Consider the following 288,358-nt stretch of genomic DNA (forward strand, 5'->3'; position numbering starts at 1 on the left):
TGAGATTTTTTATGAGGGTTTTTTTAACATATCACTATTGTGAATTGGTGTGATTTTTTTATCACTATATGTTTTTTTGTACTTTTTGTACCATTGAAATTAGGTTGTGTTATGGTGATTTATTAATGATTTACCTATGGTGGTGTTTTCTCACTATCAGCAGTTTTTTTTATTGTACATGAGTTGGTAAATCCTTCTCATAACTATATGTGTATGCACTTTGCACTTTATCTATTGAGACACATAAGAGATATTCAGTACACCACGTTTTCAGTGACCCGTACGTGATTCCCTGCAGGTCTGTTCCTTTACACGTTTTGTTTGTTTTGCAGGGTTGCCGCGGCAACGTGGCCGGGACCCGTAACGTCACTTCCCGCGGAAGTGTCCTGCTCGTGGAGACGGACGCCGGGCCCGGGACACGGCGGCAGCAGCAACCAGCGGGGGATAGTCTTGAGGGGTGAGTGCACCTATAAATGTTGGTTTGTTTGCAATGGGGCGTTATCCTGATGAAGGGTCTACGGGCCCCGAAACGTTGATGTAATTCTGCAGTTTGTTTACTAAAAGTTTTTTGCACCTTCAAGCCTCTGAGTGCCGCCTTCTTTACATGGGTTATATATATATATATATATATATATATATATACTTGATTACTCACATTTAAGTAAAAACCACTATTACAGTATGTCTGTGTATACCAGCTAGGGAAATGAGATGCCTTTGGAGTATTATGTATTAATACTCTGCAAATACTTTTTATAACCTTTTTGGGTCTTATCCGTGCAGCAAATATATTTAATATGTAAGACACGAAAGCATATAATTATCTCCTATATATTTGCCTTATTATAAGTCTGTGCCTGGCCCTCTAACGCTGGGCGGAGTCAGAGTGGTGGGTGGAGTTACAGGCCTGGGTGGAGTTAGCAGCTCCTGCCCTGTCCTAGCACACCACTAGCATAACGGAGCAGCAGCCACATAATCCACCCAACATCCCCACACAGAAGCCGCTAGGGGACACCACAGTGCCAGGTAACCATGGACACCCCAATGCCACCCGCACCAGACACCCCCAAACCCACCCTCCACCAGCTCCCACATGCAGCCACTGATGGCCCAGACACCCCCACACCCCACGCATAACAATCCCACCCTCCGCACAAGCCCAGCATCTCCTCCAGCCATCTGCGGCACGGACGCGGTAGCCAGGCCCCGCCGCCCGCACCACGGCCGACCAGACAGCCGCAGGCCGCACCACCCCTCCCACCCTCCACCAGAGCCAGCTCCCGCACTGCAGCCGCGGCTGGGACCCACTGTCCCGCCAGACGCCGTCCGCACAACGGACGAAGACAGTGAGGTTACAGGTCAGCATCACCCACACCTGATTGCCGCCGCCATACGCACTAGGAGGGACGGGTAGCGCAGGAGAAGGCTTCATAGCCCTCCCTGCGTCGCGTATAGACACCCGCCGCCTCCTCCGCACACCTAATACAACGCTGCCTCCCACCATCCCCAGAGACCCGGACTGCACGTCACAGGGCCCCTGGGCTGCCGGCTCCACAGGCCAGAGACGGGGGGACAGCGCGCCTTCTACTGTGGACGCTGCACCAACCTCACAGGTAAGAGAGACTGCACTGGCAGCACCGCGTCTCTGCGTCCCCTCCCTGCCGCTCCGCGCCCCCTCCCTGCCGCTCCGCATCCCCTCCCTGCCTCTGCGCCCCCTCCCTGCCGCCCGCCTCTCCGCATCCCCTCCCTGCCTCTGCGTCCCCTCCCTGCAGCCCGCCTCTCTGCGTCCCCTCCCTGCAACCCTGCGTCTCTACGTTCCATCCCTGCCGCCCCACATCTCTGCATCCCCTCCCTGCCACCGTGTCCCCGACCTGCCTCTGTCCCATCCCTGCCACCCCGCATCTCTGTACCCCCTCCCTGCCGCCCCGCGTCTCTGCGTCCCCTCCCTGCCACTCCGCGCCCCATCCCTGCCGCTCCGCATCCCCTCCCTGCCTCTGCGTCCCCTCCCTGCCGCCCACCTCTCTGCGTCCCCTCCCTGCCGCCCGCCTCTCTGCGTCCCCTCCCTGCAACCCCGCGTTTCTGCGTTCCATCCCTGACGCCCCGCATCTCTGCATCCCCTCGCTGCCACCGTGTCCCCGACCTGCCTCTGTCCCATCCCTGCCACCCCGCATCTCTGTACCCCTTCCCTGCCGCCCTGCGTCCCCTCCCTGCCGCCCCGCGTCTCTGCGTCCCCTCCCTGCCGCCCTGCGTCTCCTCCCTGCCGCCCCGCATCTCTGCGTTCTCTCCCTGCCGCCCCGCATCTCTGCATCCCCTCCATGGTGCCCCGCGTCTCTATGTCCCCTCCCTGGTGCCCCGCATCTCTGCGTCCCCTCCCTGCCACCGTGTCCCCTCTGTGCCACCACGCGTCTCTGTGTCCCCTCCCTGCCAACGTGTCCCCTCTGTGCCGCCCCGCGTCTCTGCATCCCCTCTGTGCCACCCCGCGTCTCTGCGTCCCCTACCTGCCGCCCCGCGTCCACTCCCTGCCTCTGCGTTCCCTCCCTGCCGCCCACCTCTCTGCGTCCCCTCCCTGCCGCCCGCCTCTCTGCGTCCCCTCCCTGCAACCCCGCGTTTCTGCGTTCCATCCCTGACGCCCCGCATCTCTGCATCCCCTCGCTGCCACCGTGTCCCCGACCTGCCTCTGTCCCATCCCTGCCACCCCGCATCTCTGTACCCCTTCCCTGCCGCCCTGCGTCCCCTCCCTGCCGCCCCGCGTCTCTGCGTCCCCTCCCTGCCGCCCTGCGTCTCCTCCCTGCCGCCCCGCATCTCTGCGTTCTCTCCCTGCCGCCCCGCATCTCTGCATCCCCTCCATGGTGCCCCGCGTCTCTATGTCCCCTCCCTGGTGCCCCGCATCTCTGCGTCCCCTCCCTGCCACCGTGTCCCCTCTGTGCCACCACGCGTCTCTGTGTCCCCTCCCTGCCAACGTGTCCCCTCTGTGCCGCCCCGCGTCTCTGCATCCCCTCTGTGCCACCCCGCGTCTCTGCGTCCCCTACCTGCCGCCCCGCGTCCACTCCCTGCCTCTGCGTTCCCTCCCTGCCGCCCCGCGTCTCTGCTTTCCCTCCCTGCTTACCCGGATCTCTGCATCCCCTCCCTGCCACCGTGTCCTCTCCCTGCCAACCTGCCTCTGTCCCCTCCCTGGCGCCCCGCATCTCTGCATCCCCTCCCTGCCGCCATGTCCCCTCCCTGCTGCCCCACATCTCTGCGTCCCCTCCCTGCCGCCCGCATCTCTGCGTCCCCTCCCTGCCGCCCGCATCTCTGCGTCCCGTCCCTGCCGCCCGCATCTCTGCGTCCCCTCCCTGCCGCCCCGCGTCTCTGCGTCCCCTTCCTGCCGACCGCATCTCTGTGTCCCCTCCCTGCCACCGTGTCCCCTCCCTACCGCCCCGCGTCTCCTCTTTGCCACCCTGCATCTCTGTGTCCCTTCCCTGCCGCCCTGCGTCCCCTCCCTGCCGCCCCGCGTCTCTGCGTCCCCTCCCTGCCGCCCCGCGTCTCCTCCCTGCCGCCCCGCATCTCTGCGTTCCCTCCCTGCCGCCCCACATCTCTGCATCCCCTCCATGGTGCCCCGCGTCTCTACGTCCCCTCCCTGGTGCCCCACGTCTCTGCGTCCCCTCCCTGGCGCCCCGCGTCCCCTCCCTGGCGCCCCGCGTCTCTGCAGGAGTTAAAGGGGCGCAGCCCCTTCCGACGGTGTAAAGAGCGCCCGTAGGGCGCGATGAAGCACCTAGTTGAATATATTTTTATTGTCATTATTGCACATATGTATAAATGCAGATGTTTTTAAGGTTAAAAAAAATTGTAAAAGTTAAAAGTTAAAAACAGGACAAGTTCAGGGGCGTGGCCTAGCTACTGAGGAGAGTGGAGGTACATGAGAAAAGCTCCTGCTGCATAAGCAATTAAATTACCTTTTTACTCTGCTCTCCTGTTCCCAGAGGGTATCTGGAGCCCCTCTCTGAGCTGATCGGGTGCGTGCTGCGGAGTCGGGGAGCAAGCATGGAGCTCCTGCGGATTGCGGCCCACTCGTTCCTCCCAGCCCGGGGACTCAATTTGCATCCGCTGCTGACGCCGATTCCCGGAGAGGTGGATAGACCCTCCGACCGCTGGTGGCACCCGCTGGACCCCCTGCTGCCGCGGGCACTGCCTGGGAGCGCCACTGACACCCCAGCCCTGAGTGCAGACCCGGAGGAGGACGGTTCCCGGCCGGCGGGCCCGACGGAGCGGACGCACGGCGGCCATCTTGCTGGAGCCTCTCGAGGCCCCCGGTCGCCTCCTCCGCCTTACGTCTGCCGGAGCCACTGCTGGGCGCCTACACATCAAGCGGGTGAGTCCTCACGCGGCCCGCTGCCTATCGCGGGACCCGCGCTCCCCACACTTTACCCCCGCGAGTTGCGGCCTAACGGAGCTGGCGGCTGGTAACTCCCGCGCCTACCGCGACACGGCGCCCCGGCCGGACGTCTGGGAGACCCCCACAACCTAACGGCACGGAGTCACCTGCCCTCCCTACCACCCCTAGCACTACATCCCGGGCCCTCTGCTCCCATTGGGATCCCGCTGCGCACAACATCAGGCTCTTCTTGCTTAATTACAACTGAGGCCGGGGGAAAGGAGATCTCCACTACTGAGACACACTCATAACCTCTCCCCGCCATCGCTGTTATCCAGCCTGTCGCAAAGGTCCCCATCAACCACAGATGCCCCCCGTTGCCCGGGTTACATTGCCCGGGTTCCTGGGGGCCATCGAAACGAGCTAGGGGCTCGACCCGCATCATACACACCTAGCTGCCTCCCGCACCCACTACGGTGCATGCTCCTCGGGTGCCTGCGCCCACTCGACTGCCCCGGGCCCAGCGGATGGCGACGGAGACAGCTGCAGACCCACATCACCGGTGCGAGGATCTCCCCTACCTTGCCAGTCTACTGCGGGGGTGACCTGCATGCTATTACCAATCCATTCCTCTCTCGCCGCTCGGTGAGCCACATGGAGCTTATGGCTCCCTAAGCATAACGACCACGAAGTGACAGGGGGCCCTGCCTTCTTTACTGCATTATTCTACTACGTTGATACGAAGCGCTGTATCTACAATGTCACAAAAGAATCGCAAGAACTCTCAGACACCTAAACCCAGTATCCTGCGAGCTTGGGAGAAGGCTGGATCCTCCACCCGGAACTCGCCGTCAACGGAACATTCCTCTGACCCCACTGACGTTGCCACCTCCAACAGTCCACTATCCACCCAGGACATAGTGGCTATCGTTACGAAAACGATCCAGTCAGAAATGAGATCGGTTTTAACTGAGTTCAGGTCCGAAATAGCCGACTTGGGCTCTCGCACGGATGCACTGGAACGCAAAGTTGATGACGTCTGCCAATTTCAAACGGTAGTTGAGCAGGAACTTCTGGATATTCGGGCAGATATGGAAGCATACAAGGACCACTTAGAAGATACGGACAACCGCAATCGTCGGAACAATATCCGAGTCCGCAACATCCCTGAAAGTGTGCCCTCTAGCTCTCTCCCCGAGTATCTGAGAACCTTTTCTTACAATTGACTCCAGATGTCCCCGAAGCTTTTCTCCAGCTGGATCGAGCCCACAGGGCCCTCCGACCTAGACCGCCCCCGACTCAACCGCCACGTGACGTAATTATTCGCTTCCACTACTACGCCACCAAAGAGCGAATCATGCTGGCGACCAGAGGGCTACCAGTGGTCTCTTATGCCGGCTCCCAGTTACAACTGTTCCAGGACCTGACTCCCTCCACCCTCAAAAAGCGCAGGGATCTCGCTCACGTAACCAAGGTGCTCCGAGCCCATTCCATTAAATACAAGTGGGGCTTCCCTTTTCAACTGCAGATTACGCAAAACGGGAAGACCTTCACAGTCAAGACCCCATTGCAAGGAGCTGATTTACTTAAAACTTTTGGCATTTTTGAAGATCTCCCTGAGTCAATTTGAGACCAGGCAGCATCCCCAATTTCAAGCCCAAGGGCCCCTGCCCCGGAATGGTCCTCCACCTGAACGTCCTCAGACACTACGTGACATGACCCTTGTTACGTATGATCTATGTGGTTTCTGAGTACTTTAATATTGCGGTTTACTATATGTTCACATTTGTTCTTCAGGCTCTCCGCGTGGCCTGGTGGCTGTGCCGCCATGGGCGATGCGGTCCGCTAGGTTACGCGTGAGAATCAAGTAGCTTTTTATCTCTAAAGATTGTGTTTATGTTTGTCCATGATTAACATGGGGTTTATTTGTTATTAACCATAATTTCCTGGTAAGACTGATGCATGTTTAGTGACTGCTCTCTTACATGCTCTTTCTCGTCCCCTCATTCTGTTTCTATCATTCACACTATTCGTATCTCTCAATAATGCAATTCTGTTAGCCTCCTTTACTCCCCCTGTCACTTGGTCGCTTCCATTATACCCTCTCTCCCCCTATGCTTCCTTTCACCCTACTTTTTGTTCTATCACAAGTCCACGTCCTCCCCCGAAGGATGCGCCAGGACGGCGTCTATCCTTTTTGTGTCATACCCGGCCCTACTATAGGAAAGGGTTTTTCCCCTCTGTATCCTTATACAGACATCTTTTCCCACCTTCTCTCTCTCTTTCCATCCTTTTCTCCCCTCCAACCCCATGGTCGGTCTGGTCCTGTCCTGCCCCTCACTTTGCGTCGCTCACATTTCACCCCACCATGACCTTGAAAGTTATCTCGGTTAATGCCAACGGCCTTAACTCCCCTACTAAACGAGCCATGGCCATCCAATTCTTCAATAGACAAAAGTCAGATATAGTATTGATCCAAGAGACCCACTTTAAACCTCCGCACCCCTCCATGTCCTGCAAACAATTCCCACACGTCTATTATTCAAACATGCCTGCCAAACGCAGGGGAACCGCTATTATGATCCGTCGAGGCCTCCCTCTAATTGTTCATGATACTGTCTCGGACCCTCAGGGTCGCTACGTTATCCTCTCATGCTCCTATAACCAAGCTCCTCTGATTCTGGCTTCCATTTATGCCCCTAATGCGCAGCAGGGTTCTCTTTTTACAGCCTTTTTTGACAGCCTTTCCCGCCTCCCCACGGGCATGACTGTAATTGGTGGAGATTGCAATGTCACCTTGGACCCGTTCCACGACAGGTCTCGCCCCGGCCCTGCGGCTTCTGCCCCCGCCAAACTGGCCAAGCGTCTACAAGCACATTTATCACTGTATAACTTGTATGACGGTTGGAGAACATTGTATCCCTCAGCGAGAGGATTTACTCACTACTCCCCGCCTCACGACCTCTATACCCGCATAGACTATGTGTTCGTCGACCGGTATACTACCCGCAAACTCCTTAGCGCCCAGACGATCCCCATCTCCTGGTCGGACCACTCAGCTGTTTTGCTTGAGATTTCATCTTCCTCACCCCCCACCACCCGCTTCTGGCGCCTGAATGAATCTCTCCTACTTAAGAAATGCACTATTGCTGACATTGCCACCGCACTAGCTAATTATTATGCTGACAATGCGACCCCAGACATCCCTCCCTCCCTGATATGGGAAGCACACAAGGCCACCATTCGTGGCTACCTTATAAGCCTCTCGGCTGCCCAAAAGAAAATCGAAGCACAACGGATCCAAGTCTTAGAATCAGAACTTGCCGCCCTGACCCTCCTGCATCAACGCCGTCCCAGAAAGAAAACATATTCCAAACTCCTAGCAGTTAAGGGTCAACTGTCCCAGATTCTTTCCAAAAAGGCAGTTAAGGCGCTCTTGTGGGCGCGCCAGAGGTTCTACGAGAAGTCAGACAAGGCTGACACTTTGCTAGCCCAGAAACTCAGAGCGAAACGTACTCAAAACCGCATTGTTTCGCTACGCTGTGCGGATGGTTCCACCACATTTGACCCGACACGAATGGCTTCCCAATTTCGGGATTATTACACATCACTATACAACCTCCCCTCCACCTTGGATACCGATTCCTGCCACGTCTCTAAGATTCAAGAATATCTATCCACTTGTAAACTCCCTAAACTTTCCGACGTGGACGTGTCGACACTTAATGCCCCCATTTCCGCAGAAGAAATCTTAGTGGCAATTCAACAGCTACGTCGCACCGCAGCCCCTGGCCCCGATGGCTTTACAGCTTTGTATTATAAAAAATTTACAACCCCTTTACTCCCCATGCTTCAATCTCTGTTTAACTCAGTCCTGGACGGAGGTTCATTCGATGCAGCCACCACTAGGGCCAACCTCATCCTCATTCCAAAGCCAGATAGAGACCCGCTGGAGATGAAGAACTACCGACCTATTTCGCTCCTAAATGTCGACCTAAAGCTCTTTGCCAAAATTCTGGCAAACAGACTGGCTCCATTTTTGCCCTCACTCATTCACCCCGACCAGGTCGGCTTTATCCCCTCTAGACAAGCCGCAGATAACACCAGGCGTCTCATCGACCTCATCCAGCTGGCACAAGATAAGTCTCTCCCGACCCTAGTCATGGCCCTCGACGCAGAAAAGGCCTTCGATAGGGTAGCCTGGCCATTCCTACAGCAGACACTTCTCAATATGGGCCTGCACGGCGCCTTTTATAAAGGCGTTACATCGCTGTATCAGAATCCCTCAGCCTCAATCTTAATTAATGGCCTCTCCTCTGATCCCCTGCCCATACGTAATGGCACCCGACAGGGCTGTCCCCTTTCCCCCCTGCTTTTTGCCCTCATTATGGAACCATTGGCAGCTAAGATCAGGTCGAACCGCAACATATCTGGTATCATATCGGGAATCCAAAATAATAAAATTGCACTATATGCCGATGACGTCATCCTCACCCTGACCGACCCATCTGCCTCCCTCCCACACGTGATGGAGGAGATAGCTACGTACAGTCGGTTTTCAAACTACAACATTAACTCGGACAAAACCGAAATCCTAGCCTTGCATGTCGCAGATCCGGATCTTCGGCTCTTACAGGCTTCCTTCCCATGTACCTGGCAAGCTGATAAACTCAAATACTTGGGCATCTATTTAACTAAGTCCTACTCTGGTCTTTATGCTGCCAATTTTCCCAGATTATTATCCTCTATTAAACAGGATATGACCAAGTGGAACAAATATATTCTGTCCTGGTTTGGACGAATGACGGCCATCAAGATGACTCTATTACCCCGTCTGTTATATCTATGGCAAACTCTCCCCGTACACGTTCCCACCTCCATCCTCAAAAATCTCCAGGCAGACCTTACCAGATTCATTTGGGCCGGGCGGAAGCCCAGAGTAAGGATGCGAAGTCTTCAAAAACACCGCTTAGAGGGGGGCTTGGGAGTTCCTGACCTCCTTAAATACTATAGAGCCGCCCACTTAACCACGTGTGTCCTTTGGCACGACAACCCTGGACACAGAGTCTGGACACATCTGGAAGCTACCACACTACAGAGATATTCCCCCTATAGCCTGCTCTGGTGTCGACCAAATAGTCGCCCCCCCGCCTCCTCACTGTTGCCCACAGTGCGCTTTACTCTTTCCATCTGGGATCTTTGCTCACGACTCTATCGATTACGCTCCTCCCATCCTCTGCTTACCCCTCTGTGGAACAATCCCGACTTCCGACCAGGGGAGAATCATCTGGCTTTTGAGTCATGGACCAGTCATAATGCACTCTTCCTTCTGGACATCGCCCCACTACACATGTTCCCCACATATGCTGATTTGCAATCCCGCTTCTCCCTCCCGCGCTCAACCTTTTATCAATTCCTACAGATACGTCACTTTTTTAACTCTATCCCCAGTTCGCCACCCACGGGAGGTAAGTCGAGCTTTGAATCCCTGTGTCGCACTTGCCGATCAACTAAAGGCTTGCTCTCAGCCATATACCAAATTTTGCTGGCTCACAATTCGCCCCCGAAAGAATCCCATGAAGTGGCTTGGGAGCGGGAAGTAGGTGAGGACCTGACGCCAGATGAGTGGTCTGAGATCAGGCAAGAAATCTTCACGAGCTCCATTTCAGTCCGAATTAAGGAAAACGCCTATAAATTATACTATCGTTGGTACCTGGTGCCATCGCGTCTCCATTCAATCTACCCTTCCTGCTCAGATAGATGTTGGCGTCAATGTGGCCAACGTGGAACCCTGCTGCACATTTGGTATAACTGCCCGCAGATTAGGGGATACTGGACCAGGGTCCATAGACTTATCTTTAACGTCCTTGGTCTGACGGTCCCGAGGTCACCTCTCTATTCCCTGCTCTCTCACCCAATACCTCACACTCCTCGCCACCAACAGAAACTAACTAAGCATATTCTAAACACGGCCAAATGCCAAATTGCGGCCAACTGGAAATCCATGTCACCCCCCACAATCCCTGCCACCATAAATGCTATCTGGCAAACCTATAGACTAGAACGTATTACTGCGGTTCTCCGTGACACCCCAGACAACTTTACCGCCACGTGGTCACCCTGGACGACATTTTATGGTGCTGAACCCCCGTTGGCTACCATATAAGATAATATAAGTCATCATGATACCCGATTCAACCACCTGACGCATTGCCCAGGCGGCTGGGACCGGCCGACCCCCCCCCCCCCCACACTACCTAACTCCCCCCCCCCCTTTTTCTTCCGCCCTCTCTTCTATCGCTATGTTTACTTCTTGTTCTTTTTTTATAGGCTATATTGTTTCACTAAGAGATATTCCTTCACCCTTGGCTACGGTACACAACCGATGCGCAACGCCACCTACTGGTGGTTCTCCATACATAGGCATACATATTTGTTTGACCTACCGCACACCAGCTGTCATACCTAAGTTGATATTTTGTTACTGTCTTTTAACTATTGACTGCGTTTTGTGCCATCATGTGATACCTGTACTTCATACTTTACGAATATCTTGTTAAAAGTTAAAACTCAATAAAAAACTTTTTCTCAAAAAAAAAACAGGACAAGTTAAATGCCCCTTAATGACACCACCGGGGGTTAACAGACTCCTTTCTCCGACTTGAGACTAACCGGGATGATTAATCAAGCAAACCCTCCCAAGCGCATTGTGTGTCATCCGCCTCTTGAAAAAGCTGCAATGTGCAGAGAAACGCGTTGAGGAAACGCCTATACCACCTGCTGTCCTCTGTCTGCCAGCTATCATGGCTTGCTCCTATTGATTTGCTGCCCTGCTCCGGGACCATTTGCACAGCACCTGTTATCTTTCTAGGGGTTATCCAGCCAGTGATAGTGCTCCCTACAGAGACAGAGCATTACCTGGTTCTGCTCCCGTCAGACTCCAAGTCTGGATGTTATTCCCTGCGTTAAACGCTCAGCGTCACATCCAGCACCTGGAGCGTTTGAGACTGACGGTACTTATGTGATGAGAGTCTCTGCAGCATCTTCAACTTTGTTACATATATTGGACGTGATCTCTGCCCGTCTCCTCACCCCGCACGTCTGCTACCTGTGACCCAGACTCTGCCTTGTCTGCTGCCTGGACCCGGATATCGCCTCACCGCAGGGACAATTCTCATTGGGAAAGCTGTTGTTTGCCCCTGGCCCCATACATGAGTACCCCCTGATGGTAGCCCTGGTCTACACTGTAAAAAAAAAAAACCCAATGTAAAATGTTATTATACTGGTATGGTAGAAACCAGGCCAGTATGTAAGATGTCATTGTAGTATGCTACACTTATAATCATGTGCTAACAGATATATTGTTTCCATGGTCCATCCAATGCAGATACAATATACTCTGTAGCAGTCTTTACAGTAGATGCAGACGCAGGCGCTATACCAGACGGACACAGCGAGCTCACAGATATAGGGGGCTCATTAATCAAACATCATTTGAGGCTATTTTTGGTTAGCTACAAATATTGTAGGAGGAGGGACTGCAACAGATATCTCCCGCTGCCATCCCTCCGGTACCAGAAATTGCCGCTGTGAATGTGCAGTCAGCGGAACCGCGATGTCGCAGCAGCCGCGACACCACACTTGGCACATCGCAGGGGGCCCCTGTTCCTGTGGGTGCCAGATGAAATGCCCAACTGATGTGATTGCATGCAATCTTGGATGCTAATCTTGCGCCCAGATTGCATTGCAACTGCAACCAATGATAAATGGGCCCCAATAATCAGCGCAGCGGAGGAAGCAGCGCCCAGTGGTCCGCCTCATCTCACTGTAACCCCACAAAGAGTCTTGAATCTTATGCAGATTGTGGAAAGCTCCAGAGATCTCGGAAACGTCAGCTGGTAAAATACTGGCACTCTGACTAAAGAAACCTCTACAATCTGCCTCACCCTATACTTATGTTTTACAGAGAAAGAAGAACGTGGGTCATTATGGGTATATACTTTCTCATAATTAAAACATAATTTTTATTAGGTATGTTAAAATGATAATTCAGCGAATAATATAAAACACAAGTATAGCCGTGACAAAAGAAGAAATTATGGTGATTAGAAACAGCTATCACAAAATACTGAAAATGGAAGATAGAAGGGAAATATTTAAATGCCCTATTATTATATATGTGATAAAATCATGATAATGTCAATTATTATCTTTAAACATAAAGCTATACACTATTACCGTGGAGCCGCTATGGCCGCTAGACCACGTGCACGTGCTACACACTTTGTACGCTATTTGCGTACAGAGCCCTGCACGTGGTACGCACTTGGCGTACACACGCTGCGCTGAGTGTACGGAGTACACACAGCGGGCGCACACACAGTTGATAACCTTTTACCTTGATAATGATACAATGTACTGTAACGATGTTAATACCTTTAAACCTTAGCAATGCCTATACACCTTATAACAATTAAGACGCTAAGAAAGCCCTTTGCAGGAAAGTGAAGACACAACACCAGGTTTTGGTTATAACCACAGCAGCTCTAACACCGCCGTGGATTATTCAGAGAAAAAGGGGAAAACAGTACAAGTTATACACTACAAGCTAACATAGAAATCTAACAGAATAACAGAGAATAAAGATGATCATGGCTACAGAGAATATACATACGTGAGAATGTTTCGCCAGCGCAACCTGAATTCAGTCCTCAGCTATCAGGGAGAAAGCCTTCAGAGTCTTGAGGCTGGCCAGGCAACAGTGGTCTTTATATACACAACATACATTCACAATACAATGGTCCCTATAATCTCATTGTTCATTGGACACAGGGATGTGTCTCTTCATTACAGCAAAGGTCATAGGTGGATTTGAACAGGTGGGCTGTGTCTTTCCCCAGCTGCTCTGGTGGGAGGTATCCTCAGGATTCCCGCTGCATGTGTAATTTACAGCAAATACAGTTAATGTCCATAATCTACTTCTGTACATAACTATACGCAGGAGCAAGCGATCCTTTCCTAACTAACATCGGAATATTACCCTTAAAATACCCTACAGCTGGATACTAGACACCACCTTTCAACCTTTATCTGACCCTTCCTATCATGCAAAGAGGAATCTCTCTGTCCAGGAACAGTTTAAACTAATCATACTCGCTGACATGGTCTAGGGAAATATTAACTACAAAATGCACTATTTGGGATAAATATGCTACGATCGAGTCGCACGCTACACGCTCACAAACTCTGCCGTAAATACACATCTTATGCGCACGAGACGCTGGTGCTTCCCCTACGCAACCTGCGGGGCTGTGCACGCACGGGGGACTGAGTGCACGAGCAGCATGCATGTGCATGGGGTTAGTGCAAGGAATATGCATCATGATATTTTTCGACTTTGACAGTCCACCATTTGGCAGTCAACAATAACTGCCACTTATCTAAACAATTAAGCAGAAAAATATGTAATACAATGAAATACCTATAAATGATTGGGTGTAGGGAGGAGAGGAGAAGGTGGGTAATGTATGACCTAGTGCAGTGGTTCTCAAACTCGGTCCTCAGGACCCCACACAGTGCATGTTTTGCAGGTAACCCAGCAGGTGCACAGTTAGGTGTATCTTTGCTGTGGGTGATAAGCAAAGTTTTTCAAGTGTCCATACAAAGTCTTTTAAAGTCTCTAAAGTGTCTCGCAAAGTCTGTGAAAAAGTTAATCAATTGTCTGCAGAAAATGTTCATCAATGGTCTGTAGAAATGTGCATCAAAATCTTCTTCCGAGTGGATGTCTTTTTACCTTGGAGAAAAACAAAGGAGAAACGGGTGAAAGAAACGGATCGTGGAATCACGTCTTATCACAACATTGCCTCGATTGATGGGTCATAAATTAAACCAGTTGTTGTAACAACGCCCTCGCTCCTCAAACTCATCAATTTGGTACTGCGCTTGCAATGCATTAAAATCCGAACACATCTAAATATCAAACCAATCATTATGACAATTCCTAGGATACAAAGGAGAAATTTCCCTACATTCCCGATAACATTTTGAGCCCATTCTCCTAAACCTGAGAACCAATTGCGTGGGTTCAACCATGAAACCCAGCCTGTCAGTTTATTACTCACAGCAGTAAGGGTAGGGTTGTGTCTCCTTCGGAACTCCCACTTCAATTGCAAGATATCGTCCATCTTTTGATCTATGACCTCGGTTGGGTCATCAGTGCTGTTTGTGATATATGTACAGCACTTCACACCATACTGAGTTGCTAGGGTGACACAATACCCGCCTATCACCGCTGTGATGTAATTGAGAACCATCCTGTGCTGGATCAGTTCCGTTTTGTAAGATTGCAATTCCCTCCCAGTATACCTGAAGGTGTCATCATACATCTCAGTGATATTGTCTATCAGGTTCGCTAGCGCATTAATATACCTAAAATTTATAATTCCTCTGGCGGTACGGGTGATATCTAACGCGAGTAGGAATTGAATCCCAGTGGATTCGTGGATCAAATCAGAGGCCGCATGCTCTGTCCTATCTATAAGGTGTCTCTTAACAATGTGTTCGTAGTGAGTGTGAGTGTAAGGAGCTTGAGCATTGCGGTGAACGTCTTTCAACTTATTATGGGTAATGGTCATTACTTCTGGCAACACTCTTCCAATGTAACACAATCCCTCTGAGTTTGGGGCAAGCCACTTATACGCCTTCCTCCCACATATGAAATATGCATCATCGGGGAGGACATATGGGACAGAATATGACATCACCATATTACAAACCTTCCAGGTGAAAAATCCTATCCCTAACTCTCTCATTTGTTTGGTACACGTATCAGGCTGTATGATATGCGCACAGTATCCTGGTGATACTTCTCCAACCCGCATGGTCCTACTTCCTAGAGTGTACCTATATTGAAAATATCTCCCACCATTGGCTATTTGGCGTATAAGCTCTGAGTCTACAGGCATTCTATCGGCTCTGTGTGAAAATGCCATGGTTTGGTTGTTCCATGTCACTTCCCAATTTCCCGGCTTTCGGGGATTGGAAATGTTAAAACATACTAAGGACCTATCTACATGATATTGGTGGAGCTTCAAACTAGGAGGCGTAGAAATATTAAATTTCTTGTCCACCGGTCTCCCACCCCTTAATTCAAGTACCTCATCTATTGTTAAAGAGTATGGCACTAGTCCTGACTTGCTCTGACCTTGAGGTACTTGTGAGCAGGGCCGGTTCTTGGCATTGTGGCGCCCCGGGCAAAGTATAGGGGCGTGGCTTCAAATGGGGGCCGTGGTCAGTTACGCCCCCATTTATGGCCCTGTAGTGACGCTGAAAGAAAAAATAAAATAAAAAAAAGTATACTTACCATCCCCGTTCCTGATCCAGACCGCTGCAGACCTCCTCTGCCGGCGCCGCTCTTCTTCTCTCCTTTCCTCGATCTATGGGAGAGACGTTATTACGTCTCTCCCATAGAACAGCATAGACAGTAGAGGTCAATTATGACGTCATCGCGCACCGCACAGCAAAGGTCCTCTACATGAAGGGAAACTAGACCGTAGCGTCTAGTTTACCTTCATAAAGAGGACCTTTGCTGTGCAGTGCGCGATGACGTCATCGCGCACCGCACAACTAAGGTCCTCTCAATGAAGGGAAACTAGACGCTACGCGCCTGGTTCCCTTCAAAGCGGGGGGGCACAGCGGTGCACTGCGGGGGGCACAGTGGCGGATCTTGCCCTGGTGCGGCGCCCTCCGGATGGCGCCGGCGCCCTCTGGAAGGCGGCGCCCCGGGCAAAAGTACCGCTTGCCCATGGCAAGAACCGCCACTGCTTGTGAGCACACCCAGCATTCCGTTTGGTTTAAAACCTTACCCACTAATGAGTGATAGTCACTCAATGGATGTCGGTCCATGTTGATATTAAGGTTGGACTGACATCTCTGGATGCACCCGTCCTCAACTATGTTGTCACAATTCCTACAGATACAATTCTCTTCAGCTAACAATCCTTCACAATGTCTCCTAGTGTCATGACTACCAGATCGTTTTCTGATACTCGCCTTTGCTCGGTGATTGTGTTGCTCTTGGAATTCTACGAATCCGTCCTTGTCATCAGAACCAATTCCAAATCCTTTCTCGACCTCTCTGGTACTCTCACCGAAATAGACTGCTCTGGTCAACAACAGGGTCAACAGGAAGACCCGGAATGCAGTCTCTTGGGGTAAGTCCATCTTGCAGGAGGAGGAAGAAAAAGTGGTAATGGGAGGTAAAGAAAATAATTAGAAGGGGAAAGAAAACTGGTGCGACAACCGCCTCTGATCTTGTAGTTCTCTGTGCTCAGGTGCCGTCTCAACAGTGCTGCCTCTCAGTCTTCCCAAAACGGACACTCCAGTGACATGCTGTTCTCTCCGAGTCAGCGACCTTTCTGTAAGGAGCATAAATCTTGCATTACCATTTGTTTAACTGTTGTGTGACATACCATCCGTAGAACATGAGAAAACAAAAAGAGAGAGAATAATAGAAAAGGAGAAAAATTGTCAGATTTCCGTTCACCATCAGGCTGTCACACCAACATGTCTATCGGTATCTCTGCACAGTCTCCCCCACCAGTATTTCCACTCTCCACCCTCTGTGCATGGCCAGGCACAATGATGCTGGAAAGATATACTGGGGTTGGGCAGACCTCTGAAAAGACCAAGTAGACATGTGACGTTTGAGCTGTAGTTCTGCTGGTGAACGTCAGAGATGAAGAGGAAACATTTGAAGATAAATTACAGAGTTTACCTGGCCGCCCCTGTGTCTACAAGGAATGACCTACCAATTATATCAACTGTGACCTCAGGTTTACTACCTAGGCTAATAATCAACTTCACTGGCTGCAAATTACAGGTGCGGTACAAAATTTTTCCTATATGATCCCTGATTACAATTACGTGCGTCATACAGTGTGTCATGTTCAGGTCTAGGGGGTCGATATACCTTATGTGGGTCTCTAAATCTGCAACTCCGTGCATGTCCTTCCCTCTGGCAGTTATAACATTTTACCACATACGACTTACCAACAGGGGTCTGGGGTTTAGGCTGATGTGGCTTCGTTGTCAGGACTTTTATACTTATTGTCATCAGCTTACCCCCCTGTGACTCCCTGTGTTTACTGATGTTCCGATCGTGCTTAACAGCGGACTCTCTTAATGCAGCCACCGAGATACCTCTCCAGTTAGGTTGAGTGTTTTGTACTCTGGTTCTCAGCGTTTCTTTTAAACTTTCCATTAATACGGACACAGCTACCTCTCTATGATGACTCTACAATGTGAGGTGCAATTGTCTGTGCATAATGTACAATACCGTACTTACCTGTGGACACAACCTCACCTGACCCTCCGTTAGGGGGCTTTACTACTGCCCTTACCGATTGGGCCGTGCCCACCTGGGTGTCCTGTACGGTGGCTGCTGGAGAAAGTGCCGACATCGTGCTGGGCTCACTTTCTTGCTTGTAATCCTGAGGGAAGTTTAAAATGGGGTGCAACTTGCACGGGTTAGAATTTATACATTTATCAGTTTTACTCCTATCGTCATTAATACATTTATTACATTTACTCTTATTGTCATTAATACATTTATTAAGTGCACTATCATCGTCATATACCAGTATGCCATTCTCTGTAGCCATATTCTCTCCTGTAGTGTATGGTGGTGGTGGTGCTGTTGCTATCAGTTTCCTGCTAGGGTTGGAACCAGCTGCTTGAGCTAATCCCCGTTGTATCTCACCCTCCTGTTGCCATAACTGTAAATAATCATAATGTCTAATCCGTTGCTTTCCGGATTTTATCAGACATATCCTTCTCCTTAGATTTTGCAACACCTCAGGATTAAAACTGCCTACCCTAGGGAACGGTTCCCTATCGTCCACAGTCATACGTTCCCACTCATTGCATAAGATCTCTGCGTGTGATCCATATTTCTCACACATTATGTACCTCGCCGACCCTTTGGGCCGACAAATATCAACGTGACCCTTGTTGATCGTCCCTTACTTGAGCAACTGGCCCCCATTCTTTGCAGGTATTGCCTTCTCAGCTAATCCTTACAAAAACCAAATTACTCAGTGATAAGGCGACGGTGAAAGTTCTCCGAGCGCTCTTACCCACTCACGCCCCTATTGGCCAATACACCGAACACTGTGCCCAATGCCGGTCGTACCCAACCTCGGGCTCCTGTGTAACCTCTATTTACTGAGAGCGTGTGGGAGTATGCTACCCCTCCCAGTAAATATCAGTTGTTGGAGATTTCCTGAGTGAACAGTGAAACTCCCTTAAAATAAAAAAAACTATTACACAAATCACGTCACGTGTACAATTAGCGTCTATGATCCCGCAAATTTAGTGGGTATCAAGGTGAACTAACTAATGCACACAGTAACGTGCGGTCCAGTTGCACTGCATATAAGTAACTATTACTTATCCGCTGCACGACCAACGGAATCGGTTGTTTAGGCTGCGAAACCTCAGCCGGAGCGTATTCTCAAAACGGGCCTATATGGGTACTACGCAAACCCCCGGGGCTGCGCTCACTAGCTCTGACCTTTCTCAGGCCAGGGTTTTCAAAACTTTGCTGGCCTGGTCAGCGGATTTCTGACTTCGCCGACCTTTTGGTCTGCTGTAATACTAATTGCTCCTTTATACCTTATACAATGTTAACGTGAGAAAGCCACTCCCACGCCACCAAGTGTCCACTCACCTGATGTGGTCTCCTACGGGATCCCGAATTCTGGGTTCACAAAAACCTTTATTTGCACACTCACTCTTGCTCACTCATATACACTTTGATTTTTTTCTGTACAGAAAATTACTTTCACTCAGGTGAAACAGGCTAATCCCAGAGGTGTCACAATAAGAGAAGGTTCTTTTGAACTAAAATTTTGGAAACTGAACAAATTTGTGCTATTATCGCGTGGCTACCGTGTCGCCTAAACTAAAACAATGCTACCGTGTGATTTGCATTTAGTGGGCGTATCTGTACGCACGTTGCGTAATATACGCTACGTGTGTAGGCCTTTGCGTTGCGTACGCAGTCTCGCACGCGGTCCGAGACACATGTACAAAGGCCGGATACGCCCGCAGTAACACAAATAACACGCTTCTATAAATGTAAACGATATTTAACTATAATCGCTTGCCAAGCACCACACAGTATCTCCTGTATAAACCTTTATAACTGGGTCAGGCTGCGTGTGTGTTTTACAATTACTCCCTTAAATATTACTCTTTACTTTTAACTAAATAGCAACAAATTTCTCAGCACGTGATCAATGCTAATGGCAACAAGCGAGTAGATATGCAGAATACACAAAATACCGGTCTAAATGAATCTAGTAATCAATGCTTCCAATAGTATGATTCATATTGGATAGCTATCTTGCAGAACATACATTGATATAAACACACACACATAAGTTATAATATATCTATGTACCATTCACTAGTCTCCTGAGACTCATTTACTCATTAAGTGCTTCTAATTTGCATATGAATGTGCTTTTGACTGTCTGTGAAGGTGGTTTTTCACTGCCAGGAAAAAGCAGCCACACAGGTTAATTTGCATTTCAATGGCTATCTTACAACAAGCAGAGTTTAACTGAATCCTAGAGGTAAAGAAAAAAACTTTGTTTATATGTGTATGTGGTTCTTACATCACGTATTCATCTTACTATTAACTTTTATTAAGCCCCATCTGAATCTATTTGTAATTGACTATGGCATGGGTTAAATAAATGCATTGGTAACTCATAAATGGTGATTTCTTTTTGACCAAGGATGGCTGATTATTCCTGAGCAGACTGAAAATCAGCCATTTAGAAAAAAAATGACCTTCCCAAAATGGCCACTGCTCCTCCCCCTTCCACATCCATGAGGGTTACACAAAATGGAGGACAGACCATGCGGCTTCCTTTGTCACAAAAAAAATCACCATGCAAGCCCCTGAAGTTATTTTAGGCCTAAGTTAAAAAAAAAAAAACAACAACACTATATCAAGGCTTTTGCAGCAACTTTTAAATATACTTTTAAACCTACTTAAACAGATAAGCAATCCAATCTGAATCAAACACAATATGACTCATTTGAACCTTGTTTTGTAACAATATAATCAGATATGCAGAGTACAGGTGTATGCTTGTATTCAGAAATTCACAGACTTTAAAAATAGCTTTACGTTCTTACCTTTCGGATCCCACCAGCATCCCTTCAAACCATGCAGGGCAGACGCTTATCTAATCAGCACCAATGTATCCACCTGACCATGAAAGGGTTATGCTGATAGATAAAAGTCTGCCTTGTCCTGCTAGGCTGCGGATATGAGGAGAACCGGACGATTGCCCCCAATTGATAATGTCAATTATTATCTTTAAACATAAAGCTATACACTATTACCGTGGAGCCGCTATAGCCGCTAGACCACGTGCACGTGCTACACACTTTGTACGCTATTTGCGTACAGAGCCCTGCACGTGGTACGCACTTGGCGTACACACGCTGCGCTGAGTGCACGGAGTACACACAGCGGGCGCACACACAGTTGATAACCTTTTACCTTGATAATGATACAATGTACTGTAACAATGTTAATACCTTTAAACCTTAGCAATGCCTATACACGTTATAACGATTAAGACGCTAAGAAAGCCCTTTGCAGGAAAGTGAAGACACAACACCGGGTTTTGGTTATAACCACAGCAGCTCTAACACCGCCGTGGATTATTCAGAGAAAAAGGGGAAAACAGTACAAGTTATACACTACAAGCTAACATAGAAATCTAACAGAATAACAGAGAATAAAGATGATCATGGCTACAGAGAATATACATACGTGAGAATGTTTCGCCAGTGCAACCTGAATTCAGTCCTCAGCTATCAGGGAGAAAGCCTTCAGAGTCTTGAGGCTGGCCAGGCAACAGTGGTCTTTATATACACAACATACATTCACAATACAATGGTCCCTGTAATCTCATTGTTCATTGGACACAGGGATGTGTCTCTACATTACAGCAAAGGTCATAGGTGGATTTGAACAGGTGGGCTGTGTCTTTCCTCAACTGCTATGGTGGGAGGTATCCTCAGGATTCCCGCCACATGTGTAATTTACAGCAAATACAGTTAATGTTCATAATCTACTTCTGTACATAACTATACGCAGGAGCAAGCGATCCTTTCCTAACTAACATCAGAATATTACCCTTAAAATACCCTACAGCTGGATACTAGACACCACCTTTCAACCTTTATCTGACCCTTCCTATCATGCAAAGAGGAATCTCTCTGTCCAGGAACAGTTTAAACTAATTATACTCGCTGACATGGTCTAGGGGAATATTAACTACAAAATGCACTATTTGGGATAAATATGCTATGATCGAGTCGCACGCTACACGCTCACAAACTCCACCGTAAATACACATCTTATGCACACGAGACGCTGGTGCTTCCCCTACGCAACCTGCGGGGATGTGCACGCACGGGGGACTGAGTGCACGAGCAGCGTGCATGTGCATGGGGTTAGTGCAAGGAATATGCATCATGATATTTTTCGACTTTGACAATCATTATCACAACCATAACGGTCACCGGCACCACTGGCGTCTGCACTGCGTTCCAAGCCTTGTTTCCTAGTTCACTGATGTCCCCCACGTCAGCGTCTGTTGGTCACGCACAAACGCGTTTCATTATTGGATGACTTCATCAGTCACTGTTCATTCCGGGTAATATGTGTGTATCTAATCTGCATTCTGCATAATGCGCCGGCTGTTTTCCAGGATTGATGTTTCCTGGGCACATTTGTTGTGTACTTAGATGGCTTTCTAGCTCGCTTTCTTGGCCCTACTCAAGTCCATTTAGTCCTCAAAAGCCTCAAGGTTGATCGGTTGTCTGCTAAGATGGAAAATTGTGAATTCAGAGTTTCTCCAGTGGCGTTTCATGGCTATGGCGTCTCAGCAGATGGCTTTTCCATGGACTCAGCCAAAGTACGACCTGTACTGAATCGGAATCTTCTCACGTATCAAAGGCCATATACAAAGATGTCTAGGTTTTGCCAATACTCATGTATTTGTGATTTCTCAGTTATGGTGGCTCCCATTACATACTGACTAAGAAGGGAGATCCTGCAATTAAGAGATCATTTTCTATCTGCTCCCGCTCTCTGGTATCTCATAAGTTGCTGCATCTGGTGTAGACGTTGGGGTCATTCTGTCATGGACACCAAGTTGCACCTTCCTGCATTTTCTATAAAAGTATTATTTTGCTCAGATTCACTGTGATGTACTGTAGGTAATCATGAGCTATTTACAGTTAAATGGGTATTCAAGCAGAGCAGACACTGGTGCGAAGGAGCCAAAATGTCATCGCTGTTTACACTGATCACAAGAACCTTCAACATTGAAGCAGCTAAGAAGTTAAGTTCTGGACGAGCTTGGCCAGGTCCTCTTCTCTTATTTTGGTTTTAATAGTACTGAAGTTTCAGAATATAGAGACAGATGTGTTGTCTGTGACACCAAGATGAAACACTTTCCTCTTTCCCTATACTACTATTGTGTCTGGGGTTAATTAAAGTCTTGTTAGTCCAGGCATTCCCAACCTCAGTCCTTTGTAATATCCAGGTTTCAGTCCAGGCATTCCCAACCTCATTCCTTAGTGATATCCAGGTTTCAGTCCAGGCATTCCCAACCTCTGTCCTTAGTGATATCTAGGTTTCAGTCCAGGCATTCCCAACCTCATTCCTTAGTGATACCCAGGTTTCAGTCCAGGCATTCCCAACCTCTGTCCTTAGTGATATCCAGGTTTCAGTCCAGGCATTCCCAACCTCTGTCCTTAGTGATATCTAGGTTTCAGTCCAGGCATTCCCAACCTCATTCCTTAGTGATACCCAGGTTTCAGTCCAGGCATTCCCAACCTCTGTCCTTAGTGATATCCAGGTTTCAGTCCAGGCATTCCCAACCTTGGTCCTTAGTGATATCCAGGTTTCAGTCCAGGCATTCCCAACCTCATTCCTTAGTGATACCCAGGTTTCAGTCCAGGCATTCCCAACCTCTGTCCTTAGTGATATCTAGGTTTCAGTCCAGGCATTCCCAACCTCTGTCCTTAGTGATATCCAGGTTTCAGTCCAGGCATTCCCAACCTCTGTCCTTAGTGATATCCAGGTTTCAGTCCAGGCATTCCCAACCTCTGTCCTTAGTGATATCCAGGTTTCAGTCCAGGCATTCCCAACCTCTGTCCTTAGTGATATCCAGGTTTCAGTTCAGGCATTCCCAACCTCGGTCCGAAGTGATATCCAGGTTTCAGTCCAGGCATTCCCAACCTCGGTTCGAAGTGATATCCAGGTTTCAGTCCAGGCATTCCCAACCTCGGTATTACGTTCTAGGAAATTTGCGGATCCGGATTCAGGTCAGGAGACTCTGGAGTCCAGGTATCTTTGAACAAAAGACGTGCTGGATGAATATGGGACTTTCGCATGGAAGATATTTATTAATTGAGCAAGGACCAGTAGTCTTAGACTGGAGTATTGTCCTAATACAACATGGGAAGTCCAGTATGGCTGCCGAAGGTTCGGTATGACCTGGTTACCTTACTTTGAAGCTGACGGAGGAACTCCGGGGTTTTGGTAACTGTCGGCTGAGATTCGGAAGCAGGGTAAGCTGCTGAGTAGCGGAAGACTCAGTGGTTGGAACAAGGTTTTAGCGAGACTAGTTCTGGATATGATGTGGCCGGAAGCTGGTTGTCAGATAAGTGCTGCACGGATAAGTATAAAAAGGAAAAGAGATGGCTGCGCAATGTGTTAGAGCAAATTAAGAGCTGACGTGTAAACAATATAAAATAATTTATTATGTTCATAACATGAAATTTAATACATTAAAAATCAATGTATTAAATTTAATGTATTACATTTCATGTTATGAACATAATAAATTATTTTATATTGTTTACACGTCAGCTCTTAAATTGCTCTAACACATTGCGCAGCCATCTCTTTTCCTTTTTATACTTATCCCCAATTTGAACACACACACAGTGGGGGTGATTCCGAGTTGTTCGCTATTCTTTTCGGTCGCACAACATATTCGCAAAATTGCGAATGCGTTGCACAATAGCGAATATCCGCCCCCAAAGTATTTTTGCTAATTCGTACGCAGTAGTACACAAAGTAGGCGTATGCCAAAAGACATCGCACTAATGCGAACCCATCGCATTACCACAAACCTCATCGTAAAAATCCTAATTTATCGTAGATTTACACATTCTTCTTAAAATTGCACACGCTTTTGCTAATAAACGCACAGCAATGTTTTTTTTTTAAGTTAAATTACACCTTTCAGTTCAAACTCAACAAGCCTTCCTTAATTACGTTTCCAATTAGTGTAATGACTGATATTGGTCATGACCAATTAAGTCTTCAAAGAATGGGGGTAATTCCAAGTTGATCGCAGCAGGATTTTTGATAGCAATTGGGCAAAACCATGGCCCTCATTCCGAGTTGATCGGTCGCAAGGCGAATTTAGCAGAGTTACACACGCTAAGCCGCCGCCTACTGGGAGTGAATCTTAGCTTCTTAAAATTGCGACCGATGTATTCGCAATAATGCGATTACTAACTACTTAGCAGTTTCAGAGTAGCTCCAGACTTACTCTGCCTGTGCGATCAGTTCAGTGCTTGTCGTTCCTGGTTGACGTCACAAACACACCCAGCGTTCGCCCAGGCACTCCCACCGTTTCTCCAGCCACTCCTGCGTTTTTTCCGGAAACGGTAGCGTTTTCAGCCACACGCCCATAAAACGCCGTGTTTCCGCCCAGTAACACCCATTTCCTGTCAATCACATTACGTTCGCCGGAGCGATGAAAAAGCCGTGAGTAAAAATACTTTCTACATAGCAAAGTTACTTGGCGCAGTCGCAGTGCGAACATTGCGCATGCGTACTAAGCGGATTTTCATTGCGATGCGATGAAAAATACCGAGCGAACAATTCGGAATGAGGGCCCATGTGCACTGCAGGGGAGGCAGATATAACATGTGCAGAGAGAGTTAGATTTGGGTGGGTTATTTTGTTTCTGTGCAGGGTAAGTACTGGCTGCTTTATTTTTACACTGCAAATTAGATTGCAGATTGAACACACCCCACCCAAATCTAACTCTCTCTGCACATGTTATATCTGCCTCCCCTGCAATGCACATGGTTTTGCCCAATTGCTAACAAAAATCCTGCTGCGATCAACTTGGAATTACCCCCAATACCTGCAGAACACTTTGTAGGCATAATTGGCCATCAACATTTTTTTGCTTTGATTTAAAAGAAATAGATGTAAATGTGCCTGGGCTAATGCTATTTTTTTTTTTTGGTGTAGAGGTGTAGTGTGTGAATAAATGTGTTTACATGTTTTTCAAATCAATAAGCTCCTAACTGTCATAAATTATTTTGTTTTGGTGTAATTTAAAATACTAATCTTAAGTAAGATGTGTGAACTGTTTTACGTCACCAATTTCTGCACGCCAATCTGCTGTTCTTTTATAGCATTAATAAACACAACACCCGCTTAACTTGAACAACAATTTTTTTTTTTTTTTTTAACAAAAAATATATTTTTTGGTATAATACAAAAATGTAAAATACATTTTTAGAAAAATGATTCTAACAATTCAAAATCGGCCAGCACGGCCCTCAAATTGTTTTTAATCCTGGCCACAATTCCTGGCAAAGTTGTGGGATCTCCAACTGCAACATCTGAAATGAAGAGGCAAAATAAACATTACAAACTTACTCACATTACCTATTATACAAACAAGGCACAAAGCACACTTTAATGGCAAAGGGACTACATCATGGATGTTTGAATGTTAAAACAGTACCATACCAACACACAAGCATGCTCAGCAATGTTTGTTATTGTTAATTTACAAAATTAGAAAGTGTACCACACCATGATGTACATTTACAAAGATGGGAGTTCTATTTAAGATGGGACGTTGCCCATAGCAACCAATCAGATTACACATATCTTCTAGAAGGTGCTAAATAAATGAGAAGTAGAATCTGATTGGTTGCTATGGGCAACATCCCATCTGGATTAAAACTCCCATTTTAGTAAATGTAACCCCATGCTGGGATTAATTCACATCTGGAGTGAAGCAGACTTGAATTTTTAGGTGTTTGCCCTGCATCATCACACTGCATATCAACATCTTCAGAAGGACAACATATCCTAGCATGCCCACACTCCCTGAAAGCCTGCCTTACTACATAAGGTGAAACCTGTTTTTTTATGTAATAAAATATTTTTTTGAGTGTAACTTTCACAACACAAAACATTGTGTCCTTAGCCTGGCTAACAAAGTGAAGCATGCGAGTTGACTGTGCAAATATTAGGAATACCCAGGCACAAGTGTAAAAGAACAACAACATACTAAACTCCACTCAGCTCTAACTGTTTCACTGACAACCTAGCACATATAAACCCTGTTGTCCTGGCAACCCTGTCGACCTACTGAGTGTCGACCTAGAGTGGACACCCTAAACATTGCAGACATAGACACTGTACATCTAATGATACTCACACAAATGTAAATGCAACATCCATACCATGATGAAGAACACAAACATTTTTCCTTGGGCCAAGATTGGCCACAGTACAACACTGCATGTATTGGAATTTGAAGTTAAATTAGGTAACAAATACATTTTAAATGTGTTAACACTTACTCTCATCAACCACATGTGCAGCACCTTCAACAGCCTCAGGGGCTTCTGCTGACCATTCAGTGGGTGGGGAAGGAGGCTGGATGGGGGAAGGAGGCTGGATGGGGGAAGGAGGCTGGATTGGTGAAGGAGGCTGGATGGGGGAATGAGGAGGGATTGGTGAAGGAGGAAGGATTGGGGAGTTGTTTACAGAGGGTGGGTCTGATTGAGAGGGGGAGGGGGGCGGAGAGGGTGTTTGGGCCACAGAGTGTGAGGGGGCCAGAGAGGGGGATTGGGAAAGAGAGGGGGAGGTGGGTGGAGTTGTGCTTTGGCCTACAGAGGGGGAGGGGAACAGAGAGGGGTATTGGTAAAGAGAGGGGGAGGGGGACAGAGAGGGGTATTGGTAAAGAGAAGGGGAGGGGGGCTGAGAAGGGGATTGGAAAGGAGAGGGGGATTGGGCGACAGAAAGTGAGGGGGGCTGAGAAGGGGATTGGAAAGGAGAGGGGGATTGGGCGACAGAAGGTGAGGTGGGCTGAGAAGGGGATTGGAAAGGAGAGGGGGATTGGGCGACAGAAGGGGAGGGGGGCTGAGAAGGGGATTGGAAAGGAGAGGGGGATTGGGCGACAGAAGGTGAGGGGGGCTGAGAAGGGGATTGGGAAGGAGAGGGGGGTTGGGCGACAGAAGGGGAGGGGGGCTGAGAAGGGGATTGGGAAGGAGAGGGGGATTGGGCGACAGAAGGGGAGGGGGGCTGAGAAGGGGATTGGGAAGGGCTTGCTGCAGCAGCTTGCTGTTGTGTTCTCCCTAGAATGACATAGTGTTATGCACACCAGTGCCTGCAGGAATGTACTGGTGTCTGAACTGTTATGCACACCAGTGCCTGCAGGAATGTACTGGTGTCTGAACTGTTATGCACACCAGTGCCTGCAGGAATGTACTGGTGTCTGAACGGATAGGGATGCAAAACAAATGAACTCACAGACAGACTGGGGAATATGACATTACGTACACATAAGGTGATAGGGTAACAAAATAAACACAAAGTGAACAGAGAAGCCCAGAGGCTAAGAAACTGGGTGTCTCCCTATTATTAGGAATGCTCAGATGAAAAAAAGCAAGATGTTGTGTTTTAATACGTAGAGAACCCGAAATGCTGTTGCTAAGGGCAACAGCAAAACCCTAAAGGGTTACCAACGGGTGTGGCAGTAAACTCCTTGGTCAGAGATGGAATGATAGACACAAGGAGAGTCTCCACAATCCTAATCCTCACTTGCAGTGCACAGGTTCAGCTTACTGCCACTAAACTGAATACCTGAACACCTTGCACAGTGAGACAGGATTTAGGCAGGCAGTCTGAGAATACAGCCGCAAACCTGCTAAGTTCACAGAGTAGCAAAAGAACCCCAGCAGGTTAAACGACTGACTCCAGTCTTACTGCTAGGTCTGGATTGGCAGAGTGTAGTACCAAATCCCCAGGCCTATTTGCAGTAAGCAACAACAAATACAAAGCTACACAGTACTGGCTAACTTTCAGGAACTGACTAACCAACAAAGATTCATCAGCATCTGCTTAACCTGAGAAGAGGCCTTATAAAGCAGGTGCTGTCCACGCCCCACTCAGACCTCACAGACTGTGAGCACAAAAACCAGCACCGGATCCCCTGCCGTGCACAGAGCCTGTAACCACTGCACAGCAAAAGACCCGAACCGGAGTATCAGCTGCGCTCAGGTTACTCCGCTAGCACTTGTCTCCCGGTTGCCATGACGACGTGGCAGCACAGGGCAGGAGACCCTAACAGTACCCCCCCTCTGACGAGGGGTCAAAGAACCCCTACCACCGGTTTTATCGGGGAACTGCGAGAAGAAAGAGCGTATTAGTCTGGGGGCATGAAGATCACAACTGCGCACCCACGACCGCTCCTCCGGGCCATACCCCTTCCAGTGCACCAAAAATGACAGCCGACCCCGAACCATCTTGGAGTCAAGAATCCTTTCAACAACAAACTCCTTCTGGCCACGTATCAGAAGAGGAGAAGGTCTTCCACTGGAAGAAGGATTACTAATCGCCCGTTTTAAAAGGGAACAATGAAATGTTTTATTGATACCCAAAGAACGGGGCAGGTCTAACTGAAATGCCACCGGATTGATTACCCTGGTGATCTTTTAAGGGCCGATGAACCGGGGGCCTAACTTATGAGATGGCTGTCTCAACTTCAAATTCTTGGTAGACAACCAGACGAAGTCTCCTAATTTGAAGCTGCAGGGTCTTTTCCGCTTATCAAAAACCCTTTTGGTCACTAATGACACAGACACAAGGGCTTTCTTCACTTTCCTCCAAATACCTCTAAGGACAGAAATCACAGAGGAACCACCAGGCGTGGAGTCCAGGGGGTCAAAAGAATTGGCCTTAGGATGATGCCCATACACACAAAGGAAGGGAGAGATCCCTGTAGCAGAGTGAGCCGCGTTGTTATAGGCAAACTCCGCCATGGACAGATGAGCAACCCAGTCAGTCTGACACTTGGAGACATAACACCTGAGGAACTGCTCCAAGGACTGGTTCACCCTTTCAGTCTGCCCATTAGACTGCGGATGGTAGCCTGACGACAAGCTGACAGAAATCTGGAGATCGGAACAAAATGCCCTCCAGAATTTGGCCACAAACTGGGATCCGCGGTCAGAGACCACATCGAGTGGCAACCCGTGGAGACGCACAACATGCAGCATAAATAATTCAGACAGGCATCTGGCCGATGGCAGCCCAACCAGTGGAACGAAGTGCGCCATCTTCGAAAACCTGTCAACGACAACCCAGATGGCTGTCATTCCCGAGGATTTGGGCAAGTCCACCACAAAATCCATTGAAATGTGGGTCCATGGCTTAGATGGGATAGAGAGTGGATGTAATGGGCCAACAGGAACCCCTCTAGGAGTCTTATTTCGGGCACAGATGTCACATGCCCGAACCCACTGATCCACATCCTTAGCCACCGAGGGCCACCACACCGCCCTAGATAGCAACTCCCGAGTTCTGGCAATACCCGGGTGACCTGCCGACTTCTTGGCATGGAATTCCAGGAACACTCGCTGTCTTAACCTAGGAGGCACAAACAAAAGACCTACCGGAAGGTCTGGAGGAGCCTGCTCCTGTGCTCTAAGGACTAATGACAAGAGGTCCTGGGTAATGCCCACTTTAATACATGATGGGGACACAATGGGCAACGGCTCCTCGGTGGTCTCCTGGATTGGAGCAAAACTCCGCGAGAGCGCATCAGCCTTGATGTTTTTTGACCCAGGGCGATATGTTATCAAAAAATTAAAGCGAGCAAAAAACAAAGCCCATCGTGCCTGCCTGGCATTGAGACGCTTCGCTGACTCTAAATATGCCAGATTCTTATGGTCGGTGAGAATTGAGACCACAAACTTAGCCCCCTCAAGCCAGTGTCTCCACTCCTCGAGTGCATCCTTAATAGCCAACAATTCCCGGTTACCCACGTCATAATTCATCTCGGCAGGCGAAAATTTACGGGAAAAGTAAGCACAGGGATGAAGGCGATTATCAGACACTCCCATCTGAGAGAGCACTGCCCCAATACCCATCTCAGAGGCATCCACCTCCACCACAAAAGGACGCTCTGGATCTGGGTGTCGCAGCACCTTGGCAGAGACAAATGCCCTTTTGAGACGGGCAAAAGCCGCTTTAGCCTCACAAGACCAGTGAGCAACATCCGCCCCTTTCTTAGTGAGTGCCACCAAGGGCGCCACTATAGACGAAAATCCAGCGATAAATCGTCTATAAAAATTTGCAAAGCCCAGGAAACGCTGAAGCGCCTTCAAACTAGTGGGCTGCACCCAATCCAGGACTGCCTGTACCTTGGAACCCTCCATTTGGAAACCTTCTGGGGAGATAATATATCCTAGAAATGCGATTTGCTGAACTTCAAATTCGCACTTCTCCAGCTTCGCCCCAAGCCGGTGGTCTCTGAGTTTCTGGAGGACTAAGCGTACATGCTTCCGATGTTCCTCCAGGGAATGGGAGAAGATTAGGATGTCATCTAAGTATACAACTAAGAATCTATCCAAATATTCCCTGAGTACATCGTTCATGAAATCCTGGAAGACTGCCGGGGCATTACAGAGCCCAAAAGGCATCACCAAATATTCATAATGCCCTGAGTGGGTATTAAAGGCAGTCTTCCATTCATCCCCCTCTCTTATTCGGATTAGATTGTACCCCCCGCGTAGGTCAATCTTAGAAAAAATGGTGGCAGTACGAAGCTGGTCAAACAAGACCGAAATGAGAGGCAGTGGGTACGAGTTTTTAATCGTGATACGGTTCAATTCCCTGAAGTCGATGCAGGGTCGCAACGAACCATCCTTTTTACCCACGAAGAAGAACCCCGACCCAACTGGAGACTGTGAAGGTCTGATAAATCCCTTAGCCAAGTTCTCCTGAATGTACTCTGCCATAGCCTGAGTCTCAGGACGTGACAGGGAGTACAACCTGCTCTTGGGAAGCTTAGCATTTGGCAACAAATCAATGGCACAGTCATAGGGGCGATGGGGAGGTAGTACCTCTGCAACTTTTTTGGAGAACACGTCCGCAAAATCTGCATAACACCCTGGCAATCCTGGCAAACTTAGCTGCGAGAGCCTGACTGGAAGGCTCAAGCAACTCCTGAAACAATCAGTACCCCAACTAAGAATCTCCCCAGAGACCCAGTCAAATTGAGGATTGTGGGCCGTTAACCAGGGTAACCCCAACACCAATGGGGCAAAAGTACAGACAGTCACATAAAAGGACAATTTTTCAGAGTGTGTGGCTCCAATAAACAAAGAAATCTGGCTAGTGCAAGAGGTAATTTTACCTTGGGATAATGGTTCCCCGTTTAACCCACAAATCTCAATTTTCGATGCCAAGGGTACTAAGGGAACAGAGTGTTTCAGGGCGAATTGGCGGTCCATAAAAACCCCGTCGGCCCCACTGTCCACAAAGGCCTCAGTCTTGACAGTTTAACCGAGGATCTTCAAGGTCACCGGAATGATAAAAGTCTTCTTGGGAAATTCTGACTTCTGGCCTGACAGGATATTTCCCATCACTCTCAGGCCCTGAAGTTTTCCGGCTTTTCTGGGCATGATACTACCACATGACCTTTATTCCCACAGTACAAACACAACCCCTGCTGTCTCCTCCGCGTCTTCTCACGCGAGGAGAGGCGGGTAGCCCCAATCTGCATAGGCTCCTCGGAAAATTCCGCAGAGTCTGAGGTTCCCTTGGGAAAGAAGGAAACCTCGGTCTCCCTTTCAAGCTTACGCTCTCTCAGCCGTCTATCCACCCGGATGGATAACTGCATGAGCTGATCCAAGCTATCAGGCAAGGGATATTGTACCAGTTGGTCTTTTATCTGGTTAGAAAGACCTCTTCGGTACTGGCGTCTCAGGGCTGGGTCATTCCACTGGGTATCATGGGCCAACCTCCGAAACTCCATACAGTAAACCTCAACTGGCATTCGCCCTTGCTTAAGGATCGAAATCTGAGCCTCGGCTGAGGCCGTCTTGTCAGGGTCATCATACAACATGCCCAGTGCCGTAAAAAAAGCATCAACACTTTTAAGCGACGGACAGTCAGGCTGCAACCCATATGCCCAGACCTGTGGGTCTCCTTGTAGCAAGGAAATCACTATGCCCACCCGCTGAATCTCCGACCCTGAAGACTGAGGCCTAAGCCGGAAGTCCAGCTTGCAGCTCTCCTTGATACAAAAGAACTGCGAGCGATCTCCAGAAAAACGATCCGGGAGATTTACTTTCGGCTCCTTAACCCCTGAAGGTGCTGCTGCTGCGGGAGTTCCGCCAGCGGCCTGGGAGGTGTGCATTTTAATGGACAAATCATTAAATTGTCGAGTCAGGACCTGCACCTGATCGACCACCTGTTGCAACGTATTTTGAGGGGTATGCTCCATATTCCCACAAAATTTCAACAGGAGTATTAGGCTGCTGAATATGTTATGCACACCAGTGCCTGCAGGAATGTACTGGTGTCTGAACTGTTATGCACACCAGTGCCTGCAGGAATGTACTGGTGTCTGAACTGTTATGCACACCAGTGCCTGCAGGAATGTACTGGTGTCTGAACGGATAGGGATGCAAAACAAATGAACTCACAGACAGACTGGGGAATATGACATTACGTACACATAAGGTGATAGGGTAACAAAATAAACACAAAGTGAACAGAGAAGCCCAGAGGCTAAGAAACTGGGTGTCTCCCTATTATTAGGAATGCTCAGATGAAAAAAAGCAAGATGTTGTGTTTTAATACGTAGAGAACCCGAAATGCTGTTGCTAAGGGCAACAGCAAAACCCTAAAGGGTTACCAACGGGTGTGGCAGTAAACTCCTTGGTCAGAGATGGAATGATAGACACAAGGAGAGTCTCCACAATCCTAATCCTCACTTGCAGTGCACAGGTTCAGCTTACTGCCACTAAACTGAATACCTGAACACCTTGCACAGTGAGACAGGATTTAGGCAGGCAGTCTGAGAATACAGCCGCAAACCTGCTAAGTTCACAGAGTAGCAAAAGAACCCCAGCAGGTTAAACGACTGACTCCAGTCTTACTGCTAGGTCTGGATTGGCAGAGTGTAGTACCAAATCCCCAGGCCTATTTGCAGTAAGCAACAACAAATACAAAGCTACACAGTACTGGCTAACTTTCAGGAACTGACTAACCAACAAAGATTCATCAGCATCTGCTTAACCTGAGAAGAGGCCTTATAAAGCAGGTGCTGTCCACGCCCCACTCAGACCTCACAGACTGTGAGCACAAAAACCAGCACCGGATCCCCTGCCGTGCACAGAGCCTGTAACCACTGCACAGCAAAAGACCCGAACCGGAGTATCAGCTGCGCTCAGGTTACTCCGCTAGCACTTGTCTCCCGGTTGCCATGACGACGTGGCAGCACAGGGCAGGAGACCCTAACACATAGGTAATATTTAGGTTGTTGGTTTTAAAATTATAACAACAGTATTTTACAATTACACTGTTCTGTCCCATGTTAAAGACACAGGGGTATTTTTTATAAATTTTAAATATTTAAAAAACTGGTGATGTTGCCCATAGCAACCAATCAGATTCTACGTAACATTTATTAGGCTGCTTCTAGAAGATAATATATTTAATCTGATTGGTTGCTATAGGCAACATCACCAGTTCTAAAAAGCTCCCACCTTAGTAAATATACCCCACAGAGCAAGTTATTAGGGTTCAGTTGACAGTCTGTGTAGCAACTCAGTACAACAACATTCACTTTTTCTGAAGCACTTTGCTACACAGTCAGTACTGCTTGCCCTAACCACACACACTGTGTCATTCATGTCTGTTCTACAATAGTTCATTGTCACTGTGCTAATTTTCTCACTATATAATGTACAAAAAATATGCAAGTTTTGCATTACAAAGTTCTGATAATAATCTCAGTGTTATGCAATGTAATATGACACTTACTGCGCCTACGTCTACTGCGGATTTGTTGGTGGAGCTCCGCCATCAGGTCCGGTGTGCGACGGCGGAGGTCGCTCCAGGGCCTTTCTAGCTGGATTATGGAGCGTGTGGTCCGGGTGCATCTGCAGAGAATGCGGCGGACCTCCGCGTAGGCCTCACGCTTTATCCTATTGGGGATAAAGGGTGCTGCACGACCTACGCGGCGGTCTATCACCGCAACCAAGACGCGCAGCTCTCAGTGGCTAAATGCTGCTGCGCGCATGATGCCAATGGCGTTTTCCATATATGGGCTTATATTTATAGTGTGTGGTGGCATGTGATTGGTTGTAAATTTATGGTGTCATCTAATAAACTTTATTGATGTGTGCATTGTTGTGAAGGACAGTGGGTACAGTTCGCAAAAGCGGAATTTCGCAGGCGCGGAAGAACAAAAAGCACAATACATACACTCACAGTTACATTCACACACACTCACATACACACACAGAAAAGTATTTGGTACAACCTGGGTACTCACCACATTTGACAAGAACAATCAGCAGCACAAAGTCACCAAGTTTACGACATTTAGGCTCATATGTTGTGTAATTTGTAATGTAAACAGATGCACAGGCCAAAACAACAAAACAAAACTAATAAATATAAAAATATACTGAAACAAAGACTCACTCTGCAAAGTTGAACCAAACACGACCACCTTCTCTGAAAAAAAACAAACCTCCATCTGCCATCATACACCCACTCACACAGGCTGCAATCAAGACTCTTAAATAGCGTGTACAATTACTGGAGGAATTAGCATAATTGACACCTGTGTGAATTACCGCACTGGACACGCAGCTATAAATAGCTACACACCTGTGCGAACACACATGCCACCAGCAACATGGCTACTCGCAAGCAGTTGGCAGCAGAGATGGACCGCGTGCAGCAGCAGATGTCCGCATTGACACAGAGGCGCCTAGCATTGCGGAGGCAGATGATGGAATCCGCAGGATTCTGAAGTAGCAGGACCCAGTACTAGAGACATTCCAACTTCTGATACCCAGCAGTTAGGAGTGGATACCCTGCCAGACATACATACTGGGGTAACTGAGGGAGATTCTGCATTAGCCGCACAAACACAAACTACACAAGCAGCTAGTGAAGAGGAAGATGGTGAGGAGGAACAGGACGAAAGCTCACAGGCTACTTCTAAGAGAGAAAAAAGGCAGCCCACATTCACTAAGAGGGAGTTGCGTGTTTTGGTCACACAGGCCATGTCAAAAATACATAGAGGACCAAAAAACATGGGTGCTGCAACCAAAGATAGAATCTGGAGGGACATCACTGATTCTGTTAATTAAGTCGGCTCAATAGTCCGAACATCACAGGAAGTTCGAAGACGGTAAGTGTATATTGCCAGTCCATTATCTGTGCCAAGTATTCTTAAAAAGTTAGTTAGATGTGATGTTGCCTATAGCAACCAAATGCATAACATGTGTACTATATATTAAAGCAGGTATTCATTATTTTACTCTACCTTGCCCCTATTTTTCCCCACATATGTAGTTGGGCCGACTTCAAATCCCGCCTGAAGGGCAAGAGGTCTGCGGAGTGGAATGCCTCGAGGGCAACTGGGGGAGGGCCAGCTGCCACTGTGGAGTACACAGATCTGGAGGAGATGGCGATGGACTGTGTGAGCTACGAGGAGGGGGTAGGGGTGTCTCATATGGACACGGACCTGCCTGAAATACTGATGGCACATGACTTGCCAGGTAAGTTTACACACATATTCCTAAACAAATAATTAAGTGGTTCCAAAAGTCTCATGTTTAATTGTAAAACTATTTTTCCACTCATTCTTCTATTTCCTTTGAACATAACACAGCACAGGTGGGTGAGCAGGTAGAGTTAGAGGAGGGTTATGTGGCTGAGGCTGAGGTGAAGGGACCTAGTGTCTCTGGCACTGTGGGACCACAAATCCCACCCATCCAGATTCCAACTGCCCCCCCCCCACCCAACCCTCTGCTATCTTGGCCATCCTGTCTGAAATAGCAAGGCATGGTGAGAGCCTCAATGCTTTTCAAGACAGGATGCTCCGGGAGGTTAGCCAGATACCTGTCCGGCTCACTGAGCACAGAATCAGTGTGGAGCAAGGTGTAGCTCAACTCTGCCAAGGTCTGGCAGAGAACAAGAAAAGAGAAAAGAAGACTCTTTTGTGGGCGCACTCTTGTATGTGTATGTATAGACGTCTCAGAAGAAACAATGATAAAAAAATATATAAATTTTATTAGCAAAAATCGATAGAATAGTAGTAGAATATTTTGTCAAAATATCAAAATGAGGGGGGGGGGAAAGGGGGGGGGGGGAGGGTAAGGGAACACAGAACAAATTTTAACAGTGTAAATACTGAATAACAGTTCTGGGCTGCCTGGGTTCAAAAAATACAGAAAGATAACAGCTGGAGGCCTGAAAAAATACCTATATGGGTCCTAAATAGGTATATAAATCAAATTTTACCTATATTAGGTTGATGATATGTCAGCTACATCTTTTGTGAGTAATAGAAATAGAAAAGGCTTGAATGAACAAGATGAATCTGCTGTCAGTGTTAGACGCTGAGCAAAACTGTCCAAGGACTTCTACTGAACTGAGTATTCCTCAAGAGTCTCCCACTTGAGTACTAACCCAGCCCAACACTGCTTAGCTTCCAAGATCGGAAGGATTCGGGCGTTGCCAGTGTGGTATGAAAGTAGAAGGAATATTTGATATCGAGGGCTCGGGAATCACTGATGAGAGTTCACGAATGGGGAAGAAAAAGAGTAGATATAGGTTGGAGAAGAAAATAGGGGATCTGCTGCCAATGTTAGACAGGGATGGTACCCCTGAATCAATGGTGAGAGTCCTGAAATTAGAAGAAGTAGGAAAAAACGAGGAGAGGAAGGACAATGCTGGTCTATGGTTGTTTGCTGAAAAGGTCAAAGGTCAATGAGCGTATAGGTACAAATAAACAGTTGTCCTACAGATAACTTATTTCAGATAAGCCTTCCAATTGCAGGGTACTAACAGTACCTGTGATGTTAATAATACCAAATGTTTAAGAGAAGCTGATTGTAAGCAAATTATCAGGAAATGAATATGATTTGAACCATAGAAGAATATCTATTTCATATTAACAGATTGATATCATGCATCTCAAAAAGATATCATGTGGAAAAAATTAGCAAAGTAGTAACATATTGGTGGCAACAGTTCTATAATGCGGAGAAAGATAAATTATGACTTTTATGTCTAACTGATATCAAAGCTGCAGAGATACATTACATAATAATAATAATAATAATAATAATAATAATAATAATAATAATAATGGAAAATGCTACTATAAACCTTCTCTCCAAGTGGATTTGGAAAAAAGCAGAAAGAAAGGAGAGAAGAAAGGAAATTCTTGAAAAAATGCTGAGCCAATAGATATGTCAGATTTGGAACTGAACAAAGCTCTAGTAACCCATTATAGCTCAACAATATTATATATCATAAATTGAGGAGCCGCTGAACGCCGGCTGCCTAACAGGACAGGTACTTTCATAAACCTGATATAGGTCAATTTTATAAGACAGTATATACAGCGAGCATCGAAATAAATATCAATGGATATAAGAGAAATATACTGTGATTGTGCAGATGTTACCCGGGATGAAGGGAGCAGTCAATCACTGGTAAGAGGCAGAGTACAGTATACACAGGAGATATCCGTATCAAGGTCCAGGTGTGTCACGAATGCGGGATACAGTGTATACTGACAGTACCCGGGATGAAAGGAGCAGTCAATCACTGGTAAAAGGCAGAGTACAATATACACAGGAGATGTCCGTATCAGGATCCAGGCGTGTCACGAATGCGGGATACAGTGTGTACTATAATTGCACAGTGCGATGCGGCCACAGAGCAGAACAGTCTACCTGGTCAGTTTCCGAGATGGAGTCTGTAGAGGTCTGTTGCAGACAGATAACAAGAATGTCCGATGACCGTGATGCGGGATGTTGTGGGACTGTAAGGCTGATACGGCTGTCTGTGTCTGAGATGAGGGTGGGAGGAGCGCAATGTCCGATATCAGGTCGCGGCAGTGTGTGGCGGCTCGAGCTCGTAGCAGCTGGATGAGACGGGGCTGCACAAGGTTCAGGCTGTCCGGAGTCGGCTGTTCCCAGGCAGTGGGGTGTGGAAGACGCGTTTCGCCCGTTCTCCGGGCTTGGTCACTTCCTGTTCGTGGAGGGGATCGTGCGGGCTTTATCTTGAAAGGGGCTGGCCGGTGTCCAATCAGAAGGGAGGTGTGTCCTACGTATTCAGATTGTTGCACAGATGTATCTGCTGTTCTAAATTACATTGAATCCTAGTTGAACTTGCAGTTCATGGCCCATTGCACGAGAGAAAAATAAATGGAAAATAAACAAGGTGATTAAATATCAATTAAAATGAATACATGAAATGAAATGAATAAAGATGATAAGAATGAAAAAATAATAACTATAGATATAAAGACAGCATATCATAACCGAGGTTATATTCTAAAACTGGACATAATGGCAACTATCACTAAGTATTTATCATAAGAACAAGAAAAATGAGAAAGAAGGGGGGGGGGGAAGGAACTGAGAAAGCTGCATGAGGATATTATTGCAGGATAATTGGATAATTGGAATACTACAAGGGAAGGTTGGAAGATTATGATTGTGTCTACTGCTAAATTATCAGAAGATAGTGGTGTCAATTGAGGATTATTGCAGGGAGATTGTTACAAGGAAAGAGAAAAAGAAAAAAGAAAAAAGGGGGGGGGGGGGGAGGGGGAAAGGGGGGGGGAAATAAGGGGGGGAAATTGAACTAATGTCTGTGTATAGGGGTGGGTCTAAGGTGATGATAAGATATTGTTCTTATACTGTGATGCTAAATAAAATTATTGGAGGGTAACTGTATATTGATGGGGTGTGAATTAATAATGTGATCATGAATAGGAAATAAGTATGGATAGTGCAGCACGGTGAGGCTGGAAGATTAAATGGGAAATGAGGGCACTAATGTGGGGATGAGGGTGAATGCATGGTGACAAGTGAATGGATGAAAAATACTAATAAATGAACTAAAGTGTGGACACATGTAATAAATGAAAGAATGTGTAAAAATAAAAAATGAAAATGAAATGAAAGAATAATGTACTGTTATTGAAGTTGACTATGTCCCGGGGTATGAATAGGTGAGATCGGGGTGATGCAAGGGTGTATTATACAATTTCTTGTACTGAGGGTGCCAAGATGATGATAAGGTTTAAATTAAGTGTGCATGATGGAGGCGGAAAAGAATGTGCTGTGATGAGATATATGGAGGGGATGTGTTCGTGTAGCCATTAGTGATAAAGAGATGAATAGTGCTGGGGATTGTGTGGGTGTAAAGGCGAAGAGAGACAACTGATGGGTTGTTGCAGGATGAAGAGTGATTTAAAGGAACACACTGTAATTTATGTATTCATTCAAACCGGATGGATTGAGGCATCCTAACCTGAAAGTCCACTCGCTTTCTTTCTTGATGAGTTCTTTGCTGAGGTCACCCCCGCGTATGCCTAAGTGGATTCTGTCAAGGCCAAAGGCGCGCATCTCACAGGGTGAACCTTGGTGTATTGCATGGTAGTGTCTGGCTACTGATGTTAGTTTTTTGCCTTTCTGAAGATCAGATGCTGCATTTCTGATGGAACCCATGTGTTCCAAAATTCTGGTTTTGAATTTCCTAGTCGTCATGCCCACGTATCGTTGATTACAATCACAAGTTAGACAGTAGATTACTCCTTGTGTGTCGCAGTTGAAGAAATCTTGTATGGAAATATCATTGCCAAGTCTATCCTTGACATTGTCAGTTATTAGTATCTGTGGGCAGGCTTTACATTGCCCACAAGGAAAAGATCCCTTGGGGAGTTTTGATTTAGTGGTTTCACGTGAGAAATGGCTCTGAACAAGCGTGTCTTTAATATTGTTATATCTCCTCCAACTAATTTGCAAAGTGGGATCTAATAGGGGCGATAGCTCTGGATCTAAATGCAGGACAGGTAAGTGTTTTTGAATGGCATTTTTTAATAGACGCCATTCTGGGCAGAAGGTCCCTACAAATCGAATCTTGGCATCAGCTTTTGGTTCTTGAAGTTTTTCTGGGAAGATCAGGGATTCCCTGTTGGTTTTCAGGATAGAATGTTGGGCTCTTTTTAGGGAGCGTTTACTGTATCCCCGGGCTTGTAATCTGGTCACGAGTTCTCTGCTCTTCTGTTTGTACACATTTTCCTCTGTACAGTTCCGTCTAAGACGCAGGAATTCTCCCTTAGGGATATTTTCAATAGTAGGTGGAAAATGTGAGCTGGTCTGGTACAAGATACTACTTGTGGCTGTATCCTTGCGAAAGAGCTCTGTAGCCAGGGTTCCACTGATTGTCTTGTAAATGTTCAAATCCAGAAAAGATATTTTGTCTTTGCTGATTGAATGAGTAAGAAAAATGTTCAGATCATTGACATTGAGGATGTTTATGAAATCCAATAGGAGTTTCTCATCCCCGTCCCAAATCACGAAAATATCATTGATGTATCTCAGCCAATTGATGATGTGTTGCGTATAAGGCTGATTGGCATCATTGAAAACAATTGTTTGTTCCCACCAGCCGAGGAACAGGTTGGCATATGTGGGAGCACAAGCCGCTCCCATCGCTGTTCCCCGGATTTGCTGGAAAAATTGGTCACCAAAAGTGAAATAATTTTTGTTGAGAACAAAACTCAACATTTCACAAAGGAAGTCGTTAAATATGATTTTTTTCTTCCATATCAAGGAAGAATTTGGTGGCTTGTACCCCTTGTTGATGTGAGATGCTACTATACAGAGCTTCTACATCGAGAGTGACTAGGATACAGTTCTCATCTAGACATATGTCATGTATTTTCCGTAGGAGATCAGAGGTGTTTTTGAGATAGACACTACCCTCCTATCTCAAAGACACCTCTGATCTCCTACGGAAAATACATGACATATGTCTAGCTAAGAACTGTATCCTAGTCACTCTCGATGTAGAAGCTCTGTATAGTAGCATCTCACATCAACAAGGGGTACAAGCCACCAAATTCTTCCTTGATATGGAAGAAAAAAACATATTTAACGACTTCCTTTGTGAAATGTTGAGTTTTGTTCTCAACAAAAATTATTTCACTTTTGGTGACCAATTTTTCCAGCAAATCCGGGGAACAGCGATGGGAGCGGCTTGTGCTCCCACATATGCCAACCTGTTCCTCGGCTGGTGGGAACAAACAATTGTTTTCAATGATGCCAATCAGCCTTATATGCAACACATCATCAATTGGCTGAGATACATCGATGATATTTTCGTGATTTGGGACGGGGATGAGAAACTCCTATTGGATTTCATAAACATCCTCAATGTCAATGATCTGAACATTTTTCTTACTCATTCAATCAGCAAAGACAAAATATCTTTTCTGGATTTGAACATTTACAAGACAATCAGTGGAACCCTGGCTACAGAGCTCTTTTGCAAGGATACAGCCACAAATAGTATCTTGTACCAGACCAGCTCACATTTTCCACCTACTATTGAAAATATCCCTAAGGGAGAATTCCTCCGTCTTAGACGGAACTGTACAGAGGAAAATGTGTACAAACAGAAGAGCAGAGAACTCGTGACCAGATTACAAGCCCGGGGATACAATAAACGCTCCCTAAAAAGAGCCAAACATTCTATCCTGAAAACCAACAGGGAATCCCTGATCTTCCCAGAAAAACTTCAAGAACCAAAAGCTGATGCCAAGATTCGATTTGTAGGGACCTTCTGCCCAGAATGGCGTCTATTAAAAAATGCCATTCAAAAACACTTACCTGTCCTGCATTTAGATCCAGAGCTATCGCCCCTATTAGATCCCACTTTGCAAATTAGTTGGAGGAGATATAACAATATTAAAGACACGCTTGTTCAGAGCCATTTCTCACATGAAACCACTAAATCAAAACTCCCCAAGGGATCTTTTCCTTGTGGGCAATGTAAAGCCTGCCCACAGATACTAATAACTGACAATGTCAAGGATAGACTTGGCAATGATATTTCCATACAAGATTTCTTCAACTGCGACACACAAGGAGTAATCTACTGTCTAACTTGTGATTGTAATCAACGATACGTGGGCATGACCACTAGAAAATTCAAAACCAGAATTTTGGAACACATGGGTTCCATCAGAAATGCAGCATCTGATCTTCAGAAAGGCAAAAAACTAACATCAGTAGCCAGACACTACCATGCAATACACCAAGGTTCACCCTGTGAGATGCGCGCCTTTGGCCTTGACAGAATCCACTTAGGCATACGCGGGGGTGACCTCAGCAAAGAACTCATCAAGAAAGAAAGCGAGTGGACTTTCAGGTTAGGATGCCTCAATCCATCCGGTTTGAATGAATACATAAATTACAGTGTGTTCCTTTAAATCACTCTTCATCCTGCAACAACCCATCAGTTGTCTCTCTTCGCCTTTACACCAACACAATCCCCAGCACTATTCATCTCTTTATCACTAATGGCTACACGAACACATCCCCTCCATATATCTCATCACAGCACATTCTTTTCTGCCTCCATCATGCACACTTAATTTAAACCTTATCATCATCTTGGCACCCTCAGTCCAAGAAATTGTATAATACACCCTTGCATCACCCCGATCTCACCTATTCATACCCCGGGACATAGTCAACTTCAATAACAGTACATTATTCTTTCATTTAATTTTCATTTTTTATTTTTACACATTCTTTCATTTATTACATGTGTCCACACTTTAGTTCATTTATTAGTATTTTTCATCAATTCACTTGTCACCAGGCATTCACCCTCATCCCCACATTAGTGCCCTCATTTCCCATTTCATCTTCCAGCCTCACCGTGCTGCACTATCCATACTTATTTTCTATTCATGATCACATTATTAGTTCACACCCCAACAATATACAGTTACCCTCCAATAATTTTATTTAGCATCACAGTATAAGAACAATATCTTATCATCACCTTAGACCCACCCCTATACACAGACATTAGTTCAATTTGCCCCCCTTTCCCCTTTCCCCCCCTTTCCCCTCCCCCCCCCCCCTTTTTTTCTTTTTTCTTTTTCTCTTTCCTTGTAACAATCTCCCTGCAATAATCCTCAATTGACACCACTATCTTCTGATAATTTAACAGTAGACACAATCATAATCTTCCAACCTTCCCTTGTAGTATTCCAATTATCCAATTATCCTCCAATAATATCCTCATGCAGCTTTCTCAATTCCTTCCCCCCCCCCCCCCCCCCCTTCTTTCTCATTTTTCTCGTTCTTATGATAAATACTTAGTGATAGTTGCCATTATGTCCAGTTTTAGAATATAACCTCGGTTATGATATGCTGTCTTTATATCTATATTTATTATTTTTTCATTTTTATCATCTTTATTCATTTCATTTCATGTATTCATTTTAATTGATATTTAATCACCTTGTTTATTTTCCATTTATTTTTCTCTCGTGCAATGGGCCATGAACTGCAAGTTCAACTAGGATTCAATGTAATTTAGAACAGCAGATACATCTGTGCAACAATCTGAATACGTAGGACACACCTCCCTTCTGATTGGACACCGGCCAGCCCCTTTCAAGATAAAGCCCGCACGATCCCCTCCACGAACAGGAAGTGACCAAGCCCGGAGAACGGGCGAAACGCATCTTCCACACCCCACTGCCTGGGGACAGCCGACTCCGGACAGCCTGAACCTCGTGCAGCCCCGTCTTATCCAGCCGCTACGAGCTCGAGCCGCCACACACTGCCGCGACCTGATATCGGACATTGCGCTCCTCCCACCCTCATCTCAGACACAGACAGCCGTATCAGCCTTACAGTCCCACAACATCCCGCATCACGGTCATCGGACATTCTTGTTATCTGTCTGCAACAGACCTCTACAGACTCCGTCTCGGAAACTGACCAGGTAGACTGTTCTGCTCTGTGGCCGCATCGCACTGTGCAATTATAGTACACACTGTATCCCGCATTCGTGACACGCCTGGATCCTGATACGGACATCTCCTGTGTATACTGTACTCTGCCTTTTACCAGTGATTGACTGCTCCCTTCATCCCGGGTACTGTCAGTATACACTGTACCCCACATTCGTGACACGCCTGGACCTTGATACGGATATCTCCTGTGTATACTGTACTCTGCCTCTTACCAGTGATTGACTGCTCCCTTCATCCCGGGTAACATCTGCACAATCACAGTATATTTCTCTTATATCCATTGATATTTATTTTGATGCTCGCTGTATATACTGTCTTATAAAATTGACCTATATCAGGTTTATGAAAGTACCTGTCCTGTTAGGCAGCCGGCTTTCAGCGGCTCCTCAGTTTATGATATATAATATTGTTGAGCTATAATGGGTTACTAGAGCTTTGTTCAGTTCCAAATCTGACATATCTATTGGCTCAGCATTTTTTCAAGAGTTTCCTTTCTTCTCTCCTTTCTTTCTGCTTTTTTCCAAATCCACTTGGAGAGAAGGTTTATAGTAGCATTTTCCATTATTATTATTATTATTATTATTATTATTATTATTATTATGTAATGTATCTCTACAGCTTTGATATCAGTTAGACATAAAAGTCATAATTTATCTTTCTCCGCATTATAGAACTGTTGCCACCAATATGTTACTACTTTGCTAATTTTTTCCACATGATATCTTTTTGAGATGCATGATATCAATCTGTTAATATGAAATAGATATTCTTCTATGGTTCAAATCATATTCATTTCCTGATAATTTGCTTACAATCAGCTTCTCTTAAACATTTGGTATTATTAACATCACAGGTACTGTTAGTACCCTGCAATTGGAAGGCTTATCTGAAATAAGTTATCTGTAGGACAACTGTTTATTTGTACCTATAAGCTCATTGACCTTTGACCTTTTCAGCAAACAACCATAGACCAGCATTGTTCCTTCCTCTCCTCGTTTTTTCCTACTTCTTCTAATTTCAGGTGACAATGCTAAATTCCTTTGTCGTATAAACAACCCTTTATGAAGTCTAAGAACACTGTACGCTGTTTACTTAAGAAGTACCGTAAGGGTACGCTAGTTGCGTAACGATCGCTCAGCCGTAGGCGAGACGCTCACGCGTCACGTTCGCTCACGGCCCAGAGATCACAGGACAGCACGTTGTTGGCTATGACTAGAGTACTGATTCGCTATGGCGTAGCGGACGCTCGAGACCACGAGGAGATCACCAGCGGCGCAGACGCTCACAACGCTATACCTTTATGTCTAAACCTTATCAATGAAATACACAGAATACCTTAATGTGAATACAGGGTGTAAGTGCAACCTTGTGTAACCTGACTAACTACAAAGCTGCTTGAGCGTCACCGACGCTCAAGTGAACACTTAAAACTATAGACAATACACAGATACTGGTTTAGGGTCCAAAGCCTATTAACTGTATTATATCTAATATACTTGTAAAAGGGAATAACAGTACAAATGATACACTACAATATAACAGATACTTCCTAACCAAAATAGCTACACTAGAAATACAATACAATACCAATCTAATACAATACAATACAATACTAGTCAAAGGGGAGATATGGGAGAAAAGAGAAGGGAGAGAGAGAGAGAGATATGAGAGAAATGGCTCACCGTAAGACAACATGATTGCAGAGAAGCTTACACATGTGAGGAACAATCGCTGCGCAGTTAGTCAATGCTGATGAAATACTTGGGCTTACTCATACTGGCTGTCCCTATATCATGGGACAGAAGCTAGACTCCATTTTGGGAAACCTCCACTTGATTCTAAAGACCACACCACATGGCTGAAAGGGGGAGGGGAAGACATCCAGCAGCAGCCATTTTAGATTTGCAGGTCCAAACACATGGCACTCTCTACTACACCACAATCACATAGCAGGAGACACAAGACTCCATGTTATTCCAAAATGTCCAAGCCTCAAAACAATGCATATGTTCTGATTTTACAATTCCAAACCATCTAAATCACCTTTCACAATGTAATCCAACTTCCTAGAACCATCTCATAATTTCACATCCCAAACAACTTCAGTATCTCAATAACCAGAGCATATTCATCACAAGACCAGATCACAATGTAATTAACACAAACGTAACTGCATGGTGGTATTTATGATTAACAGGATATATAGTATAACTAACCAGCACAATCTATTTTAAATCTCCATAGGCAAACAAATACCACAAATACTATGCTACAGATGGTATACTGTTCCAATTCATCACAGACTTCACAGAGTATCCACAAACACCCAACAATCACACAACCAAGTTACAATATCCTATTTAAACCAGAAAGCAATCTGTCTGTTTCCTTATCTAGCCATGTGAAGTTCAATACTTAGCCTTTAGTTTGGAGGATGTCCTGGGGATTTAGCCGCCATGCTGCTGGGTGCCAGGTAGCTGTGTGTGTGTGTGTGTGTGAGTGTAGCTACATTACATCTGTTCTCTGAGGCCACACCTGACCACTACCTTCCTGTTTGACCAGTACCTGGGGGAGGGGTCTTTCTTTCTCCTTTGTATTGAGTCACTATTCTCTTTGTATATGCTAATCAGGTTCAGCCCTGAAAACTTAGTAAAAGGTTGTCTTGAGCATCCATTGTTCTAACAATATGATCTTAGCTTTTATACATATAATCATATCTATCTGCTGCAATGTCCCACAACTTCACAACCAGCATCAAACTAACCCACACATCATTCTGCTTGCTTCAATACCAAACATGATGGGCACATCTGGTTCTGTTCAAATGATACGTATTCATGACATCAATTCATCAGCCAATTCTAAATCTCCATGATGTCTGGTGCTTGACATTATTATAACCATGTACTGTATGAAACAAGCGCCGAATCCATCTCAGTGCCATGTCCGAGCAAATGCGTGTGTTTCCATATATTGCTGTGCTCACTGCGCATATTTGCAAGTATAGCGACTTATATGTGTGCAGTTTATATGGTCTCTCTATGTAATATTTTTGACTTTGACAGTCCACCCTTTGGCAGTCACCAATAACTGCCACTTCCTAAAACATTTCAAAAAGAGAAAAATATATGTCAGGGGTTAATACATTTCCATGGTTGGGTAAGGGAGGAGAGAGGAGAAGGTGTGAAGAGGGTATGACCTAGTGAGATAGCAGAAGCATGTGTGTATGAATCCATGTTTGGGGGGTCATGTATCATCGTGCCGTACGTGTTGTACATCAAGCTTCGAGGTATTGCGAAGTATACATTTGAATTCCTTCTTATCCTGTGGTACAGGTCTGTGGATGGGCTGTCAAACTTTACCGAGCTCTTTTCGGATTTTTTTTTGAACAAAATGGGGAGCACATTTTAGTTGATGATACATGAATGGGGGAATATGTGATTGCTGATATCTGTGCCTGTATTCCCTATACTATGTGTGTTATTACCTGAGGGTTGTAGAGATGAAGATGAAGAACACTTATGGAAAATGCAATGATATTCTATGTCAGGTAAATGTACATCTGTCGTCGAAGTTTTGTTCGGTATCAGTTGAAAGTCGTCTTCTTTGCACTGTTTTGCTCCTTAGGCATGAGCAACAAGCTTTGTCAGTGCCATCAGATTTACAAAAAAATGTTGGGCTAGCGTGAGTTTAAAAATACTAGGGAAACTGGGGATCCATGGCAAAGTTCATCAAGTGTCCATATCATAGGTTGTCAAAACTTCATCTTTGGTGCTTGTCTGTTGTCTGTATAGCGTCTCGTCAACTTCCTCGTCCAAGGGGGTCTTTTTATCTTGGAGAAAAGCAGAAAAACAGGTGAAAGAAACGGACCGTATAATCGCATTTTCATCACATTCTGGTTTCTATCATTGGGTCATAAATCAAATCCAGGTTAATTACAATTTCCTCGCTCCTCAAGCTCATCACTTTTGTACTTTGTTTGCACCTCATTAAAGCCTGCCCGCATCTAAATATCAATCCAATCGATATAACGACACCCAAGATACATAGTAGAAACTTTCCAACATCCATTATGACTCCTTGAGCCCAGTCTCCCAAACCGGAGAACCAATTTCGCGGGTTCAACCATGACACCCAACCAGTCAGCTCATTACCTACAGCAGCAAGGGTGAGATTGTGTTTTCGACGAAATTCCCACTTCAATTGGAGAATATCGTCCATCTTTTGGTCTATGACCTCTACCGGATCCTCGGTGCTATTTGTGATATACGTGCAACACTTTATGCCGTACTGTGTTGCCAATGTAACACAATATCCGCCTGTTACTGCTGTGAGGTAATTAAGAACCATTCTATGCTGTACCAGTTCTGTTTTATAAGCTTGGAGTTCTCTTCCAGTGTATCTAAACGTGTCATCATACATTTCAGTGATATTATCTAACAAATTGGCGAGTGCGGAAATGTATCTATAATTCATCACTCCTCGAGCGGTGCGAGTGAAATCTAACGCCACCAGAACCTGAATCCCGGTGGATTCATGGATTAGATCAGAGGCCGGATGCTCTAACCTTTCTGACAGGTGTCTTTTAACTCGGTGCTCGTAATGAGTGTGAGTATAAGGAGCTTGGGCACCACGGTGTATGTCTTTCATTTTGTCATGTGTTACAGTCATCACTTCAGGCAATACTTTTCCAATATAACACAATCCTTCAGAGTTTGGGGCAAGCCACTTGTACGCCTTTCTCCCGCATATGAAATATGCGTCATCGGGGAGAACATATGGGACGGAGAAGGACATGACCATGTTACAGACCTTCCAGGTGAAATCTCCTGACCCTAATTCTTCCATCTGCTTAATGCACGTATCAGTTTGTACGATATGTGCACAGTATCCTGGTGATACCTCTCCAACTCTAGTAATCCTATTTCCTAAGGTATATCGATACCGGAAAGATTTTCCTCTACTGGCTATGTGGCGTACAAGCTCTGTATCTGTAGGCATTCTATCTGCTCTGTGTGAAAAGGTCATGGTAAGGTTGCTCCATGACACTTCCCAATTTCCCGGCTTACGGGGATTGGAGATATTAAAACATAAGAGGGACCTATCCACATGGTATTGGTGGAGCTTCAAACTAGGAGGGCTGGAGATGTTAAATCTCCGGTCCACCGGTCTCCCACCCCTTAGCTCAAGTACCTCCCCTAACGTTAAAGGAAATGGTACTAGCCCTGATTTGCTATGACCCTGAGGTACTTGAGAGCATACCCAACAATCTGTTTTATTTAACACGTTACCCACTAAGGAGTGATGGTCACTCAATGGATGCTGGTCCATATGGATATTAAGACTGGATTGGCATTTCTTTATGCATCCATCTTCAACCATTGTCACAGAGCCTACAGATACAGTTTTCTTCAGTTAACAATCCATCACAATTTCTTCTATCGGATCGTTTTCTGATACTCGCCTTTGCTTGTTGGTTTGGTTGATCTTGGAAAACTACGCCTCCATCATCATAATCGGAACCCATTCCAGAACCTCTCTCGACCTCCATGGTACTCTCGCCGGAACAGACTGCTCTGGTCAACATCATGGCCAACAGAAAAATCCGGATCGCAGTCTCTTGGGGCAAGTCCATCTTACAGGAGGAGAAAAGAAGAAATTTGTAAAGGGGGTATAAGAAAACAGTTTGAGGGGGAGAGAACTTGTTACGATAATAAGTTCTCTCGTCTTGTTGTTCTTCTTGTTCTGCTGTCCTCTCAAAGGTGCTGTCTCTCAGTCTTCCAAACGAACATTCTGGTGATGCAATATTCCTTCCCAACCGACGATCTTTCTGTAAGGAGCAAAAATCTGGCATTACCATTGGTCCAACTGAGGGGTGACATAGCATCTTTAAACCATGGAAACATGAGTGGGAAGAGAGAGACAACAAAAAAAACAAAAGTGATAGAGAACAATTCATGTGCATATATACATTACATAACTCGACAATAACCATCAATAAGAAAAGAGAAACAAAGCATTTTTAAACATTGTCAACATTAAGAAAACATTGTTAGCATTAGAAAAACATTGTCAGATTATCAGGCTGTCATAGCTACGTGTCTAATGGTCTCCTTGAGCAGTCCCTCCCCACCAGCACCTGCATTACTCCACTGTCTGTATCTGGCCAGAAATACATTGTGGCGGAGGTCATGCTGGGGTTTGGTAGACTTCTGCAAGGACCAAGTGGATATGCAATGTTTGAATTCTTACCAATAATCGTCAGAGATGGGGATAGAGAGAGAGAGAAAAAAAACATTTCACAGATACATTTACAACGTTTCACCTGGTCATTCCGGTGTCTTCAGTGAATGACCTCCCACTTTATTAACCGTTACCTCAGGCTTACCATCAGTCGTATGATCACCTTTCTTGACTACCTATCATGGATGTGGCTCAAAATTCTTCCTATGTGATCCCTGCTTGTAATTTGGTGTGTCATATTCATGCTCATTTTCATGTCTAGGGGGTCTAACTTTATGTGGGTTATTACAGTTACTGGCATAATGCCCTTCTCTTCTACAATGATAACAAACCCTGGGCTTCCTCCAAGTGTCAGTGAAATGGGGTCTTGGCTGATTTGATGCCTCCTCAAACGTTTGGATGCTCATCACCCTCAACCGCTTTCCCTGTACCTACCTGATTCCTTGTATACCATGATTATGTCGTTGTCTAGGGGGTTCATATACCTTCTGTGAATCTTTGATCATACACTTAGATCTTTCCTAGGATCTGGGTAATCAGACATGATTGATCTCAATTCTGTCCGGGACCAGGGATGGCGCATTGCACTGTCCTTGACGGGAATGGTTCCCTGATCGTCAGTCTTCCCATTGGGGACTGTGATCACCCTGACAGGACTAAACTCAATTACATCACCTTGTTTTGGTCTTACAATATGGGGTACATTTGTTTGTGCGTGATATAAAACATTGTACGTACCTGTGGACACGACCTCACCTGACCCTCCGTTAGGGGGTTTGATTATTGCCTTTACCAATTTGGTCGCGTCCACCTGGATGTCTTGTAGGATGGCTGCTGGAAGAGGTGCCGACATCGTTCTGGGCTCACTTTCTTGCTGGTAATCCTGAGGGAAGTTTAACATGGGGTGCGACTTGCACAGGTTAATATTTGTAATTTTTACACTTTTGTTTTCGTAAACATTATTACATTTTACACTTTCATTCTTAATACAGTTACTAAGTGCATTTTTATCGTACAACATTGTGCCATTTCTCTGCAACCATAATCCTCTTCAATGCCATGTCTCTCCTCTCAAGATAAGAGTCAGAAAAGTCAATTGAATCTCTTTGTAATTCACCTTCCTGTTGCCATAACTGCAAATAATCATAATGTTTACTTCGTCTCTTTGTTGGTTCAATGAGACATATCCTCCTCCTTAAATTTTGTAACACTTCTGGACTGAAGCTACCTATTTTTGGGAATTTCTCCCTGTCTTGTACAGTCATTCTCTCCCATTCATCACATAAAGCTTCTGTGTGACTTCCATATTTCTCACACATTATGTACCTGGCCGATCCTACTGGACGGTCTTCTGAATCAACCCGAACCGAGGTTGATCGCCCCCTACCTGAACAATTGGCCCCCATAATCTGTAGGTGTTGCTTACTACTCCTGTGATCTTTATATCACGGTCTTCAGCGAACCCTTACAGCAAACCAAATTATTCACAATAGGCCGGCGGTGGCGGTTTACCGAGTACCCCACTCACTCGCCCACCTCGACCAATACGACCTGATCACACCGATATGGTGCTGGCGTACTCGATACAGGGCCCCTATGGAACCTTCTGTTTACTGGAACATATGAGGGTTACCCGCAGGACACTTACTCTTTCCAGTAAAGGTGGGGTTGTTAGATAGTTCCTGAGTGACCAGCGAACTTCCCTTCCAAAAATAAAAAATTACACAAATCACGTCAGAATGTACAAATAGCGTTTGTGACCACTTTACTCTAATGGTATTAGGTCAGATTACTAACTACTGCACACAATTACGTGCGGTACAATCGTTCAGTACATAAGCACTACTTGTCATGTACTGAAAGATCAATGGAATCGATGTTTCCGGCCGCGATTCCTTCAGCAAGAGCTTGTATGGCCTATATGGGTTCTGCACCAACACCCCAGGCGTTGTGCCTCTTGTACCTTTATAGCGGACCTCTTTGTCTATTTTACCTGTTACCTTATGACCTCCTGGTCTGTTACCTTATGTTAATGACCTCCTGGTCTGTTACCTTATGACCTCCTGGTCTGTTACCTTATGACCTCCTGGTCTGTTACCTTATGGTCCGCTATACTCTAATGCTCAAATATTTATTTAACCAGGGATGCCTCCCTAGCCACCGTATATGTCACTTACACGTATGTCCCTTGACGAGTACCCGACTTTCCTTTTTGGTTCAACCTCTAAGTTATATAAACTTATGTGATAAAAACACACTCACTCAACACATGTACACTTTGTTTCTATATCTATTTCTGCGCAGAAATTTTCTTCAGCCCAGCTGTGTTACCAATTAGGAGCAGGATCTGTTAAACTAAATTTCAGATTTTTCCAAAAATAGATTTGCGTTATTTACCGCCTTTGCGTTATTTCAACTTATCGTGACTTGAGCTACGTGGGCGTAACCGGACGCTCCGTTGCATAATGTACGCTGCGTGCGTCTGCCTTTGGATTGCGTACGCTCTGTCCTTGTAAGCACACTTGTACACAGACCAAGTACGTTCACAGTAACACACTACACGTTTATCAATGTGAATGATCTTTAAGTGTAATCATTCACTATACACCACCCAAATCTCCCTTGTATTCTTAGGCGAGACTGTGTGCGTGCTTTACAAATTACCCCTTAAATGTATTACTTTTACACTTTAACTACCGAGTAGCAACAAATCTTTCTTAGCACGTTATCAATGCAAATGGCAAACAGGAAGGTGAGATGTGAAACTTACACAGATGAAAATGCAATTCTAAATTTAATCTAATAACATACATTGATGTAAGCACATGCATATAGATATTACATATAAGTACCAATCACTATTACCTATGATTGACTATGATATAGATTAAATAAATGCATTAAAAAAAAAACTCATTAAATGATGATTTCTTTTTGACAGTGGATGGCTGATTGTTTCCTGAGTCAACTGAAAACCAGCCGCTCAGAGAAGAAAAAAAAAATAAAATTTGACCTTCCCAAAATGGCCGCTGCTCCTCCCCCTTCCACCTCCATGAGGGTCACACAAAATGGTGGACAGACCATGCGGCCTCTTGTCACAAAGAAAGTCATCATTCAAAACTCCTAAAGTTATCCTAGGCCTGAGTGTGTAGTTGGCACCAAATTGAAATAAAAACCAGATTTTCAAAGACAATAGCGTACTGTTCTTACCTCCGGTCCCGGATTCCCTCAGCACCCTTTACTAAGCGAAACAGACGCTTATCCAATCAGCACTGCAAGGAATATGATCCCGCCCTTTGCTGATGGATAATGTCTGCTGATATTACCTAGCAGAGATATGTGAAGGACAGGACGAGTCCCCCAATTGACAATGCTAAATTCCTTTGTCGTATAAACAACCCTTTATGAAGTCTAAGAACACTGTACGCTGTTTACTTAAGAAGTACCGTATGGGTACGCTGGTTGCGTAACGATCGCTCAGCCGTAGGCGAGACGCTCACGCGTCACGTTCGCTCACGGCCCAGAGATCACAGGACAGCACGTTGTTGGCTATGACTAGAGTACTGATTCGCTATGGCGTAGCGGACGCTCGAGACCACGAGGAGATCACCAGCGGCGCAGACGCTCACAACGCTATACCTTTATGTCTAAACCTTATCAATGAAATACACAGAATACCTTAATGTGAATACAGGGTGTAAGTGCAACCTTGTGTAACCTGACTAACTACAAAGCTGCTTGAGCGTCACCGACGCTCAAGTGAACACTTAAAACTATAGACAATACACAGATACTGGTTTAGGGTCCAAAGCCTATTAACTGTATTATATCTAATATACTTGTAAAAGGGAATAACAGTACAAATGATACACTACAATATAACAGATACTTCCTAACCAAAATAGCTACACTAGAAATACAATACAATACCAATCTAATACAATACAATACAATACTAGTCAAAGGGGAGATATGGGAGAAAAGAGAAGGGAGAGAGAGAGAGAGAGAGAGAGATATGAGAGAAATGGCTCACCGTAAGACAACATGATTGCAGAGAAGCTTACACATGTGAGGAACAATCGCTGCGCAGTTAGTCAATGCTGATGAAATACTTGGGCTTACTCATACTGGCTGTCCCTATATCATGGGACAGAAGCTAGACTCCATTTTGGGAAACCTCCACTTGATTCTAAAGACCACACCACATGGCTGAAAGGGGGAGGGGAAGACATCCAGCAGCAGCCATTTTAGATTTGCAGGTCCAAACACATGGCACTCTCTACTACACCACAATCACATAGCAGGAGACACAAGACTCCATGTTATTCCAAAATGTCCAAGCCTCAAAACAATGCATATGTTCTGATTTTACAATTCCAAACCATCTAAATCACCTTTCACAATGTAATCCAACTTCCTAGAACCATCTCATAATTTCACATCCCAAACAACTTCAGTATCTCAATAACCAGAGCATATTCATCACAAGACCAGATCACAATGTAATTAACACAAACGTAACTGCATGGTGGTATTTATGATTAACAGGATATATAGTATAACTAACCAGCACAATCTATTTTAAATCTCCATAGGCAAACAAATACCACAAATACTATGCTACAGATGGTATACTGTTCCAATTCATCACAGACTTCACAGAGTATCCACAAACACCCAACAATCACACAACCAAGTTACAATATCCTATTTAAACCAGAAAGCAATCTGTCTGTTTCCTTATCTAGCCATGTGAAGTTCAATACTTAGCCTTTAGTTTGGAGGATGTCCTGGGGATTTAGCCGCCATGCTGCTGGGTGCCAGGTAGCTGTGTGTGTGTGTGTGAGTGTAGCTACATTACATCTGTTCTCTGAGGCCACACCTGACCACTACCTTCCTGTTTGACCAGTACCTGGGGGAGGGGTCTTTCTTTCTCCTTTGTATTGAGTCACTATTCTCTTTGTATATGCTAATCAGGTTCAGCCCTGAAAACTTAGTAAAAGGTTGTCTTGAGCATCCATTGTTCTAACAATATGATCTTAGCTTTTATACATATAATCATATCTATCTGCTGCAATGTCCCACAACTTCACAACCAGCATCAAACTAACCCACACATCATTCTGCTTGCTTCAATACCAAACATGATGGGCACATCTGGTTCTGTTCAAATGATACGTATTCATGACATCAATTCATCAGCCAATTCTAAATCTCCATGATGTCTGGTGCTTGACATTATTATAACCATGTACTGTATGAAACAAGCGCCGAATCCATCTCAGTGCCATGTCCGAGCAAATGCGTGTGTTTCCATATATTGCTGTGCTCGCTGCGCATATTTGCAAGTATAGCGACTTATATGTGTGCAGTTTATATGGTCTCTCTATGTAATATTTTTGACTTTGACACAGGACTCTCACCATTGATTCAGGGGTACCATCCCTGTCTAACATTGGCAGCAGATCCCCTATTTTCTTCTACAACCTATATCTACTCTTTTTCTTCCCCATTCGTGAACTCTCATCAGTGATTCCCGAGCCCTCGATATCAAATATTCCTTCTACTTTCATACCACACTGGCAACGCCCGAATCCTTCCGATCTTGGAAGCTAAGCAGTGTTGGGCTGGGTTTGTACTCAAGTGGGAGACTCTTGAGGAATACTCAGTTCAGTAGAAGTCCTTGGACGGTTTTGCTCAGCGTCTAACACTGACAGCAGATTCATCTTGCTCATTCAAGCCTTTTCTATTTCTATTACTCACAAAAGATGTAGCTGACATATCATCAACCTAATATAGGTAAAATTTGATTTATATACCTATTTAGGACCCATATAGGTATTTTTTCAGGCCTCCAGCTGTTATCTTTCTGTATTTTTTGAACCCAGGCAGCCCAGAACTGTTATTCAGTATTTACACTGTAAAAATTTGTTCTGTGTTCCCTTACCCTCCCTCCCCCCCTTCCCCCCCCCCCTCGTTTTGATATTTTGACAAAATATTCTACTACTATTCTATCGATTTTTGCAATATAAAATGTATATATTTTTTTTATCATTGTTTCTTCTGAGACGTCTATACATACACATACAAGAGTGCACCCACAAAAGAGTCTTCTGTTCTCTTTTCTTGTTGCATGTTTCATTACTGACTCAGGGTGCACCACCAAATATAAGATTAATTAGAAGACTTTGTTTTCTCTTTTTACTCATTACATTTTGGTCTAAATATTATCCATTAGATACGTTATTATTTTCCAGTGCGGTATACCCCCGATACATGTAAGGTCTGGCAGAGATCAGGCAGGGCCAAGAGCAACTCGCCTCCTCCTTCAAAGACCTTGCAAATTCCATCTTGCAAGGGCCCCAGGACATCGCTGTCTCCCTTGCTCACAGTGGCAGAGAGCCAGCCACATCTGCTCCCTCCCCTCCCTCTGCCCAGGAAGAACATCCCACTGGGCAGGGCCCTCGAAGGTCTCTCCAGATGGGCAGCACCCATGGATTTCCTGTGGACTCGATGTATTTTTTGTGTTGGCTTGTGTGGCCAGAATGGCGAACTCCCTCAAAGTGAAAGGATCCATTTATTTTTCTGTTTATTGTAGCCTGTGAGTTTTTTTTCCTGGATACCAGAGCCACCTTCCTCTTCCTAGCGTGCTGTGTATTGTTGTGTTTGTGTGTTGGTTACAGAATCTAACTCAGTTCCCCTACAAAATTATGTCTGGCTGGGTGTTCACAACATATTGTTTATTTACATGACAAATCATATTTTGTCAGAAGATGGTGTTTCCCTAGTACTGGGTTCTGCTATGTTATTTGTGTCAGTGGCATCTTCTTGCTGCTATGTCCATCTTTGTCTGTGATGCTCACCTGTAGCCATGTTGTTTTGCCCAATGAATATATTTATTGAGTAAAAAAAACATGAATTAAATTTTGTTTGTGTACTTTATTAAAGTTAATGCATTATGTAAAACTTAGCACAGTAAAGTTGTGCATGGCATATAGACATTTGTGGAACAAGGGAACAATCCGAATATTCATACAAACATTGCATCTTTCAAAATGCAACAGGTATGCCTTGCACAACACTTTACTGGCCATATACAAATAGTATTTTCAAATAGGTTCTTGGGTTACTAGGGGCAACATGACATAATATTAAACATTGAGAGATATTCGCACCAAAGTTAAAAAATTTATTTTACAAAAATGTGTAGGCTGCATTATGTTGCTCATAATATTTGTTATGTACAAAGGAGTATTTTTTTGTGGTTTAGATTTTGCACATGTAATTTTGAAGTTTGGTTATTTCCACTTGTTTGCATTTGGTAGTTTTTATGACACAATTAAAACATGCATTTAACATAAATGTTTAGTTAATAAATAAAACAAATCATACCTTATTTGGCAGCGTGTCAGATTTATAGGTGCTAACTACAAAAATCTTATGTGTCCACACAATTGCTTTTGGCAGTATTTCAGCAGAGCAGTGTTTTGCAAGTAATTGGACAACAGATGAATGAATTGTTTAATTAACAGCTAATTATTGCAGACACACTTGTAACATTACTTCGCAGATGCAGAGTAACTGCAGACCTACTCCTATGCTGCGTGAAGATAGCGAACATTTGTTGTGTTAATTTTACCATCGGGAACGCTTTTCTGCTCAAAACACGCCTACTGCTGGTTGCATACTCCCACACTAGCCGCCCACTTTCACGCCCATTTCGTTAGATACCGAGGCCGAGCCCATGTCACGCCTTCGTCACTCCCTGTTTTCGGTGATGTAGGCCCTCATTCCGAGTTGATCGTTCGCAAGGCGATTTTAGCAGAGTTGCTCACGCTAAGCCGCCGCCTACTGGGAGTGTATCTTAGCATCTTAAAATTGCGAACAATGTATTCGCAATATTGCGATTACAAACTACTTAGCAGTTTCAGAGTAGCTCCAGACTTACTCGGCATCTGCGATCAGTTCAGTGCTTGTCGTTCCTGGTTTGACGTCACAAACACACCCAGCGTTCGCCCAGACACTCCCCCGTTTCCCCGGCCACTCCTGCGTTTTTTCCGGAAACGGTAGCGTTTTTTCCCGCACGCCCATAAAACGCCCTGTTTCCGCCCAGTAACACCCATTTCCTGTCAATCACACTACGATCGCCGGAGCGATGAAAAAGCAGTGAGTAAAAATACTATCTCCATTGTAAAATTACTTGGCGCAGTCGCAGTGCGAATATTGCGCATGCGTACTAAGCGGAATTTCACTGCGATGCGATGAAAAATACCGAGCGAACGACTCGGAATGAGGGCCGTAGTACGATAAGAAAAGCTGTTAGTAATTTTGCACAAGCGTCGTATCGCTGCCTTTGCGCACGCGCATATCAGCACTCGCGCATGCGCAGTTTGCGGATTTCCGCCATTTGCGATGCGATGAACTGCTGCGAACAACTCGGAATGAGGGCCAGTGTTCTGTGGCAGCGCACGTGGCAGAGCAATTTCAATTATAACACCCACATTTCTGGGTATTAGCATCTGAGGCGCTCTTTAGCAATTCTTTGTTATTGTTAAGTGCTGCACGGACACTGCTGCGGAGCACAAAGAACTGTTGCCACAGCCTAGACTGTGGAAGATGTTGCACTGGCAGATTCTGCTTCCTGGTCTCCCATATTTATACCTGTGGCATGGATCCCATTGGTTGCTGCAGCCAGAACCTCTTTCTGAAAGAAGGAAGGGCAAAACACACCTTTGCCAGAATCCAAGATGGCGACACCGGGATCCGGCGCTGATGACTCTGCACCCAGTCTGCCTCTCTCCTGTATCCCCACACGGGCCCCAAAATGTCTGCCTGTGCAGCTCGCCCAGCGCCAGCAGCCTGCACTCCCGCCAGAGCACCCGGACAGGAAAGACTCGGGCCTCCCGCACCTGCCTCGGCAAGACCGTGACACTCGGTCCTTAGTGATATCCAGGTTTCCGCACAGGTTTCAGTCCAGGCATTCCCAACCTCAGTCCATAGTGACATCTAGGTATCAGCCCAGGTTTCAGTCCAGCCATTCCCAACCATGGTCCTTAGTGTTATCCAGGTTTCAGCACAGGCATTCCCAACCTCGGTCCTTAGTGATATCCAGGTTTCAGTCCAGGCATTCCCAACCTCATTCCTTAGTGATACCCAGGTTTCAGTCCAGGCATTCCCAACCTCTGTCCTTAGTGATATCTAGGTTTCAGTCCAGGCATTCCCAACCTCTGTCCTTAGTGATATCCAGGTTTCAGTCCAGGCATTCCCAACCTCTGTCCTTAGTGATATCCAGGTTTCAGTCCAGGCATTCCCAACCTCTGTCCTTAGTGATATCCAGGTTTCAGTCCAGGCATTCCCAACCTCTGTCCTTAGTGATATCCAGGTTTCAGTTCAGGCATTCCCAACCTCGGTCCGAAGTGATATCCAGGTTTCAGTCCAGGCATTCCCAACCTCGGTTCGAAGTGATATCCAGGTTTCAGTCCAGGCATTCCCAACCTCGGTATTACGTTCTAGGAAATTTGCGGATCCGGATTCAGGTCAGGAGACTCTGGAGTCCAGGTATCTTTGAACAAAAGACGTGCTGGATGAATATGGGACTTTCGCATGGAAGATATTTATTAATTGAGCAAGGACCTTAGTGGTATTCCGGGTTTCAGTCCAGGCATTACCAACCTCTTCACTTTAGGATAGAGGTTTCAAGAGCCACGCCGTCAAAGACAGTCAATCCAGATGTCTGTGATAACAGGGACCCTGCATCAGTAGATCTGGACGTTGAGGGAGCAGTAATGGTGCATCCATCGACATTCTCTGCAGATCTGTGTGTGACAGAATATACTGTCCAAGGTCCATTCTGACTATGTTGTAGTAGCTATTGTTCTTAAACAGGGCCAGGTGTGATGTGTTATGCTGGACCAGTCACTAGACACCTATAGCAGGAAGCTGGGAGCAGTTGGAGACCTCTGAGGTCACATACTGTATGACTATTGTCACAACTGAGGGCCTGAGCTGACGGAAGGCAGCCTCAGTTGTAGGGGCTGAGGTGTACCGGAACCTGGGAGGTTGTATCAGACCCCTGGACATGTAAGTAACATGAAGAGAAACCGCCCGAAGGCGTGACCACGACAACTTGAGTAAAAGTCAATGATATTTATTTATGACAAACTCCATGCATCACAGTAGCAGTAAAAGAAACATAAAAATCAGCAGAGAAATAATAATACAGTTCCTGGGTACTACAGGGTGGCATGGGCCACAGAGCTCTGGTGGTATGAGACAGTTCTTATTATCTGCAAGTTGGAAAGTCCTTACCAGGCTCAACTGTAGCAATGAGGAAAGCCCAGGGTCGTACCAGCTGGTGTTCCAGGGAAAGCTGGACTGCTGTAGATAAAATGCTGCTGTGGGTACTGGTTAGAACCAGACAGGTGTTGGCACGGAGTGGATACTGGCTGGAACCAGTTAAATAATAAATAAAGCTTGAGAGCGATGCAATATAGATGAAATGTAGAATTTGAGAGCGGAGAAATAATAATACCGGTGGAGAGTGGTAAACTGCAGAAAGGACACCGGCCCTTTAAGAGAAGCTGTACACTGCTGGAAGCTGAGCTGGAAGCAGGTGATGTTGTAGCTGGAAACAGGTGAGTCCAGAATGGATCGGAGAGTCAGGCTACACCGCAGATGGAATGCTGGTGCGGGTCTCTATAGCAGAAGTCTGGAGACAGGAGCTGGAACCTGGAAGACATTCACAGAAGAGAGACAAACTGGAACTAGGTTTGACAACCAAAGCACTGACGCCTTCCTTGCTCAGGCACAACCTATTTATACCTGCAGCAAGGAAGGCATTGGCTAGGCAATTATGCAAATTAATAATACTGACAACGGATTGGTAGGAAAGATCAGCTGACAGAATCCAAGATGGCTGCGCCCATGCAGACACTTGGAGGGAAGTTTGGATTGTAATCCATGTGGTCTGGAAAACAGTAATGGCGGCGCCGGCCACCGGAGACAGGAGACGCCAGGCTGACAGATGCACATCCAACCACGCGGACACAGCGGAGGCCGCGGCTGACGTAATCGCCACTCTGAATGCAGAAGCTCAGGGACGGCGGCGGAGGCCGCGGGAGACGCCATGCCAGATGTATAAGGCGTTACTGTGACTGCGTCCAGAGAGACAGGCGAGGATGCGGGAATGTGCACATCAGGATGACAGATGGGATCCGGTCCTGGAGCGCTGAGCCAGCCTTAGGAGGCATCTGATAGGTAAGAAATGGCGTCCAGATACCCGGATCGTGACAGCACCCCCCCCTTTAGGAGTGGCCCCAGGACACTTCTTTGGCTTTTGAGGAAACTTGGAATGGAATCTCCGGACCAAGGCTGGAGCATGGACATCAGAAGCATTGGTCCATGAACGTTCCTCAGGGCCATAACCCTTCCAGTCAATAAGATACTGAAGTTGACCGTAACGGTGACGTGAGTCCAGGATCTTGGCCACTTCATACTCAACGCCTCGTTGAGTTTGGACTTTCGGAGTTGGAGGAAGTGAGGAATGAAACCGATTCAAGATTAGCGGTTTCAACAGGGAAACATGGAATGTCCTGGGTATTTTGAAGAAAGGAGGTAACTGGAGTCTGTAAGCAACAGGATTGATGACTTGATCAATTTTAAAAGGACCGATGAAGCGAGGTGCAAACTTCATACTGGGAACTCTCAACCTCAAATTCTTCGTGGATAACCATACCCGATCACCCACCTTGAGAGCAGGAACTGCTCGACGCTTCTTATCCGCAAACTTCTTGTACCTGAACGATGCCTTGAGCAGAGCTGATCGTACGCTCTTCCAGATATTGGCAAACTGATGCAAGGTGATATCCACTGCGGGAACAGAAGTTGCTGGAAGCGGTTGGAACTCAGGGACTTTAGGGGTGGAATCCAAAGTTAGTGAAGAATGGTGTTGAAGAAGATGAAGAATGATACTGGTTGTTATGACAGAACTCGGCCCAGGGAAGTAATTGAACCCAGTCATCTTGAGAGGAGGACACATAGATGCGGAGGAAGGACTCCAAGTCCTGATTCACCCTCTCAGTTTGACCATTGGTCTGAGGATGGTAAGCCGTGGAAAACTTTAGCTTGACTTGGAGGACTTGACATAAACTTCGCCAGAATTTGGCTGTGAATTGAACTCCTCGATCTGAGATAATTTCTTCTGGAAGACCGTGGAGTCGGAAGATCTCTTGTATAAATACTTGAGCCAACTTGGAAGCTGACGGAAGACCGGTGAGTGGAATGAAGTGTGCCATCTTGGTGAACCGGTCAACTACCACCCAGATGGTATTGAACTTGTTGCACATGGGCAAATCTGTAATAAAATCCATCGACAAATGGGTCCATGGTCGACGGGGAACAGATAGTGGAACCAGTTGCCCCGCAGGCGACTGGCGGGATACTTTATGTTGGGCACACTTTGGGCAAGATGCAATAAACTCCAAAACGTCCTTTTTCAGAGTTGGCCACCAATAGGACCTAGAGATAAACTCCAGGGTTTTTTGGATACCTGTATGTCCGGCAAAGCGGGAAGCATGGGCCCAATGCATGAGCTTCTTCCTTAGTGTCGGCTTCACAAAACTTTTCCCTGATGGGGGCGTAGAGTCCATCCCTACCGTGGAGAATGCCAACGGATTTATAATAGGATGCTTGTCTGAAGACTCTGACTCATTTTCTTGCTCCCATGAGCGGGAAAGGGCATCGGCCTTGCGATTCTGAGAGCCCGGACAGAACTGGAGTTTAAAGTCGAATCTGGAAAAGAAAAGTGCCCATCTGGCCTGACGAGGGTTGAGACATTGTGCGCCTGTTAGATATAGAAGGTTCTTGTGGTCTGTAAGTATAGTAATTGAATGGGAAGCTCCCTCCAACAGATATCTCCACTCCTCTAGAGCGAGCTTGATGGCTAGCAACTCCTGGTCACCAATGGCATAGTTGCGCTCCGCTGGGGAGAACTTCCGGGAGAAGAAACTGCAAGGATGTAAATGGCCATCTTTAGCCCTCTGGGATAACACCGCTCCTACTCCAACGGAGGAGGCATCCACCTCTAAGATGAAAGGAGAGTCGATGTCAGGCTGTTTCAGGACAGGCGCAGAGATGAACCTCTGTTTCAAAAGATGAAAAGCTTGCATGGCTTCTTCAGACCACTTGGACGGGTTAGCACCCTTCTTGGTGAAAGCAGTAATAGGCGCCACAATGGTGGAAAAGTCTCGTATAAACTTTCGGTAATAATTGGCGAACCCTAAGTGTTAGGCGCCGGGGTCCGCTCGGCCGTGCGGCCCGGCGCCTAGCAACCAGGGACGCCGTGCGCGTTCAGCCGCCGGCTCCCTGGCAACGCTAAGACGCCGGGCGCACGGAGCCGCTCTGACCTTAGCAACGGGGACGCCACGTTCAGCCGCGTTCCCCGTTGCTGGGTCTATTCTCATTACCCTGACTATGTGCTGGCCGTGCAGCATGCAAGCTGCACGGCATTTCTATTTGATTGCCCTGTCTGGATCTGGATTGGAGGGTTCCTGAATAAAGGCACCCTCAGGACTTCTTACAGACGCCGGTGATAGCTTCCTGTTTGCCTGTGTCTGCTGCAGAGAGTTCCCAGTCCCGGTCTATTCGGTTGTTCCTGTCCTCAGAGATCCTGTACTCGGAAGTTACCATCTGTTCCTGGAGTCTGACCGAGCACCTTTAACATCTGGTGGTGTTCGTGAGTCACGGCGCAGCCGTGTGTTGCGGCTTGTCCGCTTCTGTTTATTATTTTGTTTAATTGTGTTCGGGAGCTTTGCGGAGGATTCCGCTTCCACAGATCCACTCTGGTGTCCAGCGGTGCCGGATAGGAGTGTCGGATCAGTGGATCTTTGGTTGTCCTTTTCCCTGGCGGCTAGTCCGCACATACCTTTTGATTTAGTTAGTTAGCTTGTAACCCCTGGCCTGGTTGCTTAGTCAGAGGGCCCCTTGTTATCACCCTGTCTCGGACTTCCCCTTGTCTCCCATTAAGACCTGCGGGGGCATCGGGGTTGGGCAGACATAATCCGCCCTTCGAACGCGGCTGCCATGGGCTCAAGCAACCATAGTCTCGCAGGGGATTTCTGATAACACGGGCGAGACAACGGAGTTAGGGCGCCAGGGGTTACTAGGCTCTCCAGCTCCCACAACCAGCTTATTTTCCTGTACTCAGATCCCTGCCATAAGATCGCCTCCGGTCTGGAGTACAGGAATCATAACATTATCACCGGCCACAAAAGAAAAGATTTAACTTACAGTAAATTTTTTCACTTTTTAGTTGGGAGAATTTGTCGGCCTTATGAATCCCGTCGGTGTTGGGCCAAATCATGGCCAGCTTCTTGTTAGTCAGATTCAGGAACTTACTCAGATGGTTCAGGATCTGTCCCTCCGGGTGAGGTCACAGGAAGATCTGTTACGGACTTCCCCGAGGGTCATCCCTGAACCAAAAATGCATCTGCCTGACCGTTTTTCTGGGGATAGAAAACAGTTTTTTAATTTTAAAGAATCTTGCAAACTGTATTTTCGTTTAAGATCAGTTACCTCAGGTACAGAGGCTCAGCGGGTTGGGATTATTATTTCTCTGCTTCAGGGGGATCCTCAGACCTGGGCTTTTGGTTTAAAGACAGACGATCCGGCCTTATCGTCTGTAGACGCCTTTTTAAAATCTTTAGGGCTATTGTATGACGACCCTGATAGAGAGGCGTCCGCAGAAAGTCAGTTGCGTGCTCTTAGACAGGGTAGGAATCCCGCAGAGAATTATTGTACGGAGTTTCGCCGTTGGTCGAACGACTATGGCTGGAATGACCCAGCCCTGCGCAGTCAGTTTCGCCTCGGCTTATCTGAATCTATAAAAGACAGTCTCCTCCAGTATCCCGCTCCTGAGACCCTCGATAACCTCATGGAACTCTCTATTAAAATAGATCGTCGGCTCAGAGAGCGGAGGGCTGAAAAAGGGGCATCTGTCGGGTCTTCTCCCTGGGTTCCTTCCATTCCGGTAGACATAGAGGAGCCTATGCAGATTGGTCTCTCCAAATTGTCTCCGGAAGAAAGAACCAGGAGGCAAAATTCTGGTCTATGTTTATACTGCGGAGGTAAGGGACATTTTGCCCGTAGTTGTCCAAACAAGTCGGGAAACTTCCTGACCAAGTGAGTTGTGAGGGGGTTCACTTTGGTCTGCAGCTCATCTCCTCAAATAATTCACTGTTGGTTCCTGCTAAAGTTTCCTATGGCAGCCTCTGTTCCTCGGTCTCTGCTTTTGTGGACAGTGGAGCTGCAGGAAACTTTATGGATTTAACATGGGCCAAGGCCTTAGGTATTCCTCAGCTAACCTTGGGTAGGTGTATCACCATGCATGGTTTAGATGGGAGTCCTTTATCCAATGGGGTTATTTCTCTTTGTACACCTCCTGTTTTGCTCTTGGTGGGAGCTCTGCATTCTGAAAAGATTGAGTTTTTCCTTACCCATTGTCCAGCAGTTCCTGTGGTTCTGGGTCACCCTTGGCTGGCCTTTCATAATCCCATCATAGATTGGCAGTCTGGGGAGATCCTACAATGGGGTACCATCTGTGATAAAGAATGTATTACGCTTCCTATCCGAGTAGCTGCCGCCAGTTCCGCACATATTCCTGGGGAATACCAGGATTTTGTTGATGTGTTTTCCAAGGGCAATGCGGATATTTTGCCTCCCCATAGGCTTTATGATTGTGCCATTGAGTTAATTCCTGGTGCCACGTTCCATAAAGGAAGGTTATATGCATTGTCTGGTCCTGAAACTGTGGCCATGAATGAGTATGTGAAAGAAAGCCTTGGAAAAGGGTTTATCAGGCCATCTAAATCCCCTTTAAGTGCAGGTTTTTTCTTCGTAGAGAAGAAGGATGGTTCACTCAGACCCTGCATTGACTTTAGAGCTTTGAATAAAATCTCAGTAAAGAATACTTACCCTCTGCCGCTGATCTCTGTCCTCTTTGATCAGCTACGTTCGGCTGTTATTTTTTCTAAGATTGATCTGAGAGGAGCATATAACCTCATCAGAATCAGGTCAGGGGATGAGTGGAAAACGGCATTTAGTACTCAGTCAGGCCACTATGAGTATCTGGTCATGCCATTCGGCCTATCTAACGCTCCGGCAGTTTTCCAGGATCTCATTAATGATGTGCTCCGTGAGTTTCTGGGAAGATTCGTCGTGGTCTATTTAGACGATATTTTGATATATTCTGACTCCGTAGAACAACATGTTACCCAGGTGCGTCAGGTGCTAAAGAAATTACGTGAAAATCACCTATATGCCAAACTGGAGAAGTGTGAATTTCATGTCACGGAGGTATCCTTTTTAGGGTACATTATTTCCCCTCGGGGATTCCGAATGGAACCAAAAAAGCTCCAAGCCATCCTTAGTTGGGCGCAACCCACCAATTTAAAAGCAATTCAGCGCTTTTTAGGGTTTGCAAACTACTATAGAAGATTTATTCACTCTTTCTCTGACCTAGTTGCTCCCATTGTGGCACTTACTAAGAAGGGAGCAGATCCTACCAATTGGTCATGTGAAGCTGAGTTATCTTTTCAGGCCTTAAAACAAGCCTTTGTCTCAGCCCCTGTCCTTAGACATCCCAACCCAGAATTACCTTTCATTGTTGAGGTGGATGCCTCGGAGGTTGGAGTAGGGGCTATCCTTTCTCAGAAGGATCCAGATTCCCTTGAGTTACATCCTTGTGCCTTTATGTCCAGAAAATTCTCATCTGCAGAATCCAACTACGATGTTGGTAACCGGGAATTGCTGGCTATTAAATGGGCTTTCGAGGAGTGGAGACATTGGCTTGAAGGAGCGACCCATACCATTTCAGTTTTGACTGATCACAAAAATCTTCAATACATTGAATCGGCTAAACGACTGAATGCCCGACAGGCTCGTTGGGCTTTATTTTTTACTCGTTTCAAATTCATTATCACCTTCAGACCAGGTTCCAAGAATACCAAGGCAGATGCCCTGTCACGCAGTTTCCTTCCGGTTCAAGACAACAGTCCTGTTACTCCCATACTTCCGCCTTCAGTCATTCAGGCAGGTCTCACACAGGATGTATTTTCCCAATTAAAGCTGCTTCAACATCAAGCTCCTGAAAATACTCCTGCTGGTCGTCTTTTTGTTCCTGAGTTTTTGAGAGCAACTGTTTTGGCGGAATTTCATGATAGCAAAGTTGCAGGGCATCCGGGAATCGCTAAGACTTTGGAATTAGTATCCCGCTCAGTATGGTGGCCTGGTCTTTCCAAAGACATTAAAGAGTTTGTTTTTTCGTGTCAAGTCTGTGCACAGCATAAAGTTCCCCGTTCTTTGCCTATTGGTCAACTTATGCCCTTGAAGGTTCCTCTTAGGCCATGGTCGCATATCTCCATGGATTTTGTGGTGGATCTCCCTCTGTCAGCCGGATGCCGAGTCATATGGGTGGTAGTGGACCGTTTTAGCAAGATGGCCCATTTTATTGCTCTTCCCCGATTGCCATCTGCCCAGGGATTGGCAGTCTTGTTCCTCCGTCATGTTTTCAGACTCCATGGGTTACCCACTGATATTGTTTCTGACAGGGGTCCACAATTCATTGCACAATTTTGGAAGTCTTTTTGTGCTTCGTTAAAAATGAAATTATCATTAACCTCCGGCTATCATCCACAATCCAATGGACAGACTGAGCGAGTTAACCAATCTCTAAAACAATATTTGCGTTTGTACTCGGCCAAACTCCAAAATGACTGGTCTGAGTTTCTTCCATTGGCGGAGTTTGCTTATAATAATGCCTGTCATTCTTCCACCAATGTGTCTCCATTTTTTGCAGTTTTTGGTTTCCACCCCAGAGCTAATTCATTTTTTCAACATTCCTCTGTCTCCTCTCTGGCCCTGACCTCTCATCTTAAACTTATTTGGAAAAAAGTGCACCTGGCTCTCAGAAAAGCAGCTTTCCGGGAAAAAAATTTTTCTGACAGGCTCCGGCGGCCGTGCACTTTTAAAGTAGGAGACAGGGTGTGGTTGTCGACTCGCAACATCAAACTTCGACAAACCTCAGCCAGATTGGGTCCTAGATTTATTGGACCATTTCTCATTATCAAAAAAGTCAATCCAGTTGCTTTCCGGTTACGTTTACCAAAAACTTTACGGATCGGAAATACCTTCCATTGCTCATTGCTTAAACCATATGTTTCGTCCAGCAGATTTCCTCGTAAAGAGTCTCAGGGGAGATCACCAGTTAATGTACAGGGTCAGCAGGAGTTCTTGGTTGAGAAGGTTCTCGATTCCAAGTTGTCCCGGGGTCGGCTTTATTTTTTGGTGCATTGGAGAGGTTATGGGCCAGAGGAAAGGTCGTGGGTCCTGGATGAGGACCTTCATGCCCCAAAGCTCAAAAGGGCATTTTTTCGTGAATTTCCTCGGAAACCTGGCTTTAGGGGTTCCTTGACCCCTCCTCAAGGGGGGGGTACTGTTAGGCGCCGGGGTCCGCTCGGCCGTGCGGCCCGGCGCCTAGCAACCAGGGACGCCGTGCGCGTTCAGCCGCCGGCTCCCTGGCAACGCTAAGACGCCGGGCGCACGGAGCCGCTCTGACCTTAGCAACGGGGACGCCACGTTCAGCCGCGTTCCCCGTTGCTGGGTCTATTCTCATTACCCTGACTATGTGCTGGCCGTGCAGCATGCAAGCTGCACGGCATTTCTATTTGATTGCCCTGTCTGGATCTGGATTGGAGGGTTCCTGAATAAAGGCACCCTCAGGACTTCTTACAGACGCCGGTGATAGCTTCCTGTTTGCCTGTGTCTGCTGCAGAGAGTTCCCAGTCCCGGTCTATTCGGTTGTTCCTGTCCTCAGAGATCCTGTACTCGGAAGTTACCATCTGTTCCTGGAGTCTGACCGAGCACCTTTAACATCTGGTGGTGTTCGTGAGTCGCGGCGCAGCCGTGTGTTGCGGCTTGTCCGCTTCTGTTTATTATTTTGTTTAATTGTGTTCTGGAGCTTTGCGGAGGATTCCGCTTCCACAGATCCACTCTGGTGTCCAGCGGTGCCGGATAGGAGTGTCGGATCAGTGGATCTTTGGTTGTCCTTTTCCCTGGCGGCTAGTCCGCACATACCTTTTGATTTAGTTAGTTAGCTTGTAACCCCTGGCCTGGTTGCTTAGTCAGAGGGCCCCTTGTTATCACCCTGTCTCGGACTTCCCCTTGTCTCCCATTAAGACCTGCGGGGGCATCGGGGTTGGGCAGACATAATCCGCCCTTCGAACGCGGCTGCCATGGGCTCAAGCAACCATAGTCTCGCAGGGGATTTCTGATAACACGGGCGAGACAACGGAGTTAGGGCGCCAGGGGTTACTAGGCTCTCCAGCTCCCACAACCAGCTTATTTTCCTGTACTCAGATCCCTGCCATAAGATCGCCTCCGGTCTGGAGTACAGGAATCATAACACTAAGAACCTCTGGACCCCTTTGAGGGTTAAGGGTACCGGCCAATTCTGGATTGCTTGTAGTTTCTCAGGATCCATCTCTAGTCCGGAACCGGACACAATGTACCCTAGAAACGGAATGGACTTGACTTCAAAGACGCATTTCTCTAATTTGCAGTAGAGATGATTGACACGGAGACGGGACAGAACCTCCTTTACCCAAAAACGATGTTCCTCTAAATTGTTGGCAAAAATGAGGATATCATCTAGATAGACCACGACATGACGGTATAGAATGTCTCTGAAGATCTCATTGACGAAATGCTGGAAGACAGCTGGAGCATTGCTCAATCCGAAGGGCATGACGAGGTACTCATAATGTCCGTCACGGGTGTTAAATGCGGTCTTCCACTCGTCACCCTCACGGATCCGGATGAGATTGTATGCACCTCTCAAGTCCAGCTTTGTAAAGATGGTAGCTCCGCTAACTCTGTCAAAGAGCTCAGTAATCAGGGGTAAAGGATAGCGGTTCTTGATGGTAATGTCGTTCAAACCTCTGTAGTCGATGCACGGCCGCAGACCACCATCTTTCTTTTTTACAAAGAAGAAGCCTGCGCCGGCTGGAGAAGAAGAAGGTCGAATGAACCCCTTTGCTAGGTTCTCTTTTTTTTATCAAACTGATTTTTATTGAGGTTTTCCAATTATATGAAACAGTCGTTTGACAATAAAACATCAACATCTTAAGCATAATGTGACAATCCCTAGAACAAAAGGATCGCTTGAAAAAATGGAATATTACAAGAATATCAAGTCAAACGACAATATGCAGTATGAGAATATGGAAATACAGTTAGGGGTGTGGGGGGGGGGGGGGATGAAAGGTCAGGGGGGGGGGGGGGGGGGGGGGCTGTCCGCCCATTTAAGACAGTAACACCATATTAGGGTAGGGTCATGCATAAATAACCATACATCATTTAGCCTAGATCTTAATCAAGTTATTGTAGCTGAGCTGGTATAATATTATATTGTTAATTAAGGTGATAGGTTGGGAATGTATAGTATACAGAGAGAGACAGAAATCTATCAGATTGGTGAGAAAATAAAGAGGGAAATAGGAAAAGGAGAAGAAGAAGGCCAGGTTATCTGGACATTTTCCACTGAGAGTTTTCAAAAGCTGCATTTATTGTGGACTGGGTGGTCTGGTCTAAAGTATCCATATAAGGGCCCCATTTTTTGTTAAACCCGGCAAGGCCTGAGGGGCCTGTAAGGAGAGTGGACCTTCGGTCGAAATACAGATATTGTAACATAGTTTTCAGAACTTCGGCTAAGGAGGGGGTCGATCTGACAACCCAGTGCTTTAGAATTGCTTTTTTGGCTATGGTGAATAGCATGGTCAGCATAGGGAAAAGTAGGCTAATCTCTTTCCTCGATCTCCATATAGAGAAATTTATGCAGAGACAAGCCAGCGGATCGGGTCTTAAGGTCGTGTGGAAATTAGTGTTTATGAACATAAATATTTTATTCCAGAAGCGTTGGATCCTAGTACAGCTCCAGAGGCAGTGGTAGAAAGAGGCTCTAGCTCCTTTGCATTTAGGGCATCTATTGGGGATTGCAGGGTCGGTGGGTATCTGTTCATAAGGAGGTAGGTATGCTTTGTGGATGGATTTTATGTGAACCTCTTGTAAGTACGCAGAGCTAAGAATTGACATGGTCCGTTGGTGGTGGTCTACAAGGAGGTCATAGGAGGTCATACTTGGAATGTCTGTTTGCCAGGAGGTAACCAGTCTGGGAATATATGACATGGAAGGGATATTAACAATGATTGAGTAAATTTGCTTTAGTTTATAGGGATGGGATTCCCAGTGCTTTAGAATCTTTGCTAGTGGGGAAGGGGGAGATGAGAGGGTAGAGCCTAGGCGTAGTGAATGCAGATAATGTCTCACTTGTAGGTACATATAGAAATGGGAGGACGGAATAGAGTACCTGTCTCTCAGTGTTGCAAATTGAGCAATATGACCACCCGGGTCAAAGACCTGTGAAGCGGAGCACAGCCCCCTCTCCCGCCATCGAACAAAAAGAGCATTGTTAAGGGAAGGAGGAAAGGAAGGATTTCCCCAAAGGGATATATAAGAGGAGACAGTGTGATCAGCTTTGAGTTTCTTATGTATTTTCACCCAGCTTAAATACGTGTCTCGGAATAGAGGGTGTTGCAGGATTGATGAGGGTATGTCGGCTTTTTTGGTGTGTAGGAGGGCGCATGGCGAGTACGGTTGGAAGGCGTCAGTATCTAGGGCCAAGTCAGTATACGTGCTTTTTCCCAACAGCCAGTCAGCTGCATATCTGAGAAAAATTGTAAGAGAGTAAGAAAGAAAGTCTGGGACCCCCAGTCCACCCATTGATTTGTCCATTATTAGTTTTGCAAAGGCCACTTTTGGTTTCTTCCCATTCCATATAAATCGGGTCATAGCTTTGCGTAATATTTCGCCATCCGTTTCTCTAAGGCTAAATGGGAGAGATTGCATAATATACAAAATTTTTGGAAATATTACAGATTTAAGGACTGCAATCCTCCCTAGCAATGAGAGCGGTAAGGTAGCCCAGCCTTCTAGTTTAGAAAGCACGGCTTTAATGGCCGGTGTGTAGTTTATCTCGTAGATCCGTGAGATATCTCGTGTGATATTTACCCCTAGATATTTGAAATGTGACTGGGTGATCGTGAAGGGCGATGCTTCGGTGAGAGAGGCTAGTATGGCAGGGGAAACGTGTATAGGAAGTAATTCTGATTTTGTGACATTGATTTTATAGCCCGCCGTTTCACCAAAGTCTGAAATCAAACGCAGGATTTCCGGGACTGATGTGAGAGGGTTCGAGACAAATAATAACATGTCGTCGGCGAACAAGGCGACTTTAAGCTCGTTATTGCCGACAGAGATGCCATTAAAGGAAGGGGAGAGCCTAAGAGCTAATGCTAGAGGTTCAAGAGCAATGGCAAAGAGGAGTGGGGAGAGAGGACATCCTTGCCTAGTGCCTTTTTCTATATAAAAGGGGTTGGAAAGGAAACCGTTACAGGAAATTTGAGTGGCCGGGGATGTATACAGTGTACGAATAGCTTCAATGAACGCATCTGGGATCTTAAATCGTGCTAGGGTTGCGTAGAGGTGTGGCCATTCGACAAGGTCGAAGGCCTTTTCTGCGTCCAGGGATATGATGGCGTGTCCTGCTGTGGTCACGTCACCATGACAGGCATGTAGGGCTGCTATTACCCTTCTCACATTGACCACTGAGTGTCTGCCTGCGATAAAGCCTGTCTGATCGGGGTGAACGATGTGGGGGAGTATAGGTTTCAGACGGTCGGCCAATATCTTGGCGAACAGCTTGTAATCTAGGTTTAGCAAAGATATTGGTCGATATGAGCCTGGATGGGATAGATCTCTGCCTGGTTTAGGGAGCAATTTGAGGAGTGCCGAATTAAAGTGCGGTGGGGGAGTCTTAGCTGATAATAATGAGTTGAAAATGTCTACCAGAATGAAGTCGACTTTGAGTGAGAGGAGTTTGTAGAACTCTCCACTGTAGCCGTCAGGACCAGGGGCCTTATTGGGTTTTAATTGTTTGATCGCTGATCGGACTTCAGTGATGGTGATCGGGGATAGAAGTTGAGCTGTCATATCATCTGTAATAGCAGGGTAAGGTAATGCTTCCCAAAAGGATGGGGGGTTGAGCGAGTTAGCTATGGGAGTGGGGGGAGGATGTGACGGTTGAGAGCAAGCTGTCAGGGGGTGTGAAGCAGGCGAAGGTGGTTGTGGGGTGTTTGTGAGGGTGGATGAATATAGTTGGGAAAAGTAAGACTGCATAATGTGTGCAATCTGCTTATTTGTGGAAGTCAGTGTGCCTTGCTGCGTGCGGAGAGGGTGAACCACTGCAGGTGAAAATGAGCCACGTAGTAGGTTAGAGAGTAAGCGGCCAGACTTGTTCCCAAATTTGTGGAACTTGTAGTGGACAGAAAAAAGGTATTTATTTCCCATTTCGGAAATGTGTTCATCAAAGTGGGTTTTAGTAAGTAGATATGCTTGTTTAGTAGCTGGTGAAGGAGCTCGTTTGTATGTCTGATATGCTGAGGTGAGAGCGTTCTGGAGTTCCAAATACTGCTTTGAGAAATTCTTATTGGAGGCTGCGGTAAAGGACATAATCGCCCCTCTGAGTACTGCTTTCGCTGCCATCCAGAACAGAAAGGGATTCGTCTGGAGGTGTTCAGAATTGGTAGTGTAATAGTCGTCCCAAGCAGCCTCCAAGAAGGACTTGAAAGTATCAGAATGGCAGAGTCTAGTTGGGAATTTCCATAGCCTAGTCGTGTCTTTATCGTCTGGGAAGTGGATAGTCAATGATATCATAGCATGGTCTGACAGTGAGATGGGGGCAATAGAGCAGTCTGTGACCTGAGGAAAAAGAGCGTGAGAGATGAAGAAGTAGTCGATGCGAGAGAGAGAGCCGTGCGCCGCTGAGAGACAAGTGTACTCCCTTTCTGTTGGGTATAGGGCTCTCCATAGGTCAATAACCTGTAGGGTGGAGGTCAGAAGGGGGATGCCTACCTTTGGGAGTGGAGGGGGGGTCCCTCGGGTGTTTGATCTGTCTAATAGGGAGGAAGAGATTAGATTAAAATCTCCACCAATAATCAAATTGTCTCCCATAAAGGGGGTCAGGAGGGCAATCAAACTCTGGAAGTATGACTTAGAGTAGGGAGGGGGAATATATACATTAGCCAGCGTGAGCCTCTTGCCCAGGATATCTACCGTGACCACCACATATCTACCTGTATCATCAGTAACAATGCGGTGTACCTCATGAGCCAGATTGCGTTTTACCAGGATGACCACTCCTCTTGCCTTGGATCCGTAGGAAGAAGACGCCAATACAGACCAACCCAGCATTCCTAGTTTCGCAGATTCAGAGGGAGTCAGGTGAGTTTCCTGGAGGAATGCCACGTCCACGCCAGATTTCTGTAAGAAAATCAGAATTTTCCTGCGTTTCGCTGGAGAGTTAATTCCCCCAACGTTCCAGGTTGCGTAGCGTAGACTAGGCATCCCTGCAGGAAACCGGGAGAAAAAGAAACAACATCTTAAACCCTGAGAAGACAAAAGGGGGAACTTTTAGTATAACAATGTCAGAGGGTGTCATACATTCTGGCCAGTTTGTATAGGGTAGGACAGCGCCCTCATGAGATGAGGTGGGGTACCAGACAGTGAGGGAGGGGAGGGGGGTACGGGAGGGGAGATAGGGAATATGAATGAAAAGAGGCAAACAAACGCTAGCATTTGTTGCCAGACTTCCAATCAATAGCACATAGAGTAATATGTCAAAAAGAACACTCATCCAGCACGGAGGGGGGCGTGTCCGTCCCCGCACCTCAAAGTGCTACAAGATACTAACGTGAAACTGTTTAACTGGGGCCCGTAGGTCCCGACAGCGAGTTACACCTAAGAACATTGAGATAACATGTTATATAGAGAATATGAGAATATGAGCCACTAAGTATGGAGAAAAAAGACATAATGGTATAAATTCTGAGCTCAGTGTACAGACATGAAGTCATGTAAAGCAGAAAGAACTAAAATGAGGCAATTTTGAACAAGTAGCATAGTTCTTCATTTAGCTGGATCAGAGATGTCTGCATCCTTGGCCTGGGACAGCTCCTGGAGGTAAGCCAAAGCGTCAGGCGGGGTGGAGAAGTCCTTGAAAGAAGACCCATCATAGATGCGAAGCCTGGCAGGATATAACAGGCCAAATTTGCGCCCTTCAGCGACTAATTGGGAGCAAACAGGTGAAAAGGATTTCCTGGCCCGTGATAGTTCAGCGGAGTAGTCTTGAAAGATATGAAGCTTATGACCTTCCCATGCTAGGGATTTAGCTTTGCGCGAGGCTGACCAAATCTCCATTTTGTGTAGATAATTTAAGCAGCGAAACAGGGTAACTCGGGGTCTCGGCCTGTTAGGGGTCGGAGTCGGGCCCACCCTATGAACCCTCTCTATTACCATGTCTTGGCAAACCGCCTCTATGCCTAAAAGCGAGGGTAGAGTGTTGCGGACAAAATGGGCCAAAGCGGGCCCCTTGATTGATTCAGGGAGGCCGACCAGCCTAATATTATTCCGACGCGATCTGTTTTCAATATCGTCTATCTTGTTCCACAGCTGGTAAGAGTCATTAGTGAGACGTTTCACGGTGTGCTGCAAGTCTCCTATATCATGGGAGGCCACGCTGATTTGTTGCTCTGCGCTGGAAACCCTGTGGGTTAAGTGTTGTAGCTGGCTAGTAATATCAGCCACTGCTTTGGTTAGGAGTGGGGTCATAGTAGCTGTAATGGCTGCCACCACCTCTGAGTAGGTCACAGGGGCATCGCAGCCCGCACTTACGTGTCCCCCAGGTCCTTCGGCCGCGGTTTTCTTGTGCAGGGGAGGTGCACTCTCTGCTGCCGAATCTGCCTGCATGGTCCCTGCGGCCCGCCGCTTCTCCTGGCGTGGAGGCTGCGGCTGCTGCTGGTCCGTTTGGGGTTGCGGCGTCGGCGAGGTTAGGAAGCGGTCCATATTGACTGCAGAGGTGTAGGGTCACTGTGGGAGGACTCCGGGCGCCAAACGAGGCTTGGAAAGCCTAGTAAAATGTATTTTTTGAGGAGCGGGGGACGGAGCTCAAAACGGAGCTCAGGTCTCCATGAAGCCGGAACCGGAAGTCTGCTAGGTTCTCTTTAATGTATTCCTCCATAGAATGCGTCTCAGGCAGAGACAACGGATAAGTTCGGCCTCGAGGTGGAACCTTCCCTGGAACGAGATCAATCGGGCAGTCCCATTCTCTATGAGGAGGAAGGATATCAGCAGAAGCTTTACTGAACACATCCGTGAAATCTTGATATGGAGGAGGTGGAACATCAGACGACCTGGGGGAGGAAGAACAGACAGGCAACACTTTAAACAAACATGTCTCAGCACAGGAGGGACCCCATGCCAGGATTTGCGTAGTCGTCCAATCAATTGTAGGATTGTGATGACGGAGCCATGGAAGGCCCAGGACCACAGGATGTGTGGCTCTTGGAATCACTAAAAGTGAAATAAGTTCGGAATGAAGAACTCCCACTCTCAGACGAACTGGTAGAGTCCTTAGAGCAATAACTGTATCAAAAATTTTACTGCCATCCACGGCAGTTAAGGAAAAGGAGGAAGGAAGTCTCTCGGTGGGTAGGGACCACCGTTTAACATAGGCTTCGGTAATAAAGTTCCCAGCTGCTCCGGAATCAAGGAGGGCAGTGACGTTCCGATAACGTTGAGCAACTTGAAGCGAGACTGGGAGATTACAATCTTGAGGAGATGGAGAGGAGATCATTACTCCTAGCCGGCCCTCTCCTTGGCGAGCTAGGATTTGGAGTTTCCCGGACGTTTGGGACAGGCATTAATAGTGTGAGACGGAGCTGCACAATACAGACAGAGAGACTCAGAGAGACGTCTTCGGCGCTCAGCAGGAGTTAAACGGGAACGGCCAATTTGCATGGGTTCATCTTTAGTTGGTGACAGTTGGTGAGGAGGAGGAGCAGAAGATTTTGGAGCAGATGATCTTCCACGCTCAGTTGCTCTCTCTCTGAAACGTAAGTCAACTTTCGTACAAAGTGAGATTAGCTCATCTAACTTGGAGGGTAAGTCTCTGGTAGCTAACTCATCTTTAATACGCTCGGATAAACCATGCCAGAATGCAGCATACAGGGCCTCGTCGTTCCATGCCAGTTCAGATGCCAGGATCTGGAACTGTATAAGATATTGTCCTACAGTACGTGATCCCTGGCGTAAACGGAGAATCTCAGACGAAGCTGAAGTTACCCGGCCTGGCTCGTCGAAGATGCGCCTGAATGTTGACACGAATGCAGTGTAAGAAGATAACAGGGTGTCGGACCTCTCCCATAACGGTGATGCCCAGTCAAGGGCTGAGCCACTGAGAAGAGAGATGATGTAGGCAATTTTTGTACGGTCACTGGGAAAATTGCCAGGTTGCAGCTCAAACTGAATCTCACACTGGTTGAGAAATCCCCTGCAGAATCTTGGAGATCCGTCAAATTTTGCTGGCGTTGGAAGATGAAGACGTGGAGCAGAAACGGGTAAGGTGGGTGGGGTTATAGTTGGAGTCACTGTGGTTGACGCCCCAGATGCGCCTGATCCACGGAGAGTTGTCTGAATCCCATCCAGCCGAGTAGAGAGATCCTAGAGACAGCGGATGATGTGGCCCTGTGCAGCCTCCTGATGTTCAAGTCGGGCTGCCAGTTCTTGCATCGGCCTGGCCGCTTGATCCTGGTCTCCGGCTGGATTCATTAGGTCAGTGCTTACTGTCACAACTGAGGGCCTGAGCTGACGGAAGGCAGCCTCAGTTGTAGGGGCTGAGGTGTACCGGAACCTGGGAGGTTGTATCAGACCCCTGGACATGTAAGTAACATGAAGAGAAACCGCCCGAAGGCGTGACCACGACAACTTGAGTAAAAGTCAATGATATTTATTTATGACAAACTCCATGCATCACAGTAGCAGTAAAAGAAACATAAAAATCAGCAGAGAAATAATAATACAGTTCCTGGGTACTACAGTGTGGCAGGGGCCACAGAGCTCTGGTGGTATGAGACAGTTCTTATTATCTGCAAGTTGGAAAGTCCTTACCAGGCTCAACTGTAGCAATGAGGAAAGCCCAGGGTCGTACCAGCTGGTGTTCCAGGGAAAGCTGGACTGCTGTAGATAAAATGCTGCTGTGGGTGCTGGTTAGAACCAGACAGGTGTTGGCACGGAGTGGATACTGGCTGGAACCAGTTAAATAATAAATAAAGCTTGAGAGCGATGCAATATAGATGAAATGTAGAATTTGAGAGCGGAGAAATAATAATACCGGTGGAGAGTGGTAAACTGCAGAAAGGACACCGGCCCTTTAAGAGAAGCTGTACACTGCTGGAAGCTGAGCTGGAAGCAGGTGATGTTGTAGCTGGAAACAGGTGAGTCCAGAATGGATCGGAGAGTCAGGCTACACCGCAGATGGAATGCTGGTGCGGGTCTCTATAGCAGAAGTCTGGAGACAGGAGCTGGAACCTGGAAGACATTCACAGAAGAGAGACAAACTGGAACTAGGTTTGACAACCAAAGCACTGACGCCTTCCTTGCTCAGGCACAACCTTTTTATACCTGCAGCAAGGAAGGCATTGGCTAGGCAATTATGCAAATTAATAATACTGACAACGGATTGGTAGGAAAGATCAGCTGACAGAATCCAAGATGGCTGCGCCCATGCAGACACTTGGAGGGAAGTTTGGATTGTAATCCATGTGGTCTGGAAAACAGTAATGGCGGCGCCGGCCACCGGAGACAGGAGACGCCAGGCTGACAGATGCACATCCAACCACGCGGACACAGCGGAGGCCGCGGCTGACGTAATCGCCACTCTGAATGCAGAAGCTCAGGGACGGCGGCGGAGGCCGCGGGAGACGCCATGCCAGATGTATAAGGCGTTACTGTGACTGCGTCCAGAGACAGGCGAGGATGCGGGAATGTGCACATCAGGATGACAGATGGGATCCGGTCCTGGAGCGCTGAGCCAGCCTTAGGAGGCATCTGATAGGTAAGAAATGGTGTCCAGATACCCGGATCGTGACAACTATAAAAGGATAAAACAGGGAGTGACTGGCTATCTTCCCCCATCACCAAGGGATTAATTGTGTCAAGATCCCATTGTTCTCCCCTAGGACTGAGTCAGACACTGGGGCATGGGAACAGCAGGGGGGATCTCCTCATGACTCATCTCTTTTACAGACCTTCATGGAGCTCTTCCAATCAGGAGGGACTTTTGGTGGTGGAAATTAGAATGTTGTTTAAAAAGGGAAGGCAAGAGATCACCAGGTGTGTGTGAGTTTGGCTTCTAAAAGCTACTAGTCCTGGAGTCTCAGCTCCTGCTAGTGTGCTGAGGATTTGGCCTGGGAGCATTGTGGCTACTGGATTACCCACTTTTCTCTGGATTTGCAGACTTGTTGGCTCTGCTGTATGAACACTGCTTGAAACTCCTGTGATCCTCCACAATTATACTACATCCGGACAAGAGCATGCGGGAAAGTGCTGGGAAGTCTGACGGTAAACTGCTGTTTATTGGGACCTGTTGTTGTGGGGTTAATTTCAACTGTGTTTATCTTATAGTTGATTTAGAGAGCTTGTACTAAGTAAACACCTAATAAATATATTGTTATATCTTTATCTGTCTCCTGTCTGCGTGACCTGACCCAGAAGTCCTGGAGTACACTCTGAGTTTATGCTCTAATACTCCTGGTCTTCACAATTGGTGGCAGACAGTGGGGTCACGCAGTCCCGTCCAGTGGGAAGAGCATAAGGTGCTGTATAGAGATACACCAAGCTCTACAGGAACAGGTTTTAGTAAAAAGTAGCCAATTAACATCAGTCCCATCAGATAACCCAAGAGACATCTCAGGAAGAATGGCTAGTGAAGCTGCAATAGGAGATTTGAGGGAAGCGGAGACATATTACAGGAGGACTAGGAAACAGCAGTTGTTTGAGTTCTGCAAGCTAAAGAAGATCCCCTGTAATGGAACTGAACAAAAGGATGTGTTAATCAATCTACTATTGGAGTTTGACAGAGCTCACCCAGGGGAGATTGCTCTAAGTGATGAGGAGGAACAGCAAATCCCAGCAGTGGGGACAAGAATGGGGAGAATGCAGAGACCAGAGGCAACTCCTGAAACATTGGAGCAGTGGATGAAAGCCCTAGGGGACAGAGCTACCTCTAGGGAGAGGGCAGGAGTAATACAAACTGTGCTGGGAGTAAATATCTACCCGGAGGGACCAGCTAGACAGGCTGTGCAAGAAGAAGAAAGCAGAAAGCCACATCTAAGATATGGAGATGTGCCCAGATTTAAGGAAGAAGAGACAGACATTGATACTCATCTGCAGGTGTTTGAGAAACTGATGACCGTGCACCAGATTGATGAGGAGGAGTGGGCTTGTTATGTGGGACCCAGTTTAACAGGAAAAGCTCAGCAAGCCTATCAATCGCTAGCAAATGAGGATGTGGGAAACTACCAACTGGTGAAGAAAGCCCTGCTGGCAAAATTCCAAGTCACCCCGGAATCCTATCGGGCAAAATTCCGGACACTAAATCGTGGGGGGGATGACTCCCATGCTGAATTTGCCAGACAACTGAAGAGAGCGTGCCAGCAGTGGTGGGATGGACGACATGTGTATTCCCCTGAACAAATCCTGAATGAAGTGGTACTGGAACAATTATTAAATAAAATGGCACCAGAGGTTCGAGAGTGGGTGGCTGACCGTAAACCTCCAAACCCAGAGTCAGCAGCCCGAATGGTAGATGAGTATCTTGCTAACCGGGTCAGATGGAAGACACCCAGTGTACAGCAACCAGGAACACAGAGAATGGGAATGAGAGAGACCCAGAAAACCAGACCATTATCTGCCCCCGCTTACCAGAGGGATGCCGCACCTCGACACTCATTAGTGCAACAGTCCTATCCCCGCAGATGTTACAGATGTGATCAGCCAGGGCATATGCAGAAGGATTGCACCCGGTCTCGAGGACCTTATGTGGGAGCTCGTCCTGCCCCAGTTAATGTGGTCTACCAACCAGTGGGGGGATTTGAAAGGGAATATCCCCATCCTGATGCACCAGAGGTGATGGATGGTGTGTATGTGGTGGACCTGGTAGTGGAGGAGGGACGCCAAACTCCCAGAAACATGAAAGGTCATTTGCAGTCTGTCTGGGTGGATGACCAGGAGGTCCAGGGTTTGAGAGATTCAGGAGCCTCCCTTACCCTCATAGAACCTGACCTGGTGTCGGTAGACAAGATCCTTGAGGACCAAAGGGTTAGAATCGCCACAGCAGGGAATCAAGTTCGAGATATCCCAGTAGCCCGAGTGCATCTGGACTGGGGGGCAGACCATGGCCCTGTGGATGTAGGAGTTCTTAGCGGCCTGCCAGCAAAAGTCATTCTGGGGAATGACCTAGGACAGGGACTGGTCACACATTTTGTTCAAGTGGTGACCAGGAACCAAGCCCGGAGAATGACCCTCTCAACAGAGACAAACTCTGCATCTTCGTCCACCCTGGGGCCCACTCTCACTCAGATCCAACACACTACTGCTTCTGAACCCAATCCACAGGTGGTGAGTATGCCTATCACTGAGAAGGATATGTTTAGAAATAGGAGTACTGTAGTTGACTTGGGGGAGGTAGATAGAAGTGAATTCAGAAAGCTACAGAAAACTGATCCCACCTTAGCCAAACTTCGAAGTGCAGCAGATAGTGGGTTTTCTGACTCTGAAGGGTATAAGGTAGGATGGGTGAACGGGCTGTTGTATAGAATTTCTCCTCATAGTGGGGATCTGGACCATGGCAGTGCCTTAAAGCAATTGGTGGTTCCCCAAAGATATCGACAGCAGCTGTTGACCTTAGCCCATGACATACCAGCAGCTGGACACTTTGTTGTCAGGAAAACTATTTTCTCGAGTTTTGAGAAGTTTTTTTTGGCCCAAGGTATCCCATGATGTGAAGCATTATCGAGCCTCCTGTGATACCTGTCAGAGGTTAGGAGGTGTACCACAAAGAGCCCCTCTACATCCTTTACCTATAATTGGGGAACCCTTTCAGCGGGTAGCCATAGATATAGTCGGGCCTCTTAAGATTCCTAGTCATTCAGGAAAAAGATATATTCTGACCCTCATAGACTTTGCAACTCGATATCCCGAGGCTGTAGCACTCTCCTCTATAGATGCAGAGCATGTAGCTCAGGCCCTGAGTGACATATTTAGTAGACTGGGCTATCCCCAAGAGATTGTAACGGATCAGGGGGCCCAATTTCAGGGGGAATTGTTACAGACATTATGGGAAAAATGGGGAATACGTCCATTAAGGACCACCCCCTATCATCCACAGACTAATGTATTATGTGAGAAATTTAATAGAACCCTCAAACACCTGTTGCAGGCTTATGTGCAGTCAGAGGGGAGGGACTGGGAAAATCCACTACAGCAGCTCCTGTTTGCATATAGGGAAGTGCCACAAGACTCTACTGGGTATTCCCCCTTTCAATTGTTGTATGGCCGCAGGGTCAGAGGACCACTAGATCTAGTCCGTGAAAGCTGGGAAGGAAGCTTTATTGATCATGGTCAACCCATCCTGCAGTATGTGGCACAGATGCGGGAAAGGATGGCGAGGTTAATGGCCTTAACACAAACAAATCTCCAAGGGGCACAGGCCCGCCAATCTGAATGGTATAATCAGAATGCCAGACTCAGGGAATTACACGAGGGACAGAAAGTAATGGTGCTTATTCCTGTACGTAAGAATAAATTACAGGCTACCTGGGATGGCCCTTATACTGTGGTAAAACAGTCAGGCCCAGTGAATTACATTGTGGCCCTGGATAAGACTGGCCGACAAGTCAGAAATTTCCACATTAATCGTCTCAAAGCTTATGTGGAAAGAAATGTAGCAGCAATGGTAGTATGTTGTCCCCCCATGGAGGCCCCTGAGTTAGACCCCTTTCCTGATTTGTTAGAGGAATGCAAGAAGGGCATAGGATTGGAGGCAGTCCAATATGGGGAAAAACTTAGTGTTGCCCAGCGTCAGGACATGGGGGAGGTGTTAATGGCCCAGGTTTTGCAATTTACATGTATTCCAGGGACCACAACCCTCACTCAGCATGTGGTAGATACAGGGGAGGTCAAGCCCATCCAGCAAAAACCATACCGAGTCACGCCTGAGGTAGCAGGCAGCCTAAAAAGGGAGATTGATGAGATGCTGGCATTAGGGGTTATTGTGAAGTCCTATAGTCCATGGGCAGCCGGGGTAGTGTTAGTTCCCAAGAAGGATGGGACCACCAGATTCTGTGTGGATTACCGACGTTTGAATGAGGTGACTGTCACAGATGCATATCCCATGCCCCGGGTGGAAGAGTTGTTGGAGAGATTAGGGGGAGCAACCTATGTAACCACTCTAGATCTTAGTAAAGGATACTGGCAGGTCCCCTTAAGTCCTGAGGCCCAAGAAAAATCTGCGTTTACCACTCCATTTGGGCTTTATCATTTTTTGGCGATGCCCTTTGGCATGAAGAATGCCCCGGCCACTTTCCAAAGAGCTATAGATGTAATGCTGGAAGGGTGTCAGGATTTTGCACAAGCATACCTAGATGACATAGCTATATTTAGTTCTTGCTGGGAAGACCATCTATCACATGTGGCCGAGGTCCTCAGGCGTATTCAGCAGGGTGGGTTAACCATCCGTCCTGATAAATGCCAAATAGGAATGGCTGAAGTGCAATATCTGGGTCACCGAGTGGGAGGGGGTAAGATTAGACCAGAGCCAGCTAAAGTGGAAGCCATTCTAAACTGGCCAAGACCTTCCAATCAGAAACAAGTAAGAGCATTTTTAGGACTAGCTGGCTACTATAGGAGGTTTGTTCCCCAATACAGCACATTGGCCAAACCTTTGACTGACCTGACCAAAAAGAAATATGCTAGACAGGTTGCATGGTCCCCTGAGTGTGAGAGTGCATTTGTGGCCCTGAAAGAAGCCCTCTCCAGTGCCCCAGTACTAGCTGCCCCCGACTTCTCCAAGAAGTTCATTGTTCAAACTGACGCCTCTGGTTGTGGTTTGGGAGCAGTGTTATGCCAAGTGGGGGAGGATGGCCGTGACCACCCTGTGGTATATTTGTCCCGTAAACTGGTGGATCGGGAAGTGGCTTATGCCACCATTGAGAAAGAATGCCTGGCCATTGTGTGGGCCTTGAAAAAGTTACAACCGTACCTTTATGGACGAGAATTTACAGTGGTGACTGACCACAATCCACTTCATTGGTTACAAAAGACAGCTGGGGACAATGGGCGATTACTACGATGGAGTCTTGCCTTGCAAAGTTTTAACTTCTCCATCTCTCACAAAAAGGGCCGTGAGCATACCAACGCTGATGGATTATCTAGGAGAGAAGAAGGAAACAGCATCGCACCTGGTAAAGGTCACATGGCTGGTCCAGGAAAAGGATCCAACCCTGCTCCCTTGATTTAAGAAGAGGGAGGTATGTGACAGAATATACTGTCCAAGGTCCATTCTGACTATGTTGTAGTAGCTATTGTTCTTAAACAGGGCCAGGTGTGATGTGTTATGCTGGACCAGTCACTAGACACCTATAGCAGGAAGCTGGGAGCAGTTGGAGCCCTCTGAGGTCACATACTGTATGACTATAAAAGGATAAAACAGGGAGTGACTGGCTATCTTCCCCCATCACCAAGGGATTAATTGTGTCAAGATCCCATTGTTCTCCCCTAGGACTGAGTCAGACACTGGGGCATGCGAACAGCAGGGGGGATCTCCTCATGACTCATCTCTTTTACAGACCTTCATGGAACTCTTCCAATCAGGAGGGACTTTTGGTGGTGGAAATTAGAATGTTGTTTAAAAAGGGAAGGCAAGAGATCACCAGGTGTGTGTGAGTTTGGCTTCTAAAAGCTACTAGTCCTGGAGTCTCAGCTCCTGCTAGTGTGCTGAGGATTTGGCCTGGGAGCATTGTGGCTACTGGATTACCCACTTTTCTCTGGATTGGCAGACTTGTTGGCTCTGCTGTATGAACACTGCTTGAAACTCCTGTGATCCTCCACAATTATACTACATCCGGACAAGAGCATGCGGGAAAGTGCTGGGAAGTCTGACGGTAAACTGCTGTTTATTGGGACCTGTTGTTCTGGGGTTAATTTCAACTGTGTTTATCTTATAGTTGATTTAGAGAGCTTGTACTAAGTAAACACCTAATAAATATATTGTTATATCTTTATCTGTCTCCTGTCTGCGTGACCTGACCCAGAAGTCCTGGAGTACACTCTGAGTTTATGCTCTAATACTCCTGGTCTTCACACTGTGTACCAATGCCTTCTGGGCCAAGCCGGAGCTATTAGAATCACAGCACCCTTTGCTTGCTTTATTTTCTTCACCACCCTGGGTAACAGGGTGATCGGAGGAAACAGATAAGCCAGATGAAAGTCCCATTTCACCGACAAGGCGTCCACAAAGATCGCTCCGGGATCCTTTGTTCTTGACCCGTATGCGGGCACTTTGCTGTTCAGACGGGATGCCATGAGATCTATCTCTGGCAACCCCCATTTGTCTACTGAAGTCTGAAAGACCTCCGAGTGTAGAGCTCATTCGCTTGCTTGAATGGTGTGTCGACTGAGAAAGTCCGCTTCCCAGTTTAGTACTCCCGGGACGAACACTGCGGACAAGGCTGGAAGATGGAGTTCTGCCCACTTTAGTATGTGACTTTCCTCCTTCATTGCTTTATGGCTGCGAGTTCCTCCCTGATGGTTAAGGTACACTACTGCCGTTGCATTGTCCGAGCAGATCTGAACTGGTTTTCCATGAAGAATGTCCTGTGCCTGAATCAGTGCCATGTATATGGCCCGAAGTTCTAACAGGTTTATTGGCAGGCAACTTTCTTCTCTGGTCTATTGTCCCTGGAACCATAATTTTCCGGACACTGCTCCCCAGCCCTGAAGACTGGCATCTGTTGTCAGGATCTCCCAATCTGATATCCAAAATGGTCTCCCTTTGTCTAGATGGACTATCTGTACCCACTTGGCTAATTACTTTCTTACCTTTACTGGTAGTACCATCGTCTGTTTCTTTATTGTCTGATGTACGCCATTCCATCTGGCCAGAATCAGACGCTGCAGAGGCTTCGAGTGGAATTGTGCATACTCCACCATGTCGAATGTTGACACCATCAACCCCATCACTCGCATAGCCGCGTGAATGGATACCCTCTGACTGTGTAACAAGTCCTGAATCTTTGACTGTACCTTGGATATCTTGTTCTGAGGTAAAAATACTTTCTGCAGACCTGAATCCAGTACAGCCCCCAAGTGTGTCAACCGTTGTGACGGCACCAGAGATGATTTTGCCCAATTTATGAGCCACCCGTGCCTCTGCAGACATGTTATTGTCTGTTGGAGATGGCACAGGAGCAATTCCTGTGATTGTGCCAGGATTAAAAGGTAATTGAGGTATGGAAAAATTCTTATCCCCTGCTTGCGGAGATAAGCTGCCATATCCACCATAATCTTGGTAAATACTCTGGGGGCTGTGGCTAACCCAAAGGGTAGGGCCTGGAACTGAAAATGCTGCTGGAGGATAGCGAACTTGAGGTAACACTGATGGGACAGTGCTATAGGAACATGTAGGTAAGCATCCTGAATATCCAGGGATACCATATAATCCCCTGGCTCCGTGGCCAAAACTATGGAGCGTAACGTCTCCATGTGGAACCTTGGTACCCAAATATATTTGTTTAGCATTTTGAGATTGAGAATGGGCCGAAATGACCCATTCGGCGTCTGAACCAAAAATAGGTTGGAGTAAAAACCCTGTCCCCGTTGTGCAGGCGGTACTGGAATGACTACTCCTGACTTAAGCAATTTCTGAACTGCTTCTTGCAAAGCCCTGGCCTTTGTCTCTATCCGAGACGGGCTGGTGCAGAAAGACCTTCGAGGAGGATGCTTCTTGAAGGGAAAAACATAACCTAGAGATACCGCTTCTTGCACCCAGGCATCTGTTGTAGACTGCCACCAGATCTGTGCAAACTGAAGAAGACAGCCCCCTACCCTGGGGTCCCCCAGGAGGAGGCCCGCACCATCAGGCTGCTGGCTTATCTTCTGGTTTGGAAGCTGGCCCTCTGGTAGCCCAATGCTTTTTTAACTTACCAAACTTATTGTATTTGGGCTGCTTACGATCACTTTTTCCCTTTGGTTTTCCTTGAGACCAAAAGGGACGGAAAACCGGACCCCTAGGTTAGGGGGTTTTATGTGGAAGGAAACTTGACCTTCTTGGAGTCTGCTTCTGACTCCAGAATATCTGTCAATCCTTTACTAAACAGAATATTTCCAGAAAAAGCAAAGATTCCAAAACCTTCTTAGATTCTGAATCAGCTTTCCACGTATGTAACTAAACTGCTCTGCAAGCAGCTATTGTTGAGGCTGATGCCCTAGAAGCAATAGTACCCATATCTAATGCCGCTTCTTCCAAGAATACTGCAGTCTGTTTAATATGGGCTATATAGGATTTTGCTCTCTAGAAGCTGATGAAAAATCACCTTCCAATGCATCAGCCCAGGCAGCCTTTGCTATCCAAGCTGAAGCCATGGCCGGCCTTATGACTGCTCCAGACAGGGAAAATATGGTTTTTAGAAAACCATCCACTCTCCTATCCGTGAGAGATCATTTAAAGATGTTGACGGCAAAGGCAATATAGATTTTTGCACTAATCGAATCACATGCATATCTACTTTATGTCAGGTCTCTGGTTTTGCCTGTCCCCGGCGGGGGCGCTAGTGGGTCAGTGTTGGTGCGATGTACAAAGCGGGGAGGCAATATGATAGTCCTGCGCATAAGCGCTGATATTTATTAATGCAAAGCAGATGGTATAATACTGAATACAATGGAAACCGGTAATGTGGAAAACTATGACAGGTAACTGAATCCAAACAACATTAAAGTCTCTTGCAGCAGAACGTAAAATAACTTAATAATGAATGCAGGTGATATAAACAGAACTCCAGTAGTATTTGGAAATACACAGTCTCTGAATAACACAGGGCTAACTGATAATGGTTAGGAAAGCAGAACTCCGGAATATATGAGTAACTCACAGTCTCTGTAAAGCACAAGTCCATATAGCCACACTTAGGCTAAAGCAGGAGACAGTCTCTAAGCCAGTAGATGTTATGCGGCTGAGTTGCACAGATGGTATGCTGACAATTAGTGCACAGGTAAGTAATGAGAAAGAACACCTGAGGAGAGTCTCTTACTGCTGATGGGTTTGAAGCTGGATGTAGCTGAAGTCCGGAGTAACAGAAGAGCTGTAGAAATGGAAACTGGAACAAATGAGGTAACCACAGGGGAACGCTGGAAACAGGAACGCAGGAACTGGGAGAACTAGACACAGGGTATGTGACTCGTTGTCCGAGGCGATGAGAGTGAGCCCCGGACAGGAACTTATACCCCTTGCTCTGCAGTGATTGGTCGCAGTGTTCTGGCTGGAAACACAGGGCTGGATTGGAAGCAGGAATCACAGCAGCATCCACACGGACCGGATGCCGGCACACAGCAGAACACAAACGCAGGACCAGACTCAGGGGTACTCAGCGACACGGGAGATGACGCTCGTGGTCAGCGCATCCATGCAGTCGCGACTGGGGCCATGACCTCCGGAGGCCTGCACACCAGCGCGCTGGTAGGTGAGATGCAGCTGACCGCCGATTCCTGACACTTTAGGAGCCACCTCCCTTTTTGAACAGTCCTCGGCTGGAAAAGGATAATTGGAATCCCATTTTTTGGGAATTCTATATTTTTTGTTGGGTGTTACCCAAGCCTTTTCCATGATTTCCATCAGCTGGTCTGACCCTGGAAACTCATTCTTAACTGTTTTGGGACGTTTAAACACAGGTGCCTTGGTTTTTAACACAGGCTCTTCTGAATCTTCTAAGGATAGAATGGCCTTCATTGCACTCATTAATTCAGCTATATCCACTGAGCTGAGACCTTCTTCCTCCTCTTCGTATGTCGAAGTAGAGTAAACTGAGCTTTCATCTTCAGATGAATCGTCATGTGTAGCCTGTGAAGGTGAAGATTTACTTACCATCGGTTTATCAGCTTGTTTCATTTGAGAAGCTGCTGGGGGAAATTATATATCGTAGGTAGGGAGCTGCTGAATAGGTACTCCATTCCTGGTACAGAAGGTGTAGGAATTATCCGTTCAGCTATACTGGACAAAGTCTGTGCAAACATAGCCCAAGGTGGATCCATCTGTACCTGATGTCGTACAGGGATTTGCCTTGTGTTCTGCTGAAAAGCAAAACAAATTGTTCATAAACCATCCTGAACCAGATCCTGAGAGGATAATACAGTTTTGCCAGACAAACATGATATGAGTGTTGCTGTAAGTGTACCTTCGTCACCTTTGCCGCTCTTAGACATGATAAATAATCAGCACTTTCACAGTGTACTACACAATTTGTGACTGTAATCACTTTAACCTTCTAAAGTGATATCAATCTGACCCTACCCATGCACCAGCATTGAGGATCAGAAGAAACAACTGACAAACATTTATTAAAGTCAGCAATCACACTAGCAGTCACATGTTATATATTACTCATATGAGCACATCATCAACTACAAACACTTTTTAAAGTATGTAGGCGAACATTTACTGAATCCTGTATAAACAGATCTAACGTATTCAGACGCAATGCGAATAAAACCACAGTAAATGTACACAGACTCATATGCAATAGGCACTTAACTTAACTATTCATACTGAAAAAGTAGATAGAAATTTAGTGCTGTATAGCCCGTACTCAGTAGAGTGGGATACAGGTAGACTCACCTTGCTTCCAGTGATCAATCAATACGTTAGCGAACGCTGAGTGAATCCAGACGCTACTAGTGTACACTGCCACTCCAGGAACCTATAGTGAACACAGACACTCAGTGAACACAGACGCACCGGTCACACAGCCGCCTATGCTGAGACCGAGTCTCCTCACGGTAACGTTTAGTGAACACAGACGCAGTGGTCACACAGCCGCCTATGCTGCGACCTGATCTCTCGTGGTAGCGCTCAGTGAACACTGACGCAGTGGCCTATGCTGCGACCGGGTCCCCTCTGTTAGCGTCTGAGACGGAAGCGAGGAATCAGTTCATGGCGGGAGACTCGGCGGAAACTGGTCATGAACCGGGGGGAGGCGCGACCAGGAGAGCGTCTGACTGCCCCTGCTGACATCAACCCTAAGGATCGCGGCCTCCTGCTATTCCTGGTGCCTAAGATCCCTAAGGCCTAGCGCTGGTGCACCCACGGTGGCAGCTGCGTCAGCTACTGTTTGGTAGTCTCCTCCCAATACAGTGCGGCTGTGTCCGTATTCCATCTACTAAGCGGAACCGATGCCTTACCTTCTCCCCGTGCTCCGGCCACAGCCTGCTAACGTCTGCATGACCTGCTAGTATATCCGACACAGTCGTCCGCCGAAACAGCACTGTACTCGTGGGTAAGCGCTGTTGCAACCCGGCGGAGAGTTGTTGGAGCGACTCTTTCTAAGTGTATAAGACGCTGTTTAGAACGATCACTCAAAAACACTAGTAAGACTATAAAAATAACATAAGAAAGCTTAGGACTGCTAAAAAACCTGCAGCCCTCTGACCATGGTCCGGCTCCTGCCGCACCAAACAAAAAACTGATTTGCTTGAGCCAGTGGGCAGGGATATATGGACGGGTCCGTTGCATCCTGGGAGGCCAGAAAGCTTTTGATCGTTTGGTGCCACTCCGCTGTCGCTCCATCATATCCCATTGTTATCCTGTGGATAACTTTTGGACCCTGCCGGAGAAACCTGGACTATTAGTATGCCTTGAGGACCAAGGTTGGGAATGCCTGCCCTAGTCACTGAGGCAATGTGTTGTCACTGAGATTCGTGACAAAAGATTATTATTCATCCAAGTATCACTAAGGTTACTCTCGTACAGTTTGGTGGCCTTCCATGGAGGCTTCCTTCTGACTTGTATAACGTGTTCTAGCATAAAGCTGCACAGAGAGAACCATGCTGGACAATTAGTATCTTTGCCCATACTAAGCTCCTTGGACTTTATCACTGATTGACCTTTGTCTAAAGGCTGTTACTATGATTGGGTAGGAGTCGGCCATTTTGGTAAGATGGCTACATCCTTGGCTCCAGTCTACATGCAACACGTTTTCAGATTACGAGGAATAACCAGTAATACTCCATCAGAGGAACGGAATTTGTGGCACTGCTTTGGAGACCTTTTTTGGGACTTTAAGTATTCACTTTTTTTTCTCATCATCCGCAAATGAATGGACAGACTGAATGGCTAAGCAAGTCAGTGGAACAATACTCAAGGCATTATATCCTCATGATAATTGGGTACAACAACTAACATGGACTGAATCTGCTTCTCCACAGAGTATTGGGACGTTTGATCACTCTGTTTGTAAGCCGCACAGCCGAACATCACAGTTAATTGAATAGGGGCCAATATGTTCTCTTAGGAACAAGAAGACACGTCTGCCCTGGAGACAGTGACTCTGCCAGAGACACCACCGTCAGTGCCAGCACCATCATGAATACACAGTCAGTATCTCCATCCCAACAGTGCTGTCTTGTGAAAAGCTTAAAGGATAATTCCAAAGAGCTCAGCGTATTTGCAGAGGACTTTATACTTACATGCGCTCTACACGTCCAAATATTTGGAACATAAAGTTATGCTGTGCTACAGATTATCGAAGGGAACTTTGCGAAGCTGCTCACAGCTGATGCATTTAGGACCTGATTCCGGGATGTACCCCCCCCCCCCCCCCCTCCTGTGAGTGCACTGTCTCTAAGGCCCAGGGATCACTGGTTTGATGTCATTTGTATCATTCTTGCGCGTATCGGTTTCTGCTGGAAAGAAAAAGTTATAAAAAAACAAATGGATACACTTGAAACCATTTACTGTACGGCCCTCTATAGAGCAGCACCGTAGTGACAAAAAAGGTGCGCAAGGGGTGGAGCTTACTAGTAGGAACAGAGGATGACCGTTATGGAAGCGTAAGCAGTAAACGCAACCAAAAATGATACACCTCTCCCATTCCAGCTGCAATCCGGTGCAGGGCAGGTGATTCATATGGAAGACAGATTAACCAGCTTCTGCCCAGGTGCCGGTATGACCAAGTATCACACAAGAACCACTCCCGCCTCTCTGTGCCAACCGCAGGCTAGATCATCCTCCATACCATCACCAGCTATCAGCAACCCACTGCCCTGTGCCCGCCTCAGAGACACAATGTAATGCCCAATGTATCAGACAAGAACCACTCCCGCCTCTCTGTGCCAACCGCAGACTAGATCATCCTCCATACCATCACCAGCTATCAGCAACCAACTGCCCTGTGCCCGCCTCAGAGACACAATGTAATGCCCAATGTATCAGACAAGAACCACTCCCGCCTCTCTGTGCCAACCGCAGACTAGATCATCCTCCATACCATCACCAGCTATCAGCAACCCACTGCCCTGTGCCCGCCTCAGAGACACAATGTAATGCCCAATGTATCAGACAAGAACCACTCCCGCCTCTCTGTGCCAACCACAGGCTAGATCATCCTCCATACCATCACCAGCTATCAGCAACCCACTGCCCTGTGCCCGTCTCAGAGACACAATGTAATGCCCAATGTATCAGACAAGAACCACTCCCGCCTCTCTGTGCCAACCGCAGACTAGATCATCCTCCATACCATCACCAGCTATCAGCAACCCACTGCCCTGTGCCCGCCTCAGAGACACAATGTAATGCCCAATGTATCAGACAAGAACCACTCCCGCCTCTCTGTGCCAACCGCAGGCAAGATCATCCTCCATACCATCACCAGCTATCAGCAACCCACTGCCCTGTGCCCGCCTCAGAGACACAATGTAATGCCCAATGTATCAGACAAGAACCACTCCCGCCTCTCTGTGCCAACCGTAGGCTAGATCATCCTCCATACCATCACCAGCTATCAGCAACCCACTGCCCTGTGCCCGCCTCAGAGACACAATGTAATGCCCAATGTATCAGACAAGAACCACTCCCGCCTCTCTGTGCCAACCGTAGGCTAGATCATCCTCCATACCATCACCAGCTATCAGCAACCCATTGCCCTGTGCCCGCCTCAGAGACACAATGTAATGCCCAATGTATCAGACAGGAGCCACTCCCGCCTCTCTGTGCCAACCGTAGGCTAGATCATCCTCCATACCATCACCAGCTATCAGCAACCCACTGCCCTGTGCCCGCCTCAGAGACACAATGTAATGCCCAATGTATCAGACAAGAACCACTCCCGCCTCTCTGTGCCAACCGCAGGCAAGATCATCCTCCATACCATCACCAGCTATCAGCAACCCATTGCCCTGTGCCCGCCTCAGAGACACAATGTAATGCCCAATGTATCAGACAAGAACCACTCCCGCCTCTCTGTGCCAACCGCAGACTAGATCATCCTCCATACCATCACCAGTTATCAGCAACCCATTGCCCTGTGCCCGCCTCAGAGACACAATGTAATGCCCAATGTATCAGACAGGAGCCACTCCCGCCTCTCTGTGCCAACCACAGGCTAGATCATCCTCCATACCATCACCAGCTATCAGCAACCCACTGCCCTGTGCCCGCCTCAGAGACACAATGTAATGCCCAATGTATCAGACAGGAGCCACTCCCGCCTCTCTGTGCCAACCGCAGGCTAGATCATCCTCCATACCATCACCAGCTATCAGCAACCCACTGCCCTGTGCCCGCCTCAGAGACGCAATGTAATGCCCAATGTATCAGACAAGAACCACTCCCGCCTCTCTGTGCCAACCGCAGACTAGATCATCCTCCATACCATCACCAGTTATCAGCAACCCATTGCCCTGTGCCCGCCTCAGAGACACAATGTAATGCCCAATGTATCAGACAGGAGCCACTCCCGCCTCTCTGTGCCAACCACAGGCTAGATCATCCTCCATACCATCACCAGCTATCAGCAACCCACTGCCCTGTGCCCGCCTCAGAGACACAATGTAATGCCCAATGTATCAGACAGGAGCCACTCCCGCCTCTCTGTGCCAACCGCAGGCTAGATCATCCTCCATACCATCACCAGCTATCAGCAACCCACTGCCCTGTGCCCGCCTCAGAGACACAATGTAATGCCCAATGTATCGGACTATGACAGTATGGAAAAGGTACATGGTACCAGATGTATATAGCATGGCGTCCATGTATCAGCCTATAGCGGGGAGGGTGCAGGGGGCGTGGTACCAGATGTATATAGCATGGCGTCCATGTATCAGCCTATAGGGGGGAGGGTACAGGGGGCGTGGTACCAGATATATATAGCATGGCGTCCATGTATCAGCCTATAGCGGGGAGGGTACAGGGGGCGTGGTACCAGATGTATATAGCATGGCGTCCATGTATCAGCCTATAGCGGGGAGGGTACAGGGGGCGTGGTACCAGATGTATATAGCATGGCGTCCATGTATCAGCCTATAGCGGGGAGGGTACAGGGGGCGTGGTACCAGATGTATATAGCATGGCGTCCATGTATCAGCCTATAGCGGAGAGGGTACAGGGGGCGTGGTACCAGATGTATATAGCATGGCATCCATGTATCAGCCTATAGCGGGGAGGGTACAGGGGCGTGGTACCAGATGTATATAGCATGGCGTCCATGTATCAGCCTATAGCGGGGAGGGTACAGGGGGCGTGGTACCAGATGTATATAGCATGGCGTCCATGTATCAGCCTATAGCGGAGAGGGTACAGGGGGCGTGGTACCAGATGTATATAGCATGGCGTCCATGTATCAGCCTATAGCGGGGAGGGCACATGGTACCAGATGTATATAGCATGGCGTCCATGTATCAGCCTATAGCGGGGAGGGTACAGGGGGCGTGGTACCAGATGTATATAGCATGGCGTCCATGTATCAGCCTATAGCGGGGAGGGTACAGGGGCGTGGTACCAGATGTATATAGCATGGCGTCCATGTATCAGCCTATAGCGGAGAGGGTACAGGGGGCGTGGTACCAGATGTATATAGCATGGCGTCCATGTATCAGCCTATAGCGGGGAGGGTACAGGGGGCGTGGTACCAGATGTATATAGCATGGCATCCATGTATCAGCCTATAGCGGAGAGGGTACAGGGGGCGTGGTACCAGATGTATATAGCATGGCGTCCATGTATCAGCCTATAGCGGAGAGGGTACAGGGGGCGTGGTACCAGATGTATATAGCATGGCATCCATGTATCAGCCTATAGCGGGGAGGGTACAGGGGGCGTGGTACCAGATGTATATAGCATGGCGTCCATGTATCAGCCTATAGCGGGGAGGGTACAGGGGGCGTGGTACCAGATGTATATAGCATGGCGTCCATGTATCAGCCTATAGCGGGGAGGGTACAGGGGCGTGGTACCAGATGTATATAGCATGGCATCCATGTATCAGCCTATAGCGGGGAGGATACAGGGGGCGTGGTACCAGATGTATATAGCATGGCGTCCATGTATCAGCCTATAGCGGGGAGGGTACAGGGGCGTGGTACCAGATGTATATAGCATGGCATCCATGTATCAGCCTATAGCGGGGAGGGTACAGGGGGCGTGGTACCAGATGTATATAGCATGGCGTCCATGTATCAGCATATAGCGGGGAGGGCACATGGTACCAGATGTATATAGCATGGCGTCCATGTATCAGCCTATAGCGGGGAGGGTACAGGGGCGTGGTACCAGATGTATATAGCATGGCATCCATGTATCAGCCTATAGCGGGGAGGGTACAGGGGGCGTGGTACCAGATGTATATAGCATGGCGTCCATGTATCAGCCTATAGCGGGGAGGGCACATGGTACCAGATGTATATAGCATGGCGTCCATGTATCAGCCTATAGCGGGGAGGGTACAGGGGGCGTGGTACCAGATGTATATAGCATGGCGTCCATGTATCAGCCTATAGCGGGGAGGGTACAGGGGGCGTGGTACCAGATGTATATAGCATGGCGTCCATGTATCAGCCTATAGCGGGGAGGGTACAGGGGGCGTGGTACCAGATGTATATAGCATGGCGTCCATGTATCAGCCTATAGCGGGGAGGGTACAGGGGGCGTGGTACCAGATGTATATAGCATGGCGTCCATGTATCAGCCTATAGCGGGGAGGGCACATGGTACCAGATGTATATAGCATGGCATCCATGTATCAGCCTATAGCGGGGAGGGTACAGGAGGCGTGGTACCAGATGTATATAGCATGGCGTCCATGTATCAGCCTATAGCGGGGAGGGCACATGGTACCAGATGTATATAGCATGGCGTCCATGTATCAGCCTATAGCGGGGAGGGCACATGGTACCAGATGTATATAGCATGGCGTCCATGTATCAGCCTATAGCGGGGAGGTACAGGGGGCGTGGTACCAGATGTATATAGCATGGCGTCCATGTATCAGCCTATAGCGGGGAGGGTACAGGGGCGTGGTACCAGATGTATATAGCGTGGCATCCATGTATCAGCCTATAGCGGGGAGGGTACAGGGGGCGTGGTACCAGATGTATATAGCATGGCATCCATGTATCAGCCTATAGCGGGGAGGGTACAGGGGGCGTGGTACCAGATGTATATAGCATGGCGTCCATGTATCAGCCTATAGCGGGGAGGGCACATGGTACCAGATGTATATAGCATGGCGTCCATGTATCAGCCTATAGCGGGGAGGGCACATGGTACCAGATGTATATAGCACATAAACTATTACAACAAAAACAATTTTATCTCCGGTTCATATGTGCGCCCCAATAAAACAAATGGTGATTAATGAAAGTTAGAAATACTCCCCTGGTTTAACACTCCTCTTCACAACTCCATTTTCCTTCAAGAACGATGTTTGTAACATGAAAAGGAAGAGAGAATGCAGAAATCCTTGTGTAGTATTGTTTAGGTATAAATGCACATTCAAAGATGGTTAACAAATCACCACACCAATAGTGATATGCAAATTTATGTCGGGGTCTTAACCCCCTAAATCAAACCACTCACAATTGTGAAGAAAAAGGAGAGGCAAAGATAATCATTCATTGATGGAACACCGTCACCATAAATCTCAGGGGATGTCCCCTTCAACAGGAAACTCATAAAAAGGTAATTTGTGTGAGGCGTGGTAAACACTTCATCCTCATAACTCCATCACATAGAGAAAATAAGAGGCAGGGGATGTCCCCTTCACCAAAAAACTCACAGTCTGAGCCTTGTATAAAATGCAAAGCAGGTGGCTCTTTATTTCCTTTTCAAATTCACACTCAGCTTCCAGGGTAAATCCTCAATGTAAAGTGGGAGAATCTACCGGCTTTGGATAATATAAAACACTTTATTATAATTTTCTTATAGAGAGAACTTTAGAGGGCATACCCGGGTTGGAGAGATGTCCAAGAATATTGTGCGCAAGAAAAACACCACCAATTTCTATTTTGTATAGCACATACACTGTAGCAGGGAGGGCACAGAGGCAGGGTAGCAGGGAGGGCAGAGGGGCAGTGTGGTAGGATGGCAGGGAGGGCAAAGGGGCAGGTAATAGGGGCAGGGTACACAGCACAGCATCCCTCAGCCTGTAGTAGGGAGGGCAGGGTTGTGGGGAGGGCACAGGGGCAGGGTAGCAAGGAGGGCACAGGGGCAGGGTAGCAGGGATGGCACAGGGGCAGGGTAGTGTGGAGGGCACAGGGGCAGGGTAGCAAGGAGGGCACAGGTGTAGGGTAGCAGGGATGGCACAGGGGCAGGGTAGTGTGGAGGTCACAGGGGCGGGGTAGTGTGGAGGGCACAGGGGCAGGGTAACAGGGAGGGCACAGGGGCAGGGTAGCAGGGATAATGGGCAGGGTAGAGGGGAGGGCACAGGGGCAGGGTAGTGCGGAGGGCAGGGATGGCACAGGGGCAGGGTAGTGGGAAGGGCAGGGATGGCACAGGGGCAGGGTAGTGGGGATGGCACAGGGGCAGTTAATAGGGGCAGGGTAGTGGGGAGGGCAGGGATGGCACAGGGGCAGGGTAGCAGGGATGGCACAGGGGCAGGGTAGTGGGGAGGGCAGGGTTAACACACGGGCAGGTAATAGGGGCAGGGTAGCAGGGATGGCACAGGGGCAGGGTAGCGGGATGGCACAGGGGCAGGGTGGCGGGGAGGGCACAGGGGCAGGGTAGTGGGGAGGGCAGGGGTGGCGGGGAGGGCACAGGGGCAGGGCACACGGCAGCAGTCAGTGCCCGGGGAGGAGCACACTATGTATGAATCTCAGGGCAGATTTATTAAGCCTGGTGAAGTGATAAAGTGGAAGGTGATAAAGCACCAGCCAATCAGCTCCTAACTGTCATTTTTCAAACCCAGCCTGTAACATGGAAGTTAGGATCTGATTGGCTGGTACTTTATCACCATCCACTTTATCACTCCACCAGGCTTCATAAATCTGCCTCACACACAGTGCGGGATGTGACACCAGGAGGCTGAGGAGCTGGATGATGAGATTGCAGCCGCTGCAGCCGGGGGGGACACGGGGGAGGGGGTGAGATTGGAGCCGCTGCTGCAGCCGGGGGGGTGAGATTGGGGATCACTCAGCGTTTTGCAGCATTGCAGCACGTTGCATTCTGCTCTCCCCATCCGGGAACAAAGGGACAGGCGGCTGCCCACCTGGGGGCATGCACCGGGCATAGGGGGCACTACGAGGATGCTGCAGCCGCTGCTCGGGACGGAGTAGGGCGCGCAGGGCCCCGGGGGCCCCAGGGTACCGGCATGTGGCAATGAGACGCAGCATGTGGTGGAAATGCCCCCGTACCCGGTTCCCGGTGGGTGCCGGCTTCCTCGCCGTCTCCGTGCTGTGCTGGCTCTACATCTTCCCGGTGGAGCGGCTGCCGGACCAGAAGGAGATGGTGCAGGAGGTGCTGCGGCACGGCCCGGGCTGGCGGAGGAACGGGAGCGCCGTGCGGGGATTCAGGTACCTGGCTGCTGCTCCCCCCTTCTCCCGGCACTGATACCCCTACCCCAGCACTGATACCCCTACCCCCTCCTCCTCCCCCGGCACTGATACCCCTCCCCCCCTCCTCCTCCCCCGGCACTGATACCCCTACCCCAGCACTAATACCCCTACCCCCTCCTCCTCCCCCGGCACTGATACCCCTACCCCAGCACTGATACCCCTACCCCCTCCTCCTCCCCCGGCACTGATACCCCTACCCCCTCCTCCTCCCCCGGCACTGATACCCCTACCCCGGCACTGATACCCCTACCCCCTCCTCCTCCCCCGGCACTGATACCCCTACCCCAGCACTGATACCCCTACCCCCTCCTCCTCTCCCGGCACTGATACCCCTACCCCAGCACTGATACCCCTACCCCCTCCTCCTCTCCCGGCACTGATACCCCTACCCCAGCACTGATACCCCTACCCCCTCCTCCTCCCCCGGCACTGATACCCCTACCCCAGCACTGATACCCCTACCCCCTCCTCCTCCCCCGGCACTGATACCCCTACCCCAGCACTGATACCCCTACCCCCTCCTCCTCTCCCGGCACTGATACCCCTACCCCAGCACTGATACCCCTACCCCCTCCTCCTCCCCCGGCACTGATACCCCTCCCCCTCCTCCTCCCCCATCACTGATACTCCTACACCCAGCATTGCTGCCCCTACCCCTCCTCCTCCCCCAGCACTGATACCCCTACCCCCTCCTCCTCCCCCAGCACTGATACCCTCTACCCCCTGCACTGATACCCCTACCCCCCTCCTCCTCCCCCAGCACGGATACCCTCTACCCCCTCCTCCTCCCCCAGCACTGATACCCTCTACCCCCTGCACTGATACCCCTACCCCCCTCCTCCTCCCCCAGCACTGATACCCCTACACCCAGCATTGCTGGCCCTACCCCCTCCTCCTGCACTGATACCCCTACCCCAGCATTGCTGTCACCTTCCCCCCGCACTGATACCCTCTGCCCCCTTCCTCTCTGCACTGATACCCCTACACCAAGCATTGCTGCCCCTACCCCCTCCTCCTCATCCAGCACTGATACCCACTACCTTGCACTGATACCCCTACCCCCAGCATTTCTGCCCCTACCCCCTCCTCCTCACCCAGCACTGATACTCACTACCCTGCACTGATACCCCCTACCCCCAGCATTGCTGCCCCTACCCCATCCTCCTCACCCAGCACTGATACCCACTACCCTGCACTGATACCCCTACCCCCTCCTCCACCAGCACTGATACCCCTACACCCAGCATTGCTGCCCCTATCCCCCCCTCCTCACCCAGCACTTTTACCCACTACCCTGCACTGATACCCCTACCACCAGCATTGCTGCCACCTTCCCCCAGCACTGATACCCTCTGCCCCCTTCCTCTCAGCACTGATACCCCTACCCCCAGCACTGCTGCCCCCATCCCCCATCCCCCAGCACTGATACCCTCTGCCCCCTTCCTCTCTGCACTGATACCCCTACACCAAGCATTGCTGCCCCTACCCCCTCCTCCTCATCCAGCACTGATACCCACTACCTTGCACTGATACCCCTACCCCCAGCATTGCTGCCCCTACCCCCTCCTCCTCACCCAGCACTGATACTCACTACCTTGCACTGATACCCCCTACCCCCAGCATTGCTGCCCCTACCCCATCCTCCTCACCCAGCACTGATACCCACTACCCTGCACTGATACCCCTACCCCCTCCTCCACCAGTACTGATACCCCTACACCCAGCATTGCTGCCCCTATCCCCCCCTCCTCACCCAGCACTAATACCCACTACCCTGCACTGATACCCCTACCACCAGCATTGCTGCCACCTTCCCCCAGCACTGATACCCTCTGCCCCCTTCCTCTCAGCACTGATACCCCTACCCCCAGCACTGCTGCCCCCATCCCCCAGCACTGATACCCTCTACCCCGTGCACTAATACCGCTACCCCCAGCACTGATACCCTCTACCCCCTGAACTGATACTCTAACACCCAGCACTGATGCTCCCTACACCCTCCTCCTCTGCACTGATACCACAACACCCAGCACTGATACCTCCTATCCCCTCATCCTCTGCACTGATACCCCTACACCTGACACTGCTGCCTATTGCTGTCCCCTTCCTGTCTGCACTGATACCCCCACTGCCACTTTCTGACACTGCACTACTGTCCCCAGCACTACTGCCTACTTCTATCCCCTCCCCCAGCACTGATACCCCTTCCCCCAACCCAGCCTCTGCACTGATACCCCCTACCCCCAGCACTGCTGTTTGCTGCAGCCCCCTTCCCCTCTGCACTAATACACCTGCCCCCAGCACTGATGCCTACTGCTAACCCCCTTCCCCCCCAACCCACTCCACTGCTACCCACTATAATGCCCCACTACAACCCAATATTACGCTCCACTGCCACCCACTATAGTGCTCCACTGCCACCTACTATAACGCTCCACTGCCACCCACTATAATACTCCACTGCCATCCACTATAGCGCGCCACTGCCACCCACTATAATACTCCACTGTCACCCACTATAGCGCTCCACTGCCACCCACTATAATACTCCACTGCCACCTACTATAACGCTCCACTGCCACCCACTATAATACTCCACTGCCACCCACTATAGTGCTTCACTGCCACCCACTATAGCGCTCCACTGCCACCCACTATAATACTCCACTGCCACCCACTATAACGCTCCACTGCCACCCACTATAACACACCACTGCCACCCACTATAGCGCTCCACTGCCACCCACTATAGTGCTCCACTGCCACCCACTATAATACTCTACTGCCACCCACTATCACGCTCCACTGCCACCCACTATAACGCTCCACTGCCACCCACTGTAACACACCACTGCCACCCACTATAGCGCTCCACTGCCACCCACTATAGTGCTCCACTGCCACCCACTATAATACTCTGCTGCCACCCACTATCACGCTCCACTGCCACCCACTATAGCGCTCCACTGCCATCCACTATAACACTCCACTGTCAACTACTATAATGCCCCACTGCCACCCACTATATAACTCCACTGCCACCCACTATATAACTCCACTGCCACCCACTATTGATACTCCACTGCCACTCACTATAGCGCTCCACTGTCACCCACTATAATGCTCCACTGCCACCCACTATAATACTCCACTGCCACCCACTATAATACTCCACTGCCACCTACTATAACGCTCCACTGCCACCCACTATAATACTCCACTGCCACCCACTATAGCGCTCCACTGCCACCCACTCTAATACTCCACTGCCACCCACTGAAATACTCCACTGCCACCCACTATAATACTCCACTGCCACCCACTATAGCGCTCACTGCCACCCACTATAATTCTCCACTGCCACCCACTATAATGCTGCATTGCCACCCACTATAATTCTCCACTGCCACCCACTATAGCGCTCCACTGCCACCCACTATAATACTCCACTGCCACCCACTATAACGCTCCACTGCCACCCACTATATCGCTCCACTGCCACCCACTATAATACTCCACTACCACCCACTATGATACTCCACTGCCACCCACAATAGCGCTCCACTGCCACCCACTATAACGCTCCACTGCCACCCACTATATCGCTCCACTGCCACCCACTATAATACTCCACTACCACCCACTATGATACTCCACTGCCACCCACAATAGCGCTCCACTGCCACCCACTATAACACTCCACTGCCACCCACTATAACACTCCACTGCCACCCACTATAACACTCCACTGCCACCCACTATAATACTCCACTGCCACCCACTATAACACTCCACTGCCACCCACTATAATACTCCACTGCCACCCACTATAACACTCCACTGCCACCCACTATAACACTCCACTGCCACCCACTATAATACTCCACTGCCACCCACTATAACACTCCACTGCCACCCACAATAGCGCTCCACTGCCACCCACTATAATACTCCACTGCCACCCACTATAATACTCCACTGCCACCCACTATAACACTCCACTTCCACCCACTATATCAGTGCACATATCCAGCCCAGGTCTAGGCTCAGGCCCAGACAGCAAACCCCAGAATAAGTCATTAAGCCTCTGGGTCAGGTTCTTCCTCCGTGTGGCCAATTAATGCCCAGTGCACCTTCATGTCTATGTATTGTGATGGCCGCCCCTCGTGTGGGGGCCACTTACTCCCTGCTGGCCCTGACCCCTGGTATCCGGCCAACGTCCTGTCATCCCAGTGTCACCCATTCCCCTTTCCGCCATTAATAACCTTCTCTGGGCATAAGCCAGCGCACTGACCCTGGGCTGTGGTACCCAACACAGCATCCCCCTCCGCCTGCATCCTGTGTAACCAGTCATACAGAGCCATCCTCTCCTCAGCCAATACCCCTCCCAAATACGCCTCAGCCCCCCTTCATTGTGCCCAGCCGCCCCCTGACCCCACACCGCAGGAAGGGAAGCTGTGAGCAATCATTAATGCTAGGGGATGGAGGAGGGGATGGAGACAGATGTCCCGTGGGGGTCCTCCTCCTCCTCCATTAACCCTATAAATGTCCTGTCTTTGTCCCCTCTTCTTGCAGGAATGTGTTGTGGGGCGTCTCTCGTCCCTCCATATTACTGTATGTATCAACTGTTGCAGATACGTTATACCTGTATAAACTGTAAATTCTGATGTCATCGCTTATAACTGATGTCATCGGTTCTGCGTTCTTTAGGATAAGGTGGACATTGAAAGGAATCATGCACCTCCTGCCGTAACTAGTGGTGACAGAATGTGACGGAAGTGTGTGTGTGTGTCTGTGTGTGTGTATACTATTCTGTCGTCAGCGTTTAGTATATGACAGGATGTGACAGCAGGCGGGGAGCTGAGACTTCATTCTCCAAACTATGTTAGAAAATGTTAAAACAGGGATTGAATATTAAAATAATCCTTTATTTGGCGCCACAATGGGTCTGCAGCACCGTACAGAGCACACACACAGACAGTACGCACAGAGCCACACAGGAAGTGACTTACAGAACAGGACGTTGCGGGACGTGGACTACAAGGTGTATAACCATTTCTGCAGCAGTGGTCCTAATACCCAGATAGGCAGCGGGGCGGCTAATCCCGGGGGCTAGGGGTCGGTGGCAGTGGGGAGGAGATGATGGTATAAGTGACACACGAGGGAAGAGAGCCCTCCTCGTGAGAGCTTACAGTCTTAAATATCTACATTATAGTACAATCGCAATAATACATAAAAGCAAATACTATATTATATGATGGCAATAAAACAACACAATATTAATATATACTATCAGTACAATAATGCAATATCTATCATGTATCATATAAATACAAATATAATATCAATGCAACGATACAATAGCAATGGTATATAATAGCAAATATGTGATATATAATTTCAATAAACAACACATCATTATTATGTAATATTAGTATTCTAATACAATATCAATAATATATCATATCAATTCAGTAGTGCATTATCAATAATATATATTAGCAATACTATATAATTTCAATAAAACAATAATGTATAGTATCAGTACAATAATGCAGTATATTTATTATGTAATTTCAGTACATCAATACAGTATGTATAATATATAACATTGATAGAGTAATAATCAGTACAGCGATACAGTATGTATAATATATAACATTGATAGAGTAATAATCAGTACAGTGATACAGTATGTATAATATATAACACTGATAGAGTAATAATCAGTACAGTGATACAGTATGTATGATATATAACATTGATAGAGTAATAATCAGTACAGTAATACAGTATGTATAATATATAACACTGATAGAGTAATGATCAGTACAGTGATACAGTATGTATGATATATAACATTGATAGAGTAATAATCAGTACAGTAATACAGTATGTATAATATATAACACTGATAGAGTAATAATCAGTACAGTGATACAGTATGTATAATATATAACATTGATAGAGTAATAATCAGTACAGTGATACAGTATGTATAATATATAACATTGATAGAGTAATAATCAGTACAGTAATACAGTATGTATAATATATAACACTGATAGAGTAATGATCAGTACAGTGATACAGTATGTATGATATATAACATTGATAGAGTAATAATCAGTACAGTGATACAGTATGTATAATATATAACACTGATAGAGTAATGATCAGTACAGTGATACAGTATGTATGATATATAACATTGATAGAGTAATAATCAGTACAGTGATACAGTATGTATGATATATAACATTGATAGAGTAATAATCAGTACAGTGATACAGTATGTATGATATATAACACTGATAGAGTAATAATCAGTACAGTGATACAGTATGTATAATATATAACATTGATAGAGTAATAATCAGTACAGTGATACAGTATGTATAATATATAACATTGATAGAGTAATAATCAGTACAGTCATACAGTATGTATGATATATAACATTGATAGAGTAATAATCAGTACAGTGATACAGTATGCATAATATATAACATTGATAGAGTAATAATCAGTACAGTGATACAGTATGTATAATATATAATATTGATAGAGTAATAATCAGTACAGTGATACAGTATGTATAATATATAATATTGATAGAGTAATAATCAGTACAGTGATACAGTATGTATAATATATAACATTGATAGAGTAATAATCAGTACAGTGATACAGTATGTATAATATATAACACTGATAGAGTAATGATCAGTACAGTGATACAGTATGTATAATATATAACACTGATAGAGTAATGATCAGTACAGTGATACAGTATGTATAATATATAACATTGATAGAGTAATAATCAGTACAGTGATACAGTATGTATAATATATAACATTGATAGAGTAATAATCAGTACAGTGATACAGTATGTATGATATATAACACTGATAGAGTAATAATCAGTACAGTGATACAGTATGTATAATATATAACATTGATAGAGTAATGATCAGTACAGTGATACAGTATGTATAATATATAACACTGATAGAGTAATGATCAGTACAGTGATACAGTATGTATAATATATAACATTGATAGAGTAATAATCAGTACAGCGATACAGTATGTATAATATATAACACTGATAGAGTAATGATCAGTACAGTGATACAGTATGTATAATATATAATATTGATAGAGTAATAATCAGTACAGTGATACAGTATGTATAATATATAATATTGATAGAGTAATAATCAGTACAGTGATACAGTATGTATAATATATAACATTGATAGAGTAATAATCAGTACAGTGATACAGTATGTATAATATATAACATTGATAGAGTAATAATCAGTACAGTAATACAGTATGTATAATATATAACACTGATAGAGTAATGATCAGTACAGTGATACAGTATGTATGATATATAACACTGATAGAGTAATAATCAGTACAGTGATACAGTATGTATAATATATAACATTGATAGAGTAATAATCAGTACAGTGATACAGTATGTATAATATATAACATTGATAGAGTAATAATCAGTACAGTGATACAGTATGTATAATATATAACATTGATATAGTAATAATCAGTACAGTGATACAGTATGTATGATATATAACACTGATAGAGTAATAATCAGTACAGTGATACAGTATGTATAATATATAACATTGATAGAGTAATAATCAGTACAGTGATACAGTATGTATAATATATAACACTGATAGAGTAATAATCAGTACAGTGATACAGTATGTATAATATATAACATTGATAGAGTAATAATCAGTACAGTGATACAGTATGTATAATATATAACATTGATAGAGTAATAATCAGTACAGTGATACAGTATGTATAATATATAACATTGATAGAGTAATGATCAGTACAGTGATACAGTATGTATAATATATAACACTGATAGAGTAATAATCAGTACAGCGATACAGTATGTATAATATATAACATTGATAGAGTAATAATCAGTACAGCGATACAGTATGTATAATATATAACATTGATATAGTAATAATCAGTACAGTGATACAGTATGTATAATATATAACATTGATAGAGTAATAATCAGTACAGTGATACAGTATGTATAATATATAACATTGATAGAGTAATAATCAGTACAGTGATACAGTATGTATAATATATAACATTGATAGAGTAATAATCAGTACAGTGATACAGTATGTTGTTATGCACACCAGTGCCTGCAGGAATGTACTGGTGTCTGAACTGTTATGCACACCAGTGCCTGCAGGAATGTACTGGTGTCTGAACGGATAGGGATGCAAAACAAATGAACTCACAGACAGACTGGGGAATATGACATTACGTACACAGAAGGTGATAGGGTAACAAAATAAACACAAAGTGAACACAGAAGCCCAGAGGCTAAGAAACTGGGTGTCTCCCTATTATTAGGAATGCTCAGATGAAAAAAGCAAGATGTTGTGTTTTAATACGTAGAGAACCCGAAATGCTGTTGCTAAGGGCAACAGCAAAACCCTAAAGGGTTACCAACGGGTGTGGCAGTAAACTCCTTGGTCAGAGATGGAATGATAGACACAAGGAGAGTCTCCACAATCCTAATCATCACTTGCAGTGCACAGGTTCAGCTTACTGCCACTAAACTGAATACCTGAACACCTTGCACAGTGAGACAGGATTTAGGCAGGCAGTCTGAGAATACAGCCGCAAACCTGCTAAGTTCACAGAGTAGCAAAAGAACCCCAGCAGGTTAAACGACTGACTCCAGTCTTACTGCTAGGTCTGGATTGGCAGAGTGTAGTACCAAATCCCCAGGCCTATTTGCAGTAAGCAACAACAAATACAAAGCTACACAGTACTGGCTAACTTTCAGGAACTGACTAACCAACAAAGATTCAGCAGCATCTGCTTAACCTGAGAAGAGGCCTTATAAAGCAGGTGCTGTCCACGCCCCACTCAGACCTCACAGACTGTGAGCACAAAAACCAGCACCGGATCCCCTGCCGTGCACAGAGCCTGTAACCACTGCACAGCAACCGGAGTATCAGCTGCGCTCAGGTTACTCCGCTAGCACTTGTCTCCCGGTTGCCATGACGACGTGGCAGCACAGGGCAGGAGACCCTAACAGTACCCCCCCTCTGACGAGGGGTCAAAGAACCCCTACCACCGGGTTTATCGGGGAACTGCGAGAAGAAAGAGCGTATCAGTCTGGGGGCATGAAGATCACAACTGCGCACCCACGACCGCTCCTCCGGGCCATACCCCTTCCAGTGCACCAAAAATGACAGCCGACCCCGAACCATCTTGGAGTCAAGAATCCTTTCAACAACAAACTCCTTCTGGCCACGTATCAGAAGAGGAGAAGGTCTTCCACTGGAAGAAGGATTACTAATCGCCCGTTTTAAAAGGGAACAATGAAATGTTTTATTGATACCCAAAGAACGGGGCAGGTCTAACTGAAATGCCACCGGATTGATTACCCTGGTGATCTTATAAGGGCCGATGAACCGGGGGCCTAACTTACGAGATGGCTGTCTCAACTTCAAATTCTTGGTAGACAACCAGACGAAGTCTCCTAATTTGAAGCTGCAGGGTCTTTTCCGCTTATCAAAAACCCTTTTGGTCACTAATGACACAGACACAAGGGCTTTCTTCACTTTCCTCCAAATACCTCTAAGGACAGAAACCACAGAGGAACCACCAGGCGTGGAGTCCAGGGGGTCCAAAGAATTGGCCTTAGGATGATGCCCATACACACAAAGGAAGGGAGAGATCCCTGTAGCAGAGTGAGCCGCGTTGTTATAGGCAAACTCCGCCATGGACAGATGAGCAACCCAGTCAGTCTGACACTTGGAGACATAACACCTGAGGAACTGCTCCAAGGACTGGTTCACCCTTTCAGTCTGCCCATTAGACTGCGGATGGTAGCCTGACGACAAGCTGACAGAAATCTGGAGATCGGAACAAAATGCCCTCCAGAATTTGGCCACAAACTGGGATCCGCGGTCAGAGACCACATCAAGTGGCAACCCGTGGAGACGCACAACATGCAGCATAAATAATTCAGACAGGCGTCTGGCCGATGGCAGCCCAACCAGTGGAACGAAGTGCGCCATCTTCGAAAACCTGTCAACGACAACCAAGATGGCTGTCATCCCCGAGGATTTGGGCAAGTCCACCACAAAATCCATTGAAATGTGGGTCCATGGCTTAGATGGGATAGAGAGTGGATGTAATGGGCCAACAGGAACCCCTCTAGGAGTCTTATTTCGGGCACAGATGTCACATGCCCGAACCCACTGATCCACATCCTTAGCCACTGAGGGCCACCACACCGCCCTAGATAGCAACTCCCGAGTTCTGGCAATACCCGGGTGACCTGCCGACTTCTTGGCATGGAATTCCAGGAACACTCGCTGTCTTAACCTAGGAGGCACAAACAAAAGACCTACCGGAAGGTCTGGAGGAGCCTGCTCCTGTGCTCTAAGGACTAATGACAAGAGGTCCTGGGTAATGCCCACTTTAATACATGATGGGGACACAATGGGCAACGGCTCCTCTGTGGTCTCCTGGATTGGAGCAAAACTCCGCGAGAGCGCATCAGCCTTGATGTTTTTTGACCCAGGGCGATATGTTATCAAAAAATTAAAGCGAGCAAAAAACAAAGCCCGTCGTGCCTGCCTGGCATTGAGACGCTTCGCTGACTCTAAATATGCCAGATTCTTATGGTCGGTGAGAATTGAGACCACAAACTTAGCCCCCTCAAGCCAGTGTCTCCACTCCTCGAGTGCATCCTTAATAGCCAACAATTCCCGGTTACCCACGTCATAATTCATCTCGGCAGGCGAAAATTTACGGGAAAAGTAAGCACAGGGATGAAGCCGATTATCAGACACTCCCATCTGAGAGAGCACTGCCCCAATACCCATCTCAGAGGCATCCACCTCCACCACAAAAGGACGCTCTGGATCTGGGTGTCGCAGCACCTTGGCCGAGACAAATGCCCTTTTGAGACGGGCAAAAGCCGCTTTAGCCTTACAAGACCAGTGAGCAACATCCGCCCCTTTCTTAGTGAGTGCCACCAAGGGCGCCACTATAGACGAAAATCCAGCGATAAATCGTCTATAAAAATTTGCAAAGCCCAGGAAACGCTGAAGCGCCTTCAAACTAGTGGGCTGCACCCAATCCAGGACTGCCTGTACCTTGGAACCCTCCATTTGGAAACCTTCTGGGGAGATAATATATCCTAGAAATGCGATTTGCTGAACTTCAAATTCGCACTTCTCCAGCTTCGCCCCAAGCCGGTGGTCTCTGAGTTTCTGGAGGACTAAGCGTACATGCTTCCGATGTTCCTCCAGGGAATGGGAGAAGATTAGGATGTCATCTAAGTATACAACTAAGAATCTATCCAAATATTCCCTGAGTACATCGTTCATGAAATCCTGGAAGACTGCCGGGGCATTACAGAGCCCAAAAGGCATCACCAAATATTCATAATGCCCTGAGTGGGTATTAAAGGCAGTCTTCCATTCATCCCCCTCTCTTATTCGGATTAGATTGTACGCCCCGCGTAGGTCAATCTTAGAAAAAATGGTGGCAGTACGAAGCTGGTCAAACAAGACCGAAATGAGAGGCAGTGGGTATGAGTTTTTAATCGTGATACGGTTCAATTCCCTGAAGTCGATGCAGGGTCGCAACGAACCGTCCTTTTTACCCACGAAGAAGAACCCCGACCCAACTTGAGACTGTGAAGGTCTGATAAATCCCTTAGCCAAGTTCTCCTGAATGTACTCTGCCATAGCCTGAGTCTCAGGACGTGACAGGGAGTACAACCTGCTCTTGGGAAGCTTAGCATTTGGCAACAAATCAATGGCACAGTCATAGGGGCGATGGGGAGGTAGTACCTCTGCAACTTTTTTGGAGAACACGTCCGCAAAATCTGCATAACACCCTGGCAATCCTGGCAAACTTAGCTGCGAGAGCCTGACTGGAAGGCTCAAGCAACTCCTGAAACAATCAGTACCCCAACTAAGAATCTCCCCAGAGACCCAGTCAAATTGAGGATTGTGGGCCCTTAACCAGGGTAACCCCAACACCAATGGGGCAAAAGTACAGACAGTCACATAAAAGGACAATTTTTCAGAGTGTGTGGCTCCAATAAACAAAGAAATCTGGCTAGTGCAAGAGGTAATTTTACCTTGGGATAATGGTTCCCCGTTTAACCCACAAATCTCAATTTCCGATGCCAAGGGTACTAAGGGAACAGAGTGTTTCAGGGCGAATTGGCGGTCCATAAAAACCCCGTCGGCCCCACTGTCCACAAAGGCCTCAGTCTTGACAGTTTGACCGAGGATCTTCAAGGTCACCGGAATGATAAAAGTCTTCTTGGGAAATTCTGACTTCTGGCCTGACAGGATATTTCCCATCACCCTCAGGCCCTGAAGTTTTCCGGCTTTTCTGGGCATGATACTACCACATGACCTTTATTCCCACAGTACAAACACAACCCCTGCTGTCTCCTCCGCGTCTTCTCACGCGAGGAGAGGCGGGTAGCCCCAATCTGCATAGGCTCCTCGGAAAATTCCTCAGAGTCTGAGGTTCCCTTGGGAAAGAAGGAAACCTCGGTCTCCCTTTCAAGCCTACGCTCTCTCAGCCGCCTATCCACCCGGATGGATAACTGCATGAGCTGATCCAAACTATCAGGCAAGGGATATTGTACCAGTTGGTCTTTTATCTGGTTAGAAAGACCTCTTCGGTACTGGTGTCTCAGGGCTGGGTCATTCCACTGGGTATCATGGGCCAACCTCCGAAACTCCGTACAGTAAACCTCAACTGGCCTTCGTCCTTGCTTAAGGATCAAAATCTGAGCCTCGGCTGAGGCCGTCTTGTCAGGGTCATCATACAACATGCCCAGTGCCGTAAAAAAAGCATCAACACTTTTAAGCGACGGACAGTCAGGCTGCAACCCATATGCCCAGACCTGTGGGTCTCCTTGTAGCAAGGAAATCACTATGCCCACCCGCTGAATCTCCGACCCTGAAGACTGAGGTCTAAGCCGGAAGTACAGCTTGCAGCTCTCCTTGAAACAAAAGAACTGCGAGCGATCTCCAGAAAAACGATCCGGGAGATTTACTTTCGGCTCCTTAACCCCTGAAGGTGCTGCTGCTGCGGGAGTTCCGCCAGTGGCCTGGGAGGTGTGCATTTTAATGGACAAATCATTAAATTGTCGAGTCAGGACCTGCACCTGATCGACCACCTGTTGCAACGTATTTTGAGGGGTATGCTCCATATTCCCACAAAATTTCAACAGGAGTATTAGGCTGCTGAATATGTTATGCACACCAGTGCCTGCAGGAATGTACTGGTGTCTGAACTGTTATGCGCACCAGTGCCTGCAGGAATGTACTGGTGTCTGAACGGATAGGGATGCAAAACAAATGAACTCACAGACAGACTGGGGAATATGACATTACGTACACAGAAGGTGATAGGGTAACAAAATAAACACAAAGTGAACAGAGAAGCCCAGAGGCTAAGAAACTGGGTGTCTCCCTATTATTAGGAATGCTCAGATGAAAAAAGCAAGATGTTGTGTTTTAATACGTAGAGAACCCGAAATGCTGTTGCTAAGGGCAACAGCAAAACCCTAAAGGGTTACCAACGGGTGTGGCAGTAAACTCCTTGGTCAGAGATGGAATGATAGACACAAGGAGAGTCTCCACAATCCTAATCATCACTTGCAGTGCACAGGTTCAGCTTACTGCCACTAAACTGACACCTGAACACCTTGCACAGTGAGAAAGGATTTTGGCAGGCAGTCTGAGAATACAGCCGCAAACCTGCTAAGTTCACAGAGTAGCAAAAGAACCCCAGCAGGTTAAACGACTGACTCCAGTCTTACTGCTAGGTCTGGATTGGCAGAGTGTAGTACCAAATCCCCAGGCCTATTTGCAGTAAGCAACAACAAATACAAAGCTACACAGTACTGGCTAACTTTCAGGAACTAACTAACCAACAAAGATTCAGCAGCATCTGCTTACCCTGAGAAGAGGCCTTATAAAGCAGGTGCTGTCCACGCCCCACTCAGACCTCACAGACTGTGAGCACAAAAACCAGCACCGGGCAGGAGACCCTAACATATGTATAATATATAACACTGATAGAGTAATAATCAGTACAGTGATACAGTATGTATAATATATAACACTGATAGAGTAATAATCAGTACAGTGATACAGTATGTATAATATATAACATTGATAGAGTAATAATCAGTACAGTGATACAGTATATAACATTGATAGAGTAATAATCAGTACACTGATACAGTATGTATAATATATAACATTGATAGTAATAATCAGTACAGTGATACAGTATGTATAATATATAACATTGATAGAGTAATAATCAGTACAGTGATACAGTATGTATAATATATAACATTGATAGTAATAATCAGTACAGTGATACAGTATGTATAATATATAACATTGATAGAGTAATAATCAGTACAGTGATACAGTATGTATAATATATAACATTGATAGAGTAATAATCAGTACACTGATACAGTATGTATAATATATAACATTGATAGAGTAATAATCAGTACACTGATACAGTATGTATAATATATAACATTGATAGTAATAATCAGTACAGTGATACAGTATGTATAATATATAACATTGATAGAGTAATAATCAGTACAGTGATACAGTATGTATAATATATAACATTGATAGAGTAATAATCAGTATAGTGATACAGTATGTATAATATATAACATTGATAGAGTAATAATCAGTACAGTGATACAGTATGTATAATATATAACACTGATAGAGTAATAATCAGTACAGTGATACAGTATGTATAATATATAACACTGATAGAGTAATGATCAGTACAGTGATACAGTATGTATGATATATAACATTGATAGAGTAATAATCAGTACAGTGATACAGTATGTATAATATATAACATTGATAGTAATAATCAGTACAGTGATACAGTATGTATAATATATAACATTGATAGAGTAATAATCAGTACAGTGATACAGTATGTATAATATATAACATTGATAGAGTAATAATCAGTACAGTAATACAGTATGTATAATATATAACACTGATAGAGTAATGATCAGTACAGTGATACAGTATGTATGATATATAACATTGATAGAGTAATAATCAGTACAGTGATACAGTATGTATAATATATAACATTGATAGAGTAATAATCAGTACAGTGATACAGTATGTATAATATATAACACTGATAGAGTAATGATCAGTACAGTGATACAGTATGTATGATATATAACATTGATAGAGTAATAATCAGTACAGTGATACAGTATGTATGATATATAACACTGATAGAGTAATAATCAGTACAGTGATACAGTATGTATAATATATAACACTGATAGAGTAATAATCAGTACAGTGATACAGTATGTATAATATATAACATTGATAGAGTAATGATCAGTACAGTGATACAGTATGTATAATATATAACACTGATAGAGTAATGATCAGTACAGTGATACAGTATGTATGATATATAACATTGATAGAGTAATGATCAGTACAGTGATACAGTATGTATAATATATAACACTGATAGAGTAATGATCAGTACAGTGATACAGTATGTATAATATATAACATTGATAGAGTAATAATCAGTACAGTGATACAGTATGTATGATATATAACATTGATAGAGTAATAATCAGTACAGTGATATAGTATGTATGATATATAACATTGATAGAGTAATAATCAGTACAGTGATACAGTATGTATGATATATAACATTGATAGAGTAATAATCAGTACAGTGATACAGTATGTATAATATATAACACTGATAGAGTAATAATCAGTACAGTGATACAGTATGTATAATATATAACATTGATAGAGTAATAATCAGTACAGTGATACAGTATGTATAATATATAACATTGATAGAGTAATAATCAGTACAGTGATACAGTATGCATGATATATAATACTGATAGAGTAATAATCAGTACAGTGATACAGTATGTATAATATATAACACTGATAGAGTAATGATCAGTACAGTGATACAGTATGTATAATATATAACATTGATAGAGTAATAATCAGTACAGTGATACAGTATGTATGATATATAACATTGATAGAGTAATAATCAGTACAGTGATATAGTATGTATGATATATAACATTGATAGAGTAATAATCAGTACAGTGATACAGTATGTTTGATATATAACATTGATAGAGTAATAATCAGTACAGTGATACAGTATGTATAATATATAACATTGATAGAGTAATAATCAGTACAGTGATACAGTATGTATAATATATAACATTGATAGAGTAATAATCAGTACAGTGATACAGTATGTATAATATATAACATTGAGTAATAATCAGTACAGTGATACAGTATGTATAATATATAACACTGATAGAGTAATAATCAGTACAGTGATACAGTATGTATAATATATAACACTGATAGAGTAATAATCAGTACAGTGATACAGTATGTATAATATATAACATTGAGTAATAATCAGTACAGTGATACAGTATGTATAATATATAACATTGATAGAGTAATAATCAGTACAGTGATACAGTATGTATAATATATAACACTGATAGAGTAATAATCAGTACAGTGATACAGTATGTATAATATATAACACTGATAGAGTAATAATCAGTACAGTGATACAGTATGTATAATATATAACATTGAGTAATAATCAGTACAGTGATACAGTATGTATAATATATAACATTGATAGAGTAATAATCAGTACAGTGATACAGTATGTATAATATATAACACTGATAGAGTAATAATCAGTACAGTGATACAGTATGTATAATATATAACACTGATAGAGTAATAATCAGTACAGTGATACAGTATGTATAATATATAACATTGAGTAATAATCAGTACAGTGATACAGTATGTATAATATATAACATTGATAGAGTAATAATCAGTACAGTGATACAGTATGTATAATATATAACACTGATAGAGTAATAATCAGTACAGTGATACAGTATGTATAATATATAACACTGATAGAGTAATAATCAGTACAGCGATACAGTATGTGTAATATATAACACTGATAGAGTAATAATCAGTACAGTGATACAGTATGTATAATATATAACATTGAGTAATAATCAGTACAGTGATACAGTATGTATAATATATAACACTGATAGAGTAATAATCAGTACAGTGATACAGTATGTATAATATATAACACTGATAGAGTAATAATCAGTACAGTGATACAGTATGTATAATATATAACATTGAGTAATAATCAGTACAGTGATACAGTATGTATAATATATAACATTGATAGAGTAATAATCAGTACAGTGATACAGTATGTATAATATATAACACTGATAGAGTAATAATCAGTACAGTGATACAGTATGTATAATATATAACACTGATAGAGTAATAATCAGTACAGTGATACAGTATGTATAATATATAACATTGAGTAATAATCAGTACAGTGATACAGTATGTATAATATATAACACTGATAGAGTAATGATCAGTACAGTGATACAGTATGTATAATATATAACACTGATAGAGTAATGATCAGTACAGTGATACAGTATGTATAATATATAACACTGATAGAGTAATAATCAGTACAGTGATACAGTATGTATAATATATAACACTGATAGAGTAAAAATCAGTACAGTGATACAGTATGTATAATATATAACACTGATAGAGTAATGATCAGTACAGTGATACAGTATGTATAATATATAACATTGATAGAGTAATGATCAGTACAGCGATACAGTATGTATAATATATAACACTGATAGAGTAATAATCAGTACAGTGATACAGTATGTATAATATATAACACTGATAGAGTAATAATCAGTACAGTGATACAGTATGTATAATATATAACACTGATAGAGTAATGATCAGTACAGTGATACAGTATGTATAATATATAACATTGATAGAGTAATGATCAGTACAGCGATACAGTATGTATAATATATAACACTGATAGAGTAATAATCAGTACAGCGATACAGTATGTATAATATATAACATTGATAGAGTAATAATCAGTACAGCGATACAGTATGTATAATATATAACATTGATAGAGTAATAATCAGTACAGTGATACAGTATGTATGATATATAACATTGATAGAGTAATAATCAGTACAGTGATACAGTATGTATAATATATAACATTGATAGAGTAATAATCAGTACAGTGATACAGTATGTTGTTATGCACACCAGTGCCTGCAGGAATGTACTGGTGTCTGAACTGTTATGCACACCAGTGCCTGCAGGAATGTACTGGTGTCTGAACGGATAGGGATGCAAAACAAATGAACTCACAGACAGACTGGGGAATATGACATTACGTACACAGAAGGTGATAGGGTAACAAAATAAACACAAAGTGAACAGAGAAGCCCAGAGGCTAAGAAACTGGGTGTCTCCCTATTATTAGGAATGCTCAGATGAAAAAAGCAAGATGTTGTGTTTTAATACGTAGAGAACCCGAAATGCTGTTGCTAAGGGCAACAGCAAAACCCTAAAGGGTTACCAACGGGTGTGGCAGTAAACTCTTTGGTCAGAGATGGAATGATAGACACAAGGAGAGTCTCCACAATCCTAATCATCACTTGCAGTGCACAGGTTCAGCTTACTGCCACTAAACTGAATACCTGAACACCTTGCACAGTGAGACAGGATTTAGGCAGGCAGTCTGAGAATACAGCCGCAAACCTGCTAAGTTCACAGAGTAGCAAAAGAACCCCAGCAGGTTAAACGACTGACTCCAGTCTTACTGCTAGGTCTGGATTGTCAGAGTGTAGTACCAAATCCCCAGGCCTATTTGCAGTAAGCAACAACAAATACAAAGCTACACAGTACTGGCTAACTTTCAGGAACTGACTAACCAACAAAGATTCAGCAGCATCTGCTTAACCTGAGAAGAGGCCTTATAAAGCAGGTGCTGTCCACGCCCCACTCAGACCTCACAGACTGTGAGCACAAAAACCAGCACCGGATCCCCTGCCGTGCACAGAGCCTGTAACCACTGCACAGCAAAAGACCCGAACCGGAGTATCAGCTGCGCTCAGGTTACTCCGCTAGCACTTGTCTCCCGGTTGCCATGACGACGTGGCAGCACAGGGCAGGAGACCCTAACAGTACCCCCCCTCTGACGAGGGGTCAAAGAACCCCTACCACCGGGTTTATCGGGGAACTGCGAGAAGAAAGAGCGTATCAGTCTGGGGGCATGAAGATCACAACTGCGCACCCACGACCGCTCCTCCGGGCCATACCCCTTCCAGTGCACCAAAAATGACAGCCGACCCCGAACCATCTTGGAGTCAAGAATCCTTTCAACAACAAACTCCTTCTGGCCACGTATCAGAAGAGGAGAAGGTCTTCCACTGGAAGAAGGATTACTAATCGCCCGTTTTAAAAGGGAACAATGAAATGTTTTATTGATACCCAAAGAACGGGGCAGGTCTAACTGAAATGCCACCGGATTGATTACCCTGGTGATCTTATAAGGGCCGATGAACCGGGGGCCTAACTTATGAGATGGCTGTCTCAACTTCAAATTCTTGGTAGACAACCAGACGAAGTCTCCTAATTTGAAGCTGCAGGGTCTTTTCCGCTTATCAAAAACCCTTTTGGTCACTAATGACACAGACACAAGGGCTTTCTTCACTTTCCTCCAAATACCTCTAAGGACAGAAACCACAGAGGAACCACCAGGCGTGGAGTCCAGGGGGTCAAAAGAATTGGCCTTAGGATGATGCCCATACACACAAAGGAAGGGAGAGATCCCTGTAGCAGAGTGAGCCGCGTTGTTATAGGCAAACTCCGCCATGGACAGATGAGCAACCCAGTCAGTCTGACACTTGGAGACATAACACCTGAGGAACTGCTCCAAGGACTGGTTCACCCTTTCAGTCTGCCCATTAGACTGCGGATGGTAGCCTGACGACAAGCTGACAGAAATCTGGAGATCGGAACAAAATGCCCTCCAGAATTTGGCCACAAACTGGGATCCGCGGTCAGAGACCACATCAAGTGGCAACCCGTGGAGACGCACAACATGCAGCATAAATAATTCAGACAGGCGTCTGGCCGATGGCAGCCCAACCAGTGGAACGAAGTGCGCCATCTTCGAAAACCTGTCAACGACAACCCAGATGGCTGTCATCCCCGAGGATTTGGGCAAGTCCACCACAAAATCCATTGAAATGTGGGTCCATGGCTTAGATGGGATAGAGAGTGGATGTAATGGGCCAACAGGAACCCCTCTAGGAGTCTTATTTCGGGCACAGATGTCACATGCCCGAACCCACTGATCCACATCCTTAGCCACTGAGGGCCACCACACCGCCCTAGATAGCAACTCCCGAGTTCTGGCAATACCCGGGTGACCTGCCGACTTCTTGGCATGGAATTCCAGGAACACTCGCTGTCTTAACCTAGGAGGCACAAACAAAAGACCTACCGGAAGGTCTGGAGGAGCCTGCTCCTGTGCTCTAAGGACTAATGACAAGAGGTCCTGGGTAATGCCCACTTTAATACATGATGGGGACACAATGGGCAACGGCTCCTCGGTGGTCTCCTGGATTGGAGCAAAACTCCGCGAGAGCGCATCAGCCTTGATGTTTTTTGACCCAGGGCGATATGTTATCAAAAAATTAAAGCGAGCAAAAAACAAAGCCCATCGTGCCTGCCTGGCATTGAGACGCTTCGCTGACTCTAAATATGCCAGATTCTTATGGTCGGTGAGAATTGAGACCACAAACTTAGCCCCCTCAAGCCAGTGTCTCCACTCCTCGAGTGCATCCTTAATAGCCAACAATTCCCGGTTACCCACGTCATAATTCATCTCGGCAGGCGAAAATTTACGGGAAAAGTAAGCACAGGGATGAAGGCGATTATCAGACACTCCCATCTGAGAGAGCACTGCCCCAATACCCATCTCAGAGGCATCCACCTCCACCACAAAAGGACGCTCTGGATCTGGGTGTCGCAGCACCTTGGCCGAGACAAATGCCCTTTTGAGACGGGCAAAAGCCGCTTTAGCCTCACAAGACCAGTGAGCAACATCCGCCCCTTTCTTAGTGAGTGCCACCAAGGGCGCCACTATAGACGAAAATCCAGCGATAAATCGTCTATAAAAATTTGCAAAGCCCAGGAAACGCTGAAGCGCCTTCAAACTAGTGGGCTGCACCCAATCCAGGACTGCCTGTACCTTGGAACCCTCCATTTGGAAACCTTCTGGGGAGATAATATATCCTAGGAATGCGATTTGCTGAACTTCAAATTCGCACTTCTCCAGCGGGTGGTCTCTGAGTTTCTGGAGGACTAAGCGTACATGCTTCCGATGTTCCTCCAGGGAATGGGAGAAGATTAGGATGTCATCTAAGTATACAACTAAGAATCTATCCAAATATTCCCTGAGTACATCGTTCATGAAATCCTGGAAGACTGCCGGGGCATTACAGAGCCCAAAAGGCATCACCAAATATTCATAATGCCCTGAGTGGGTATTAAAGGCAGTCTTCCATTCATCCCCCTCTCTTATTCGGATTAGATTGTACGCCCCGCGTAGGTCAATCTTAGAAAAAATGGTGGCAGTACGAAGCTGGTCAAACAAGACCGAAATGAGAGGCAGTGGGTATGAGTTTTTAATCGTGATACGGTTCAATTCCCTGAAGTCGATGCAGGGTCGCAACGAACCGTCCTTTTTACCCACGAAGAAGAACCCCGACCCAACTTGAGACTGTGAAGGTCTGATAAATCCCTTAGCCAAGTTCTCCTGAATGTACTTTGCCATAGCCTGAGTCTCAGGACGTGACAGGGAGTACAACCTGCTCTTGGGAAGCTTAGCATTTGGCAACAAATCAATGGCACAGTCATAGGGGCGATGGGGAGGTAGTACCTCTGCAACTTTTTTGGAGAACACGTCCGCAAAATCTGCATAACACCCTGGCAATCCTGGCAAACTTAGCTGCGAGAGCCTGACTGGAAGGCTCAAGCAACTCCTGAAACAATCAGTACCCCAACTAAGAATCTCCCCAGAGACCCAGTCAAATTGAGGATTGTGGGCCCTTAACCAGGGTAACCCCAACACCAATGGGGCAAAAGTACAGACAGTCACATAAAAGGACAATTTTTCAGAGTGTGTGGCTCCAATAAACAAAGAAATCTGGCTAGTGCAAGAGGTAATTTTACCTTGGGATAATGGTTCCCCGTTTAACCCACAAATCTCAATTTCCGATGCCAAGGGTACTAAGGGAACAGAGTGTTTCAGGGCGAATTGGCGGTCCATAAAAACCCCGTCGGCCCCACTGTCCACAAAGGCCTCAGTCTTGACAGTTTGACCGAGGATCTTCAAGGTCACCGGAATGATAAAAGTCTTCTTGGGAAATTCTGACTTCTGGCCTGACAGGATATTTCCCATCACCCTCAGGCCCTGAAGTTTTCCGGCTTTTCTGGGCATGATACTACCACATGACCTTTATTCCCACAGTACAAACACAACCCCTGCTGTCTCCTCCGCGTCTTCTCACGCGAGGAGAGGCGGGTAGCCCCAATCTGCATAGGCTCCTCGGAAAATTCCTCAGAGTCTGAGGTTCCCTTGGGAAAGAAGGAAACCTCGGTCTCCCTTTCAAGCCTACGCTCTCTCAGCCGCCTATCCACCCGGATGGATAACTGCATGAGCTGATCCAAACTATCAGGCAAGGGATATTGTACCAGTTGGTCTTTTATCTGGTTAGAAAGACCTCTTCGGTACTGGTGTCTCAGGGCTGGGTCATTCCACTGGGTATCATGGGCCAACCTCCGAAACTCCGTACAGTAAACCTCAACTGGCCTTCGCCCTTGCTTAAGGATCGAAATCTGAGCCTCGGCTGAGGCCGTCTTGTCAGGGTCATCATACAACATGCCCAGTGCCGTAAAAAAAGCATCAACACTTTTAAGCGACGGACAGTCAGGCTGCAACCCATATGCCCAGACCTGTGGGTCTCCTTGTAGCAAGGAAATCACTATGCCCACCCGCTGAATCTCCGACCCTGAAGACTGAGGTCTAAGCCGGAAGTACAGCTTGCAGCTCTCCTTGAAACAAAAGAACTGCGAGCGATCTCCAGAAAAACGATCCGGGAGATTTACTTTCGGCTCCTTAACCCCTGAAGGTGCTGCTGCTGCGGGAGTTCCGCCAGTGGCCTGGGAGGTGTGCATTTTAATGGACAAATCATTAAATTGTCGAGTCAGGACCTGCACCTGATCGACCACCTGTTGCAACGTATTTTGAGGGGTATGCTCCATATTCCCACAAAATTTCAACAGGAGTATTAGGCTGCTGAATATGTCATGCACACCAGTGCCTGCAGGAATGTACTGGTGTCTGAACTGTTATGCGCACCAGTGCCTGCAGGAATGTACTGGTGTCTGAACGGATAGGGATGCAAAACAAATGAACTCACAGACAGACTGGGGAATATGACATTACGTACACAGAAGGTGATAGGGTAACAAAATAAACACAAAGTGAACAGAGAAGCCCAGAGGCTAAGAAACTGGGTGTCTCCCTATTATTAGGAATGCTCAGATGAAAAAAGCAAGATGTTGTGTTTTAATACGTAGAGAACCCGAAATGCTGTTGCTAAGGGCAACAGCAAAACCCTAAAGGGTTACCAACGGGTGTGGCAGTAAACTCCTTGGTCAGAGATGGAATGATAGACACAAGGAGAGTCTCCACAATCCTAATCCTCACTTGCAGTGCACAGGTTCAGCTTACTGCCACTAAACTGACACCTGAACACCTTGCACAGTGAGACAGGATTTAGGCAGGCAAGTCTGAGAATACAGCCACAAACTTGCTAAGTTCACAGAGTAGCAAAAGAACCCCAGCAGGTTAAACGACTGACTCCAGTCTTACTGCTAGGTCTGGATTGGCAGAGTGTAGTACCAAATCCCCAGGCCTATTTGCAGTAAGCAACAACAAATACAAAGCTACACAGTACTGGCTAACTTTCAGGAACTAACTAACCAACAAAGATTCAGCAGCATCTGCTTACCCTGAGAAGAGGCCTTATAAAGCAGGTGCTGTCCACGCCCCACTCAGACCTCACAGACTGTGAGCACAAAAACCAGCACCGGGCAGGAGACCCTAACATATGTATAATATATAACATTGATAGAGTAATAATCAGTACAGTGATACAGTATGTATAATATATAACATTGATAGAGTAATAATCAGTACAGTGATACAGTATGTATAATATATAACACTGATAGAGTAATAATCAGTACAGTGATACAGTATGCATAATATATAACATTGATAGAGTAATAATCAGTACAGTGATACAGTATGTATAATATATAACATTGACAGAGTAAATGTACCAGGGGAAGAGGAGTCTTATGTAAAAAAGAAAGTATAGTTTATTAGGTAAGGTATAAAAATGCCTATTACTATAGATGTATAAAGATGAGGGATTACATGCAGGTGAGGCCATAGAGATCTAATTATACAAACTTGTAATATTCTAAAATATATTAATTAGAATAATATTTCAGAAGGTAAAACCAGGGATACAGGAGAATTTGGTGTATTTAAAAACCATAAACTGGATGCATCATAAAGTCTCCTGGTAGGGTGAAACGCGTCTCCTGGAAGGGTGAAACGTGTCTCCTGGAAGGGTGAAACGTGTCTCCTGGAAGGGTGAAACCAGGAGCGGTCCTTGGTGCGGGCAAGCAGTGCCTTTGCCCGGGGCGCTGCGGCCTGGGGGCGCGGCCGCAGTCACCCCGGAGGCACCGCCGCCTGCCCGCACTCCGCTCCCCGCTCCACGGCTGCAGCAGACGCAGTGGGCTGTGTGGGCGTCTGCTGCAGCCGGCTCCAGGCACAGACACTAGAGGTCGTTATTGACCTCTAGTGTCTGTGCGGCGCTATGGGAGAGACGTCATTGACGTCTCTCCCATAGAGAGGAGCGGGCGGCCAGACTGACGGAGCAGCAGAAGAAGCAGGAGCGGGGCAGTGGTAAGTATTGTTTTAATTATTTTGTGTGTTTGTGTGTGTTTGTAAGCGGGGGCACAGCGACAGGGGGGCATATAAAGAGGGGGCACAACAACTGGGGGCAAATAAAGAGGAGGCACAAATACTGGGGGCAAATAAAGAGAGGGCACAACTACTGGGGGCAAATAAAGAGGAGTCACAAATACTGGGAACACAACTACTGGGGGCAAATAAAGAGGAGGCGCAAATAAAGAGGGGGCACAACTACTGGGGGCAAATAAAGAGGAGGCACAAATACTGGGAGCAAATAAAGAGGGGGCACAACTACTGGGGGCAAATAAAGAGGGGGCAAATCAACTGGGGGGCACAGCTACTGTGAGCATAACTGGCCACGCCCCTCCCCTATGAAGCCACGCCCCCCGCACACTAACTGTTTTGCCACGGAGAGAGGGGGGGGGGGGGGCGCCAGTGGAAACTCTCGCACTGGGCGCCACAAGGGGTAGAACCGGCCCTGGGTGAAACGCATCGGTTTACACTGTATACCCACACAGGCATTGTACATGGGGTGATGGAAAGGCCCTGCGTTCTATATGGGTGCCGGCCATGTACTAACAGCACCAGCTGAGATCCTAGTGTCAGCTGTTACTGAGACTGGGGTCGTACAGAGCGGACAGCGGCTCCCCGCAGGGTTAGCACTGGGGTACCATACGCAAACTCCAGGGTGTATCTTACCCGGCTACCGATAATGCTGAAAAGAGTACACAATTCTGAGTACTTACCTCCCCACATTCCATTACATGTACCCCCAGATAAAGCCTAGGAATCCCCGGCCTCTGATCTCTCCTCTATATTCATGTACTTTCCAAACACTGAATTATAATGTTTTTATTGATATGGACACAAGTTTGTGACCCCGGAATCTTTGTCTGGGTTGTGACTCTTGGGAATTAGGGGCTGTGTATTGTGGGGTCACCAGAATGACGATATCTGAGTTTGCATTGAGATAGGATATTAATCTACCTGCATACATCCAGATGTACTGTGCCGTCTTCCACAGGAACGCCCCACCGCTGGTGAGACACCCAGGCGCCACATTCGTGTTTTAGGCGTTGCGTCCCCCTTACTGCGATGTGCGGCAGCGTGAGAGGGCCACCCTGCTGTAGTGACAGAATATTAGGGACAGATGTACCAAGCCCTAGGAAGTGATAAAGTAGAGAGTGATAAACTAACCAATCAATCAGCTCCTGTCATAAAAAAAACCCTGTAACATGACAGGTAGGAGCTGATTAGCTGGTACTTTATCTCTCTCCAGTTTATCACCTTTCGAGGCTTAGTACATTGATTTATATATAAATGTCAGTCCCTGCCCCATTCTCTCCCATACACGCTGCATTAGCCAGAATCCTATTAACCTACCTTTTCTTAGGGTATGGGAGGACCCCATGCAATCAGAGAGAACATGCAAACTCCATACATATGGGGTCCTGTATGGGACTTTCACCTAGTGCTGTGAGGCAGCAGTGCTAACCAGGGATAACATGATTCGTACATAGGGGCTAATTCAGACCTGATCGGTGCTGTGTGTGTTCGCACAGCAGCGATCAGGCCTGAAGTGCGCATGCACCGGCGCCACAGTGCGCCTGCGCATGCCAGACAGCCGAAGGCTGTCTTTAGCTAGCGATCGCCCCTGCCTGATTGACCGGCAGAGGTGGTTGCTGGGCGAGATGGCAGCGTAAAGCCGCCGTTTAAGGGGCGAAGTCCGGCCAACGCAGGCGTGGCTGGACCGTGCCGGGGGTGGGCCGCGGCAGCTGCGTGACATCCCATGCAGCCGCTGCCACCTGGGCAGCGACGCGCAGGAGCTGCGCTGGCCAGGAGCTACGCTGAAGTACAAAAGCATCGCCGCTGTGACTTCTGAGACGGCGCAGGGACTGGCATGCGGGGCGGGCTAGCGCTGTGCTGAGCGCCCCCCCGCATGTCAGTGTGCCTGATCGTAGCTGTGCTAAATTGTGATCAACTCTGAATCACCCCCATAGGGCCTAATTCAGACCTGATCGTAGAAGTACAAAAGCATCACACAGCGGCGATGCTTTTATACTTTAGGAGTAGCTCCCTGCCCAGCGTGCTCCTGCGCGCTGGCTGGGAGCTACACGTCGCTGTGAGGTTTGCAGCAGCTGTGTGTGACGTCACGCAGCCGCTGCGGCCCGTCCCCCTCACAGTTCGGGGCCCGCCTGCATTGCCCGGACCGCGCCACCCCTAATCAGCAGCCCCTTTCCACCCAGCGACCGCCTCTGCTTGTCAATCAGACAGAGGTGATCGCAGGGCTGAGACGAGGCTGAGGATTTGTATAATTCCCAGATCTCTTTAATGACGTGGGATATGTAGAATAATGTTATGTTATTTGCAGTGGCCAATCATGCGGCTGCTCTCAATAGGCTATTATTTGATTGGTTGGTATAATTTACAGCTTAGCTAGGAGTTTCATGTAGGTATAGTTTGTTAGTTTGCTGCTGTATACTAATTGCTGATTCTTATTTCCCGTTTGCTAACAATAGGTTACGGACAGGCTGCATTCTGAGGACAGAGGATGAGAGGATGTATTGTTCAGAAGTTGTTTTACAATATATTCAGTGCAGTTCAGTGTCGTGTCTGTTCTTGCACCTGTGTGTACAATAAGTCACCCACACACCTATGGGGATGCAGAATGTAACTGCAGGCGGTGCACAGATCTATGGGGGTCATTTCGAGTTGTTCGCCGATTTTTGCTATATTGCGATTAGTCGCTTACTGCTCATGCGCAAGGTTCGCAGAGCGCATGCGCTTAGTTCTTTTACACAAAAGTTTGGTATTTTACTCACGGCATAACAAGGATTTTTCATCGTTCTGGTGATCGTAGTGTGATTGACAGGAAGTGGGTGTTTCTGGGCGGAAACTTGCTGTTTTCTGGGCGTGTGCGAAAAAACGCTGGCGTTTCTGGGAAAAACGCGGGAGTGGCTGGAGAAACGGGGGAGTGTCTGGGCGAACGCTGGGTGTGTTTGTGACGTCAAACCAGGAACGAAACTGACTGAACTGATCGCTATTTGTGAGTAGGTCTGGAGCTACTCAGAAACTGCTAAGAAATTTCTATTCGCAATTTTGCTAATCTTTCGTTCGCACTTCTGCTAAGCTAAGATACACTCCCAGAGGGCGGCGGCCTAGCGTGTGCAATGCTGCTAAAGCTAGCGAGCGAACAACTCGGAATGAGGGCCCATGTGCTAAATGCTCCTTCTGCTTGTGAACGCCTCTAACACATAGGTTCTCATCTCTGTCCTCAGGTAACCCAACAGGTGCACAGGTGTACTCATTACTCACCGACACGTTTTAATAGGTTCACAGGTGGATCTGATTATTTCACTTGTGATTCTGTGAGGAGACCTGGAAAACATGCCCTGTGTGGGGTCCTGAGGACCGAGTTTGAGAACCTGTGATCTAGCAGATGCAAAGATTAGACTTTGTTTTAGCCTCGCGATGCAGTCCATGGCCTCGACACGCCCCCCATTTCCGACGACACCCTTCCCTCTCCCCAAATGCCTCTACCAGGCAGAGGCGTTTGCAATGCTGCGATGCAATCGCAGGATCCGTTCTGCACATGTGCAGTTTCCCAACTATCGGAAAACTGCTTGTTGGGTCGCTTATGCGATCCAACCTGAATTAGGCCTGGTGTCAGTCATACAATTATGGAGTGAAAAGAGAACCGAAGAAGCTGCGAAAAGTGATGAAATATATGGATATGACGGATTTCCTGCAAATAGACCCCTCATAAGTCCTCTTCATGCTCTGATGTACGGTCGCTGCAGAATAAGTGATGCTTTATAGATTATACGTAGTGCGCTTACTGTTCCATTTGCTGAAAGCCGTTGTGTCTCGGGGATTGATGGAAATCACAGAGCTATTTTATGAAGAGGTTTAATATGGATTAATATCCTGAGATCTGCCTCCGAAATCTGATCTCACCTTCCAGGACCTTTAACATGACCACATTCTTCTCCCCGGTCTCCAGTCGCCTCGCGAGTGACACGTAACAAAGACCTTCTCTGAGGTAAATTCCATCTCATCTTATCTGAGCGGATCAGAGAGTCCTGACTGTGTCCAGCTTTCAGAACCTAGAGACCAGCTCACATATGAGCCTCCAATGGTTTGTCTGGGTCATAATATAGATTCCAGGCTGCTGAATGCATTGTTGTTCCACCTTCCCAGTGCAGGACGCTTTGTGTGTGATGTGCAGGCATTAGACAGGTAACTGTCGTTATCTATATGTCATATTGTGCTGCGCTCAGTAACGGGATATGCTCCTTCATTGTGTAACTGAGTGTGACTCAAGTATACACTCAGCTTCCTGATCCCTGCAGCTGTGACATTGCTGGAACATTTCCTGTCTCATCTCTGCCGGAACATTTCCTGTCTCATCTCTGCCGGAACATTTCCTGTCTCATCTCTGCCGGAACATTTCCTGTCTCATCTCTGCCGGAACATTTCCTGTCACATCTCTGCCAAAACATTTCCTGTCTCATCTCTTCCGAAACATTTCCTGTCTAATCTCTGCTGGAACATTTCCTGTCTCATCTCTGCCGGAACATTTCCTGTCTCATCTCTACCAAAACATTTCCTGTCTCATCTCTGCTGGAACATTTCCTGTCTCATCTCTGCTGGAACATTTCCTGTCTCATCTCTACCAAAACATTTCCTGTCTCATCTCATCCGAAACATTTCCTGTCTAATCTCTGCTGGAACATTTCCTGTCTCATCTCTGCCGGAACATTTCCTGTCTCATCTCTGCTGGAACATTTCCTGTTTCATCTCTACCGAAACATTTCCTGTCTCATCTCTGCTGGAACATTTCCTGTCTCATCTCATCCGAAACATTTCCTGTCTAATCTCTGCTGGAACATTTCCTGTCTCATCTCTGCCGGAACATTTCCTGTCTCATCTCTGCCGGAACATTTCCTGTCTTATCTCTACCAAAACATTTCCTGTCTCATCTCATCCGAAACATTTCCTGTCTAATCTCTGCTGGAACAATTCCTGTCTCATCTCTGCCGGAACATTTCCTGTATCATCTCTGCCGGAAAATTTCCTGTCTCATCTCTGCCGGAACATTTCCTGTCTCATCTCTACCGAAACATTTCCTGTCTCATCTCTGCTGGAACATTTCCTGTCTCATCTCTGCTGGAACATTTCCTGTCTCATCTCTACCAAAACATTTCCTGTCTCATCTCATCCGAAACATTTCCTGTCTAATCTCTGCTGGAACATTTCCTGTCTCATCTCTGCCGGAACATTTCCTGTCTCATCTCTGCTGGAACATTTCCTGTCTCATCTCTACCGAAACATTTCCTGTCTCATCTCTGCTGGAACATTTCCTGTCTCATCTCTGCCAAAACATTTCCTGTCTCATCTCTTCCGAAACATTTCCTGTCTAATCTCTGCTGGAACATTTCCTGTCTCATCTCTGCCGGAACATTTCCTGTTTTATCTCTACCAAAACATTTCCTGTCTCATCTCATCCGAAACATTTCCTGTCTAATCTCTGCTGGAACAATTCCTGTCTCATCTCTGCCGGAACATTTCCTGTATCATCTCTGCCGGAACATTTCCTGTCTCATCTCTGCCGGAACATTTCCTGTCTCATCTCTACCGAAACATTTCCTGTCTAATCTCTGCTGGAACATTTCCTGTCTCATCTCTGCCGGAACATTTCCTGTCTAATCTCTGCCGGAACATTTCCTGTCTCATCTCTACCGAAACATTTCCTGTCTAATCTCTGCTGGAACATTTCCTGTCTCATCTCTGCTAGAACATTTCCTGTCTCATCTCTGCTGGAACATTTCCTGTCTCATCTCTGCTGGAACATTTCCTGTCTCATCTCTGCTGGAACATTTCCTGTCTCATCTCTACCGAAACATTTCCTGTCTCATCTCTGCTGGAACATTTCCTGTCTCATCTCTACCGAAACATTTCCTGTCTCATCTCTGCTGGAACATTTCCTGTCTCATCTCTGCCAGAACATTTCCTGTCTCATCTCTGGCGGATCATTTCCTGTCTCATTTCTGCCGGAACATTTCCTGTCTCATCTCTGCCGGAACATTTCCTGTCTCATCTCTGGCGGATCATTTCCTGTCTCATTTCTGCCGGAACATTTCCTGTCTCATCTCTGCTGGAACATTTCCTGTCTCATCTCTGCCATATGTTGTACCCAGCTGCTGTCTATACAGTGATAATATTGATAATGGAAGAGATGAGTGGCTGAAGGTGTTCCATACGTTTAGAAGAAACTGACAAATACCTTTATCCACTAAAAGCCGACTCAAGAGTTGGACGTAGCACTTTTATCCACAATATATCAGTCACTAGGCTACCAACATTTAAAATAACATTGGGGGTAATTCCAAGTTGATCGCAGCAGGATTTTTTTTAGCAGTTGGGCAAAACCATGTGCACTGCAGGGGAGGCAGATATAACATGTGCAGAGAGAGTTAGATTTGGGTGGGGTCTGTTCAAACTGAAATCCAAATTGCAGTGTAAAAATAAAGCAGCCAGTATTTACCCTGCACAGAAACAAAATAACCCACCCAAATCTAGTTCTTTCTGCACATGTTATATCTGCCCCACCTGCAGTGCACATGGTTTTGCCCAACTGCTAAAAAATTTCCTGCTCGGATCAACTTGGAATTACCCCCATTGTTACTATTGACCCATTCCAGCTTGGCTTCCGTCGTCTCCACTCCACTGAAACTGCCCTCACAAAAGGCTGCAATGACCTCCATGCTGTCAAATCCAAGGGCCACTACTCTCCAAGGGCCACTACACTCTGCTTATGTTCCTTGATCTCTCTGCTTCTTTTGACACTGTGGACCACCCTCTCCTACTGCAAATCCTTCACTCTCTTGGTTTGCGTGACACTGCCCTCTCCTGGCGGTCCTCCTACCTCTCTGACCGCTCCTTCTCTGTCTCCTCTCATGGCTCCACCTCCCCAAACTTCCCCTAACAGTAGGTGTCCCCCAAGGTTCTGTTCTTGGTCCTCTCCTTTTCTCTCTCTATACATCCTCACTAGGTAAGCTAATTAGCTCTTTTGACTTACAATATCGTCTCTATGCTGACACTCAAATCTACCTTTCCTCCCCTGACCTCTCCCCCCGCTCTCCTCACTCGTGTATCGAGCGGTCTCTCTGCTATCTCTTCCTGGATGTCCCAGCGCTTTCTTAAACTTAATGTGGCTAAGACCGAGCTGATCATCTTCCCTCCCTCCCGCATAACCTCACCTCCTACAATCTCATTATCTATTGATGGCACTACTGTCTCCTCTAGCCCCCAAGTGCGTTGTCTTGGAGTATTCCTTGACTCCTCCCTCTCCTTCAAACCACACATTTAGCACCTCTTGCAAACCTGCCATTTTCATCTCAGAAATTTTTCCAGGATCAGACCCTTTCTGACCCAGGATGCTACTAAACCCCTCATCCACTCACTGGTCATCTCCAGACTGGACTACTGTAATCTCCTCCTGACTGGCATTCCTGACAAATACCTCTCTCCACTCCAATCTATCCTCAATGCTGCTGCCCGGCTCGTCTTCCTCACCAAACGCGCTATGTCTACCTCTCCTCTCTTACTAGACCTTCACTGGCTCCCCTTCCCTTTCAGAATCCAATTCAAGCTTCTCACACTCACAAAGCCCTCACCCACTCCTCTCCCATCTACATCTCTGACCTTATCTCCCTTTACACTCCCACCCGTCCTCTTCGCTCCGCTAAGGCACTCCGACTCTCCTGCCTACTGATTACTTCCTCCCACTCCTACCTCCAAGATTTCTCACGTGCTGCTCCCTTTCTCTGGAATTCTCTACCTCTCCCCCTCAGACTCTCCACCTCTCTACAGAACTTCAAACGGGCTCTCAAGACCCACTTCTTCACCAAACCCAGCCAAATCTCATCCTAACCCTCTGTTCCGCACTCTCTATGTACCCCATCTGTGTCACCCCTGTCTGTCTGTCCCCTTCAGAATGTAAGCTGTCACGAGCAGGGCCCTTTGTGCTGTAAATAAGGAAAATAATATTAATACTCTGACCCCTGGGCCATAACACCTTTATCTATTAAAAAATAAAATAAAAAATCAGACAATTGTTACATAACGCCCTCATCCACTCACCTCTTCAGTTAATTAAAATAAACATAACAAATGGTTTTAATTTACGACTCAGCTATAATGTGGGGGAAGTGATGCAAGTGTTAGGATCAATGATTGGTGGCAGCTGGCAAAGCCAATACGGTGTCCGAGCCTATAGTATTATTGGTGTTGTTTGTTTGTTATCTGTAATTGTATAACTGAAAAAATTGCACCTTTAGTTATAAAATACTGAGCTGTAAATGTAAAACTTACATACTGATTGTAGCTGGTAAATTCCGGGCACTTAACCTGCACCGCGCGTCTCATACGACGCACTATCCGGGGATTGCTCCGCTCCCTCATACAGCTACACACTCGTAGGCGAAATATCTGAGGGCTTATTTACTAATTGGTGCTCTTTACGAGATGACAAGGTTTTTTATTTTTTGAGGGGGGTGTGGGGAGGGGGGGTTGCAGCAGGATTTAGCATGGCGACTTTTTGTATATTCCCTTTTGAAATTAAAATGCTGTTATAAATCCCAGGACCAATGATAAGAGAATGTGTCAGTCCGCAAATGATTATCTAGAACATGGGAAGTGATACTTTTTGGGTACAATATAGATACATATGTGTCTTCATACATCTTTGCGTCATGCGTGAGAATATTATAGCATTGGGCGCACAAGGAGACTGCGCTGAGTAATGTGATTGTATATATGTGTCCGGCTGAGTCTCTGAGTCTGTACACAAAGTGCGACAATGCAGCAGTCGCAGCTTTTCTCCAATACAAGTTCTGTTCTGCTCTATGGCCCTCATTCCGAGTTGTTCGCTCGTTCTTTTTCATCGCATCGCAGTGAAAATCCGCTTAGTACGCATGCGCAAAGTTCGCACTGCGACTGCGCCAAGTAACTTTACTATGAAGAAAGTATTTTTACTCACGGCTTTTTCTTCGCTCCGGCGAACGTAATGTGATTGACAGGAAATGGGTGTTACTGGGCGGAAACACGGCGTTTTAGGGGCGTGTTGCTGAAAACGCTACCGTTTCCGTAAAAAACGCAGGAGTGGCTGGAGAAACGGTGGGAGTGCCTGGGCGAACGCTGGGTGTGTTTGTGACGTCAACCAGGAACGACAAGCACTGAACTGATCGCACAGGCAGAGTAAGTCTGGAGCTACTCTGAAACTGCGAAGTAGTTTGTAATAGCAATATTGCGAATACATCGGTCGCAATTTTAAGAAGCTAAGATTCACTCCCAGTAGGCGGCGGCTTAGCGTGAGCAACTCTGCTAAATTCGCCTTGCGACCGACCAACTCGGAATGAGGGCCTATACACAGTCTGTTACACACAGTATACAAGTGTCTTATATCACATTAATCATCACAGTCTCCTCGTAAGTCCCAGTTGCATTGTGTGCGACTAAGACGCATTTTCGGCAAAAATAAAAAGGAAGACGTGTGCCGCTATCAGAGTTGCACGGGACCCGGCGGCTCACTCATACCAGACGTCTCGCGCTGCACGGCGTATATTAATGCTGGATGTATAAGGACGCATCTGTAGTTGTAATTATTATTTGTGTCTGTATCATTATTATACTGATGTTTATGGTCATAGTTATGGAGATAGAAACGAATATAGAAATAGTTTAGATAAGCGCTTGTTATTTGATGGGGCTTATTCATTCTGGCCGGATGTTCCTGTGTATTATTATTATTATTATTTATTAACAGTTTCTTATATAGCGCAGCAAATTCCATTGCGTTTTACAATTTGAAATAACAATGATATAACAAAACTGGGTAATAACAAACAGTCATAGAGGTTGAAGGGCCCTGCTCGCAAGCTGACACTCTATAGGGAAATAGGCATGGATACACAAGGATAGGTGCTATCTATTGCATAATGGACCACCAGATTGCAAAGGTTCTTGGTGGGCTGTATGATTTAGTCCTGGGTCGAGAGGAAGGATGAGAAGACGTGAGAATATGTGTGGACTGTGCAGAGTGGATGCAATTTGATAAGAAGGTTTATGAAAGTTATGTGGGCGGTTCTGGAATTTGATACGCTTGCCTAAAGAGGTGAGTTTTCAGGTAACGCTTGAAGGTTTGGAGACTAGAGGAGAGTCTTATTGTACGTGGTAGGGCATTCCACAGAGTGGGAGCAGCCTGAAGAAAGTCTTGCAATCGTGAGTGGGAGCGAGTAATGAGTGTGGATGAGAGACGTAGGTCTTGTGGAGAGCGGAGAGGTCTGGTAGGGAGATATTATGAGATGAGTGAAGAGATGTATGTTGGTGCAGTTTGGTTAATAGCCTTGTATGTAAGTAAATGTATTTTATATTGAATACGACAGAATACCGGTAACCAATGGAGGGACTGACAGAGTGGATCTGCAGACGATGAACGTCTGGCGAGGAAGATAAGCCTCGCAGCTGCAGTCAGAATGGATTGTAGTGGTGAGAGCCTATGTTTGGGAAGACCGGTCAGGAGACTATTACAATAATCAATGCGGGAAATAATGAGAGCGTGGATTAGAGTTTTAACAGTGTCTTGTGTAAGGTATGGTCGTATTTTGGATATGTTTTTTAGATGCATGTAACATGATTTTGAGACAGATTGAACGTGGGGAAGAAAGGACAGATCAGAGTCAGGGATTACACCTAGGCAGCGAGCTTGTGGGGTAGGGGTGATTGCCGAGTTCTCAACAGTGATAGAGATATCAGGTTGGTACCTACTATTGGCCGATGGAAAAATAATTAACTCTGTCTTTGAAATATTAAGTTTGAGGTGGTGAGATGTCATCCAGGATGAAATGGCAGAGAGGCATTCAGTGACACAGTCCAGTACAGATAGGGACAAGTCAGGGGAGGATAGGTAGGTACAGATGGTACTGAAATCCAAAAGAGCTGATTAGTTTCCCAAGAGATGAGGTATAGATAAAGAAAAGCAGAGGACCTAGGACTGAGCCTTGCGGAACTCCAACTGAGGGGTATATTTACTAAGGTCCCGATTTTGACCGAGATGCCGTTTTTTCTTCAAAGTGTCATCTCGGTAATTTACTAAGCAAAAATCACGGCAGTGATGAGGGCATTCGTAATATTTTGGAAGTCCTAGGAAAAAATCACGAATCAATACACCATCGGTCAAATACGCCTGCAATTTGGTAGAAATCGGGAATTTACTAAAAAGTGCAAAACACAAACACTGCCGACAATAGCCAAACACTGCCGTGATGAAATACAAATCGTGAAAAAGTGCTAAAAAAAAACAGACCTGCTTTTTTATCCCGTGTTTGGATAGGCATGCACGGATCCATGAGATCCGTGCATGTTTTTCAGTGGGAAGGGGGAAGAAATGTTCTAAATTTTCAAAAAAAAATTGCGTGGGGTCCCCCCTCCTAAGCATAACCAGCCTCGGGCTCTTTGAGCCGATCCTGGTTGCAAAAATATGGGGAAAAAATTGACAGGGGTTCCCCCATATTTAAACAACCAGCATCGGGCTCTGCGCCTGGTCCTGGTTCCAAAAATACGGGGGACAAAAAGCGTAGGGGTCCCCCGTATTTTTGAAACCAGCACCGGGCTCCACTAGCTGGACAGATAATGCCACAGCCGGGGGTCACTTTTATACAGTGCCCTGCGGCCGTGGCATCAAATATCCAACTAGTCACCCCTGGCCGGGGTACCCTGGGGGAGTGGGAACCCCTTCAATCAAGGGGTCCCCCTCCCCCAGCCACCCAAGGGCCAGGGGTGAAGCCCGAGGCTGTCCCCCCCATCCAATGGGCTGCGGATGGGGGGCTGATAGCCTTTGTTGAAAGTAATGAATATTGTTTTTAGTAGCAGTACTACAAGTCCCAGCAAGCCTCCCCCGCAAGCTGGTACTTGGAGAACCACAAGTACCAGCATGCGGCGGAAAACCGGGCCCGCTGGTTCCTGTAGTACTACTACTTAAAAAATACCCCAATAAAGACATTACACACACACCTTGAAAGTATAACTTTAATGCATACATACACACCTCCATATACACATACTTACCTTATGTTCACACGAGGGTCGGTCCTCTTCTCCAGTAGAATCCATGGTGTACCTGTTGAAAAAATCCTACTCACCAAATCCAGTGTAGAGGGCTCCTCGGATAATCCATTTGTAATCCACGTACTTGTAAAAATAAAAAAACGGGACACCCGACCACGAACTGAAAGGGGACCCATGTTTTCACATGGGACCCCTTTCCCCGAATGCCAGAAACCCCCTCTGACTGATGTCTAAGTGGGTTTCTTCAGCCAATCAGGGAGCGCCACGTTGTGGCACCCTCCTGATCGGCTGTGTGCTCCTGTACTGTCTGACAGGCGGCACACGGCAGTGTTACAATGTAGCGCCTATGCGCTCCATTGTAATCAATGGTGGGAACTTTGAGGTCAGCGGTTGACCAAAAGTGACCTCACCGCTGACCACAAAGTTCCCACCATTGGTTACAATGGAGCGCATAGGCGCTACATTGTAACACTGCCGTGTGCCGCCTGTCAGACAGTACAGGAGCACACAGCCGATCAGGAGGGTGCCACAACGTGGCGCTCCCTGATTGGCTGAAGAAACCCACTTAGACATCAGTCAGAGGGGGTTTCTGGCATTCGGGGAAAGGGGTCCCATGTGAAAACATGGGTCCCCTTTCAGTTCGTGGTCGGGTGTACCGTTTTTTTATTTTTACAAGTACGTGGATTACAAATGGATTATCCGAGGAGCCCTCTACACTGGATTTGGTGAGTAGGATTTTTTCAACAGGTACACCATGGATTCTACTGGAGAAGAGGATCGACCCTCGTGTGAACATAAGGTAAGTATGTGTATATGGTGGTGTGTATGTATGCATTAAAGTTATACTTTCAAGGTGTGTGTGTAATGTCTTTATTGGGGTATTTTTTTAGTAGTAGTACTACAGGTACCAGCGGGCCCGGTTTTCCGCCGCATGCTGGTACTTGTGGTTCTCCAAGTACCAGCTTGCGGGGGAGGCTTGCTGGGACTTGTAGTACTGCTACTAAAAACAATATTCATTACTTTCAACAAAGGCTATCAGCCCCCCATCCGCAGCCCATTGGATGGGGGGGACAGCCTCGGGCTTCACCCCTGTCCCTTGGGTGGCTGGGGGGGGGACCCCTTGATTGAAGGGGTCCCCACTCCCCCAGGGTACCCCGGCCAGGGGTGACTAGTTGGATATTTGATGCCACGGCCGCAAGGCACTGTATAAAAGTGACCCCCGGCTGTGGCATTATCTGTCCAGCTAGTGGAGCCCGGTGCTGGTTTCAAAAATACGGGGGACCCCTACGCTTTTTGTCCCCCGTATTTTTGGAACCAGGACCAGGCGCAGAGCCCGGTGCTGGTTGCTTAAATATGGGGGAACCCCTGTCAATTTTTTCCCCATATTTTTGCAACCAGGGCCGGCTCAAAGAGCCCGAGGCTGGTTTGGCTTAGGAGGGGGGACCCCACGCAATTTTTTTTTTAAGTTTAAACATTTTTTATTTTTTTTACAAGGTGCACAATGAAGCCCTGCACGGATCTCTCAGATCCGGCCGAGATTCATTGTATTAAAGTCGGCAGTGTTTTACAAGTCACTCACGTAAAACACTGCCTAAAAAAACGAATGACATCGACATCGGAAAAACCGAAAATGCAGAATACGGCAGCTTAGTAAATTAGTCGTAATCAATTCAAAAAGTTGCATATTTACACTTTCGATGTCATTCGTGATTGAACTTTGACCTCAAACGGGAAAATACGATTCTTAGTAAATTTACCCCTGAGAGAGGTAGAGAAGAGGAGGTGGAATCAGAGAAGCGAACACTGAAGGAGCGATTGGATAGGTAGGATAGGAACCAAGAAAGGGCTGTGTCCTGAAGACCTAGGGATTGTAGTGTTTGTATGAGAAGAGAGTGGTCACATTGTCAAATGCAGCTGATAGATCTAGAAGAATAAGAAGTGACTAATGGCCTTTAGACTTTGTAGTGACCAAATCATTAACCACTTTAGTCAGTGCTGTCTCTGTGGAATGTTGGGAACGAAAGCCTGACTGAAGTGGGTCCAATAAATTGTGTGAATTAAGAAAGTGTGTGAGTCGAGTGTAGGCAAGTCTCTCAAGTAGCTTAGAGAGACAAGGGAGCTGAGAGATGGGGCGGTAGAGAGACATGGGAGCTGAGAGATGGTACGGTAGAGAGACATGGGAGCTGAGAGATGGGACGGTTAGAGAGTGTGTATGGGTCAGAATTGTGTTTTGTCAGAATTGGAGTAATTACTGCATGCTTGTACAGAGAAGGAAAGATACCAGTAGAGAGAGAGAGATTACAGATGTTAGTTAAGGTAGGGATGAGCACCAGAGACAGAGCTTTACTTATTTGTGAGGGTAAAGGATGAAGAGGAGAGGTAGTAGAGAAGCAGGATGAGAAGAGTGATGATACTTCATCTTCATTTTTGGGATCAAATGAGGAGAGAGTGCCAGAGGGTTCAGGTAAGGAATTGAATAGGTCACTAGTTGAGGAAGAGCATACCATTTCATCTCCGATCTTATCAATCTTCTCCTTGAAGTAGGAAGCAAGATCCTGTGCCTTGATAGTGGCTGGTGGGTTGGGTGAGTAAGTGATTTAAATGTATTAAAGAGTCGTTTGTGGTTAGAGGCTTGAGCAGAGATAAGAGTTTGGAAATGTTTGTTTGGCAGTGTCCAGGGCAATTCTATAAGAGTGGTAGACAGTCCTATATGTGAGGAAGTCACTTGAAATACGAGATTTACGCCACTGACGCTCAGGTTTACGTGTGAGTTTTTGTAGTTGTCTTGTTAATTTAGAGTGCCATGGTTGACATCTAGGCCTACGTGGAGAGTGATGGGTAGCTGGAGCCACTTCATCAAGGGCTAGTTCTAGAGTCTCGTTCAGGTGTGATACAGACATCTCAGGAGAGGTGAATGCAGAAATAGGTGAAAGCAGTTTTTGGAATGAAGTGGAATGTTCTAGAAGATTAATTGTGTTGATATTTCTGCGGGTTTGAGGGAGATTGGAAGACTTCAGCAACATAGGGTTTGAATTATCGGAGGAGAGCATGCAGGTGATAAGGTTGTGATCTGAGAGGGGGAAAGGAGTGTTAGTGAGTTCAGAAACGGAGCATAGTCTGGTGAATACTAGATCAAGGCAGTGTATGTAAATGAGCGCTCCATATATTGTCGTGGCTGAATTATTCCTGCTTAATGTCAGGTGAAAATGTTGCAGGGTGGGCAGTAAAGTTGGACGTGAAACTAAAGGCTTTATGCGCAACTATAAGCAGGGGCTCATTCACTACAGTGGGCCTATTTGTTTCAGTTGTGTTTTTATATGCTGGCAACGCTATTGAAATGAATGGGCCATTGAAATGAATGGGCCATTGAAATTAATGGGCCATTGAAATGAATAGCAAGATTCAGCTAAGACAAAATTAAGCAAGCATGGGGCGGCCTTAGTACATCTGCCCCCTGGGAACCTGAAAGTGTGTGGGGAAGGGGGGGGGGTCATATTTAAAAATGCGGTAGCAATCCTAGAATCAATGGGGACGACAAAATATATTGTTACCTGAGCATTATCCAGAATCTAAGTCTACGGGGTGTCATTTAGCAGACATCGGGTTTTCAACGCCACTGATTATCGTCTTCTACGGCGGTTTAGATGTCTGTAGAGACAAATGCTAAACAAGTCTCATCTCGTATTTAAAATAATTGTTATTTTCGCCATTTTCAAATTCACAGAGAGTTGGTCACTCAGAAAACCCATTATTTAGTAGATGTACCCCTAAGTTTAATTACTAAGAACCTGATGGTTTACGCACATCTCTGCTGGTGGGGCAGGATTCAGTGTGCGGGAGGAGGGCGGTGGCGAAGCTGGCCAGCATTCCCAATCATGGCGGCATGTTGCCCTCCGTTTCTGGGAGTACCGAGGCCCAGACCTGCATCTTCTGACGCAGATTTCCTGGCCCCGGCTGAGCAGGTTTCGCAGTTGTTCTGAGTAAGCTTCACACGACCGTTGCTGCCAAAAAGTCAGATAACATTAAAAAATGTCAATCAATTAAAAGACCTAAAAGATAAAATAATAACAGCAGAATCTTATTTGGAATCTTGCAACGTTTCCCAGCTCAGACTGTCCCTCAGACAGGAAGTGGTTGAGACGTTTTGTCAGTGAACTGACGAGTTCCAGGACATAATTATGTCTTACAGATGTGTCCTCCTACATCCCTGCTGCCGTCACGTCAAACAGCCATTCTAGTCGCGCCTAGTCGTGACCGAGTTTACTAATGCCAGGCGTCTCTCTGTGCATTTTCCCCTCTAATATGCTTCGTATTCTCCTGACTATGCAAATAGGACGCACAAGCAGAATCTGCTGATTAAAATGATACGTGTCATGCTTATATTCTGTGTGTGACTGTGCCTGTATCTGCGTATGAAATGCTGCGTTACTTTACAGCACTGTAGCGTAGCATTCCGTATACAGATAGAACTGCAGTCATAGACACAATACAGGAATGATGCATAGTGATCAGAATAAGATACATTTTTGGTCAAAAAAGACGCTTAGCGTTATCAGAGTAACTACACGGGAACTGCCGGCTCATTCACGCTGCGCATCTCGCCTAAGTGTTTACACAAAAGTTACATTTATTTACAGTAAAGTCAGCGCCGGAGATTATCTTGTATCATATATTAATGGTTCTGGTGTTAGGCGTATTGATACGGCAGACTGCAGTCCCCATTATTCTCAGTGCAGACTAGGGTGATGAGGGTGCGCACCCTGATTTTAATTCAAGTTTTGGACCAGAGACCACATGACCCAGAAAGGAAGCTGTTCCGGACCAATTCCCTCTAAGGTCATGTGTAAAGGTTATACTCTTATCATTCTGTCCATTTTAAATTTCCTTGGATAAGAAAAATCTTTTTTTAATATTTTTTATATATATATATTATGAGTGCAAAAAACTGGATAAAAATATAAGTCCTGACTCATACTTCCTCTGCTTGCATATTGCCAATACTTGGGAATATACGAGGAGTAGTCAGGCAAGCGATGCCAAGAGAGGGCCTCTGGGCAAAGAAACTGCTACGTTACCGTAAGTTTAGATACGCTCCCTTTCCATCTAGTCACTGGGGTGACCCCATAAAAGCATGGTGAAGGAAATAACGATAAATACGGCTTGCTGAAAAGAAACCTTTATATGTCGAAAATGACCTTTCCATCGAGTGGGTACGGTACGCCATCCCATAAAGACGGAGGATCAAGATTTAACATCCATCCCACACATAGATCTTTAGTCATGTAAAAACTTACTACACCATCATAGTCTTCTTTTTTTTCCCATTTATGTATATAGCCGTGGGAGATAAAAGATCCACCAGACAGTTTTCATTAGACAGACTCTGAACCAAAAGGACCTTCCAGCAATATCCCAAACACCATAAAAATACCATGAACTTGTGAGTGCTTGCATATGTGATATATTTTTTCTGCATAGATGCTGTTAGATGTTGTTAGATGCTGGTAGATAGTGGTAAATCCTGTTAGATGTTGTTAGATAGTGGTAGATGCTGTTAGATGCTGTTAGATAGTGGTAGATGCTGTTAGATGCTGTTAGATAGTGGTAGATGCTGTTAGCTGTTGTTACAGTAGATGCTGGTAGTTGGTGGTAGATGACGGTAGATGATGGTAGAAGGTGGTAGATGGTGGTAGAAGGTGTTAGATGTTGTTAGATGCTGTTATAGTAGATGGTGGTAGAAGGTGTTAGGTGGTGGTAGAAGGTGTTAGATGGTGGTAGAAGGTGTTAGATGGTGGTAGTAAATAGGCCCCTACATATTTCTTACAGCTGAAGCTAGATTGCAAGGGTGACAGTGACTGGTGGGTTATATGATCCAGTCACACAGCAGTGTAGGCCTGGGGTTACAATGTCTGAATGTAGAAAGAGCACACATGTAAGTTTTGTGAGAACTGTTTAATGGGGAGGTAATTGGGTAGAATAGTTTATAGAGGTAACATGAGTACTTCAAGAAAAGCGGTGATAATAACAGATAGTAGTTAACAGCAGAAACCATGAATGGTCAGAAATTGTCCCCTATGTGTTTTTCCTAATTACCTGATGGTGTGGCCCCTATAGCTGGGCGCACTCCTAGGCGATCCCCGGCTGATCGGGTTATACGCAGAGCAGTGTGTCCCCAGCCTGACCTGCTGCCAGCCCCCTGCGTACACACTCTACTAGAACAGCTCAGGTCTATGGGATCGGGAGGTCGGCCCAGTGCATAAGATGCCACCTCCGGTTCCCGGCCGTTGCAGGAGCGTTATAAGCCGTTTATCAGCTAAATGTGACAAGTCTAGGAGAGAGATAAAGTGGAGAAATACATTTTCTAACGTCTGTAACATGGCACTGTGGCAGCTAGGAAGCTGATTGGCTGGTACTTTATCTCTCCAAGGCATAGTACATAGACCCTTGTGCTAGATAAATGACAGAAGCTTATTAGTTGCTATGGACAACTTCACTTTATCTCTCTCCAGAATTTCCCCTTTAGAGTTAGAAATGTTATCACATCATAAGATCGGTAACCGGGGAGTACTGTGTTTTCAGTGACAGAACACGGGAACCCTCCTGGGAAATGATGGGTTAATAGACTCTCCCTGCAGCGCCCGGGGCTGCGTCATGTCGAGGATCCAGAATTAATAACAGGATTTTATAGGACTACAAATAACGTGTGCTGAAGGTGAGTGTGCAACGCCGGAGTCACCCGGACGCGCCCCGTTCTGTGCGTTCCGGCGGTGGCTGCGTTTGGGGTACACGGCGGAGGAGAGGGCTGTGTATGAGACAGTTTGCGGGAACAGGAGCACTTACATAATAGATGGGAACATTAAATGGAGCACGAAACCTGCAATGAATGGGGATATAGTCATCACCGTGCCCTGCGGCCGATCGAAGCAACGTTCCGTGTCTCAGATGTGTGAGAGACGCTCTGTGGCTGCAGAGTACGCAGCTTCACCAAGCCCTAATTAAAATTGCACATGACATTGCAAATAAACCCCCCTGAGAGCGTCTCTGACCCCCCCCCCCCCCCACCATGAGACATTTGGCTCGTTTGCAGATTTAATTTGTCGAGGTTGTCAACCCCCCCCCCCCCCCCCCGCACTCTCTAGGCTGTTATCATACAGAACAGAGATCTCCTCTCTCGCTCCCTGCTCAGGAGACCATTATCACATCCGGCCTGGCGGAGGGGCAACAATGGCTGTATTCATCCACGCTGCATGGGTGAGCGCAGACCTCGCTGATTCACCCTCTCATCCCTGTGTACACGGGAGCAGTGACGTCACAGGACAAAGAGGAGCAGACTTGTGTGCAGCCTCGGAGATGGAGTGAGGCGGGGGAGTCTCCAGTGACGCGCCTTTCCTGGCTGTAAAGAGAGAAATCCGGTTCTGCTGAATCTCATCATTTCTGCTTCCCAATCCTAAACCGGTGCCAGTTATATTACTCCTGATTCCGAGTCGTCTCCATATAAATAGCGAGCTTGAGCAAACTGCGCACATTTACGCCATTTGCTTATCTCCGGGCGATGCGGAGTCGGACAGATGTTGGCCAGGGCTCCCCCTGTGTAAAATGGACGTTAATGGGCGGCAGTGCTGTGGTAGGACACAAGGTATCCGTCTCATGGGAGTGGCGTGTAGCCAGAGTTCTGTGCGATCCAGCACTGAGGTCATGGGTTCAATTCTCACCACGGCCGTAACTGTGTGGAGTTTGTATGTTCTCCCCGTGCTTGCGTGAGTTTCCTCTGGGTACTCCGGTTTCCTCCCACAATCCAAAAATATACTGGTAGGTTAACTGACTGCAAACATAAAAATTAACCCTAGCGTGAATGTGTGTGCGTGTACATGTGATAGGGAATATAGTTGGTCATTCCGAGTTGATCGCTAGCAGAAAATGTTCGCTGCACAGCGATGAAGCAAAAAAACGACACTTATGTGTATGCGGCGCAATGCGCACGCGCGTCGTACTTTCACAAAGGCCGATGCAGTTTCACACAAGGTCTAGCGATGCTTTTCAGTCGCACTGCTGACCGCAGAGTGATTGACATGAAGGGGGCAATTCTGGGTGTTATCTGACTGTTTTCAGGGAGTGTTCGAAAAAACGCAGGCGTGGCTGGGCGAACGCAGGGCGTTTTTGTGACGTCAAAACAGGAACTGAACAGTCTGAAGTGATCGCAAGCGCTGAGTAGGTCTGGAGCTACTCTGAAACTGCACAATTTATTTTCGTTCGCACTTCTGCTAAGCTAAAATACACTCCCAGTGGGCGGTGGCATAGCGTTTGCACGGCTGCTAAAAACTGCTAGCGAGCGATCAACTCGGAATGACCACCATAGGGCCTAATTCTGAGTTGATCGCAGCAGCAAATTTGTTAGCAGTTGGGCAAAACCATGTGCACTGCAGGTGGGGCAGAAGTAACATGTGCAGAGAGAGTTAGATTTGGGTGGGGTGTGTTCAAACTGAAATCTAAATTGCAGTGTAAAAATAAAGCAGCCAGTATTTACCCTGCACAGAAACAAAATAACCCACCCAAATCTAACTCTCTCTGCACATGTTACATCTGAAAGTGAGGAGAAGTGGAGCCATTAGCTGTAGCGCAGGGAGGCAGATGAAAGGGAGGAGAAGCGGAGACATTAGCCGTAGCGCAGGGCTGCAGATGAAAGGGAGGAGAAGCTGAGACATTAGCCGTAGCGCAGGGCTGCAGATAAATGGGAGGAGAAGCGGAGACATTAGCCGTAGCGCAGGGCTGCAGATGAAAGGGAGGAGAAGCCGAGACAGCCGTAGCGCAGGGCAGCAGATGAAAGGGAGGAGAAGCGGAGACATTAGCCGTAGCGCAGGGCTGCAGATGAAAGGGTGGAGAAGCGGAGACATTAGCCGTAGCGCAGGGATGCAGATGAAAGGGAGGAGAAGCGGAGACATTAGCCGTAGCGCAGGGCTGCAGATGAGAGGGAGGAGAAGCGGAGACATTAGCCGTAGCGCAGGGATGCGGATGAAAGGGAGGAGAAGCGGAGACATTAGCCGTAGCGCAGGGCAGCAGATGAAAGGGAGGAGTAGCGGAGACATTAGCCGTAGCGCAGGAATGCAGATGAAAGGGAGGAGAAGCGGAGACATTAGCCGTAGCGCAGGGCAGCAGTTGAGAGGGAGGAGAAGCGGAGACATTAGCCGTAGCGAAGGGATGTAGATGAAAGGGAGGAGAAGCGGAGACATTAGCCGTATCGCAGGGATGCGGATGAAAGGGAGGAGAAGCGGAGACATTACCCGTAGCGCAGGGATGCAGAAGAAAGGGAGGAGAAGCGGAGACATTAGCCGTAGCGCAGGGATGCAGATGATAGGGAGGAGAAGCGGAGACATTAGCCGTAGCGCAGGGCAGCAGATGAAAGGGAGTAGAAGCGGAGACATTAGCCGTAGCGCAGGAATGCAGATGAGAGGGAGGAGAAGCGGACACATTAGCTGTAGCGCAGGGATGCGGATGAAAGGGAGGAGAAGCGGAGACATTAGCCGTAGCGCAGGGCTGCAGATGAAAGGGAGGAGAAGCGGAGACATTAGCCGTAGCGCAGGGATGCAGATGAAAGGGAGGAGAAGCAGAGACATTACCCGTAGCGCAGGGATGCAGAAGAAAGGGAGGAGAAGCTGAGACATTAGCCGTAGCGCAGGGCAGCAGATGAAAGGGAGGAGAAGATGAGACATTAGCCGTAGCGCAGGGCAGCAGATGAAAGGGAGGAGAAGATGAGACATTAGCCGTAGCGCAGGGCAGCAGATGAAAGGGAGGAGAAGCGGAGACATTAGCTGTAGCGCAGGGATGCAGATGATAGGGAGGAGAAGCGGAGACATTAGCCGTAGCGCAGGGATGCAGAAGAAAGGGAGGAGAAGATGAGACATTAGCCGTAGCGCAGGGCAGCAGATGAAAGGGAGGAGAAGCGGAGACATTAGCCGAAGCGCAGGGCAGCAGATGAAAGGGAGGAGAAGCTGAGACATTAGCCGTAGCGCAGGGATGCAGATGAAAGGGAGGAGAAGCGGAGACATTAGCCGTAGCGCAGGGCTGCAGATGAAAGGGAGGAGAAGCGGAGACATTAGCTGTAGCGCAGGGCTGCAGATGAAAGGGAGGAGAAGCGGAGACATTAGCTGTAGCGCAGGGCAGCAGATGAGAGGGAGGAGAAGCGGAGACATTAGCCGTAGCGCAGGGATGCAGATGAGAGGGAGGAGAAGCGGAGACAGTAGCCGTAGCGCAGGGCTGCAGATGAAAGGGAGGAGAAGCGGAGACATTAGCCGTAGCGCAGGGATGCAGATAAAAGGGAGGAGAAGCGGAGACATTAGCTGTAGCGCAGGGCAGCAGATGAAAGGGAGGAGAAGCGGAGACATTAGCTGTAGCGCAGGGCTGCAGATGAAAGGGAGGAGAAGCGGAGACATTAGCCGTAGCGCAGGGATGCAGATGAAAGGGAGGAGAAGCAGAGACATTAGCCGTAGCCCAGGGCTGCAGATGAAAGGGAGGAGAAGCGGAGACATTAGCCGTAGCGCAGGGCTGCAGATGAAAGGGAGGAGAAGCGGAGACATTAGCCGTAGCGCAGGGATGCGGATGAAAGGGAGGAGAAGCGGAGACATTAGCCGTAGCGCAGGGCTGCAGATGAGAGGGAGGAGAAGCGGAGACATTAGCCGTAGCGCAGGGCTGCAGATGAAAGGGAGGAGAAGCGGAGACATTACCCGTAGCGCAGGGATGCAGAAGAAAGGGAGGAGAAGATGAGACATTAGCCGTAGCGCAGGGCTGCAGATGAAAGGGAGGAGAAGCGGATACATTAGCTGTAGCGCAGGGCTGCAGATGAGAGGGAGGAGAAGCTGAGACATTAGCCGTAGCGCAGGGCTGCAGATGAAAGGGAGGAGAAGATGAGACATTAGCCGTAGCGCAGGGCAGCAGATGAAAGGGAGGAGAAGCTGAGACATTAGCCGTAGCGCAGGGCAGCAGATGAAAGGGAGGAGAAGCGGAGACATTAGCTGTAGCGCAGGGATGCAGATGAGAGGAAGGAAAAGCGGAGACATTAGCCGTAGCGCAGGGCTGCAGATGAAAGGGAGGAGAAGCGGAAACATTAGCCGTAGCGCAGGGATGCAGATGATAGGGAGGAGAAGCGGAGACATTAGCCGTAGCGCAGGGATGCAGATGAAAGGGAGGAGAAGCGGAGACATTAGCCGTAGCGCAGGGCTGCAGATGAAAGGGAGGAGAAGATGAGACATTAGCCGTAGCGCAGGGCTGCAGATGAGAGGGAGGAGAAGCGGAGACATTAGCCGAAGCGCAGGGCAGCAGATGAAAGGGAGGAGAAGCTGAGACATTAGCCGTAGCGCAGGGCAGCAGATGAAAGGGAGGAGTAGCGGAGACATTAGCCGTAGCGCAGGGATGCAGATGAGAGGGAGGAGAAGCGGAGACATTAGCCGTAGCGCAGGGATGCAGATGAGAGGGAGGAGAAGCGGAGACATTAGCCGTAGCGCAGGGCTGCAGATGAGAGGGAGGAGAAGCGGAGACAGTAGCCGTAGCGCAGGGATGCAGATGAGAGGGAGGAGAAGCGGAGACATTAGCCGTAGCGCAGGGATGCAGATGAGAGGAAGGAAAAGCGGAGACATTAGCCGTAGCGCAGGGATGCAGATGAGAGGAAGGAAAAGCGGAGACATTAGCCGTAGAACAGGGCTGCAGATGAAAGGGAGGAGAAGCGGAGACATTAGCTGTAGCGCAGGGATGCAGATGAGAGGGAGGAGAAGCGGAGACATTAGCTGTAGCGCAGGGCAGCAGATGAAAGGGAGGAGAAGCGGAGACATTAGCTGTAGCGCAGGGATGCAGATGAAAGGGAGGAGAAGCGGAGACATTAGCCGTAGCGCAGGGCTGCAGATGAAAGGGAGGAGAAGCGGAGACATTAGCTGTAGCGCAGGGATGCAGATGAAAGGGAGGAGAAGCGGAGACATTAGCTGTAGCGCAGGGCAGCAGATGAAAGGGATGAGAAGCGGATACATTAGCTGTAGCGCAGGGCAGCAGATGAAAGGGAGGAGAAGCGGAGACATTAGCCGTAGCGCAGGGCAGCAGATGAAAGGGAGGAGAAGCGGAGACATTAGCCGTAGCGCAGGGATGCAGATGAAAGGGAGGAGAAGCGGAGACATTAGCTGTAGCGCAGGGATGCAGATGAAAGGGAGGAGAAGCGGAGACATTAGCCGTAGCGCAGGGCAGCAGATGAAAGGGAGGAGAAGCGGAGACATTAGCCGTAGCCCAGGGCTGCAGATGAAAGGGAGGAGAAGCGGAGACATTAGCTGTAGCGCAGGGATGCAGATGAAAGGGAGGAGAAGCGGAGACATTAGCCGTAGTGCAGGGATGCAGATGAAAGGGAGGAGAAGCGGAGACATTAGCTGTAGCGCAGGGCAGCAGATGAAAGGGAGGAGAAGCGGAGACATTAGCCGTAGAACAGGGCTGCAGATGAAAGGGAGGAGAAGCGGAGACATTAGCTGTAGCGCAGGGATGCAGATGAGAGGGAGGAGAAGCGGAGACATTAGCTGTAGCGCAGGGCAGCAGATGAAAGGGAGGAGAAGCGGAGACATTAGCTGTAGCGCAGGGATGCAGATGAAAGGGAGGAGAAGCGGAGACATTAGCTGTAGCGCAGGGCTGCAGATGAAAGGGAGGAGAAGCGGAGACATTAGCTGTAGCGCAGGGATGCAGATGAAAGGGAGGAGAAGCGGAGACATTAGCCGTAGCGCAGGGCTGCAGATGAAAGGGAGGAGAAGCGGAGACATTAGCCGTAGCGCAGGGATGCAGATAAAAGGGAGGAGAAGCGGAGACATTAGCCGTAGCGCAGGGATGCAGATGAAAGGGAGGAGAAGCGGAGACATTAGCTGTAGCGCAGGGATGCAGATGAAAGGGAGGAGAAGCGGAGACATTAGCTGTAGCGCAGGGCAGCAGATGAAAGGGAGGAGAAGCGGATACATTAGCTGTAGCGCAGGGCAGCAGATGAAAGGGAGGAGAAGCGGAGACATTAGCCGTAGCGCAGGGCAGCAGATGAAAGGGAGGAGAAGCGGAGACATTAGCCGTAGCGCAGGGATGCAGATGAAAGGGAGGAGAAGCGGAGACATTAGCTGTAGCGCAGGGATGCAGATGAAAGGGAGGAGAAGCGGAGACATTAGCCGTAGCGCAGGGCAGCAGATGAAAGGGAGGAGAAGCGGAGACATTAGCCGTAGCCCAGGGCTGCAGATGAAAGGGAGGAGAAGCGGAGACATTAGCCGTAGCGCAGGGATGCAGATGAAAGGGAGGAGAAGCGGAGACATTAGCTGTAGCGCAGGGATGCAGATGAAAGGGAGGAGAAGTGGAGACATTAGCCGTAGCGCAGGGCAGCAGATGAAAGGGAGGAGAAGCGGAGACATTAGCCGTAGCCCAGGGCTGCAGATGAAAGGGAGGAGAAGCGGAGACATTAGCCGTAGCGCAGGGCTGCAGATGAAAGGGAGGAGAAGCGGAGACATTAGCCGTAGCGCAGGGCAGCAGTTGAGAGGAAGGAGAAGCGGAGACATTAGCCGTAGCGCAGGGATGCAGATGAAAGGGAGAAGAAGCGGAGACATTAGCTGTAGCGCAGGGATGCAGATGAAAGGGAGGAGAAGCGGAGACATTAGCCGTAGCCCCAGGGCTGCAGATGAAAGGGAGGAGAAGCGGAGACATTAGCTGTAGCGCAGGGATGCAGATGAAAGGGAGGAGAAGCGGAGACATTAGCCGTAGCCCAGGGCTGCAGATGAAAGGGAGGAGAAGCGGAGACATTAGCCGTAGCGCAGGGCTGCAGATGAAAGGGAGGAGAAGCGGAGACATTAGCCGTAGCCCAGGGCTGCAGATGAAAGGGAGGAGAAGCGGAGACATTAGCCGTAGCGCAGGGCTGCAGATGAAAGGGAGGAGAAGCGGAGACATTAGCCGTAGCGCAGGGCAGCAGTTGAGAGGGAGGAGAAGCGGAGACATTAGCCGTAGCGCAGGGATGCAGATGAAAGGGAGGAGAAGCGGAGACATTAGCCGTAGCGCAGGGCAGCAGTTGAGAGGGAGGAGAAGCGGAGACATTAGCCGTAGCGCAGGGCTGCAGATGAGAGGGAGGAGAAGCGGAGACATTAGCTGTAGCGCAGGGATGCAGATGAAAAGAAGGAGAAGCGGAGACATTAGCAGTAGCGCAGGGATGCAGATGAAAGGGAGGAGAAGCGGAGACATTAGCCGTAGCGCAGGGATGCAGATGAAAGGGAGGAGAAGCGGAGACATTAGCCGTAGCGCAGGGCTGCAGATGAAAGGGAGGAGAAGCGGAGACATTAGCTGTAGCGCAGGGATGCAGATGAAAGGGAGGAGAAGCGGAGACATTAGCCGTAGCGCAGGGATGCAGATGAAAGGGAGGAGAAGCGGAGACAGCCGTAGCGCAGGGATGCAGATGAAAGGGAGGAGAAGCGGAGACATTAGCAGTAGCGCAGGGCAGCAGTTGAGAGGGAGGAGAAGCGGAGACATTAGCCGTAGCGCAGGGATGCAGATGAAAGGGAGGAGAAGCGGAGACATTAGCCGTAGCGCAGGGATGCAGATGAAAGGGAGGAGAAGCGGAGACATTAGCAGTAGCGCAGGGCAGCAGTTGAGAGGGAGGAGAAGCGGAGACATTAGCCGTAGCGCAGGGCAGCAGATGAAAGGGAGGAGAAGCGGAGACATTACCCGTAGCGCAGGGATGCAGATGAAAGGGAGGAGAAGCGGAGACATTAGACGTAGCGCAGGGCAGCAGATGAAAAGAAGGAGAAGCGGAGACATTAGCTGTAGCGCAGGGATGCAGATGAAAGGGAGGAGAAGCGGAGACATTAGCCGTAGCGCAGGGATGCAGATGAAAGGGAGGAGAAGCGGAGACAGCCGTAGCGCAGGGATGCAGATGAAAGGGAGGAGAAGCGGAGACATTAGCAGTAGCGCAGGGCAGCAGTTGAGAGGGAGGAGAAGCGGAGACATTAGCCGTAGCGCAGGGATGCAGATGAAAGGGAGGAGAAGCGGAGACATTAGCCGTAGCGCAGGGATGCAGATGAAAGGGAGGAGAAGCGGAGACATTAGCAGTAGCGCAGGGCAGCAGTTGAGAGGGAGGAGAAGCGGAGACATTAGCCGTAGCGCAGGGCAGCAGATGAAAGGGAGGAGAAGCGGAGACATTACCCGTAGCGCAGGGATGCAGATGAAAGGGAGGAGAAGCGGAGACATTAGACGTAGCGCAGGGCAGCAGATGAAAAGAAGGAGAAGCGGAGACATTAGCAGTAGCGCAGGGATGCAGATGAAAGGGAGGAGAAGCGGAGACATTAGCCGTAGCGCAGGGCAGCAGATGAAAAGAAGGAGAAGCGGAGACATTAGCAGTAGCGCAGGGATGCAGATGAAAGGGAGGAGAAGCGGAGACATTAGCCGTAGCGCAGGGCAGCAGATGAGAGGGAGAAGAAGCGGAGACATTAGCCGTAGCGCAGGGATGCAGATGAAAGGGAGGAGAAGCGGAGACATTAGCCGTAGCGCAGGGATGCAGATGAAAGGGAGGAGAAGCGGAGACATTAGCTGTAGCGCAGGGATGCAGATGAAAGGGAGGAGAAGATGAGACATTAGCCGTAGCGCAGGGCTGCAGATGAAAGGGAGGAGAAGCGGAGACATTAGCCGTAGCGCAGGGCTGCAGATGAAAGGGAGGAGAAGCGGAGACATTAGCCGTAGCGCAGGGCTGCAGATGAAAGGGAGGAGAAGCAGAGACATTAGCCGTAGCGCAGGGCTGCAGATGAAAGGGAGGAGAAGCGGAGACATTGGGGGTCATTCCAAGTTCGCTCGTTGCCGATTTTCGCTATACTGCGATTAGTCGCTTACTGCGCATGCGCTTGGTTATTTTACACAAAAGTTAGGTATTTTACTCACGGCATAACAAAGCTTTTTCATCGTTCTGGTGATCGTAGTGTGATTGACAGGAAGTGGGTGTTTCTGGGCGGAAACTGGCCGTTTTATGGGAGTGTGCGGAAAAACGCAGGCGTTCGAGTTGCAAAACGCAAGAGTGGCTGGAGAAACGGGGGAGTGGTTGGGCAAACGCAGGGCGTGTTTGTGACGTCAAACCAGGAACGAAAAAAAGGACTGAACTGATCGCAATGTAGGAGTAAGTCCCGAGCTACTCAGAAACTGCTAAACAATTTCTATTCGCAATTCTGCTAAGCTAAGATACACTCCCAGAGGGCGGCGGCTTAGCGTGTGCAATGCTGCTAAAAGCAGCTAGCGAGCGAACAACTCGGAATGAGGGCCATTAGCCGTAGCGCAGGGCTGCAGATGAAAGGGAGGAGAAGCGGAGACATTAGCCGTAGCGCAGGGCAGCAGATGAGAGGGAGAAGAAGCGGAGACATTAGCCATAGCGCAGGGATGCAGATGAAAGGGAGCAGAAGCGGAGACATTAGCCGTAGCGCAGGGCTGCAGATGAAAGGGAGGAGAAGCGGAGACATTAGCCGTAGCGCAGGGATGCAGATGAAAGGGAGGAGAAGCGGAGACATTAGCCGTAGCGCAGGGCAGCAGATGAGAGGGAGAAGAAGCGGAGACATTAGCCGTAGCGCAGGGCTGCAGATGAGAGGGAGTAGAAGCGGAGACATTAGCCATAGCGCAGCGTTGCGGATGAAAGGGAGGAGAAGCGGAGACATTACCCGTAGCGCAGGGATGCAGATGAAAGGGAGGAGAAGCGGAGACATTACCCGTAGCGCAGGGATGCAGATGATAGGGAGGAGAAGCGGAGACATTAGCCGTAGCGCAGGGATGCAGATGAAAGGGAGGAGAAGCGGAGACATTACCCGTAGCGCAGGGATGCAGATGATAGGGAGGAGAAGCGGAGACATTAGCCGTAGCGCAGGGCAGCAGATGAGAGGGAGAAGAAGCGGAGACATTAGCCGTAGCGCAGGGCTGCAGATGAGAGGGAGTAGAAGCGGAGACATTAGCCGTAGCGCATGGATGCAGATGAAAGGGAGGAGAAGCGGAGACATTAGCCGTAGCGCAGGGCAGCAGATGAAAGGGAGGAGAAGCGGAGACATTAGCCGTAGCGCAGGGCTGCAGATGAGAGGGAGGAGAAGCGGAGACATTAGCCGTAGCGCAGGGCTGCAGATGAAAGGGAGGAGAAGCGGAGACATTAGCCGTAGCGCAGCGTTGCGGATGAAAGGGAGGAGAAGCGGAGACATTAGCCGTAGCGCAGGGATGCAGATGAAAGGGTGGAGAAGCGGAGACATTAGCCGTAGCGCAGGGATGCCGATGAGAGGAAGGAAAAGCGGAGACATTAGCCGTAGCGCAGGGCTGCAGATGAAAGGGAGGAGAAGCGGAGACATTAGCCGTAGCGCAGGGCTGCAGATGAAAGGGAGGAGAAGCGGAGACATTAGCCGTAGCGCAGGGCTGCAGATGAAAGGGAGGAGAAGCGGAGACATTAGCTGTAGCGCAGGGCTGCAGATGAAAGGGAGGAGAAGCGGAGACATTAGCTGTAGCGCAGGGCTGCAGATGAAAGGGAGGAGAAGCGGAGACATTAGCTGTAGCGCAGGGCTGCAGATGAAAGGGAGGAGAAGCGGAGACATTAGCCGTAGCGCAGGGCAGCAGATGAAAGGGAGGAGAAGCGGAGACATTAGCTGTAGCGCAGGGCTGCAGATGAAAGGGAGGAGAAGCGGAGACATTAGTCGTAGCGCAGGGATGCAGATGAAAGGGAGGAGAAGCGGAGACATTAGCCGTAGCGCAGGGCTGCAGATGAAAGGGAGGAGAAGCGGAGACATTAGCCGTAGCGCAGGGATGCAGATGAGAGGGAGTAGAAGCGGAGACATTAGCCGTAGCGCAGGGCTGCAGATGAGAGGGAGTAGAAGCGGAGACATTAGCCATAGCGCAGGGATGCAGATGATAGGGAGGAGAAGCGGAGACATTAGCCGTAGCGCAGGGCTGCAGATGAAAGGGAGGAGAAGCGGAGACATTAGCCGTAGCGCAGGGCTGCAGATGAAAGGGAGGAGAAGCGGAGACATTAGCTGTAGCGCAGGGATGCAGATGAAAGGGAGGAGAAGCAGAGACATTAGCCGTAGCGCAGGGATGCAGATGAAAGGGAGGAGAAGCGGAGACATTAGCCGTAGCGCAGGGATGCAGATGAAAGGGAGGAGAAGCGGAGACATTAGCCGTAGCGCAGGGCAGCAGATGAAAGGGAGGAGATGCAGAGACATTAGCTGTAGCGCAGGGATGCAGATGAAAGGGAGGAGAAGCGGAGACATTAGCTGTAGCGCAGGGATGCAGATGAAAGGGAGGAGAAGCGGAGACATTAGCTGTAGTGCAGGGATGCGGATGAAAGGGAGGAGAAGCGGAGACATTAGCTGTAGCGCAGGGCTGCAGATGAAAGGGAGGAGAAGCGGAGACATTAGTCGTAGCGCAGGGATGCAGATGAAAGGGAGGAGAAGCGGAGACATTAGCCGTAGCGCAGGGCTGCAGATGAAAGGGAGGAGAAGCGGAGACATTAGCCGTAGCGCAGGGATGCAGATGAAAGGGAGGAGAAGCGGAGACATTAGCTGTAGCGCAGGGCTGCAGATGAAAGGGAGGAGAAGCGGAGACATTAGCCGTAGCGCAGGGATGCAGATAAAAGGGAGGAGAAGCGGAGACATTAGCCGTAGCGCAGGGATGCAGATGAAAGGGAGGAGAAGCGGAGACATTAGCTGTAGCGCAGGGATGCAGATGAAAGGGAGGAGAAGCGGAGACATTAGCCGTAGCGCAGGGCTGCAGATGAAAGGGAGGAGAAGCGGAGACATTAGCCGTAGCGCAAGGATGCAGATGATAGGGAGGAGAAGCGGAGACATTAGTCGTAGCGCAGGGCAGCAGATGAAAGGGAGGAGAAGCGGAGACATTTGCCGTAGCGCTGGGATGCAGATGAGAGGGAGTAGAAGCGGAGACATTAGCCATAGCGCAGCGTTGCGGATGAAAGGGAGGAGAAGCGGAGACATTAGCCGTAGCGCAGGGATGCAGATGAAAGGGTGGAGAAGCGGAGACATTAGCCATAGCGCAGCGTTGCGGATGAAAGGGAGGAGAAGCGGAGACATTAGCCGTAGCGCAGGGCTGCAGATGAAAGGGAGGAGAAGCGGAGACATTAGCCGTAGCGCAGGGCTGCAGATGAAAGGGTGGAGAAGCGGAGACATTAGCCGTAGCGCAGGGCTGCAGATGAAAGGGAGGAGAAGCGGAGACATTAGCCGTAGCGCAGGGCAGCAGATGAAAGGGAGGAGAAGCGGAGACATTAGCCGTAGCGCAGGGCTGCAGATGAAAGGGAGGAGAAGCGGAGACATTAGCCGTAGCGCAGGGCAGCAGATGAAAGGGAGGAGAAGCGGAGACATTAGCCGTAGCGCAGGGCTGCAGATGAAAGGTAGGAGAAGCGGAGACATTAGCCGTAGCGCAGGGATGCAGATGAAAGGGTGGAGAAGCGGAGACATTAGCCGTAGCGCAGGGCAGCAGATGAAAGGGAGGAGAGGCGGAGACATTAGCCGTAGCGCAGAGCAGCAGATGAGAGGGAGGAGAAGCGGAGACATTAGCCGTAGCGCAGGGCTGCAGATGAGAGGGAGGAGAAGCGGAGACATTAGCCGTAGCGCAGCGTTGCGGATGAAAGGGAGGAGAAGCGGAGACATTAGCCGTAGCGCAAGGCTGCAGATGAAAGGGAGGAGAAGCGGAGACATTAGCCGTAGCGCAGGGCTGCAGATGAAAGGTAGGAGAAGCGGAGACATTAGCCGTAGCGCAGGGATGCAGATGAAAGGGTGGAGAAGCGGAGACATTGGTGGTCATTCCGAGTTGATCGCTCGCTAGCAGTTTTTAGCAGCCGTGCAAACGCTATGCCGCCGCCCACTGGGAGTGTATTTTAGCTTAGCAGAAGTGCGAACGAAAGGATCGCAGAGCGGCTACAAAATAATTTTGTGCAGTTTCAGAGTAGCTTCAGACCTACTCCTAGCTTGCGATCACTTCAAACTGTTCAGTTCCTGTTTTGACGTCATGAAGACGCCCTGCATTCGCCCAGCCACGCCTGCGTTTTTCGAACACTCCCTGAAAATGGTCAGTTCACACCCAGAAACGCCCTCTTCCTGTCAATCACTCTGCGGCCAGCAGTGCGACTGAAAAGCTTCGCTAGACCTTGTGTGAAACTACATCATTCGTTGTAATAGTACGACGCGCGTGCGCATTGCGCCTCATACGCATGCGCAGAAGTGCCGATTTTTTTGCCTGATCGCTGCGCAGCGACCGAAAGCAGCTAGCGATCAACTCGAAATGACCCCCATTAGCCGTAGCGCAGAGCTGCAGATGAAAGCCATGGACGGTAATAATGTAGAATAGTGATCTCGTAGATCTCATCCATCAATATCTGTCCTTAATGTATGTCGCACATTGTTCTTGGTGACCTGTCTTGTTGCCGGCGTCGTATATTACACCGTTCCTCTCTGCTTCCATTGTAAACTGCGGTAATGTGTAAACTGGTAATGTAGCAGAAGAGGCGACAGGCGCCACCGTGACATCACAAAATTGTGTTTAAGGACATAGGGCCGGAGTCATAGATGTATAGTACCGCAGCTGCTAATGTGCAAAAATCTGCATATGTACAGAACACACCTACAGCACAGTACAGAACACACACAGCACAGTACAGAACACACACACAACGCAGTACAGAACACACACAGCACAGTACAGAACACACACACAACGCAGTACAGAACACACCTACAGCACAGTACAGAACACACACAGCACAGTACAGAACACACATACAGCACAGTACAGAACACACATACAGCACAGTACAGAACACACACACAACGCAGTACAGAACACACCTACAGCACAGTACAGAACACACCTACAGCGCAGTACAGAACACACATACAGCACAGTACAGAACACACCTACAGCACAGTACAGAACACACATACAGCACAGTACAGAACACACACACAGCACAGTACAGAACACACCTACAGCACAGTACAGAACACACATACAGCACAGTACAGAACACACCTACAGCACAGTACAGAACACACACAGCACCGTACAGAACACACATACAGCACAGTACAGAACACACATACCGCACAGTACAGAACACACACACAGCACAGTACAGAACACACCTACAGCACAGTACAGAACACACACACAGCACCGTACAGAACACACATACAGCACAGTACAGAACACACATACAGCACAGTACAGAACACACCTACAGCACAGTACAGAACACACACACAGCACAGTACAGAACACACAGCACAGTACAGAACACACCACACACACAACGCAGTACAGAACACACCTACAGTACAGAACACACCACACACACAACGCAGTACAGAACACACCTACAGCACAGTACAGAACACACATACAGCACAGTACAGAACACACATACAGCACAGTACAGAACACACATACAGCACAGTACAGAACACACACACAACGCAGTACAGAACACACATACAGCACAGTACAGAACACACCTACAGCACAGTACAGAACACACATACAGCACAGTACAGAACACACCTACAGCACAGTACAGAACACACATACAGCACAGTACAGAACACACACACAGCACAGTACAGAACACACACACAGCACAGTACAGAACACACATACAGCACAGTACAGAACACACATACAGCACAGTACAGAACACACATACAGCACAGTACAGAACACACCTACAGCACAGTACAGAACACACATACAGCACAGTACAGAACACACATACAGCACAGTACAGAACACACATACAGCACAGTACAGAACACACATACAGCACAGTACAGAACACACCTACAGCACAGTACAGAACACACATACAGCACAGTACAGAACACACATACAGCACAGTACAGAACACACCTACAGCACAGTACAGAACACACACACAGCACAGTACAGAACACACATACAGCACAGTACAGAACACACACACAGCACAGTACAGAACACACCTACAGCACAGTACAGAACACACACACAGCACAGTACAGAACACACACACAGCACAGTACATAACACACACACAGCACAGTACAGAACACACACACAACGCAGTACAGAACACACCTACAGCACAGTACAGAACACACCTACAGCACAGTACAGAACACACATACAGCACAGTACAGAACACACACACAGCACAGTACAGAACACACAGCACAGTACAGAACACACATACAGCACAGTACAGAACACACACACAGCACAGTACAGAACACACCTACAGCACAGTACAGAACACACACACAGCACAGTACAGAACACACACACAGCACAGTACATAACACACACACAGCACAGTACAGAACACACACACAACGCAGTACAGAACACACCTACAGCACAGTACATAACACACACACAGCACAGTACAGAACACACACACAACGCAGTACAGAACACACCTACAGCACAGTACAGAACACACCTACAGCACAGTACAGAACACACCTACAGCACAGTACAGAACACAAATACAGCACAGTACAGAACACACCTACAGCACAGTACAGAACACACCTACAGCACAGTACAGAACACACACAACGCAGTACAGAACACACATACAGCACAGTACAGAACACACACAGCACAGTTCAGAACACACACACAACGCAGTACAGAACACACCTACAGCACAGTACAGAACACACACAACGCAGTACAGAACACACCTACAGCACAGTACAGAACACACCTACAGCACAGTACAGAACACACCTACAGCACAGTACAGAACACACCTACAGCACAGTACAGAACACACCTACAGCACAATACAGAACACACATACAGCACAGTACAGAACACACCTACAGCACAGTACAGAACACACCTACAGCACAGTACAGAACACACACACAACGCAGTACAGAACACACATACAGCACAGTACAGAACACACACAGCACAGTTCAGAACACACACACAACGCAGTACAGAACACACCTACAGCACAGTACAGAACACACCTACAGCACAGTACAGAACACACCTACAGCACAGTACAGAACACACATACAGCACAGTACAGAACACACACACAGCACAGTACAGAACACACACACAGCACAGTACAGAACACACAAACAGCACAGTACAGAACACACATACAGCACAGTACAGAACACACATACAGCACAGTACAGAACACACATACAGCACAGTACAGAACACACATACAGCACAGTACAGAACACACCTACAGCACAGTACAGAACACACATACAGCACAGTACAGAACACACATACAGCACAGTACAGAACACACATACAGCACAGTACAGAACACACATACAGCACAGTACAGAACACACCTACAGCACAGTACAGAACACACATACAGCACAGTACAGAACACACATACAGCACAGTACAGAACACACCTACAGCACAGTACACAACACACACACAGCACAGTACAGAACACACATACAGCACAGTACAGAACACACACACAGCACAGTACAGAACACACCTACAGCACAGTACAGAACACACCTACAGCACAGTACAGAACACACACACAGCACAGTACAGAACACACACACAGCACAGTACATAACACACACACACAGCACAGTACAGAACACACACACAACGCAGTACAGAACACACCTACAGCACAGTACAGAACACACCTACAGCACAGTACAGAACACACCTACAGCACAGTACAGAACACACATACAGCACAGTACAGAACACACCTACAGCACAGTACAGAACACACACAACGCAGTACAGAACACACATACATCACAGTACAGAACACACACAGCACAGTTCAGAACACACACACAACGCAGTACAGAACACACCTACAGCACAGTACAGAACACACCTACAGCACAGTACAGAACACACCTACAGCACAGTACAGAACACACCTACAGCACAGTACAGAACACACCTACAGCACAGTACAGAACACACATACAGCACAGTACAGAACACACCTACAGCACAGTACAGAACACACCTACAGCACAGTACAGAACACACACACAACGCAGTACAGAACACACATACAGCACAGTACAGAACACACACAGCACAGTTCAGAACACACACACAACGCAGTACAGAACACACCTACAGCACAGTACAGAACACACATACAGCACAGTACAGAACACACATACAGCACAGTACAGAACACACATACAGCACAGTACAGAACACACCTACAGCACAGTACAGAACATACCTACAGCACAGTACAGAACACACACACAGCACAGTACAGAACACACCTACAGCACAGTACAGAACACACATACAGCACAGTACAGAACACACATACAGCACAGTACAGAACACACATACAGCACAGTACAGAACACACATACAGCACAGTACAGAACACACCTACAGCACAGTACAGAACACACCTACAGCACAGTACAGAACACACACACAGCACAGTACAGAACACACATACAGCACAGTACAGAACACACCTACAGCACAGTACAGAACACACACAGCACAGTACAGAATACACATACAGCACAGTACAGAACACACATACAGCACAGTACAGAACACACACACAACGCAGTACAGAACACACCTACAGCACAGTACAGAACACACCTACAGCGCAGTACAGAACACACATACAGCACAGTACAGAACACACATACAGCACAGTACAGAACACACCTACAGCAAAGTACAGAACACACATACAGCACAGTACAGAACACACCTACAGCACAGTACAGAACACACACACAGCACAGTACAGAACACACCTACAGCACAGTACAGAACACAGCACAGTACAGAACACACCTACAGCACAGTACAGAACACACATACAGCACAGTACAGAACACACCTACAGCACAGTACAGAACACACATACAGCACAGTACAGAACACACATACAGCACAGTACAGAACACACCTACAGCACAGTACAGAACACACCTACAGCACAGTACAGAACACACCTACAGCACAGTACAGAACACACACACAGCACAGTACAGAACACACCTACAGCACAGTACAGAACACACACACAGCACCGTACAGAACACACATACAGCACAGTACAGAACACACATACAGCACAGTACAGAACACACACACAGCACAGTACAGAACACACCTACAGCACAGTACAGAACACACACACAGCACCGTACAGAACACACATACAGCACAGTACAGAACACACATACAGCACAGTACAGAACACACCTACAGCACAGTACAGAACACACACACAGCACAGTACAGAACACACAGCACAGTACAGAACACACCACACACACAACGCAGTACAGAACACACCTACAGCACAGTACAGAACACACCACACACACAACGCAGTACAGAACACACCTACAGCACAGTACAGAACACACACACAACGCAGTACAGAACACACCTACAGCACAGTACAGAACACACCTACAGCGCAGTACAGAACACACACAACGCAGTACAGAACACACAGCACAGTACAGAACACACCTACAGCACAGTACAGAACACACCTACAGCACAGTACAGAACACACTTACAGCACAGTACAGAACACACACACAACGCAGTACAGAACACACCTACAGAACAGTACAGAACACACCTACAGCGCAGTACAGAATACACACAACGCAGTACAGAACACACCTACAGCACAGTACAGAACACACCTACAGCACAGTACAGAACACATCTACAGCACAGTACAGAACACACATACAGCACAGTACAGAACACACATACAGCACAGTACAGAACATACCTACAGCACAGTACAGAACACACATACAGCACAGTACAGAACACACCTACAGCACAGTACAGAACACACCTACAGCACAGTACAGAACACACATACAGCACAGTACAGTACAGAACACACACACAGCACAGTACAGAACACACACACAGCACAGTACAGAACACACACACAGCACAGTACAGAACACACACACAGCACAGTACAGAACACACATACAGCACAGTACAGAACACACATACAGCACAGTACAGAACACACACACACACACAGCACAGTACAGAACACACATACAGCACAGTACAGAACACACCTACAGCACAGTACAGAACAAACATACAGCACAGTACAGAACACACATACAGCACAGTACAGAACACACCTACAGCACAGTACAGAACACACATACAGCACAGTACAGAACACACACACAGCACAGTACAGAACACACCTACAGCACAGTACAGAACACACACACAGCACAGTACAGAACACACACACAACGCAGTACAGAACACACCTACAGCACAGTACAGAACACACCTACAGCACAGTACAGAACACACCTACAGCACAGTACAGAACACACCTACAGCACAGTACAGAACACACCTACAGCACAGTACAGAACACACATACAGCACAGTACAGAACACACCTACAGCGCAGTACAGAACACACACACAGCGCAGAACAGAACACACATACAGCACAGTACAGAACACACACAGCACAGTTCAGAACACACATACAGCACAGTACAGAACACACCTACAGCACAGTACAGAACACACCTACAGCACAGTACAGAACACACCTACAGCACAGTACAGAACACACCTACAGCACAGTACAGAACACACATACAGCACAGTACAGAACACACATACAGCACAGTACAGAACACACCTACAGCACAGTACAGAACACACCTACAGCACAGTACAGAACACACCACACACACAACACAGGACAGAACACACCTACAGCACCGTACAGAACACACATACAGCACAGTACAGAACACACACACAGCACAGTACAGAACACACCTACAGCACAGTACAGAACACACACACAGCACCGTACAGAACACACATACAGCACAGTACAGAACACACATACAGCACAGTACAGAACACACCTACAGCACAGTACAGAACACACACACAGCAGAGTACAGAACACACAGCACAGTACAGAACACACCACACACACAACGCAGTACAGAACACACCTACAGCACAGTACAGAACACACCACACACACAACGCAGTACAGAACACACCTACAGCACAGTACAGAACACACACACAACGCAGTACAGAACACACCTACAGCACAGTACAGAACACACCTACAGCGCAGTACAGAACACACACAACGCAGTACAGAACACACCTACAGCACAGTACAGAACACACATACAGCACAGTACAGAACACACATACAGCACAGTACAGAACACACATACAGCACAGTACAGAACATACCTACAGCACAGTACAGAACACACATACAGCACAGTACAGAACACACCTACAGCACAGTACAGAACACACCTACAGCACAGTACAGAACACACTTACAGCACAGTACAGAACACACACACAACGCAGTACAGAACACACCTACAGAACAGTACAGAACACACCTACAGCGCAGTACAGAATACACACAACGCAGTACAGAACACACCTACAGCACAGTACAGAACACACCTACAGCACAGTACAGAACACATCTACAGCACAGTACAGAACACACATACAGCACAGTACAGAACACACATACAGCACAGTACAGAACATACCTACAGCACAGTACAGAACACACATACAGCACAGTACAGAACACACCTACAGCACAGTACAGAACACACCTACAGCACAGTACAGAACACACATACAGCACAGTACAGTACAGAACACACACACAGCACAGTACAGAACACACACACAGCACAGTACAGAACACACACACAGCACAGTACAGAACACACACACAGCACAGTACAGAACACACATACAGCACAGTACAGAACACACATACAGCACAGTACAGAACACACACACACACACAGCACAGTACAGAACACACATACAGCACAGTACAGAACACACCTACAGCACAGTACAGAACAAACATACAGCACAGTACAGAACACACATACAGCACAGTACAGAACACACCTACAGCACAGTACAGAACACACATACAGCACAGTACAGAACACACACACAGCACAGTACAGAACACACCTACAGCACAGTACAGAACACACACACAGCACAGTACAGAACACACACACAACGCAGTACAGAACACACCTACAGCACAGTACAGAACACACCTACAGCACAGTACAGAACACACCTACAGCACAGTACAGAACACACCTACAGCACAGTACAGAACACACCTACAGCACAGTACAGAACACACATACAGCACAGTACAGAACACACCTACAGCGCAGTACAGAACACACACACAGCGCAGAACAGAACACACATACAGCACAGTACAGAACACACACAGCACAGTTCAGAACACACATACAGCACAGTACAGAACACACCTACAGCACAGTACAGAACACACCTACAGCACAGTACAGAACACACCTACAGCACAGTACAGAACACACCTACAGCACAGTACAGAACACACATACAGCACAGTACAGAACACACATACAGCACAGTACAGAACACACCTACAGCACAGTACAGAACACACCTACAGCACAGTACAGAACACACCACACACACAACACAGGACAGAACACACCTACAGCACCGTACAGAACACACATACAGCACAGTACAGAACACACACACAGCACAGTACAGAACACACCTACAGCACAGTACAGAACACACACACAGCACCGTACAGAACACACATACAGCACAGTACAGAACACACATACAGCACAGTACAGAACACACCTACAGCACAGTACAGAACACACACACAGCAGAGTACAGAACACACAGCACAGTACAGAACACACCACACACACAACGCAGTACAGAACACACCTACAGCACAGTACAGAACACACCACACACACAACGCAGTACAGAACACACCTACAGCACAGTACAGAACACACACACAACGCAGTACAGAACACACCTACAGCACAGTACAGAACACACCTACAGCGCAGTACAGAACACACACAACGCAGTACAGAACACACCTACAGCACAGTACAGAACACACATACAGCACAGTACAGAACACACATACAGCACAGTACAGAACACACATACAGCACAGTACAGAACATACCTACAGCACAGTACAGAACACACATACAGCACAGTACAGAACACACCTACAGCACAGTACAGAACACACCTACAGCACAGTACAGAACACACATACAGCACAGTACAGAACACAGCACAGTACAGAACACACACACAGCACAGTACAGAACACACATACAGCACAGTACAGAACACACACACAGCACAGTACAGAACACACCTACAGCACAGTACAGAACACACATACAGCACAGTACAGAACACACACACAGCACAGTACAGAACACACACACAGCACAGTACAGAACACACATACAGCACAGTACAGAACACACATACAGCACAGTACAGAACACACACACAGCACAGTACAGAACACACATACAGCACAGTACAGAACACACACACACAGCACAGTACAGAACACACCTACAGCACAGTACAGAACACACACACAGCACAGTACAGAACACACACACACAGCACAGTACATAACACACACACAGCACAGTACATAACACACCTACAGCACAGTACAGAACACACACACAGCACAGTACAGAACACACCTACAGCACAGTACAGAACACACATACAGCACAGTACAGAACACACACACAACGCAGTACAGAACACACCTATAGCACAGTACAGAACACACCTACAGCACAGTACAGAACACACCTACAGCACAGTACAGAACACACCTACAGCACAGTACAGAACACACCTACAGCACAGTACAGAACACACACACAGCGCAGTACAGAACACACATACAGCACAGTACAGAACACACACAGCACAGTTCAGAACACACATACAGCACAGTACAGAACACACCTACAGCACAGTACAGAACACTCCTACAGCACAGTACAGAACACATCTACAGCACAGTACAGAACACACATACAGCACAGTACAGAACACACATACAGCACAGTACAGAACATACCCACAGCACAGTACAGAACACACATACAGCACAGTACAGAACACACCTACAGCACAGTACAGAACACACCTACAGCACAGTACAGAACACACACACAGCACAGTACAGAACACACACACAGCACAGTACAGAACACACATACAGCACAGTACAGAACACACATACAGCACAGTACAGAACACACACACAGCACAGTACAGAACACACATACAGCACAGTACAGAACACACACACACAGCACAGTACAGAACACACCTACAGCACAGTACAGAACACACACACAGCACAGTACAGAAAACACACACAGCACAGTACAGTACAGAAAACACACACAGCACAGTACATAACACACACACAGCACAGTACAGAACACACCTACAGCACAGTACAGAACACACCTACAGCACAGTACAGAACACACCTACAGCACAGTACAGAACACACCTACAGCACAGTACAGAACACACCTACAGCACAGTACAGAACACACATACAGCACAGTACAGAACACACCTACAGCACAGTACAGAACATACACACAGCGCAGTACAGAACACACAAACAGCACAGTACAGAACACACACAGCACAGTTCAGAACACACATACAGCACAGTACAGAACACACCTACAGCACAGTACAGAACACACCTACAGCACAGTACAGAACACACCTACAGCACAGTACAGAACACACCTACAGCACAGTACAGAACACACCTACAGCACAGTACAGAACACACATACAGCACAGTACAGAACACACCTACAGCACAGTACAGAACACACCACACACACAACACAGGACAGAACACACCTACAGCACAGTACAGAACACACACACAACGCAGTACAGAACACACCTACAGCGCAGTACAGAACACACACAACGCAGTACAGAACACATCTACAGCACACACCTACAGCGCAGTACAGTACACACATACAGCACAGTACAGAACACACATACAGCACAGTACAGAACACACATACAGCACAGTACAGAACACACACACAACGCAGTACAGAACACACCTACAGCACAGTACAGAACACACACACAGCACAGTACAGAACACACATACAGCACAGTACAGAACACACCTACAGCACAGTACAGAACACACCTACAGCACAGTACAGAACACACCTACAGCACAGTACAGAACACACATACAGCACTGTACAGAACACACATACAGCACAGTACAGAACACACCTACAGCACAGTACAGAACACACCTACAGCACAGTACAGAACACACCACACACACAACACAGGACAGAACACACCTACAGCACAGTACAGAACACACACACACAACGCAGTACAGAACACACCTACAGCGCAGTACAGAACACACACAACGCAGTACAGAACACATCTACAGCACACACCTACAGCGCAGTACAGTACACACATACAGCACAGTACAGAACACACATACAGCACAGTACAGAACACACATACAGCACAGTACAGAACACACATACAGCACAGTACAGAACACACACACAACGCAGTACAGAACACACCTACAGCACAGTACAGAACACACACACAGCACAGTACAGAACACACATACAGTACAGAACACACATACAGCACAGTACAGAACACACACACAGTACAGAACACACACACAGCACAGTACAGAACACACAGCACAGTACAGAACACACATACAGCACAGTACAGAACACACACACACAGCACAGTACAGAACACACCTACAGCACAGTACAGAACACACACACAGCACAGTACAGAACACACACACAGCACAGTACATAACACACACACAGCACAGTACAGAACACACACACAACGCAGTACAGAACACACCTACAGCACAGTACAGAACACACCTACAGCACAGTACAGAACACACCTACAGCACAGTACAGAACACACCTACAGCACAGTACAGAACACACCTACAGCACAGTACAGAACACACATACAGCACAGTACAGAACACACCTACAGCACGGGAATGTTGGAAGGTATGTACACTGGTACACAGATCTCAGTGCTGGCGGGTATACAGGAGTTGGGGGGGGGGTAGACTCTGGGAATGTTGGACGGTATGTACACTGGTACACAGATCGCAGTGCTGGCGGGTATACAGGAGTTTGGGGGGGGGGGTAGACTCGGGGAATGTTGGAAGGTGTGTACATTGGTACACAGATCTCAGTGCTGGCGGGTATACAGGAGTTGGGGAGGGTAGACTCAGGGAATGTTGGAAGGTATGTACACTGGTACACAGATCGCAGTGCTGGCGGGTATACAGGAGTTTGGGGGGGGGGGGTAGACTCGGGGAATGTTGGAAGGTGTGTACACTGGTACACAGATCTCAGTGCTGGCGGGTATACAGGAGTTGGGGAGGGTAGACTCAGGGAATGTTGGAAGGTATGTACACTGGTACACAGATCTCAGTGCAGGCGGGTATACAGGAGTTGGTAGGGGGGTAGACTCGGGGAATGTTGGAAGGTATGTACACTGGTACACAGATCGCAGTGCTGGTGGGTGTACAGGAGTTGGGGGGGGGGAGTAGACTCAGGGAATGTTGGACGGTATGTACACTGGTACACAGATCTCAGTGCTGGCGGGTATACAGGAGGTGGGGAAGGGGGGGGTAGACTCGGGGAATGTTGGAAGGTATGTACACTGGTACACAGATCTCAGTGCTGATAGGTATACAGGAGTTGGTAGGGGGGTAGACTCGGGGAATGTTGGAAGGTATATACACTGGTATACAGATCTCAGTGCTGGCGGGTGTTCAGGAGTTGGGGGGGGGTAGACTCGGGGAATGTTGGAAGGTGTGTACACTGGTACACAGATCTCAGTGCTGGTGGGTATACAGGAGTTGGGGGGGGGGTAGACTCGGGGAATGTTGGACGGTATGTACACTGGTACACAGATCTCAGTGCTGGCGGGTATACAGGAGTTGGTAGGGGGGTAGACTCGGGGAATGTTGGACGGTATGTACACTGGTACACAGATCTCAGTGCTGGCGGGTATACAGGAGTTGGGAGGGGTAGACTCGGGGAATGTTGGAAGGTATGTACACTGGTAGACAGATCTCAGTGCTGGTGGGTATACAGGAGTTGGGGGGGGGCGTAGACTCGGGGAATGTTGGACGGTATGTACACTGGTACACAGATCTCAGTGCTGGTGGGTATACAGGAGTTGGGGGGGGGTAGACTCGGGGAATGTTGGACGGTATGTACACTGGTACACAGATCTCAGTGCTGGCGGTATACAGGAGTTGGGGGGGTAGACTCGGGGAATGTTGGAAGGTGTGTACACTGGTACACAGATCGCAGTGCTGGCGGGTATACAGGAGTTGGGGGGGGGCAGACTCGGGGAATGTTGGACGGTATGTACACTGGTACACAGATCCCCGTGCTGGTGGGTATACAGGAGTTGGGGGAGGGGGGGGGGGTAGACTCGGGGAATGTTGGAAGGTATGTACACTGGTACACAGATCTTAGTGCTGGCGGGTATACAGGAGTTGGGGGGGGGTAGACTCGGGGAATGTTGGAAGGTGTGTACACTGGTACACAGATCTCAGTGCTGGTGGGTATACAGGAGGTGGGGAGGGTAGACTCAGGGAATGTTGGAAGGCATGTACACTGGTACACAGATCTCAGTGCTGGCGGGTATACAGGAGTTGGGAGGGGTAGACTCGGGGAATGTTGGAAGGTATGTACACTTGTACACAGATCACTGTGCTGGCGGGTATACAGGAGTTGGGGGGGGGAGTAGACTCAGGGAATGTTGGAAGGTATGTACACACTGGTACACAGATCTCAGTGCTGGTGGGTATACAGGAGTTGGGAGGGGAAGACTCGGGGAATGTTGGAAGGTATGTACACTGGTACACAGATCTCAGTGCAGGCGGGTATACAGGAGTTGAGGGGGGGTAGACTCGGGGAATGTTGGAAGGTATGTACACTGGTACACAGATCTCAGTGCTGGTGGGTATACAGGAGGTGGGGAGGGTAGACTCGGGGAATGTTGGAAGGTGTGTACACTGGTACACAGATCTCAGTGCTGGCGGGTATACAGGAGTTGGGGGGGGGTAGACTCGGGGAATGTTGGACGGTATGTACACTGGTACACAGATCTCACTGCTGGCGGGTATACAGGAGTTGGGGGGGGTAGACTTGGGGAATGTTGGAAGGTATGTACACTGGTACACAGATCGCAGTGCTGGCGGGTATACAGGAGTTTGGGGGGCAGACTCGGGGAATGTTGGACGGTATGTACACTGGTACACAGATCTCAGTGCTGGTGGGTATACAGGAGTTGGGGGGGGGGGTAGACTCGGGAAATGTTGGAAGGTATGTACACTTGTACACAGATCTCAGTGCTGGTGGGTATACAGGAGGTAGGGAGGGTAGACTCAAGGAATGTTGGAAGGTATGTACACTGGTACACAGATCTCAGTGCTGGCGGGTATACAGGAGTTGGGAGGGGTAGACTCGGGGAATGTTGCAAGGTATGTACACTGGTACACAGATCTCAGTGCTGGTGGGTATACAGGAGTTGGGAGGGGTAGACTCGGGGAATGTTGAACGGTATGTACACTGGTACACAGATCTCAGTGCTGGCGGGTATACAGGAGTTGGGGGGGGTAGACTCGGGGAATGTTGGAAGGTATGTACACTGGTACACAGATCACCGTGCTGGTGAGTATACAGGAGGTGGGGAGGGTAGACTCAGGGAATGTTGGAAGGTATGTACACTGGTACACAGATCTCAGTGCTGGTGGGTATACAGGAGTTGGGAGGGGTAGACTCGGGGAATGTTGGAAGGTATGTACACTTGTACACAGATCACTGTGCTGGTGGGTATACAGGAGTTGGGAGGGGTAGACTCGGGGAATGTTGGAAGGTATGTACACTGGTACACAGATCACCGTGCTGGTGGGTATACAGGAGTTGGGGGAGGGGGGGGGGGGTAGACTCGGGGAATGTTGGAAGGTATGTACACTGGTACACAGAGCTCAGTGCTGGCGGGTATACAGGAGTTGGGGGGGGTAGACTCAGGGAATGTTGGAAGGTATGTACACTGGTACACAGATCTCAGTGCTGGTGGGTATACAGGAGTTGGGAGGGGGGGGGTAGACTCGGGAAATGTTGGAAGGTATGTACACTTGTACACAGATCTCAGTGCTGGTGGGTATACAGGAGGTGGGGGGGGTAGACTCAAGGAATGTTGGAAGGTATGTACACTGGTACACAGATCTCAGTGCTGGCGGGTATACATGAGTTGGGAGGGGTAGACTCGGGGAATGTTGGAAGGTGTGTACACTGGTACACAGATCTCAGTGCTGGCGGGTATACAGGAGCTGGGGGGGGGTAGACTCGGGGAATGTTGGAAGGTATGTACACTGGTACACAGATCACCGTGCTGGTGGGTATACAGGAGTTGGGGGAGGGGGGGGGGGTAGACTCGGGGAGTGTTGGAAGGTTTGTACACTGGTACACAGATCTCAGTGCTGGTGAGTATACAGGAGGTGGGGAGGGTAGACTCAGGGAATGTTGGAAGGTATGTACACTGGTACACAGATCTCAGTGCTGGTGGGTATACAGGAGTTGGGAGGGGTAGACTCGGGGAATGTTGGAAGGTATGTACACTGGTACACAGATCACCGTGCTGGTGGGTATACAGGAGTTGGGGGAGGGGGGGGGTAGACTCGGGGAATGTTGGAAGGTATGTACACTGGTACACAGATCTCAGTGCTGGCGGGTATACAGGAGTTGGGGGGGGGGGCAGACTCGGGGAATGTTGGAAGGTATGTACACTGGTACACAGATCGCAGTGCTGGCGGGTATACAGGAGTTGGGGGGGGGGTAGACTCGGGGAATGTTGGAAGGTATATACACTGGTACACAGATCTCAGTGCAGGCGGGTATACAGGAGTTGGGAGGGGTAGACTCGGGGAATGTTGGACGGTATGTACACTGGTACACAGATCACTGTGCTGGCGGGTATACAGGAGTTTGGGGGGAGTAGACTCAGGGAATGTTGGAAGGTATGTACACTGGTACACAGATCTCAGTGCTGGCGGGTATACAGGAGTTGGGGGGGGTAGACTCAGGGAATGTTGGACGGTATGTACACTGGTACACAGATCTCAGTGCTGGCGGGTATACAGGAGGTGGGGAGGGTAGACTCAGGGAATGTTGGAAGGTATGTACACTGGTACACAGATCTCAGTGCTGGCGGGTATACAGGAGTTGGGGAGGGTAGACTCAGGGAATGTTGGACGGTATATACACTGGTACACAGATCTCAGTGCTGGCGGGTATACAGGAGTTGGGGGGGGGAGTAGACTCGGGGAATGTTGGAAGGTATATACACTGGTACACAGATCTCAGTGCTGGCGGGTATACAGGAGTTGGGGGGGGGAGTAGACTCGGGGAATGTTGGAAGGTATGTACACTGGTACACAGATCTCAGTGCTGGCGGGTATACAGGAGGTGTGGGGGGGTAGACTCGGGGAATGTTGGAAGGTATGTACACTGGTACACAGATCTCAGTGCTGGCGGGTATACAGGAGTTGGGGAGGGGATAGACTCGGGGAATGTTGGACGGTATGTGCACTGGTACACAGATCTCAGTGCTGGCGGGTATACAGGAGTTGGGGGGGGTAGACTCGGGAAATGTTGGAAGGTATGTACACTGGTACACAGATTACAGTGCTGGTGGGTTATACAGCAGGTGGGGGGTAGTCTCGGGAATGTTGGAAGGTATGTACACTGGTACACAGACCACAGTGCTGGCGGGTATACAGGAGTTGGTGGGGGGTAGACTCGGGAATGTTGGACGGTATGTACACTGGTAGACAGATCTCAGTGCTGGCGGGTATACAGGAGGTGGGGGGGGTTAGTCTCGAGGAATGTTGGAAGGTATGTACACTGGTACACAGATCACCGTGCTGGTGGGTATACAGGAGTTGGGGGAGGGGGGGGGGGTAGACTCGGGGAATGTTGGAAGGTATGTACACTTGTACACAGATCACTGTGCTGGCGGGTATACAGGAGTTTGGGGGGAGTAGACTCAGGGAATGTTGGAAGGTATGTACACTGGTACACAGATCTCAGTGCTGGCGGGTATACAGGAGTTGGGGGGGGTAGACTCAGGGAATGTTGGACGGTATGTACACTGGTACACAGATCTCAGTGCTGGCGGGTATACAGGAGGTGGGGAGGGTAGACTCAGGGAATGTTGGAAGGTATGTACACTGGTACACAGATCTCAGTGCTGGCGGGTATACAGGAGTTGGGGAGGGTAGACTCAGGGAATGTTGGACGGTATATACACTGGTACACAGATCTCAGTGCTGGCGGGTATACAGGAGTTGGGGGGGGGGAGTAGACTCGGGGAATGTTGGAAGGTATATACACTGGTACACAGATCTCAGTGCTGGCTGGTATACAGGAGTTGGGGGGGGGAGTAGACTCGGGGAATGTTGGAAGGTATGTACACTGGTACACAGATCTCAGTGCTGGCGGGTATACAGGAGGTGTGGGGGGGTAGACTCGGGGAATGTTGGAAGGTATGTACACTGGTACACAGATCTCAGTGCTGGCGGGTATACAGGAGTTGGGGAGGGGATAGACTCGGGGAATGTTGGACGGTATGTGCACTGGTACACAGATCTCAGTGCTGGCGGGTATACAGGAGTTGGGGGGGTAGACTCGGGAAATGTTGGAAGGTATGTACACTGGTACACAGATTACAGTGCTGGTGGGTATACAGCAGGTGGGGGGTAGTCTCGGGGAATGTTGGAAGGTATGTACACTGGTACACAGACCACAGTGCTGGCGGGTATACAGGAGTTGGTGGGGGGTAGACTCGGGAATGTTGGACGGTATGTACACTGGTAGACAGATCTCAGTGCTGGCGGGTATACAGGAGGTGGGGGGGGGTTAGTCTCGAGGAATGTTGGAAGGTATGTACACTGGTACACAGATCGCAGTGCTGGCGGGTATACAGGAGTTGGGGGGGTAGACTCGGGGAATGTTGGACGGTATGTACACTGGTAGATAGATCGCAGTGCTGGCGGGTATACAGGAGGTGGGGGGGTGGTAGACTCGGGGAATGTTGAAAGGTATATACACTGGTACACAGATCTCAGTAACATAGTAACATAGTATCTGAGGTTGAAAAAAGACAATTGTCCATCGAGTTCAACCTATTTGTGGTGTCCTATGCATGATGATTTGACTAAAATTTCTGACTGATGCTGCTGTCAGCCATTGCATTTTATCCGTATTTATAGTAACTATAATGCATGACTATGCACCATACCCCTGGATATCCTTATCCAATAGGAATTTATTTAACCCATTCTTAAAGGTGTTGACAGATTCCGCCATTACAACTCCCTCGGGCAGGGAATTCCAAACACGTATTGTCCTTACCGTGAAAAAGCCTTTACGCCGTATTGTGCGGAATCTCCTCTCCTCTAACCTGAGCGAGTGTCCACGAGTCCTCTGTGTTGATCTAACCAAAAACAGGTCCCGCGCAAGCTCTGTGTATTGTCCCCTTATATATTTGTAGATGTTGATCATATCCCCTCTTAGTCTCCGCTTTTCCAATGTAAACATGCCTAGTCTTTCAAGCCTTTCCTTGTATTCCATCGTCTCCATGCCCTTAATTAGTTTGGTCGCCCTCCTCTGTACCTTTTCAAGCTCCAGGATATCCTTTTTGTAGTACGGTGCCCAGAATTGTACACAGTATTCAAGGTGTGGCCTCACTAGTGATTTATATAACGGGAGTATAATACTCTCGTCCCTAGCATCAATACCCCGTTTTATGCATGCTAATATCTTATTAGCCTGCTTTGCTGCAGTCCTACTTTGGGTACTACTGCTTAGCTTGCTATCTATGAGGACACCTAAGTCCTTTTCCAGTACAGAATCCCCTAATTTTACCCCATTTAGTAGGTAGGTGTAATTTTTGTTCTTGTTACCACAGTGCATTACCTTACACTTGTCTGTGTTGAAGCGCATTCTCCATTTGGCTGCCCATGCTTCTAATTTAACTAAGTCGTTCTGAAGAGACTCGGCATCCTCCTCTGTATTTATAGCCTTACACAATTTGGTATCATCTGCAAAAATTTACACCATGCTCTCTAGACCTTCTGTTAGGTCGTTAATGAAAATATTGAACAATAGCGGCCTTGCGGCACACCACTTAGCACTTCAGTCCAAGTTGAAAAAGATCCATTAACCACAACGCGCTGCTTCCTATTATCTTACCAGTTTTTGACCCAAGTGCATATTGTGCTTCCTAGCCCTGATTCTTGTTGCTTGTATATAAGTCTCATGTGTGGTACAGTATCGAACGCTTTGGCAAAGTCTAAAAAGATTACATCCACGTCTTTACCCTGATCTAGGTTTGCGCTTACTGTTTCATAAAAGCCAAGTAAGTTGGTTTGACAGGATCTGTCCTTCATAAACCCATGTTGATTCCTTTTAATGACCTTATTGGTTTCAAGGAACTTCTGAATACTATCTCTTAGAATACCTTCCAATACTTTCCCCACTATAGATGTAAGACTAACTGGTCTATAATTACCTGGTTCAGCTTTACTTCCCTTTTTGAATATAGGCACTACTTCCGCTATACGCCAGTCTTTGGGAACCATACCTGATATAACTGAATCCTCAAAGATCAAAGATAGCGGTTTTGCCAGTTCAGAGTGAAGCTCCATTAGAACCCTTGGATGAATACCATCGGGCCCTGGTGATTTATTAATCTTTAAATGTTTTAATCGGTCACAGACTACTTCCTCGCTTAAATAAGTACCTATCAGTGTGATATTCTCATTATTGAGATTGTGTGTCAGTCCCTGAATTGGGTCCTCTCTAGTGAATACTGTAGAAAAAAACTCATTTAGTGTGTCCGCTATGTCATTATCATTTTTGCTTAAGACTCCCAACTTGTCTTTCAAGGGGCCTATACTCTCCTTTTTTAATCTCTTGCTATTAATGTATTTAAATAATTTTTTGGGATTCGCTTTGCTTTCCTTTGCTACTAGTTTTTCAGTTTCTACTTTAGCCGCTCTTATTTCCTTTTTGCAATTTTTGTTACATTCCTTATAGTGCTGAAATGACTCTGCTTCCCCGTCAGATTTGTATTTTTTAAATGCTCGCCTTTTCTTGCCCATAAGTTCCTTAATCTTTTTGTTAAGCCACATCGGTTTATGATTTTTATTCCCTTTTTTGCTACTCATAGGAATATATTTGAGTGTATTTTTAGCTAGCAGGAATTTTAGTACCTCCCATTTCTCCGTAGTATTTTTTCCTAAAAACAAACCTTCCCATTCAATATCCCTGAAAAATACCCTCATCTTTTCAAAATTTGCTTTGCTAAAGTTTAAAGTCCTAGTTGAGCCAGTATAGGGCTGTTTGTAGAAACTGATATTGAATGTGACCATATTGTGGTCGCTGTTTCCTATGGGTTCCCCTACTATAATACCCGATACCAAATCCTGATTGTTTGTTAATACCAGGTCTAAGATTGCATTGTACCTAGTTGGTTCCTCAATTAGTTGGACTAGGTAGTTCTCATTTAGTGTGTTTAAAAACATACTGCCCCTAGCAGTATCACATGAATCGTTTTTCCAGTTTATCTCTGGATAGTTAAAATCTCCCATCACTACTATGTCTCCTACTCCTGCTGCTCTTTCAATTTGCTTTAGTGACAATTCCTCATCAGATGCGTTGATACCAGGCGGCCTATAGCAGACACCCAATACTAACTTTTTTATTCCTTTTTCCCCGCATGCAATTTCTACCCATAATGTCTCAACAGTGTCTACAGTCCCCTCCTGAATATCTTCCCATATATTAGGTTTTAAAAACGGCTTTACGTAAAGACACACCCCTCCACCCTTTTTATTTAGTCTGTCTCTCCTAAACAGTGTATAGCCCTCTAGATTGACTGTCCAATCATGAGATTCATCCCACCAAGTTTCAGTAATGCCTATAATATCACACTGTTTGCTTGCTGCAAGTATTTCTAGTTCACCCTTTTTACCAGTAATGCTACTGGCGTTTACATACATACAACTAAGATAAGTATTTTCCCTTGCATTAGGGACATCTTTCACCTTATGTAGCAATGATGACCTGTAATCGTCATTGGTTAGTGCTTTAGTAAAATCCCTTTTAGTACCCATGTTAGTAACCTTACCGCCTGCTCTTACCCTCCCCCCAACTTCTCCCCCATTTCGTTCACTACCGCCATCCCCACTATTCTCACTGCATGACCCGTAGTTTCTAGCTAAACCCTCCCCCCAGGCTCCTAGTTTAAAATCTCCTCCAACCTTCTAACCATCCTTCCCCCCAGCACCGCTGCCCCCTCCTCAGTCAGGTGCAATCCGTCACGACAAAAGAGATGGCGCCTGACTGAGAAGTCCGCCCAGTGTTCCAGGAACACAAACCCCTCTTTCCTGCACCAATCCCTAAGCCACACATTTACCTCCCTAATCTCCCTCTGCCTCCCTGGACTAGCGCGTGGCACGGGTAATAATTCCGAGAATATTACCTTAGATGTCCTTGCCTTCAGTTTCTTTCCTAAGTCCCTATAGTCTTTCTTAAGTACATCCCACCTTCCGCTAACTTTGTCATTGGTGCCAACGTGCACCAAGACCGCCGGGTCTTTCCCAGCCCCTCCCAACAATCTATCTACCCGGTCCGCGATGTGCCGTACCCGAGCACCCGGGAGACAACAGACTGTACGGCGATCACGGTCCCGGTAGCAGATTGCCCTATCTGCCTTCCTGATGATAGAATCCCCTACCACCACCATTTGACTAGGTACCTCACTATCTTTTATCCCAACCGCGCCAGAGGGACCGCACCTCTGGATGCTAGAGGGAGCAGTCTCCTCCGGCACCGTCATTTCTTCGCTATCATCCTCCGATTCCTCGTCCAATCGGGCAAATTTGTTCGGGTTTGATAGTTCGGAGATGTCGTGCCTCCCCCTCTTTTTCTTCCTTCTAACTGTGACCCAACTGGCTACCTGATCATCATCCTCTTCTACCAGTGACCCCTCCCGCAACTCCTCCACCGTTCTGTCTAAACTACGCTCGAGATTGTGAATCTCCCGCAGTCGCGTAACGGTTTGCTCTAGATCAGTTACCTGGGCTTCCAGGGTAACCGTTCGCACACACCTCGTGCAGATGTAATCACACTGGGCCGGTAGCTCCAGGTGTGCATACATCTTGCACGACATGCACTGAGTGAGGTCCTCAATCACAGCCCCTCCCATATTGTTTGCAAGGTCTAACTCCCTGTTACACTCAAAGAAAAAGCGGCAAAAATAAAAAAATAGAAGACAAGCAATATCACTTATACAATAATTAAGCTGGCTTATACTTATCTATCTTTGTGCGGTTCTTGGTCCTTCACTTTTATGCAGCCGTAGTACTCTCTCCTGCGGCACCTATACTCCACTTAGCAGTTGCAAGCGGGTATACAGGAGTTGGTGGGGGGGTAGACTCGGGGAATGTTGGAAGGTATATACACTGGTACACAGATCTCAGTGCTGGCGGGTATACAGGAGTTGGGGGGGGGGGTAGACTCGGGGAATGTTGGAAGGTATGTACACTGGTACACAGATCCCCGTGCTGGTGGGTATACAGGAGTTGGGGGAGGGGTGGGGGGGGTAGACTCGGGGAATGTTGGAAGGTATGTACACTTGTACACAGATCTCAGTGCTGGTGGGTATACAGGAGTTGGGGGGGGTGGTAGACTCGGGGAATGTTGGACGGTATATACACTGGTACACAGATCTCAGTGCTGGTGGGTATACAGGAGTTGGGGGGGGGGGTAGACTCGGGGAATGTTGGAAGGTATGTACACTGGTACACAGATCGCAGTGCTGGCGGGTATACAGGAGTTGGGGGGGGGGTAGACTCGGGGAATGTTGGAAGGTATGTACACTGGTACACAGATCTCAGTGCTGGCGGGTATACAGGAGTTGGGGGGGGGGGGCAGACTCGGGGAATGTTGGAAGGTATGTACACTGGTACACAGATCGCAGTGCTGGCGGGTATACAGGAGTTGGGGGGGGGGGTAGACTCGGGGAATGTTGGAAGGTATATACACTGGTACACAGATCTCAGTGCAGGCGGGTATACAGGAGTTGGGAGGGGTAGACTCGGGGAATGTTGGACGGTATGTACACTGGTACACAGATCGCAGTGCTGGCGGGTATACAGGAGGTGGGGGGGGGTGGTAGACTCGGGGAATGTTGGAAGGTATATACACTGGTACACAGATCTCAGTGCAGGCGGGTATACAGGAGTTGGGAGGGGTAGACTCGGGGAATGTTGGACGGTATGTACACTGGTACACAGATCGCAGTGCTGGCGGGTATACAGGATGTGTGGGGGGGTAGACTCGGGGAATGTTGGAAGGTATGTACACTGGTACACAGATCGCAGTGCTGGCGGGTATACAGGAGTTGGGGGGGGGGTAGACTCGGGGAATGTTGGAAGGTATATACACTGGTACACAGATCGCAGTGCTGGCGGGTATACAGGAGGTGGGGGGGGTAGACTCGGGGAATGTTGGACGGTATGTACACTGGTACACAGATCGCAGTGCTGGCGGGTATACAGGATGTGTGGGGGGGTAGACTCGGGGAATGTTGGAAGGTATGTACACTGGTACACAGATCGCAGTGCTGGCGGGTATACAGGAGTTTGGGGGGGGGGGTAGACTCGGGGAATGTTGGAAGGTATATACACTGGTACACAGATCTCAGTGCATGCGGGTATACAGGAGTTGGGAGGGGTAGACTCGGGGAATGTTGGACGGTATGTACACTGGTACACAGATCGCAGTGCTGGCGGGTATACAGGATGTGTGGGGGGGTAGACTCGGGGAATGTTGGAAGGTATGTACACTGGTACACAGATCTCAGTGCTGGCGGGTATACAGGAGGTGGTGGGGGGGGGGTAGACTCGGGGAATGTTGGAAGGTGTGTACACTGGTACACAGATCTCAGTGCTGGCGGGTATACAGGAGGTGTGGTGGGGTAGACTGGGGAAATGTAGCAGGCTCACGACCCCTTCTTTTGGAGGCTCTGATTTATAACCCTAGGACAGTGATGGGCGGGGGGGGGGTGTTGGGGTGTTGTGTATGTCATGTCTGCTCTCACCCACACACATCGCTATAAGGCTAGAGGTTATATTTTACATCTGCCCCTTTGGAGGCTCCTGATAACTTTACGTTTGTCTCTTTCAGGAAACTGTTAAACAATTGCTGTGACCCCGGACAACTCTTCTCCATGACAAAGGTGAACACCCTGGTGGGCGAGAACCTCTGGTTTGATGGCGAATTGTTATATTCGTTGACTATCGACAATGCAACGTACAACCTCTTCCCGCAGGTGAGTGGAGGGATCACTCATTACCTCAGGGTCCCAGTACAGGCGGAGAAGCGCAAATGTTGTCTGGTTCAAATATTTGTGGCATTCAGTATAGGAGTGTGGCATGTAGTATATACGGTGTATCTTCCCTGTGCTGAGTAATACGGGGCTCTCATGTTTGTATACTATAGCCCTTCCACATAAATAGGTGCGCCACTGTCTGACACAGGTAATACGCTGACTAGCCCACCCAAGTGACCGATATTGCAGTGACAATGAAGAGTATATCTCTGCCGGATGTTTATACACCGATGTAGCCGTCTGATATATTACACACTGCACACGCTCAGAAAACCACAGACAACAGGCGCAGGAAGTCCGCTGAGCTGCAGACGCATTTCCCAGAATAACTGAGGTTAGTCCAGATGTATCTCGCTGATCTGTACACATTCTCCAGCTGCTGCAGAACCTCTGTCATTCTCTCACCAGTGCAGAATCTACTACCTCGTATCCCAGCTCAGTAGGTGCAGGTCTGACATATATACCAAAGCCACAACCATATTACAGGAGTGATAACAAACATTAATCACCATTGCACGAGGCGTGGAATGTACTAAAGATGAAACCTGTCATTTCTCCTGTAATTTATTGATATGTCCGATACAGTCTCAACAATAACTACTATTATTGTTAGCCAATATATGGCGCCACAAGGGATCTGCAGCGCCTAACACAGGGCACAAACACAAACACTATGACCAGAACCAGAAGAAGGGGACTTACAGTACAGAACGTTGCGGGACGTGGTTTATACACATTGCAGTATCAGCAGATAGGGGTCTACGGGTCCCTATGTACTAAGACCCTCATTCCGAGTTGTTCGCTCGCAAGCTGCTTTTAGCAGCATTGCACACGCTAAGCCGCCGCCTACTGGGAGTGAATCTTAGCTTATCAAAATTGCGAACGAAAGATTCGCAATATTGCGAAAAGACTTCTCTGTGCAGTTTCTGAGTAGCTCCAGACTTACTCTTCCACTGCGATCAGTTCAGTGCTTGTCGTTCCTGGTTTGACGTCACAAACACACCCAGCGTTCGCCCAGACACTCCCCCGTTTCTCCAGCCACTCCCGCGTTTTTCCCAGAAACGGCAGCGTTTTTTCACACACACCCATAAAACGGCCAGTTTCCGCCCAGAAACACCCACTTCCTGTCAATCACACTCCAATCACCAGAACGAAGAAAAAACCTCGTAATGCCGTGAGTAAAATTCCTAACTGCATAGCAAATTTAATTGGCGCAGTCGCACTGCGGACATTGCGCATTAGCGACTAATCGCTCCGTTGCGAGAAAAATATAACGAGCGAACAACTCGGAATGACCCCCAAAGCTGTGGTGAGAGATAAACAGCTCCTGACATTTTTTTAACACAGCCTGTAACATGGCAGTTAGGAGCTGATTGGCTGCTACTTTATCTCTCTCCAAGGCTTAGTACATAGATCCCATAATACCCAAATAAGCAGCAGGGGGCAGATCCTAAGGGTTCGTTGCCGTTGTAGGCAGTGGGGAGGAGATTATGGTGTAAGTGAGGGAGAGAAAAGGGCCCTGCTCGTGAGAACTTACACCACCATCTGTAATTTACTGCACGTTTGCCCTCAGATAAAACCTACAATCCCCAGTCTGGATCAGGTTTCAAATCTCTTTATAAAATAAGGTAACAGACGGCGGAAGCCACGTGTGAGACATAACTCTCCCTTCTGTCCATTTATTTGCACGCTAAGGCGCACGCTAAGGCGATATCCTCGCAGACGCCTGATGTTCTTCAGCTGCACATAAGCCTAAGGTCTATTTACTAAGACTTGGACGGTGATAAAGCACCAGCCAATCAGCTCCTAGCTGCCACGTTACGTGTTTGTCTTCTAGTGCCTAGTTTGCCTATGCCCAGGGCCGGCTCTGTATATTATGCTATGTATCTGTTACGCGCCTTGAGTCCTATTGGAGAAAGAGCGCTATAGAAATAAAAGTATTATTATTATTATTATTAGCTCTGCATATATTGCGGCATCTCATCCCGGCCAAACACTTCTCCCCTCATCTCCCGCCAGGGTCTCTATATAACGGGCGCCGGCAGAGCTGCTCTCTGTCATATATAATATATAGTAATGTTGGGTTCTGCTACTCATTGTTCACATTAAGAATTTGTGTATCATAAGATACACTGCACTCCCTACCGTACTCCCTACTGTGACTGAATAGGTATTACAAGTCACCTCTTACATCTGTGATACAGCCTCGTAACGTTATATGGAATACTCTAATAGACATATAATATACAGTAGGGAGAGTGATGTAACAGGGAAAGGCGCCGTATTGGCAGGATTGGATTTAGTAGGTGCTTACCAATAACTACCGAATACTTAAGAGAGAAACAGTAGAGTGTCAGCTCATGTGGCAAGTAGTAATCAACAAAAGAACTGACCATGGCCTTTAAGTGGTGATGGCTTATTATTGCCAATAATGGCTTTATTCACACTGCGAGCTTCTATATTGTATGTGTGCGGATTCCTGCATTGTGTGTCCTGTGTGATTCTGAGGAGCTGTATAGCGGGGACGACTGTCACTACAGTGACGCTAAGGATAGAGTCATTTATTCTGATTGGTTAACAACTGCCCTCCCCGCTGCACCCACTGTCCTCCCCGCTGCACCCACTGCCCTCCCCGCTGCACCCACTGCCCTCCCTGCTGTACCCACTGCACTCCCTGTCGCACCCACTGTCTTCCCACCCGCACCCACTGTCCTCCCTGCCGCACCCACTGTCTTCCCACCCGCACCCACTGTCTTCCCACCCGCACCCACTGTCCTCCCTGCCGCACCCACTGCCCTCCCTGCACACCCACTGTCCTCTCTGCCGCACCCACTGCCCTCCCTGCACACCCACTGCCCTCCCCGCTGCACCCACTGCCCTCCCTGCACACCCACTGCCCTCCCTGCACACCCACTGCCCTCCCTGCTGTACCCACTGCCCTTCCTGCACACCCACTGCCCTCGCCGCTGCACCCACTGCCCTCTCCACTGCCCTCCGTGCACACCCACTGCCCTCCCCGCTGCACCCACTGCCCTCCCTGCACACCCACTGCCCTCGCCGCTGCACCCACTGCCCTCTCCACTGCCCTCCCTGCTGTACCCACTGCACTCCCTGCTGCACTTTCCTTCCCGCTGCACCCACTGCCCTCCCTGCACACCCACTGTCCTCCCCGCTGCACCCACTGCCCTCCCTGCACACCCACTGTCCTCCCCGCTGCACCCACTACCCTCCCTGCACACCCACTGCCCTCCCCGCTGCACCCACTGCCCTCCCCGCTGCACCCACTGCCCTCCCTGCACACCCACTGCCCTCCCTGCTGCACCCACTGACCTCCCCGCTGCACCCACTGCCCTCCCTGCTGTACCCACTGCACTCCCTGTTGCACTTTCCTCCCTGCTGCACCCACTGCTCTCCCCGCTGCACCCACTGCCCTCCCTGCACACCCACTGTCCTCCCCGCTGCACCCACTGCCCTCCCGCTGCACCCACTGCCCTCCCTGCACACCCACTGTCCTCCCCGCTGTACCCACTGTACTCCCTGCTGCACTTTCCTCCCCGCTGCACCCACTGCCCTCCTCGCTGCACCCACTGCCCTCCCCGCCGCACCCACTGCCCTCCCTGCTGCACCCACTGTCCTCCCTGCCACACCCGCTGCCCTCACTGCTGCACCAGCTGCCCTCCCTGCCGTACCCACTGCCCTCCCTGCCGCACCCACTGTCCTCCCTGCCGCACCCACTGTCCTCCCTGCCGCACCCACTGTCTTTCCTGCCGCACCCACTGTCCTCTCTGCCGCACCCGCTGCTGCACCCACTGTCCTCCCTGCCGCACCCGCTGCTGCACCCACTGTCCTCCCTGCCGCACCCACTGTCCTCCCTGCCGCACCCACTGTCCTCCCTGCCGTACCCACTGTCCTCCCTGCTGCACCCACTGTCCTCCCTGCTGCACCCACTGCCCTCCCTGCACACCCACTGTCCTCCCTGCCGCACCCGCTGCTGCACCCACTGTCCTCCCTGCTGCACCCACTGCCCTCCCTGCCGCACCCACTGTCCTCCCTGCCACACCCACTGTCCTCCCTGCCGCACCCGCTGCTGCACCCACTGTCCTCCCTGCTGCACCCACTGCCCTCCCTGCCGCACCCACTGTCCTCCCTGCCGCACCCACTGTTCTCCCTGCTGCAATGTTCCGTCACTGAGGATGGCTGGGAAACACTAATGTGTCTATGTCTAGGAAACTCCATTCAAGCTGCCCATGAAGAAGTGCTCTGTGGTCGGCAATGGCGGGATACTGAAAGGGAGCCGATGTGGGAAGAATATTGATGAAGCCGACTTTGTTATACGGTAAGAGAGACCCCGGACCACCTGGCGAAACCCTAGCTGTCCTGTATCAGACCCACACGTTATGTGTCTTCTGCCGGATAGTGGGATGTGATGTAACATTGTATCACATTTATTACCAGTTTCTTATGCCGGATAGTGGGATGTGATGTAACATTGTATCACATTTATTACCAGTTCCTTATGCCGGATAGTGGGACGTGATGTAACATTGTATCACATTTATTACCAGTTTCTTATGCCGGATAGTGGGATGTGATGTAACATTGTATCACATTTATTACCAGTACCTTATGCCGGATAGTGGGACGTGATGTCACATTGTATCACATTTATTACCAGTTTCTTATGCCGGATAGTGGGATGTGATGTAACATTGTATCACATTTATTACCAGTTTCTTATGCCGGATAGTGGGATGTGATGTAACATTGATTCACATTTATTACCACTTTCTTATGCCGGGTAGTGGGATGTGATGTAACATTGTATCACATTTATTACCAGTTTCTTATACCGGATAGTAGGATGAGATGTAACATTGTATCACATTTATTACCAGTTTCTTATGCCGAATAGTGGGATGTGATGTAACATTGTATCACATTTATTACCAGTTCCTTATGCCGGATAGCGGGATGTGCTGTAACATTGTATCACATTTATTACCAGTTTCTTATGCCGGATAGTGGGATGTGATGTAACATTGTATCACATTTATTACCAGTGTCTTCTGCCGGATAGTGGGATGTGATGTAACATTGTATCACATTTATTACCAGTTTCTTATGCCGGATAGTGGGATGTGATGTAACATTGTATCACATTTATTACCAGTTTCTTATGCCGGATAGTGGGATGTGATGTAACATTGTATCACATTTATTAATTACCAGTTTCTTATGCCGGATAGTGGGATGTGATGTAACATTGTATCACATTTATTACCAGTTCCTTATGCCGGATAGTGGGATGTGATGTAACATTGTATCACATTTATTACTAATTTCTTATGCCGGATAGTGGGATGTGATGTAACATTGTATCACATTTATTACCAGTTTCTTATGCCGGATAGCGGGATGTGATGTAACATTTTATCACATTTATTACCAGTGTCTTCTGCCGGATAGTGGGATGTGATGTAACATTGTATCACATTTATTACCAGTTTCTTATGCCGGATAGTGGGATGTGATGTAACATTGTATCACATTTATTACTAGTTTCTTATGCCGGATAGTGGGATGTGATGTAACATTGTATCACATTTATTACCAGTTTCTTATGCCGGATAGCGGGATGTGATGTAACATTGTATCACATTTATTACCAGTTTCTTATGCCGGATAGCGGGATGTAATGTAACATTGTATCACATTTATTACTAGTTTCTTATGCCGGATAGTGGGATGTGATGTAACATTGTATCACATTTATTAACAGTTTCTTATACCGGATAGTAGGATGAGATGTAACATTGTATCACATTTATTACCAGTTCATTATGCCGGAGAGCGGGATGTGATGTAACATTGTATCACATTTATTACCAGTTTCTTATGCCGGATAGTGGGATGTGATGTAACATTGCATCACATTTATTATCACTTTCTTATGCCGGATAGTGGGACGTGATGTAACATTGTATCACAGTTATTACCAGTTTCTTATGCCGGATAGCGGGATGTGATGTAACATTGTATCACATTTATTACCAGTTTCTTATGCCGGATAGCGGGATGTGATGTAACATTGTATCACATTTATTACCAGTTTCTTATGCCGGATAGTGGGATGTGATGTAACATTGTATCACATTTATTACCAGTTTCTTATGCCGGATAGTGGGATGTGATGTAACATTGTATCACATTTATTACCAGTTTCTTATGCCGGATAGCGGGATGTGATGTAACATTGTATGACATTTATTACCAGTGTCTTCTGCCGGATAGTGGGATGTGATGTAACATTGTATCACATTTATTACCAGTTTCTTATGCCGGATAGTGGGATGTGATGTAACATTGTATCACATTTATTACCAGTTTCTTATGCCGGATAGCGGGATGTGATGTAACATTGTATCACATTTATTACCAGTTTCTTATGCCGGATAGTGGGATGTGATGTAACATCGTATCACATTTATTACCAGTGTCTTATGCCGGATAGTGGGATGTGATGTAACATTGTATCACATTTATTACCAGTTTCTTCTGCCGGATAGTGGGATGTGATGTAACATTGTATCACATTTATTACCAGTTTCTTATGCCGGATAGTGGGATGTGATGTAACATTGTATCACATTTATTACCACTTTCTTATGCCGGATAGTGGGATGTGATGTAACATTGTATCACATTTATTACCAGTTTCTTATGCCGGATAGCGGGATGTGATGTAACATTGTATCACATTTATTACCAGTTTCTTATGCCGGATAGCGGGATGTAATGTAACATTGTATCACATTTATTACTAGTTTCTTATGCCGGATAGTGGGATGTGATGTAACATTGTATCACATTTATTAACAGTTTCTTATACCGGATAGTAGGATGAGATGTAACATTGTATCACATTTATTACCAGTTCCTTATGCCGGAGAGCGGGATGTGATGTAACATTGTATCACATTTATTACCAGTTTCTTATGCCGGATAGTGGGATGTGATGTAACATTGCATCACATTTATTATCACTTTCTTATGCCGGATAGTGGGACGTGATGTAACATTGTATCACAGTTATTACCAGTTTCTTATGCCGGATAGCGGGATGTGATGTAACATTGTATCACATTTATTACCAGTTTCTTATGCCGGATAGCGGGATGTGATGTAACATTGTATCACATTTATTACCAGTTTCTTATGCCGGATAGTGGGATGTGATGTAACATTGTATCACATTTATTACCAGTTTCTTATGCCGGATAGTGGGATGTGATGTAACATTGTATCACATTTATTACCAGTTTCTTATGCCGGATAGCGGGATGTGATGTAACATTGTATGACATTTATTACCAGTGTCTTCTGCCGGATAGTGGGATGTGATGTAACATCGTATCACATTTATTACCAGTTTCTTATGCCGGATAGTGGGATGTGATGTAACATTGTATCACATTTATTACCAGTTTCTTATGCCGGATAGCGGGATGTGATGTAACATTGTATCACATTTATTACCAGTTTCTTATGCCGGATAGTGGGATGTGATGTAACATCGTATCACATTTATTACCAGTGTCTTATGCCGGATAGTGGGATGTGATGTAACATTGTATCACATTTATTACCAGTTTCTTCTGCCGGATAGTGGGATGTGATGTAACATTGTATCACATTTATTACCAGTTTCTTATGCCGGATAGTGGGATGTGATGTAACATTGTATCACATTTATCACCCGTTTCTTATGCCGGATAGTGGGATGTGATGTAACATTGTATCACATTTATTACCAGTTTCTTATGCCGAATAGTGGGATGTGATGTAACATTGTATCACATTTATTACCAGTTTCTTATGCTGGATAGTGGGATGTGATGTAACATTGTATCACATTTATTAATAGTTTCTTATGCCGGATAGTGGGATGTGATGTAACATTGTATCACATTTATTACCAGTTTCTTATGCCGGATAGTGGGATGTGATGTAACATTGTATCACATTTATCACCAGTTTCTTATGCCGGATAGTGGGATGTTGTTATGCACACCAGTGCCTGCAGGAAAGTACTAGTGTCAGAACTGTTATGCACTCCAGTGTCTGCAGGAATGTACTGGTGTTTGAACTGTTATGCAAAACAAATGGACTCACAGACAAACTGGGGAATATGACATAACGTACACAGAAGGTGATAGGGTAACAAAATACACACAAAGTGAACAGAGAAGCCCAGAGGCTAAGGAACTGGGTATCTCCCTTGTATTAGAACTGCTCAGATGTAAAAAGCAAGATGTTGTGTTTTAATACGTAGAGAACCCGAAATGCTGTTGCTAAGGGCAACAGCAAAACCCTAAAGGGTTACCAACGGGTGTGGCAGTAAACTCCTTGGTCAGAGATGGAATGATAGACACAAGGAGAGCCTCCACAATCCTGATTCTCACTTGCAGTGCACAGGTTTAAGCTTACTGCCACTAAACTGACCCTTGACACCTAGCACAGTGAGACAGGATTAGACAGGCAAGTGTTAGAATACAGCCGCAAACTTGCTAAGTTCACAGAGTAATAACAGAACCCCAGCAAGCTAAACGACTGACTCCAGTCTTACTGCTAGGTCTGGATTGGCAGAGTGTAATACCAAATCCCCAGGCCTATTTGCAGTAAGCAACAAACAAATACAAAGCTACACAGTACTGGCTAACTTTCATGAACTGACTAACCAACAGAGATTCAGCAGCATCTGCTTACCCTGAAAAGAGGCCTTATAAAGCAGGTGCTGTCCACGCCCCACTCAGACCTCACAGACTGTGAGCACAAAAACCAGCACCGGATCCCCTGCCGTGCACAGAGCCTATAACCACTGCACAGCAAAAGACCCGAACCGGAGTATCAGCTGCGCTCAGGTTACTCCACTAGCACTTGTCTCCCGGTTGCCATGACGACGTGGCAGCACAGGGCAGGAGACCCTAACAGTACCCCCCCTCTGACGAGGGGTCAAAGAACCCCTACCACCGGGTTTATCGGGGAACTCCGAGAAGAAAGAGCGTATCAGTCTGGGGGCATGAAGATCACAACTGCGCACCCACGACCGCTCCTCCGGGCCATACCCCTTCCAGTGCACCAAAAATGACAGCCGACCCCGAACCACCTTGGAGTCAAGAATCCTTTCAACAACAAACTCCCTCTGGCCACGTATCAGAAGAGGGGAAGGTCTTCCACTGGAAGAAGGATTACTAATCGCCCGTTTTAAAAGGGAACAATGAAATGTTTTATTGATACCCAAAGAACGGGGCAGATCTAACTGAAATGCCACCAGATTGATAACCCTGGTGATCTTATAAGGGCCGATGAGCCGGGGCCCTAACTTATGAGATGGCTGTCTCAACTTCAAATTCTTGGTAGACAACCAGACGAAGTCTCCTAATTTGAAGCTGCAGGGTCTTTTCCGCTTATCAAAAACCCTTTTGGTCACTAATGACACAGACACAAGGGCTTTCTTCACTTTCCGCCAAATACCTCTAAGGACCGAAACCACAGAGGAACCACCAGGCGTGGAGTCCAGGGGGTCAAAAGAATTGGCCTTAGGATGATGCCCATACACACAAAGGAAGGGAGAGATCCCTGTAGCAGAGTGAGCCGCGTTGTTATAGGCAAACTCCGCCATGGACAGATGAGCAACCCAGTCAGTCTGACACTTGGAGACATAACACCTGAGGAACTGCTCCAAGGACTGGTTCACCCTTTCAGTCTGCCCATTAGACTGCGGATGGTAGCCTGACGACAAGCTGACAGAAATCTGGAGATCGGAACAAAATGCCCTCCAGAATTTGGCCACAAACTGGGATCCGCGGTCAGAGACCACATCAAGTGGCAACCCGTGGAGACGCACAACATGCAGCATAAATAATTCAGACAGGCGTCTGGCTGATGGCAGCCCAACCAGTGGAACGAAGTGCGCCATCTTCGAAAACCTGTCAACGACAACCCAGATGGCTGTCATCCCCGAGGATTTGGGCAAGTCCACCACAAAATCCATTGAAATGTGGGTCCATGGCTTAGATGGGATAGAGAGTGGATGTAATGGGCCAACAGGAACCCCTCTAGGAGTCTTATTTCGGGCACAGATGTCACATGCCCGAACCCACTGATCCACATCCTTAGCCACCGAGGGCCACCACACCGCCCTAGATAGCAACTCCCGAGTTCTGGCAATACCCGGGTGACCTGCCGACTTCTTGGCATGGAATTCCAGGAACACTCGCTGTCTTAACCTAGGAGGCACAAACAAAAGACCTACCGGAAGGTCTGGAGGAGCCTGCTCCTGTGCTCTAAGGACTAATGATAAGAGGTCCTGGGTAATGCCCACTTTAATACATGATGGGGAAACAATGGGCAACGGCTCCTCGGTGGTCTCCTGGATTGGAGCAAAACTCCGCGAGAGCGCATCAGCCTTGATGTTTTTTGACCCAGGGCGATATGTTATCAAAAAATTAAAGCGAGCAAAAAACAAAGCCCATCGTGCCTGCCTGGCATTGAGACGCTTCGCTGACTCTAAATATGCCAGATTCTTATGGTCGGTGAGAATTGAGACCACAAACTTAGCCCCCTCAAGCCAGTGTCTCCACTCCTCGAGTGCATCCTTAATAGCCAACAATTCCCGGTTACCCACGTCATAATTCATCTCGGCAGGCGAAAATTTACGGGAAAAGTAAGCACAGGGATGAAGGCGATTATCAGACACTCCCATCTGAGAAAGCACTGCCCCAATACCCATCTCAGAGGCATCCACCTCCACCACAAAAGGACGCTCTGGATCTGGGTGTCGCAGCACCTTGGCCGAAACAAATGCCCTTTTGAGACGGGCAAAAGCCTCTTTAGCCTCACAAGACCAGTGAGCAACATCCGCCCCTTTCTTAGTGAGTGCCACCAAGGGCGCCACTATAGACGAAAATCCAGCGATAAATCGTCTATAAAAATTCGCAAAGCCCAGGAAACGCTGAAGCGCCTTCAAACTAGTGGGCTGCACCCAATCCAGGACTGCCTGTACCTTGGAACCCTCCATTTGGAAACCTTCTGGGGAGATAATATATCCTAGAAATGCGATTTGCTGAACTTCAAATTCGCACTTCTCCAGCTTCGCCCCAAGCCGGTGGTCTCTGAGTTTCTGGAAGACTAAGCGTACATGCTTCCGATGTTCCTCCAGGGAATGGGAGAAGATTAGGATGTCATCTAAGTATACAACTAAGAATCTATCCAAATATTCCCTGAGCACATCATTCATGAAATCCTGGAAGACTGCCGGGGCATTACAGAGCCCAAAAGGCATCACCAAATATTCATAATGCCCTGAGTGGGTATTAAAGGCAGTCTTCCATTCATCCCCCTCTCTTATTCGGATTAGATTGTACGCACCGCGTAGGTCAATCTTAGAAAAAATGGTGGCAGTACGAAGCTGGTCAAACAAGACCGAAATGAGAGGCAGTGGGTATGAGTTTTTAATCGTGATACGGTTCAATTCCCTGAAGTCGATGCAGGGTCGCAACGAACCGTCCTTTTTACCCACGAAGAAGAACCCCGACCCAACTGGAGACTGTGAAGGTCTGATAAATCCCTTAGCCAAGTTCTCCTGAATGTACTCTGCCATAGCCTGAGTCTCAGGACGTGACAGGGAGTACAACCTGCTCTTGGGAAGCTTAGCATTTGGCAACAAATCAATGGCACAGTCATAGGGGCGATGGGGAGGTAGTACCTCTGCAACTTTTTTGGAGAACACGTCCGCAAAATCTGCATAACACCCTGGCAATCCTGGCAAACTTAGCTGCGAGAGCCTGACTGGAAGGCTCAAGCAACTCCTGAAACAATCAGTACCCCAACTAAGAATCTCCCCAGAGACCCAGTCAAATTGAGGATTGTGGGCCCTTAACCAGGGTAACCCCAACACCAATGGGGCAAAAGTACAGACAGTCACATAAAAGGACAATTTTTCAGAGTGTGTGGCTCCAATAAACAAAGAAATCTGGCTAGTGCAAGAGGTAATTTTACCTTGGGATAATGGTTCCCCGTTTAACCCACAAATCTCAATTTCCGATGCCAAGGGTACTAAGGGAACAGAGTGTTTTAGGGCGAATTGGCGGTCCATAAAAACCCAGTCGGCCCCACTGTCCACAAAGGCCTCAGTCTTGACAGTTTGACCGAGGATCTTCAAGGTCACCGGAATGATAAAAGTCTTCTTGGGAAATTCTGACTTCTGGCCTGACAGGATATTTCCCATCACCCTCAGGCCCTGAAGTTTTCCGGCTTTTCTGAGCATGATACTACCACATGACCTTTATTCCCATAGTACAAACACAACCCCTGCTGTCTCCTCCGCGTCTTCTCACGCGAGGAGAGGCGGGTAGCCCCAATCTGCATAGGCTCCTCAGAAAATTCCTCAGAGTCTGAGGTTCCCTTGGGAAGGAAGGAAATCTCAGTCTCCCTTTCAAGCCTACGCTCTCTCAGCCGTCTATCCACCCGGATGGATAACTGCATGAGCTGATCCAAGCTATCAGGCAAGGGATATTGTACCAGTTGGTCCTTTATCTGGTTAGAAAGACCTCTTCGGTACTGGTGTCTCAGGGCTGGGTCATTCCACTGGGTATCATGGGCCAACCTCCGAAACTCCGTACAGTAAACCTCAACTGGCCTTCGCCCTTGCTTAAGGATCGAAATCTGAGCCTCGGCTGAGGCCGTCTTGTCAGGGTCATCATACAACATGCCCAGTGCCGTAAAAAAAGCATCAACACTTTTAAGCGACGGACAGTCAGGCTGCAACCCATATGCCCAGACCTGTGGGTCTCCTTGTAGCAAGGAAATCACTATGCCCACCCGCTGAATCTCCGACCCAGAAGACTGAGGCCTAAGCCGGAAGTATAGCTTGCAGCTCTCCTTGAAACAAAAGAACTGCGAGCGATCTCCAGAAAAACGATCCGGGAGATTTACTTTCGGCTCCTTAACCCCTGCAGGTGCTGCTGCTGCGGGAGCTCCGCCAGCAGCCTGGGAGGTGTGCATTTTAATGGACAAATCATTAAATTGCCGAGTCAGGACCTGCACCTGATCGACCACCTGTTGCAACGTATTTTGAGGGGTATGCTCCATATTCCCACAAAATTTCAACAGGAGTATTAGGCTGCTGAATATGTTATGCACACCAGTGCCTGCAGGAAAGTACTAGTGTCAGAACTGTTATGCACTCCAGTGTCTGCAGGAATGTACTGGTGTTTGAACTGTTATGCAAAACAAATGGACTCACAGACAAACTGGGGAATATGACATAACGTACACAGAAGGTGATAGGGTAACAAAATACACACACAGTGAACAGAGAAGCCCAGAGGCTAAGGAACTGGGTATCTCCCTTGTATTAGAACTGCTCAGATGTAAAAAGCAAGATGTTGTGTTTTAATACGTAGAGAACCCGAAATGCTGTTGCTAAGGGCAACAGCAAAACCCTAAAGGGTTACCAACGGGTGTGGCAGTAAACTCCTTGGTCAGAGATGGAATGATAGACACAAGGAGAGCCTCCACAATCCTGATTCTCACTTGCAGTGCACAGGTTTAAGCTTACTGCCACTAAACTGACCCCTGACACCTAGCACAGTGAGACAGGATTAGACAGGCAAGTGTTAGAATACAGCCGCAAACTTGCTAAATTCACAGAGTAATAACAGAACCCCAGCAAGCTAAACGACTGACTCCAGTCTTACTGCTAGGTCTGGATTGGCAGAGTGTAATACCAAATCCCCAGGCCTATTTGCAGTAAGCAACAAACAAATACAAAGCTACACAGTACTGGCTAACTTTCATGAACTGACTAACCAACAGAGATTCAGCAGCATCTGCTTACCCTGAAAAGAGGCCTTATAAAGCAGGTGCTGTCCACGCCCCACTCAGACCTCACAGACTGTGAGCACAAAAACCAGCACCGGATCCCCTGCCGTGCACAGAGCCTATAACCACTGCACAGCAAAAGACCCGAACCGGAGTATCAGCTGCGCTCAGGTTACTCCACTAGCACTTGTCTCCCGGTTGCCATGACGACGTGGCAGCACAGGGCAGGAGACCCTAACAGATGTGATGTAACATTGTATCACATTTATTACCAGTTTCTTATGCCGAATAGTGGGATGTGATGTAACATTGTATCACATTTATTACCAGTTTCTTATGCCGAATAGTGGGATGTGATGTAACATTGTATCACATTTATTACCAGTTTCTTATGCCGAACAGTGGGATGTGATGTAACATTGTATCACATTTATTACCAGTTTCTTATGCCGAATAGTGGGATGTGATGTAACATTGTATCACATTTATTACCAGTTTCTTATGCCGAATAGTGGGATGTGATGTAACATTGTATCACATTTATTACCAGTTTCTTATGCCGGATAGCGGGATGTGATGTAACATTGTATCACATTTATTACCAGTTTCTTATGCCGGATAGTGGGATGTGATGTAACATTGTATCACATTTATTACCAGTTTCTTATGCCGAATAGTGGGATGTGATGTACCATTGTATCACGTGTCCTTACAGTGTCTCTAACATTGTGTCTGTCAGAATATCCTGTGATATAATCCAGCACCGCAGTAACAAGGACAGAATGGATTAATAAAGAAACAATGTAACAACCCCCCCCCCCTCCCCCACAAACACCCACCCACAGTGTCACACACACACACACGGTCACACACAGTCGCACGCCCGCACTGTAACACCGTATATTCATAAAAAGACAAATAAATAAGGTATCAGACACTTGGTTACTTGGTTGCGTATTTCTAGTGTATAATGGAGTTAGTTTCCCTGTAATAGAAGCAATGGAAATACAAAATGTTTATATCAAATAGAAATGAGGCACAAACGAGGTAAGTCTTCCTGGAGGGCTACTTATTACTGGTGGTAGATGAGGCCATGTCCTTATTATGATTAGCTACAGATACAGAAATGATTGTATGACACAGTATTTGTTTCCTGTATGTGTATCCTGGGGAGAATGCTTGGTACATGTGCAGTTAGTAAATCTGGTGTAATTCTGGTTTCCCGGCCCGGACGGATCCCTGTGCTCAGGTGATACTTACCTGGCCAGTGTACTTATCTTCATATCTCATCCTGAGGCAATAACATTGTCGCACGTTGTCTCTACAGGTGTAACCTGCCCCCGCTGGGCAGCGAATACAGTCCAGACGTGGGAACAAGGACTCAGCTGGTGACGGCGAATCCGTCCATTATAGACAAAAGGTAAGTTGTCTCAGGTGTTTTTGCTGCTTGAAAATCATTTGCCCTGTTTCATTTCCATCACTTTGCTCGTCCTAGAATTGTACTCGGGAATCAAGTCCTTTATTTCCGCCTAAAGGACACAGCCTCAGTCAGGTCTAGATCCTCCCGGCTGTATGACAGACTGAGGAGGAATACTGTATGTAGGTCGTCCTTCGTGTACTGTAAGAGCAGTGCCGGATGTGAATGGTGCTAGCCGGGACTAATTAGGCTGCAGAGTGATTGTGAGCTGGGGGCGCAGGCTCTGTCTTTCCCAGATGGCTCCTTTGTGCCTCAGAAGAAATAAAACGCTGATCTGGCATCTTACGGTATCTTGTCACGCACATACCCAGTGTCGGTAATCCGGCAATGAGTATCCGCAGCCAGTCCCAGATCTGGATTACCAAACCATCCACGCTATCCGGAGGATGATCAGGGCATTGGCTGGTCCATGTGGCGCGGTAGCACAGTGGTGGGTACAAATTATACTTAGGCTTTACAGAGGAGCTCACAGAGATGAAACCTTTGTACATGACAGGCAAAGACTTTTACATTGAAAGCATTTGTAGCGGCAGCTTGTGGACCCTGCTCCTTCCGGATGGAGTTCAGGAGGCTGACGTGACACCAAGAGAAGCTCGTAGCCGGTTGCTGTTGGTTGTGGGGTATAGGGAGCCTTGTATCACATGTTCCCATATCCCCCTGTGTTATAACTAATGGATACGTTTATATACAGCGCATGTCTGTTATAGATGTCACCACGGGACACAAAACACCTCATCATTGGCAAGGAATAAAGGAATAGGCCGCTGTTTCTATGGTACATCTTCAGCACATTAATGTTATATAAGATACAAGCCGCCTTTCAGCGACTGGGGAAGAAATGTCAGAAAGTGACCCCAACTCTTAGTCACCCCCATGGTCACAGCGGTTTCTTAGTGTTTCCACCAGGAGCCCCCGGCGACCTTAGTCCTCACTGCCTGTAAATCGAAGACTGCGTTATCAGTATACTGTAGGTCCCAGCGACTCCTAGTCCTCACTGCCTGTAAATCAGAGACTGCGTTATCAGTATACTGTAGGTCCCAGCGACCTTAGTACTCACTGCCTGTAAATCGGAGACTCCGTTATCAGTATACTGTAGGTCCCAGCGACTCCTAGTTCTCACTGCCTGTAAATCAGAGACTGCGTTATCAGTATACTGTAGGTCCCAGCGACTCCTAGTTCTCACTGCCTGTAAATCAGAGACTGCGTTATCGGTATACTGTAGGTCCCAGCGACTCCTAGTTCTCACTGCCTATAAATCAGAGACTCCGTTATCAGTATACTGTAGGTCCCAGCGACCTTAGTACTCACTGCCTGTAAATCGGAGACTCCGTTATCAGTATACTGTAGGTCCCAGCGACTCCTAGTTCTCACTGCCTGTAAATCAGAGACTGCGTTATCAGTATACTGTAGGTCCCAGCGACCTTAGTTCTCACTGCCTGTAAATCAGAGACTGCGTTATCAGTATACTGTAGGTCCCAGCGACCTTAGTACTCACTGCCTGTAAATCGGAGACTCCGTTATCAGTATACTGTAGGTCCCAGCGACTCCTAGTTCTCACTGCCTGTAAATCAGAGACTGCGTTATCAGTATACTGTAGGTCCCAGCGACTCCTAGTTCTCACTGCCTGTAAATCAGAGACTGCGTTATCGGTATACTGTAGGTCCCAGCGACTCCTAGTTCTCACTGCCTATAAATCAGAGACTCCGTTATCAGTATACTGTAGGTCCCAGCGACCTTAGTACTCACTGCCTGTAAATCGGAGACTCCGTTATCAGTATACTGTAGGTCCCAGCGACTCCTAGTTCTCACTGCCTGTAAATCAGAGACTGCGTTATCAGTATACTGTAGGTCCCAGCGACCTTATTTCTCACTGCCTGTAAATCAGAGACTGCGTTATCAGTATACTGTAGGTCCCAGCGACCTTAGTTCTCACTGCCTGTAAATCAGAGACTCCGTTATCAGTATACTGTAGGTCCCAGCGACTCCTAGTTCTCAGTGCCTGTAAATCAGAGACTCCATTATCAGTATACTGTAGGTCCCAGCGACTCCTAGTTCTCACTGCCTGTAAATCAGAGACTCCGTTATCAGTATACTGTAGGTCCCAGCGACCTTAGTTCTCACTGCCTGTAAATCGGAGACTGCGTTATCAGTATACTGTAGGTCCCAGCGACTCCTAGTTCTCACTGCCTGTAAATGGGAGACTCCGTTATCAGTATACTGTAGGTCCCAGCGACCTTAGTTCTCACTGCCTGTAAATGGGAGACTCCGTTATCAGTATACTGTAGGTCCCAGCGACTCCTAGTTCTCACTGCCTGTAAATCGGAGACTCCGTTATCAGTATATTGTAGGTCCCAGCGACCTTAGTTCTCACTGCCTGTAAATCAGAGACTCCGTTATCAGTATACTGTAGGTCCCAGCGACTCCTAGTTCTCACTGCCTGTAAATCAGAGACTCCATTATCAGTATACTGTAGGTCCCAGCGACTCCTAGTTCTCACTGCCTGTAAATCAGAGACTCCGTTATCAGTATACTGTAGGTCCCAGCGACTCCTAGTTCTCACTGCCTGTAAATCAAAGACTCCGTTATCAGTATACTGTAGGTCCCAGCGACTCCTAGTTCTCACTGCCTGTAAATCAGAGACTCCGTTATCAGTATACTGTAGGTCCCAGCGACTCCTAGTTCTCACTGCCTGTAAATCAGAGACTCCGTTATCAGTATACTGTAGGTCCCAGCGACTCCTAGTTCTCACTTCCTGTAAATCAGAGACTCCGTTATCAGTATACTGTAGGTCCCAGCGACTCCTAGTTCTCACTGCCTGTAAATCGGAGACTCCGTTATCAGTATACTGTAGGTCCCAGCGACTCCTAGTTCTCACTGCCTGTAAATCGGAGACTGCGTTATGAGTATACTGTAGGTCCCAGCGACCTTAGTTCTCACTGCCTGTAAATCGGAGACTGCGTTATCAGTTTACTGTAGTTCCCAGCGACCTTAGTTCTCACTGCCTGTAAATCGGAGACTGCGTTATCGGTATACTGTAGGTCCCAGCGACCTTAGTTCTCACTGCCTGTAAATCAGAGACTCCGTTATCACTATACTGTAGGTCCCAGCGACTCCTAGTTCTCACTGCCTGTAAATCAGAGACTGCGTTATCAGTATACTGTAGGTCCCAGCGACTCCTAGTTCTCACTGCCTGTAAATCGGAGACTCCGTTATCAGTATATTGTAGGTCCCAGCGACCTTAGTTCTCACTGCCTGTAAATCAGAGACTCCGTTATCAGTATACTGTAGGTCCCAGCGACTCCTAGTTCTCACTGCCTGTAAATCGGAGACTCCGTTATCAGTATACTGTAGGTCCCAGCGACTCCTAGTTCTCACTGCCTGTAAATCAGAGACTCCGTTATCAGTATACTGTAGGTCCCAGCGACTCCTAGTTCTCACTGCCTGTAAATCAGAGACTCCGTTATCAGTATATTGTAGGTCCCAGCGACTCCTAGTTCTCACTGCCTGTAAATCGGAGACTCCGTTATCAGTATACTGTAGGTCCCAGCGACCTTAGTTCTCACTGCCTGTAAATCAGAGACTCCGTTATCAGTATACTGTAGGTCCCAGCGACTCCTAGTTCTCACTGCCTGTAAATCGGAGACTGCGTTATCAGTATACTGTAGGTCCCAGCTACTCCTAGTTCTCACTGCCTGTAAATCAGAGACTCCGTTATCAGTATACTGTAGGTCCCAGCGACTCCTAGTTCTCACTGCCTGTAAATCAGAGACTCCGTTATCAGTATACTGTAGGTCCCAGCGACCTCTAGTTCTCACTGCCTGTAAATCGGAGACTCCGTTATCAGTATACTGTAGGTCCCAGCGACTCCTAGTTCTCACTGCTTGTAAATCGGAGACTGCGTTATGAGTATACTGTAGGTCCCAGCGACCTTAGTTCTCACTGCCTGTAAATCAGAGACTCCGTTATCACTATACTGTAGGTCCCAGCGACTCCTAGTTCTCACTGCCTGTAAATCAGAGACTGCGTTATCAGTATACTGTAGGTCCCAGCGACTCCTAGTTCTCACTGCCTGTAAATCGGAGACTCCGTTATCAGTATATTGTAGGTCCCAGCGACCTTAGTTCTCACTGCCTGTAAATCAGAGACTCCGTTATCAGTATACTGTAGGTCCCAGCGACTCCTAGTTCTCACTGCCTGTAAATCGAAGACTCCGTTATCAGTATACTGTAGGTCCCAGCGACTCCTAGTTCTCACTGCCTGTAAATCAGAGACTCCGTTATCAGTATACTGTAGGTCCCAGCGACTCCTAGTTCTCACTGCCTGTAAATCGGAGACTCCGTTATCAGTATACTGTAGGTCCCAGCGACTCCTAGTTCTCACTGCCTGTAAATCGGAGACTGCGTTATGAGTATACTGTAGGTCCCAGCGACCTTAGTTCTCACTGCCTGTAAATCGGAGACTGTGTTATCAGTTTACTGTAGGTCCCAGCGACCTTAGTTCTCACTGCCTGTAAATCGGAGACTGTGTTATCGGTATACTGTAGGTCCCAGCGACCTTAGTTCTCACTGCCTGTAAATCAGAGACTGCGTTATCAGTATACTGTAGGTCCCAGCGACCTTAGTTCTCACTGCCTGTAAATCGGAGATTCCGTTATCAGTATACTGTAGGTCCCAGCGACCTTAGTTCTCACTGCCTGTAAATCAGAGACTCCGTTATCAGTATACTGTAGGTCCCAGCGACCTTAGTTCTCACTGCCTGTAAATCAGAGACTCCGTTATCAGTATACTGTAGGTCCCAGCGACCTTAGTTCTCACTGCCTGTAAATCGGAGACTGCGTTATCGGTATACTGTAGGTCCCAGCGACCTTAGTTCTCACTGCCTGTAAATCGGAGACTCCGTTATCAGTATACTGTAGGTCCCAGCGACTCCTAGTTCTCACTGCCTGTAAATCGGAGACTCCGTTATCAGTATACTGTAGGTCCCAGCGACTCCTAGTTCTCACTGCCTGTAAATCGGAGACTGCGTTATCGGTATACTGTAGGTCCCAGCGACTCCTAGTTCTCACTGCCTGTAAATCGGAGACTCCGTTATCAGTATACTGTAGGTCCCAGCGACCTTAGTTCTCACTGCCTGTAAATCAGAGACTCCGTTATCAGTATACTGTAGGTCCCAGCGACCTTAGTTCTCACTGCCTGTAAATGGGAGACTCCGTTATCAGTATACTGTAGGTCCCAGCGACTCCTAGTTCTCATTGCCTGTAAATCGGAGACTCCGTTATCAGTATATTGTAGGTCCCAGCGACCTTAGTTCTCACTGCCTGTAAATCAGAGACTCCGTTATCACTATACTGTAGGTCCCAGCGACTCCTAGTTCTCAGTGCCTGTAAATCAGAGACTCCATTATCAGTATACTGTAGGTCCCAGCGACTCCTAGTTCTCACTGCCTGTAAATCAGAGACTCCGTTATCAGTATACTGTAGGTCGCAGCGACCTTAGTTCTCACTGCCTGTAAATCGGAGACTGCGTTATCAGTATACTGTAGGTCCCAGCGACTCCTAGTTCTCACTGCCTGTAAATGGGAGACTCCGTTATCAGTATACTGTAGGTCCCAGCGACCTTAGTTCTCACTGCCTGTAAATGGGAGACTCCGTTATCAGTATACTGTAGGTCCCAGCGACTCCTAGTTCTCACTGCCTGTAAATCGGAGACTCCGTTATCAGTATATTGTAGGTCCCAGCGACCTTAGTTCTCACTGCCTGTAAATCAGAGACTCCGTTATCAGTATACTGTAGGTCCCAGCGACTCCTAGTTCTCACTGCCTGTAAATCAGAGACTCCATTATCAGTATACTGTAGGTCCCAGCGACTCCTAGTTCTCACTGCCTGTAAATCAGAGACTCCGTTATCAGTATACTGTAGGTCCCAGAGACTCCTAGTTCTCACTGCCTGTAAATCAAAGACTCCGTTATCAGTATACTGTAGGTCCCAGCGACTCCTAGTTCTCACTGCCTGTAAATCAGAGACTCCGTTATCAGTATACTGTAGGTCCCAGCGACTCCTAGTTCTCACTGCCTGTAAATCAGAGACTCCGTTATCAGTATACTGTAGGTCCCAGCGACTCCTAGTTCTCACTTCCTGTAAATCAGAGACTCCGTTATCAGTATACTGTAGGTCCCAGCGACTCCTAGTTCTCACTGCCTGTAAATCGGAGACTCCGTTATCAGTATACTGTAGGTCCCAGCGACTCCTAGTTCTCACTGCCTGTAAATCGGAGACTGCGTTATGAGTATACTGTAGGTCCCAGCGACCTTAGTTCTCACTGCCTGTAAATCGGAGACTGCGTTATCAGTTTACTGTAGTTCCCAGCGACCTTAGTTCTCACTGCCTGTAAATCGGAGACTGCGTTATCGGTATACTGTAGGTCCCAGCGACCTTAGTTCTCACTGCCTGTAAATCAGAGACTCCGTTATCACTATACTGTAGGTCCCAGCGACTCCTAGTTCTCACTGCCTGTAAATCAGAGACTGCGTTATCAGTATACTGTAGGTCCCAGCGACTCCTAGTTCTCACTGCCTGTAAATCGGAGACTCCGTTATCAGTATATTGTAGGTCCCAGCGACCTTAGTTCTCACTGCCTGTAAATCAGAGACTCCGTTATCAGTATACTGTAGGTCCCAGCGACTCCTAGTTCTCACTGCCTGTAAATCGGAGACTCCGATATCAGTATACTGTAGGTCCCAGCGACTCCTAGTTCTCACTGCCTGTAAATCAGAGACTCCGTTATCAGTATACTGTAGGTCCCAGCGACTCCTAGTTCTCACTGCCTGTAAATCAGAGACTCCGTTATCAGTATATTGTAGGTCCCAGCGACTCCTAGTTCTCACTGCCTGTAAATCGGAGACTCCGTTATCAGTATACTGTAGGTCCCAGCGACCTTAGTTCTCACTGCCTGTAAATCAGAGACTCCGTTATCAGTATACTGTAGGTCCCAGCGACTCCTAGGTCTCACTGCCTGTAAATCGGAGACTGCGTTATCAGTATACTGTAGGTCCCAGCGACTCCTAGTTCTCACTGCCTGTAAATCAGAGACTCCGTTATCAGTATACTGTAGGTCCCAGCGACTCCTAGTTCTCACTGCCTGTAAATCAGAGACTCCGTTATCAGTATACTGTAGGTCCCAGCGACCTCTAGTTCTCACTGCCTGTAAATCGGAGACTCCGTTATCAGTATTCTGTAGGTCCCAGCGACTCCTAGTTCTCACTGCTTGTAAATCGGAGACTGCGTTATGAGTATACTGTAGGTCCCAGCGACCTTAGTTCTCACTGCCTGTAAATCAGAGACTCCGTTATCACTATACTGTAGGTCCCAGCGACTCCTAGTTCTCACTGCCTGTAAATCAGAGACTGCGTTATCAGTATACTGTAGGTCCCAGCGACTCCTAGTTCTCACTGCCTGTAAATCGGAGACTCCGTTATCAGTATATTGTAGGTCCCAGCGACCTTAGTTCTCACTGCCTGTAAATCAGAGACTCCGTTATCAGTATACTGTAGGTCCCAGCGACTCCTAGTTCTCACTGCCTGTAAATCGAAGACTCCGTTATCAGTATACTGTAGGTCCCAGCGACTCCTAGTTCTCACTGCCTGTAAATCAGAGACTCCGTTATCAGTATACTGTAGGTCCCAGCGACTCCTAGTTCTCACTGCCTGTAAATCGGAGACTCCGTTATCAGTATACTGTAGGTCCCAGCGACTCCTAGTTCTCACTGCCTGTAAATCGGAGACTGCGTTATGAGTATACTGTAGGTCCCAGCGACCTTAGTTCTCACTGCCTGTAAATCGGAGACTGTGTTATCAGTTTACTGTAGGTCCCAGCGACCTTAGTTCTCACTGCCTGTAAATCGGAGACTGTGTTATCGGTATACTGTAGGTCCCAGCGACCTTAGTTCTCACTGCCTGTAAATCAGAGACTGCGTTATCAGTATACTGTAGGTCCCAGCGACCTTAGTTCTCACTGCCTGTAAATCAGAGACTCCGTTATCAGTATACTGTAGGTCCCAGCGACCTTAGTTCTCACTGCCTGTAAATCGGAGACTGCGTTATCGGTATACTGTAGGTCCCAGCGACCTTAGTTCTCACTGCCTGTAAATCGGAGACTCCGTTATCAGTATACTGTAGGTCCCAGCGACTCCTAGTTCTCACTGCCTGTAAATCGGAGACTCCGTTATCAGTATACTGTAGGTCCCAGCGACTCCTAGTTCTCACTGCCTGTAAATCGGAGACTGCGTTATCGGTATACTGTAGGTCCCAGCGACTCCTAGTTCTCACTGCCTGTAAATCAGAGACTGCGTTATCAGTATACTGTAGGTCCCAGCGACCTTAGTTCTCACTGCCTGTAAATCAGAGACTCCGTTATCAGTATACTGTAGGTCCCAGCGACCTTAGTTCTCACTGCCTGTAAATCGGAGACTGCGTTATCGGTATACTGTAGGTCCCAGCGACCTTAGTTCTCACTGCCTGTAAATCGGAGACTCCGTTATCAGTATACTGTAGGTCCCAGCGACTCCTAGTTCTCACTGCCTGTAAATCGGAGACTCCGTTATCAGTATACTGTAGGTCCCAGCGACTCCTAGTTCTCACTGCCTGTAAATCGGAGACTGCGTTATCGGTATACTGTAGGTCCCAGCGACTCCTAGTTCTCACTGCCTGTAAATCGGAGACTCCGTTATCAGTATACTGTAGGTCCCAGCGACCTTAGTTCTCACTGCCTGTAAATCAGAGACTCCGTTATCAGTATACTGTAGGTCCCAGCGACCTTAGTTCTCACTGCCTGTAAATGGGAGACTCCGTTATCAGTATACTGTAGGTCCCAGCGACTCCTAGTTCTCACTGCCTGTAAATCGGAGACTCCGTTATCAGTATATTGTAGGTCCCAGCGACCTTAGTTCTCACTGCCTGTAAATCAGAGACTCCGTTATCAGTATACTGTAGGTCCCAGCGACTCCTAGTTCTCACTGCCTGTAAATCAGAGACTCCATTATCAGTATACTGTAGGTCCCAGCGACTCCTAGTTCTCACTGCCTGTAAATCAGAGACTCCGTTATCAGTATACTGTAGGTCCCAGCGACTCCTAGTTCTCACTGCCTGTAAATCAAAGACTCCGTTATCAGTATACTGTAGGTCCCAGCGACTCCTAGTTCTCACTGCCTGTAAATCAGAGACTCCGTTATCAGTATACTGTAGGTCCCAGCGACTCCTAGTTCTCACTGCCTGTAAATCAGAGACTCCGTTATCAGTATACTGTAGGTCCCAGCGACTCCTAGTTCTCACTTCCTGTAAATCAGAGACTCCGTTATCAGTATACTGTAGGTCCCAGCGACTCCTAGTTCTCACTGCCTGTAAATCGGAGACTCCGTTATCAGTATACTGTAGGTCCCAGCGACTCCTAGTTCTCACTGCCTGTAAATCGGAGACTGCGTTATGAGTATACTGTAGGTCCCAGCGACCTTAGTTCTCACTGCCTGTAAATCGGAGACTGCGTTATCAGTTTACTGTAGTTCCCAGCGACCTTAGTTCTCACTGCCTGTAAATCGGAGACTGCGTTATCGGTATACTGTAGGTCCCAGCGACCTTAGTTCTCACTGCCTGTAAATCAGAGACTCCGTTATCACTATACTGTAGGTCCCAGCGACTCCTAGTTCTCACAGCCTGTAAATCAGAGACTGCGTTATCAGTATACTGTAGGTCCCAGCGACTCCTAGTTCTCACTGCCTGTAAATCGGAGACTCCGTTATCAGTATATTGTAGGTCCCAGCGACCTTAGTTCTCACTGCCTGTAAATCAGAGACTCCGTTATCAGTATACTGTAGGTCCCAGCGACTCCTAGTTCTCACTGCCTGTAAATCGGAGACTCCGTTATCAGTATACTGTAGGTCCCAGCGACTCCTAGTTCTCACTGCCTGTAAATCAGAGACTCCGTTATCAGTATACTGTAGGTCCCAGCGACTCCTAGTTCTCACTGCCTGTAAATCAGAGACTCCATTATCAGTATACTGTAGGTCCCAGCGACTCCTAGTTCTCACTGCCTGTAAATCAGAGACTCCGTTATCAGTATACTGTAGGTCCCAGCGACTCCTAGTTCTCACTGCCTGTAAATCAAAGACTCCGTTATCAGTATACTGTAGGTCCCAGCGACTCCTAGTTCTCACTGCCTGTAAATCAGAGACTCCGTTATCAGTATACTGTAGGTCCCAGCGACTCCTAGTTCTCACTGCCTGTAAATCAGAGACTCCGTTATCAGTATACTGTAGGTCCCAGCGACTCCTAGTTCTCACTTCCTGTAAATCAGAGACTCCGTTATCAGTATACTGTAGGTCCCAGCGACTCCTAGTTCTCACTGCCTGTAAATCGGAGACTCCGTTATCAGTATACTGTAGGTCCCAGCGACTCCTAGTTCTCACTGCCTGTAAATCGGAGACTGCGTTATGAGTATACTGTAGGTCCCAGCGACCTTAGTTCTCACTGCCTGTAAATCGGAGACTGCGTTATCAGTTTACTGTAGTTCCCAGCGACCTTAGTTCTCACTGCCTGTAAATCGGAGACTGCGTTATCGGTATACTGTAGGTCCCAGCGACCTTAGTTCTCACTGCCTGTAAATCAGAGACTCCGTTATCACTATACTGTAGGTCCCAGCGACTCCTAGTTCTCACTGCCTGTAAATCAGAGACTGCGTTATCAGTATACTGTAGGTCCCAGCGACTCCTAGTTCTCACTGCCTGTAAATCGGAGACTCCGTTATCAGTATATTGTAGGTCCCAGCGACCTTAGTTCTCACTGCCTGTAAATCAGAGACTCCGTTATCAGTATACTGTAGGTCCCAGCGACTCCTAGTTCTCACTGCCTGTAAATCGGAGACTCCGTTATCAGTATACTGTAGGTCCCAGCGACTCCTAGTTCTCACTGCCTGTAAATCAGAGACTCCGTTATCAGTATACTGTAGGTCCCAGCGACTCCTAGTTCTCACTGCCTGTAAATCAGAGATTCCGTTATCAGTATATTGTAGGTCCCAGCGACTCCTAGTTCTCACTGCCTGTAAATCGGAGACTCCGTTATCAGTATACTGTAGGTCCCAGCGACCTTAGTTCTCACTGCCTGTAAATCAGAGACTCCGTTATCAGTATACTGTAGGTCCCAGCGACTCCTAGTTCTCACTGCCTGTAAATCGGAGACTGCGTTATCAGTATACTGTAGGTCCCAGCGACTCGTAGTTCTCACTGCCTGTAAATCAGACACTCTGTTATCAGTATACTGTAGGTCCCATCGACTCCTAGTTCTCACTGCCTGTAAATCAGAGACTCCGTTATCAGTATACTGTAGGTCCCAGCGACTCCTAGTTCTCACTGCCTGTAAATCAGAGACTCCGTTATCAGTATACTGTAGGTCCCAGCGACCTCTAGTTCTCACTGCCTGTAAATCGGAGACTCCGTTATCAGTATACTGTAGGTCCCAGCGACTCCTAGTACTCACTGCTTGTAAATCGGAGACTGCGTTATGAGTATACTGTAGGTCCCAGCGACCTTAGTTCTCACTGCCTGTAAATCAGAGACTCCGTTATCACTATACTGTAGGTCCCAGCGACTCCTAGTTCTCACTGCCTGTAAATCAGAGACTGCGTTATCAGTATACTGTAGGTCCCAGCGACTCCTAGTTCTCACTGCCTGTAAATCGGAGACTCCGTTATCAGTATATTGTAGGTCCCAGCGACCTTAGTTCTCACTGCCTGTAAATCAGAGACTCCGTTATCAGTATACTGTAGGTCCCAGCGACTCCTAGTTCTCACTGCCTGTAAATCGAAGACTCCGTTATCAGTATACTGAAGGTCCCAGCGACTCCTAGTTCTCACTGCCTGTAAATCAGAGACTCCGTTATCAGTATACTGTAGGTCCCAGCGACTCCTAGTTCTCACTGCCTGTAAATCGGAGACTCCGTTATCAGTATACTGTAGGTCCCAGCGACTCCTAGTTCTCACTGCCTGTAAATCGGAGACTGCGTTATGAGTATACTGTAGGTCCCAGCGACCTTAGTTCTCACTGCCTGTAAATCGGAGACTGTGTTATCAGTTTACTGTAGGTCCCAGCGACCTTAGTTCTTACTGCCTGTAAATCGGAGACTGTGTTATCGGTATACTGTAGGTCCCAGCGACCTTAGTTCTCACTGCCTGTAAATCAGAGACTGCGTTATCAGTATACTGTAGGTCCCAGCGACCTTAGTTCTCACTGCCTGTAAATCGGAGATTCCGTTATCAGTATACTGTAGGTCCCAGCGACCTTAGTTCTCACTGCCTGTAAATCAGAGACTCCGTTATCAGTATACTGTAGGTCCCAGCGACCTTAGTTCTCACTGCCTGTAAATCAGAGACTCCGTTATCAGTATACTGTAGGTCCCAGCGACCTTAGTTCTCACTGCCTGTAAATCGGAGACTGCGTTATCGGTATACTGTAGGTCCCAGCGACCTTAGTTCTCACTGCCTGTAAATCGGAGACTCCGTTATCAGTATACTGTAGGTCCCAGCGACTCCTAGTTCTCACTGCCTGTAAATCGGAGACTCCGTTATCAGTATACTGTAGGTCCCAGCGACTCCTAGTTCTCACTGCCTGTAAATCGGAGACTGCGTTATCGGTATACTGTAGGTCCCAGCGACTCCTAGTTCTCACTGCCTGTAAATCGGAGACTCCGTTATCAGTATACTGTAGGTCCCAGCGACCTTAGTTCTCACTGCCTGTAAATCAGAGACTCCGTTATCAGTATACTGTAGGTCCCAGCGACTCTTAGTTTTCACTGCCTGTAAATCAGAGACTCCGTTATCAGTATACTGTAGGTCCCAGCGACTCCTAGTTCTCACTGCCTGTAAATCGGAGACTCCGTTATCAGTATACTGTAGGTCCCAGCGACTCCTAGTTCTCACTGCCTGTAAATCGGAGACTCCGTTATCAGTATACTGTAGGTCCCGGCGACTCCTAGTCCTCACTGCCTGTAAATTGGAGACTGCGTTATCGGTATACTGTAGGTCCCAGCGACCTTAGTTCTCACTGCCTATAAGTCGGAGACTCCGTTATCAGTATACTGTAGGTCCCATCGACTCCTAGTTCTCACTGCCTGTAAATCGGAGACTGCGTTATCAGTATACTGTAGGTCCCAGCGACCTTATTTCTCACTGCCTGTAAATCGGAGACTCCATTATCAGTATACTGTAGGTCCCAGCGACTCCTAGTTCTCACTGCCTGTAAATCAGAGACTCCATTATCAGTATACTGTAGGTCCCAGCGACCTTAGTTCTCACTGCCGGTAAATCAGAGACTCCATTATCAGTATACTGTAGGTCCCAGCGACCTTATTTCTCACTGCCTGTAAATCGGAGACTCCATTATCAGTATACTGTAGGTCCCAGCGACCTTATTTCTCACTGCCTGTAAATCGGAGACTGCGTTATCAGTATACTGTAGGTCCCAGCGACCTTAGTTCTCACTGCCTGTAAATCGTAGACTGCGTTATCAGTATACTGTAGGTCCCAGCGACCTTAGTTCCCACTGCCTGTAAATCGGAGACTGCGTTATCAGTATACTGTAGGTCCCAGCGACCTTATTTCTCACTGCCTGTAAATCGGAGACTGCGTTATCAGTATACTGTAGGTCCCAGCGACCTTAGTTCTCACTGCCTGTAAATCGTAGACTGCGTTATCAGTATACTATAGGTCCCAGCGACCTTAGTTCCCACTGCCTGTAAATCGGAGACTGCGTTATCAGTATACTGTAGGTCCCAGCGACTCCTAGTTCTCACTGCCTGTAAATCAGAGACTCCGTTATCAGTATACTGTAGGTCCCAGCGACCTTAGTTCTCACTGCCTGTAAATCAGAGACTCCGTTATCAGTATACTGCAGGTCCCAGCGACCTTAGTTCTCACTGCCTGTAAATCGGAGACTGCGTTATCAGTATAGGACCCAGCAGATAAAGTGTGGACACATTTGTTGGTAACTTCCGTGAAAAAATGAAGTACCCATGTTTTCCCTTGAAATAACTTGAAAGTGACAGAAGTGATTGGTGTCCAGCGTTGCTTGTTCTCTATGTAATGGGAATCAGACGCTGAATTAGATTTTTTGATTCAACAGAATATTTAAACAATGAAACAATGGAACATGACCTGGACACAGACGCTGGGACCCGAGGCTTAATATTCTGCTGTACATCCTATGGAGCCAGTCACTGCACTCAGCGATGTCTGTAGCTCTCAGTGAGACCTGTAGGCAGGTAGTGTGGGTCACTCTCTCTGAGCACACTGCCCCAGCTGTCTCAGGTGTGATGGTGCCTTCTCCAGGCTGCATGTCTCAGCTCTTTCCATAGGTATTCCATAGGTTCAGATCAGGGCTCCTAGGGGCCACTTCAGGACAATCTAATGTTCTGCTCTGGTCCATCCATGGGTGCTTGTAGCTGTGTGCTTTGGGGCATCATCCTGTTAGAGGACCCAGGACCTGTGGATGAGCTGTCAGACACTGGGCAGTGTGTATCGCTTCAGAATGCAGTGATAGTCCTGATAATTCATTGTGCCAAGCACAGGTTTATGGCACCCCGTGCCAGACGCAGAACCCAAAACTTACCCCAGCCTCCTTCATGTGTCACAGCAGGTCTGGGGTCTTTTTCTTTTACATCTTCATTCTCTCATGTGTGAACCATAGAGCCGATGCGAGTTGCTAGTTGTGACTTATCTGTCCAGAGGACATTCTCCCGGAGGCGTTGTGTCTAGCTGCATTTTAGCTAATTCCAGTTTGGAGTCCGCCTTAGTTTTCTCCCATGAAGGCCACTCACTCATCGGATGGTGCGATCACACATTGTTAGGGTCTCCTGCCCTGTGCTGCCACGTCGTCATGGAAACCGGGAGACAAGTGCTAGCGGAGTAACCTGAGCGCAGCTGATACTCCGGTTCGGGTCTTTTGCTATGCAGTGGTTACAGGCAGGGGATCCGGTGCTGGTTTTTGTGCTCACAGTCTGTGAGGTCTGAGGGGGGCGTGGACAGCACCTGCTTTATAAGGCCTCTTCTCAGGTTAAGCAGATGCTGCTGAATCTTTGTTGGTTAGTCAGTTCCTGAAAGTTAGCCAGTACTGTGTAGCTTTGTATTTGTTGTTGCTTACTGCAAATAGGCCTGGGGATTTGGTACTACACTCTGCCAATCCAGACCTAGCAGTAAGACTGGAGTCAGTCATTTAGCCTGCTGAGGTTCTTTTGCTATTCTGTGAACCCAGCAGGTTTGTGGCTGTACTTTCAGACCTGCCTGCATAATCCTCTCTCACTGTGCAGGGCGTCCATGTGTCAGTTTAGTGGCAGTAAGCTGAACCTGGGCCCTGCAAGTGAGAATTAGGATTGTGGAGACTCTCCTTGTGTCTATTATTCCATCTCTGACCAAGGAGTTTACTGCCACACCCGTTGGTAACCCTTTAGGGTTTTGCTGTTGCCCTTAGCAACAGCATTTCGGGTTCTCTACGTATTAAAACACAACATCTTGCTTTTTCCATCTGAGCATTTCTAATACTAGGGAGACACCCAGTTTCTTAGCCTCTGGGCTTCTCTGTTCACTCTGTGTTGGTTTTGTTACCCTATCACCTTCTGTGTACGTTATGTCATATTTCCCAGTCTGTCTGTGAGTTCATTTGTTTTGCATCCCTCTCTGTTCAGACACCAGTACATTCCTGCAGGCACTGGTGTGCATAACAGTTCAAACACCAGTACATTCCTGCACGCACTGGTGTGCATAACATATTCAGCAGCCCAATACTCCTGTTGAAATTTTATGGGAATATGGAGCATACCCCTCAAAATACGTTGCAACAGGTGGTCGATCAGGTGCAGGTCCTGACTCGTCAATTTAATGATTTGTCCATTAAAATGCACACCTCCCAAGCCGCTGGCGGAGCTCCCGCAGCAGCAGCACCTTCAGGGGTTAAGGAGCCGAAAGTAAATCTTCCGGATCGTTTTTCTGGAGATCGCTCGCAGTTCTTTTGTTTCAAGGAGAGCTGCAAGTTATATTTCCAGCTTGCTTAGGCCTCAGTCTTCTGGGTCAGAGATTCAGCGGGTGGGTATAGTGATTTCCTTGCTACAAGGAGACCCACAGGTCTGGGCATATGGGTTGCAGCCTGACTGTCCGTCTCTTAAAAGTGTTGATGCTTTTTTTACGGCACTGGGCATGTTGTATGATGACCCTGACAAGACGGCCTCAGCCGAGGCTCAGATTTCGATCCTTAAGCAAGGGCGAAGGCCAGTTGAGGTTTACTGTACGGAGTTTCGGAGGTTGGCCCATGATACCCAGTGGAATGACCCAGCCCTGAGACACCAGTACCGAAGAGGTCTTTCTAACCAGATAAAAGACCAACTGGTACAATATCCCTTGCCTGATAGCTTGGATCAGCTCATGTAGTTATCCATCCGGGTGGATAGACGGCTGAGAGAGCGTAGGCTTGAAAGGGAGACCGAGGTTTCCTTCTTTCCCAAGGGAACCTCAGACTCTGAGGAATTTTCCGAGGAGCCTATGCAGATTGGGGCTACCCGCCTCTCCTCGCGTGAGAAGACGCGGAGGAGACAGCAGGGGTTGTGTTTGTACTGTGGGAATAAGGGTCATGTGGTAGTATCATGCCCAGAAAAGCCGGAAAACTTCAGGGCCTGAGGGTGATGGGAAATATCCTGTCAGGCCAGAAGTCAGAATTTCCCAAGAAGACTTTTATCATTCCGGTGACCTTGAAGATCCTCGGTCAAACTGTCAAGACTGAGGCCTTTGTGGACAGTGGGGCCGACGGGGTTTTTATGGACCGCCAGTTCGCCCTGAAACACTCTGTTTCCTTAGTACCCTTGGCGTCGGAAATTGAGATTTGTGGGTTAAACGGGGAACCATTATCCCAGGGTAAAATTACCTCTTGCACTAGCCAGATTTCTTTGTTTATTGGAGCCACACACTCTGAAAAATTGTCCTTTTATGTGACTGTCTGTACTTTTGCCCCATTGGTGTTGGGGTTACCCTGGTTAAGGGCCCACAATCCTCAATTTGACTGGGTCTCTGGGGAGATTCTTAGTTGGGGTACTGATTGTTTCAGGAGTTGCTTGAGCCTTCCAGTCAGGCTCTCGCAGCTAAGTTTGCCAGGATTGCCAGGGTGTTATGCAGATTTTGCGGACGTGTTCTCCAAAAAAGTTGCAGAGGTACTACCTCCCCATCGCCCCTATGACTGTGCCATTAATTTGTTGCCGAATGCTAAGCTTCCCAAGAGCAGGTTGTACTCCCTGTCACGTCCTGAGACTCAGGCTATGGCAGAGTACATTCAGGAGAACTTGGCTAAAGGATTTATCAGACCTTCACAGTCTCCAGTTGGGTCGGGGTTCTTCTTCGTGGGTAAAAAGGACGGTTCATTGCGACCCTGCATCGACTTCAGGGAATTGAACCGTATCACGATTAAAAACTCATACCCACTGCCTCTCATTTCGGTCTTGTTTGACCAGCTTCGTACTGCCACCATTTTTTCTAAGATTGACCTACGCGGTGCGTACAATCTAATCCGAATAAGAGAGGGGGATGAATGGAAGACTGCCTTTAATACCCACTCAGGGCATTATGAATATTTGGTGATGCCTTTTGGGCTCTGTAATGCCCCGGCAGTCTTCCAGGATTTCATGAACGATGTGCTCAGGGAATATTTGGATAGATTCTTAGTTGTATACTTAGATGACATCCTAATCTTCTCCCATTCCCTGGAGGAACATCGGAAGCATGTACGCTTAGTCCTCCAGAAACTCAGAGACCACCGGCTTGGGGCGAAGCTGGAGAAGTGCGAATTTGAAGTTTAGCAAATCGCATTTCTAGGATATATTATCTCCCCACAAGGTTTCCAAATGGAGGGTTCCAAGGTACAGGCAGTCCTGGATTGGGTGCAGCCCACTAGTTTGAAGGCGCTTCAGCGTTTCCTGGGCTTTGCAAATTTTTATAGACGATTTATCGCTGGATTTTCGTCTATAGTGGCGCCCTTGGTGGCACTCACTAAGAAAGGGGCGGATGTTGCTCACTGGTCTCGTGAGGCCAAAGCGGCTTTTGCCCGTCTCAAAAGGGCATTTGTCTCGGCCAAGGTGCTGCGACACCCAGATCCAGAGCGTCCTTTTGTGGTGGAGGTGGATGCCTCTGAGATGGGTATTGGGGCAGTGCTCTCTCAGATGGGAGTGTCTGATAATCGCCTTCATCCCTGTGCTTACTTACAGAGGACATTCTCCCGGAGGCGTTGTGTCTAGCTGCATTTTAGCTAATTCCAGTTTGGAGTCCGCCTTAGTTTTCTCCCATGAAGGCCACTCACTCATCGGATGGTGCGATCACACATTGTTAGGGTCTCCTGCCCTGTGCTGCCACGTCGTCATGGAAACCGGGAGACAAGTGCTAGCGGAGTAACCTGAGCGCAGCTGATACTCCGGTTCGGGTCTTTTGCTATGCAGTGGTTACAGGCAGGGGATCCGGTGCTGGTTTTTGTGCTCACAGTCTGTGAGGTCTGAGGGGGGCGTGGACAGCACCTGCTTTATAAGGCCTCTTCTCAGGTTAAGCAGATGCTGCTGAATCTTTGTTGGTTAGTCAGTTCCTGAAAGTTAGCCAGTACTGTGTAGCTTTGTATTTGTTGTTGCTTACTGCAAATAGGCCTGGGGATTTGGTACTACACTCTGCCAATCCAGACCTAGCAGTAAGACTGGAGTCAGTCATTTAGCCTGCTGAGGTTCTTTTGCTATTCTGTGAACCCAGCAGGTTTGTGGCTGTACTTTCAGACCTGCCTGCATAATCCTCTCTCACTGTGCAGGGCGTCCATGTGTCAGTTTAGTGGCAGTAAGCTGAACCTGGGCCCTGCAAGTGAGAATTAGGATTGTGGAGACTCTCCTTGTGTCTATTATTCCATCTCTGACCAAGGAGTTTACTGCCACACCCGTTGGTAACCCTTTAGGGTTTTGCTGTTGCCCTTAGCAACAGCATTTCGGGTTCTCTACGTATTAAAACACAACATCTTGCTTTTTCCATCTGAGCATTTCTAATACTAGGGAGACACCCAGTTTCTTAGCCTCTGGGCTTCTCTGTTCACTCTGTGTTGGTTTTGTTACCCTATCACCTTCTGTGTACGTTATGTCATATTTCCCAGTCTGTCTGTGAGTTCATTTGTTTTGCATCCCTCTCTGTTCAGACACCAGTACATTCCTGCAGGCACTGGTGTGCATAACAGTTCAAACACCAGTACATTCCTGCACGCACTGGTGTGCATAACATATTCAGCAGCCCAATACTCCTGTTGAAATTTTATGGGAATATGGAGCATACCCCTCAAAATACGTTGCAACAGGTGGTCGATCAGGTGCAGGTCCTGACTCGTCAATTTAATGATTTGTCCATTAAAATGCACACCTCCCAAGCCGCTGGCGGAGCTCCCGCAGCAGCAGCACCTTCAGGGGTTAAGGAGCCGAAAGTAAATCTTCCGGATCGTTTTTCTGGAGATCGCTCGCAGTTCTTTTGTTTCAAGGAGAGCTGCAAGTTATATTTCCAGCTTGCTTAGGCCTCAGTCTTCTGGGTCAGAGATTCAGCGGGTGGGTATAGTGATTTCCTTGCTACAAGGAGACCCACAGGTCTGGGCATATGGGTTGCAGCCTGACTGTCCGTCTCTTAAAAGTGTTGATGCTTTTTTTACGGCACTGGGCATGTTGTATGATGACCCTGACAAGACGGCCTCAGCCGAGGCTCAGATTTCGATCCTTAAGCAAGGGCGAAGGCCAGTTGAGGTTTACTGTACGGAGTTTCGGAGGTTGGCCCATGATACCCAGTGGAATGACCCAGCCCTGAGACACCAGTACCGAAGAGGTCTTTCTAACCAGATAAAAGACCAACTGGTACAATATCCCTTGCCTGATAGCTTGGATCAGCTCATGTAGTTATCCATCCGGGTGGATAGACGGCTGAGAGAGCGTAGGCTTGAAAGGGAGACCGAGGTTTCCTTCTTTCCCAAGGGAACCTCAGACTCTGAGGAATTTTCCGAGGAGCCTATGCAGATTGGGGCTACCCGCCTCTCCTCGCGTGAGAAGACGCGGAGGAGACAGCAGGGGTTGTGTTTGTACTGTGGGAATAAGGGTCATGTGGTAGTATCATGCCCAGAAAAGCCGGAAAACTTCAGGGCCTGAGGGTGATGGGAAATATCCTGTCAGGCCAGAAGTCAGAATTTCCCAAGAAGACTTTTATCATTCCGGTGACCTTGAAGATCCTCGGTCAAACTGTCAAGACTGAGGCCTTTGTGGACAGTGGGGCCGACGGGGTTTTTATGGACCGCCAGTTCGCCCTGAAACACTCTGTTTCCTTAGTACCCTTGGCGTCGGAAATTGAGATTTGTGGGTTAAACGGGGAACCATTATCCCAGGGTAAAATTACCTCTTGCACTAGCCAGATTTCTTTGTTTATTGGAGCCACACACTCTGAAAAATTGTCCTTTTATGTGACTGTCTGTACTTTTGCCCCATTGGTGTTGGGGTTACCCTGGTTAAGGGCCCACAATCCTCAATTTGACTGGGTCTCTGGGGAGATTCTTAGTTGGGGTACTGATTGTTTCAGGAGTTGCTTGAGCCTTCCAGTCAGGCTCTCGCAGCTAAGTTTGCCAGGATTGCCAGGGTGTTATGCAGATTTTGCGGACGTGTTCTCCAAAAAAGTTGCAGAGGTACTACCTCCCCATCGCCCCTATGACTGTGCCATTAATTTGTTGCCGAATGCTAAGCTTCCCAAGAGCAGGTTGTACTCCCTGTCACGTCCTGAGACTCAGGCTATGGCAGAGTACATTCAGGAGAACTTGGCTAAAGGATTTATCAGACCTTCACAGTCTCCAGTTGGGTCGGGGTTCTTCTTCGTGGGTAAAAAGGACGGTTCATTGCGACCCTGCATCGACTTCAGGGAATTGAACCGTATCACGATTAAAAACTCATACCCACTGCCTCTCATTTCGGTCTTGTTTGACCAGCTTCGTACTGCCACCATTTTTTCTAAGATTGACCTACGCGGTGCGTACAATCTAATCCGAATAAGAGAGGGGGATGAATGGAAGACTGCCTTTAATACCCACTCAGGGCATTATGAATATTTGGTGATGCCTTTTGGGCTCTGTAATGCCCCGGCAGTCTTCCAGGATTTCATGAACGATGTGCTCAGGGAATATTTGGATAGATTCTTAGTTGTATACTTAGATGACATCCTAATCTTCTCCCATTCCCTGGAGGAACATCGGAAGCATGTACGCTTAGTCCTCCAGAAACTCAGAGACCACCGGCTTGGGGCGAAGCTGGAGAAGTGCGAATTTGAAGTTTAGCAAATCGCATTTCTAGGATATATTATCTCCCCACAAGGTTTCCAAATGGAGGGTTCCAAGGTACAGGCAGTCCTGGATTGGGTGCAGCCCACTAGTTTGAAGGCGCTTCAGCGTTTCCTGGGCTTTGCAAATTTTTATAGACGATTTATCGCTGGATTTTCGTCTATAGTGGCGCCCTTGGTGGCACTCACTAAGAAAGGGGCGGATGTTGCTCACTGGTCTCGTGAGGCCAAAGCGGCTTTTGCCCGTCTCAAAAGGGCATTTGTCTCGGCCAAGGTGCTGCGACACCCAGATCCAGAGCGTCCTTTTGTGGTGGAGGTGGATGCCTCTGAGATGGGTATTGGGGCAGTGCTCTCTCAGATGGGAGTGTCTGATAATCGCCTTCATCCCTGTGCTTACTTTTCCCGTAAATTTTCGCCTGCCGAGATGAATTATGACGTGGGTAACCGGGAATTGTTGGCTATTAAGGATGCACTCGAGGAGTGGAGACACTGGCTTGAGGGGGCTAAGTTTGTGGTCTCAATTCTCACCGACCATAAGAATTTGGCATATTTAGAGTCAGCGAAGCGTCTCAATGCCAGGCAGGCACGATGGGCTTTGTTTTTTGCTCGCTTTAATTTTTTGATAACATATCGCCCTGGGTCAAAAAACATCAAGGCTGATGCGCTCTCGCGGAGTTTTGCTCCAATCCAGGAGACCACCGAGGAGCCGTTGCCCATTGTGTCCCCATCATGTATTAAAGTGGGCATTACCCAGGACCTCTTGTCATTAGTCCTTAGAGCACAGGAGCAGGCTCCTCCAGACCTTCCGGTAGGTCTTTTGTTTGTGCCTCCTAGGTTAAGACAGCGAGTGTTCCTGGAATTCCATGCCAAGAAGTCGGCAGGTCACCCGGGTATTGCCAGAACTCGGGAGTTGCTATCTAGGGCGGTGTAGTGGCCCTCGGTGGCTAAGGATGTGGATCAGTGGGTTCGGGCATGTGACATCTGTGCCCAAAATAAGACTCCTAGAGGGGTTCCTGTTGGCCCATTACATCCACTCTCTATTCCATCTAAGCCATGGACCCACATTTCAATGGATTTTGTTGTGGACTTGCCCAAATCCTCGGGGATGACAGCCATCTGGGTTGTCGTTGACAGGTTTTCGAAGATGGCGCACTTCGTTCCACTGGTTGGGCTGCCATCGGCCAGACGCCTGTCTGAATTATTTATGCTGCATGTTGTGCGTCTCCACGGGTTGCCACTTGATGTGGTCTCTGACCGCGGATCCCAGTTTGTGGCCAAATTCTGTAGGGCATTTTGTTCCGATCTCCAGATTTCTGTCAGCTTGTCGTCAGGCTACCATCCGCAGTCTAATGGGCAGACTGAAAGGGTGAACCAGTCCTTGGAGCAGTTCCTCAGGTGTTATGTCTCCAAGTGTCAGACTGACTGGGTTGCTCATCTGTCAATGGCGGAGTTTGCCTATAACAACGCGGCTCACTCTGCTACAGGGATCTCTCCCTTCCTTTGTGTGTATGGGCATCATCCTAAGGCCAATTCTTTTGACTCCCTGGACTCCACGCCTGGTGGTTCCTCTGTCGTTTCGGTCCTTAGAGGTATTTGGAGGAAAGTGAAGAAAGCCCTTGTGTCTGTGTCATTAGTGACCAAAAGGGTTTTTGATAAGCGGAAAAGACCCTGCAGCTTCAAATAAGGAGACTTCGTCTGGTTGTCTACCAAGAATTTGAAGTTGAGACAGCCATCTCATAAGTTAGGCCCCCGGTTCATCGGCCCTTATAAGATCACCAGGGTTATCAATCCGGTGGCATTTCAGTTAGATCTGCCCCGTTCTTTGGGTATCAATAAAACATTTCATTGTTCCCTTTTAAAACGGGCGATTAGTAATCCTTCTTCCAGAGGAAGACCTTCCCCTCTTCTGATACGTGGCCAGAGGGAGTTTGTTGTTGAAAGGATTCTTGACTCCAAGATGGTTCGGGGTCGGCTGTCATTTTTGGTGCACTGGAAGGGGTATGGCCCGGAGGAGCGGTCGTGGGTGCGCAGTTGTGATCTTCATGCCCCCAGACTGATACGCTCTTTCTTCTCGCAGTTCCCCGATAAACCCGGTGGTAGGGGTTCTTTGACCCCTCGTCAGAGGGGGGGTACTGTTAGGGTCTCCTGCCCTGTGCTGCCACGTCGTCATGGCAACCGGGAGACAAGTGCTAGCGGAGTAACCTGAGCGCAGCTGATACTCCGGTTCGGGTCTTTTGCTATGCAGTGGTTACAGGCAGGGGATCCGGTGCTGGTTTTTGTGCTCACAGTCTGTGAGGTCTGAGGGGGGCGTGGACAGCACCTGCTTTATAAGGCCTCTTCTCAGGTTAAGCAGATGCTGCTGAATCTTTGTTGGTTAGTCAGTTCCTGAAAGTTAGCCAGTACTGTGTAGCTTTGTATTTGTTGTTGCTTACTGCAAATAGGCCTGGGGATTTGGTACTACACTCTGCCAATCCAGACCTAGCAGTAAGACTGGAGTCAGTCGTTTAGCCTGCTGAGGTTCTTTTGCTATTCTGTGAACCCAGCAGGTTTGTGGCTGTACTTTCAGACCTGCCTGCATAATCCTCTCTCACTGTGCAGGGCGTCCATGTGTCAGTTTAGTGGCAGTAAGCTGAACCTGGGCCCTGCAAGTGAGAATTAGGATTGTGGAGACTCTCCTTGTGTCTATTATTCCATCTCTGACCAAGGAGTTTACTGCCACACCCGTTGGTAACCCTTTAGGGTTTTGCTGTTGCCCTTAGCAACAGCATTTCGGGTTCTCTACGTATTAAAACACAACATCTTGCTTTTTCCATCTGAGCATTTCTAATACTAGGGAGACACCCAGTTTCTTAGCCTCTGGGCTTCTCTGTTCACTCTGTGTTGGTTTTGTTACCCTATCACCTTCTGTGTACGTTATGTCATATTTCCCAGTCTGTCTGTGAGTTCATTTGTTTTGCATCCCTCTCTGTTCAGACACCAGTACATTCCTGCAGGCACTGGTGTGCATAACAGTTCAAACACCAGTACATTCCTGCAGGCACTGGTGTGCATATCACACATGGACATATCGTAACCTTAGAATTCAGCTTGTATCTCTTTAGACGTTTTCTTTGGTTCTTTTCTACCATTCTCACTATCCTTCTGTTTCATCTGGGGTCAATTTCTCCCCTTGCAGCCACTTCCAGGGAGTTTGACGACAGTTCCATGGACTTTACTCTTCTTAACATTTGTAACTGTAGTCACGGGATCATCAGGCTGCTTGGAAATGGTCTTACAGCCTTTACTTCTAATGTGCTGGTCTATAATTTATCTTTCTGATCTCTGACGACTGCTATCTCCTTCATGCGCAGTGTGGTGCACACGATGATACCAAACAGCAGAGTGACTACTTTTCTCCATTTCAAAAGGTTGGTTGTCTGATTAAAAGATTGAAGACATCTGTGATGCTAATTCAAGAGAGTTTGTAATATAACTATAATGCAATCATTTATTATCTTTTTCTCGGAGGCACCATTGTCATTGCCGTTTTAGAATTTCTTTGCAGAATAAGCAACAATTGATCTGTTTTCACAGGTTCTTTGCTTTTTTCTATGATATAGCAAAGGCATTCAGGTATACATTAGCCAAGGCATTCAGGTATACATCAGCAAAAGCATGCAGGTATTCATTAGCAAAGGCATGCAGGTAGACTATATACATGCAGGTATGTAGGTATACGTCATACAGGTATACATTAGCTTTTACTTTCATCACTTCTCAGGAGGAACGAAGCATTGTTTCCATGTGCTGTAAGGTCACCAACAAATGTGTCTCCGTCTGTAGCTGAGTTCTCAGTAAGTGGCCACAGTAGCGCCCGGTGATTTTTGGTATAGAGAAGTTTGTATGGTTTAGTGATGTTTGGGAGATTAACATCACAGGAAGTGTAGCAGATAACGGGAACTGCAACCATGATATATGAACATACTGCAGGAAGTGTGATAAGGAAGAACCTCAGAAGCTATGGTCACAGGCCCCTTGCCTGACCACTCTGCTACAGGCATGATTGTACGGCTAATATACCATCTGTGTGTGGGATGTATGGACTGGAGGCCTCTGCGGGTGACTGATGGGTCACTGGTGTCCTTGAAGCTGAAAGCAGAGGGAGCAGGATATCTGGGGGAAGGACTGGATATACAGGGGGGCAAAAAAGTATTTGGACAGCCACCAATTGTGCAAGTTGACCCACTTAAAAAGATGAGAGAGGTCTGTAATTTCCATCATGCACTTCAACTGTGAGAGACAGAATCTGGAAATCACATTGTATGATTTTTAAACAATTTACTTGTATATTCTTGTGGAAAACAAATATTTGGACAATGTGGGCTGGGAAAACCATTCTGCGTGGGGCGCCCACGTCCTGCTTGGAAAATGATTAGAAAATAATAGCGTTGTCTCTGCAGAGACCCTAAAAATAAACCAGTCACTCAATATAAATAATTCTGTAAGTCAACATTACAGGAAAGAAATGGAATATTAGGGCCCATCCCCCCCATTTTCCTCAAAAAAAGAATTGAATTTCAAATAGGTACAAATGTGTTGCATGGTCCTCTGCGATAGATCTTCCTGGAAGATTTTTATTCTGACTTTTTTAACTTTTTTTTTAGGTTCCAAAACTTACTGTGGTCTAGGAAAGCCTTTGTGGAAAGCCTGAAGGTGTACAAGTCAAGCTATGTCTACATGCCTGCGTTCTCCACCAAGTACGGTACGGAGCCATCCCTGCGCGCTTACTATACCCTGACGGACTTCAGCGCCAACCAAACCGTGCTGTTCGCCAACCCCAACTTCCTGCGTAACGTCGGCAAATTCTGGAAGAACAAGGGTGTGCATTCCAGGCGCCTCTCTACCGGTCTCTTTATGGTCAGTGCTGCCTTAAGCTTGTGTGAGGAAGTCACCGTCTACGGCTTTTGGCCATTCCAAATAGACCTGCAAGGGAGGCCCATCAACCACCATTACTATGATGATGTGCCACCATTGCGATGGATCCACTCTATGCCCGAGGAGTTCCTCCAGATCTGGTTACTTCACAAAACTGGGATTTTGAAAGTACAGTTAGAACAATGCGCCACGAACAGCCGGAATCCTGGTGGGGCTTAACTGTGGATTTTTGTTCTTGGAATCCCAAAATTTGACAAAAAAAACATTTGTTCAACTTTTTGTGGGAAAGGAAAAGACTTTTGCATTGAACGATAATCGATACTGGATGACATTTTTAAAGGGAGACTTCTGATACACTGACTGCACTTTAGGACAGCGTCTTAAGAAAGTGCCAAAATTTTGTCCCTCTCTATCTCCGGATTCTCCTTCCAACTTGCCGATGTAACAATCTTGGTGAACTTTTTTGTTTGTTTTTTCTAAAAAAGAAAAAATAAAAAATATTTTTTTGGCTGCCGAGTAGTTTAGAAATAACCGTAGTATTTTTTAAAACAGAAGAACGTCACGTTCGAAACCAGCTTTTTTTAATTTATCGTACGGACTGAAACTGATTTGCCGTAATTAGGCGTCAGACAAAACCAGCTGATCGGTTTAGAGCCTTTTCCGCAAGCAGGAAAGGGGAGAATGCAATGAGCCCATCTGTATTTTTATTTTGTGTGGGGGAGGGGGGGGGGGATTTCCCTTCCCTTTTTTTGTTGCTAAATTTGATGTCTGTTTTTGTGTTTGAGAATTGGATTCCTATGAATTGGGACTACGCACGTCTGCATCTGTGTCCAGCGCATGTTTGTTCTCAGTTGTTTTGTATATGCCGGCAGTGAATGGAAGCTAAGGGAAATACAATTTCTCTTCTTGAAGGATAGAACTTGGAGATTTACTAAGCTGCACATGAGCGTTTCACGTCGCGTTGCAAAATCTCATATGGAGCATAGTAAATCCCGAGTATTATTCTGTATCTTGTACTGATGGGGTACGGAGTGACTGCGGCTCTGTCACCTATATTACAGGTATATAGGATGATTGTTCTGTATCTCTCTGTTTCAGAATGCACTGATACATTGTAACACTTCCTATCAGGATGACGGATGGCTCCTCCCAAACCCTTATAGCCCAACCAAACGCAGATTGACGCTTGACAGACACAACTGCACGAGACTTGTAGATATAAGTGTTACCCAGCATGACAATGTAATCCAGCTTGAATATAAGGTGCAGAGACGCGTTACTCCGGCAGTGCTGTTCCGCTGGATATTTTGGGGGAAGGAATATGTTTTGGAAATGTGAAACTAAAAATGTGAATTATCTGTCAATTTTGCATTATGAATGGTAAATAAAGAGAAAAATTCAGTCTCCTTGGAGTAAATGAAGAAGTAGATTTTTCCTGTGGCTGAGCGGCATAATAAGCAGCCCGCAGATGGGACTCCAGGACCGTGGCAGGTCAGCTGCATGTTGTAATAGGAAAATAGTCCTAAAGATACTGTATTAAGCTTTACCTCCATACACCCAGTCATTGCCCCCTGCATCCTTTCCCTCCATACACCCAGTCATTGCCCCCTGCGTCCTTCCCCTCCATACACCCAGTCATTGCCCCCTGCGTCCTTCCCCTTCATACACCCAGTCATTGCCCCCTGCGTCCTTCCCCTCCATACACCCAGTCATTGCCCCCTGCGTCCTTCTCCTCCATACACCCAGTCATTGCCCCCTGCATCCTTCCCCTCCATACACCCAGTCATTGCCCCCTGCATCCTTTCCCTCCATACACCCAGTCATTGCCCCTGCGTCCTTCCCCTCCATACACCCAGTCATTGCCCCTGCATCCTTTCCCTCCATACACCCAGTCATTGCCCCCTGCGTCCTTCCCCTCCATACACCCAGTCATTGCCCCTGCTTCCTTCCCCTTCATACACCCAGTCATTGCCCCTGCGTCCTTCCCCTCCATACACCCAGTCATTGCCCCTGCGTCCTTCCCCTCCATACACCCAGTCATTGCCCCCTGCGTCCTTCCCCTCCATACACCCAGTCATTGCCCCCTGCGTCCTTCCCCTCCATACACCCAGTCATTGCCCCCTGCATCCTTCCCCTTCATACACCCAGTCATTGCCCCCTGCATCCTTCCCCTTCATACACCCAGTCATTGCCCCCTGCGTCCTTCCCCTTCATACACCCAGTCATTGCCCCTGCGTCTTTCCCCTCCATACACCCAGTCATTGCCCCTGCGTCCTTCCCCTTCATACACCCAGTCATTGCCCCCTGCGTCCTTCCCCTCCATACACCCAGTCATTGCCCCCTGCGTCCTTCCCCTTCATACAGCCAGTCATTGCCCCCTGCGTCCTTCCCCTCCATACACAACAGTCATTGCCCCTGCGTCCTTCCCCTCCATACACCCAGTCATTGCCCCCTGCGTCCTTCCCCTCCATACACCCAGTCATTGCCCCCTGCGTCCTTTCCCTCCATACACCCAGTCATTGCCCCCTGCGTCCTTCCCCTCCATACACCCAGTCATTGCCCCCTGCGTCCTTCCCCTCCATTCACCCAGTCATTGCCCCTGCGTCCTTCCCCTCCATACACCCAGTCATTGCCCCTGCGTCCTTCCCCTCCATACACCCAGTCATTGCCCCCTGTGTCCTTCCCCTTCATACACCCAGTCATTGCCCCCTGCGTCCTTCCCCTCCATACACCCAGTCATTGCCCCCTGCGTCCTTCCCCTCCATACACCCAGTCATTACCCCCTGCGTCCTTCCCCTCCATACACCCAGTCATTGCCCCCTGCGTACTTCCCCTCCATACACCCAGTCATTGCCCCCTGCTTCCTTCCCCTTCATACACCCAGTCATTGCCCCTGCGTCCTTCCCCTCCATACACCCAGTCATTGCCCCTGCGTCCTTCCCCTCCATACACCCAGTCATTGCCCCCTGCGTCCTTCCCCTCCATACACCCAGTCATTGCCCCCTGCGTCCTTCCCCTCCATACACCCAGTCATTGCCCCCTGCATCCTTCCCCTTCATACACCCAGTCATTGCCCCCTGCATCCTTCCCCTTCATACACCCAGTCATTGCCCCCTGCGTCCTTCCCCTTCATACACCCAGTCATTGCCCCTGCGTCTTTCCCCTCCATACACCCAGTCATTGCCCCTGCGTCCTTCCCCTCCATACACCCAGTCATTGCCCCCTGCGTCCTTCCCCTTCATACACCCAGTCATTGCCCCTGCGTCTTTCCCGTCCATACACCCAGTCATTGCCCCTGTGTCCTTCCCCTCCATACACCCAGTCATTGCCCCCTGCGTCCTTCCCCTTCATACACCCAGTCATTGCCCCTGCGTCCTTCCCCTTCATACACCCAGTCATTGCCCCTGCGTCCTTCCCCTCCATACACCCAGTCATTGCCCCCTGCGTCCTTCCCCTCCATTCACCCAGTCATTGCCCCCTGCGTCCTTCCCCTTCATACACCCAGTCATTGCCCTCTGCGTCCTTCCCCTTCATACACCCAGTCATTGCCCCCTGCGTCCTTCCCCTCCATACACCCTGTCATTGCCCCCTGCGTCCTTCCCCTCCATACACCCAGTCATTGCCCCTGCGTCCTTCCCCTCCATACACCCAGTCATTGCCCCTGCGTCCTTCCCCTCCATACACCCAGTCATTGCCCCCTGTGTCCTTCCCCTTCATACACCCAGTCATTGCCCCCTGCGTCCTTCCCCTCCATACACCCAGTCATTGCCCCCTGCGTCCTTCCCCTCCATACACCCAGTCATTGCCCCCTGCGTCCTTCCCCTCCATACACCCAGTCATTGCCCCCTGCGTCCTTCCCCTCCATACACAACAGTCATTGCCCCTGCGTCCTTCCCCTCCATACACCCAGTCATTGCCCCCTGCGTCCTTCCCCTCCATACACCCAGTCATTGCCCCCTGCGTCCTTCCCCTCCATACACCCAGTCATTGCCCCCTGCGTCCTTTCCCTCCATACACCCAGTCATTGCCCCCTGCGTCCTTCCCCTCCATACACCCAGTCATTGCCCCCTGCGTCCTTCCCCTCCATACACAACAGTCATTGCCCCTGCGTCCTTCCCCTCCATACACCGTCATTGCCCCCTGCGTCCTTCCCCTTCATACACCCAGTCATTGCCCCTGCGTCCTTCCCCTTCATACACCCAGTCATTGCCCCTGCGTCCTTCCCCTCCATACACCCAGTCATTGCCCCCTGCGTCCTTCCCCTCCATTCACCCAGTCATTGCCCCCTGCGTCCTTCCCCTTCATACACCCAGTCATTGCCCCCTGCGTCCTTCCCCTTCATACACCCAGTCATTGCCCCCTGCGTCCTTCCCCTCCATACACCCTGTCATTGCCCCCTGCGTCCTTCCCCTCCATACACCCAGTCATTGCCCCTGCGTCCTTCCCCTCCATACACCCAGTCATTGCCCCCTGCGTCCTTCCCCTCCATACACCCAGTCATTGCCCCCTGCGTCCTTCCCCTCCATACACCCAGTCATTGCCCCCTGCGTCCTTCCCCTCCATACACCCAGTCATTGCCCCCTGCGTCCTTCCCCTTCATACAGCCAGTCATTGCCCCCTGCGTCCTTCCCCTCCATACACAACAGTCATTGCCCCTGCGTCCTTCCCCTCCATACACCCAGTCATTGCCCCCTGCGTCCTTCCCCTCCATACACCCAGTCATTGCCCCCTGCGTCCTTTCCCTCCATACACCCAGTCATTGCCCCCTGCGTCCTTCCCCTCCATACACCCAGTCATTGCCCCCTGCGTCCTTCCCCTCCATTCACCCAGTCATTGCCCCCTGCATCCTTCCCCTTCATATACCCAGTCATTGCCCCCTGCGTCCTTCCCCTTCATACACCCAGTCATTGCCCCCTGCGTCCTTCCCCTCCATACACCCTGTCATTGCCCCCTGCGTCCTTCCCCTCCATACACCCAGTCATTGCCCCTGCGTCCTTCCCCTCCATACACCCAGTCATTGCCCCCTGCGTCCTTCCCCTTCATACACCCAGTCATTGCCCCCTGCGTCCTTCCCCTCCATACACCCAGTCATTGCCCCCTGCGTCCTTCCCCTCCATACACCCAGTCATTGCCCCCTGCGTCCTTCCCCTCCATACACCCAGTCATTGCCCCCTGCGTCCTTCCCCTTCATACAGCCAGTCATTGCCCCCTGCGTCCTTCCCCTCCATACACAACAGTCATTGCCCCTGCGTCCTTCCCCTCCATACACCCAGTCATTGCCCCCTGCGTCCTTCCCCTCCATACACCCAGTCATTGCCCCCTGCGTCCTTTCCCTCCATACACCCAGTCATTGCCCCCTGCGTCCTTCCCCTCCATACACCCAGTCATTGCCCCCTGCGTCCTTCCCCTCCATACACCCAGTCATTGCCCCCTGCGTCCTTCCCCTCCATACACCCAGTCATTGCCCCCTGCGTCCTTCCCCTCCATACACAACAGTCATTGCCCCTGCGTCCTTCCCCTCCATACACCCAGTCATTGCCCCCTGCGTCCTTCCCCTCCATACACCCAGTCATTGCCCCCTGCGTCCTTTCCCTCCATACACCCAGTCATTGCCCCCTGCGTCCTTCCCCTCCATACACCCAGTCATTGCCCCCTGCGTCCTTCCCCTCCATACACAACAGTCATTGCCCCTGCGTCCTTCCCCTCCATACACCCAGTCATTGCCCCCTGCGTCCTTCCCCTCCATACACCCAGTCATTGCCCCCTGCGTCCTTCCCCTCCATTCACCCAGTCATTGCCCCCTGCATCCTTCCCCTTCATATACCCAGTCATTGCCCCCTGCGTCCTTCCCCTTCATACACCCAGTCATTGCCCCCTGCGTCCTTCCCCTCCATACACCCTGTCATTGCCCCCTGCGTCCTTCCCCTCCATACACCCAGTCATTGCCCCTGCGTCCTTCCCCTCCATACACCCAGTCATTGCCCCCTGCGTCCTTCCCCTTCATACACCCAGTCATTGCCCCCTGCGTCCTTCCCCTCCATACACCCAGTCATTGCCCCCTGCGTCCTTCCCCTCCATACACCCAGTCATTGCCCCCTGCGTCCTTCCCCTCCATACACCCAGTCATTGCCCCCTGCGTCCTTCCCCTTCATACAGCCAGTCATTGCCCCCTGCGTCCTTCCCCTCCATACACAACAGTCATTGCCCCTGCGTCCTTCCCCTCCATACACCCAGTCATTGCCCCCTGCGTCCTTCCCCTCCATACACCCAGTCATTGCCCCCTGCGTCCTTTCCCTCCATACACCCAGTCATTGCCCCCTGCGTCCTTCCCCTCCATACACCCAGTCATTGCCCCCTGCGTCCTTCCCCTCCATACACCCAGTCATTGCCCCCTGCGTCCTTCCCCTCCATACACCCAGTCATTGCCCCCTGCGTCCTTCCCCTCCATACACAACAGTCATTGCCCCTGCGTCCTTCCCCTCCATACACCCAGTCATTGCCCCCTGCGTCCTTCCCCTCCATACACCCAGTCATTGCCCCCTGCGTCCTTTCCCTCCATACACCCAGTCATTGCCCCCTGCGTCCTTCCCCTCCATACACCCAGTCATTGCCCCCTGCGTCCTTCCCCTCCATACACAACAGTCATTGCCCCTGCGTCCTTCCCCTCCATACACCCAGTCATTGCCCCCTGCGTCCTTTCCCTCCATACACCCAGTCATTGCCCCCTGCGTCCTTCCCCTCCATACACCCAGTCATTGCCCCCTGCGTCCTTCCCCTCCATACACAACAGTCATTGCCCCTGCGTCCTTCCCCTCCATACACCCAGTCATTGCCCCCTGCGTCCTTCCCCTTAAATACACCCAGTCATTGCCCCCTGCGTCCTTCCCCTCCATACACCCAGTCATTGCCCCCTGCGTCCTTTCCCTCCATACAACCAGTCATTGCCCCCTGCGTCCTTCCCCTCCATACACCCAGTCATTGCCCCCTGCATCCTTCCCCTCCATACACCCAGTCATTGCCCCCTGCATCCTTTACCTCCATACACCCAGTCATTGCCCCCTGCGTCCTTCCCCTTCATACACCCAGTCATTGCCCCCTGCGTCCTTCCCCTCCATACACCCAGTCATTGCTCCCTGCGTCCTTCCCCTCCATACACCCAGTCATTGCCCATTGCGTCCTTCCCTTCATACACCCAGTCATTGCCCCTGCATCCTTTCCCTCCATACACCCAGTCATTGCCCCTGCATCCTTTCCCTCCATACACCCAGTCATTGCCCCCTGCGTCCTTCCCCTCCATACACCCAGTCATTGCCCCTGCTTCCTTCCCCTTCATACACCCAGTCATTGCCCCTGCGTCCTTCCCCTCCATACACCCAGTCATTGCCCCTGCGTCCTTCCCCTCCATACACCCAGTCATTGCCCCCTGCGTCCTTCCCCTCCATACACCCAGTCATTGCCCCCTGCGTCCTTCCCCTCCATACACCCAGTCATTGCCCCCTGCATCCTTCCCCTTCATACACCCAGTCATTGCCCCCTGCATCCTTCCCCTTCATACACCCAGTCATTGCCCCCTGCGTCCTTCCCCTTCATACACCCAGTCATTGCCCCTGCGTCTTTCCCCTCCATACACCCAGTCATTGCCCCTGCGTCCTTCCCCTTCATACACCCAGTCATTGCCCCCTGCGTCCTTCCCCTCCATACACCCAGTCATTGCCCCCTGCGTCCTTCCCCTTCATACAGCCAGTCATTGCCCCCTGCGTCCTTCCCCTCCATACACAACAGTCATTGCCCCTGCGTCCTTCCCCTCCATACACCCAGTCATTGCCCCCTGCGTCCTTCCCCTCCATACACCCAGTCATTGCCCCCTGCGTCCTTTCCCTCCATACACCCAGTCATTGCCCCCTGCGTCCTTCCCCTCCATACACCCAGTCATTGCCCCCTGCGTCCTTCCCCTCCATTCACCCAGTCATTGCCCCTGCGTCCTTCCCCTCCATACACCCAGTCATTGCCCCCTGTGTCCTTCCCCTTCATACACCCAGTCATTGCCCCCTGCGTCCTTCCCCTCCATACACCCAGTCATTGCCCCCTGCGTCCTTCCCCTCCATACACCCAGTCATTACCCCCTGCGTCCTTCCCCTCCATACACCCAGTCATTGCCCCCTGCGTACTTCCCCTCCATACACCCAGTCATTGCCCCCTGCTTCCTTCCCCTTCATACACCCAGTCATTGCCCCTGCGTCCTTCCCCTCCATACACCCAGTCATTGCCCCTGCGTCCTTCCCCTCCATACACCCAGTCATTGCCCCCTGCGTCCTTCCCCTCCATACACCCAGTCATTGCCCCCTGCGTCCTTCCCCTCCATACACCCAGTCATTGCCCCCTGCATCCTTCCCCTTCATACACCCAGTCATTGCCCCCTGCATCCTTCCCCTTCATACACCCAGTCATTGCCCCCTGCGTCCTTCCCCTTCATACACCCAGTCATTGCCCCTGCGTCTTTCCCCTCCATACACCCAGTCATTGCCCCTGCGTCCTTCCCCTCCATACACCCAGTCATTGCCCCCTGCGTCCTTCCCCTTCATACACCCAGTCATTGCCCCTGCGTCTTTCCCGTCCATACACCCAGTCATTGCCCCTGTGTCCTTCCCCTCCATACACCCAGTCATTGCCCCCTGCGTCCTTCCCCTTCATACACCCAGTCATTGCCCCTGCGTCCTTCCCCTTCATACACCCAGTCATTGCCCCTGCGTCCTTCCCCTCCATACACCCAGTCATTGCCCCCTGCGTCCTTCCCCTCCATTCACCCAGTCATTGCCCCCTGCGTCCTTCCCCTTCATACACCCAGTCATTGCCCTCTGCGTCCTTCCCCTTCATACACCCAGTCATTGCCCCCTGCGTCCTTCCCCTCCATACACCCTGTCATTGCCCCCTGCGTCCTTCCCCTCCATACACCCAGTCATTGCCCCTGCGTCCTTCCCCTCCATACACCCAGTCATTGCCCCTGCGTCCTTCCCCTCCATACACCCAGTCATTGCCCCCTGTGTCCTTCCCCTTCATACACCCAGTCATTGCCCCCTGCGTCCTTCCCCTCCATACACCCAGTCATTGCCCCCTGCGTCCTTCCCCTCCATACACCCAGTCATTGCCCCCTGCGTCCTTCCCCTCCATACACCCAGTCATTGCCCCCTGCGTCCTTCCCCTCCATACACAACAGTCATTGCCCCTGCGTCCTTCCCCTCCATACACCCAGTCATTGCCCCCTGCGTCCTTCCCCTCCATACACCCAGTCATTGCCCCCTGCGTCCTTCCCCTCCATACACCCAGTCATTGCCCCCTGCGTCCTTTCCCTCCATACACCCAGTCATTGCCCCCTGCGTCCTTCCCCTCCATACACCCAGTCATTGCCCCCTGCGTCCTTCCCCTCCATACACAACAGTCATTGCCCCTGCGTCCTTCCCCTCCATACACCCAGTCATTGCCCCCTGCGTCCTTCCCCTTCATACACCCAGTCATTGCCCCTGCGTCCTTCCCCTTCATACACCCAGTCATTGCCCCTGCGTCCTTCCCCTCCATACACCCAGTCATTGCCCCCTGCGTCCTTCCCCTCCATTCACCCAGTCATTGCCCCCTGCGTCCTTCCCCTTCATACACCCAGTCATTGCCCCCTGCGTCCTTCCCCTTCATACACCCAGTCATTGCCCCCTGCGTCCTTTCCCTCCATACACCCTGTCATTGCCCCCTGCGTCCTTCCCCTCCATACACCCAGTCATTGCCCCTGCGTCCTTCCCCTCCATACACCCAGTCATTGCCCCCTGCGTCCTTCCCCTCCATACACCCAGTCATTGCCCCCTGCGTCCTTCCCCTCCATACACCCAGTCATTGCCCCCTGCGTCCTTCCCCTTCATACAGCCAGTCATTGCCCCCTGCGTCCTTCCCCTCCATACACAACAGTCATTGCCCCTGCGTCCTTCCCCTTCATACACCCAGTCATTGCCCCTGCGTCCTTCCCCTCCATACACCCAGTCATTGCCCCCTGCGTCCTTCCCCTCCATTCACCCAGTCATTGCCCCCTGCGTCCTTCCCCTTCATACACCCAGTCATTGCCCCCTGCGTCCTTCCCCTTCATACACCCAGTCATTGCCCCCTGCGTCCTTTCCCTCCATACACCCTGTCATTGCCCCCTGCGTCCTTCCCCTCCATACACCCAGTCATTGCCCCTGCGTCCTTCCCCTCCATACACCCAGTCATTGCCCCCTGCGTCCTTCCCCTCCATACACCCAGTCATTGCCCCCTGCGTCCTTCCCCTCCATACACCCAGTCATTGCCCCCTGCGTCCTTCCCCTTCATACAGCCAGTCATTGCCCCCTGCGTCCTTCCCCTCCATACACAACAGTCATTGCCCCTGCGTCCTTCCCCTCCATACACCCAGTCATTGCCCCCTGCGTCCTTCCCCTCCATACACCCAGTCATTGCCCCCTGCGTCCTTTCCCTCCATACACCCAGTCATTGCCCCCTGCGTCCTTCCCCTCCATACACCCAGTCATTGCCCCCTGCGTCCTTCCCCTCCATTCACCCAGTCATTGCCCCCTGCATCCTTCCCCTTCATACACCCAGTCATTGCCCCCTGCGTCCTTCCCCTTCATACACCCAGTCATTGCCCCCTGCGTCCTTCCCCTCCATACACCCTGTCATTGCCCCCTGCGTCCTTCCCCTCCATACACCCAGTCATTGCCCCTGCGTCCTTCCCCTCCATACACCCAGTCATTGCCCCCTGCGTCCTTCCCCTTCATACACCCAGTCATTGCCCCCTGCGTCCTTCCCCTCCATACACCCAGTCATTGCCCCCTGCGTCCTTCCCCTCCATACACCCAGTCATTGCCCCCTGCGTCCTTCCCCTCCATACACCCAGTCATTGCCCCCTGCGTCCTTCCCCTTCATACAGCCAGTCATTGCCCCCTGCGTCCTTCCCCTCCATACACAACAGTCATTGCCCCTGCGTCCTTCCCCTCCATACACCCAGTCATTGCCCCCTGCGTCCTTCCCCTCCATACACCCAGTCATTGCCCCCTGCGTCCTTTCCCTCCATACACCCAGTCATTGCCCCCTGCGTCCTTCCCCTCCATACACCCAGTCATTGCCCCCTGCGTCCTTCCCCTCCATACACAACAGTCATTGCCCCTGCGTCCTTCCCCTCCATACACCCAGTCATTGCCCCCTGCGTCCTTCCCCTTAAATACACCCAGTCATTGCCCCCTGCGTCCTTCCCCTCCATACACCCAGTCATTGCCCCCTGCGTCCTTTCCCTCCATACAACCAGTCATTGCCCCCTGCGTCCTTCCCCTCCATACACCCAGTCATTGCCCCCTGCATCCTTCCCCTCCATACACCCAGTCATTGCCCCCTGCATCCTTTACCTCCATACACCCAGTCATTGCCCCCTGCGTCCTTCCCCTTCATACACCCAGTCATTGCCCCCTGCGTCCTTCCCCTCCATACACCCAGTCATTGCCCCCTGCGTCCTTCCCCTCCATACACCCAGTCATTGCTCCCTGCGTCCTTCCCCTCCATACACCCAGTCATTGCCCATTGCGTCCTTCCCTTCATACACCCAGTCATTGCCCCTGCGTCCTTCCCCTCCATACACCCAGTCATTGCCCCCTGCGTCCTTCCCCTCCATACACCCAGTCATTGACCCCTGCGTCCTTTCCCTCCATACAACCAGTCATTGCCCCCTGCATCCTTCCCCTCCATACACCCAGTCATTGCCCCCTGCATCCTTCCCCTCCATACACCCAGTCATTGCCCCTGCGTCCTTTCCCTCCATACACCCAGTCATTGCCCCCTGCGTCCTTCCCCTCCATACACCCAGTCATTGCCCCTGCGTCCTTCCCCTCCATACACCAAGTCATTGCCCCCTGCGTCCTTCCCCTCCATACACCCAGTCATTGCCCCCTGCGTCCTTCCCCTCCATACACCCAGTCATTGCCCCCTGCGTCCTTTCCCTCCATACAACCAGTCATTGCCCCTTGCGTCCTTCCCCTCCATACACCCAGTCATTGCCCCCTGCGTCCTTCCCCTCCATACACCCAGTCATTGCCCCCTGCGTCCTTTCCCTCCATACACCCAGTCATTGCTCCCTGCGTCCTTCCCCTCCATACACCCAGTCATTGCCCGCTGCGTCCTTCCCCTTCATACACCCAGTCATTGCCCCCTGCATCCTTCCCCTCTATACACCCAGTCATTGCCCCCTGCGTCCTTCCCCTCCATACACCCAGTCATTGCCCTTTGCGTCCTTCCCCTTCATACACCCAGTCATTGCCCCTGCGTCCTTCCCCTCCATACACCCAGTCATTGCCCCCTGCGTCCTTCCCCTCCATACACCCAGTCATTGACCCCTGCGTCCTTTCCCTCCATACAACCAGTCATTGCCCCCTGCATCCTTCCCCTCCATACACCCAGTCATTGCCCCCTGCATCCTTCCCGTCCATACACCCAGTCATTGCCCCCTGCATCCTTTCCCTCCATACACCCAGTCATTGCCCCCTGCGTCCTTCCCCTCCATATACCCAGTCATTGCCCCCTGCGTCCTTCCCCTCCATACACCCAGTCATTGCCCCCTGCGTCCTTCCCCTCCATACACCCAGTCATTGCCCCCTGCATACTTCCCCTCTATACACCCAGTCATTGCCCCCTGCGTCCTTCCCCTCCATACACCCAGTCATTGCCCATTGCGTCCTTCCCCTCCATACACCCAGTCATTGCTCCCTGCATCCTTCCCCTTCATACACCCAGTCAATGCCCCCTGCGTCCTTCCCCTTCATACATCCAGTCATTGCCCATTGCGTCCTTCCCCTCCATACACCCAGTCATTGCGCCCTGCATCCTTTCCCTCCATACACCCAGTCATTGCTCCCTGCGTCCTTCCCCTCCATACACCCAGTCATTGCCCCCTGCGTCCTTCCCCTTCATACACCCAGTCATTGCCCCCTGCATCCTTCCCCTCTATACACCCAGTCATTGCCCCCTGCGTCCTTCCCCTCCATACACCCAGTCATTGCTCCCTGCGTCCTTCCCCTCCATACACCCAGTCATTGCCCATTGCGTCCTTCCCTTCATACACCCAGTCATTGCCCCTGCGTCCTTCCCCTCCATACACCCAGTCATTGCCCCCTGCGTCCTTCCCCTCCATACACCCAGTCATTGACCCCTGAGTCCTTTCCCTCCATACAACCAGTCATTGCCCCCTGCATCCTTCCCCTCCATACACCCAGTCATTGCCCCCTGCATCCTTCCCCTCCATACACCCAGTCATTGCCCCTGCGTCCTTTCCCTCCATACACCCAGTCATTGCCCCCTGCATCCTTCCCCTCCATACACCCAGTCATTGCCCCTGCGTCCTTCCCCTCCATACACCAAGTCATTGCCCCCTGCGTCCTTCCCCTCCATACACCCAGTCATTGCCCCCTGCGTCCTTCCCCTCCATACACCCAGTCATTGCCCCCTGCGTCCTTTCCCTCCATACAACCAGTCATTGCCCCTTGCATCCTTCCCATCCATACACCCAGTCATTGCCCCCTGCGTCCTTCCCCTCCATACACCCAGTCATTGCCCCCTGCGTCCTTTCCCTCCATACACCTAGTCATTGCTCCCTGCGTCCTTCCCCTTCATACACCCAGTCATTGCCCGCTGCGTCCTTCCCCTTCATACACCCAGTCATTGCCCCCTGCATCCTTCCCCTCTATACACCCAGTCATTGCCCCCTGCGTCCTTCCCCTCCATACACCCAGTCATTGCCCTTTGCGTCCTTCCCCTTCATACACCCAGTCATTGCCCCTGCGTCCTTCCCCTCCATAAACCCAGTCATTGCCCCCTGCGTCCTTCCCCTCCATACACCCAGTCATTGACCCCTGCGTCCTTTCCCTCCATACAACCAGTCATTGCCCCCTGCGTCCTTCCCCTCCATACACCCAGTCATTGCCCCCTGCATCCTTCCCCTCCATACACCCAGTCATTGCCCCCTGCATCCTTTACCTCCATACACCCAGTCATTGCCCCCTGCGTCCTTCCCCTTCATACACCCAGTCATTGCCCCCTGCGTCCTTCCCCTCTATACACCCAGTCATTGCCCCCTGCGTCCTTCCCCTCCATACACCCAGTCATTGCTCCCTGCGTCCTTCCCCTCCATACACCCAGTCATTGCCCATTGCGTCCTTCCCTTCATACACCCAGTCATTGCCCCTGCGTCCTTCCCCTCCATACACCCAGTCATTGCCCCCTGCGTCCTTCCCCTCCATACACCCAGTCATTGACCCCTGCGTCCTTTCCCTCCATACAACCAGTCATTGCCCCCTGCATCCTTCCCCTCCATACACCCAGTCATTGCCCCCTGCATCCTTCCCCTCCATACACCCAGTCATTGCCCCTGCGTCCTTTCCCTCCATACACCCAGTCATTGCCCCCTGCGTCCTTCCCCTCCATACACCCAGTCATTGCCCCTGCGTCCTTCCCCTCCATACACCAAGTCATTGCCCCCTGCGTCCTTCCCCTCCATACACCCAGTCATTGCCCCCTGCGTCCTTCCCCTCCATACACCCAGTCATTGCCCCCTGCGTCCTTTCCCTCCATACAACCAGTCATTGCCCCTTGCGTCCTTCCCCTCCATACACCCAGTCATTGCCCCCTGCGTCCTTCCCCTCCATACACCCAGTCATTGCCCCCTGCGTCCTTTCCCTCCATACACCCAGTCATTGCTCCCTGCGTCCTTCCCCTCCATACACCCAGTCATTGCCCGCTGCGTCCTTCCCCTTCATACACCCAGTCATTGCCCCCTGCATCCTTCCCCTCTATACACCCAGTCATTGCCCCCTGCGTCCTTCCCCTCCATACACCCAGTCATTGCCCTTTGCGTCCTTCCCCTTCATACACCCAGTCATTGCCCCTGCGTCCTTCCCCTCCATACACCCAGTCATTGCCCCCTGCGTCCTTCCCCTCCATACACCCAGTCATTGACCCCTGCGTCCTTTCCCTCCATACAACCAGTCATTGCCCCCTGCATCCTTCCCCTCCATACACCCAGTCATTGCCCCCTGCATCCTTCCCCTCCATACACCCAGTCATTGCCCCCTGCATCCTTTCCCTCCATACACCCAGTCATTGCCCCCTGCGTCCTTCCCCTCCATATACCCAGTCATTGCCCCCTGCGTCCTTCCCCTCCATACACCCAGTCATTGCCCCCTGCGTCCTTCCCCTCCATACACCCAGTCATTGCCCCCTGCATACTTCCCCTCTATACACCCAGTCATTGCCCCCTGCGTCCTTCCCCTCCATACACCCAGTCATTGCCCATTGCGTCCTTCCCCTCCATACACCCAGTCATTGCTCCCTGCATCCTTCCCCTTCATACACCCAGTCAATGCCCCCTGCGTCCTTCCCCTTCATACATCCAGTCATTGCCCATTGCGTCCTTCCCCTCCATACACCCAGTCATTGCGCCCTGCATCCTTTCCCTCCATACACCCAGTCATTGCTCCCTGCGTCCTTCCCCTCCATACACCCAGTCATTGCCCCCTGCGTCCTTCCCCTTCATACACCCAGTCATTGCCCCCTGCATCCTTCCCCTCTATACACCCAGTCATTGCCCCCTGCGTCCTTCCCCTCCATACACCCAGTCATTGCTCCCTGCGTCCTTCCCCTCCATACACACAGTCATTGCCCATTGCGTCCTTCCCTTCATACACCCAGTCATTGCCCCTCCGTCCTTCCCCTCCATACACCCAGTCATTGCCCCCTGCGTCCTTCCCCTCCATACACCCAGTCATTGACCCCTGCGTCCTTTCCCTCCATACAACCAGTCATTGCCCCCTGCATCCTTCCCCTCCATACACCCAGTCATTGCCCCCTGCATCCTTCCCCTCCATACACCCAGTCATTGCCCCTGCGTCCTTTCCCTCCATACACCCAGTCATTGCCCCCTGCATCCTTCCCCTCCATACACCCAGTCATTGCCCCTGCGTCCTTCCCCTCCATACACCAAGTCATTGCCCCCTGCGTCCTTCCCCTCCATACACCCAGTCATTGCCCCCTGCGTCCTTCCCCTCCATACACCCAGTCATTGCCCCCTGCGTCCTTTCCCTCCATACAACCAGTCATTGCCCCTTGCATCCTTCCCATCCATACACCCAGTCATTGCCCCCTGCGTCCTTCCCCTCCATACACCCAGTCATTGCCCCCTGCGTCCTTTCCCTCCATACACCTAGTCATTGCTCCCTGCGTCCTTCCCCTTCATACACCCAGTCATTGCCCGCTGCGTCCTTCCCCTTCATACACCCAGTCATTGCCCCCTGCATCCTTCCCCTCTATACACCCAGTCATTGCCCCCTGCGTCCTTCCCCTCCATACACCCAGTCATTTCCCTTTGCGTCCTTCCCCTTCATACACCCAGTCATTGCCCCTGCGTCCTTCCCCTCCATACACCCAGTCATTGCCCCCTGCGTCCTTCCCCTCCATACACCCAGTCATTGACCCCTGCGTCCTTTCCCTCCATACAACCAGTCATTGCCCCCTGCATCCTTCCCCTCCATACACCCAGTCATTGCCCCCTGCATCCTTCCCCTCCATACACCCAGTCATTGCCCCCTGCATCCTTTCCCTCCATACACCCAGTCATTGCCCCCTGCGTCCTTCCCCTCCATACACCCAGTCATTGCCCCCTGCGTCCTTCCCCTCCATACACCCAGTCATTGCCCCCTGCGTCCTTCCCCTCCATACACCCAGTCATTGCCCCCTGCATACTTCCCCTCTATACACCCAGTCATTGCCCCCTGCGTCCTTCCCCTCCATACACCCAGTCATTGCCCATTGCGTCCTTCCCCTTCATACACCCAGTCATTGCCCCTGCGTCCTTCCCCTCCATACACCCAGTCATTGCCCCCTGCGTCCTTCCCCTCCATACACCCAGTCATTGACCCCTGCGTCCTTCCCCTTCATACACCTAGTCATTGACCCCTGCGTCCTTCCCCTTCATACACCCAGTCATTGCCCATTGTGTCCTTCCCCTCCATACACTCAGTCATTGCCCCTGCGTCCTTCCCCTTCATACACCCAGTCATTGCCCCCTGCGTCCTTCCCCTTCATACACCCAGTCATTGCTCCCTGCGTCCTTTCCCTCCATACACCCAGTCATTGCCCCCTGCATCCTTTCCCTCCATACACCAGTCATTGCCCCCTGCGTCCTTCCCCTTCATACACCCAGTCATTGCCCCTGCGTCCTTCCCCTCCATACACCCAGTCATTGCGCCCTGCGTCCTTCCCCTCCATACACCCAGTCATTGCCCCCTGCGTCCTACCCCTTCATACACCCAGTCATTGCCCCCTGCGTCCTTCCCCTCCATACACCCAGTCATTGCCCCCTGCGTCCTTCCCCTTCATACACCCAGTCATTGCCCATTGCGTCCTCTCCCTCCATACACCCAGTCATTGCCCCCTGCGTCCTTCCCCTTCATACATCCAATCATTGCCCATTGCGTCCTTCCCCTCCATACACCCAGTCATTGCCCCCTGCGTCCTTCCCCTCCATACACCCAGTCATTGCCCCCTGCGTCCTTCCCCTCCATACACCCAGTCATTGCCCCCTGCATCCTTCCCCTTCATACACCCAGTCAATGCCCCCTGCATCCTTCCCCTTCATACATCCAGTCATTGCCCATTGCGTCCTTCCCCTCCATACACCCAGTCATTGCCTCCTGCGTCCTTTCCCTCCATACACCCAGTCATTGCCCCCTGCGTCCTTTCCCTCCATACACCCAGTCATTGCCCCCTGCATCCTTTCCCTCCATACACCCAGTCATTGCCCCCTGCGTCCTTTCCCTCCATACACCCAGTCATTGCCCCCTGCGTCCTTCCCCTTCATACACCCAGTCATTGACCCCTGCGTCCTTCCCCTCCATACACCCAGTCATTGACCCCTGCGTCCTTCCTCTCCATACACCCAGTCATTGCCCCCTGCATCCTTTCCCTCCATACACCCAGTCATTGCCCCCTGCATCCTTTCCCTCCATACACCCAGTCATTGCCCCCTGCATCCTTTCCCTCCATACACCCAGTCATTGCCCCCTGCGTCCTTTCCCTCCATACACCCAGTCATTGCCCCCTGCGTCCTTCCCCTTCATACACCCAGTCATTGACCCCTGCGTCCTTCCCCTCCATACACCCAGTCATTGACCCCTGCGTCCTTCCCCTTCATACACCCAGTCAATGCCCCCTGCATCCTTCCCCTTCATACATCCAGTCATTGCCCATTGCGTCCTTCCCCTCCATACACCCAGTCATTGCCTCCTGCGTCCTTTCCCTCCATACACCCAGTCATTGCCCCCTGCGTCCTTTCCCTCCATACACCCAGTCATTGCCCCCTGCATCCTTTCCCTCCATACACCCAGTCATTGCCCCCTGCGTCCTTTCCCTCCATACACCCAGTCATTGCCCCCTGCGTCCTTCCCCTTCATACACCCAGTCATTGACCCCTGCGTCCTTCCCCTCCATACACCCAGTCATTGACCCCTGCGTCCTTCCTCTCCATACACCCAGTCATTGCCCCCTGCATCCTTTCCCTCCATACACCCAGTCATTGCCCCCTGCATCCTTTCCCTCCATACACCCAGTCATTGCCCCCTGCATCCTTTCCCTCCATACACCCAGTCATTGCCCCCTGCGTCCTTTCCCTCCATACACCCAGTCATTGCCCCCTGCGTCCTTCCCCTTCATACACCCAGTCATTGACCCCTGCGTCCTTCCCCTCCATACACCCAGTCATTGACCCCTGCGTCCTTCCCCTCCATACACCCAGTCATTGCCCCCTGCGTCCTTTCCCTCCATACACCCAGTCATTGCCCCCTGCATCTTTCCCCTCCATACACCCAGTCATTGACCCCTGCGTCCTTCCCCTTCATACACCCAGTCATTGCCCATTGTGTCCTTCCCCTCCATACACCCAGTCATTGCCCCCTGCATCCTTCACCTCCATACACCCAGTCATTGCCCCCTGTATCCTTACCCTTCATACACCCAGTCATTGCCCCCTGCATCCTTTCCCTCCATACACCCAGTCATTGCCCCCTGCGTCCTTCCCCTCCATACACCCAGTCAGTGCTCCCTGACTACTCCCCACAACAGCCTCTTCTTACTTGTGTGCTATGTATCCTCTGTAATAATGGTGGTAATGAATGGTGGGGAGAGCGGGATGGATGAGTCCTTACACCAGCTATAGATAGTATCCTGAGGTTGGCAGGTCATGCAGGGACTAGTGTGGTGAACACTCAGTGTTGGGAAATACCTGGATTTATCCCCCATCTCTCTCCCTGGCCCCTCCGGCTTCCATCCTGACTCTCCTGCCCTTTGCCTCCGTGTTTGTGTACATTTCTCCTCACTCCTTACTCCGCTGTCTGCGATCCAGCTTCCTCTTCATCACTCCGCTGAGACTGCACTCAGGAAAGGGATCACTTGCAGCAAATCTCAGAGCGACGTCTCCATTCTCTGCTCCTCTCTGCTGCTTTCTCCACTGCCGCACACCCGGCACTCCACTGCCGCACACCCTGCACTCCGCTGCCGCACACCCTGCACTTCGCTGCCGCACACCCGGCACTTCACTGCCGCACACCCTGCACTCCACTGCCGCACACCCTGCACTTCACTACCGCACACCCGGCACTTCACTGCCGCACACCCGGCACTCCACTGCCGCACACCCGGCACTCCACTGCCGCACACCCGGCACCCCACTGCCGCACTCCCTGCACTCCACTGCCGCACTCCCTGCACTCCACTGCCGCACACCCTGCACTCCACTGCCGCACTCCCTGCACTCCACTGCCGCACACCCGGCACTCCACTGCCGCACACCCGGCACCCCACTGCCGCACTCCCTGCACTCCACTGCCGCACTCCCTGCACTCCACTGCCGCACTCCCTGCACTCCACTGCCGCACACCCTGCACTTCACTGCCGCACACCCGGCACTTCACTGCCGCACACCCGGCACTTCACTGCCGCACACCCGGCACTTCACTGCCGCACACCCGGCACTTCACTGCCGCACACCCTGCACTCCACTGCCGCACACCCTGCACTCCACTGCCGCACACCCTGCACTCCACTGCCGCACACCCGGCACTCCACTGCCGCACTCCCTGCACTCCACTGCCGCACACCCTGCACTCCACTGCCGCACACCCTGCACTTCACTACCGCACACCCGGCACTCCACTGCCGCACACCCTGCACTCCACTGCCGCACACCCGGCACTCCACTGCCGCACACCCTGCACTCCACTGCCGCACACCCGGCACACCACTGCCGCACACCCGGCACCCCACTGCCGCACACCCATCACTCCACTGCCGCACACCCTGCGCTCCACTGCCGCACACCCGGTCATCCACTGCCGCACACCCATCACTCCACTGCCGCACACCCGGCACCCCACTGCCACACACCCGGCACTCCACTGCCGCACACCCGGTCATCCACTGCCGCACACCCATCACTCCACTGCCGCACACCCGGCACCCCACTGCCACACCCCCGGCACCCCACTGCCGCACACCCGGTCATCCACTGCCGCACACCCATCACTCCACTGCCGCACACCCGGCACTCCACTGCCGCACCCCCGGCACCCCACTGCCGCACACCCATCACTCCATTGGCGGCGTGACTCAGTTCTTTCCTGGGCCACTTCATACCGGTAAACCACACCCTTAGGGGTAAATTTACTAAAGCTTCTAAAAGTGGTGATGTTGCCCATAGAAACCAATGAGATTCTATCTTTTCTCTATTGCATTCTAGAGAATGGTAGACAGAATCTGATTGGTTGCTAGGGGCAACATCACCACTTTTCAATTTTAGAAGCTTTAGTAAATTTACCCCTTAGTGTCCCTACATGGGTTCCCTGCTCTCCACTCCCAATGTATGAGATCCCCAGAAGTCTCTGTCCCCGGCCCTCTCTCGTCACTGTACACATCACTCCTCTCGCCTCCATTACCTCCTGTACGCTAAAGACCCACCTCATCCTCCTCCAACCTCTCCCCTCCTGGACTTGTGTTACTAAGGGGGACATGTACTAAGCAGTGATAAGAGCGGAGAAGTGATCCAGTGGAGAAGTCGCCCATGGCAACCAATCAGCACTGAAGTAACATTTCTAATGTGTATACTATAAAAATATACAGAGCAGCTGATTGGTTGCCATGGGCAACTTCTCCGAGCACTCATTTTACAACTCTTATCACTGCTTCATACATTTACCCCTAAGTGTCTCTCTCTCTTATCTCCACAAGGCTCTCCCAACACTACCTAAATCTTGGAGGGCACCCTCTCACCACCTCCCCTTACATATCCATCACCATTAATATACCAAGCCTGCTGCCCCAGTGCCACCACAGTCCCCAGTCTCCGCTGTAACCCGCACGTCCAGCCTCTCCCAGTCCTGTCACCTCATGTGTTCCCAGATTACACCCTTTTCTTACTCAAGATGCTACCAAGGCTCTCATCATCTCCCACCTTAACTACTGCAACCGCCTCCTTTCTGGCGTTCCCCTCACCCATCTATCGATGCCTCAGTCCATCCTAAGCGCCGCAAACTAATTGACCGTCCTCTCTCACCACTCCACATCTACCTCATCGCTTCCCAAGCCCCTGCTCCCTGTGTCCGCCAACATAGAAATAATATTACAAGAAGCCCCTTTATATGAGGAATTGTTCATTTGTGCCACATTCTGTGATATCCATGAAGTCTTCTCCTGAGTGCCGGCCGGCGCGGCTAGAGTATTCATTAACAAGATCCGTTACGTTGTGGTAATATCACTGACCTATGAGATATGTTGTGGAATAAAGTCTGTGGCAGAACCCACGTGGCGTCATTTCCACCTTCGGGCTGCATAAAGCACAACGCTTCAGACCTAATCCTCTCTCAGGTCTTTCTGTGGCGCTTCCAAGCTTCTCGTTCCTGTCCACGGTAGCTCAGGAGAGGCGTCTGCTGGTGGATGGAGGATTCTGCTGAGGGAGCAGGCAATGGTGAGTTTCCAGTCATCACATTAGGCGGGATGTATCATGTATCTCAAAAACACAGGAAAACATCCCGCCACCATTCGCAGGCAGACCGGAGTCTTTTTTATGTCGGTGTACGTGAGCTGTCCGCGGGAAACACTGATATACATGTTCATTAACCGGGAGTTGTAATATGCCAACACATGCACAAGCTGAGGCGGATGGAGAGGGCTTTTTTGGATCCCTCTCCAGGGGCTTCTTATGAAGAGAATGCCATCTATAGATGATGCTGCCTATAGGAGTCAGGCTCCAATCTTGGAGATCCATTTGTATTGTGGTAAATAGCAGTTTTCTGAGGTTTTACCGCATTTTTACTAATTATATATTCCATTTTTAGAGACATATTTACTAATTGTTAGGTTTTAGACCAGATAAAGAGATCTCTGGTGAGGTCCCTCCATCATACGTTCAGGTGATCCTTAATATGTGTAGCTACCTTCCGAAAATGGGTGTTTTTTGGTCGGGATTTGCCTCAAATATTCAATGATAAATAGGCCCCTTATAATCTCTAACATAGACAGAAATGAAGGGTAAGGTGTGGTCCGTGTTGGGGGAAGGGTATAATATGTTGGATTTGTGAAACATATTGGTGGTCATTCCGAGTTGTTCGCTCGCTAGCTGTTTGTAGCAGCCGTGCAAACGCTATGCCGCCGCCCACTGGGAGTGTATTTTAGCTTAGCAGAAGTGCAAACGAAAGGATCGCAGAGCAGCTCTAAAAAAAATTTGTGCAGTTTCAGAGTAGCTTCATTGCCAGTCATTGCCCCCTGCGTCCTTCCCCTCCATACACCCAGTCATTGACCCCTGCGTCCTTTCCCTCCATACAACCAGTCATTGCCCCCTGCGTCCTTCCCCTCCATACACCCAGTCATTGCCCCCTGCATCCTTCCCCTCCATACACCCAGTCATTGCCCCCTGCATCCTTTACCTCCATACACCCAGTCATTGCCCCCTGCGTCCTTCCCCTTCATACACCCAGTCATTGCCCCCTGCGTCCTTCCCCTCTATACACCCAGTCATTGCCCCCTGCGTCCTTCCCCTCCATACACCCAGTCATTGCTCCCTGCGTCCTTCCCCTCCATACACCCAGTCATTGCCCATTGCGTCCTTCCCTTCATACACCCAGTCATTGCCCCTGCGTCCTTCCCCTCCATACACCCAGTCATTGCCCCCTGCGTCCTTCCCCTCCATACACCCAGTCATTGACCCCTGCGTCCTTTCCCTCCATACAACCAGTCATTGCCCCCTGCATCCTTCCCCTCCATACACCCAGTCATTGCCCCCTGCATCCTTCCCCTCCATACACCCAGTCATTGCCCCTGCGTCCTTTCCCTCCATACACCCAGTCATTGCCCCCTGCGTCCTTCCCCTCCATACACCCAGTCATTGCCCCTGCGTCCTTCCCCTCCATACACCAAGTCATTGCCCCCTGCGTCCTTCCCCTCCATACACCCAGTCATTGCCCCCTGCGTCCTTCCCCTCCATACACCCAGTCATTGCCCCCTGCGTCCTTTCCCTCCATACAACCAGTCATTGCCCCTTGCGTCCTTCCCCTCCATACACCCAGTCATTGCCCCCTGCGTCCTTCCCCTCCATACACCCAGTCATTGCCCCCTGCGTCCTTTCCCTCCATACACCCAGTCATTGCTCCCTGCGTCCTTCCCCTCCATACACCCAGTCATTGCCCGCTGCGTCCTTCCCCTTCATACACCCAGTCATTGCCCCCTGCATCCTTCCCCTCTATACACCCAGTCATTGCCCCCTGCGTCCTTCCCCTCCATACACCCAGTCATTGCCCTTTGCGTCCTTCCCCTTCATACACCCAGTCATTGCCCCTGCGTCCTTCCCCTCCATACACCCAGTCATTGCCCCCTGCGTCCTTCCCCTCCATACACCCAGTCATTGACCCCTGCGTCCTTTCCCTCCATACAACCAGTCATTGCCCCCTGCATCCTTCCCCTCCATACACCCAGTCATTGCCCCCTGCATCCTTCCCCTCCATACACCCAGTCATTGCCCCCTGCATCCTTTCCCTCCATACACCCAGTCATTGCCCCCTGCGTCCTTCCCCTCCATATACCCAGTCATTGCCCCCTGCGTCCTTCCCCTCCATACACCCAGTCATTGCCCCCTGCGTCCTTCCCCTCCATACACCCAGTCATTGCCCCCTGCATACTTCCCCTCTATACACCCAGTCATTGCCCCCTGCGTCCTTCCCCTCCATACACCCAGTCATTGCCCATTGCGTCCTTCCCCTCCATACACCCAGTCATTGCTCCCTGCATCCTTCCCCTTCATACACCCAGTCAATGCCCCCTGCGTCCTTCCCCTTCATACATCCAGTCATTGCCCATTGCGTCCTTCCCCTCCATACACCCAGTCATTGCGCCCTGCATCCTTTCCCTCCATACACCCAGTCATTGCTCCCTGCGTCCTTCCCCTCCATACACCCAGTCATTGCCCCCTGCGTCCTTCCCCTTCATACACCCAGTCATTGCCCCCTGCATCCTTCCCCTCTATACACCCAGTCATTGCCCCCTGCGTCCTTCCCCTCCATACACCCAGTCATTGCTCCCTGCGTCCTTCCCCTCCATACACACAGTCATTGCCCATTGCGTCCTTCCCTTCATACACCCAGTCATTGCCCCTCCGTCCTTCCCCTCCATACACCCAGTCATTGCCCCCTGCGTCCTTCCCCTCCATACACCCAGTCATTGACCCCTGCGTCCTTTCCCTCCATACAACCAGTCATTGCCCCCTGCATCCTTCCCCTCCATACACCCAGTCATTGCCCCCTGCATCCTTCCCCTCCATACACCCAGTCATTGCCCCTGCGTCCTTTCCCTCCATACACCCAGTCATTGCCCCCTGCATCCTTCCCCTCCATACACCCAGTCATTGCCCCTGCGTCCTTCCCCTCCATACACCAAGTCATTGCCCCCTGCGTCCTTCCCCTCCATACACCCAGTCATTGCCCCCTGCGTCCTTCCCCTCCATACACCCAGTCATTGCCCCCTGCGTCCTTTCCCTCCATACAACCAGTCATTGCCCCTTGCATCCTTCCCATCCATACACCCAGTCATTGCCCCCTGCGTCCTTCCCCTCCATACACCCAGTCATTGCCCCCTGCGTCCTTTCCCTCCATACACCTAGTCATTGCTCCCTGCGTCCTTCCCCTTCATACACCCAGTCATTGCCCGCTGCGTCCTTCCCCTTCATACACCCAGTCATTGCCCCCTGCATCCTTCCCCTCTATACACCCAGTCATTGCCCCCTGCGTCCTTCCCCTCCATACACCCAGTCATTTCCCTTTGCGTCCTTCCCCTTCATACACCCAGTCATTGCCCCTGCGTCCTTCCCCTCCATACACCCAGTCATTGCCCCCTGCGTCCTTCCCCTCCATACACCCAGTCATTGACCCCTGCGTCCTTTCCCTCCATACAACCAGTCATTGCCCCCTGCATCCTTCCCCTCCATACACCCAGTCATTGCCCCCTGCATCCTTCCCCTCCATACACCCAGTCATTGCCCCCTGCATCCTTTCCCTCCATACACCCAGTCATTGCCCCCTGCGTCCTTCCCCTCCATACACCCAGTCATTGCCCCCTGCGTCCTTCCCCTCCATACACCCAGTCATTGCCCCCTGCGTCCTTCCCCTCCATACACCCAGTCATTGCCCCCTGCATACTTCCCCTCTATACACCCAGTCATTGCCCCCTGCGTCCTTCCCCTCCATACACCCAGTCATTGCCCATTGCGTCCTTCCCCTTCATACACCCAGTCATTGCCCCTGCGTCCTTCCCCTCCATACACCCAGTCATTGCCCCCTGCGTCCTTCCCCTCCATACACCCAGTCATTGACCCCTGCGTCCTTCCCCTTCATACACCTAGTCATTGACCCCTGCGTCCTTCCCCTTCATACACCCAGTCATTGCCCATTGTGTCCTTCCCCTCCATACACTCAGTCATTGCCCCTGCGTCCTTCCCCTTCATACACCCAGTCATTGCCCCCTGCGTCCTTCCCCTTCATACACCCAGTCATTGCTCCCTGCGTCCTTTCCCTCCATACACCCAGTCATTGCCCCCTGCATCCTTTCCCTCCATACACCAGTCATTGCCCCCTGCGTCCTTCCCCTTCATACACCCAGTCATTGCCCCTGCGTCCTTCCCCTCCATACACCCAGTCATTGCGCCCTGCGTCCTTCCCCTCCATACACCCAGTCATTGCCCCCTGCATCCTACCCCTTCATACACCCAGTCATTGCCCCCTGCGTCCTTCCCCTCCATACACCCAGTCATTGCCCCCTGCGTCCTTCCCCTTCATACACCCAGTCATTGCCCATTGCGTCCTCTCCCTCCATACACCCAGTCATTGCCCCCTGCGTCCTTCCCCTTCATACATCCAATCATTGCCCATTGCGTCCTTCCCCTCCATACACCCAGTCATTGCCCCCTGCGTCCTTCCCCTCCATACACCCAGTCATTGCCCCCTGCGTCCTTCCCCTCCATACACCCAGTCATTGCCCCCTGCATCCTTCCCCTTCATACACCCAGTCAATGCCCCCTGCATCCTTCCCCTTCATACATCCAGTCATTGCCCATTGCGTCCTTCCCCTCCATACACCCAGTCATTGCCTCCTGCGTCCTTTCCCTCCATACACCCAGTCATTGCCCCCTGCGTCCTTCCCCTCCATACACCCAGTCATTGCCCCCTGCGTCCTTCCCCTCCATACACCCAGTCATTGCCCCCTGCGTCCTTTCCCTCCATACAACCAGTCATTGCCCCTTGCGTCCTTCCCCTCCATACACCCAGTCATTGCCCCCTGCGTCCTTCCCCTCCATACACCCAGTCATTGCCCCCTGCGTCCTTTCCCTCCATACACCCAGTCATTGCTCCCTGCGTCCTTCCCCTCCATACACCCAGTCATTGCCCGCTGCGTCCTTCCCCTTCATACACCCAGTCATTGCCCCCTGCATCCTTCCCCTCTATACACCCAGTCATTGCCCCCTGCGTCCTTCCCCTCCATACACCCAGTCATTGCCCTTTGCGTCCTTCCCCTTCATACACCCAGTCATTGCCCCTGCGTCCTTCCCCTCCATACACCCAGTCATTGCCCCCTGCGTCCTTCCCCTCCATACACCCAGTCATTGACCCCTGCGTCCTTTCCCTCCATACAACCAGTCATTGCCCCCTGCATCCTTCCCCTCCATACACCCAGTCATTGCCCCCTGCATCCTTCCCCTCCATACACCCAGTCATTGCCCCCTGCATCCTTTCCCTCCATACACCCAGTCATTGCCCCCTGCGTCCTTCCCCTCCATATACCCAGTCATTGCCCCCTGCGTCCTTCCCCTCCATACACCCAGTCATTGCCCCCTGCGTCCTTCCCCTCCATACACCCAGTCATTGCCCCCTGCATACTTCCCCTCTATACACCCAGTCATTGCCCCCTGCGTCCTTCCCCTCCATACACCCAGTCATTGCCCATTGCGTCCTTCCCCTCCATACACCCAGTCATTGCTCCCTGCATCCTTCCCCTTCATACACCCAGTCAATGCCCCCTGCGTCCTTCCCCTTCATACATCCAGTCATTGCCCATTGCGTCCTTCCCCTCCATACACCCAGTCATTGCGCCCTGCATCCTTTCCCTCCATACACCCAGTCATTGCTCCCTGCGTCCTTCCCCTCCATACACCCAGTCATTGCCCCCTGCGTCCTTCCCCTTCATACACCCAGTCATTGCCCCCTGCATCCTTCCCCTCTATACACCCAGTCATTGCCCCCTGCGTCCTTCCCCTCCATACACCCAGTCATTGCTCCCTGCGTCCTTCCCCTCCATACACACAGTCATTGCCCATTGCGTCCTTCCCTTCATACACCCAGTCATTGCCCCTCCGTCCTTCCCCTCCATACACCCAGTCATTGCCCCCTGCGTCCTTCCCCTCCATACACCCAGTCATTGACCCCTGCGTCCTTTCCCTCCATACAACCAGTCATTGCCCCCTGCATCCTTCCCCTCCATACACCCAGTCATTGCCCCCTGCATCCTTCCCCTCCATACACCCAGTCATTGCCCCTGCGTCCTTTCCCTCCATACACCCAGTCATTGCCCCCTGCATCCTTCCCCTCCATACACCCAGTCATTGCCCCTGCGTCCTTCCCCTCCATACACCAAGTCATTGCCCCCTGCGTCCTTCCCCTCCATACACCCAGTCATTGCCCCCTGCGTCCTTCCCCTCCATACACCCAGTCATTGCCCCCTGCGTCCTTTCCCTCCATACAACCAGTCATTGCCCCTTGCATCCTTCCCATCCATACACCCAGTCATTGCCCCCTGCGTCCTTCCCCTCCATACACCCAGTCATTGCCCCCTGCGTCCTTTCCCTCCATACACCTAGTCATTGCTCCCTGCGTCCTTCCCCTTCATACACCCAGTCATTGCCCGCTGCGTCCTTCCCCTTCATACACCCAGTCATTGCCCCCTGCATCCTTCCCCTCTATACACCCAGTCATTGCCCCCTGCGTCCTTCCCCTCCATACACCCAGTCATTTCCCTTTGCGTCCTTCCCCTTCATACACCCAGTCATTGCCCCTGCGTCCTTCCCCTCCATACACCCAGTCATTGCCCCCTGCGTCCTTCCCCTCCATACACCCAGTCATTGACCCCTGCGTCCTTTCCCTCCATACAACCAGTCATTGCCCCCTGCATCCTTCCCCTCCATACACCCAGTCATTGCCCCCTGCATCCTTCCCCTCCATACACCCAGTCATTGCCCCCTGCATCCTTTCCCTCCATACACCCAGTCATTGCCCCCTGCGTCCTTCCCCTCCATACACCCAGTCATTGCCCCCTGCGTCCTTCCCCTCCATACACCCAGTCATTGCCCCCTGCGTCCTTCCCCTCCATACACCCAGTCATTGCCCCCTGCATACTTCCCCTCTATACACCCAGTCATTGCCCCCTGCGTCCTTCCCCTCCATACACCCAGTCATTGCCCATTGCGTCCTTCCCCTTCATACACCCAGTCATTGCCCCTGCGTCCTTCCCCTCCATACACCCAGTCATTGCCCCCTGCGTCCTTCCCCTCCATACACCCAGTCATTGACCCCTGCGTCCTTCCCCTTCATACACCTAGTCATTGACCCCTGCGTCCTTCCCCTTCATACACCCAGTCATTGCCCATTGTGTCCTTCCCCTCCATACACTCAGTCATTGCCCCTGCGTCCTTCCCCTTCATACACCCAGTCATTGCCCCCTGCGTCCTTCCCCTTCATACACCCAGTCATTGCTCCCTGCGTCCTTTCCCTCCATACACCCAGTCATTGCCCCCTGCATCCTTTCCCTCCATACACCAGTCATTGCCCCCTGCGTCCTTCCCCTTCATACACCCAGTCATTGCCCCTGCGTCCTTCCCCTCCATACACCCAGTCATTGCGCCCTGCGTCCTTCCCCTCCATACACCCAGTCATTGCCCCCTGCGTCCTACCCCTTCATACACCCAGTCATTGCCCCCTGCGTCCTTCCCCTCCATACACCCAGTCATTGCCCCCTGCGTCCTTCCCCTTCATACACCCAGTCATTGCCCATTGCGTCCTCTCCCTCCATACACCCAGTCATTGCCCCCTGCGTCCTTCCCCTTCATACATCCAATCATTGCCCATTGCGTCCTTCCCCTCCATACACCCAGTCATTGCCCCCTGCGTCCTTCCCCTCCATACACCCAGTCATTGCCCCCTGCGTCCTTCCCCTCCATACACCCAGTCATTGCCCCCTGCATCCTTCCCCTTCATACACCCAGTCAATGCCCCCTGCATCCTTCCCCTTCATACATCCAGTCATTGCCCATTGCGTCCTTCCCCTCCATACACCCAGTCATTGCCTCCTGCGTCCTTTCCCTCCATACACCCAGTCATTGCCCCCTGCGTCCTTTCCCTCCATACACCCAGTCATTGCCCCCTGCATCCTTTCCCTCCATACACCCAGTCATTGCCCCCTGCGTCCTTTCCCTCCATACACCCAGTCATTGCCCCCTGCGTCCTTCCCCTTCATACACCCAGTCATTGACCCCTGCGTCCTTCCCCTCCATACACCCAGTCATTGACCCCTGCGTCCTTCCTCTCCATACACCCAGTCATTGCCCCCTGCATCCTTTCCCTCCATACACCCAGTCATTGCCCCCTGCATCCTTTCCCTCCATACACCCAGTCATTGCCCCCTGCATCCTTTCCCTCCATACACCCAGTCATTGCCCCCTGCGTCCTTTCCCTCCATACACCCAGTCATTGCCCCCTGCGTCCTTCCCCTTCATACACCCAGTCATTGACCCCTGCGTCCTTCCCCTCCATACACCCAGTCATTGACCCCTGCGTCCTTCCCCTCCATACACCCAGTCATTGCCCCCTGCGTCCTTTCCCTCCATACACCCAGTCATTGCCCCCTGCATCTTTCCCCTCCATACACCCAGTCATTGACCCCTGCGTCCTTCCCCTTCATACACCCAGTCATTGCCCATTGTGTCCTTCCCCTCCATACACCCAGTCATTGCCCCCTGCATCCTTCACCTCCATACACCCAGTCATTGCCCCCTGTATCCTTACCCTTCATACACCCAGTCATTGCCCCCTGCATCCTTTCCCTCCATACACCCAGTCATTGCCCCCTGCGTCCTTCCCCTCCATACACCCAGTCAGTGCTCCCTGACTACTCCCCACAACAGCCTCTTCTTACTTGTGTGCTATGTATCCTCTGTAATAATGGTGGTAATGAATGGTGGGGAGAGCGGGATGGATGAGTCCTTACACCAGCTATAGATAGTATCCTGAGGTTGGCAGGTCATGCAGGGACTAGTGTGGTGAACACTCAGTGTTGGGAAATACCTGGATTTATCCCCCATCTCTCTCCCTGGCCCCTCCGGCTTCCATCCTGACTCTCCTGCCCTTTGCCTCCGTGTTTGTGTACATTTCTCCTCACTCCTTACTCCGCTGTCTGCGATCCAGCTTCCTCTTCATCACTCCGCTGAGACTGCACTCAGGAAAGGGATCACTTGCAGCAAATCTCAGAGCGACGTCTCCATTCTCTGCTCCTCTCTGCTGCTTTCTCCACTGCCGCACACCCGGCACTCCACTGCCGCACACCCTGCACTCCGCTGCCGCACACCCTGCACTTCGCTGCCGCACACCCGGCACTTCACTGCCGCACACCCTGCACTCCACTGCCGCACACCCTGCACTTCACTACCGCACACCCGGCACTTCACTGCCGCACACCCGGCACTCCACTGCCGCACACCCGGCACTCCACTGCCGCACACCCGGCACCCCACTGCCGCACTCCCTGCACTCCACTGCCGCACTCCCTGCACTCCACTGCCGCACACCCTGCACTCCACTGCCGCACTCCCTGCACTCCACTGCCGCACACCCGGCACCCCACTGCCGCACACCCGGCACCCCACTGCCGCACTCCCTGCACTCCACTGCCGCACTCCCTGCACTCCACTGCCGCACACCCTGCACTCCACTGCCGCACACCCGGCACACCACTGCCGCACACCCGGCACCCCACTGCCGCACACCCATCACTCCACTGCCGCACACCCTGCGCTCCACTGCCGCACACCCGGTCATCCACTGCCACACACCCATCACTCCACTGCCGCACACCCGGCACCCCACTGCCACACACCCGGCACTCCACTGCCGCACACCCGGTCATCCACTGCCGCACACCCATCACTCCACTGCCGCACACCCGGCACCCCACTGCCACACCCCCGGCACCCCACTGCCGCACACCCGGTCATCCACTGCCGCACACCCATCACTCCACTGCCGCACACCCGGCACTCCACTGCCGCACCCCCGGCACCCCACTGCCGCACACCCATCACTCCATTGGCGGCGTGACTCAGTTCTTTCCTGGGCCACTTCATACCGGTAAACCACACCCTTAGGGGTAAATTTACTAAAGCTTCTAAAAGTGGTGATGTTGCCCATAGAAACCAATGAGATTCTATCTTTTCTCTATTGCATTCTAGAGAATGGTAGACAGAATCTGATTGGTTGCTAGGGGCAACATCACCACTTTTCAATTTTAGAAGCTTTAGTAAATTTACCCCTTAGTGTCCCTACATGGGTTCCCTGCTCTCCACTCCCAATGTATGAGATCCCCAGAAGTCTCTGTCCCCGGCCCTCTCTCGTCACTGTACACATCACTCCTCTCGCCTCCATTACCTCCTGTACGCTAAAGACCCACCTCATCCTCCTCCAACCTCTCCCCTCCTGGACTTGTGTTACTAAGGGGGACATGTACTAAGCAGTGATAAGAGCGGAGAAGTGATCCAGTGGAGAAGTCGCCCATGGCAACCAATCAGCACTGAAGTAACATTTCTAATGTGTATACTATAAAAATATACAGAGCAGCTGATTGGTTGCCATGGGCAACTTCTCCGAGCACTCATTTTACAACTCTTATCACTGCTTCATACATTTACCCCTAAGTGTCTCTCTCTCTTATCTCCACAAGGCTCTCCCAACACTACCTAAATCTTGGAGGGCACCCTCTCACCACCTCCCCTTACATATCCATCACCATTAATATACCAAGCCTGCTGCCCCAGTGCCACCACAGTCCCCAGTCTCCGCTGTAACCCGCACGTCCAGCCTCTCCCAGTCCTGTCACCTCATGTGTTCCCAGATTACACCCTTTTCTTACTCAAGATGCTACCAAGGCTCTCATCATCTCCCACCTTAACTACTGCAACCGCCTCCTTTCTGGCGTTCCCCTCACCCATCTATCGATGCCTCAGTCCATCCTAAGCGCCGCAAACTAATTGACCGTCCTCTCTCACCACTCCACATCTACCTCATCGCTTCCCAAGCCCCTGCTCCCTGTGTCCGCCAACATAGAAATAATATTACAAGAAGCCCCTTTATATGAGGAATTGTTCATTTGTGCCACATTCTGTGATATCCATGAAGTCTTCTCCTGAGTGCCGGCCGGCGCGGCTAGAGTATTCATTAACAAGATCCGTTACGTTGTGCTAATATCACTGACCTATGAGATATGTTGTGGAATAAAGTCTGTGGCAGAACCCACGTGGCGTCATTTCCACCTTCGGGCTGCATAAAGCACAACGCTTCAGACCTAATCCTCTCTCAGGTCTTTCTGTGGCGCTTCCAAGCTTCTCGTTCCTGTCCACGGTAGCTCAGGAGAGGCGTCTGCTGGTGGATGGAGGATTCTGCTGAGGGAGCAGGCAATGGTGAGTTTCCAGTCATCACATTAGGCGGGATGTATCATGTATCTCAAAAACACAGGAAAACATCCCGCCACCATTCGCAGGCAGACCGGAGTCTTTTTTATGTCGGTGTACGTGAGCTGTCCGCGGGAAACACTGATATACATGTTCATTAACCGGGAGTTGTAATATGCCAACACATGCACAAGCTGAGGCGGATGGAGAGGGCTTTTTTGGATCCCTCTCCAGGGGCTTCTTATGAAGAGAATGCCATCTATAGATGATGCTGCCTATAGGAGTCAGGCTCCAATCTTGGAGATCCATTTGTATTGTGGTAAATAGCAGTTTTCTGAGGTTTTACCGCATTTTTACTAATTATATATTCCATTTTTAGAGACATATTTACTAATTGTTAGGTTTTAGACCAGATAAAGAGATCTCTGGTGAGGTCCCTCCATCATACGTTCAGGTGATCCTTAATATGTGTAGCTACCTTCCGAAAATGGGTGTTTTTTGGTCGGGATTTGCCTCAAATATTCAATGATAAATAGGCCCCTTATAATCTCTAACATAGACAGAAATGAAGGGTAAGGTGTGGTCCGTGTTGGGGGAAGGGTATAATATGTTGGATTTGTGAAACATATTGGTGGTCATTCCGAGTTGTTCGCTCGCTAGCTGTTTGTAGCAGCCGTGCAAACGCTATGCCGCCGCCCACTGGGAGTGTATTTTAGCTTAGCAGAAGTGCAAACGAAAGGATCGCAGAGCAGCTCTAAAAAAAATTTGTGCAGTTTCAGAGTAGCTTCAGACCTACTCAGCGCTTGCGATCACTTCAGACTGTTCAGTTCCTGTTTTGATGTCACGAACACGCCCTGCGTTCGACCAGCCATGCCTGCGTTTTTCCTGGCACGCCTGCGTTTTTCTCAACACTCCTTGAAAACGGTCAGTTGACACCCAGAAACGGCCAGCAGTGCAATTGAAAAGCTTTGCTAGACCCTGTGCAAAACTACATCGTTCGTTGTAATAGTACTTCGCGCGTGCGCATTGCGCTGTATACGCATGCGCAGAAGTGCCGATTTTTTTGCCTCATTGCTACACAGCGAACGAATGCAGCTAGCAATCATCTCGGAATGACCACCATAATGAGCAGCGAATCACAGGCTGACTAATCCACTTCAATCACCGCAGGTTCAATTCTAACTTCCACAAAAAGCATCTGGACAGCAAATGGTTCAATCCAGTCATGCGGCGATCCGCCATTGATAGAGGCTGCTGTCGCCCCATATACACAGTATGTTACGAAAGAGACGTTACGCAGCCGGTGATTGCAGGTCACTGAATTCTGCGCTGTGGCCTCAGAGCCAGAAATGGACTCCGTGAAATACGATATATCCTTACATTTGCTAAAGTCAGTGATTTAGTGTCTCGCTGTCATTGGAACAAGGTTTAGCGTAGAGACAGGACTTTTATCCATCTGCTGGAGACTTTTATCTTTAATACTAGCGGTTGCCGGCGGCTTCGCTCATGTGGATGTCTGTTATTGCTCAGCGGAATGTTACAAAGACAGTAGTGGCATCTAATAATGTGATGTATATTTTATATTGTACACATTGGCCACAAAATGTCTTTGCAAACAAGGGTGGTCATTCCGAGTTGATCGCTAGCTGCATTTGTTCGCAGCGCAGCCATCAGGCTAAAAAACGGCAGTTCTGCGCATGCGGTGTAATGCACACGCGTGATGTACGGGCGCAACGAACGATGTAGTTTTGCACAGGGTCTAGCGATGCATTTCAGTCGCACTGGTTGCCGCAGAGTGATTGACAGGAAGTGGGCATTTCAGGGTGACAACTGACCGTTTTCAGGGAGTGTTCGAAAAAACGCAAGCGTACCAGGGAAAACGCAGGCATGGCTGGGCGAACGCTGGGCGGTTATGTGACGTCAGATCCGGAACTGGACAGTCTGAAGTGATCGCAAGCGCTGAGTAGGTTTTGAGCTACTCTGGAACTACACAAAAATGTTTTGCAGGCGCTCTGCGATAAAAACGTTTGCACTTCTGCTAAGCTAAAATACACTCCCAGTGGGCGGCGGCATAGCGTTTGCACGGCTGCTAAAAACTGCTAGCGAGCGATCAACTTGGAATGACCCCCAATATTTGCAGTTTTTCCTTCAGGGATTAACACAAAGCGATGCTTGGGGCTACTAACTCGTGAGCAAGCCACGTACAGCTACCCACGGGAGAAGCAGCTGGTCCTGAGATCTGCGCCCTGAGCGTTTCCCCCTGAAACTCGTTAATGGTCATAGCGAAGCAGACGCTTACAGGATACTGCAGGTGTTGAAGTGAAAAGGATAATTGTTGAAGATAAGGGGTATACGTGATATAAACATGCGCAGAATTGCGGAAATCGGCTTGCTGAATTAGCCTCGTAATGCAGACATCCACAGAGGCAGAAACATAGAATGTGATGGCAGATAAGAAGCACTTGCCCCATCCAGTCTGACCCCTGTATACCTTTTGGTAACCTCAGCCCTATTTGGTAGCTCACTACTTGTCAGGGGAGGTATTACTGCTGCTAAAATAACTGTCCTCACAGTGTAGAAGTAATTGAAAGAAAGTCCTCATTAGGGATTAGGGAGCCAGGGCAGATTTATGGGGTGATGACATCACACATTGCAAAATTGCTGTCATTGCGCAACCCCGGCCCTATCGGTAGATGATAGATACCAGGGGTTATGACTGGTAGCTGCTGTGTGAAACCTCACGCATATATTTGTGTTACATTTTTATTTCAGGGGTCAGCAGAATCGATCATTTCCCCTTGCCAAGTGTTTGGAGAAAGAGAGCGCCAGCAATGGCACTGAGAGGGGGCACCTAAAGAATGCAGGGGTAGGTAGCATGGCACCAGATCTGTGTAGCGCGGCTAAGCGATGCCATTTGCACATGGTAGACAGCGGCACGGGAGGGTAATAAACCTGGGAGATGGGCTTGCTGTCCGATACCTCGCCTCCGGCATCACCAGTGATGTTCCGCCACTGATACCAGTAGTATTTGCAGGATCTGGGAATAGATTATAACGGCAGAGAACAATAATAGCAGATTACTGTCTGTGCTGGGTAATATCTTGTCCCTAGAGACAAGAGGGGGGTGGAAATGACATAATGACACATCATCGATGCGAAGGAAGCTGCGTCCTGACTCCCCCTCTGTAGCAGTATCTCAGTGAGTACAGACTGTGTGGGTCATTCAGACCTGATCGCAGCAGCAGATTTGTTAGCATTTGGGCAAAACCATGTGCACTGCAGGGGAGGCAGATGTAACATGTGCAGAGAGAGTTAGATGTGGGTGGGTTATAGTGTTTCTGTGCAGGGTAAATACTGGCTGCTTTATTTTTACACTGCAATTTAGATTTCAGTTTGAACACACCCCACCCAAATCTAACTCTCTCTGCACGTTACATCTGCCTCACCTGCAGTGCACATGGTTTTGCCCATTAGCTAGCAAATTTGCTGCTGCGATCAGGTCTGGATTATACCCTGTGTCTCATATAATAGGTCACGCATTTCTAGCAGACACAATGGGGTATATTTACTAAGATCCCGATTTTGACCGAGATGCCGTTTTTTCTTCAAAGTGTCATCTCGGTAATTTACTAAACTCAAATCACGGCAGTGATGAGGCCATTCGTATTTTTTTGGAAGTCCAAGAAAAAAATTACGAATGAATACACCATCGGTCAAAACGCGGCTGTTTAAGTATGAATCCCGGTCATTTACTAAGAAGTGCAAAGCAAAAAAAAAAAAAACACTGCCGTGAAAAATTACAACTCGTAAAAAGTGCTAAAAAAAAACAGACCTGCTTTTTTTTACCGTGATTGGATAGGCATGCACAGATCCATGAGATCCGTGCATGTATATCAGTGGGAAGGGGTGGGAAAGTGGTTATTTTCCCAAAAAAAAATGCGTGGGGTCCCCCCTCCTAAGCATAACCAGCCTCGGGCTCTTTGAGCCGATCCTGGTTGCAGAAATATGGGGAAAAAATTGACAGGGGTTCCCCCATATTTAAGCAACCAGCATCGGGCTCTGCGCCTGGTCCTGGTTCCAAAAATATGGGGGACAAAAAGAGTAGGGGTCCCCCGTATTTTTAAAACCAGCACCGGGCTCCACTAGCTGGACAGATAATGCCACAGCCGGGGGGCACTTTTATATAGTGCCCTGCGGCCGTGGCATCAAAAATCCAACTAGTCACCCCTGGCCGGGGTACCCTGGGGGAGAGGGGACCCCTTCAATCAAGGGGTCCCCCCCCCCAGCCACCCAAGGGCCAGGGGTGAAGCCCGAGGCTGTCCCCCCCATCCAATTGGTTGCGGATGGGGGCTGATAGCCTTTTGTGAAAATGAAAAGATATTGTTTTTAGTAGCAGTACTACAAGGCCCAGCAAGCCTCCCCCGCATGCTGGTACTTGGAGAACCACAAGTACCAGCATGCGGCGGAAAAACGGGCCCGCTGGTACCTGTAGTACTACTACTAAAAAAATACCCAAAAAAAGACAAGACACACACACCTTGAAAGTAAAGATTTATTACATACATCCACACAAACATACTTACCTATGGCCCCACGCAGGTCGGTCCTCTTCTCCAGTAGAATCCATGGTGTACCTGTTGAATAAATTATACTCACCAGCTCCAGGGTCCCAGGCTCCTCGTAGCATCCATTTGTAATCCACGTACTTGATTAAAATAAAAAAACGGAGACCCGAGCCACGCACTGAAAGGGGCCCCATGTTTTCACATGGGACTCCTTTCCACGAATGCCAGAAACCCACTCTGACTGATGTCTAAGTGGGTTTCTTCAGCCAATCAGGAAGCGCCACGTTGTAGCACCCTCCTGATCGGCTGTGTGCTCCTGTACTGACTGACAGGCGGCACATGGCAGTGTTACAATGTAACGCCTATGCGCTCCATTGTAACCAATGGTGGGAACTTTCAGCTCAGCGGTGAGGTCACTTTCGGTCAACCGCTGAGCAGAAAGTTCCCACCATTGGTTACAATGCAGCGCATAGGCGCTACATTGTAACACTGCCGTGTGCCGTCTGTCAGTCAGTACAGGAGCACACCGTTGATCAGGAGGGTGCTACAACGTGGCGCTCCCTGATTGGCTGAAGAAACCCACTTAGACAGAAGTCACAGTGGGTTTCTGGCAGTCGGGGAAAGGGGACCCATGTGCAAACATGGGTCCCCTTTCAGTGCGTGGCTCGGGTGTCCGTTTTTTAATTTTATTCAAGTACGTGGATTACAAATGGATTCGCCAAGGAGCCTGGGACCCTGGAGCTGGTGAGTATAATTTATTCAACAGGTACCCCATGGATTCTAATGGAGAAGAGGACCGACCTGCGTGTGAACATAAGGTAAGTATGTTTGTATGTTTGTGTGGATGTATGTAATAAATCTTTACTTTCAAGGTGTGTGTGTCTTGTCTTTTTTTAGGTATTTTTTTAGTATTAGTACTACAGGTAGCAGCGGGCCCGTTTTTCCGCCGCATGCTGGTACTTGTGGTTCTCCAAGTACCAGCATGCGGGGGAGGCTTGCTGGGCCTTGTAGTACTGCTACTAAAAACAATATCTTTTCATTTTCACAAAAGGCTATCAGCCCCCCATCCGCAGCCAATTGGATGGGGGGGATGGGGGGGACAGCCCCAGTTGGATATTTGATGCCACGGCCGCAGGGCACTATATAAAAGTGACCCCCGGCTGTGGCATTATCTGTCCAGCTAGTGGAGCCCGGTGCTGGTTTTAAAAATACAGGGGACCCCTACTCTTTTTGTCCCCCGTATTTTTGGAACCAGGACCAGGCGCAGAGCCCGATGCTGGTTGCTTAAATATGGGGGAACCCCTGTCAATTTTCCCCCCATATTTCTGCAACCAGGATCGGCTCAAAGAGCCCGAGGCTGGTTATGCTTAGGAGGGGGGACCCCACGCAATTTTTTTGTGTGATTTTACAGTGTTTATTTAAAAAAAAAAAAAAATGAACCCCAGCACGGATCACACAGATCCGGCCGAGATTCATTGTGATAAAGTCGGCAGTGTTTTGCTAATCACTGCCGTAAAAAACGGGGAAAAAACACGAATGACATCGACATCGGAACAAATGAAAATGCAGAATACGACAGCTTAGTAAATTAGTTGTAATAAATTCAAAAAGTTGCAGTTTTACACTTTCGATGTCATTCGTGATTATTCTTCCACCAAATCGGGAGAATTACGAATGTTAGTAAATATACCCCACTGTATGACCTCATTCTGCAGGAACCATTTATCTCTGACTGATACAGATCTCTATATATACCGCCAGCAATTAGGTTACAGAGCGTTACGTTACGCTGAGTCACTGCATTGCCATTTCTCTTACGTCCTAGATGATGCTGGGGACTCCGTAAGGACTATGGGGTATAGACGGGTTTCGCAGGAGACATGGGCACTCTAAGACTTTAGATGGGTGTGAACTGGCTCCTCCCTCTATACTCCTCCTCCAGACCTCAGTTAGATTCTGTGCCCAGAGGAGACTGGGTGCACTACAGGGGAGCTCTACAGAGTTTCTCTGAAAAGACTTTTGTTAGGTTTTTTATTTTCAGGGAGCACTGCTGGCAACAGGCTCCCTGCATCGTGGGACTGAGGGGAGAGAAGCAGACCTACTTAAGTGATAGGCTCTGCTTCTTAGGCTACTGGACACCATTAGCTCCAGAGGGTCGGAACACAGGTGTCGTCCTCGCTGTTCGTCCCGGAGCCGCGCCGCCGTCCTCTCACAGAGCCGGAAGATAGAAGCCGGGTAAGTATAGGAAAAAAGAAGACAACATAGGCGGCAGAAGACTTCAGTTCTTCAGTTAGGTACCGCGCAGAGGTCGCGCTGCGCGCCATTGCTCCCACACACACACAGGCACAGCAAGGGTGCAGGGCGCAGGGGGGGCGCCCTGGGCAGCAATAATTACCTCAAATAACACTGGCACCATTGATAGGTACTGCAGAGGCAGTATATTATAAAACCCCCGCCAGTATTAAAAAAATGAGCGGGACCGAAGCCCGCCGTTGAGGGGGCGGAGCTTGATCCTCCAGCACTAACCAGCGCCATTTTTCTCCACAGCATGCTGCAGAGAAGCTGCTCCTGGACTCTCCCCTGCTGAACCAAATAACAGGCGACAAAAACGAGGGGGGGGGGGGCACATTTATTTGGCGCAAATCATATGTATAAAAAGCGCTATATAGGCTGGGACTGTGTTTTCAGTGTCTAGTGGCGCTGGGTGTGTGCTGGCATACTCTCTCTCTGTCTCTCCAAAGGGCCTTATTGGTATATCCTAGTGTGTGTGGGGGTGTCAGTACGAGTGTGTCGACATGTCTGAAGCGGAAGGCTCATCTAGGGAGGATGCAGAGCAGATGGTGGTGGTGTCTCCGTCAGCACAGCTGACACCTGATTGGTTGGACATGTGGAATGTGTTAAATGCTAATGTGACCTTATTACATAAGAGATTGGACAAAGCAGAGTCCTAGGACAAAGCCGGGAGTCAATCAATGGCTTTGACTGTATCACAGGACCCTTCAGGGTCCCATAAACGTCCCTTTTCCCAGGTAGCAGACACTGATACCGACACGGATTCTGACTCCAGTGTCGACTATGATGATGCGAGGTTACACCCAAGAGTGGCCAAGAGTATTCAATATATGATTATTGCAATAAAAGATGTTTTGCATATCACAGATGACCCCTCTGTCCCTGACACGAGGGTACACATGTTTAAGGAAAAGAAACCTGAGGTAACGTTTCCCCCATCTCATGAGCTGAACGCTTTATTTGAAAAGGCTTGTGAAACTCCAGACAAGAAACTGCAGGTTCCAAAGAGAATTATTATGGCGTATCCTTTCCCCTCGAAGGACAGGTTATGGTGGAAATACTCGCCCACGGTGGACAAGGCCTTAACGTGCTTTTCCAAAAAGGTGGCGCTACCATCCCCATATACGGCGGCACTAAAGGATCCTGTGGATCGCAGGCAGGAAACTACCTTAAAATCAATTTACGCGCATACGGGAGCCCTACTCAGGCCTGCAGTAGAGTCGTCATGGGTTGGTAGCTCAATTGCAGCGTGGGTAGATAACTTGTCATCGGACATTGACACCTTAGATAAGGATAGTATTTTGTTGACCTTGGGTCACATTAAGGACGCAGCATTATATATGAGAGAGGCTGCGCGAGATATTGGGCTGTTGGGTTCACAAGCCAATGCCATGGCAGTTTCTGCTAGGAGGTCCCTGTGGACCCGTCAATGGTCGGGTGATGCTGATTCAAAGAGACTTATGGAGGCTTTGCCTTACAAAGGTGAAGTTTTATTTGGGGAGGGCCTCGCGGACCTGGTTTCCACAGCTACCGTGGCTAAGTCTTCTTTTTTGCCTTATGTTCCCCCACAGCAAAAGAAAACACCTCATTACCAGATGCAGTCCTTTCGGTCGCATAAGTTCAAAAAGGGTCGGGGCTCTTCCTTCCTCGCCAGAGGTAGAGGTAAGGGGAAAAGATCACCAGCTACAGCCAGTTCCCAGGAACAAAAATCCTCCCCGGCCTCTACAAAATCCACCGCATGACGCTGGGGCTCCGCTGGGGGAGTCCGCACCGGTGGGGGCACGTCTTCGTCTCTTCAGCCAGGTCTGGGTTCAGTCGGATTTGGATCTTTGGGTGATCGACATTGTATCCCAAGGCTACAAACTAGAGTTCGAAGATGTGCCTCCACATCGATTTTTCAAATCGGCCTTGCCAGCTTCTCCCCCAGAGAGGGAAATAGTTTCAGCTGCCATACAAAAGCTGTGTCAACAGCAAGTGATTATCAAGGTTCCCCTAGGACAACAGGGAAAAGGGTTTTATTCAACCCTATTTGTGGTCCCGAAGCCGGATGGCTCGGTCAGACCTATCCTGAATCTAAAATCCCTAACCCTATATTTGAGGAGGTTCAAATTCAAGATGGAATCTCTCCGGGCAGTGATCTCCAGCCTCGAAGGGGGAGATTTTATGGTGTCACTAGACATAAAGGATGCTTACCTACATGTCCCCATATATCCTCCTCATCAGGCGTACCTGAGATTCGCTGTACAGGACTGTCATTACCAGTTTCAGACGTTGCCGTTTGGGCTTTCCACGGCCCCGAGAATTTTCACCAAGGTGATGGCGGAAATGATGGTGCTCCTGCGCAGGCAGGGGGTCACAATTATCCCATACTTGGACGATCTCCTGATAAAGGCAAGATCGAGAGATCAGTTACTAAAGAGCGTGTCTCTCTCCCTGAGAGTACTACAACAACACGGCTGGATTCTAAATCTGCCGAAGTCGCAGTTGGTTCCGACGACTTGGCTGTCATTTTTGGGCATGGTTCTGGACACGGAAAAAAAGGGTTTTTCTCCCAATGGAAAAAGCCCAGGAACTCCAGAACATGGTCAAGGACCTGCTGAAACCAAAAAGAGTGTCAGTTCATCAATGCACTCGAGTATTGGGAAAAATGGTGGCGGCCTACGAGGCCATTCCGTTCGGCAGGTTCCATGCAAGAACTTTTCAGTGGGACCTTCTGGAAAAATGGTCAGGGTCCCATCTACAGATACATCAGAGGATAAATCTGTCCCCCAAGGCCAGGGTCTCTCTCCTGTAGTGGCTCCAGAGTGCTCACCTTCTAGAGGGTTGCAGATTCGGCATTCAAGATTGGGTTCTTGTGACCACGGACACGAGCCTCCAAGGGTGGGGAGCTGTCACACAAGGAAGAAATTTTCAGGGAATATGGTCAAGCCAGGAGGCTTGTCTACACATCAATGTGCTAGAATTAAGGGCCATATACAACGACCTGCAACAGGCGGAGAGTCTTCTTCGTAACCTACCCGTTTTGATCCAATCAGACAACGTCACAGCCGTGGCGCATGTAAACCGCCAGGGCGGGACAAGGAGCAGAGTAGCAATGGCAGAAGCCACCAGGATTCTTCGCTGGGCGGAAAATCATGTAAACGCTCTGTCAGCTGTCTTCATTCCGGGAGTGGACAACTGGGAAGCAGACTTCCTCAGCAGACACGCTCTCCATCCAGGAAAGTGGGGACTTCATCAAAAGGTCTTTGCAGAAATAACAAGTCGTTGGGGACTTCCTCAAATAGACATGATGGCGTCACGCCTCAACAAACAGCTTCGGACGTATTGTTCCAGGTCAAGGGACCCACAGGCAGTGGCGGTAGACGCACTAGTGACACCGTGGGTGTTTCAGTCAGTCTATGTGTTCCCTCCACTTCCACTCATCTCAAAAATATTGAGAATCATAAGACGAACAAGAGTGCAGACAATACTCATTGTTCCAGATTGGCCTCGAAGGGCCTGGTATTCAGATCTTCAGGAAATGATCGCGGAAGATCCGTGGCCTCTTCCTCGCAGGGAGGACCTGTTGCAACAGGGCCCTGTGTGTTCCAAGACTTACCGCGGTTACGTTTGATGGCATGGCGGTTGAACACCAAATCCTAGCTAGGAAAGGTATTACAGGGGAAGTCATCCCTACTCTAATCAAAGCTAGGAAGGAGGTAACGGCGAAGCATTATCACCCTATCTGGAGAAAATATATCTCTTGGTGTGAGGCCAAGCATGCTCCTACGGAGGATTTTCAGCTGGGGCGTTTTCTCCACTTTCTACAGACAGGAGTGGATATGGGCCTTAAGTTAGGCTCCATTAAGGTGCAGATTTCGGCCTTATCTATATTCTTTCAGAAGGAATTGGCTTCTCTCCCAGAAGTCCAAACTTTTGTAAAGGGAGTGCTGCACATCCAACCTCCTTTTGTGCCCCCAGTGTCACCGTGGGACCTTAACGTGGTGTTACGGTTCCTTAAAACACACTGGTTTGAACCTCTTCAAACGGTGGAGTTAAAATTTCTCACTTGGAAAGTGGTCATGTTGTTGGCCTTGGCATCTGCGAGGCGGGTGTCTGAATTGGCGGCTTTGTCTCACAAGAGCCCCTATCTGATTTTCCATGTGGATCGAGCGGAGTTGAGAACGCGTCCTCAATTTCTACCTAAGGTGGTTTTGTCGTTCCATATGAACCAACCTATTGTGGTGCCTGTGGCTACGGGTGACTTGGAGGATTCCGAGTCCCTTGATGTAGTCATGGCCTTAAAAATTTATGTAGCCAGGACGGCTCGAGTTATGAAAACAGAAGCACTGTTTGTCCTGTATGCGGCCAACAAGGTTGGCGCTCCTGCTTCTAAGCAGACTATTGCTCGCTGGATCTGTAACACGATTCAGCAGGCTCATTCTACGGCGGGATTGCCATTACCAAATTCGGTAAAGGCCCATTCCACTAGGAAGGTGGGCTCTTCTTGGGCATCTGCCCGAGGCGTCTCGGCATTACAGCTGTGCCGAGCAGCTACTTGGTCGGGTTCAAACACTTTTGCAAAAATTCTACAAGTTTGATACCCTGGCTGATGAGGACCTTGTGTTTGCTGAATCGGTGCTGCAGAGTCATCCGCACTCTCCCGCACGGTTTGGAGCTTTGGTATAATCCCCATGGTCCTTACGGAGTCCCCAGCATCCTCTAGGACGTAAGAGAAAATAAGATTTTAAACCTACCGGTAAATCTTTTTCTCCTAGTCCGTAGAGGATGCTGGGCGCCCGTCCCAGTGCGGACATTTTTCTGCAAGGCTTGTATATAGTTGTTGCTTACATAAGGGTTATATTACAGTTAAGATCAGTCGTTGGCTGATACTGTTTTGTTCATACTGTTAACTGGTTTTGGTATATTCCAGGTTGTACGGTGTGGATGGTGTGGGCTGGTATCAGTGGCGTGCGGTGAGGTCAGTGGCTAGTGAGGCACTACAGCCATAATGTCCGCCGAATCCTGCCGATGACCCCTAGCCAATGCCCGCTACTGCCTCTGAGCCGGTACCCGCTGCCACTGACAATGGCTCACAAACTCGCCCACAATCAACTGACCCAGCCCTCCGCCACTAATTTCTATCTCAGTCCGATGCTGCCAATGCCCGCTGCCTGCCTGCTCATCATACTTGTGATATATTGTACATTTTTATAGAAAATAAAATAAAATTAGTGTTTGGGAAGGGAGTGGGAGGAGGACATGAATGCAATTCTGTTGTCCAGGGCTTCCATTAACTTAATGGAGAAGGGTCTGAATGGGTTAAAAATAAATAAAAAATAATGCGTGAGGTCCCCCCTCCTAAGTATAACCAGCCTCGGGCTCTTTGAGCCAGTCCTGGTTGTTTACATACTGGGGGAAAAAATGGACAGGGGTTCCCCGTATTTAGACAACCAGCACCGGGCTCTTAGTCCGGTCCTGGTTCCAAAAATACGGGGGATCCCTACATCTTTTGTCCCCCGTATTTTTGGAACCAGGACCGGACTAAGAGCCCGGTGCTGGTTGTCTAAATACGGGATTTTTAAAACCAGCACCGGGCTCCACTAGTCAGAGAGATAATGCCACAGCCGGGGGACACTTTTATGTAGGTCCCTGCGGCCGTGGCATTACCCCCCCAACTAGTCACCTCTGGCCGGGATACCCTGGAGGAGTGGGGACCCCTTAAATCAAGGGGTCCCCCCCTCCAGGCACCCAAGGGCCAGGGGTGAAGCCCGAGGCTGTCCCCAGCACCCCTGGGCGGTGGGTGCCGGGCTGATAGCCATGTGTGTAAAAAAAGAATATTGTTTTTTGTTGTGGAACTACAAGGCCCAGCAAGCCTCCTCCGCTTGCTGGTACTTGGAGAACCTCAAGTACCAGTAGGCGGGGAAATAACGGGCTCGCTGGTACCTGTAGTTCTACAACAACAAAAATACCCAAATAAAAACACAAACACACACACCGTGACAGTAAAAATTTATTAAAACACACTTACACACTCACACATACTTACCTACATCCCACGCCGGTCACGTCCACTTGTCCAGTAGAATCCAAAGGGGTACCTGTAAAAATGAGAGAGATGACTTACCTACATCCCACGCCGGTCACGTCCACTTGTCCAGTAGAATCCAAAGGGGTAGAGGCACCTGTAAAAATGAACATTATACTGACATATGATCGAGAGAGAGAGAGAGAGAGAGAGAGAGAGAGAGAGAGAAAAACTAACCTGCTGCTGGAGCCGGCGGAGGAGGACAGCCGCACGTACTGTACGGCCACCGCTGCTGCCTGCCAGGTGATCGGGAACCGGGAGGACGGAGCCAGAAGGGGGAGGACGGGGGGAGAGCTGCACGCTCCGCAGGACCGCCGCTGCTGGTAGTGAGGTGAGTGGGAGCCGGAGCAGGAGGACGGGTGGAGGTGGGGGGGGGGGGGGGGGGGGGGAGCCGCACACGCTGATGGCCCACCGCTACTCCCGGCTATCATTGACGCCGGGACCCGCCGCCTCCAGCGCCGCATGTGGATGATTGGACAAGCGGATCCAGCCCTGGATCCGCTGTCCAATCACAGGTGCCTCGCTGACATGGGGGTGGTGTCCCTGTCAGCGAGGCACTTGGAACAGTGCCGCTTTCCCTATGGTTTTTCATGGGCTTTTACAGCCCAGTGCTAGGCTCCGCCCCCCGCACTGTCTCCGTTCCCATTATCCACGGGAGGCACTGCTATCAGTGCCTCCCAAAGTACTTTAAAGCAGAAAAATGATTAGGATTCAATAAAGAAGATACTTATGACACAGAATATGTGTCATAAGTATCTTCTTATCACAGGGGAGGCACTGCCTCCCCTGCCTCCCCTGGCTGGTATGTATCTCGCCCTTAGATTAACAAAAATCCTTTCCTCGTACTGTCAGTCTCCTCTGGGCACAGTTCTTTAACTAAGGTCTGGAGGAGGGGCATAGAGGGAGGAGCCAGTTCACAACCATCTAAAGTCTTAGAGTGCCCATGTCTCCTGCGGAGCCCGTCTATACCCCATGGTCGTTACAGAGTCCCCAGCATCCTCTATGGACTAGGAGAAAAAGATTTACCGGTAGGTTTAAAATCTTATTTTTATTGTTAGAATTAGTTTTGTATAATAAATGTTCCACCCTAGACCAGCCTTAACCAGCCTGTGACTATAGCTGCCTGACAAAGTATGTATGTTGATGATACTCAAATCTACCTATCCACCCCAGATGTGTCACCATCTGTATTGGCTGGTGTCACTGGATGCCTGTCTGCCATTTCATCTTGGATGTCCTCTCGTCACCTCAAACTCAACATTTCCAAAACAGAATTATTTTCCCACCAGCCAAGAGTAGGTACCAACCTGATATCTCCATAGCTGTTGAGAACTCAGCAATCATCCCTGCCCACAAGCTCGCTGCCTAGGTGTCATCCTTGACGCTGATCTGTCCTTTGTTCCCCACATTCAATCTGTCTCTAAATCATGTTACATACATCTAAAAAATATATCCAAAATACGACCATGGCCCTCATTCCGAGTTGTTCGCTCGGTATTTTTCATCGCATCGCAGTGAGAATTCTCTTAGTGCGCATGCGTAATGTTCGCACTGCGCATGCGTCAAGTAACTTTACTAAGAAGAAAGTAATTTTACTCACGGCTTTTTAGTCGCTCCGGAGAACGCATTGTGATTGACAGGAAATGGGTGTTACTGGGCGGATGTACGGCGTTTTAGGGGCGTGTGGCTGGAAACGCTACCGTTTCCGGAAAAAACGCAGGCGTGTCTGGAGAAACGGTGGGAGTGCTTGGGCGAACGCTGGGTGTGTTTATGACGTCAGCCGGGACCGAAAAGCACTGAATTGATCGCACAGGCAGAGTAAGTCTGGAGTTACTCAGAAACTGCTAACTCGGTTTTGATCGCAATATTGCGAATACATCGGTCGCACATTTAAGATGTTTAGATTCACTCCCAGTAGGCGGCGGCTTAGCGTGTGTAACTCTGCTATAATCGCCTTGCGAGCGAACAACTCGGAATGAGGGCCCATATCTTACACAAGACACAGCAAAAACTCTAATCCACGCTCTCATTATCTCCCGCATTGATTATACCCCTTTCACACCAGAAATGCAGGGGCAAAACCCGGGAATACTGCCACGGGCTCATGCAGGGACATTCCAAGGTTGGCACCTTTCATACCAGCATTTGGAGCCAAGACATCCCGGGTCTGCACCTTTCATACAGAACCCGGGATGGGCTTTCATTTTATGAAGAATGCCATTAGAAATGCCCTTTTTAAGGGGCACAAAGATGAGTGGCAAACAGTGAAAACATTTGTACCCACCATAATGAAATGTTAAGTGATTCCTAATATAAATAATTGTACATAAGCAAAAGTTTTGCAAAGTTTTTGACTTTGTTTTAATGGTGCAAAAGTAACCTGTTAAATGCACAGGCATATATAGGTTTCAACTTGGCATAAAATGCCAACATGTGCGGAGCACAATGCAAACTTATAATAATAAAATAAACTTTCAAACACAACCCCCCCCCCCCCCACACACACACACCCAAACATGAAACTTGTGACCTATAACAGCACAAAACTGTCAACGAAAATGACAAGTATACATTCCAAAAACTGACTATGGCAGTTGCCTATAGATTTTGTATTCTGGAGATGAAATATTAGGGGTGGGGTTGGGTTTATGGTTAGGGGGGTCATAGTAGTGACCTCAAGAATACGATGGATAACTGTGTTCTGGGACAGGGAGGGCCTGGTTGGGGTGGTTATGTGGGTACATATTGTGGCCCTGATTGTGTGGCAAGAAGCGTTCCATGAACTGAAACTGCCGCTCTTGGTATTGGCTCAAGATGCGTTCTTGGTGTCCCATTATCTGTGTAATGAAGGATTGCTGCAGCTCTCTGTAAAACGGAGTTGGCGGGCATCCTCCTGTTGCTGCATGTTGGTATCCATGTTGCGCAGTTCTGCAACCAGTACAGAGGTCATTGTCCGTGCAGCAAGCTCCACTTTGGTGGCTCTGCGTCTCCTCTTGGGAACTGTATATACTGCAAAGGGAATAAAAGGGCATATAAGAACAAGCAGTGTTGTTTTCGTACGCGTTTGGGGCCACCTACCACCTTCACTAGATAGAAACACTGTAAACTCTACAGAATAAACTTAATTGTGGGCGGTTACGGTGTCATATAGTGCAGAATTAATGTTCAAAGCAATACGGCTTTTTAATGCATAAATGATGCTAAGCAAGGACACATACTTACTATTGGTGCGCATCACAGGGGGATTTGGCTGGAGTGTCGCATCCACATTTGGTTCCTGCCCAATCACAGCTTCCGCACTGTTGCCAGGTATACTGTCATCATTCAGGTTGACGGATGAGTCCAGATCGGGGTGGCCAGGGTCATCTGGGAATAGTATGGGGGATGATGATGGTGGCCCACATTGGGTACTTTCCATGGTGGACTCACTCTCATCAGCAACCACAAAGGGTGAGGGAGTGGTTGTGCTGGAGGGTGACAGGCTGATGGGGTCAGTGAGCGCAGTGTTGCCAAAAATAGATGCACATTAATCATAAAACATCCAGATGCGCCTTGCAACACCACTTTTGTTTCGGTTGTGGTCATGGATGTGATTAAACTGCTTTTTCAGCGATTTCAGTTTATTTACCACTTGTTGTTGGGTACGGATTATGCCCCGCGAACCCAGGGTCTTCGCTATGTTGTGGCATATCTGGGCATCCTTTACAGTGCCTGTGACTTGGCGCCGGATCTCCTCCTCCCATCTGATGCTTTAAAGCTCCCTCACCTCCGCATTTGTCCAAGACATTGCAATAGTCTCCTGACCGGTCTTCCCAAACATAGGCTCTCACCACTACAGTCCATTCTGAATGCAGCTGCGAGGCTAATCTTCCTCGCTAGACGTTCATCGTCTGCAGATCTGCTCTGTCAGTCCCTCCATTGGTTACCTGTACTCTACCGTATTCAATATAAAATACTTTTACTCACACACAAGGCTATTAACCAAACTCCACCAACGTACATCACTTCACTCATCTCATAATATCTCCCAATCCGACCTCTCCGCTCTGCACAAGATCTGCGTCTCTCATCCACACGCATTACTTGTTCACACTCAAAATCACAGGACTTCATCCGGGCTTCACCCACTCTGTGGAATGCCCTCCCACGCACAATAAGACTTACCTCTAGTCTCCAAACCTTTAAATGTTCCCTGAAAACTCACCTCTTCAGACAAGCCTATCAAATTCCAGACCCACCCACATAACCTTCAATGCTTCCCTATCTAATTACATCCTCCTATGTACAGTCCACATAACATCACATATCTTGTCTTTCTTTACTCTCACACCCTCCTGACACTTGGCCAACATTGCTGGGTGATCATATCATACAACCCATTAAGAACCTAGCAATCTGGTGACCATTATGTAACAGGTAGCATCTATCCTTGTGTATCAATGCCTAGTTCCCTATAGAGTGTAAGCTTGCGAGCAGGGCCTTCCTACCTCTATGTCTATCTGTCTTTGCCCAGGTTTGTTCTATAACGGTTGTTCTAATTGTAAAGCACAACGGAATATGCTGCGCTCTATAAGAAACTGCTAATAAATAAATAATTATAAAGCATGTTGGGACTTGTATTACCACCACAGCTGGAGAGCCCAGTGCTCCCTCTAGACTCATAGAGACATTATCGGCCAATGGCCATTATCAGGAAAGAATTGTAAAACGTACATAGGGGGTCATTCCGAGTTGATCGCTCGCTAGCAGTTTTTAGCAGCCGTGCAAACGTATAGTCGCCGCCCACCGGGGAGTGTATTTTCTCTTTGCAGAAATGCGAACGCGTATGCAGCAGAGCGCCTGCAAAATCTTTTCGTGCAAAACAAGACCAGCCCTGAACTTACTCTTCGTGTGCGCTGATTCTAACGACAGAGGGACGGCTTTTGACGTCACACACCTGCCCAGCGTTCGCCCAGCTACGCCTGCGTTTTTCCAGACACGCCTGCGTTTTTGTAAGCACTCCCTGAAAACGGTCAGTTGCCACCAAGAAACGCCCCTTTCATGTCAATCTTCCTACGTTTGGCCGTGCGACTGGAATCTTCGTTAGACTCTGTGCAAACCCACGATGCTCATTGTACCCGTACGACGCGCCCGCGCATTGATGTGCATACGCATGCGCAGAAATGCCGATTTATAGCCTGATCGCTGCGCTGCGAACAACGGCCAGCTAGCAATCATCTCGGAATGACCCCCAGAGTCATAATCTGCATATCGGAAACTACATACAGGGGATACGGTCAATTTACCTATAACCACAATACCGACAACTGTTGACCGATGGTCAAAGTCCCGACATGGTCAAAATACAGACGTTTAAAATACCGACAAGCTCAAAATACCGACATAAAAATGTCAACAGGTCAAAAAGTTTTTTTGAGAGAGTTTTTCATGATTTTTACATTGAAACCGACCTGTTCATACTTTACCATCCCAGTGGACCTGGAGGGGGGATATAATAGTGCGCCGAGCGCAGCGAACCATGCGAGCGGATGCGGTACACTTATACGATGTCCTTGTCGACCTATGTCGACACACACACACACACACAAAAAACCAATTTAAACTCATGTTGACTTTTTCATTTGTCGACATTTCAAATGTCGGTATTTTTGCCTTGTCTGTATTTTAAATGTCGGACAATTGTTGTTGGTATTTTGACTGTCAGGATTTTGATTGTTGGTATTTCATACTAAAGCCACATACAGTAGGTGCTTAGGGTGGGCGGATTACGTAACAACGCGGAGTACAGTCCTTTGGGTGCGTTACGCGTTGGTAAACGTTGGCGGTATCTTCTGGCAACCTGCAGGTTGGAGCATAAGCTTTTCATATCACATACTGGGCCTGATGTACGTTGGATTGCAATCCATGTGATCGCCTGCTGGGGGGCCGCCCATCGCAGGGTAATGTCGCCCCACATGCTGACCGCCGCCTCCCCCCCCTGATGAAGCAGAAATTGTGATCGCCTCGCACATCGTCTACTGACAGGAGACAGAGAGAGTGGGCGCATGCAAGCAGCTCACAGAGCGTTTTCCACGCCCCCACTGTGATGAAAATGGGAGGCGTGGCCTTTTTGCCCCCTTTGGGCAGGCACGGCTTTGCCACGCAGAAGAGTCCCACATTTAGGGCAGTGTTGCCAACTCTCCCGCATTCAGCAGGGGGGCTCCCGTTTTTTTAAATGAACCTCCTGATGACCCGACTAAACCACCGGGTCCTGCGGGTTTTTCTGCGTTGCTCGCCGAAATTGCGACTGCGCATGCATGAAACCAGAATGGCAGGGGGCGGGGTCTGTGCGGCGACGTAATGACCTGGACGTCCTTATTATTTAAATACCGGCCTCCGCTCCCCAAAACCCCCGCCTGCTGTGTCTCATTTAAATAACATGCCACCCACATCATGATGTCGCCTGTGCAGGCCCCGCTCCCGATATTCCTGAATTGTGCATGCGCAGATCGCATTTTAGGTAAGTTCTGAATGCCGGGGGAGGGCCCTGCACTAGTCACTTCACTACGTAGACGTCATGTTATTCAAATGCCAACCACCGCGGGAACTGCGTAGCGGTGGCCGCATAGGAGAGAGGGGAAAAGACAGCTTTCTTTTTTCATTTTTTTTAATGAGTGGCAGTGTCACCAGCGGTGGGCACCAGCAGTGGCAGTGTCACCAGAAGTGGCAGGAGCAGTGGCAGTGTCACCAGACGTGGCAGTGTCACCTGCTGTGGGCACCAGTGGCAGTGTCACCAGAAGTGGCAGGAGCATTTTACTACTTGCATTATGGGCAATACATTGTGATGATAGTTGCTGACTATGGGGCCCATTTATCATTGATGGCATATTCAATGCGATCTGGGCATGATATTAGCGACCAGGATCGCATAGCAGTATGTCACCATATTGTCTGGCTGTATCATCCGGAACCTGCGGGGACAGGTGCCTGCGATGCGCCTAGTTTGGTGCCGGGCTGCTGCGCAACCGCGGTCCAGCTGATCGCACATGCACAAAACCACTTTGGGGGAGTGGGGTTCCTGGGAACAGGCATTCTGTCCCTCCTGGAGAGGGTCATGTTGGGAAATTGAAAGCGAAAAGGAGAGAAAAAAAGAGGAGGCGTGACGGTGTAAAGATACCTTTATGTGACAACAGTGAGTTGGGTACACCCAATATCTGTTGACTCTCTTATTACTGGTGTAAAGATACCTGTGGCCGGAGAGACTAGCCAGCCACACGTGTAATGGCGTCTGCGGCACTGAAGGGGTTAACCCTCATGCCCAGCGCCATGTTGCGGACTGTTTAAAAGTTTGTTGAATCATGTGTTTTACTTTTAACATGTCATATGTAGTGCTCTGTGCACCATTGCAGGAATGCATGTTTAACTGTATCTATTTTATATTCAAGACAGGCTCTGTGTATATTTAAAGGGAAACCTGTGTTTAAATGAAATGTATTTAAAGGAAAAATGCAGTTACTATAGCTGTCTGAATACGCATCTCTTATCCTCTGGAAATAGGAAGTGGCATGCTAATGGCCCTGTTCTATCAGAGAGGTGTGAAGGACAATACCTTTTGATGTGTAAGTTCCTTAGAGAGAGATGCTAATCATTGGGTTTATGGCCTTGGATTTGATATACGATCCGTGAATGGCAGATAAAGGAAGGAAGACCGTTTGTTTGTATTGTAGCCATTCCTGTTGTAATCTTAAACACTGGGATTGCCTGGAGATGTGAATGACCAGAAACATCTGACTTTTGAAGCTATGTGATAAATTTATCAATAGTGAATGTTAATCTGATACCAAACGTTGTCTGGGTGACAGGAAGGAGGATATTGTTTTATTGCACTTATATCCTTGTAAAATGTGATTTATTGGTATTTTGTAAAATAACCTGATTGGTTGGAGAAGACAGGGAGGGCTTACCCCCCTGTGGTACTGTGTGGAAAACTGACATAAAAAGGAGACCTGCGTGCCTCCAGAGTTGTAGTTATTATTCCATCTTATTCTGCTGAATTGTATGCTGTTGCCCCTAGCAATAGGGAGGAGCCTTTTTAAAGGTTATTGAGCAATAAACATCTTTGCCTTAAGAAGACTGCTTCATCTTGTGACCAACAGGGTTAGGCCAAACCTAGCCCCGTCCTCCAGCTGTCCAGGGAAGCACCTAGCGTCTCCAAGTTCCGCCCTCCGCCAGCTACCGGTAGAGGCCTAGCAAGTGGCTAGTGGGGATTCGTCAACACCACACAGGTGTGGTAAGGCAGTGCGTCGGCACATACAGAGCAGAACCGTGGTTCCAAACGCCACGGCAGGTTAGGAGTTTGGTGGTGGCAGCAAAAACCCGCCCACAACGCAGTGGGTGGAGTCAGTAACAGGCGGTTACTGACGGTAAGCGGGAATCCCCTATGTGGTCAGGCCTCATGTGACTTGACCTTCCAATCTGTGCGCAGTCGACGGGACGCGAAAGCGGCAAGTGCTTTCGTACGGTACCGTCCTGTCACAGAAATTGGTGGCATAGTGGTGGGATATTCCCAGGCGGCTTTTCATCACCCGATTGGAGAAGCCGAGTTACTCAGGAGAAGAGTAACTGCAGCGCAGGAGAACGCACAAGATGGCGGAATTCAGCGGAATGTCCAAGGAGGATCTGGAGATCGTATGCCAGGGGAAGGGTGTGGATATCCCTTCCAACGCGTCCAGAAGCGTCATGAAGGCGGCGCTCAGGAGCGTGGAGGAGTCTCATCGGGTGGAGGTGGAGAGCACTGACGGCGTCAGCATCGCAGAGGACGGCCCACCAGTGGACCTTCGTGAGGAACCGGTGAGAACCACAAGCCCCGCCCTCTCTCACAGCAGTAATGTTTCCCAGCAATCCCTAGCAGGGCCAGGATCCCAACGTCCCAGGGGGGGCGGCCCGGATACCCTAGCAGATCGGCTAGCGGAATTGGGGGAAAGGGCAACGGAGCAAGAACGCATGCTTGTCATTCGGATGTGGCATGCGGAGCGGGCATCACAGGCCGTGGTTCCCCGGGAGCCGTTGTCAGCTGTTATACACAGATCAGGACGAGTTCAGTTTGCCAAGTTTGCAGACAGTGATGGGGACATTGATGGACATTTGCAAGTTTTGAAAGGACTTGTAAACTACACGATCTACCCAAGTCAGAGTGGGTGAGACACCTTGTGCCCACTCTGCATGGAGAGGCCTTGGAGGCCTATCGAGGAGTGGCGACGGAGGACTGTGGGAACTACGACGAAGTCGCGAAGGCCCTCCTCCAGCGATTCTTCATCACTCCAGAGTCTTACAGGAAGAAGTTCAGAGACTTGCCCAAGAATACTAGCAGCACCCATGAGCAGTTCGCCACCCAGCTGCGGCAGTACGTGGTGAAGTGGGTGAAGGATTCGGAAGCCACTACATGGGACGCACTGATCAACCTGATCTGCAGGGAGCAGTTCTACCGCAGGTGCGCCCAAGAAGTGAAGGAGTGGGTGCTAGATCGGGAGCCACCCAGCTTAAAAATGGCTGCCCAATTAGCCGACAAATATGTGGCAATTCGGCCACGGGGGCAGAAGCGCCCCGCCAGCAGCCAGCTCCAACAGACTGTACCACCAAGGGGACCACCCTCTTCAGCTCATCAACCCCAAAGACAAGCATCTTCCAACCCGGGTGCTCTTGGCCAGCAACCGCACCGCAGCGTCCCTGCAACTGATCAGAGATCATCGGCGCCACGACTGGAGAAGAAGTGCTACGGCTGTGGGAAAATCGGACATCTGAGGATGAACTGTCCTGCATCCCAAACACCCCAGACTCATGCCCCAAATCCGAGTGCTGGAGCCCGGATCGCTTGTTTGTCGAGAGGAGATGAGCCTACAGAAACTGTTCCCCCTCCAGTCAGTCCGATGGAGTGTGGCGAGAGACAGGTGCACTCTGCAGAGAGAGTCACCTGCATGGCCAAACAGCCCCTACACAACATGTGGAGGCACCTGCAGCCGGTCCACGTGGGACCCCTGCAGGGAGAAGGCCTAAGAGACTCTGGGGCCTCAATCACTGTGGTGAGCCCCCACCTTATAGATCCTGCTGCAGTATTGCAGGGTCGCACTGCCACAGTCACCCTGGCGGAAGGAACAGAGAAAGCGGTTCCCATGGCAAGAGTCTACCTGGACTGGGGAGCTGGACCAGAGTTGCGAGAAGTTGCCGTCATGGATGGTCTCCCAACTGATGTGGTCCTAGGAAATGATCTGGGTGGTGGGATCATCACTACGTTTGTTGGCGCCATTCCCCGGAGTCAAGTTCCACAACCACCGTTGACATCAGCTACTCCAGCACAGCCCAGCCCAGAGGAAAAGACTACAGCTGCAAGACAACTGCCAGCACAGCCAACCACAGCATCAACCAGCCCAGAGGAAAAGATTACAGCGGCTAGATCGGTACATCGACCCCGCATGCCTTTTGCCTCTGGTATGCCTACGTCCCCTAGCAACGCAGAGGATGTCGGGTCCAGCTTGTTTGATCCTGTGGGGGTGCCCAATGATGCTCCTGACCCAAGTGGTTTGCCAACTCCGGCGGTGAGTATGAGAAACCACACTGACTTTTCCATGACTGACCCCTACCAGACTGACCCTAGTAGTCCCCACCTAGATCCCCCTGTAGAGTGTCCCAATTTAGGAGAGATTGAGGGCCACAGGCAGGAGTTTAGGGAGGCTCAACCCTCTGACCCATCTCTGAAAGGCATGAGGCGCCACTCTGGCAGCGGCCTTGACAGGGTTGGGGCAGGAAGTTTGACCTGGCGGGAAGGGTTAAGGTACAGGGTAGACAGGAAAGTGGGAGGGGATAGACCAGATAGGGAATGTGTCCAACTGGTCCCCTCAGGGAAAGTTCCTGCGCAACCGGTGTCGGTTGCCAGTGAAACCTCTTTGGACAGTAACCCGGAGACAGACCGTACCCTGAAGTGCCTGACACAGAGCTTACCCTGGTCTGGAATGTCGGATGACGCCCAGACCAACTGTAAGGCTGGTGCCATGCGTTGGCAGCCGGGGCACTCCAGCGGTTGTGTAGTCTCTGGGCCTCTGCTCATAGGAGAACCCTTGCAGCAAGTTGCTGTGGACATAGCAGGTCCCCTGCCTGTGCGCAGTAGATCGGGGAAGACACGCAGCCTCCCTGTAGTGGATGCCACACAGGATCCAGAGGCTGGTGGTCTGGCCGCCATCCCTGTGGCACAGGTAGCGGACGAGGAGGGAAGAGTAGGCCTAGGTGACAGGGTAGGTTTCCCGAGTTATAGGTCGACAGAGGAGGATTGGAGGGCAGGTCTGACGGTTAGGGCAGACAGTTGCCAGATAGGTATGACGGAGGTGCAGTGCCTGGGGCACCATGTGGGAGGAGACAGGGGTAGGCCCAAACCAGAGGGGGTGGAGGCAACCAGAGGCTGTCCCCGACCCACATCACCCAGACCGGTACTGACCTTAGAACCTGTAAGGCCCTACGGACATGTTGTCATTGACTTTAGTCCTGTAGTGAACCCCTTGACAGAGATGGCTAGGAAGGGCATTCCCAAGTCAGTGGACTTTGCACCCGCTTGCGAGTTGGCATTCCAGTCATTGAAAGAGGCTCGGGTACCCGCTCCAGTGCTGATGGCACACATTCTTGACCAGGACTGTGTGTTACGAACTATTGCGCCACTGCACGGACTGGGAGCAGTACAGAGCCAGAAAGAGCCATATGGGCAGGAGCACCCTGTGGCCTGGTTGAGCAGTATACTGCTATTGTGGGAGGTGGGGTATGCCACAATTGGGACACCTTGGGTGGCACTTGTTTGTAACCAGCCCCCCACCGTGGTGACTTACCACCCACCCGTTAGGTGGCGGCAACCTACCTTGGGGAAATTGGACAGACTTTTGTGGTGGAGCCTTGAACTTGGACTTCAGGTGGACTATTTGAACATTGTGCACCCACGAAGAGAGGCCCACTGCACTATGGATGAACTGTCTAGGTCGGAGCCTACACACCCTAGGTAGCGTCCCCTTCAACACAAGGGACTGCGGGACCAGGACCCAAATCGTTGGGACATGGGTCCCTGGTTGACCCGCTTGAATGGGGGGGAAGGAATGTGGCCGGAGAGACTAGCCAGCCACACGTGTAATGGCGTCTGCGGCACTGAAGGGGTTAACCCTCATGCCCAGCGCCATGTTGCGGACTGTTTAAAAGTTTGTTGAATCATGTGTTTTACTTTTAACATGTCATATGTAGTGCTCTGTGCACCATTGCAGGAATGCATGTTTAACTGTATCTATTTTATATTCAAGACAGGCTTGGTGTATATTTAAAGGGAAACCTGTGTTTAAATGAAATGTATTTAAAGGAAAAATGCAGTTACTATAGATGTCTGAATACGCATCTCTTATCCTCTGGAAATAGGAAGTGGCATGCTAATGGCCCTGTTCTATCAGAGAGGTGTGAAGGACAATACCTTTTGATGTGTAAGTTCCTTAGAGAGAGATGCTAATCATTGGGTTTATGGCCTTGGATTTGATATACGATCCGTGAATGGCAGATAAAGGAAGGAAGACTGTTTGTTTGTATTGTAGCCATTCCTGTTGTAATCTTAAACACTGGGATTGCCTGGAGATGTGAATGACCAGAAACATCTGAATTTTGAAGCTATGTGATAAATTTATCAATAGTGAATGTTAATCTGATACCAAACGTTGTCTGGGTGACAGGAAGGAGGATATTGTTTTATTGCACTTATATCCTTGTAAAATGTGATTTATTGGTATTTTGTAAAATAACCTGATTGGTTGGAGAAGACAGGGAGGGCTTACCCCCCTGTGGTACTGTGTGGAAAACTGACATAAAAAGGAGACCTGCGTGCCTCCAGAGTTGTAGTTATTATTCCATCTTATTCTGCTGAATTGTATGCTGTTGCCCCTAGCAATAGGGAGGAGCCTTTTTAAAGGTTATTGAGCAATAAACATCTTTGCCTTAAGAAGACTGCTTCATCTTGTGACCAACAGGGTTAGGCCAAACCTAGCCCCGTCCTCCGGCTGTCCAGGGAAGCACCTAGCGTCTCCAAGTTCCGCCCTCCGCCAGCTACCGGTAGAGGCCTAGCAAGTGGCTAGTGGGGATTCGTCAACACCACACAGGTGTGGTAAGGCAGTGCGTCGGCACATACAGAGCAGAACCGTGGTTCCAAACGCCACGGCAGTTTAGGAGTTTGGTGGTGGCAGCAAAAACCCACCCACAACGCAGTGGGTGGAGTCAGTAACAGGCGGTTACTGACGGTAAGCGGGAATCCCCTATGTGGTCAGGCCTCGTGTGACTTGACCTTCCAATCTGTGCGCAGTCGACGGGACGCGAAAGCGGCGAGTGCTTTCGTACGGTACCGTCCTGTCACAATACCTTTATGAGATTTATACAGCCCCGCTAGCAGTAAGTTGGGTACGCTCAATATCTGTCAACTCTCTTATTACTGGTGTAAAGATACCTTTATAAGATTTATACAGCCCCGCTAACAGTAAGTTGGGTACGCTCAATTATCACGACCCCATATATACATCACTGAGGTGGCCCTGTAGGAGATATTGACAGCTGTTTGAAGTGGAAAGAGGGAAAAGAAACCATTATGAGAAGGATCTACCCCTCTCAGATGTGAGTAGGGTACACATCCTCCATATTATAAAACAATAGGTGACGGATACACTTCTTTGGATTCATCACGGTGGTGGAATAAGAGGAAATCTTTATTTTCAGACTGTACTACAATGTTTTTTTCCCCTTTTCTCTTATTCCTTCTCCAATTGGGAGATCGAACCAAGTGGGATCAGGACTTAAAAGTTATTCCGAAAAGTCTGTCATCGCCTTATCATTAAAGTGGTCGGCACCCCTAGGACTACATAACATCATGTGAACACTGGTCCATATTATGTATGGTGAGTGGTGACTCCATATTTTGGTTTTAGTGAGCGCTAATTGTGGTTGTGTTTACATTGTTGTATTTCAGGGAAACCGTCTGCTTGTGGGGCCAATATCGGGAAGTTGGTAAATGTGTGTTGGGCCCAGTTTGTCATGGGCTTAGAAGGATGCAGGTAGTACAGGAGGAGGTGGTTGGTTCCGCTATGTTTACATACAGAGGAGCTGTGGGGGACCTCCCCTCATCCCTAGTCACAACTGCTGCCAGAATTAAAGCGGTTTATATAATAGATATCCCCGTTTTATAATATTGTTTTTGTACGCAACATACAGCGGACTCTGGAGAGATATTGGTGCACATTTATAAATGATCGCTGGGCGAGATATTAGGGATGACAATGTGATCATATCGGGAGAATGTATCACCTGTCACCCGCATGTTTCGGAGCCCATCTCTACGATGTGCTGTCTGGGCTGCGTGGTCACATGTGACCGCACTGTGGCTATTTCCGGCGGAGGGCTCCAGGGAACCCAGACGGAACTTATTTCCGCGATCGATGGCCCAATGTACAGCATTCCCGATATTGATACATTTGGTTGCATCGCATCCCCCATAGAAACCAATGGGGGATGTGGCTGCTGAGGCAATGAAGGGATCGAAGCAGGTTCTGTATCTCCGATTCCTGCTGCCGTCCCTCCTACATACATTAGAGGGATACTTAATATTTGCAGCTACCTCCAGGGCATCAGAGAGAAGTGAAGAGCGCGGTAAAAATTCAGATTGCAAACATAGAATGTGACGGCAGATAAGAAAAGCCATCCATACAGGATGGCTTTTCTTATCTGCCGTCACATTCTATGTATCTGTGTAACCCTCACCCTTCATCCTAATACCCTAACCCACACCCTTCATCCTAATACCCTAAGCCTCACCCTTCAATCTAATACCCTAACCCTCACCCTTCATCCTAATACCCTAACCCTCACCCTTCATCCTAATACCCTAACCCTTCATCCTAGTACCCTAACCCTCACCTTCATCCTAATACCCTAACCCTCACCTTTCATCCTAATACCCTAACCCTCACCCTTCATCCTAATACCCTAACCCTCACCCTTCATCCTAATACCCTTAGCCTCACCCTTCAATCTAATACCCTAACCCTCACCCTTCATCCTAATACCCTAACCCTTCATCCTAACCCTCACCCTTCATCCTAATACCCTAACTCTCACCCTTCATCCTAATACCCTAACCCTCTCCCTTCATCCTAATACCCTAACCCTCACCCTTCATCCCAATACCCTAACCCTCACCATTCATCCTAATACCCTAACCCTCACCCTTCATCCTAATACCCTAACCCTCACCCTTCATCCTAATACCCTAACTCTCACCCTTCATCCTAATACCCTAAGCATCACCCTTCATCCTAATAACCTAATCCACACCCTTCATCCTAACACCCTAACCCTCTCCCTTCATCCTAATACCCTAACCCTCACACTTCATCCTAATACCCTAACCCTTCATCCTAATACCCTAACTCTCACCCTTCATCCTAATACCCTAATCCCCCCCTTAATCCTAATACCCTAATCCTCACCTTTCATCCTAATACCCTAACCCTCACCCTTCATCCTAATACCCTAACCCTCACCCTTCATCCTAATACCCTAATCCACACATTTCATCCTAACACCCTAACCCTCACCCTTCATCCTAATACCCTAACTCTCCCCCTTCATCCTAATACCCTAACCCTCACCCATCATCCTAATACCCTAACCCTTCATCCTAATACCCTAACCCTCACCCTTCATCCTAATACCCTAACCCTCACCTTTCATCCTAATACACTAACCCTCATCCTTCATCCTAATACCTTAACCCTCACCCTTCATCCTAATACACTAACCCTCGCCCTTCATCCTAATACACTAACCCTCACCCTTCATCCTAATACACTAACCCTCACACTTCATCCTAAACCCAATGCCCTATCCCTTACCCTTAGTCCAAATACTCTTATGCTCATCAGGGGCTGGCTGGCAACTGTTAGCTTGGGGGGCCAACATAAATCAAGTGGGCCCAGCTTTTCTACCAGCGCATGACAATGTCAAAATGGATATGGCCTCCACAGGGAAAAACTCCCCACATATATATTCTACCTCACAGGAAAAAATATAAAACATGAGGGAGAGGAATCAGTAGCAGGAAAAAAGAAGTGATAATGCCACTGTATAGGTCATTGGTTCGGCTTCATCTGGAATACTGTGTCCAGTTCTGGAGACCATAGCCCTCATTCCGAGTTGTTCGCCTACTGGGAGTGAATCTTAGCTTAGCAAAATTTCGAACGAAAGATTCTCTAAATTGCGATTAGAAATTTCTTTGCAGTTTCTGAGTAGCTCCAGACTTACTCTGCCAGTGCGATCAGCTCAGTCAGTTTCGTTCCTTGTTTGACGTCACAAACACCCAGGGTTCGCCCAGACACTCCCCCGTTTCTCCAGCCACTCCTGCGTTTTTCCCAGAAACGGCAGCGTTTTTTCACACACACCCATAAAACGGCCTGTTTCCGCCCAGAAACACCCACTTCCTGTCAATCACATTACAATCACCAGAACGAAGAAAAAACCTCGTAATGCCGTGAGTAAAATACCTAACTGCATAGCAAATTTACTTGGCGCAGTCGCACTGCGAACAATGCGCATGCGCAATTAGCGGAAAATCGCTGCGATGCAAAGAAAATTACCGAGCGAACAACTCGGAATGACCACCCATATCTCCAGAAGGATATAAATACATTAGAGAGGGGTGGTCTTCTGTATGCCGAATGTTGGGATCCCGGCGCACAGTATACCGGCGCCGGAATCCCGACACCCGGCATACCGACAACTATTCTCCCTTGTGGGGGTCCACGACCCCCCTGGAGGGAGAATAAAATAGTGTGGCGCGCATAGTGAGCCCGCAAGGGGCTCCTTTGCGCTCGCCACGCTGTCGGTATGCCGGCGGTCGGGCTCCCGGCGCTGGTATGCTGGGCGCCGGGAGCCCGACCGCCGGCATACCGTACGACACCCTTAGAGAGTGTACAAAGAAGGGCAACTAAAATGGTGCATGGCCTACATCACAAAACTTACCCGGAAAGGCTAAAAGATCTTAACATGTATAGTTTGGAAGAGAGAAGGGAAAGGGGGGACATGATAGAAACTGTCAAATATATCAAAGGTCTTAACAAAGTTCAGGAGGGAAACATTCTTCAAAGAAAGAGAAATATTACAACTCGAGGACATACACTGAGACTGGAGGGGGGAGGTTCAGGGGAAATGTAAGGAAAAATTACTTCACAGAAAGGGTAGTGGATAAGTGGAATAGCCTCCCAGCAGAGGTGGTAGAGGATAAGACTGTAGGGCAATTTAAACATGCTTGGGATAGGCATATGAATATCCTTACAAAGAATTGAGGTTCGAAAAGGGTTGAGATTACCTAAAGGATAAAAAAAAAAGGGGGCAGACTAGATGGGCCAAGTGGTTCTTATCTGCCGTCAAATTCTATGTTTCTATGTTAATTGCCCCAGTTCCCACAGAAGACTGACTTGTTTTCTAGCAGAACAGTAATAGGCTCTCACAGCCCCTTCCTCACTCTCACCCACGAGAGGCACCAGGAACGACCCCTGCAACCTGTGTATGCGGGAATAGGTCAGGTATTTGCAGGGTGAGCGAGTCTGCACGGGCAGATGTGGTGATAGATACCTCACAGCACATATAAATCTAGAACAGATTCCTCAGTGCATACCTTGTCAGCCATATATAATGATATACGCTACAAGGGGTTACAGTATCTTTATTAATTCATAAATGAAAAATTCTTAAAAACTCTCTATTAGTCTTTATTAAACACGTGCCTAGTACCGGTATACAGCACACCATAAAACACCACAACATATTGTGCATTGGCCCTCATTCCGAGTTGTTCGCTCGCAAGCTGCTTTTAGCAGATTTACTCACGCTAAGCCGCCGCCTACTGGGAGTGAATATTTGCTTCTTAAAATTGCGAACGAAAGATTCTCAAAATTGCGATTACACACCTCTTAGCAGTTTCTGAGTAGCTCCACACTTACTCGGCATCTGCGATCAGTTCAGTGCTTGTCGTTCCTGGTTTGACGTCACAAACACACCCAGCGTTCGCCCAGACACTCCTCCGTTTCTCCAGCCACTCCCGTGTTTTTCACAGAAACGGTAGCGTTTTTTCACACACACCCATAAAACGGCCTGTTTCCGCCCAGAAACACCCACTTCCTGTCAATCACACTCCGATCGCTTGAGCGAAGAAAAAGCCGTGAGTAAAATACCTAACTGCATAGCAAATTTACTTGGCGCAGTCGCAGTGCGGACATTGCGCATGCGCATTAGCGACTAATCGCTCCGTTGCGAAAGAAAAATAACGAGCGAACAACTCGGAATGAGGGCCCTTGTGTCTACGTGTTGTATACCGGTATTAGGCGTGTGTTTAATAGTGACTATAGATTTTTTAAGAATTTTGCATTCATGAATTAATAAAGAAGATACATATTATTTTTAATATACTGTAACCCCTTTCTGCGTATAACGTTATTTATGCCTGACAAGGTATGCGCTGAGGAATTTGTTTTTAGACTTATATGTTCGTATGTGCACTCTGTAGTGCATCCATGCTTGTAGCAGCAACTTGAAAAAGGTGTATTTCTGTGCCCACATGCATTTCACACAATGG

The 288,358-nt window shown here is 48.7% G+C and overlaps 1 protein-coding gene, 1 long non-coding RNA gene and 2 pseudogenes across 3 annotated transcripts; 3 read left to right on the forward strand and 1 right to left on the reverse strand.

Moving 5' to 3' along the window:
- The first annotated feature begins 358 nt into the window (after positions 1 to 358).
- LOC134935817 (uncharacterized) lies at positions 359 to 54,039 on the forward strand. The gene is made up of 3 exons (XR_010180408.1): positions 359 to 457; positions 36,102 to 36,307; positions 53,798 to 54,039. It is a non-coding gene; the product is annotated as an uncharacterized LOC134935817 (long non-coding RNA).
- On the reverse strand, positions 37,172 to 37,290 carry LOC134937613 (5S ribosomal RNA; annotated as a pseudogene).
- A 2,378-nt stretch (positions 54,040 to 56,417) lies between the features above and the next one.
- On the forward strand, positions 56,418 to 56,536 carry LOC134937799 (5S ribosomal RNA; annotated as a pseudogene).
- Positions 56,537 to 99,497: 42,961 nt separating this feature from the next.
- ST8SIA1 (ST8 alpha-N-acetyl-neuraminide alpha-2,8-sialyltransferase 1) lies at positions 99,498 to 224,833 on the forward strand. 2 transcript variants are annotated; one of them, XM_063929394.1, is made up of 5 exons: positions 99,498 to 99,909; positions 181,560 to 181,704; positions 185,991 to 186,100; positions 196,976 to 197,068; positions 223,157 to 224,833. In XM_063929394.1, exons 1-5 carry the CDS (start codon positions 99,716 to 99,718, stop codon positions 223,644 to 223,646), a joined length of 1,032 nt encoding a protein of 343 aa, XP_063785464.1. In that variant the 5' UTR covers positions 99,498 to 99,715; the 3' UTR covers positions 223,647 to 224,833. The 2 variants fall into 2 exon arrangements, with proteins under 2 accessions (XP_063785464.1, XP_063785465.1); XM_063929395.1 differs by lacking the exon at positions 99,498 to 99,909 and adding an exon at positions 144,760 to 145,047.
- The last annotated feature ends 63,525 nt before the right edge of the window (positions 224,834 to 288,358 follow it).

The sequence above is a fragment of the Pseudophryne corroboree genome, chromosome 6 (assembly GCF_028390025.1).
Source record: "Pseudophryne corroboree isolate aPseCor3 chromosome 6, aPseCor3.hap2, whole genome shotgun sequence".
In the NCBI taxonomy this organism is placed as follows: Eukaryota; Metazoa; Chordata; class Amphibia; order Anura; family Myobatrachidae; genus Pseudophryne; species Pseudophryne corroboree.

Bases quoted from the DNA above. Each gene is read 5' to 3' on its own strand.
- ST8SIA1 (XM_063929394.1), top strand. From the start codon at position 99,716: ATGAGACGCAGCATGTGGTGGAAATGCCCCCGTACCCGGTTCCCGGTG. The intron at 99,910-181,559 runs GTACCTGGCTGC...TGTCTCTTTCAG, and splicing joins AGCGCCGTGCGGGGATTCAG to GAAACTGTTAAACAATTGCT. The intron at 186,101-196,975 runs GTAAGAGAGACC...TTGTCTCTACAG, and splicing joins GAAGCCGACTTTGTTATACG to GTGTAACCTGCCCCCGCTGG.